Source organism: Podarcis filfolensis, assembly GCF_964270895.1.
Source record: "Podarcis filfolensis genome assembly, chromosome: 7".
In the NCBI taxonomy this organism is placed as follows: Eukaryota; Metazoa; Chordata; class Lepidosauria; order Squamata; family Lacertidae; genus Podarcis; species Podarcis filfolensis.
In genome coordinates this window covers 46,125,098-46,413,455 of record NC_139603.1, presented here as the reverse complement: position 1 = coordinate 46,413,455, position 288,358 = coordinate 46,125,098, and the positions used below count along the sequence as shown (strand labels likewise).

At 41.2% G+C, this 288,358-nt stretch overlaps 4 protein-coding genes across 28 annotated transcripts; 2 read left to right on the top strand and 2 right to left on the bottom strand.

Annotated features, from left to right (window-relative positions):
- Positions 1–41,269: 41,269 nt before the first annotated feature.
- On the bottom strand, positions 41,270–83,622 carry MIB1 (MIB E3 ubiquitin protein ligase 1). 2 transcript variants are annotated; one of them, XM_083622423.1, is made up of 22 exons: positions 82,949–83,615; positions 80,443–80,614; positions 80,027–80,156; positions 77,086–77,190; positions 74,668–74,734; positions 73,761–73,965; positions 73,257–73,440; positions 71,738–71,882; positions 70,121–70,254; positions 69,120–69,227; positions 67,531–67,728; positions 65,604–65,755; positions 55,443–55,575; positions 53,728–53,814; positions 52,108–52,269; positions 50,658–50,839; positions 48,009–48,201; positions 46,961–47,039; positions 46,370–46,483; positions 46,083–46,183; positions 44,857–44,882; positions 41,270–44,075 (listed from the first exon to the last, which is right to left on the bottom strand). In XM_083622423.1, exons 1-22 carry the CDS (start codon positions 83,175–83,177, stop codon positions 44,045–44,047), a joined length of 2,937 nt encoding a protein of 978 aa, XP_083478549.1. In that variant the 5' UTR covers positions 83,178–83,615; the 3' UTR covers positions 41,270–44,044. The 2 variants fall into 2 exon arrangements, with proteins under 2 accessions (XP_083478549.1, XP_083478548.1); XM_083622422.1 differs by lacking the exon at positions 44,857–44,882 and having other exon boundaries at positions 82,949–83,622.
- Positions 83,623–88,408: 4,786 nt separating this feature from the next.
- ABHD3 (abhydrolase domain containing 3, phospholipase) lies at positions 88,409–102,404 on the top strand. The gene is made up of 9 exons (XM_083621698.1): positions 88,409–88,981; positions 90,276–90,439; positions 92,503–92,685; positions 93,844–93,889; positions 98,217–98,329; positions 100,255–100,428; positions 100,608–100,656; positions 100,745–100,910; positions 101,580–102,404. The coding sequence occupies exons 1-9, from the start codon at positions 88,835–88,837 to the stop codon at positions 101,756–101,758; spliced, it is 1,221 nt and encodes a 406-aa protein (XP_083477824.1). The 5' UTR covers positions 88,409–88,834; the 3' UTR covers positions 101,759–102,404.
- A 2,493-nt stretch (positions 102,405–104,897) lies between these two features.
- ESCO1 (establishment of sister chromatid cohesion N-acetyltransferase 1) lies at positions 104,898–123,961 on the top strand. Of its 5 annotated transcripts, XR_014550089.1 has the most exons (12): positions 106,226–106,483; positions 109,224–109,328; positions 109,432–111,464; positions 112,120–112,231; positions 114,024–114,090; positions 115,531–115,645; positions 116,251–116,382; positions 118,038–118,156; positions 118,797–118,886; positions 120,796–120,936; positions 121,769–121,956; positions 123,115–123,961. XR_014550089.1 is itself a non-coding variant. In XM_083622419.1 (11 exons), exons 3-11 carry the CDS (start codon positions 109,434–109,436, stop codon positions 123,260–123,262), a joined length of 3,024 nt encoding a protein of 1,007 aa, XP_083478545.1. In that variant the 5' UTR covers positions 104,898–105,020; positions 109,224–109,328; positions 109,432–109,433; the 3' UTR covers positions 123,263–123,961. The 5 variants fall into 5 exon arrangements, 4 of the variants coding, with proteins under 4 accessions (XP_083478545.1, XP_083478546.1, XP_083478544.1 ...); XM_083622419.1 differs by lacking the exons at positions 106,226–106,483; positions 118,038–118,156 and adding an exon at positions 104,898–105,020; XM_083622420.1 differs by lacking the exon at positions 118,038–118,156 and having other exon boundaries at positions 106,199–106,483; positions 109,279–109,328.
- A 340-nt stretch (positions 123,962–124,301) lies between these two features.
- On the bottom strand, positions 124,302–282,341 carry GREB1L (GREB1 like retinoic acid receptor coactivator). Of its 20 annotated transcripts, none has more exons than XM_083622407.1 (36): positions 282,180–282,317; positions 264,437–264,518; positions 251,236–251,359; positions 203,959–204,058; positions 192,834–193,002; positions 192,499–192,696; positions 186,405–186,581; positions 183,218–183,394; positions 181,244–181,381; positions 174,742–174,873; positions 172,386–172,523; positions 171,014–171,160; positions 168,803–168,940; positions 164,869–165,054; positions 162,037–162,360; positions 159,316–159,444; positions 157,210–157,344; positions 155,495–155,692; positions 154,299–154,479; positions 153,080–153,272; positions 150,795–150,931; positions 149,720–150,059; positions 145,296–145,411; positions 143,543–143,787; positions 141,298–141,851; positions 140,373–140,475; positions 139,714–139,869; positions 139,433–139,572; positions 137,635–137,796; positions 135,826–136,030; positions 134,629–134,794; positions 133,931–134,158; positions 132,391–132,532; positions 129,811–130,011; positions 129,235–129,373; positions 124,302–128,324 (listed from the first exon to the last, which is right to left on the bottom strand). In XM_083622407.1, exons 5-36 carry the CDS (start codon positions 192,997–192,999, stop codon positions 128,161–128,163), a joined length of 5,955 nt encoding a protein of 1,984 aa, XP_083478533.1. In that variant the 5' UTR covers positions 193,000–193,002; positions 203,959–204,058; positions 251,236–251,359; positions 264,437–264,518; positions 282,180–282,317; the 3' UTR covers positions 124,302–128,160. The 20 variants fall into 20 exon arrangements, with proteins under 20 accessions (XP_083478533.1, XP_083478537.1, XP_083478539.1 ...); XM_083622411.1 differs by having other exon boundaries at positions 150,795–150,928; XM_083622413.1 differs by having other exon boundaries at positions 192,846–193,002.
- Between the last annotated feature and the right edge of the window lie 6,017 nt (positions 282,342–288,358).

The window sequence follows — 288,358 nt, the reverse complement described above, 5'->3', positions numbered from 1 at the left end:
CCCCCCCAAAAAAGTGATTTTTCAGAGCAAGAGCACAGTGCAAAAGTGCGCAAGATCACAGCACCCAAATGGCCACTGGGATCTTGCATGAAAAAAATTGGATGTCCCATTTTTTGCAGTGTACCTGGAAGGTATGTTATTTATTAAAATGAGGTGTCTTTCATGGTTACCCTCTCAATGCAGCTCCCAGAGTGCTGAAACACACTGTTTAGAGCATCAGATTATAAAACCAGACATGTATGCATATTCTAAGGCACACTAGCACATTGGGGTGAGGAATGGTTGCAGCAAGAGATTAAAAAAATAAAGAGCAAAACAAAGCAGTACAAATATTTAAACGCACAGCAAAAATAACGGATTCAAAAACCACCACTAGCTGAAAAATTCTAAATGTAAATCTATATTCAAAGTAGTTTGGAATAAAAAGGTATTCAAGTCTTATTTAAAAATCATCGGTGTAGGTCCCCCACATACCTGTCTAGGGAGGGAGGGAATTTCATAGGCCATAGGCTTATACTGGTGCAGGTGGTCATTCCAACAACCTGGCCCCAAATGGTATGGGCTTGAAATTGGGCCCAAAAATGCTCGTATCACTTTGTGACCATTTATAATGACATTATTGTTACTGTACTAGATAAGCACCAGTGTGAATACATTGTTAAGGCAAAAATAGCCTTTGCTTTACAATTTGGAAAGGTCCTCTATATACATCAGTGCTTTCGGCTGCAACAATCCAATACAGTGGTACCTCGGGTTAAGAACTTAATTCGTTCCGGAGGTCTGTTCTTAACCTGAAACTGTTCTTAAGCTGAGGTACCACTTTAGCTTAATGGGGCCTCCTGCTGCTGCTGTGCCGCTGGAGCACGATTACTGTTCTCATCCTGAAGCAAAGTTCTTAACCCGAGGTACTATTTCTGGGTTAGTGGAGTCTGTAACCTGAAGCGTCTGTAACCTGAAGCATCTCTAACCCAAGGTACCACTGTACTCCCTTACTTGGGAGTCAGCCCCTCTCAGAAATAGGACTTACTTAACCTGTTTTGTGACTCTAATGAGAATACTTGGCTAATGCTGAAGTAAGGCAAACATGTCGATGCTCTTTAAGTTATCTCATTTTGCTCAGATTCCCTTTATTAATATATGACTGGTTCTGGATGTAATCCCAGGCAAGCTAACGTCCAAGTAAACACACGGGTGATTTTGAATGAGTTCTTTATCTCTATTTTTCTTAATGAAAAGCGTCAAGGAAAGCACCATAGGTGCTTCCAACATAGTGATGGTTAGAACTGGCTCTGCAGGTTTATCTGTCTGCCTTTGCACAATGTTGCTCTTGTAAAACTTTGTACTCTAACATGTGAACTCCCAGTGCCCTCACAACATTTGGTTCATTTCCTCGATATCACAGCGGAACAGTTTCTCAGAGACTGTAAAACTGAAGGTGTAGGAAGACGTGACTCGAAAATTGTTCTCATCAAGGTGGAGAACATAATCATAAAAGTGCTTGAATGCAAATACTGTACATCAGAGGAAGTTTCTGAAAACTTGTTTCACACCTAAGCATATACCGTAAGGTGACTATGGAGCATAAAAGGCTACTTGCAATAAAACAAACTGGTTTATAACAGGGGAGTTATGCATGGATGACAATCATTGCCACCAAGTATACCCCACAGGAACCTTGGTTGTATAGTTTTGTATTTGCCAAGATTCCTATTTTACCAGCAGTGGTGGTGGACACCTTGTAACATGAAAAATCTAGGAGGGTGTAAAATCCAATACATGCTGGAATAGCCATTCTGTAAATAAAATTGCTGTAAGAAGAAGGGGAATATGCTAGAAACACTTGAGATCAATTGTTTAGAAATGAAATCCTTGGAATATTAACATTTGATTAACTTCATGAAGACTGAAACCATCCGGAACAGCATAAAATGAGCCAGAATAATCAGTTTACAAATATATGAAATTGCTGAAACATTTTTCTCTGAGAACCATCAGTGCTATTTTTCTAGAACTCACCACAAATGCCTCCCTCGTTCTCTTAGAATAGCACGGTGCCTACCTGAGAGGTGCCAGAACTGAGTTCCAACGTGCTCTGGCTGAAAAAAAGCCCTGATAACAATATTTTGGAAATTTTAGAAGTCTGAACTGTATAGAATTCAGGTCCTGTGATCAGCGGTGGAGGAAGCCGCTCCGACACCTGGAGCAGCACGCCTAGGGGCGGTACAAGCCACCCATAGGGGCAGGGGCGGGGTGAGTTGCCCATATGGGCAGGGCACACCGTGAGGCCTCTGGAGTCTGCCTGCCTCCTCCCATTCAACTGCCCTGCAGCTGGGGGGGAGGCAGTGGGCAGTGCGGAGTCTGCATGCACCCAAGCCATCGCGTCTCTCCCAGGAGAGATGCGTGGCTCGGGCACGCTGCAGGCCCTGCGGTGAGTGCCACCCGGCATTTTGTCACCCCCCTCAGTGGTGACACCCGGGGTGGCCCGCACCCACTGCACGCCCCTTCCTCTGCCCCTGCCTGTGATAGAGCCCACTGTGGAGCAGCAGCTCCATGATGCAGATGCAAGGTCCTGTAGAGAGGAAGAACATAAGTGTTTGTTGAAACATAATCTTGCCCTTGCTCTTTCCTGAGCTACAGGCCTCTTAGCACAGCCTCGATGAGTTTTAAGGCACCTACCCAAAAGAAGGTCCGAAGACCTGAATTCCATCACAGGGCAACGACTAACATATTGAGCAAACAGGAATCGTTTCAGTAATAGGAAGCTGCTGGGGCTGAGGGGAGCTGGAGTCTGTCATCTTGTTGGCCACAGGCTCACTACCCCTACTCAAGGGGAAATTTACCTCAGTGACAGGGATGCTGTTAGAGAATGGCCCAAGACCCAGATTGCTGGTGCTGGGCCTCAGGTCGCCTACCCCTTGGATTCCAAAACTAGTTTTACATAGCTACTACTGCCTCCCTAATGGTTCTCCTGTTGTTTGAAAACCAAACCATTGATTGGTCCTTCCTGAAGAATAAATCAGGCTTCTCCCTCAGAATGCTAAGTTCCAGCAGGGTCTCCTGAAATCAGCTGAAGGCTGAAAACCAAATAATGAAAGAGTGCAGAAAATGAAGGTGGTGAGGCTCCACTGATATAATTTGTTAAAGAAATTGCAGTTGATTTACAGGTCAGGGGCCTTCATCAGTACCCTGCAGGTTTAAGACAAAATATTTCAAAAGTTACCTATCGGGGGTGGGGGGTGTTTCTGCTGATCCAGGAAATGTTCTGAGGGTAATGATACATAACTGCAGGCAAGTAAAGCGATGTTCTCTTCTAAGCTGGGCAGAAGTACCTTTCGAAGGCTAACAACAGTTTACTAGGATTCATTCCTCAATTTCAAAAGTTGGGTTTCCTGAGATATTTGAGGGTGGGAGTATGGAGTTCCAACAAGAATGAGGAAACTGTGGTCCTGCAGGTGTATAAGTCCTACTCCCATCGGACCCAGCCAGCATGGCCAATGCTAGGATGATGGGAGTTGTGGTCTATCAAAATCTGTAGGATCACACATTCCACCTTCGTCCTTGTAAATTCTGCAATACAGGGGCCCTCCACTATCATCATTCCTCCACCAACTGGATAGGTATCCTTGGCACAAGAGGATAGATATTTGTCCACCAAGGAATAGGTCCCTTCTAAGGGAATGTTTCTCTCTTCCTCAAGGTTACTATCACCTTCCCCAAGACCCTCATTCTCCCCAACAGCAGGGGAGCTGTCAGTGTGGGAATGGGACACAGCAACAACGTTCCTCAAGGTTTCATCTACCTCTCTCTCTCTCTCTCTCTCTTACCTTTTCTAGCGCTGCCACCTTGGCCTCAAGGGAACGAACTTGGTACTCTGCTCCCAAATCCTCTAATGACAGCTTCTGATAGATGTTAAACAGCCTGGGTGACAAAACTGATCCTGTAGGTTAATTCCCACAGGATTGAGCAACAGTCACCCAGTGCTATTCTCTGGAACTGCCCCAGGAGATAGGAGCAGGATCAAATCAATATGGTGTTCCCATTGTCTATCTCTGTGTAGCGGTCTAGAAGGTTACCATGGCCAATGGTCTCAAAAGCTGATGAGAGGTCAAGGAAAATCCAAACAGGGTCATGTTCCCTCATACCCAATACAGAACATCCAGGTAATAAATTCAAAGCATTCAGGAATGTCCACAATATTGCAGTATTTGGGTGTGGGAATCATCTGTAAAACTCACACATCCCCTATATTCAAGGCAGCACCTCAAGTAACATTAGCTCTGCTAGCTAGGAGAAGACTCACTCACCACTTCCTAGCACCAATCTATGGCAGTCTGAGTGCTGCAAAAATATGACCTAATAGTATTTCTGTTAAAAAGATATGTGGCTCCTGTGGAATAAATGAGCCAAAATTCACAGTTGTGTTAACTGTTCAGAAAGGAACTCAGCAAATACCGTCTAACTGTGTAACAGCAAATCACAAGTAACAGATATTTTATCTTGTTCAAATCTATCTAGCTCCCTTAGGCATGTAATCCGGCCTGAAAGCATTGAAACACCTTCTTATCTTTAATATATTTACACTCCCATTTGCAGATAGGGAACTCCTGGACATCATGCCCAAGGGAACACAAGTTGTATTCGGTGGAAACAATCACTGTGTGCAAGGGATGTTCAGTGAAGGTAGTGCATATTATACATGCCATAGAAAAAACTTAAGAGGTCCTGGTGGGATTTTGAAAAAATATAATCTACAGGAAACCAGAACTGGATTATCTTCTCATATATTGAGAAAAACAAATTTGATCCCTTGTGTACACATCCTAAAAGAGGCTCCCATTTGGAGAATAACCAGCTAACCATGCAATCCTATACACACCATTACCTAGGGGTGTGCATCACTGAAAACAATAAGAATTACTTTGGAGGAGAATAGGTAGGATTGTAGCCTAAAGTGTTTTTATTCACATTCTGTTCATGCAGATGTATTTTTCTCTTTCTCCGCTTTCTAAAAATGTGTATTGGTATCTTTCTTTATCCTTTAGGTAACATAACCAACCACAATCCCTGAAGCTCCAAGCATCACTTTGACATGATGAAGCAAGGTCTTCTACAGGTTTTTGTTTCCCCCCTAAATAAGGTGGTCAAGAATTTCCCAACTGGCTCACGTCTCTGAAAAGATAACCTCTGGTCAACTGAGTCCCAATTCTTCTGTCTCCACTTTGTGATATATTTTATGATCTCAGACACAGCAGATTGTTAGCCTGCAATGTTTGGAAATAGTAGATGATTAAACCTTCTGGCCAGGTGTAAATGCAACCTTTGTCTTCCTCAAGCTGTGCGAGAATTGCCTTCCTTCTCAAAATTCCCACCTGGCATTGAGCCTTACAAACAGCCTCATCATACAACCCAGACTCAACCTTCCACAATTTCTGATTTATGAACATATTAACGGAACATGTTCACTGGGTAACCCTAAGTTTTAGGGAAAATGCTGAGCAAGCCACTAAAAAAATAGAAAGAATGTGCCCTTGGAGGATTGTGTGCCCCCCTCTTCCTCCACTAGAGAATTTTGTACCAGGTAAATAATAAAAAAGTGTAATGATTTACTAGGCTTTTAAAGTGAACTGAAGGTAAGTTTGCATTGCTGCTCCATCTAAATATTCGCTCTGCGTCTATTCCCCCCCCTCCATCAGTGTCACATAACAGACTATTCCTAAATCCTAATGCACCCATAGTTCTTTAATAATATAACAACATTTTAAATCTTACCTTGAAGTCCTAAAAATAAAACATTGCTTCACACACAGAAAACCCAAAGACACTGTACAGAATAGTTTCATTTCTTTGGATACAATGATTTCACATTTCCCCCTTCTTCTGGGTAGGGTTTCTGTATCATATGTCTATTGAATTATATTCATTGTAAATTGCTTTTGAGACTTCTTTATTGCAAAGCAATATCCAAGTCTAATAAATCAAATCAGTCATCAATAGTTGCACAGCAGGCAGAAATTCAACAGGTGAAGTTTTCCCCAGGTCTGGAATTACAGCGATGGTAAAGTTGCACCTGCAAAAATGGCAATTGTCACAGAATCATAGAATTGTAGAGCTGGAAGGGACCCCAAGGGTCATCTAGTCGAGGGCAATTCAGCATGCAGCCCTTGAGGCTTCATTTTGCGGCCCTCAGCAACATCTGACGGCCCCCATGCAACCCTCGCCCTGCCTTCCCAAAGCCAGTTAAGTGAGGTGCTGGGCTTTGGGAAGGAGGCAGAGTCCTAGAGTCCTCCCACCTTCTTCCAAAAGCTGAGAGAACACTAACTGCACTTTGAGAAGGAGGTGGACCCTATCAGACCCCTCACACCTTCTTCCCAAAGCCCAGTGCCTTGCTTACTTGGTTTTGGGAGGGCAGCGTGAGGGCTGGGGGGGCATCAAATTTTGGATTCACTCTCCCCCCATGTGACAAGGCAGTGTGTGGCCTGTGGGTTCCATGTCAAAGTACTCTTGCGGCCCACTAAGCAATATCCCCATATGCTGTATTTGACTTTCTCCCATCAGAGTGAATGTCTCCCATTCACTCATATACGAAAATAATAAAGCACTATACTTATAATGGGACACAGGTGGCGCTGTGGGTTAAACCACAGAGCCTAGGACTTGCCGATCAGAAGGTCGGCGGTTCGAATCCCCGCAAAGGGGTGAGCTCCTGTTGCTCGGTCCCTGCTCCTGCCAACCTAGCAGTTCGAAAGCACGTCAAAGTGCAAGTAGATAAATAGGTACTGCTCTGGCGGGAAGGTAAACTGTGTTTCCATGCGCTGCTCTGGTTCACCAGAAGCGGCTTAATCATGCTGGCCACATGACCTGGAAGCTGTACGCCGGCTCCCTCGGCCAATAAAGCGAGATGAGCGCCGCAACCCCAGAGTCGGTCACGACTGGACCTAACGGCCACGGGTCCCTTTATCTTTACGTATACTTACAATGTAGTGAGGTGGGTAGACTGTGTTGGGTCCGCACAAACTCCACCCTCAGTCCAGTGGAGGTTGCAGAGTACAGAGGGATGGGTTGCATTTCCCTCTCCCCAGCCCCTGCACCCCTGCAGGGCTGGCCCAACCATGAGGCAAGGTGAGGCAGCAAATACAGCTTTCAAGGAATGCATCACCCATTGCTGCAGTGGAAGTGGAAATGGCAGCTGCAGCACGCAACTTGGAGGCCAGATTTGTCTCCTCCTCAGCAACTCCCCCCCCCCCCCCGCTTTTCTACCTCTACAGTGGCCTCTTGGCAAATAGGAGGCACTGCTGGTTTCCTTACATCCTTGTTCCTGATGTAGATCTTCACTCTTCCTTTCTTCCCTGGCAGCGGCAGGGAGACACCATTTTGGCACAGGTGCCAAAATGTCTTGGGCCACCCCGTACCACCCTGTAATATTCAGATTCTTCTGCTGCCATTGTCCAATGTATCATCACAATAATCATTTTGCTAGTGTTAAAGAAATACTGGACAGAAGAAGCAAACATGCAGGATGGTTTTGTCCACTCTCCCATCAAATTGTTCAGCCTTCTCTATATCTATCTTCAATGTCATTAGCAAACTCAGCCCTTTGAGGGTCACTGTCCAGAGGTCTTTCATTTGCTTTTTAAGGTAGAGATCTCACCCACAGGCATATGATGCAGAGAGATTATTGCTGAGCAAATAATGGGCAGTAAAGGCCCTTGTCCGAGTATTTTCTCAGCACATTGGGGCTGACTACTATTCAAGGTAAAACGCAAAGGCAACAAAATTGATCTCCAAATACCTTTACTTCATTTTGGTCTCCTCCCACCCTTGAACCTCTGTTTGCTCAAACACTGTCTTCCACAGGTTCATAAATTTTCTGATAGAAATTCTGGAGAATAGAGAGCATGTGAAACTACTGAAAACAAGAGATTCTTTTTGTCTAATTTCTGAGCCAAGAGGAGGCAATGCTCAAGTGACCAAAAGGTATGATGATGATGATGATAAACAGTACAAGTGGTTTTGCCACCTCTTGTTCCAGAAGGCCTTCTCTGCCTTTGAAAGTTGTATGGCAAGGAAAAAATGTCAATAGATAAGATTTCCCTTGGTATTAAGATAAAGTGATGAGGATAGCTTGTTAAATTTATGCATATCAAGAAGCTGCTAAAAGGTGTCTTGGCTGTTTCTCTACCTCCCAAAATCTCTTTCCAATCCCTAGTCATCTTCTGTGCAAGGTTTTTAATCCCGGAAAAATGGACAATGTTCCTTTGCCTCACAGAAGCTAGTTTACTCCATAAGCAACACTGTCCCATTAGTAGGGTTGCCATATTTGAAAAAGTGAAAATCCGGACACAAAAGTTCTTGAGGAAATTCACCAAAATCTAGACTTCTGACATTGATTTACATTCATCAGGATTTTCTCGGACATTTAAGAGATTTCCACCCAGACACTGCTTCGACTGTAATAATAATGATGATGATGATGATGATGATGATGATGATGTAATTGTATTTTATACCCCGCCCTCCCTGGCCAAAACCGGGCTCAGAGCGGCTAACATCAAATGTCTAACACATTAACATAAAATCAGGCAATCAGTTAAAATACATCCTAAAATCAGATCAGGATCAGAATAAAATCCAATCAGATGGCAACCCGCAGATGTTCTGCCTATATCCAGGAAATTCCAGATATATGGCAGCCCTACCCATTAACAACCAAACATTCCAAGTCACCACACCAGCCAGTTTTACACATCCGTTGCACAAGCTTCACAGCCACACAGGAAATACTAAATAAACAAGAATTGCATTGTAAAATTCTGTACATATATGGAGGTTGTCCTGATAGATGTACCTACGAGTTTGTACCCCCAAGTCAAGTCTCAAAGTGGCTAATTGGAATCAGTAACAAAGGCATCAAAGTGACTCCAGTGTCATTCACTGTTCGTTCCATAATATATTTTGCGGTTCTATTACTGTCATTTTAGCCCAATATTTTATTCATCATTGCATGGACTTTGTGGCTGCTCTTCGTAGCAGAGTGGCCAGCGCACAAAACCAAACCATTAGGCACGAGGAGCAACGGCAACCAAGAAGTAGATTGAGCTCCGCATCTTCTCCATCCTCGCAATTTACCTCCAAGATTCCATCTATTCTTTGCAAAGCAAACTTAACAGGAGAAATATGAACGCAGAACTGAGCAAAGCAGCTGCATGAACAGTGTCAGCCAGAGGGTCAAGTGTTATGCGACTGACTGCTTGACAAAGACGGAGGACATACTCTGACCCAAAAGTGAGGAACATGAACATCCCCTACAGTTCATTTTGTCCTTGGCTCTTGTAACAGGAGTGAGGAAACTCAAGCTGAGCCAGGCAAAGCATCTGTATAGATCTATGTTAGCCTTTCCCCTCCATCTAGTCTTTGTTTTCTGGCTGTTTAACTGGGCTTAAAGCTATTTCCATTTTTCTATTTTTCTTCTTCTACCCACTTTTCTTCTCAGTACATTTCCCTCCTTATCCTTAATGCTGGTCTGGGGGCGGGGTGTGTGTGTGTGTGTTAAAATCTTTGTTTCTTAACTTCAGCCTTGGCAGCAGGCAGAGATGCTGGGAGCTGTGCCATAGTTTCATTCACAGTAAATGAAATATGCACCATCCTGATAAGAATGAAACTATGGAAGGGAAACTGGGCTGCACTATATACCTGTTGGTGAATAAAGGCAGGGTTTGTGACAAGGTATTCCCTGCAGTGTCTCATGGTAGTTTTCTTCCCAGCACAAACAGCAGCCACTGGGGAAGCGATGCAAAAGTTGTTGTTGGCATCTGTCTGTCTCAAGAGACCATGGAGCGCATCTCTGGGGGAGAAGTCAAACCGCTGTGTCAGCAGGACCAACGTGACCTCCACAGGGCACAAGCCTGGGAAGTGTGTATGGGGCCCCTGCACTGCCCAGACATGAGACCCCCCTCTTGGTCTCACTAATGTGGTTCAAAGGAAAGCAGTGCAATACATTTGGCACCAGCTTGGCTGCAGGAACCACCAGAAGGAGGCTAACAAGGCACCATCCAGCCACTCCAGATTTGTGTAGGGTTTACTCCTTAGCCTTCTCTTCTCCCAAAGATGTCCTGCAAGGCAGCAGAGGTTTAAGATCAGTTTTTTCCTTCTTCTAGATGGGCTGCTTTCCCAGGTTGATGAGACCCATCCGCCTCTCACTTTCCTCTACAGCACATGCAGAAACTGCCTTCTTGACTGTTGGACCCACTATTGATCTTGTCCATTCAATCAGCCAAAGCCTGTCTTCGCATGCAGGGGAAGTCTCTAAATCACCAAGGGTTTGAGACCCATCAGCTAACCTCACCTGGATTAGCCAGCCAGTAGCAGTCATTCCAGGAGCCACAGGTGAGAGCTGAGGTGGACAAAGTACCCCAGAAGGCGCATGGCATGCCCCCCACTAGAGCTACTATCCATCTCCTAAAGGTAAAGGGACCCATAACCATTAGGTCCAGTCGTGGCCGACTCTGGGGTTGCGGTGCTCATCTCGCTTTATTGGCCGAGGTTGCCGGCGTACAACTTCCGGGTCATGTGGCCAGCATGACTAAGCTGCTTCTGCAGAACCAGAGCAGCGCACGGAAATGCTGTTTACCTTCCCGCCGGAGCGGTGCCTATTTATCTACTTGCACTTTGAGGTGCTTTCAAACTGCTAGGTTGGCAGGAGCAGGGACTGAGCAACGGGATCCCCGCCAACCTTCTGATCAGCAAGTCCTAGGCTCTGTGGTTTAACCCACAGCACCACCCGTGTCCCAACAGCGCCACCCGCGTCTCATGGGCTGCTTTCCCAGGTTGATGAGACCCATCCGCCTCTCTCTTTCCTCTACAGCACGTGCAGAAACTGCCTTCTTGACTGTTGGACCCACTATTGATCTTGGCCATTCAATCCGCCGAAGCCTGTCTTCGCGTGCAGGGGAAGTCTCTAAATCACCAGGGGTTTGAGACCCATTAGCTAACCTCACCTGGATTAGCCAGCCAGTAGCAGTCATTCCAGGAGCCACAGGTGAGAGCTGAGTGCAGAGTGGGGACCAAAGGTGAGCAAAGTATCCCAGAAGGTGCATGGCATGCCCCACACCAGAGCTACTATCCCATTCCTAATATACCCCAAAAAGTATTGAATTAGCATAAGTGATGTATCTTCACTGTTAGGGGCAGAGCATTCACTATGGTTTATCTGAGATCAGAGGCTGTATAGTGTTAATGATCTGCTTCACTCAAATTGAACAAAGGGAGTCTTTAACTTGGTTTTACAAAACCAAAAAGTCTGCTCTTAACCAACTTTGCTGCATCCTAGTTCTGTGGGCTGAGAGTGTCTGAGATATGTGTAGTGACACAAGTGATCCATTTTCAAGGGACAGCTTGCTCCTCCTGCTCTACTTGCCGTTAGGGCTGTAAGACAAGACATATGTGGTTCAGCTGGCATTTGTCTGTCAAATTTCCCATTTGTTTTGCTTATTATATTTTAAGCAATGTCTTTATCCGCTTCGTGCCAATATGACACAGCATGTAAACAGCCTCAAGCCCAGCATACCTGAAGGAGCGTCTCCACCCCCATTGCTCAGCCCAGACACTGAGGCCCTCCTCTGAGCGCCTTCTGCTCACTGCAAGAAGCAAGGTTACAGAGAACCAGGCAGAAGGCCTTCTCAGTAATGGCGCCCTCCCTGTGGAACGCCCTCCCTTCAGATGTCAAGGAAAAGTTTCCCCCCCACAACTATTAGAAGACATCTGAAGGCAGCCCTGTATTGTAAGCTGCCCAGCATATCTAAAAACATAATAAAAACACCAGGCCTTTAAAAAACCTGATTAAAAAAAACCCTGAGTGGGATACGGGTGGCACTGTGAGTTAAACCACAGAGGCTAGGACTTGCTGATCAGAAGGTTGGCGGTTCAAATCCCCACGACGGGGTGAGCTCCCGTTGCTCAGTCCCTGCTCCTGCCAACCTAGCAGTTCGAAAGCACCTCAAAGTGCAAGTAGATAAATAGGTACCGCTCTGGCAGGAAGGTGAACGGTGTTTCCGTGCGCTGCTCTGGTTCTCCAGAAGCGGCTTAGTCATGCTGGCCACATGACCCAGAAGCTGTATGCCGGCTCTCTCGGCCAATAAAGCGAGATGAGTGCCGCAACCGCAGAGTCGGCCACGACTGGACATAATGGTCAGGGGTCCCTTTACCTTTAAGCCACCCAGAGTGGCTGGGGAAACCCAGGCAGATGGACGGGGAATAATAATAATAATATTCTGCCTTAAACAAATTTGTGGGAAAAGTGAGCTTGAAAAAAAGATCTGAAGGGAGATATAGAGATGGATGTCTCCGGGGTGGGGGGGTGCAGCAAAGGGGAATGCGGCAGAGGTATCTTTTATAGCAGGTATCTTTTATAGGAGAGTGGAACATAATAAAATCCTGGTTGGATCAGGCCAAAGGTCCATCTGCTTCAGCATCTTGTTCTTACAATGGCCAGCCAGATGGCTATGAGAAGTGCGCAAGGAAAACCTGGGCAAAACAACACAACTGAGAGAAAGTCAAGGTGGGGCACAGACACCCGGAAGACGGAAGAGAATTTTAGCTAAGGAGACATGCAGAGGAAGCGTCAGAAGTTTAGAACATTGCATAGGGAGAAGCAAAACGATTTGGCAATGGACTAAATATTAATTTAGTCAAATGTTTCTGTTCCTCCTTTCCTGTCCCAATAACGGGACTTGCAAGACAGCTCAAATAATATTTGGATCAAGGATGGTGGGGGTTTAAACATAAATACCAAGGCCATGTACCTGGTCAACAAGGTGGGGGGTGGCATTGCCTATGGAGATGAGGCAAAATCATTCATCGTAATCTGCTGTTTGTTCTGTTAGGAAATTATGCAGTGCTAGCTGATCATGAAAAAACGTACTACCTAGATGGGGTGGGGGGAATCCTTTCAGTAGCACATTAGAGACCAATGAAGTTAGTTCTTGGTATGAGCTTTCATGTGCATGCACACTTCTTCAGAAACAGAAGTCTGAAACAGAAGTCACCAGACCCTTGTATATAATGAGAGGGTGAGGAGGGGTATTACTCAGAAGGGTGGTGGGAATGGGTGATTGCCTGATAGGTGTGGTAAACCTGTTGACGACTGTTAATGACTGCAATTGGTCTTACAGGAAAAAGCAAGGGGTGAAGTGGCTAAAAATAGCTTTATCATGTAGATAAGAATCCAATGTCTCTATTCAGACCAGGGGTCTCCATGGTTTTAAGTTTGGTAATAAGTTGCAATTCAGCAACTTCTCTTTCCTGTCTATTACTGAAATTCTTTTGTAATAAGACAGCTGCTTTGAGATCTTGTATAGAATGTCCTGGGAGACTGAATTGTTCTCCTACTGGTTTCTCTGTCTTGTGATTCCTGATGTCAGATATATGTCCAGATAGAAGGAGAATGAGTTTGACCAAACTGTGGGAGGCAGTGGAAGACAGAAGTGCCTGGCGTGCTCTGGTCCATGGGGTCACGAAGAGTCGGACACGACTAAACGACTAGGCAACAACAGAAGGAGAATGGTCTATCCATGCAGTAAGATTTAAAATGATTCTCTGTATGTAATGGTTGACCAATTGAATCCAAAGTAACTGTTGAACTAAGTTCTTTTAAGTATTACCTATAATTTCATAGCTGTTGTTCTTTCTCTACATTTCACCTCCAGCTATTTTTAAACTTCCCTGCTGTAAACTCACTTGGGTGCTTTCTAACCATTGCTGGTATTACATGTTGTTTTATGACATGTTCCGTCTGAGGCTTTTTACAGATGGCATAGTTTGTTTTTACAGTATTTTTTTGTATCAACCAGGGTGTGTATTGGCTGGTGTTGATGTGTATATAATATGTATCAATACTGATGTATATTTAGCAAAAGCAGTATATATAAAATATGAATTGTGTACACATTAATGAGTTGATTACACATTATTAAGCTATCAGTGGAATTTTGCAATATAATTTAAATAAGAAGGTGGGTGAGAAATTCTGCTACTGTAACTGCCTCAATGATTTTTTTACTTCTAAGTGCATTAGTGGTTCTTGCCATTTCCTTGTTTTTAGTGTTGAAACCTTGGGAAGATGTTATTCGCTGCTGCAGCAGCAAAAAAGTAGAAACAAGATAGGCAAGGTCAGACATCTGCTGCTTTCCCCACTTTCTTATCCATGATGTCACAAGCATCAAGGTCTTCTGGCTCATTTTGGCTCACATCCTTGCAGAAGACACAAAGTGACTCAATTTGCAGCCTTCTGTTTTAGTCATAATAGATGCCTACTTGTTAGAATATGAGGAATGCAATCCCGTCCCATTAGAACCAGTGGGAACCTTGCCATTTACCTCAAAGTTATATGAACTGCTTGCACCTTTGTTCTGCAACTGAATCAAGGACACAGAGACTGAAATTAAGAGCTATGTGCAAACACATGAAGCGGCCTGGGGCTCTTATTTATTCATTTTAGATTTATGACCCCAACCACCTATCAGCAGATGCTGAATACTTGACTTGTCCTAGCCTTATAAAAGCAATGTACCAGTTTTTATATAATTTTTTTTTGTGTGTATACACATACACACAAATGACCCACATGTTTTAAGATCTATTTCTAAGCTATCCCTTACCATGACCCAAAAGCACTACCTTGTGCCTGGGTGATACCATAATGAAGACAAGAGTTTGTGACCTGGGAGCAACCACCAAGACTGTTTCTTTGCTTGCTCTTGCTACTCTAACACAGTTGTGGTGAACCTTTGACCCTCCAGGTGTTGCTGAACTTCAGGTCCCATCATGCCTTGTCATCGGCCATGATTGCTGGGGCTGATGGGAACTGTAATTCAGTAACATCTGAAGGTCAAAGATTCCGCACTCCCACACTAACATGTCACAGAAACTGGCTACTCAAGGTGATCCTGTCGGGTGATATAATGGAGACTGCAGACAAACACAAAGTAAGCAGGTATGAGGTTTAATGGATTCAAACCATTTAAGGCTTTGCAGGTAAAAAATAGTGCATTGAATGCCCACCAGAAGTCAGGGCAGACACTGACCAGCTATGCTTCCAGTGACCAATTACCTGTCAGGATAGTAGGCACTGTGTTTTCTACCTTCTGCTCACCATAGGATACATTAAAATAGCCCCATGTATAGTACCCTTAGCACCTTGTACAGTAGTGTGATATATCAAAATGCTACAGCTGGAGATATGGAGTAAGAATTGAGCTCTTAGACCTGGGCCAGGTGAAAAGATACGAGTAAATGGCATCAGATTCCATGTCTCTGTGGTTTCAGCCAGTGAACCCATATTCAATTGAAACAGTGGGAGAGACAGAATAGATACACAGGACGAACTGGTGAGTGGGAGGCAATATAGGCATTTCTCCATAATTTCCCCTGTCAATATTTTACTCACGCTGAAGAGATATTGGGAATGCCGGCAGCCATGTGGCCAATATCTGCTGGTCAAGAGTATTAAAGAATACAGAATTAACATGATCAAAAGGATCCAATTCATCCTACTTCTATTCTGAAAGAAAGATATTCTGATTTTTATTTTTATCTTTACATCTGCACCTTATCTTTCCTCCAAGAAGTCTAGACAGAGTTCTGCCTCCATTTTGCTCTCGCAACAATTCTGTAGTGAAGGTTAGGTTGAGAAAGAATGAACTTCATGGCCAAATGGGGGTTCAAACCTGTCTTACTTTGACATCCTAACTGCTACACCATCTTGGCTTATGCAAGCCAAAAGCTCTGTCCCAGTATGATAAAAGCCAGGCTGGCAGAGATCTAGAGAAGTAGTGATATTCAAGTAGCCTTGAAGCTGCTTTGCAGCTTTCAGCAGCTGATTCAGCAGTTTTCCTCCCAAAAGAAATCAACAGTCCACATCAAAGTTTGATTTTTTAAAAACAAGAACAACAATAAAGTAGGGAGCCGGTACTCGCCACCCTGAAGCCAAGTGATACCTGTATTGACCATTTGGTCTGTCATTTCGCCTTGTAGACACACTTCACATGCATGACACACTTCACACGCATGAAATTACGGCACTTGGTACTCAAAGCATTTACCTGCTAGAATGACCTTCTCCACAAGCCAACACATAACATACAGTCATAAACACATGGATATCAGTCAGCATGGGCACTGCACCCCCGTGTTTGACTTGGCCTCTGTTTTTCCTTTTGAGAGATCAACACAGCTTCTAGCACTCTTGTAATTAAAATGGAGATAAATTTTAGTTAATGTATACACACATATTTCTTAAAAAGGTAAAGGACCCCTGACAGTTAAGTCCAGTCGCAGACGTCTCTGGGGTTGCAGCACTCATCTCACTTACAGGCCGAGGGAGCCGGCGTTTGTCTGCAGACAGTTTTTTCGGGTCATGTGTCCAGCATGACTAAGCTGCTTCTGGCGCAAATGGAACACCAAAACCAGAGCAGCGCTTGGAAACCCCGTTTACCTTCCCACCAGAGCGGTACCTATTTATCTACGTTCACTTTTTTTGACATGCTTTTGAACTGCTAGGTTGGCAGGAGCTGGGACCGAGCAACAGGAGCTCACCCCATTGCAGGGATTTGGGGATTTCTTGCTTTGTATTAAAACCTAAATCTGGGCTTGGTTTTTGACCTTACAGTAACCAAGCATCAAGTGACGCAGCATTTTTTTATAAATATAGGACGTTCTGCTCTATTCAGTGTAAGACAGGAAGCGTGTTAAAAGTGTTTCCAAAACATTATTTTGGGGGGGGGGGAATCATGTCTTTGCTTCATTTTAAATTAAAACCTTGTTCTGCAACTGATAGGGTGTTTTATGACATTTCTCATGTGACAATAGCAAAGAGTCTGTTCCACTTCAGTTTTGTAATATTGCCTACTGATTGAATCAGAAGCACATGATTAAGAGCTGGCCAAAGACATTTTGGCACCCGAGGCAAATGACAAAATGGCATCTCCTCCCTGCCAGCGAAGAAGGGATGAGTGAAAATCTACATTAGGAAAAAGGGAGGAATAAATATATACACTGGGAATGAGGGTGGGAGGAGACGGGCAGTGCCTCCTATTCACCAAGAGGCCACTGTAGAGGTGGCATTGGGGAGTGCTGCTGAGGAGAAGGCAGATCCAGCCTCCAAAGAGTTGCAGCAAGATGGGGAAAGACTACTTGTTTTCTCTAACCAAAGTTTCAGAGTAATAATACTGGCCCAAACAAGGCCCATATCAGCATGTTACTGAAATTCAGTACAGTGGTACCCCGGGTTACAGATGCTTCAGGTTACATACACTTCAGGTTACAGACTCTGCCAACCCAGAAATAGTACCTCGGGTTAAGAACTTTGCTTCAGGATGAGAACAGAAATCGTACTCCGGTGGACTGGTGGCAGCAGGAGGCCCCATTAGCTAAAGTGGTGCTTCAGGTTAAGAACAGTTTCAGGTTAAGAACAGACCTCCAGAACGAATTAAGTTCTTAACCTGAGGTACCAATGTACTTTGATTCCCTACTTAATTTTTAGTGCCAGTTCCTTCCATTGTATTTCCCAGTGCTGAAATTACAAAGGAAGACAGAAACTATGTTTAAATAATAAAGCCATCCATCAACTCCAAAAGGGTCAACATTTTCTTAACCACACTATTAAAAATTCAGCAAGTCTGCCCACATCTCAGCTCAGAAAGGCGGCAGTGAAGCAAAAAAGAAAGAAAGAAAAAGAAGGTAAACTCGAACAGAAGGCTATAACAAAACCTTTTTGTGTTATTGGTGGAAATGAAAGAGAAGTGAAGGGGGAAAACAGCGGAGGGCTGGCTAATCTGCTTGCCATCGGAAAAGAGCCGTCACAGTGTTTTCCTTTCTACGTAACACGTGGGTTGCTTAGGGTGTACAATACCAGGCCGTGCAAAGGCCTTGTAGCCTTCTGTTTCAATGGCTTGTTGACATAAGGTGGAGTTTTGGGTTACTGTGGTGGAGGCAGCTTCCTGCCACAGTTTCTGATAGCCATAAATCAAAACATTGTTACTGGGCTTTTTGTTCGCAATCATGCTAGGCAGAAGTATAAGCTTTTTACGGACCGCCCCCCCTTTATGTTATCCGTAAATATCAGAACGCTTCTCCAGAGATGAAGTCCTACAACTATCTCCTTTTTAAAAAGTATTAGAAAACTCATTTGGACCTCTTTCAATCTCTTGTCTCTCTCTTGCTTTCAAAGGAACATAGGAAACTGCCTCATTCCACTTTCATGGGACAATCTTCAGGCTAGCTGGTGTGTGAATGCCTCAATACAGTGATACCTCGGGTTAAATACTTAATTCGTTCTGGAGGTCTGTTCTTAACCTGAAACTGTTTTTAACCTGAGGTACCACTTTAGCTAATGGGGCCTCCTGCTGCTGCCGTGCCGCTGCCACACAATTTCTGTTCTATCCTGAAGCAAAGTTCTTAACCTGAGGCACTATTTCTGGGTTAGCAGAGTCTGTAACCTGAAGCGTCTGTAACCTGAAGCGTCTGTAACCGGAGGTACCACTGTAAATGGTTTCTGACCTCTGCATATGCCATAGCAGCTAACCCTTTGGAAACTGAGGTAGAGCTTATTGGAGCACACCATGTTCCTTTGTTTTTGTGGGACAAGGTATCATTCTGTGAGAGGAAAAGTGTGTTACAAAAAGGAGCTTTCAGTCAACAATGTCAGGAGAGAGAGATATCACAACCAACAACAACAAAAAAGCTAGTTCTCCACAGCACAAGTAAAAAAATTAACTGCTTCTGTTGTGGATGGAACCAGAAGTCAAACTTGCTACTCTTCCAGTCAGGGGACTCAGCTAGGTAAAGGTAACGGTACCCCTGACCGTTAGGTCCAGTCACAGATGACTCTGGGGTTGCGGCGCTCATCTCTCTCTATAGGCCGAGGGAGCCGGCGTTTGTCCGATGACAGCTTCCGGGTCATGTGGCCAGCATGACTAAGCCGCTTCTGGCGAACCAGAGCAGCACACAGAAATGGCATTTACCTTCCTGCCAGAGTGGTACATGTTTATCTACTTGCACTTTGACGTGCTTTTGAACTGCTAGGTGGGCAGGAGCTGGGACCAAACAGCGGGAGCTCACCCCATCGCGGGGATTCGAACCGCCAACCTTCTGATCTGCAAGCCCTAGGCTCTGTGGTTTAGACCACAGCACCACCCGCGTTTCAAGTGTGTTGTAAAGTGCATTATACTATTGTGACACTAGATGGCAATGGTGAGCTACGGCAAATTTAATATTTTTTCAAAACCTTTTTTTTAAAAAAGCATTTTCACTGTGTTTTTTTTCTGTGTGTCTAGATTCCACCAGGCTCTCCTAACTCTGCCTTCAAATAATGGAAATTATATTCAAGTTGCTCTAAATAAATGGTATCACACCTTTCATGGTGCCGGAAAGAAGTAGGAGGGAGGCTTCAACTTCTATGGAATTCATTTGTCTGGTCAACATTGTCCTCTGGTAAGTAACTTTCAGAGAAAAGTTTCACTAAGGAGACAAAAAAACTGACAGCTGTAACTTTATATATCTAAATGTTTGCAGATACTTTGTAAACTACTCTAAGGGAAAGATCCCTTATGCTGCTTGCACTGTGACTGTGTAAAGGAGTTAATCTCTGAGGTACACAGAAGGAAAAACTCTACTGGCTTACTAGAGTCTTCCAGGGAAATTCAGCTAGAAAATTATGGAATGATAGTATACCAATGTTGCATATGCACAATACATCGAAAACACATGGCTTCCCCCAAAGAATCCTGGACACTGTAGTTCAACCCTCAAAGAGGTACTGTTCTGAGCACCCTTAACAGGACTTTCTCTGACCCAAAAGATTGGACCCCACTTTGCATGTCTGAATTTCTATTTTATTTTCTTTAATTTGTTTGTCTATTACTGTTCCAACTGGTTTTTGTTTGCATGCTTTGACAGCATATTGTGTGAAATATTAAATGGTATATAACTGCTTTAAACTAATATATATATTCTATGCCTGCATGGACTAGACAAATGAACTTGGAATGTCCAGAAGATCCCATATATGAGCGGTGGCAGACCTTGGGGTCTCAAATGTCAGCGGTGCCTTGTGTGACTCCAAAATTCGGTGGCGCCCCACCTCTTGCGCACCATTCTGCATCATAGTTGTGGCACCCCCAAGGCTTCGCATTCAGTGCGACCAAACCAGTAACGCACCCCAAAATGCACCTTTGATATGAGTTGTAATACATATGTAATACATATTAATCATTTTGATATTTTATTCATAGTTTATTTTATACATTCTGTTGACGTATCATCACATTCCTACTTTAGAAGGCCATCTTTATCAAGGGAACAAAAATGCACATTAAAAGATGTAGCCACTCTGCATTAGGATCATTTGCGCCAGTCTTTTGTAACATTCCAAATTACAGTGGTACCTCGGGTTAAGTACTTAATTCATTCTGGAGGTCCGTACTTAACCTGAATCTGTTCTTAACCTGAAGCACCACTTTAGCTAATGGGGCCTCCCGCTGCCGCCGCGCTGCCGGAGCACAATTTCTGTTCTCATACCGAAGCAAAGTTCTTAACCCAAGGTACTATTTCTGGGTTAGCGGAGTCTGTAACCTGAAGCGTATGTAACCTGAAGCATATGTAACCTGAGGTACCACTGTACAATGACACTTGGATATTATTCTTTTGAAGTGCTTGATTTATTTCAACCATAATTTTGGGATACTCCAGCAAATGAGTAGATGATGCTGCTCTGCTCACATTTAGCACTTTTCCTGTCAAAATGTTTGTGTGTGTTATAGTATCTTTCAGCTGTGGGTACCTAAACCTTCTGCTTTCTCATCACCCATGTGATAAAAGAGGCACTTGCCTATCATAGTTCATGCTGTAAGAGCCTCTAATGGACTATGGGCCTTTTTGCGCTTGCTGACAACAAGATCTCTCCAAGATTATTTTATCTCCCCGCCCCCTCACCAGACTGCTTCTACAACCATGAATCTGAGGATCAGAGTTTTTCACAGCATCTCTTGCCATTGCCCAGTGGGTAAACAGACAACCAAAATATCCAGATCTGAGGCAGCTTGACCTTTTAGTGACCCTTAGGCTGACCTAACACAAGTCACTCTCACCGGCCAATTTGTTTATCTTGGTTCCTTGGTGCTCTGAACCCTAAAGCACCAGCATTCCCAGTCTGTAAACTCCCAAGTCCCACTGCGACCACTTGCCGGTCACAACTTAAGTGCCTGCCGCCAGCTGAACGACAAAAGCAATTTTTAGTTTCTACTCCCATCCTTGAGATTCAAGCGGACTGGCGGTGACACAAAGTTTCCACAGACGGCAAAAGACCCCAAAGGCCTTCCAGCTTACACCCCCCTCTCACTGCCATACTGTTATCTCTCTGCCTCTGATTAGCAGTCTCTTTCTCTCTCACTCTATAAATTAAACATGCATCCTCTACATGTGCCTGGCTTCCTGACATGCTAAGTGAATACCGCAGTTGAAGTGATGCTCTTATATCAACAGAAGATGGTCACCCAATAAAGAGGTCATGTGATGTCTCTTTAACGGTTTGCAGTTTTTTAAACTCTTTTTTTAAAAAAAACAAAACCCACGTATTTCTCCAGCCTTCCCCTCAAAAAAAAATTGGACCAACAATGAACATTCATTTATCTAGCACCCATTCATTTTGTTTTTATATACAGTGGTACCTAAGTTTTAGAACATCTCCATCGACAAACATTTCGGTTTTTGAATGCCATAAACCCGGAAGTAAATGCTTCGGTTTTCGAACATGCCTCAGAAGTTGAACATGCCACGCGGCTTCCGCTGAGTGCAAGATCCTGAGGCCTAGCCATCGGCTATTGACTTTTTGGTTTTTGAACATTTCAGAACTCGAACGGCTTTCCGAAATGGATTACTTTCGAAAACCGAGGTACCACTGTATATAAAAACAAAATGAATGGGTGCTAGATAAATGAATGTTCATTTGCACATTTTCTTCCTGTGAGGATACATAGGATGAGTCTCATTAAGCAATTTAAACATATAAACCAGGGATAGAGAACCTGAGACCAATGGGCCATATGGCTCCGTGACTGTGGGTGCCCAGAGCCATGAGTTATCACCTAAGCCTACACACATCTCTATCAGGCCTTCCGCAGGCCTTTCACTCTGTTCCCCAGTCGTACCTCTCACAAGCCCTACTTCACACCCCGAGAGTTTTTGCCTGGCTGGAATGTGTCCTTGAGCTTTGATAATGTTTCTTGGTTGTCTGGTTGGAGGAGGGAGAGGGCTGTGTGAGTGTGCATTCAAACTAGCCAGCTGCACCAAGATAAAAACTGTATTTGCTGCTCCTCCCACTTTTGCTTCTGGCAGTGTCCGCCTCTGACACGTGTCCCACAGAAGGATATGTGGCCATTGGGCTGAAAATGGCTCCCCATCCCTGATATAGACAGAACTTACTGTACAAAAATTGCTTTGTGGTAATAGTTAATATTTAAATAAAGAAAAGAAAAACATGCCTTATGTTCACAAGGACATAGCCAGGGGCATAGCCCTGCATAGGCGGGGGGGGGAGCTGCCCCACCCAAATCAGGTAAATAAATAAAAATGCATAAATAAATCCTGTTGATATCAAACAATATACATGTATAAAGAGTTCTGTGACTGTAGTACCAAGGGAGGGCTACACATTACATCCAATATGCCTGAGAACACCCGTTGCTGGGGAACAGGAAAAGGAGAATACTGTTGCTCTCATAGCCTCAGGATAGGAAGCTGGCTGGAAAGTGTGAGAAGAGAATGCTGGACTAAGCTGGGCCTTTGGTTGAACCTAGCAGGGTTTTTCTGATGTTCTTACCTCCCAAACTGTAAGCCAAAAGCATTGCTGCTTCATACAGCTACCCTTCTCTAAAATGCACAACTGTCCTACTCTGGGCCAGCCAGTTAGAACAACAGATTTCAGAATACAGACCAATCTTTTCCATAATGTTTGTGTGAGAGAAAGTGGGCAGGGGAGGGGCAGGGGGGATATGTCATGCCAGGGAATGTCTCCTCTTCCCAGAGTGACTAGAAACACCCCATCTCAAATACAGGCCCATTATCAAGCCCAGCTTAAATAAACTTCACTGTGCATTCAGTGATCAACCTCCCTCAGAGCTGCTGGCTCCATTCATCACTGCCACGTTTTCAAAGTGACTGCGATGACAGCTCATGATCATTAACCTAGTAATGGTGTGCTTTACATTAAAGTGAAGGCACATCAAACAACAGGCCCTTACAATTCAAAAAGGTAACTAAATGATAAAATAGACATTCTCCAGCTAACCACATACAGATGGTGACAAAAACCTGAGGAACGAAAAAGGAGGACTTTGGGAGAGGAAGAAGAGCCAGCTATTTATGCAGCAATTGGTTGTTTACCCCCACTTTTTAGCATTATCATTGATTATTATGATTGATTTGGGAAGATGAAAATGATTAGGATTTTGAGTGATAGGGTTTTGAGTGACTTATGTCATAGGCATGCATGCTACATCACTGAAACTTTCCGTGTGACAAGATTAGAAACTCAGTTCTGGACCTGAAAACAAATTCCTGAACTGATCATGTGCTCAGATATACCACGTTCTTTAATTCTATGCCTCTCCCCCCCCCCAGACACTATTTTGCACCTGGCTTCAGTTAATGGATCTTGGGGTAAAACCTGCAAGTCTGAAGTCTGCCCACCCTGGGATAAAGATAAAGAAGCTCATTGGGTGATCTTTGGCCTTTCACCATCTCTCAGCCTTACTTACAGTGTTGTTGTGAAGAGCAAACAGGCAAGCGGGGGAAGGGAAGCCTTCGCATACCCCTAAGATACTAGGATAAAAGGTAGGGAAAATATGAAACAAATAAAAATAGTAAAGAAAAATGCTGCCATTCCCAGCTGAAAGAATATTATAACTATTGTTCTTTGAGGTGACCATGGGACAGCCAAAAGCCCTCCACCATCAATACCAGCTTTTGAGATATTTACATGGACCCTGATCCAACTCTAGCCATGGTTAACTAGTTGGACATAATAAACTCTCAATATGTACATTCCCATTTGCCCTGCCATATCCGCTCAGTTCAATGGCCCTTGGATGACCATGGTGAGGAGGATGGGCATACACATCAGAGTTATCAGAGATATGTAAGTTAGAAGTGATAATAATAATATGTAAATCAATAATCTTTTAGTTGAAATGAAGCACTAATTTCAGTGCTTCACAGCTCAGAGATAGTGCTTCCCTAACACTGGAAGTGATCTTGGTGGGGGGGAAAAATGAGAGAAAGATCAGAGAGATGCAGCAGCCTGTCCCTTTCTCTCACCTTGCACAAGAGAACTGGCTGTGCACAATTAAATTGGGTGGTCCATTGGAATTACTTTAGATGCATCCAGACTGCAATCTGTCTTGCCACCGTATTCTAGTTGAATCTGTGACATGGTGCTCATGTAATAATTTTACCACAAGTACACTTTTTGGATCACCAAGCCGTGTTTTCTGAAAACGGTACAATAAAAAAAGGAGGCAGCAAAATTGGTCCATGGGGGGAGGGGGCAGAACCATACTGCACAATACCTTTATTAGGACCAGCTAAGCAAAAGGTGTGAGCAAGCTTTCAAGTTCACCAGGATTTTAAAGAAGAGTTCTGGTGAACTTGAAAGATCCCTTCCTGCTTTGCAACTTGTCTGTAGGTCTTAATGATTTTTTGTTTTGTTTTTGAAAATAAACAGAGAGATCTAGTATGCTACAATGGTAAAGGTATTCATTATTTTCATTGCCATGGTCCTACACTTTGTCGAAGGGAAACTCCGCACCGGAGTAGAAATCATATATCGAACAGATGGAAAGCTCTTCAATCTGAGCAGGCTGAAAGCAAAGAGTAAGGTTACCGTAACTTCAGTATGCTGATGACAACATAGCGTGCACACACTCAGAGGATGATCTCCAAACCATCCTAAATATCTTTGAAGAAGCTTATGAAAAGCTTGGCCTATCACTCAACATCCAAAAAACCAAAGTGCTGCAACAAGAACAAAATAACCACTCTGCAGTGCGACAAATCCAACTCAATGGTGTAATGTTGGAAAATGTTGATCACTTTTCCTACCTAGGCAGTTATCTTTCCACAAGGGCCAACATTGATGCCGAAATCCAGTATCGCCTGAGCTCTGCGAGTGCAGCTTTCTCCCAATTGAAGTGAAGAGTGTTTGAGGACTGGGACATTCCCAGGGAAACCAAAATGCTTGTTTACAAAGCTATTGTACTACCAACCTTACTATATGCTTGTGAAACATGGACTACTTATAAACGCCATCTCCAACTCCTTGAAAGATTCCATCAGCGGTGTCTCCGAAAAATTTTACACATGACTTGGGAAGACAGGTGAACTAATATCAGTGTACTGGAAGAAGCAAAGATCACCAGTGTTGAAGCAATGATTCTTCCAACATCAGCTTCATTAGACTGGTCATGTTGTGCAGATGACTGATGATCTTTTTCCAGTGATCTATTCTGAACTTAAAAATGGAAAGCATAGTGCTGGTGGTCAACAAAAGAGGTTTAAAGACTGTCTCAAGGCAAATCTAAAAAAATGTAGTATAAACACTGACAACTGGGAAACACTGGCCTGCAAGCGCTCCAGTTGGAGAACAGCCTTTACCGAAGGTGTCATGGGCTTTGAAGACACTCGAACTCAGGATGCAAGGGAGAAATGTGCTAAGAAGAAGGCACGCCTGGCAAATCCACACCGTGATCAACTCCTGCCCGAAAACCAATGTCCCCACTGTGGAAGGATGTGTGGATCCAGAATTGGCCTCCACAGTCACTTATGGACTCATTGTTAAAACCGTGTTTATGGAAGACAATCTTACTTGGCTACGAGTGATCGCCAAAGAAGAAGAAGAAGAATGGTAAAACTAGGAGTAATGTAAGCATTATCAGAAGACTGGTTTTCAACAGTTTCAAAGCTTGGTGTACTAAGAGGGTCATGTGAACGAATGAGTTTGCTTAGAAAAACAAGTGAGGTTAGTGAGCAATGTGAACACTTAGCTCAGCACAAGTAAATATTATTCTTAGCACAATCTGTTGTTGAACAATAGAGTCTTAAAGAGCAGGAGCCCCAGCACAGAGTGACTAAGGAAAGCTATCATCCCAATTAAGTCACTGGCATTTTGCTTTTAATCCAGCAGGGCTATTTATTTGAAATACTGTATGTACATGCCAGTCTTACTTTAAAAAAAAAAAGTGATACAATAAACATTTCTCATAAAATGTTTGTTTTTTACAAAAAATCAAAACAAAACCCTTCTAACAGCAGCGATAAACAAAAAGCAGTATAAAATCAGAAGAAACATAGCAGCTACCAATCACTCAAGGAATAAAAAAAAGCCTTGACCTGTCAGCCAAATAATAAAGGTGTTGGTGTGAACCAGACCTGTCGGCGGGGGGGGGGGGGGAGGATATTCTATAGCCAGGGCACCACTACTGAAAAGGCCCCCTCCTCAGTGTTATACAGTCTAGACAGGAGTCTCAGGATGACTTAATACAGATTTCCTAATCAAGTAATGTAAAAGAAGTAAAATTATGTAAAAGACATGCAAAAGCATAGCTGTCAACTTTTCCCTTTTCTTGTGAGGAATCCTATTCGTAATAAGGGAATTTCCCTTAAGAAAAAGGGAAACGTTGACAGCTGGGTGCAAAAGTCAGATACAGTGGTACCTCGGGTTACATACGCTTCAGGTTAGATATGCTTCAGGTTACAGACTCTGCTAACCCAGAAATATTACCTCGGGTTAAGAACTTTGCTTCAGGATGAGAACAGAAATCGTGCAGCGGCAGCGTAGCGGCAGTGGGAGGCCCCATTAGCTTAAGTGGTGCTTCAGGTTAAGAACAGTTTCAGGTTAAGAACAGACCTCCAGAACGAATTAAGTTCTTAACCCGAGGTACCACTGTATAAGCCTGGGTCTTCATGTCTGCAGGGAGTGGGGAGTAGGATCACAGCAGCAAGCCACACATCCCATCTCAGGAGTGAAAATTTACACATCTGCAGCTTGCCTACATGTGTGCAAACTATGAATTGGGCTCCAGGCACAGTCAGAGACCCTGCAAAACATCTAACCATGTGTAACAGTCTACGTGTGCACAGGTTTTATGTGGGTAGTGCAGATGTGCAAACAAATACACATTTGCTAGTGGACAGTGTCAGAGCCCAGCAGGGTCAGAAGAAAATGCTGTGGTCCAAGGCTGGCACAGGTCATCTGAAAGTAACAACTAAGAAGCTGAAGAGCCAGAGGCAAGCAGCATGGGCCAGAAGTGAGGTTCTACAGCCAGCAGACAAAAACTAAAAGGGCTGTAGCATAGTTGTCAAAAGACAAGCCAATGCAAGTTCTGAAACAGACAAAAAGGTATGTCTTCTTTGGCGGTCACTCATAGCCAAGTAAGATTGTCTTCCATGAATACGGTCTTAACAGTGTGTCCGTGACTGTGGAGGCCAGTTCTGGATCCACACATCCTTCCACAGTGGGGACATAGGTTTCTGGGCAGGAGGTGATCATGGTGAGGATTTGCCAAATGTCCCTTCCTTTTAGCATGTTTCTCCCTTTCATCCTGAGTTTGTGCTTCTTAAAGTCCATGACACCTTTTGGTAGAGGCTATTCTCCAATCGGAGCGCTCACAGGCCAGTGTTTCCCAATTGCTCATGCTTACACTGCAATTTTTTAGATTTGCCTTGAGAGCGTATTTAAGCTTCTTTTGTTGTCCACTGGCATTTCACTTTCCATTCTTAAACTTGGAATAGAGTAGTTCCTTTGGAAGACAATAATCAGGAATCCAAACAACATGACCAGTCCAACGAAGATGATGTTGAAAAAGGTATGTATTAGCTTCTTGAGTGAAGAACTGCTCAGGCTGAGGATCCAGGCCTGTTCATGTCCTATATTGTCCCAGTTACGTCAAATCAGAAGAGAAGGAGGGGAGAGGATAAATGCTTGTGCAAACCTGAATAATTAAGATACTTAGAACAAATGCTTCTTGGCACACTGTATAGGCATGTAACATTTACAAAAATCAATAGCCCACCATGCATGAATAACCCACTATTTGTGCTGCTTTGTTCCTTTGAGATCTCTCGCACTGAGTTTCAAATTCTTCCCTCATTTTATACCTCAAAGGGGTAATTTTTTAAAAATGTATGCACACAACACACACACACTAATGAACATCACAGCTGTGTTTTTTTTTAAAGTGAAAGGAACATAATAATTTAAGGAAGTTACTAGTAATTATCTAGGGAACCAAAAAATAGGGATGAATTGCCACAGGTAGAATGTGAATTTATTGGGATCAACTGTATTCCAGCTTTAAGCTTTTGGGTACAAGCTGTGTCTCTGATGTGCCTTCCACAATAAGGGGTCTGTTCTCAGCAGGGGACAAACGACAACACTGGGTGAGGGTGGTGTTTGTTGTTTGTATTATAGTTCTCTGATATTTATTTCATTTCCCCCTCTCAGCTTCCATTGGATTAAGCCTCCCTCAGACAATAGAGCCAACTCTGGCTGTTTAGGTTAGTTTTTAAAGGTCAATAAAGTTCTTTCTTTCCCAGGAAACCCTCTTCCTTCCTCTTCAGTCCTGGGCGTTCCCTGGGTTAGAACCTCATGGTTGATTTCAGCTTCACTGGGTTTGGCTATTACCCTCCCTCCCTACTCCTTCCAAAGTCATCTCTTTTATGCAAAGGGGGTCCTTAGATTTTGTAAATAATAGACAGATGGGGAACTGTGCCAATCAGTTACTTGGAAAATATCCAAGAGCACCTAGCCACGATTTTAAGTAGAATCTAAATGACTATTCTGCTCTCATGTAAAGTATTGTTTCCTACACCAGTGGAAGAGGGAGGAAATCCCAAACATACCGCTTTAGGCTTCCAAGGATGTGCATTTTTGCTCGCTGCCCTTGCAAGAAATATGACTAAGGCAGAGTCATCTGCTTCTCTCTTAGTGAGGGTTGCTTAGCATTGCTTATGCTGTATTTGCATCTAGTGCTTTTGGCTTTGCATGCTCTCATAGAAAGATTGCACTGTTCCTCACAGCTTTAGATATTTCGGGATTTTTGCACACCTCTCTTCACTAGCATTCTACATGCTTACATCTAAGGACCTGTTTTTTAAAGCTACCTTTCTGTCTCTTTCAAACTCATCAATTGCACAGAATATGAAAGGAACATAGGAAGCTGCTGCTTTATATTAAGTCTGACCTTTGGTCAGTCTAGCTCCTTCTACAGTGACTGGCAGTGACTTTCCAGGGTTTCGGGCAAGAGTCTCTCCTAGCCTTTACACTGTATAGTTAAAGCCATGGTTTTCCCAGTAGTGATGTACGGAAGTGAGAGCTGGACCATAAAGAAGGCTGATCGCCAAAGAATTGATGCTTTTGAATTATGGTGCTGGAGGAGACTCTTGAGAGTCCCATGGACTGCAACAAGATCAAACCTATCCATTCTTAAGGAAATCAGCCCTGAGGGCTCACTGGAAGGACAGATCCTGAAGCCGAGACTCCAATACTTTGGCCACCTCATGAGAAGAGAAGACTCCCTGGAAAAGAACCTGATGTTGGGAAAGATGGAGGGCACAAGGAGAAGGGGACGACAGAGGATAAGATGGCTGGATAGTGTTCTCGAAGCTACCAGCATGAGTTTGACCAAACTGCGAGAGGCAGTGGAAGACAGGAGTGCCTGGCGTGCTCTGGTCCATGGGGTCATGAAGAGTCAGACACGAATAAACAACTAAACAACAACAATTGAGGATTGAGCCAAGGACCCTCTGCATGCAAAGACCTTGCTCTACCACTTAGCTCTGGCCCTTCACCAAAGGGAGGTGAGGGGGGAAGGGTCTCATTTTCAAACTAGAATAGGCAAATCTTATTTTGGAAGATGATATGGAAGGAACACACCAAGCTCAGCTCATAGAAAAATCACATTATTATTGCAAAGGATAGCTGTTCCTACCAGTACGATAAACTGCAGAGCTCCATACTGGTTACACACTGGATATAATTTGGCAGTTGTTGTTGTTGCATACCATAATTACAAACAAAAACAATACTCCTCCTTATTATTATTTCTGTGTGTACCTTTCCAAGGACCACATGTACTCTTCCTCACATGCAGAACCATAAGGCTGGTCCAATGCACTTTTGGTTGCTAAAGAATGCTACTGCTACTGATATTTTATGAGGAATAACTACTCTGGTAAAGAAAACTTCTGTAGTTCTGTCTTAAGTCTCTTAGTTTTGTTTTGGTTTTGTTCTTTTGCAGTGAGCCCGCCCCAGATCACAGCTTAGTGAAAACAATCTGTTCCTTGTGTTCATCAAAACACCAGTCAAGTACAGCCATCAACAAAATCACAAGATAGAGATGCCTCCTTCCCAAGTAATTATAGGATGTTCCACTGTCTTCATGGAAAGCTGGAGTGGTCCACAAGTAACAAGAAGCATCAGAGAGCAAATGCCATTGCAAGCAAATAGAGCTGGGGGCAGGGGCAGGGACGACTCCTGAAGTTTATTTTAAAAATTGACACATCTGGGTATAAATAGCAAGAGAGGTACCATATATTTGCCGCAAATGGGGCATTTTGAGCCTTTTTTTTTTTTTTTGCAGCGCTCTTTGTAACCGTCTGGTCCCAATCCATGTGGAACAGATTGTGTTTTAAAACACTGCTTGCTATGCCAGGATAGATAATGTAATTCATAACATTATTGTAATTAATTCACTGTTCTCAGAGTGGGAGGGATGGGGATTGGGGGAGGGGGTTTTACTCCACACCTCTTACTAAAGACCTAATGAGGAATTTGCAAGTGAATGGAAGGCCATTGCTAGCTGTTATTTTTAAACAGGGAGAGAGGTTGCAGACACAGATTCCCTGATAAACACTCCATGCAGAGCAATTTGGCTGCTGAGCTAACAAAGTCTGCAGCAGTGAGAGACAGATCAATTAATTAGTCGCCACCAGTCATTACCTGTATGAGGACTGTTGAGCATAAAGCCTAGTCTGGGGTAATAATTCATGAGCACCCACTTCCAGATCTCTTAACACCCTTCTAAGCTATAACAATGAAACTGCTACCTGATCAGCAATTAATCGGGACCAGATGGACCTTTTAAACGGAGAGAGACAAGAGAGGTGGGCTTCCTGGTACCATGTTGGCAGAACAGTTTTATGGTTTTCTAGGAGGGTCTACCTTCATGTTTACTAGAAGTACATGGAACTAATGTTAACCGTGATCACCTGGCTAGTGACATTTCCTTCCTCTGGTACCTGAAACACACACTTTTAATGGACTTCCACCCAAGAAAGATTTAACACTGAACTCCTATAAGGACAAACTCCACTGCCAAGTGGTACATACATACATGCACACCTCATTTAATATCTACACCAACTTTCTGTGGTTCAAACCATGCTCCAGGCAGCTTACAACATGAAAAACACATGACCACAACATAACAAAAGTAGTCGTAAATAAAACATTGAAAGACACACAACCAAGCTGAACCATTTCCACATAGATCACAAGATCTAAAAATAAAAATACAAAAAAGCCAATAACAGCAACAACAACCCCCCCAAAAAAACCCCTAACAACACCCCAGTACAGAGGCTCCCCCTGCCCTAGTTTTTCCAGCAGATAATCAGGTTAAAATACTGGAGTGAATTCAGCCCTGGGAGTGACACATCCACACTGCCCTCACTGGAGACACACTGGCTTTATTGTTACTACACATCTTTTAGTAACTCTACCATGGCCAATATTTGGCAAGACACCTTGGAATGGCTTTCAGCATCTGATGAAATGCATCTTTTGCCAAGTGAGCATCTAGGAGAACGAAAGGATTAAAGACAGATTTTTTTACTCTTTTTAATCCCCTGTAGAGGCAGGTGACCTAAGCCCATTGCACTCCTTTATATGCCACTTTACAAGTAAAACATAATGGATAATGCACCTATTGTTAACCAAAAGCAGTCATTATAGCTGCCTCCTTAGGTTATGATAAAAAGGGAAATTGCAAAACAAATTAGCCAAGGTCCATTGTCTTGATGTTTATTCATCTGCTTGACATCTAGGCATGCAATTGGTGCTGCTCAGTTTATTAAATGTTCTTCCTATTTATTTCTTCTTGAGTACAAGAGCAGGACTATTGATTATTTATTACTTACTGTATTTATTTTATCCGGCTTTTGATTTATATCCAGTTCATAATCCAGTGGATTTATATCCACCTCCCTGCCAGGATATTTTCTGTGTTCCCAAGTTATGGACTATTCTACCCAAGCACGAGAAGCTGCCATTTGGGCTGCCAGGATCCAAGTTGGAGAACATAATCTCTTCCAGCAATCAAAAATAAAGCAACTGTGACTTCTCCTGCCCTTTTCCTCTTTGGTTCTGTTCCCCCTCTCCCCAGCGTACTGGAATTGATTAGGGCTCCCAGTATGCCACACAGAGAGCCAGTGAGAAAGAAGGCAGATAGTAGACATTGCTATCTTACCTCCTGCAACATTTGGAGATGTAGCGTTCTGCAATTTTGATTCTGGCAGCTGCAGTGTTTAGAAGTCCACTCCATATTTTTCTAGTAGTTCTAACACTGCATAATCTGGAACAGATCCAAACTCTTGTTTCAGTCAGGACTCACACTCCTTCTAAAAGCTAACTTGCTGTGAATGATTCCTGGTAGACCTCATACTATATACGTGCTGCTACTAAAATAATTTTAATAAAACCATTTTATCTGGCTTTCCTTGGCCTCTGAAGAACCATACAATAACGCTCCCCTAGATAGATAATAGCAGAATTAATAACAAAGTCTACTTATATAAATGTTTACTTTTGTAAACATGGAGAGAGACACTGGAAGCAATACATGGCTTTCTGTAATGTAATCATAATGTAATACAAGATAATAAGCACCATTAGTGTGCAAGCACTGATAACATATACAGTATTATACTCAAACTATATAGTCACATGAAAGTCAAACAACTGGAAACCATTTCCTACAGATTAAGAATTCACACTTTTCGTCAAAACAGTTGCATTACTCTCCAAACATGTGCAAAACAGACATTAATTGACTCACCCAGATGAATTGTTTCAAAAGCAGGAATAATATCTTGCTGCTGATTTGTAATTCTGGACTAAGGCTTCTTGGATCAAATCTGGAGTTATTGTAAAGGTAAAGGGACCCCTGACCAGCCCCGGATGACTCTGGGGTTGCAGCGCTCATCTCGCTTTATTGGCCGAGGGAGCCGACGTACTGCTTCCGGGCATGTGGCCAGCATGACTAAGCCGCTTCTGGCGAACCAGAGCAGCACACGGAAACACCATTTACCTTCCCGCCGGAACGGTACCTATTTATCTACTTGCACGTTGATGTGCTTTCAAACTGCTAGGTTGGCAGCCCTAGGCTCTGTGGTTTAACCCACAGCGCCACCCGCGTCCCCTGGAGTTATTATAGCTCATATCATATGCCAAATTAATGTCATATTAGAAGCCCTTTGATTACATATAGGTAAAGGTAAAGGGACCCCTGACCATTAGGTCCAGTCGTGGCCGACTCTGGGGTTGTGGCGCTCATCTCGCTTTATTGGCCGAGGGAGCCGGTGTACAGCTTCCGGTCATGTGGCCAGCATGACTAAGTCGCTTCTGGCGAACCAGAGCAGCACACGGAAATGCCGTTTACCTTCCCGCTGGAGCGGTACCTATTTATCTACTTGCACTGGTGTACTTTCGAACTGCTAGGCTGGCAGGAGCAGGGACCGAGCAACGGGAGCTCACCCTGTTGCGGGGATTCAAACTGCCGACCTTCTGATCGGCAAGTCCTAGGCTCTGTGTTTTTTTCTATAGAGCACATTAATTCTGTGCAAGGAAGAAGTTTGATTCTCTCAGTGTGCTTTGCAGATGGTGGCTTTGTGTGCTATTTCTGTCCCGCTTTTCCATTTCATATCTAAAATGCCCAGTGCAGCTGACATTATACAATACCACGTCAATCATAAAAATACTTAACAAAAGAAAATGGCAAAAACATCAAGCTAAAAGCCAAGGGCTAATAGGGAATTTTCAGCAAGTGTCTTAAGACTGTCAAGGAGGAAGCCATATGCACCTCCCAGGATAGGACATTCCATGGCATGCTTGAAATACAAAAGGCATTACCTGGTGAAATCCAATCTCTGTGTTTTATGTATATGTGGCAAACAAACATCACATCTCACAATTATACTTTTATATTTACAACTTTTGAAGTGGGCTTATTCTAGTCATAGACAGAGATAGATACATGGAAGTTTCTAATTTTATCTGCATCAGAATTTACACCAAGCTTCTCTAGGTTTAATAGTGCAATCTTATTCATTTTTATTCAGAAGTAAGTCTCACTGACGTCTGTGGAACTTACTCCCTGGTAAGTGTGCTTAATATTGCAGCCTCAATACTGCACACCAACTATCTACTTCATCGCACAATTTTTTACAATAGGTAAATTAATTACCTGGAAAGTAATTATACCAACAGTGCGCTTAAGTTCAGATAGCATGCATGTACCCTTACAAAGAGCAAGCATGGAAAATTATTCTCCATAGATGATAAGGACTGTATACTTATTGTGATTTTTACATTGTGATGTATACCACTTTTCTGATTGTTATATACAAAGTGGTATAAAAAGTGCTTTTTTTAATAAAAAATATTTAGGGGTTTTCTCATTTTGACTCAAGAAAATCACCATTTTATAGTTCAAATTGGGGGAAATAAATATAGTAAATGGACATCGGGGTAACAATGGAACTGATGATTCAGCGTGCTAGAGAAGAAACTTTTTTTAAAAAATTAGTTTCTTCTCCTGTTAGATTCACAAAATATTTAAGGGTATGCATACCCCTGCGTACCCCCAGAAAAAAGCACTGGGTATAAAAACATTTTAAAACAAATAATATATCAGTCAATTTTAGAGTTGATTCAAATTTGCAATGGTGCAAGTCTATATATTAAAAAATAGTGCATAGAACACAAATATTGAGTGATTGCTTTTAACCTTGTGTAAGTTACACAAAGTAAAAACATGACATTAAAAGTAACAAAAGAAGCTATAAAACAGCAGCAGATAAAAGAAAATCAGACACACCAGATTAAAAAGCCAGACATAGCAATCGCTAAAAACTCAAGAACCAAATGTCTAGATGTCAAAAGAAGAGGAGTTTGGTGTATCCGCTGACAGAAAGGAATTTGAAAATCGTACTGTCACCACCGAAAAGTTGTCATGGGTACTTGCCCATCAGATTTCATGTATGGGCAGGACCATGATCAGAGCCTCAGATGTGACCTGGACCCCAAAGGCTTTCAAAGTTAAAATCAGTGTTTGATCAATCCCTCAAACAACAGCAATGCAATGCAAGACAAGAGTAATATGGAATGCAGAAAGCTGTCATATGCAAAAAGTGGGCTATTGGCCTCCATCTGGCAGTGACTCTCAATACAGAATTTGCCCCCAGCCCTACCTGAAGAAGCCAAGGATTGAATCCAGGACATTTTGCATACAACACATGTGCCCTGCCAGTGAGCGACAGCCCTCCCCGACGATTGGATGGAAGCAATAGCACAGGAACCTCCACATGAAGCAGGGAAAACCTTCTTATCTGAAGCTGCGAGTCAGTGTGGAAAATACCAGATAGAATCTGATAGAGTTAGACCAATGGTCTGGCTTTGCATAAGTAAACTATTAAAATAATAGATTGAAAAGATACTTGGTTGTTCGGGAGTTTTTTTTACTGGAAGGAGGGAACTTCCAATCAGTTGGGTGAATTACAGCACACAGAACCAGCACAGAAAAACATTTGTGAAACCCTTCCAACTAATATCAGTGTTACTACCCTTCGTCGTTTGGAGAAAACAAACATAATTTTACTGCCATATGAAACCTGTCACTGCATTGTTAAGTAAGCAGTTATGATAGGCTGTGATATTAAAGATAATTATGCTTGTCAATTGAGCTGAAGCAGTTAATTAGATAAACAAAACATCTCATTTTTATTTCCTCCTGAACAGCAAGAGATGGGTAGAAAGTAGCGTGTATTAATGATATTATTTTCCCTACCATGGAAGAGTGTTTTAATAAACATACAAAAGCAACTTTATCGGTCCTCATAAACCTTGATTGAACACACAGTGATAAGGTCTGTTTAAAATGTCATCTTCACAATAACACACACAGAGCCAACTTGAGCCTTAGCAATGACCTGTGTAAAAGAGGCCGCTCTGGAAAGTGCAGGCCCCGTTGTGCGATGTATATCATATAAACAGTTCAAAGCTTCTGTGGCTGTTCTGTGTGTGCGATTATGGGTGGCTAAAAGGTGGGGGTTGTCAAGTGTGTATATACATTTTTGTGGCACCAGCTTTAAAGGCTATTTTCTTCCGAAGAAGTCTGGCTTTGGTAAAAGGTGAATAGCCTGAGAGGGCTGGGTCCTTTGAGCCAGAATGACCTTCAGCACTTAGATCTGCAAATAGAGACAATTTCACAGGGCTTTCTGAAGGAGAAAGGCCTCTCGTTTTAATCACCATCATTATCATCATCAATGCTAACACACAGCCTATGAAAATAACCTAATATGCATGGCAGACTATTTCAAGTCCCGTGAATGGAAGGAAGTGACAGAAAAATTTTGTGGAATGAAGAGCCTTGACACTTTTAATTTTCTTTTAAAAATGCAACTAGTCGTACTAATTCCAACTCCAGTAAATTGTTGTCTTTTTCTTTCTTTTTTATAATCTCATTCTTGTCATCTGTGCCCTGGGAATATTTAAATGTTCCCAGTTTCCCAAAACCAGTGGCAACAGTGACACCCAATGGTACTAAGAAGGCAAAGCCCCAGTCAACAGATACCATAATAAATTCCAAATCTTTTTCAAATGGAGAATATTGGAATAGACAGGAACAGCATCTGAATGGAAGGGTAACACATAAGCAATTTCCTTTTGCAGTGGAGGCTTGGTTTTGATGTGGACAGTGATGTATTGGACATGTGAAGATATTGCAATTCAGCACACTTTCATTACATAAGCTTTACATGGGACACCATTTTATAGCTCAGTTACATATACATTTTATCTCCATTTAGCGCTTAAAAGTTTTTGGAGTGATAACCCTTTTAAAATATTAGTGAAAAACTGCTTAAATGAAAGAGTATTATATTTCTATGGTCCTATATGGTAAATTAAAACAATCCAAATGGTCACCACCATTTTATTATTATAAATTAATTTTCTTCCATCATACATAAAACAGAAACAGAAACAAAACAACAAACGTAATAATACAAAAATATCAGAAATAACTAAGGGAGCCACGAATTAATTATTGTAATTGGTCAACAAAATCTGAAGATATGAGGAGACACCAGTTAATGAAACCATTAAGAGCTCTGCATTTTCTGTGCTTGCAGCACCAAAGAGTTCTGGTACTGAATAAGAAATAATAATAAGCCTTTATTGTCACTACACCACCTGTGTGCAGTGAAATTAAACGAGCCCCCGCCCTCAGTCTTGTTCACACTGTGTGTGCTTGTTGGAAGTCAATTGCGCCGCTAGTAAATAACCCGTTGGTAAAAATAATAGAAGTCCAACCACAGTATAGAAATGTTCTGGCTCTTCTAAACTTTTGGAAACCTTTGTATTGTGGGTTATCATTCCTGTGATTGCCAGGCTACAAAAATGTTAATACTGTAGATTTTGGCAGGCTCTGTAGTCTTCCTTCATAGTGCTATGAATATCCTAGCTCCACCATTCCCACCACCATTTTAGCTAATTGTGTCCCCCCCCCCCCCATTACGGTAAATACTTTCAGTCTTGCACTTTTGATCCAAAACATTAAGGACTCGTGTTTGTTCCTCTTCTTCTTCTCACATTCCATGGGTAATTATGGACATCGTGCTTAAATGAATAAATACTTATTGCAAAATTATCTTCTTTTTTTAAGATCCTTGGTGCAGTATTTCAAATTGTATGGAAAGTCCATTGCAGCTCTGCTCTCAGTTTATGTTGCAAGATCAATTAGTGTTAGTAATCATCCAGCTTAAAGCAGACTTGGAGAGAAAGAACGGAAGTCTTCTAGCTCACTCTCATTTATGCACAGATAAGATTTAACTAATAACTTTGCATTATGATATGATCTTCTTAGCAGTAAAGTACATTACTGCCCCCTAGTGGACTCTCTCTCTCCCCACAGAGAGAGAGAGGGCTATCAAAGTGATCCAGGTTTCATTTCAACTACTGTACTGTTATTTCTTTCCTTGTTTAAAATGTCACCTAATCCTTAAGTGCTTTTAGACTTCGGAGATGGGGTGCATAACCTTTATTTGAGATTCATCTTTATTCAAATTTTATTGTTTTAAAAATGTGCACTTTTTAGAAATGCTCAGATAAAGCATCAGTCAGAAAACGCTTTCTTGCTGTGACAGAACACCTAGCTCTGCTTTCATTTTCAAGCCTTCCTTTCTGTCATAGGGCTGTCCTAGATATATAAAAAAAGGCACACGTCTAATACTGAACTCTTTATTTGCAAGAGAAACACTTACAAGCAGCTACCACGGTGCTCTGGACACACACACACTTCTAGTCTCCAGGCATCTGTCCACAGATCTGGGCCCTATGGAGCAGTTGCAGCAACAGGGAGACCCTACTCTGCTGCTGGCTTATAAACCCTCCCCAGTCGGGTTGCATGCCCACAACCTGAGACTTTTCCTGCATGTAAGGCGCCACTTTTCTTCCCACCTCAAGATCCTCCTGGTTCGAGGAGACAAGAGGGGCAGGGGAAGGTCAGTTGAACAGCCTCCTCTTCTTCCTCCACATCTGACATGCCTTCCTGTCTCAGCCTGCCCGTCTCTCCTGGCTCCTGCCTTGTGGGCAGCCAGACCCCATAAATCAGTGGTCACCTCTTCTGGGTCACTCCCCTGGTCCCCTGCCTCAGTCACACGTTCTTTGGAGCCCTGCCAGTCCCTGACACTTTGCAATTCGGAAGAGGACGTGTACCGACCTAGAAATATTGAAGCCAACAAAAGTTGTCATCACACCCATTTAAAAAACTGAATTATTTCAATCTAACCAAAATATCTTTTGAATTCCCAAAACATGTTACAACTTTTGAGCACTCATTTTTGGAATTTGAAAGTTGAAAAATTCAATATGCCCCACTACTGCATCTTCCATACCACCAGAAGCTGACCACCCTCAGTACTCAATAGTAACACTGAGTCTAGAAATACTATACTATACTGTTTTATAGTCTAGAAATACTATGCTGTTAGTTGGTAAGCTGGAATTAGTCCAGTTTTAGAGCCACATTAGAGTTTATTTTGTAATCTGTTTTGACCTCTTGCCTGCTTTCCCCTACCCTTTCATTCTTAGTAGTTTCACAATTTGACCACTGAAGTGTGATTGCCAACCTCTGGATTCTGGAATCCCCACATCTAGACACTTGGAATCCATGCTACAGAAAGTTTAAGATCAGAGGCATGAGAAACCAGCACATTCTGCTGAACTCTGCAAGAGATAAATTCAGTTTTCCACAAGCTGAAATAATTGATGTTATCCACTTTGTGACCATCTCCAATTAACCCATCTTAGAATGCATCTCTAGATGTTCATAGGACATTGTTTATATATATCATACTAAATCCTTCTGCAAAACAGAATCCTTGGGTCATTTTGTTCACTTTTGTTGGGCAGAATAATGTCTGGGTCTTTTCTTGCTAGGTTGCTTAGTGCTTGCATTTGTTGAGTTTACAGTTCTCTGAATTTGGTGCCTCCTAATGACACAACTCAGTCTACTCAAGTGGCCACAAGTGCAGGCATTTTCAACAAATGCACCATTGCAACATGTGTGTCAGGTAGCTACTTGGCTGAACCCAAGTACGGTATATTCACAAAATATTGCAAAATAGATTTGTACTCTTTTTCAGAGGTTGTGCTTCAGAGGTGTCTCCTCCAGCAGGTTATTTCAAATACGTACTTAATTTAGCTGGTACTCACTTAAGTCAATAGGAGCAGCTTAAGAACACTGCTGTTGTCCTAGTGCCCACTCAAGAAGGGACCACTCTCCTCACTTGAAGGGTGTTTCTGAGGGAGCACTAGGACAAAACCAGGACTCCACCCCCATCCCACTGCTGACCAACATACATGCAATAATTGAAGACCCAAATGTCTAGAGTGCAGCCAGTGCACATATGTATTTGTGTTATTGTGCTTTTATGGATGTTGCATTGTAATTCCTTGAGTATTAGGTATTCTTCTACATCTGGTTAGAAGCCAAACTGACTCCAAGGAAGGAATGTGTCAAAGATTCTGTTGGCAGTGATGACATTTTCCTATCTTCAAGCAACGGGATGACTACAGCTGACTTGGTAGTTTTAGGGCCCATGTGAGAAATGTACCGTATTTTTCGCTCTGTAAGACACACTTTTTCCCTCCTAAAAAGTAAGGGGAAATGTGTGTCCTCTTATGGAGCGAATGCAGGCTGCGCAGCTATCGCTGAAGCCAGAAGAGCAAGAGGGATCGGTGCGCAGCGATTCGCTCAAGAGGCTTTGCGTTGCATTCTTGTTTCTTGTTTTCCACCTCTAAAAACTAGGTGCATCTTATAGGGCAAAAAATACGGTAGTTTCCTGCTGCTGTATTGCACAGCTGCTCTTTTCACCTATTGGCTGTGAAGTACAGTAGTACCTTGGGTTACATACGCTTCAGGTTACAGAATCCGCTAACCCAGAAATAGTACCTCGGGTTAAGAACTTTGCTTCAGGATGAGAACAGAAATCATGCAGTGGCGGCGCGGTGGCAGCAGGAGGCCCCATTAGCTAAAGTGGTGCTTCAGGTTAAGAACAGTTTCAGGTTAAGAACGGACCTCCAGAACGAATTAAGTACTTAACCCGAGGTACCACTGTAGTGACCTACTTCCGGTGGCCCTTGGCAACCCTACTCACCCCCAGCTGCTATATAGCACAGGCACAGTGCAGAACATTGGAGTTAGGGCACTGGCTGCACAGCCAGAAGGGAGCACACGGCTAGTTTAGGCAGCTAATTACTGGAACGCTATCCGTAGGAACCCGGTTACCATAGGTGTTGGGCCCTATGCGTAGTTCTCTGATCAGGACTGCAAGTACTGTTTCTAATATAGTGCAGATTAGAATATAGTTTGACACAGTCATACACTTCAGGTTTATATTTACAGTTTAATAAAAGTATAAATTCAAGTCTCAACATCTGTCTTCTATACTATAAAGGTTTAACAAACTACTTATTAAATAAATTAAGAAAGGTTTAAACAAATGTAGTTTTCTGTTGGCTAAGGGACGTTAAAATAATTTTGTTCTCTACATTGTGAACAGAATGACATAAAATAGCATCAAAGCAACAAAAAGTAAGATTTGCTAATACAAGTGCCCTACTTCCTTCTACTAGATTTGAGGTCAGTGCAGCACCTCGCGTCCATTCTCTTAGACAATGAATAACTTAATTGACCTGCTTATAAGACTAGTCATGCTATGAACGTGTTTTGTAGAACGGAGAAAAGGGACAGAGGATACAAAATGATTTAATAACTTTATCATTCAACTTTTCCAGCTGTGCTAAAATAATAGAACACAGAATTACACCATTGTATACCAGAAACTCCTTTGTCACCAAAGCATTGACATTTGCCCTACCTATGACATACAACATTCTTCCTTTACTTTTCGGCATAAAATGCCTCGTTTGTTTTAGTTCCTTATATAAACTGGGTGTTCAAAATCAATGAAAAGTTCTTTGACGGCAAACTCCTGAAAAAAAATCTAGCTCAAGTGCCACATTATTTTATTAATTATGTTACTATTAATAAACTCTCTAAGATCTTTTTTCCGTGCATATGCATGCACAGTTTCAGAAGACCGTTTGTGGAAATAGTTATCCAAATTGTTCTTGTAACTAGCTATTTCACTTTTGAAATACTGCAGCAACTATACAATTAAATAGCCAGCAATTTCTAAATCAGAACAGAAACAAGTATTTTATAAATGTAAGCACGCTTGTCTAAGAAGTCAAGCAGCTCACACTTATTTAACAAATTTATACTTTGTTCTAATACACAATCATATGCATCTTTTTTTTTGAAAGATAAATGTAAGGGATCCAAGACCCGTTTGCTTTTATGGAACTTCCTGATGGCTATGCTTAGGAATTGCAGCACAATCCTATATACCATGGATATTTTTATGTATGCAATGTTTCTGTACCTTCTTTCATCACAAACCATTCCTAAGACATGATTAATTTTGTTCCAGGCAATTTGCAAACTTCTGCATAAAATAAAATAAAAATCTCAACCCAAATTATATGACACATATTATATTTACCAAATATAGTATATTCCTGCAAGTAATTCCCTTTTGAGTAAATTTAACAGGAATCAAATTGTTAAAGGCAATTTTCTTTCTAATCTAATGTTTCACTACATGCTTATAAGAATTTGTCTGAATTGGAGTTAAACACAAATAAATGGTGTATCTGTTAATTATAAATCCAAAAATTAACTTATTCTCTGCAATCATGCACCATCTAAAATATGTGATTTAATCTTTGGGAGACTATCTATAGCCTACTGCAGAACATTCAGAGCAAGATGCCTTTCCATATCCTTGGATAGCATTTATATTAATCCATCATTGCCTTATCCTCCCTAAACAGACCCCCCCCCCCAATTTATAGAAATCTCACACACATATCAAGCACTGTCTTGGTTATTAACTGAATGGTCCCAATGAAGTTTCACAAAAGAAAAGTTCATGCATACTGCGAAGTCTGCACCAAAATGAGTAATATTCATATTACAGAAGCTATTGTTCCTATTTATCTTAAAACTCTCTGCTGTATATTCCCTTTTTGCAAGGTGGCATTTAAGTCCAATGACTAGACTTAAAATGTTAAATTCTAGCCTACAGATAGAACGGTTTTCCTTTGCAAGTATACAAATAATAATGTCTGTCACCATTCTAAAAACTGTTCTCTCAGTTAAAGGGATTATGGCCGAGATCCTGAAAGCCTCTCAGGCAGAAAGAAGAGTTTGCTATATTATGCAGTGCATTTTCCTTTTATTACTAGCAACAGCCTGTACTATCTTCAGCACCATCACATTGGGAGTTTTCCCCATTTGTGGAGGCGGCTTTTCAGGAGGCCAATTCTAGAAGGCACCCCTGCTATGTATATGGAGGCTACAAGCAGCCCTTTAAAATCAGCAACTTTTGTAATAATCCTCATTCTCCTTTAAACTAATGTGGGACAATAAGAAAACCATACAAAATTATAGGCTTTCAGATTTTAGAGGCATTTTGTAATACTGAAACACTATTCATTTATTGTGCTGATTTTTAAAAATTCCTGTACCTAGCTCCGAGGCTTAGCTTGCTTTTGCAATTTATTACTGACACTACTATGAAAACGTATTTAAAACAAATACAATTTAGAGAATTAAAAATATTTATACATGAAAGCAGCTGACAGTATAAAAATCAACAGTGAAATTAGAGTTCATACATATAAAATAAAAATACCAACAGGAAATTGTCCCTTTAACATAAAGGGGTTGGGGAGACAAAGAAAGGCAAAAGATATAAAAAAGACTGCATTGTTAATTAACCTAAACTTGGTTTAGCTTTCTTGATAGGAGAGGTTGACCACTCAAATACTGATTTGTATTGTCAGTCTAAGCACTTACAATGCAACAACTCCATAGCATTAGAAATGTTTTCAGGACAAACTTTAGCTGCCACTAAAGCTTATGAAGATTCAATGAGCAAAATGTAGTAATAATATGACAAGCTACTGTAAGACACTTTATATTTTAATACAAAAGGATTCTTCGTTCAATAGCCTTTCGGCAAATAGGACATTCACTCATTCGATCGCCACAAAGCTGACATGTTCCGTGACCACAGAGAAAGATCATATTCTTTAGACGGTCCAAACACACGGGACACATGGTCTGTAAGAGACAAAAATGAAACTAAAGAACTGTCTGGAGACAAATAATAACCCAGTATTATACCTTATTAGATTACTACGCCTAATGTAAATACCATTTTCAGAAAGAGAGGGTGGTGAAATAAATAGCATAAAAAACTCTGAAGGATACTCATCAACCACCTGATTTAAAGTAGTGTTGCTAAAATTTAACTCAGCGATTAAAAATTCTCACAAGCGCTTAACATACATCTTTAGCATTCCTCACAGAAAGATACACCAGAATCATTTTGTATTGTATATGGGCTTAGGCCAACTTCACATTTGCTAAATACATTCAAAGTTTTGAAGCAGTGCTACATTCTTCATATTTTTATTATTATGACCATCATTGCTAAGGACATAACTGTCTTTGTAAATGACATCTATTTTATACAATTAAAAGGTATAGTGAAACATGAAATAAATCTGTCACACAGAAACATACTGTGAAGCTCAGTTAAACACTTCTGAAATTTTGGAAACACACAAACCCTTTCAGAATTTCTAATGGCAACTAAAAATGAAATCTCCATCTATTTCTAGATATTATGACCCCTTTGAGTCTGTAGAACTCTGTCTGATGTGATATTAAATAAAAACGGAGGCCATGACTTTATTAGAACGCCCAAGTGCTGTCTGTACCAAAGGAGGCCAGAAAGGAGACTGTTGGTCCTGCCTACAGGACAGAAAGGAAGGCAGAGTCTAGTTTGGATGACTTAGCTGATTTGTCCTTGGAAGGATAGACCATTCAGGAAACTCACTGCTCAGTTGGAGGATCACTGCTGTCCTGAAAATAAGTTTAAATATAAGTTTGGGGGCGGGGAGGGGAACAAACTAAAGGTGGCTTTTGGCTTTTTATCTGCGCATTCATCTTTCTCCCCTCCTTTTTAATAAAAGCATAAAAATTAGGAATGCTTTTGAAAGCAGGACTAGTAGTAGTTTCCTGTGGATTTGTTCTCTTTGGCTCTTGTTCTGTTCTCTGGTGGCGGGGGAGAAGAGACTATGGATTACATCCAGCACTGTACAAACAGTTCCACTCATGCAATGGGATTTCCCCTTCCTCTTCTCTCCCCACGCACCCCCATGATCTGCTCTGCAGTTTACGTAAGAACCATTGCTGTTTATAATTTCTGCAGTGTTTGTGCTAGAAAGTGGGCAGAGGAGAGGAGAAAGAATAAGACATGAATAGATGAGGGAGTGCCTTTGCCGTGATTGTCTTAGCAGTAGCACCCTACTGGCACTTTCTTGCTGCCCTGATTCAGAGGGAGCTGAACTCAACACTACTGCCTGGAACTACTGTCTTACTTTTATCACTGTTATTTATTTTTACCATCAGCTTTGTGGATAAGGGCTGGGTAACAAAATAGTGGACTAATAGATAAAGGTTGATAAAGTCCAAATAGAAATGTCATTTCTAATAAGGATTTTTTAATTAAAAAATAACCCTTCTACATGGCAGGGTTTCACTATTTGCAGAGGTTTAAAACCCATATTCAATCTGCCATAAAGTCTGAAGAAAAGAAATGTAATTCTTTCAAATGATGTGGCTTTTGTCCTACATTCCAATTGTTAAACATACATGAAATGAGTTGCCTTTCCGCAACATATGTCCATGCATCATTTTTTAAAAATCCAGTTTGTGTCTGTGGACATTTTATGTGAAAAGAGAAGAAAGAGTATGTCCTGAATCTTTTTCCATTTTTTTAAAAAAATTATTACTGAACCTAAAAGATGCTTAGGGAGATATTCTAGAGTTGATGACAATAACTGCAGTGCACAGTATGCCTACTATCTATATTCCTTTAATTGTTGTTTTAATTATTGTAACTTGCCCCATGACATTAAGATGAAGGATTGGTAATAAATTAAAATAACAATAATAATATTCATAACATAAACCTTTATATTGATAACTTTCATATAATGCCTTAAAAAAAACCAAAGCTTTCATTTGATATTGATCATAAAAGTTATCTATTTCTTTTACCTGTTCCTTTATGTCCTGCAACTGCTGCTGCAATTTCTGTACATCAGCGTTGACATTGGTATTGTCCTTGTCTTTCTGCAGAACAGGAATGTTTCCACTTGCTACACAATGCAGAGAAAAGACAATGGTGACACGAAATACTTACAAAAGAGCTGAACCAATTTAAAAATTACTACTAGCCCATTAATTGCATCAGAACAATGGTTCCAATGCAATCCATTTCCTGAATCAGGAAGGAGTTTGCAAATTGAAACCACTGCTAAAAGAAGAAAAATAAACAAACTCACCAATGTCATCTGTGGAGTCTTCTGTACCTTTCCCACCACAACACATAATGAAAGGCACTCTTCGCTCTACCACTGCCCGACACTGTACACATTTTTTCATCAGGCTGGCACAATCTGGAGGGGGGGAAATTATTCAGATTGATGCAGGTTTTTTTTACTTATTTAATGTAAAAGTGGAACGTAATGAACAGATTAACAAGAAAATATCGTAGGGAGCCTAGAACACATAGCACACCCGTTTTGCATAGTCCTCACCAGTAAATATTGATTCATCCATGCTAGGAACTGGAGACAGTTTATCATCTAGCACAATATAGTTTCAAAAAGGTATGCTCCTCCCACCAGCATCTACAATCAGTTATTCACTTTTATAAGCAAAGGGATAAATCTCACACTAATTTGGGACTAAGCTTTTCCTCTTCTCTGGTAAGTGGGTGGGCAGAACACCCCATATACATTTAAGTGTGACAAACTCAGAAACTGACTTTTATATTTTAATACATCCATCTTCGAATAAACTCAATCTATTTCAGTAAGTGACTTTAATCATCTTATTCCACAGAACAATTGTTAGCCAACAAAAGAACTTACTTTCACAAGCACACATGTGTCCACACGGCTGAAAGAGCACAGCTGCTTTTTTGTCTGAACATACTACACATTCTTCAATCTACAAAGAAAAATTACATAGCTCTTCAACTTTTCATAAAGAAGCTTTTAGTTTCTCAGTTGTAGCTCAGTCAGCTTAATGTCTGTTCTGGGTACATTAGTTCAAAATATGATTAAATATAACCCTATAAAGCATATAGAATAACATGTCTTGCTAGGAAGACACAATGGCTCCAGTCTCACAACATTTGAACATTCTTTGAGTGTGTCAGCACTTAGGAAAGGATGGATCTGATAGACACAATATGCTTGTATTTTTTTTTAAAAAAAGCTTTTCACAAATCCCTCACAAATACTCCTGAGTTAGCTTAGCAACTGATTCGAAACTGGTTAAAAAAAAGAATGACTAAATGGACAGTCCTCACAGTGGAGTAAGGTGAGGCAGGGTCTCCTAAGCAACCAGTGGTTTTTAATTTTTTCATAAATGATTTGGAGTTAAAGAGGAGCAGAGAGGTAGGCAAGTGTGCAGACACCAAATTCTTCAGGGTGGTGAAAACCAAAGGAAACTGCAGAGATGCAAAAGGATGTCTCCCAAAACTGCAGACCTAGTAAAGGTGCAGAGAAAGTCGATCCACATAGTCATGAGGGTGGAGCACATTCTGTACAAAGGAAGGTGAAAAGCTGGGGGCGGGCTTTAGCTTCAAAAGCCAACCAGTGAGAGTTGGAAAAGGTTTATAAAATTCTGCAAAGCATGCAGAAAGTGGAGAGAGATTTCTTTTCTTTTACTCATATCACCAGAACTTGGGATCATCTAATGAAAACAATTGGCAGAGGATTTAGAACAGTCAAAATTCATAAGAATATAACAGTCTGCTGCTTAGGACTATGACCCAGACTGTCATTTGCTTAAGTGTTTCTGCTGTTTGATTCTAAGAGCATAATTTAAAATGCTCGAAGTTTAAAATGGAGCATAAACACTTATATTTTAAGGTATGTCCTACTAAAATGAGCTGGAAATAAAAGCACGCACCTTTGTCCTGGATTGAACTTGTTCTTTGCAGATAAGGCATTTCTTGACTCTTGGTGAACAGAGAGAACAGGTAGCAATATGCCCACATGGACCAAATAGAGTATCTCTCTTCATATCAGAACATACCATGCATTCTTCTAAGGTTTCTGAATCATTGCTGATCATAGAAGGGCTCCGGGAACCAACCTGACCACTAAACACAAATATTCATTGAGATATTATATAAATATTCAACATAATCTGCATAGTTCACCTAACCAGCCATGTTAGTGGAAGCCGTGTACAATGACTTCCACATGCGTAACAGGGCTTTCCCCTCCTCTCCACCTCCTGCATCCCCCAAAATTAGCTTGGGATGAGAACCCCTGGAAGAGAGTACATGGGAGGGGAGAGGGGGCATCATTCCATCTGGCAAGTTGCAATGCTTTTGCAGGTTGAATGATTGGAAAAAGATGGGTGTTCAATTCCACCCTATACAGTGGACGCTCTGGTTGTGAACGTGATCCGTGCGGGAGGGACATTCGCAACGTGCAGCACCGTGTCTGCGCACGCATGGGTCATGATTTGGCGCTTCTGCGCCGAAACCTGGAAGTAACCCGTTCCGGTACTTCCGGGTTTGGCGCGGTGCGCAACCTGAAGCATCTGTAACCTGAGGTATGACTGTATATATAATCATTTTGCATTATATCATACTTTTTTTTTTTTGCTTCAAGATTAATATTTACTCATCTGCATTGGAAATTCAGGGGAATAGTAAACAATGTGCCCTGCCATTAAGGTAGAAAGAATTAGGTAGAAAAAGGTGGCTATTCTGTATAGCTTAAAATCATGCCAAGGGCAAAAAACCTTAAGCTTGGTAAGTATATTAATTTTTTATTTTTTTACATACCTCCTGGACTGTTTTAACACTTAGAGCGGCACTGACATTTAGTAAAAATGGAAAACAAATAACAGAAGAATTAATGAAGAATATCTTCATTAATACTTCTTAAAACGTCACAAAGTGTGCATGCAAAGCTGAATTCACCAAAACTTAGTCAGGCTAGATATTATGCAAAAAAACCTGACAAATAAGATGATTTAACATCCAGCTTGTTTTACTTAATATCTAGCATATGAAGAATTCCAACAGACTCAAAAGCCTTCCTTTATGGCTTTTCAAATGGTCTTAATAAATATATTACAGAACAGTTTCTTCTCTGAGGTTCCCCTCCCTTAACAGGAAAACATGGCCATATGCACTTTTGACTGACATTTAGTTAAATTTATGTTGGAAAACTGGCAAAACCTTGGATTATTATTTAAATATTTCAAAAACCTGTGAGGCCCACTGAAGAATAAAGAGGCAACAGCTGGGATCTAAAGTGCTGCATACAGAGTTCAGACTGGGCACAGGAACCTTTACCTCATTCCTTCAAATGGCAAGTTTCCTAGACAGCTCAAAAATCCATTGCATGGTCAGGGGCTTTCTACACCAATATCCCATGACACACAAGGTGCTGCCCCTGGGAGAATATATGCAACGGTGTGTATGTGGATGGAAGAGCCGATTTTGATCATGGCTCATATTCCAAAATTCCTGACCTCCTGTATGATCTGGAACAGGAAGCATGCATTAAGTAATTTTCTACCTCAAAGTTTTGACCAATTTCAAAATGTTGCTGAGGGCAGCATGCACAGAATAGCCACAGTGGACAGTGAATTCAAAAATGAAAACATTGTGCGAAATGTTAATTAAAAGCCAATGGCAAAATAAAATAAATGATTGAAGAAAAGGCTTCCACTAGCCCTGGGGTGGAGAAAACATGTTGGCTCCAGGGGCTGATTTTTTTCAGGCCCCATCCCGCAGGACAACTTGTGGGCAGAATAACTCACCTGTGTATCACATGTCATTATGATGTCATATGGTTGTCCTGCCTGCCCATTCAAATCCCCTGCATATGGTGTACCCCAAGCATTTGGGAACCATAGCTCAAGGGGCATTGCCGCCCCATGTGTTGCACTTTGGGAAGGGAAAGGAGAAAGTAGTCTGCATTTTGCAGGCACTGCCAGCAAGTGAAACTTCTCATTGTCAGTGCTTGCAAAAGGAACCTTTCTCCCCACTCTGTCAGCCCTATGCTTGGCGCTTCTCAAAGTGTTCGACATAGGGCTAGCAAAGACTTCTTTCTCCCCTTCTGAGCAAGTGATCGGGAGCAGAGAAAGAAGCCTGAATTTTTCAAGTATTGACTGTATACAGGAGAAATCCCTCTCTCAGTCAATGCCTGCAAAACACCAGGGCTGACTGTCTTTGCCACCAAACTGAGCTGGATTTAAACCCTTGCTTGTCAGCTAAACCAAATATTGTATACATTAAGAAACCTATATGAAAACACCACTATTCATTTTAGCTCACATGAAAATAAATATTGTGAGAATGCAAATCTACCTTAATTTTATTTGCTTCTCTTAGAATTGGGATAAACGTACTTATTTATTTACAAGGTTTCTTACCCACCCTTCACCCCATAACGTCCCAGGAGAGGTTAAAACATGTGTGTGTGTGTGTGTGTGTGTGTGTGTGTGTGTGTGTACTTTATCAGCTGTTCTATAGCAAACAGAAAATTGGAAAGGAAATGTGGGTTAATCCTATTGCACTGCTACAATACAAACCTGACTTTTTCTTTGTGACATTTAGCCAATGCTTTACAGAGGCTAGGATCAGGACACAAGTCAAGGGGCGACTGACCCTTCTTATTACGAATACCAAGGTCAGCTCCGTTAGCTGCCAGGAAGCAGGCAATAGATGCTGCACTCTTCTTTTCTGCTCCCTGAGTACCCAGTCCCATTATCAACTGAAAGAAAGTAAATTCGCAACTAATGATGTACCTGAAAAATAATATCTTATGAGAAAACAAAACCAACAAGACAAAACTGTATCATTAATAGATCTGAGCAAATACTAGCCCTGAAGTGTAACTTCATGCAGTTAGTTCTTTTCAAAGTTCCTTGAACAGAGTAAAAGACTGTATCGTCTGGTAGTATCAAACACTGCATGTGCAGAGTTCCAGTGGCATAGTGAGTGGGACTACCAGGTTGCCCCAGAAGATGGCGGATGGCGGGTTTTGCTCCGGTTGAGCAGCTCACTTGCTATGAGAGCTAGGGGGGGAAGCGCAGAGGCAATGTGTACCCCCAAAGAGAGCCCAAAGGATAAATTTGGGCATCTAACAGTCCAGCGGCATCAAGGTTTTAAAGCTCTCTCAATGCTTTCTGGATCAGGAAGTGTTGCCCTTCCTCTCCCTCTCCCCATATACCATCTAAATCTGCTCCTTAGAGTCCTCCTACCCCATGGAGCTGATTTTGAGTATGCATGGGGAGCTGCAGAGAACATGAGAAGAGGAAGAAATCCCACTGGGAAAGTCCACTGCACTAGTGGAGCACTGGTGTTGGATATGATGCATGATGTTGACAGTTCTTTTGTACCAAGCCATTCATCCCACATACCAACCCTTCATGTGCAGCTCAGCACAATTCTGGCATCTGCCATATTTTTAAGTTAAAATTTAACCCTCATCTGCTGTTAACACTACTGCCATAAAAATCACCTAATTTCTCTGCAGTTATTTTTTCCTATTGTTCTGCCTCAATGAAACTACTTGAATAATAAAAATTAACTCACTTTCCTTGTATATACAACCACACAGACAAATATGATCAAAACACTATCTAAAACATAAATATAAATTATATTGTCAGTTTCTATCATTTAGTACAAAGCATACAACTGAAAAGTTAGAAGCCATGCATACTATAATTATTTAGCTCATTTTTGTTCTGGATTACTGCTTGTTAATTCAAATGACATCTTATGAACTTTAAAAAAAGAAATATAAGCTGATTACCAAAATCAGAAATATTTGGGGATTTAAAAAAAAGTTTTTCTACCAAAGTTGTCCATGATAATATGTTAAACTAATTCTCAATTGGCATTTATAATGGAATATTATCTTTAAATAATTGCTTTTCAGAAAACAGACAGCAGTCCAAAACACAACAGGATCTTGCAACATACTGCAGAGAGAAAGTATAGTAGAGAAGAAATAAATAAATTCAAATTATTTACTGTGTTCTTCGATGGCTCCCAAGCAGTATCTACCTTGCCCACATCTTGCATGTCTTGGAGCTGACGAAGCTGTGACAAAGTATGATGCCTCAGGGCTTCATGAAGGGGTGTATCCCCATCTTTATCCTGAATATCCAGTTTAGCACCTGCACGAACTAGAAGCTGAGGAGAAACAATTCAACATTTTGAACATTTCTTTTCTCACATGAGTCACAGACACATTAGAAACTCTGAAGTGCACAATAGCACATAAATTTGCCATGCAAAGTCACTTCAATTATGTTCAGACTTATTTGTATCTTTTACGCTATACAGTGGTACCTCTGGTTACGAACTTAATTCGTTCCGGAGGTCTGTTCTTAACCTGAAACCATTCTTAACCTGAGGTACCACTTTAGCTAATGGGGCTTGCCACCATGCTGCCGCCACACGATTTCTGTTATCCTGGGGCAAAGTTTTTAACCCGAGGTACTACTTCCGGGTTAGTGAAGTCTGTAACCCAAGGTGTTTGTAACCCAAGGTACCACTGTATACTTTAAACTCCGTTTTTACCACATATAATTTTAATCTCAAGAAATATAACTAGCATACAATTTGATATGTCAGAGTTAAGTAACAAGCTGATAAGAATGGGCTGCACCTAATAGTTAAATGGCTGGGGGAATGCAGCCAGATAGGCAGGGTATAAATAATAAATTATTATTATATTATTATTATAGTTGCATGACCAGAAGGCAGCTCAGACAACCAAACTTGTTCTTCCTCTTTCGCTGCAGCCTAACACCCCCTCCAAAGTCTCTCCATGGGGTTGGGGACAGGGCTCCAGAACAGTGCAGGCCACAATGTACAGGAGGAGTGAGACTGCACTGTACAAGTTTCCCCCATCTGATTTCAGATTTTCCACACCTCCCACTATTCAGGAGTCTATTTAGTGAGGCTTATCAGGAAATACAAGGGCTACGGAGAGGGAAGAGGCAAAGAGATAGGTGGCACAAGCTGTCTTCCATTCATGCAACCATTGGGACACAACAAAAAGAGTGTTCTATCAGCAGCTGCTTCAATTCAGTGATATTGTAAATATATATTTATTTCATTTGACTGACATCACCGCTTATGCCTCCCTATTTCCAAATTCAGGAATATTAATATAGTTGGGATAAAATGGAGGCAAAATACAAGTTTGCTGTGAAAATGTATGTACAAGCTCAGTTCAGACATTGCACTACACCATTGCTTAGCATGATAGGAACAAGCTACAACAAGCCTTGGGATTATGTCATCCCGAATTCTCCTCTGGGACAGCCACAAGGCATAATTCAGAAGTGTTGTTGTGCAAATAAATCAATGTACCCTACTTTTCAATCTACAATAGAACTAGCGAGAATATCGAAAGCAAGTGTATATTTCATTTTTTTAATGTTAATATAGCAACAGACAGTATGTGTTTGAACAGAATTTAAGAATGATATATACTAGAGAGAATGAGCAAGCATATATATTGCAGGGTCCACACAACAGGAATTGTGTGCTTGTGGCCTGGTAAAAGAAAAAAGCACCCAATTGTGCAACTGTAACCTACAGTCTGAGAAACTGCCTTATGGTCTACTATTGGTACCTTACCCGCACTATTTGGGTGTGCTGTCGTTCTACAGCAAGGTGCAGTGCAGTTTGTTGATTTACATTCTGGATATCCAGGTTAGCATTGCCCTGAAAGAGATGTTTCAATTGTTACTTATTAACATTAAAACCAACAAGAAATCCTGAACTGGACCTTTTCTTGGTCCCAAAAGCCAAAAAATATTTCTTCTACATATTAGTTCATGAGGCTAAAACCAAATGAATATCTAACTATTTATAATAGCATACATTAAATATTGATCATGTGACATGAAAACCGCATTAGATCTTTCCATTAGTCATCTTTAAAACCCAATTTATACATAAGAGCATAACACTACTTGCAAATGGAATTAATGTAAGCAACAACCCTCAAAATGTCTTACTAGATTAGACATTCAGTTAGTAACTTTCCCACTTGCTTACAATAAAGGCAACTTAAGCTACACTGGGACTAGCTGGTAAAATGGAGTGGGGGAGCAAGGCTAACTAGTGTGTGTTGGCTGTGAAAAGTGCAAATTCCATGCTAGGGATAATTAGGAAAGGAATTAAAACTGCCAGCATTATTATGCAGTTATACAAATTTATGGTGTGACCACATTTGGAATACAGTTCTTGTCGCCTCACCTCAAAAAGGATATTGCAGGGGTTAGAAAAGGTTCAGAAAACAGTAACCAAAATGATCAAGGCGACTGGGCAACTTCCTTGTGAAGAAAGGTTGCAGTGCTTGGGACTTTTTAGTTTAGAGACAGTGGCCTGGAGAAAGTGGGTAGATAAAAGTTTCCCCCCTCTCTTATAATTATAGAGCTCATGGACATCCAATGAACCTCAAAGTGGAAGACTCAAGACGGATAAAAGAAAGTACTTCTTCACGCAGCACACAGTTAAACTCTGGAACTCGCTTCCCCAGGAGGCACTGATGGCTACCAGCCTGGATGGCTTTGAAAGAGGATTCAAAAAATCCTAAACAAAAACATGAGAGGGCTATTAAGGGCTACAAGCCATGATGGCTATGCTCTGCCTCCACAGTTGGAGGCAGCAATGCTTCTCAATGGCAGTTACTAGAAGCCACAGGAGGGGAGAGGGCTCTTGTGTTTGAATCCTGCTTTCAGGTTTCTCACAGGCATCTATCTGGCCTGCCACTGTAAGAATAGGATGCTGAACTGGATGAGTTACTGGTCTGGTCCAGCAGGCTCTTCTTATGTTCTTACAAAAATGTAAGATTTTGAACGTAGCAGTTCAAAAGCACGTCAAAGTGCAAGCAGAAAAATAGGTACCGCTCCGGTGGGAAGGTAAATGGCATTTCCGTGCACTGCTCTGGTTCTCCAGAAGCGGCTTAGTCATGCTGGCCACATGACCCAGAAGCTGTATGCCAGCTCCCTCAGCCAATAAAGTGAGATGAGCGCCGCAACCCCAGAGTCTGTCATGACTGGACCTAATGGTCCCTTTACCTTTCCTTTACAGCTCACTAGAAGGATACATGCTTTGCATGCAAGATCCTAGATTCAACTTCTGATATTTCCACAGCTGCCTCAAATAGCAGGCAATGATAAAAGAACTTTTCCAGACACCATGGAAAGTCAGTGACAGAGTAGACAATACTGGGTAAGATGTACAAATGATCTAACTCATTAAAAGCCAAACTGGCATAGAAAAACGGTTTTGAAGATATCTTTTTAAAAAAATATTGCTAAAGTATATTTTTTAAAAAACCTTACCTGATGCACCAAGAGTTCTGCCACTTCCACATGATTATTAAGTGCTGCCAAATGCAAGGCAGTATAGCCATCATCTTTTTTCTCATCCACAATCCATGGTCTTGGGAGCTTAGACAGTAACACCCTCATTGCGCTGAAATAAAATATAAAGTACTGTATATTATCCTGTAATGGTCCAATGGTCAAGTTGTAGATATTGGGCAATTCCACCGGTTTCCATAACAGAAATCCATTCATGCAAAAGGTCTCCTGTTTTTCTTTGTGCCTACTCTAGCATCCACATACTCCCAAAATCTGTTGGGATTCTTTTCTGAGTAAGTTATTTTTAATCACTTTAGCGAGATTCTTTGAATTTTACTAAATTTTCATCCTAACTTTCAAGCTCCATGAGAACTATGCAAAAAGGACATTATTATATTCCAGAAGTAATAAATTATAAACAGCTTCCCAACGTTTATCATGAAGGTGATGTTGCACCAATGTCCTAATTATGCAGTGATATGGGGTTGCCTGAAGAAAGAAAATACTTTCTTTTTTCACAGAAGTACATATGTAGAATGTCTACTTCCAACCCTGCCCTCAATCTCAGCTTCTTCCTTGTGATTAAGTTACTTCACATTCAGGAATGATGTTCATGCAGCTCATGTACCACCTGGTGTGCTTCAATCTGCTAGACTGACACTACATATTTTCTTCCTATTAACTTATATGAATGGAATTCAGATACAAGATTCTATGGCAGCAACAGTGCTCCACTGCTTTTTTTCTTTAGAAAATTTCCCCAGCTTTTAAACTATGATAATTTCCCAAGAACATACATGGAACCTAGTACTTTGGTTAGAACAGAAGGTGCTGCTAGGGGAGTACAGAAAGGAAATGTATGTGTGTTATACCTTACATATATTTAATATATTTAAACAGTGGAGGGAGCTAGGCAGGAGAATCCAAACATGGGGTGCCACCAGAGAAAATGCCCATTATCTATCTAATTATCATCCATCTGACATTTGCAGGCTGCAACATGGAAAAAGGCATGTACAGGTAATACCAAGGATATAGCTAAGGCTAAATAATTCTTATTTGTCAATTATTTTATATTGCACTTACATATTGTATTTCCAACACATTATTCCTTTCAAATATTTTAAAACATTTAATAAGGGATGCTGTCCCCCACATCCTCTCTACCCCCTTTTCTGAATGCTGCATGTTGGAGTTTCCTGCAACAGCAATAACCATCCTTCCCTTCAGCAGTCCTCCCATAAATGGAGAGCTGTGATTACAGGAATGCTGCATAGAAATTACTTGTTTGAGGTCCATCTGATTGGAGCCCGCCCCTAATTGCTTGCAATATGGTATTTTATCAAGAGATGAATAGGAAATACCATATTTTTAGCCATGTTTAATATATTGTTTTGTCTGCTGTTTTCACTATTCATAAGATATACTGCAGTATTTCCTAAGTTCAACTGCCCTTGCGCAATGAAAGATTTTAAAATAAAACTAAGCACAGTTTTTCCATCTTGCTTATTAACAGATTTAGGTTCAATTCTTCAAATTTTAATTTGTTTTCACACACAGAAGTATTTCTAAAATGGCATTACATTTAAATGCTGCTTATTCCTTAGTTTTTTCTCAGCATCTTTCCCCTCGTTTTGATGTCTGATGCCTCAAAACAGAGTCACAGATGCTCGAGGCTTGTGAATTCAAGATAAAAAAAATCTAGAAAAACCTAAGTAGAAACAGAATACCTCACTTTATTTGACATTGCTAAAAACATATCAGCACAAATGACTGAGCACTGTTGGGACTGCAGGATGAACAATCAATAGAGAAAGAAAGATAGAGGCACGCTCTGCCCCTGGAACTGCAACCAACAGCCGAGATACTATTTTTTGCAATGGTTGACTAAATATGGTCAGGGAAGAGAGAGGCAGAAGAGAGTCTGTTTGCCTGGGAGTGGATGTTTTGAATGCTTAGCTGCCTATAAAGCTGAAACAGTTTTGCTCGCTCACTCTGAGAGGCAAATAGATCCAGTCGAAATAGCATGTATGTGGGAGCCCTGACCTTAGCAACATCTATTCGACATCTGAAGACAGGAAATAGCTACAACAAATCTGGCTGGAAACTGAAACCCAAGGAAGAAGAGAGACGAAGCGCAACATCTGAAGTGAAGGAAGGGGGAAATACTTTATTGGGAAGGGGGGGGGTGATGCAGGTGCATGCTTAATTTTTAAGATTTCGTGAACATTTTTTGTTGTTTTCAACTGACAAACAAGAAGACTTTGTCCTGCTTTGGGTTTCCTAGCAGCCTTACCCTGGATATTTTACTTTCAGTCTTGCAGCCACAAGGAACTTGTTTCCACGCATCCACATAACAGATACCTATTAAAATTCCTGTTTATGTTTTAGATATAACTATTTTAGAAAGTGAAATATGTATTCACTTTCACCTTCTCACTGCTCCCCCTCCCACATAACGAAGAGCTGAATCAGCGAATAGAGTGAACACTCGAGATGGCTGCTGCTGATGTCTCTCTCTAGGTCACTACCTCTCTTCCAACTGCAAATGCTGCATGATAAGCTTACAGGTAACAGAGCATTAGAAGTCCTAAATTATTCCACATGTTTAAAAGATTCCTGTCTGCATGTATCATTTAATAGATTGTTTTTGTTAATCTCTATTGTAGGTAACACTTATTGCCAGTGTGTTTAAGTATCAAGCATCTGTAAAGAATAAATTTGGAAAAATCCTATTTAACCTAAAAACCATAGACAGATACCTGTTTGACAAGAAATCTTGTCTTAGCTGTATTTTAGAACATTGCATCCATTGCTATCTAAGCAATTTCTAAAAGTATTAATTTTAGAGAAATGCATCACTTCGTTCTCCCTTTCAAACCACATCTAGCTAGCATTTTGTGACCATTTTATTACAGTAAGGAAAAAGGATGGCAATGCATTAACTGCACAACACTTTTACTAAGAGAGAACATTAAAGGTATTTTATTCTTAAGCATGATTACAATCCAGTTCAAATCTGAAAACAAGCAAGTTATAATTCTTATGCTGCATTGCTGTTCCTCCTTGTAGTACTGTGCTAGCTACTGCTAGGCTCTGATTTGCTCTCTATCAGCTGCACTAGCTTTTTGTCATGGGCTGCAGAAATTGAACATACATGGTTTTCTCTTGCCTGACTACCATTTAGATGTTTTACTCAAGCTTTTCTCTAAATTAATACTTATGAGAACCTATTTCCTTGTTCAGATCATGAATCAATGTCACAAATGCAATTAAGCATCTTTCAAAACTGTTATTTGTACATTTCACCTCTTAAAAAATAGCTGACCCCACAAACAAATTTTATAGGTTTTTGCCACCTGATCTTGTAATTTCTATGCCACACTAACAGATTCAATAGAAAGAGATGGAATTAATTAGATGGCTAAATATTGCAATATATCTGATACAGTAAATGTAGTAAGCTGGCAAATGACTCTGTATTGCAAATATAGGAACTATTGCATGAACTTAACTATTTCATAAATGTTCAGTAAGGACCAGCTCACAATGCGTGAACTAGAGCCAACTATAGGCCAAAGATTTCCCGTCACCCGCTTTGAATTTTGCACTCAGCATCATCTTCAATAACTTGATAAAAAAAATTGTGGGAGCTACAACAAACTACTAGCATTGGGATTTTTTTTACAAAGAAAATCATTTCCATTTTATTTGGATAATTGCCTTCAACCTCTAGAATGAACAGAATTAAATATGGATGCAGACAGCCAGCAAACCAAGCTCAAAGTGGAGTACAACATCCCATTTCATGGATATAATTGGTACAGCCAACTTTTGATGAAGGCAGATTATTCTTCATATGCAAGCTTAATTGACAGTAAGAAGCAACGGAAGTCCAGACAAGTACTTGAAATCCTCATAGACAAACAATGACTGTTAATATGTTTTAAACTACTGTGCAGGTAAACTACACCGTGAATTTTAGCTTCACCAGCAGATTAAAACAAAAACCAGTTCCTGAAATTAATTGGGAACAATTATTTTGCACTTTAGGATAAAGAAAAAATGTTTTCAGTTTCAACCGGCAATTAGAAGCTGTTAAAACCTGTCCAGAGCACATACTTCTTTATGTACCCATATGCAGATACAATATTATGGAATGTAAAGAAGTATGTATTTTTGGCAGGTATGAACTACAACTAAAAGAAAACTGAACTAAGCTGATCAAAGAATGAGGAATCCACTTTAGTCGTATTTGGGTGAAAGGATCAGGTGAATAGTAGTACAATTTGTGAAACATTAACATTTGTCTAAGTGTTGCATATATCTTCATTGTCAGAACAATATTGGTTGTAGAAGCAGACACTTTATTTTCTATCCTAAATCTATCCTAAGAAAATAAAATCAACATCACTAGAATAAACAATAAAAACACAACACTTGTGTAAGCATGTAGGTGTGAGAAGATCACTACTAATCAATTGAGGGTCATAACCTTTTAAAAAAACATTATTTAGCTGAAAACTCAGGGTAAGTGGATTTGATATTATGGCACAATGACATCTGGGCCATAAGGCACCATATACTTGCTTATGCTGCAAGCAGCCATATCTAAATTCTCATTCAATTCATGTGTAAAGCTTTCATATGTCAGCAACCAGATGTCTTTAGTTCCCAAAGGCTTGTTTTCAAAAATCAGAAGAATGCTAATTAAAGTTTTGAGAAATTTAAAGATGGTAGATTAAATCTGAATATCATGAGGCAAAATTTGAACCACAAAATATGAAATTATCTTGTTATTTGTTAAACAGGTTTTTTGATGAAGAGTTAAGAAATGAAATGCTTGCTCTACCCCTAAACTATTACCTGCAAGAACCAGGTAAAAACTGAAAAAACAAGAGCTGAAGCCTTGAAGAAACATTCATAATACATATATTAATTCAGCTCATATTACCATTTCATATATCAAACAATTCCTAAGTAGTACAGATTCTCAAAATCAAATTCTAGCTGTTACTAAATGGAGCAATGTTAAAAATATCAAAAGTTTTCAAATTTGGATTATATTAAAGATGTGAATGTTTCTCATTATGTAGATTTGAAATTGAAAGTTATGGTTTTTGTGTATGTTGGAAGCACATTTTGTTTTAGCCAGCAACCAATATTTAAAGATAGTTTGTAAAGCAACACTGGTATTATAACTAACACTATAATCAACCAATTTATAATCTAAGAGCAGAATTCACTAGCAGCAAAGGAATCAAACCTTGCTTATTTCTATGAAGCACTGCTCATTTCTAGAAATAGGGCACCTGAGCAACAAATTAAAGATTAACTTCTGAAGGCTCACATTCTTAAAATTGAGCATTAACATGAGTCAGACTTTGCACCTTTTCCTGCACCAGTATTGTAAACAAGCAGCAAAACAAACCTTAGATCAAAATCGCATAGAACTCGGTAAAGTCTTGTTTCTCTTAGAACATAGCCACACTATAATGTCATCCCCATCACTTAGGTCAGCTGTTGAATTCTAGCTAAGCACAAGCTGAACTCTGGACATCTGCTGACACAGTTGTAACTCAAACATCTCAACCATTTGACTGACAAGGATAACAGATGCTGACATTATCAAATGCTACCATGCTTCTTTCCATGGTCACTTTTTATCCTGATATAGCCAGTACATGAAACTATTGCCATCCAAAAGAACACTCGAGCAGCTGGACCTGTACAACAGTTTCCATATAGCTGATAAAAATAGATACCAGTTTTATTGCTGCTCAAGGTTTAAGCCAAATATGTGCCGTTTCTATATTTAATAACAAGGAATGAGTGCATATTTACAGAAATCACATCACCACCAGGGCACTTTGCAACAAAGCTGGCAGGATACATTTAATGTATGCATTATTAATATATAAGTTGAATATTACCCTTCCTTTCGATTGGCTCAGTGTAAGCCTTTAAATATCATATTGATTTACTGCATGTACTGACATTTCTTCAAAATCAAAAGTGTATGCACTTTTAACTCTGATATCAAGGGTTATGTATTATAATTGAAACAACAAGGAGAGGTAAGAACTGTTTATGTAAAAACACACACACACACACACACACACACACAGAGAGATGTTCTATATTGAATGAACATTACTACAGAAAAGCCTTATAGAACACAGAAATATGAACCAAGGTTGTTCCAAAGTACAACTATAGAAGCATTTGTCGAACACCACTAGCAACCTAACATTGCTCCTTCTTCACCTTCCCGTAATCAGTTCTCTGTCAACAGCTGCTGTAATTAAATGTGGCAGTAGCAAACTAATATAAAAATAGTATTCTCTTTAACTGAAGTAATCCCCTTGGGAGATAAATATGATACCCGATAGCCAAGAGAAACACATTACTAGTATTAAATAGTTCAACATTCACAAGAACATTCAATTTTAAGGCCATGACTTAAAATCTTCTTTTATAAATCTTCTATTATGATTAGAAGTTACGATCACAAAAAGCATACAAAGAGAACAAAACCAACTATTGCAAGCCACGAAAGTGTTTTCTCCTATTGTTTAACATTTGGAGTTTCACTTTTTTGAACTTTTTATTATAGAAAGATGAGCCATTTAGGGAAACTTTGGAAAATTGTAAATTTAAAAAGGAATATATACTGCATACAGCTCTTGTATTCACACAATAACACTTTAATGAACACAACATGGAAACAATTGTATGCCTCTTAAACTTCAATGCTTTGCTAAAGCTGGTAAAATGGAACCAAATCACTTGTTTAATGGATTTGGTCCCCTTCAACCAGCTGTAGCTATGTATTGATCACTACAGGACAAATGCTTTCATCAACAAGGTATGTTAATAATGGAAATAATATTCAAGAAAAAGAAGGCTTTTAAAAAGCAGTCAAGCACGTGAATGCAAACAAACTATCAAAAACTGTCCACCAGCATCTATTCCTGGCAAACTTATAGTAGGGACCTCACTTCCAAACCAAAATCCACAATATTGGAAATTGTGTCTCATCCGCCCATTCTTATTGTATATCAATATGAATTTGAGGTTAACAGTTCCTCTTTCTTTATGTCACTGTTTTTTTTAAAAAAAGAGTAAATGTATGTCAGTTCTCATAAAATAAACGCAAAATACATGTAAATATATTTGTGCTACAATTCCTCTATTTTAATACTATCTTTGTACAACTCAAATTAAGTTTAAAGAGTAGCAAGCATTCACTAAGACCTCTTTTCTATTGTGTTCTACAAAAATGAAACTAGAGTGTTTTTTCAACACCAAAGGGCCAATACAGATATCAAGCACCACTATAAAAGCTTAAGATGAGATGAATCTGTGATAGTAGTACTCTTCCACAAGGGCATTATGGGATCAAAAACTATCCTATTAAATCAGATCAAATTGATACGGTTAACATGCAACTATTATAGATCAAGTCATAGTTTGGAGAAACTAACTACAAAGGTACCTCGGGTTACGTGCTTAATTCGTTCCGGAGGTCCATTCTTAAACTGAAACTGTTCTTAACCTGAAGCACCACTTTAGCTAATGGGGCCTCCTGCTGCCGCTGCACCACCGCTGCACGATTTCTGTTCTCATCCTGAAGCAACGTTTTTAACCTGAGGTACTATTTCTGGGTTAGCGGAGTCTGTAACCTGAAGCATATGTAACCTGAAGCGTATGTAACCCGAGGTACCACTGTAATGGCAGTACTCCAGGGATGAAGCAGTAGGATCTAAGACTGAGTTGATAAGCTTGTTAATAAATTCAAAGAAGAGTAGGGGAAAGCATTGCAAGCAGTCTAATTTTATAGTTATCACATGACTAGAAGTTCAAGGTAAGTAGAATAGCTTTTACTAAAGCATTGGGAAAGCAATCGGTGTCCAGATAAAAAGTAATTGTGTAAGCAACGGGAACAAATTAAGCAAACTTAAGTACACTGTAAACTTAAGTACCTCTTTCTGGAAATAAATCCCACTGAGCTTAATGAGTTTAAGTTCTGAGCAGACAGGAAGAGCATTCACTTTTAAATTAACTATGACCTGGTTTGCACATAATACTAAGACAGACTATGACTTAGCACATGAAGCGAAGACTGCAGCTGCTTTGCTTCTCTAGCCAGTCATGCTGGTGCTGTGAACTAAAATGTGGCTTGGTTTAACATGTCATCTGAAACCAGGCTCATAGTTTCTCTTTCTTGACAAATCACAAGCTTCAAACCTTCGATAAACTTTGTTACAGCTCATGACTTATCTGGAACTAAGCCAAACCATGCCTAAATTCACAGCAGGAAGAAAACCAGAGGAGGAGCAAAGCAACTACAATCTCTTCTCCAGGAACCAGCATGCAAAGCGAAGCTATACTTCTAAGAAATGCTAAGATTTATAGAAAAATATTAAATGCCAGAATCCATGGCAGAAATGCCATCACTTTTTAGGATACAATTATAGGACCCAAATTAGAATGGGAGAAATGAACTAATTGTTTCTATTGAAATACATTGTTGTGAGTTTGTGCAGCAAAGAAACAATACATTTACAACATAGTTAAAATATTGCTTTCATTTTCTCTGAACAGTAGCACACACACACACACGCACGTGCGCACACGCGCACACACACACACACACGTCATACACAAATGGTTAATATTTTTTAAATAAAAAATGAGGGCCGCACCACACAGATGCAGAGATTGTCTATGCCAAGCAAAATGTCCTGAATTATTTCTTGCCCACTGGGTCCAACTATCCCAACTCTGGGCCCATAATGTAAGCATGACATTTTTACAGGGTCGATGTGCATAAAACTCAGTGAATACATAACTAATGATATAAGGATCTTGCTAGTGTAATTATTTAGCTACAGTAACTTGTGGACTATTGCAATGCACTCAATTTGGGGCTGTCCTTGAAGACAATTCAGAAACTTCAATAGGTCCAAAATGCAGCAGATTACTGACTGGGATTCTATCTTATAACCTCTGTTTTAAAACTGCTGTAGTGGCTGTCAGTTAATTTACAGGCGCCCAATTCAAGGTGCTCATATTAGTGTTTAAAGCCTTTCTTTAAGGGCCTTTCTTTCTGCCAACCTCCATCCTTACTGACCTTAAGATATGCAGAGGAAGGTCTCTTTGTAGTTCTATCACCAGCCACCATATAGGGGCATAGAATCTCCTGCTCAAGAGCAGGGCAGCAGGCCATCCAAAGCTATAAAAGTTTCCAAATGCTGTTTTGCACAGTGCACGTCCCATATAATCTCTTCTAGTATATATTTTTCTTAGGCTGTCTTCACACTACTTTGCAGTGGCATCTACCAACAGGTGGCACTGTAAACGACAGTGTACCTACAGCCTTCTGAGAGCTGCATGATTATGGCAGCAGAGAGTAGTGGAGGATTGAGGTGCTGGGAAGCATTTTCTTATGCAACTCTAATACTTGGGAAATGTGCCTTTATTTCTAACTTTGAGGACCAGTGTCATGGTTTTGATACATCAGTTACTAGCTATTTCATTCCAAGGCTCTTCTATATCAATCCTCTTCATGGTTTCTATCAGCATGCCTCAAATATATCACTTCTCGACCTATTCAGTTACCTGAATTTTTAAGCAATGAGAATACAATTTCATTCTCAACACAATAATATGTTATAGCCATGTACTGGTAGCCTAAACAGCCCCACATGATGGCTATTATCAGAGTCCAAAAAGAAGGAATTATGGTGGCAATCAGATAAACATGGGCAGCAGTTAACAACACGGGATAAAAATAAAGGATTGAGGTGGGATGGAAATACAAATGCAGTTACACATGAAACATATCATAATATAAACTGCACATGTGTACACAGGCCCTGCATTGTGTCTGAATAGCAGCATATATTACAGTGGAACCTTGGTTCTCGAACTTAATTCGTTCCAGGAGTCCATTCGACTCCCAAAACCAGTTCTGCAATGCTCACTTGGGCTGCTGGGAACATTTAAACTACTTAGCAACAGAAAAGCCATAATGTACAAATGAAACTTGCATCTGAAAAAATGTATAGTCTTTCCCACAATGAAATCTATTTTTTTTCTTGCTGAACTTTAGGAACTAACAAATGTTTACTGTACCTTGGATTTCCTCTTAGTGCAGCATGATGGAGAGCATTAAATCCATTGTTATTTGTAATAGTAACATCTGCTCCAGCTTCTAAAAGTACGGCCAAGATGTCATCACGTTTTTTACTTATTGCATCATGAAGGGGTGTGTCGCCCTCAGAATCCTAAAAATAGGCATTAGTTAATTCCTGCTTATACTGCATATTTGCAGAGAAAACGTCTGATGCAAAAGTTACATTTAGTATTTTGCGTTATATAAAGATTACATCTATGCAGAATATAAAAACACGAATGTTAACTTGATCAATGCAAAATGTGACTTTTGATAAAATACTATGATCTTTTAAGAGGGCTCCCCACGTTTCAGCTGAGGTTGCTTTCCCCACCCCAATAACCACCACTGGGCTATCTAATGACTATCATGCCCTGAGGGGAGGAGGAAAAGATAGAAAAGACTGGAGAGCAGTCCATCATCTAGCATCTAGCTCCCTATATTTCAGCTGAAGTGGTCCTGACTTCTCCTAAACTATTTCAGTAGGCTACTCAATACCTATCTTGACCTGAGGGGAGGAGAAATACAACTTTCAATATAACTTTTCCCCTTTGTAGCTTCTTTTTGCTGCTTCATTCTACAATTTTAATTTATGCTTACTGTTTCTATGTAAACCGCTTTGTAAGGTTCATCTGAATAGCAACATGTATTACAGTGGAACCTTGGTTCTCAAACTTAATCTGTTCCAGGAGTCAATTCGACTCTTGAAACCATTCGAAAACCAAGGCGTGGCTTTTGATTGGCTGCACTCAAAAGCACTCAGGTGGAAGCTGTGTCGGACATTTGGTTCGCAAACCAAAGCACTTACTTCCAAGTTTGCAGTGTTTGGGAGCCAATTTGTTCGTCAACTAGGCAGTTCAAGAACCAAGGTTCCACTGTATATAAAAAATGTAAGTAGAGACCAGCCATATATTAAAAGAACACCAGGTATGATGAAAATGTCTAAAACATTTCCATCATGTTTGAGGAATTCCAATAGTTATTTTGTCATTTGTTTGGAAATTGTATCTGTAGTATCTGTAAATACTAAGTGTAGTTTCCACACACTATTTAAAGGACACCTCTTGTATAGTGTGTTGAAATAGTCCAATGTCGACATAACCAAAGCATATACCAAATAATGCTTCGCTACTGGCCTGCAGGAGCATAGCTGTGTATGGAAGTGTTCCCAGACTGTAAACCTGATAAGGTGATACCTATCCCATTCAGAAGAGGTTGAACACCCATTTCCAGATCAGCTTGTTCACCCTCATCCAGTTCATTACAGCCTCTCAACATTGACTAAGAGTTTCCACTGCCTTCCTGGCATCTGATGGGAGAGCGTTGGGTGCCATCAGTATACCGATATGATTGCACTCCAGATTGCACCATTGCACTCCAGATTTCTAGATAACATCTTGCAATGTAATACATCAACACACCATGCTATCACTGAACATACATGCACTCTATTAACGATGAAGCCCTTACTATCAGAGGAAACCAACTTCATTGAAATTTGAGACATACTGTTTCAATCAATAGCAGAAGATCCCCGAGATTACAAAAGTTGTCTGTCTATGATCTAAACTATTAAACACCACAGAAGATCAACAACTGAACTGATAGTAACATGTTCAAGTCAAATCGAAGAAATAATGGCAACAAATCAAGGTTATGATTGCATAGATCAATGTTATAATGCATGTTTAAGGTCATAATTGCATATATTTCCATATACATATCAATGTATACAGCAAGAAAAACTGCTCAAATCCAACAATTATATGGAAATTTGGAGGCAGATCCCATTTTATAACTTTAATGTTATTTATGTACATTCAAAAACTCCACGTTTACATACATTTTATTGTATCAAAACAAATAATAAACAGGAGCTTAAATTACCTGGAGGCTGGGGTGGCAACCAAAGTCCAGTAATGTCTTTACTACTTGGAGATGACCTTTATTAACAGCAATATGAAGTGGTGTCTGTCTACGTTTATTGCGAGCATTGAGATCTGCACTGCCTCTGTGCAAAACTTCTATTACAGCTCCTTCATCACCAAAAGCTGCATGGTGAACAGCCCTGTCTCCATCTTTGTCCTAAATGATCAACATTCAGTGGAATTAGTCATATTACTCTTGCACTGGACAATAACTCTGGCTCATTAAGCACTTTCTATACCAATAGCAAAAGGGACGCGGGTGGCGCTGTGGGTAAAACCTCAGTGCCTAGGACTTGCCGATCGCATGGTCGGCGGCTCGAATCCCCGCGGCGGGGTGAGCTCCCGTCTTTCGGTCCCAGCTCCTGCCCACCTAGGAGTTCGAAAGCACCCCTAAGTGCAAGTAGATAAATAGGTACCGCTTTATAGCGGGAAGGTAAACGGCGTTTCCGTGTGCTGCGCTGGTGCCAGCTCGCCAGAGCAGCTTCGTCACATTGGCCACGTGACCCGAAAGTGTCTCCGGACAGCGCTGGCCACCGGCCTCTTAAGTGAGATGGGCGCACAACCCTAGAGTTGGACACGACTGGCCCGTACGGGCAGGGGTACCTTTACCTTTACCTTTATACCAATAGCAAAACTGTCTTATACAGGTCTTCACAACATGAATTTCGTTACTGAACCAACCAATATCTACTGATATTTTATTTATGTTTTATGGATACTTTTACTGTTTTTATTATATCGTACAGGTTGTATGCTGCCTATATATTTCTTCTGAAAGAGAGGTTTATAAATATTTCATTAAATAAATAAATAGCCACAAAGCAAAATGCTGCAATGGCATAAAACATCACAATTATCTTAACAGTTAGAGAAAGAATAAATGAGAATACTGTATAAAGTACAGTCCATGTGACATTTTGGCAAGATGTAAACAACACAAATTGCACTACTTCTGCATCACACCAGTTATTTTGCTGTTAAAATGTACAACTATTCCATGTAATAGTCTAGTGAAGCTACAATGCAAAGACTAGGGCAGAATTCTACGGTTTAGTAGGGTAGCACAAGCAGCAGGACACAGGTTTCGTGCCTCTTCACTTGAAAGTGCAGTCCCTATCACAATATGGATGTCTCATCTCTTGAATGGCCACTGTTAAACTATGTAATTATCACAATTTGTATTTTTCTGCATTTCATTTCCTTCTGACCTCACTGTTTACAATTCTCTCCCCAAGGTACAGGCATATATGTACATACCTGCAACTCAGGATAATACTGAATACGTCAGATGAAGTGGATAGTAGTCCACAAAAGTTTAATTAATATGTCTGTTAGTCTTTTAAGATGCCTCAAGGCTATGGTGTTTTTGCTTAAAAAGACTGGAAACAATCAAATTAAACAGATTGCAATAAAAGGAGTCATAAAAAGTAAAAATATTCTTTAGCCAGAAACATTTATAAATGACTGATCTGAAAGTTTAAAATCATTATGTAAAAGTAAGTAACTTCTATTAGTAGCATTTAGTTGACAAATTAAAGATTTAAATACCTCAGCTTCTACATCCACATTCTGCTTCAGAAGCAATTTCAAAATATCAACATGCCCATTCTGACTAGCAGCTTGCATAGCTGTGTGTCCTGCACACTGCCCATTCACCTGGAAATACATGAGAAATCAAGTCAAGGCAGCTTACAAATACAGCATACATTTATTATATGTACATATGCTCAAGAACTGCACCAAACTATCTAGAGAACAAATTCAATATTGAATGACAGGTAAATAATCTAGCATACTTTACAAAAAATGTATTGAACACATTTTAATACCTGTCATTTGATGAATTGTCTCTTCAAATTCCAGTATCTTTTTCACTTACCAGCTTAGCTAAAGTAATGCACTATAAAGACCTTTAAATCTACTAAAGAATTTAAGATTTAAATTAAAACTTTAAAAATTCCAAAGGATTATGGAATGGGGTATCAATGATCATCCTTAAAGTCATTTGGCTAGCTCGAATCAAATTCTGACAAATTATTATCTATTAAAACAGTACCAATGCAACTACTTTTTCAAGACATTTTAAATGTGTATCTGTAGATCCCAAGATACAGGGAAATCCAAAGCAATACAATCAGGTGAAGGCTACATGTCATAATTCCCTATTTCTTCTCTTGGATGAACCAGGGCATTCCACCCAAATCCTAGCTACTTGAAGGGATAATTATAACAAATATTTCAGGATAAAACTTCCTCTTCTGGGTGAGTTGAAACAATATAAAAAAGCTTTTGACAACAATACAGTGTACAGGTAACTAATGAAAGCAACAAGCTGAAGAACACCAGAGTTGGACTGATTTTCCCTTTTAAGCACTGTACAATTAAACTTCTTCCTTTCACTCAATGCCATTATAGCTCTAGCTGCAAAGATCATGAAAGAAAGGCCTATCTTTGTTTTGACCATTGAGAAGTGCCATTTAAAAAAGAAAAACCTAGAAAGGAATTGGAAGTATCTTTTTGCATTAACAGTTAAAACATAAAGTACTCACATCCACATCTGGTCTCTTAAGCAAATCTTCCACTTTGGCTACATCTCCATTAGCAGCTGCTTTAACCAGCTCTTCATTAAGATCCCCAGACTCTTGAGTTTCAAACAGTTTCTTCAATAACTGGGACAAGCGCTCTGTGAATATTGTAACAATTTATTTTAATACAAATCACAATATCTGAATGTTGTGTTGCACTTGAATGAACTTCTGTGTATTTATAACTCAAAAACACGTAAACCAAACAAATTATCTACTTAAAATGTTGCAAATTGCTCCAGAAAAAATAGCGGCAAAAACAGATCCACCACTACATAACTTAAATATTAAGAATCATTCCCTCTAGTAGTGAACATGGGTGGGTCAAGTGCCTATCCATTTAGAAGTAAAACATGGCCAGCAAACAATACAGCAGCACTTCTATATACTGAGGGTATTCATATGGCATACAGAACTATAGGACTGTACATTTAAAAACACATATAGCCCTGTGAGATTCCATGACTTACAGAATGTTGAGGATACAGATAGGTAGCCGTGTTGGTCTGCCATAGTCAAAACAAAAAAAATTTTTTCCTTCCAGTAGCACCTTAAAGACCAACTAAGTTAGTTCTTGGTATGAGCTTTCGTGTGCATGCACACTTCTTCAGATACATTCTTCAGATGTGTATCTGAAGAAGTGTGCATGCACACGAAAGCTCATACCAAGAACTAACTTAGTTGGTCTTTAAGGTGCTACTGGAAGGAAAAAAAATTTTTTGTTTTGAGAATGTTGAGGAAATAGAGATAAGAAAACACTCATTTCATTGAGTGCTCAGAATGAATGGCAAAGGCAGAGAATTCTGCCTTTGGCTCCTACCTTTAGGTGTGGCTGGACAGCAGCACAGTATGTTTCCTCCCACTTAACTCTAAAATTATGGATTTCTCTATTCTTTTCTATGGACAGCATTCACTTCTACTCCCCAAAGAAAAGAAAAGGAAGGTTCTAAAGGAACCTAAAGTTGAGCAGACTATGAGAGTTTAGAAATAGGTGTATAGCTGAGCGCAGCTGAGACATGAAATGGCACCTGACTTGTCTGAGCTGCCAGTGGTTCACCCACAGAATTTGTCTTACCAAGATTAAATTTCAGTTTATTGGCCTTCAATTAGCCTGACTGAGAACATGCAAGGAATTACTTCCACTGAAACTGCCTACAAGCTTTCTTGCACCATCTTGTGGACTGTCTAGTGCTTACTACTGATGGAACATTTTAGGTGCATCTGACCTAGTAAGGTTGCAGTCCTACAAATGATTACCTGGAAGTAAACCCCACTGACTTCAATAGGGCTTTTTCTAAGGAGGCATGTTATTTATATCCACAACCTGCTTTTTTATTCTTCTGAAGCAATTTAGAACACCATACAACAAAAATATCTTCTAAAATCAATTCATGTATAAAGTAAAAGCACCCAATTATCCTTCCACTCTCCTCTGGAAACAGAATAATTGACAGAACTGTTTTACATTAAGAAAATTTTATTTCCCTGAAAGTTAAGGTAGTACTTTCACTAAATATTTTTCTCTTAGATAACACACCTTTCATAATTTCACATCGGGTAGACACTAACTTTCTAACTTACCCCCAGATGCATTGCTTATAGCGGAGCCTGCTGATGCTACCTTTGACACAGCAGCTGGATTGTATGTCCAAGAAGTTCCACAAACCTCTACTTTTAAGTCACTATCTGAATAGATCTGCTGGACCCTTCCAACTTTACCTAAAGTCTACATTGAAGACAAGACAGTCAAACACATTTATTATGTTACAGCTTTGTAAGTACAGATTGTCACATCCCATACTATATTTTCAATCAAGCTGAATATACCCTAGCCTCCCCCAGTCTACTGTCTTCCAGAAGGTTTGGACTATGAGTTGTATCTAATGCAAGCCCAACTCAGAGTAGATGCACTGAAATTAATGAACATGACTAACTTAGGGTAGTAGACTCATGAAATTAATTGAAACTGAGTTTTTAAAACAAAAACAACCCCCCCTACAACTCCCATCATCCCTGACTACTGGCCATGCTGTTTGCGGCTGATGGGAGTTATAGTCCAAAACTTTGATAGTACCATGTGGGAAAAGGCACCACTATTGCTTGAATCGTAACAATAGGCAAAGATGAAAGCTTGAAATGTGCAGAATAATCATTAAATTAAAATCTAGTTAATTTCTGTTATGAAGTTGTTCAGAAAGACATGTTATTTTCCAATAATTCCAGGTGTTACTTATGTGGTCCTACATCTTCCAGACCATTATAGCTATTCAAGCGCCTACTGTTGGAATTTTTTGTTTCAAATACCTTAGAGCCAGAAAATTAATAATTTCTAAGAAAATCAATTGTTACAGCATTGTGTAGTTATCCAATCCTTAGCATAAACTTGATAAATGGGGAGAGGCCAGAGAATGAGAATGACAACTGTCAGTGCTCCTCTAAAAAAAGGACATGCTTTCCCACCAACTTGTCCCTTACTCACATCACAATGGCAAATGTAAGTAAATAGCTTGAAAATACATCCAGCAAAAGACACATACTGTATTCTCCTTCCACTGGGCTATTTATATGGGGATGGTGGTCTCAATTTGCATAGGAAAAAGACCTGCCACACTTTTATTTCAAAGGGTATCACAAATATCCATAAATCTCATTGAAGGTGTTGTTAACAGAAATTAATTATGTTCTGGGAAAAGCTGTGGTTGTAAAAGAACAACTAGAACAATTGTCCAGAAAGAGGGAAATGACACGTCTTCTTCACATGTTGATTTAATGAGGTATCAAGACTAACATTTCACTATCAAATTCTTCTATTTCCAAGCATTAAGAGACAGAATTATAGCATTATACTAGGAATTCCCATACCAGCACCACAAGACATGAGTGGACACCAGCATCCTGACACTAATACAATGGCACAATTGACACCAGCCAATTGTGTACATGAGCCAACATCTGTACTGGTGCACAGATTTCTGCCCAACTGCCACAGCAAGAATGTACAAGGGTTTTTGCACCATACTATTAGCACAAAAATGAAAGGTTTCCCTTCAGCATTGAACAGTTCCTCATTTAGAAGAAACCAAACTTAGCTTAAACTTACAGGAAGCATTGCTTCAGCCCATTCGCCATGTCCTCTTTGAAGCAGCTTAATTCTTTCTAGGTCATAACAAACTTGGACAAGATCACCCACTTGAAATTGTGAGGTACCGCCTTCAGCACCTTGAGCAGCATCTCCACTTCGGACAACGTTGGCTTTGGTGAGAACAGCAGGGTTAAAAGTCCACCTGAAAAGTATCAATGGCCATGAAACATTATGATGAAGTGTTTAGTGTTTATATTAACTGTATAGCTACATTACTAACCAATCTTAACCCACATCTGCCAGTCTACAACTGGTTGATTTTGCAAGAATCCAATATGTCTCCATGGTTGTATCTAGTAGTTTAAGAGTATCCCTCAAATGTTTAAAGTAAAATGAAAAGGATTAATGTAGTCACATTTCTGTAATAAATTACTGGCCCCACATGCTAATTCAATTTGATAACTGACTCCCAAGGCTGACTCCCATTAAGTATCCCAGGCAGGAAATAATGGCAGAATGTACCTATTGCCACTTGGATACTGAACAACAATGTCATGATCTTCATCTATGCCACAAACTGTGCCAGTAGTAGTTAAAGTTTCAAACATTCCATCAGTCCATCCTCCGTGGCCATGCTGTAAAGACTGAACAATCTCCAAGTCAAGATCAATGTTTACTAGATCACCGATCTGCAGTCCACCAGGATTTCGGTTACCGTTTTGTTCACCTAAAGTTAGAATTTTAAAAAGACAAGGTAATGTTTAGGAATCCTCATTCACTCTCACAAATAACAAAGCTACCAACTGGATCCGTTGCAGTGCTAAAGTTCTCATTCTGGTAGTGCAATGATTTAACCTTGACAGAGCAGAATTCCCTCCCCTTCTCTTTCTTGTGCACCCAGTAAATCTGGGAGCTCCCTCACAACCCTGCAGAGGAGATTTGGGAAGGAGCAGGGCAAGGAGAAGAGGTAGTGTAACCAGCAAGCGGTGAAATGTATGTAGAAGTCAACTCACTAAGCAATATAGATAATAGTATCACCATTACAGCTTACAGAAGTAGCATACAGCTAGGAATTGTTAACGATGATAAATACTAGACAAAAAAGTATTTTTACCTTGAGTGGTGTCAATTCCCTACTAGGTTATGCACACACACAGGGTTGTATCGAATGCTGCACCAGCAGGGTTCCACTGGTACAATGGGATTTCTGTTTCTCCTCCTCACCCCAATCCCAACTCTAAATCTGTGGAAGGGGGTCCACTCAACCCTTCATAACTGTTTCTGAGGATTTGTGGGAAGCTAGAGGAGACATTCCATTGCACGCACAGAATTCCACTGCATCACTGGAGCTCCAGTATTGGATACAACACAAAGACTTAGGTCAAAATAATCACAGAGCAAAATTCAAATTATGTTACATTTAACTCACCAAGCACAGGACAGTGGTCTCTGTAGAAGGACCCTCCTTTCGCATCCTGAACACATTTAAGGTCTGACTAAAATAAAACAAATGCAGAGACAGAGACACAGATCTTTAGCTTTAAGTATCTGAATACTTAAAATACTGAGCCAGAATTTGTATCACAGTAGTAATCGAGTATCTAGACCATTTTTGCAACATGCTTCCCCCTAATGTTCCTTACGTTATATCCTTCCTTCTGTGGCCTATGGAAATTTGAAAAATAGATGACTGTGCTTTGTGACAGATACTGTTTCAAGTGCTAATTCAAGAGCACTATAAAGGGAAATGCTAGTCCTGTTGATTTGGATGTAATTTTAAATTTTATATGGCATTTTTGTGTGGTTTTATGTAGTATTGTTGTAAACCACTGATATATTTTATGAATAAAATATATGAAAATAAATTAATGCTTTCATCAATAATCCTGTTCATGTCATGCGCCCTCTCAATCAGAGTCAACTCACAGAAGGCTTTGTCCAACACTATCATCCTTTGTTTCACCAGTCTAATAGTACCATGTTGTATTAAAATTTCCCAAAATAGTCTGCAAAAGCTTAATTTGTATTTTTAAAAGTGAAAATAAACTTTCTATGCACTGTAGTTAAATAGTTTTACCAAAATTTATGGTTTCTAGAATTTTGAACAAGCACACTGAAGTATTCTGGGTGCTATTTTATCCTTTACAGGATACATAAGCAACTTATTTTAAAAAGTAATCACTACTGAATATACCGTAGATAGCAGCAAATTCTAGTATGTTTCTTCTTCCCTAACTCTTGCTTTCACTATTCCTAATCCAAATAGCAGCCATCTGGTGCTATCTCTGAAGCAATTCCCATTGGGTAAAGGTCATTCAACGCATGTACACTAAAGTGTGAAGTGAACAGGAAGAGTCTTCTAATCTGTATCATCTGGAACTAGAGGAGTAAACAAAGGAACAGGTGGTGTATAGGCCAGCCATGTGCTGTTCAAAAATCTTTCTCTTTCTTACTTGAGAAAAAAAGGTCCCAAGTACTAAACTTGAGGTACTGGCAGATTGCATCATGAAAAGAATATGTCATCCACCAAGTTATATGAACACACACCAGAATGATCCTAAAAAATGAAAGGCTGCTAACAGATTACCTCAGAACCAGAACATTTATAAAAAAAATACCTCAAGTACAAGGCAAAACACATATGCATTCATTCACACAGCACGCTGCGATGTTACAAATATGCTTGCTATAATCTGACCCTATATTTCTAAAGATTCATTGAAATGCACTGCTCTTTTTTCATTCCTCTCACCAATTCAGTGTGATCAGAAAGAATCAAAGCATGTACATGAAAAACAAATGACTGAGCTGCTTCCAATAGCTAGACATGTCTTTGCTTAAATAGGAAGCAAGAAAAAAAAAAACCTTGCAAAAGAGGATTCTAGACTCAAATGATACTTTCTATTCAGAAACAATTGTTTCAAAATAAAACTATTTCCTTCAGAATTTAGGAGAAAGGTGAATTTAAATACAACAGCCAACACATCAGGAATAAAAGTATAATCATATTTACACATTAGATACAAAATTTTGGCACTGGCATATAGGAAACTTTTCCTGCATACGAAATAAATCGCAAGTAAGGGACAACTGAAAATTAGTAAATCACTGTTTCCAAATAGAAAAGGAGGGGTGAAGTTTGATTAGACAATATTTGTGTAAAGTACTAAGACTACTAAACGCAGTAACAGTAAACTGAGATTTTAAAAAAGGGAATAATGACTTCACCAATGTGAAGAAATACCTTTGACATACTATTATAGCAGGTATGGTCATGTTTAATGAGTCCCATTTAACACATTACTTTACTCTGCTGAAACATAGTATTTCTCAGTTTGCTACATAGCATTGTGTCAAACTGGAGAAAAGTAAAAACTGTCCCAGTTTTGCCAAAGATTCTGTAGTATTATTGGAATCACATGGGAAGTTCACTTCTAAAACTTGAAATTTAGTCAAACTTCAAAGAGCACTAAAATACTATGAAACTATCCAAATATTTACTACAGCCTAGGATGTAAATAAATTAACATTATATTAGGGAACTAAACTCCTTTTAACAATTTTCTCATTTATTTTGTTGTAAATAAGTATCTTATTTACAAAACTAAATGCCTCTGATTGGAATAGAAGCTAACTCATAAGTTGTAAGTAGTTTGCATGTTTAATGAACTGAGACCAGACTTATGCATATGCATGAGCTGTCCCTACAGCTGTAGGAACAATGAAGTGGCTAATAGCATGCAAACTGACAGAAGGATATAACAAAAGAAGATAATAGCACAGCGCAAGCCATTTTTACTGTTCCCGCATGAAGCAATTTTACTCTTTGTATTGCTTTACGCCTTACCATGCCCTCAAAGCCAACTCTGTAAAGGTTTTTAGCGCCATTGTCCCATAAAACATATGCTGCACTGTGTGGACTTGATGCACTCCAGTCTTGGATTTCAGTGACCTAGCAAAGTAAAGAAGAGGAATGGGAGTATGTTGCCAAAAAAGTAAATGATCTTTATCCACAACATATAGATAAGAATGCTTCCATTTATTAATCATTTGCTTAAAACAGTTGTGCAGCACGTTTGACTTCCCAGATGTTGCTGAACAACAACTCCCACCATCTCTGACCATAGGATGTGCTTGCTAGGGCTGATAGGAATGGAAGGCCAAAGGTTACCGCGTCCTAATTTAAGACATTTATGTGCTACCTGTTGAAAAAGTTCAAGACAGCCAAGAAACAAAGTTATAATATATAAATAAAAATACGAAAAACCCAAAAAACCTACAACATCATTATTTAAAAATACATTAAGGCAGCACCAAAAAATGGAAAGATAAACCCCTTAACAGCCAAAGGTTTTCAAAAAGGAAGCTCTTCACACGGCATCAGGGAATGGCCAAGGCGGCTCTCTCTCTGGGAAAGGAGTTCCAAAGCCTGGGCACTGTCCCCCCAAAGCCCTCTTCTCTGCTCTTAGAAAATTTTGGAACACACAGGAGGGTCTCTGTTGGTGACTGAATGCTTGCATATCAGCAAAGCAGCAAGCCAAGTTATGCCTCAATATTTACACACATTTAGAGGAAGAGTCTTAATTTTCAAACTAAAATCAGCTATAAGTACCATGTCTTTCCTTAGACACAAGAAAACAGACAAACCTCCATTTTATGTTTTTAACCAAGTAACAAAAGTGGAGCTTTCCTTCAATTTAAACATTAGTGAAGTAAGCTTACACAAAATATAAAAACACTGGACAACCAATAAATTCACAACATAGCAAAACATAAAACAGCTTAATTTGTCTTAAAAACCTAGCATATCAAGATAAGCATGATTTTATTTAGGAAAGGCTTTAACACAAAGAGAATTTCATTAAGAATGTGTACACCCCACGCACACATACCCGGATCCCATTCAGGGCCCAATCTGGCACTTCAAAGCAGCCTCAATCCAGCACACATCTAGACCAGAGCTAAATCAAGAGACTTGCTGACTTTAATCAGGGTTTAAAACACTAATTAAACATGCAATCATGGGGAGTAGGTGATGTATGCATCTCCTTCAACCCCTTGACTCCCCCACCCCCTTTGGATGGGGCCTGGATGCTCTGGGCAAGCACAATCCAACATGGGATGGCCTCAACCTACTCTAGCTAAATGCCAGGTCAACCCAAATTGGTCTGGGATTCAGCGTGAGCCAGTGTACAGTTCTAAATTATGTATCTGTGTGCCACTACAAAAAAAGCAGTTTCTGTACTCAAATAGGTCTGATTTAGTGAAAGGTCAGAGTCTAGAATGAAGATCCCAAATCTAGTTGGAGAGGTTCATATGAGCATAAAAGGTAAAGGGGCCCCTGACCGTTAGGTCCAGTCGCAGACAACTATGGGGTTGCGGCGCTCATCTCACTTTATTGGCTGAGGGGGCCGGCGTACAGCTTCCGGGTTATGTGGCCAGCATGACTAAGCCGCTTCTGGTGAACCAGAGCAGCGCACAGAAATGCCGTTTACCTTCCCGCCAGAGCGGTACCTATTTATCTACTTGAACTTTGACATGCTTTGGAACTGCTAGGTTGGCAGGAGCAGGGACCCAGAATCCAAAAGCTGAAAACTTGGCTCTGTCAGAGGGAGCATAATTCTATCCTGTTCAATAGAATTCCCCACTAACAGTACCTCTACCTTGTCTGGATTATGCTTCCATTTGTTTGCCCCCATCTATTCCAGTATTGCCTAACAATGGCTTGGGGTGTCTACCACTGCCCTGGAATTATCTGGTAGAAATGTATAAGCGGAGCTGCTACTGACATTAACAGCACTTCAGGTCAAACCTCTGGATGATCTCACCCAATGGCTCCCTAGAGATGTTAAAAAGCTTGAGGGACAAAAAGGAACCCTGTAGAACTCTACTCACCAAAACCATGGGGCAGAGCAGCCTTCCCCCAGCACTGCCTTCTGGCATCAACCTTCCAGAAAGGACTAGAGTGGCTGCAACACAAGTGTCCTCAAGTTCCAAGTCAGCAAGCCAAACCAGACACAATACCAAGGCTGATCCAGGAGAATCAGTAGGTACACACATACCAGACACCCAAATCTATCCCTCAAAGGACAATAAAGATATTTTCTTGGAACCAGGCCAAAAAACATATTAGGATGGATTCAAGCAATTGGCATTATTCAGTACTAATTGGAGAAACCACCAAGCATTTCAATAGCAAGTTTAAAGGCAAGTTAGAAACTGGGTGGTAGTTAAGGGTCAGTCAGTCCCCCCCCAATGGGTCTCAATATGTCTTCATTTACTGCATTTCCCTTAGAGAAGCATAAGTCACTTCTGTGGTCCAGGTAGTCCATGGGCGGGCTCTACTTAACAATGAGGGACCAGGATCAAGAATACAAGAATATATATGTAGACTGTCCATGTCCTCAGTGTACCTAGTGTATCATCTAGACATGTAACAGTGGAAAAGTAATCACTATAACATGACTAGATGGTACACTCACTATATCCATATTTGGCTCTGCTACTATGATGAGATCCAAGTTGGTACAGATACTAGCAACTTGACCTGCAAAATGTATTGACAGCCCCTCTTCCAGAGGGGGGTGAGGGCCTCAGCAGGATTGTCAAATACCTCAGCAGAAAAATCCCCCAGACACCAAGAATACATTTGAATCTGTAAATGCCCACAGGTGCATCAATGCAACAGGTCCACCAATTCTGAAGAATTATTTTGTGGCCTGTATTAAAAACCTAACCAGATATTGAACTGTGCACGACAAGTGAGTTGTCATATTCTGAACTCTTACTTTGCCTCGACGTCCATTGCCGCCATCCTGATCTTCCCATTGCCAATCAACTCCTCGTACCACCCTGGCACCTGTGAAGATTCCTCTTGCAGTGATTTTCTTTGATTTACGGCGAGACTCCAGCAACACTCTAAAATTTAATATCAAATGGTAAGTTACAAGAAATATCAGATTAAAAACTAGTTGTTCAATAGCAAATCTTTAATTTTCAAGAATCAAAAGGAACTGTTTTGATTAAAACCATGGGCTCCTTTGCAAGAATGTATGGGATAGAAATTAAATAAAAATAAATTTTAACATGTCTTAAATTTCAATACATGGGACATCTCATTATCTGAGGTGGTGACAAGACCCTTCTATATCCAACACAGTCTCATAATGAGGCATTTTAATGAAAATGAGCATTTAAAACGTACCTTTCACTTCCTGGTGTGGTTATTCTGTAAAAGCGATGTCTAAGGTGATGTTTATCCCCATGATAACACACAGTGCATAAGTCATAATTGGTGCATTCTGCACATTTCCATCGAATACCAATTATTGGTTGTTGGCGACATGTATCACACATTGTTCCATCATGTTTAATTCCTGTGGAAAGGAATAGCGTTAGAACAGTATTTTGAAATGCATACATGCAAGCATATGCAATATACAAGAGCACATGCATCAATAGCATATGCATACACAAAACAGCTTGCTAAACAGCCAAGGTTTCCCCACCACTGCTCCATGTAACTGAGAACGCTGAAAAAGCATCACAACTGGTCACTGAAGGCTCCAATACTCAGATGTAGACAGCATTAAACCACTCACCACGTTAGCTACTCTACGATACAATGGAGACAGTAATATATTATCTAAATGTGGTATCTCAATATATCAGAAAATTTTTAATCGCTAGAAATGAACTTATTTGAAAGGAAGGGGACAAAGCATTTTAACAGTGCAGTCCCAAGCGTGCCTACTCAGAAGTAAACCTCACTGAGATCAGGTAAGTATGCATTAAGTCAGGCTTCCTCAAACTCGGCCCTCCTGATGTTTTTGGCCTACAACTCCCATGATCCCTAGCTAGCAGGACCAGTGGTCAGGGATGATGGGAACTGTAGTCTCAAAACATCTGGAGGGCCGAGTTTGAGGAAGCCTGCATTAAGTACTCTCAGATAACTATGTATAGCAAGGGTAGGAAAACTTCTTCAGCTCAAGGATCATATTCCCTCACAGCAAACCTTCTAGTGGCCATGCATCTGTGATGGGCAGGACCAGAAACAAAGGTGGAGAAAAGCAACCGATGTCTTACCTTTGCACAAGTTACATTCCAGCCACACAAAAATTAGTTCTCTCTATATACCCCCAACACATCGCGGCCCCAAACATTTATCACAGGCCAAAAGTACATTCCAGCCAGGCAAAAACATTCAGGGAGGTTGCAGATCAAGGCTGACAACAGGTGTGGGAGTGTTGGTCAGATACAGAGGCCATCTTGGATCCCTGGGCCTCAGCTGCAATCCCAAGACTTATCCAAGATTAAGTCCCACCAAACTCAACAAGCTTACTTCTAAGTATACATTCCACTGTAAATGTAATTTTCAAACTATTCAAAACTCTATTTTGAAATTCTATTAAAATACTTGCACATATTTATCTGTCCCTCATCACAAGGCACAAACTTTATTTTCTGCCCAACTTCTTGCCTAATGGGCAAGTGTGACAGTACTGATAAAATGTTAGGTGATGTTTGTAATCAGCACTGAAAATCCCCCAAGGCAATATGAATATATACATATGCATGCCCTTTACACTTTGCATGGGATGCATAAAGTGTGGAATCCCCTATAACAAAGACTACACTCTTATGCACATTTACTTGGGAGTCACATTATGTTCAAAAGGGGCTTCAGAGTAAATATACATAGAATTGGGCTCCATTATTAGTTAATATGCATAATCTGAGAAAAAAGGCTAAGAGTATTTTAATTAAAAAATTGAGCAGGAAAATGTACAAACCACCTGGTTTTGCTTGTTACTGTTTACTGAGAGGAATGTAGTTTGTTAGCAGTTTTGAAATGTCAATTATACCACAGGCACTAAAAACCACTTTGTTTCTGTCAAAATAGGAACATCTGCCATTAACATTCACTTGCAAGTTTACTGCTAGAAGGAAGATGCTCAACACAGCTGCATTCACTTTCAAAGAACTCTCTTTCAAAGTTATCACAGTCAAAGGCTACAATCCAGTGCACGCTTACTTAGAAGTAAGCACCCCTAAAGACCCGGGGGGGGTGGCTCTTTTGGTTAAAGCAGCCAAGGATCGCCCTATAAAATCCCAGACTTAACACCAACTGGGAAAAAGTTTCAAGGAAATGGAAGACTTCCTTTCAGCAACGAACGACAAGGTTAAATTTGTAGGTCCCCATTTTCAAGAAGACAGTCGTCCCCACTGTGCTTATTGCAGTTTTATAAATATAAATTATTTGTGCATTTAACAAACACTTATACCAAGGGCCTATGCTCAACAGAAGCAATAGTTCTACGCATTCCGGCCTGTGAGCAAGCCCACCTGCAGTCAATGAAGCTGACTTCCTAGCAGGACGAGCCCAGGGTCGCGCTTGTCGCCCCTTCTGCGCTGCGTGGCATCCCCACCCGTCCGTTCCCCCCACCCCCGAGTCACAGCTTTGGGGGGGGGCGTGTTGTAGGAAACAGAGTTTCCATCACAGTGAGGAGCCCGAGGGCGGGCAAGCCCATCGCAGGCACCAGAGGGCCGCCTGGATGTCTACCGACTACCCAAGCCGGCGCCCCGACGACGCGACGGGCAGGGCGAAGCGACATTCCTCCACGAAGAACAATAAGCCCTCTCTCTCTCGAGTCTCGCTGGGAAGCGACCCCCGCCCCACACTCCCCGCTCGTCCCCTGCCTCCCCCTCACCGGTGGGCGCGCTGTCGAGGATGCGCAGGTCGTAGGCTCCCGAGCAGCGGTAGTTGGCGGCCGTGCCGTTGTCCCACACCACGACCACCTCCTCGGGGCTCTCGAAGCTGCGCACGGTGCCCACGTGGCCCTCGCCGCCGTCCTGCTTCCCCCACTTCCAGTCAGGCCCCCTCACGACCCGGGCCCCGACGCCCTCCACCATCACGCGGTTATTCCTCGAGTTGCTCATCCTGCCTCAGCGCTTTCGCCCGACCGCGGCCTCACGGGCCGTTAAGGCCAGTAACGGAAAAAGAGGGAGGTGGGAGGAGGGCCCGAAGGCTGCGTCCACTTCGACGCCGGGGGGCAACAAAGGCGGCGAGCCAGAGCCGGGCCGGCCGGTCTCTCTCACTGGAAAGGGGTGGGGTCGGACGCGGCCTCCGCCAGCGGAGCGCGACGCCTGCAGCTTTACTGGCCGGCTGGCACCCCCTTTCCTCCCCGCGATGGTCTCTCCCTCGCGCCGCTCCCTACAGGTTCCAAATGCAGGGGCGAACCCGGCGCTTCAGCTGATCCATCCGGGCACCATGGCGGCAGCGCCACCACGGCCTGGCGAATGGAGGAAGGGCGACGGGCCCTCCTGCGCATGCCCCGGTTCTGCCATTTTAGCTGCCGGGGGAGGGAATGGCCCCACTCGGAACAAAGAGGAGAGGCTCCTCAGCGCCATCTAGGGAGCCGAGACGTGTACTGCGTTTTCTAAAGGCGTTTTCTGTTTCCGCTTTTCCTTGAAAACTTTCCAAAAAGGTAAATGTGGAGCTTGTCTGAATTGGAAAGTGTTTAGGATTGTTAAGTACACACGTATAGATTTTCTGCTGCTGTCCATGAAGGCTATAGATGCCAGGATCCCCATAACACTGCTGCCCCTTTTAACCGGTATCATCTCATCACACCGAACGCGACCAAGATCTTTCATCCAAAGCGTCCAACTGTTTTTTGATAGTAGTAAAAATGTCCAAATGTCTTGATAGTAGTAAAAGTCATTTAAAGATGATGGCTATAAAACAAGACTATTACACACCACTCTTATGTGCTTAATAGAGACAGATGCTAGTTCCATAAAATTTATGGGTTCTTGGTACACAAAACTCTGTCCAGGATTACAGCCTGTATGTATCGGGAAAATGATACTGTATGGGCAAAGTACTTGATGCCAGCAAAGTTTTTATTAAGACAAAAATATATAACCTCAAGAAACCTGGTATTACAGGCATGCTTTACAAATAATAATGTGTTCATTAACTTGTTTTTGTTTTGTTTTTAAAAAAGCTTTGGAGATTTTACTATTTCATCCACTGGAATTGCATTGAAAGATGTCATCCTTGCAGATATCCTTACTAATAATAGCCTGGTGATAACTTCCATAGGACTAGCTGTATGAGTCTGTTGGTGCAAAAAGCAAGCTTTTATTATGACATATATGCCTTTTTTGTACTAAGGTCCACAAGCTTTTGATTGCATGTGTCGCACCAGCTGGCAGCCTTAGAAACTGTCAAACCAAATTCATTACTTTTCCCTTACCACTGAAAACAAAAAACAAGTACAATTCAAATTCCACCCAATAGATGGCAGATACTAGCCATCTAAAGTTGGGGCAGCAGGAGTGGGGGGATTATTTTAAAGTGAGAAAACTGCAGGTGGCAACCCCCATTGTTTTCTTTCAGGTCTTGGGCTTCACTGATTCCCTGAGGAAGCCCGATGCAATGTGTCCTGAGTATTAATTAGGGAACTCTATTGTTATACCCCTTCTGCCTCTTTAAAGAATAACTGGATACAAAGCTGCATCAGTGTATGGTAGCTTTCCCAGCTGTGTGCATACAATACATTTCCTGGTACGTAACAGCACCCTTCATGCAACACATGTCCAGCTTCCATTTTCATTCTGATTACCTAGCTAACAATTTCCTTTTAATGGTGCCTTTGTTGTTTTTCCTTATTGCTTGATGGTGCCTTCCTAGCATTCCATTCCAAGCCTATTACAGCTAGCCACTATTCAAATGTGCTGGTCTCAACTTTTGATTTCTATACATGATGGAATTTTCTTTTGCTTTGCAGGTGCGTTCCATGCACCAACTGGTGGCTTAGCTTCTGACACTGAGTTTTTTTGGGGTGGACTGGGGTGGGGTGGGTGGCTGAAGATGAGACATCATGTGACAGGAGCATGGTTGTACAGCAAGACCAGATGTACACTGAACATTTATAATGAACTACAAAGAAGGGTCCGAGCAACGGGAGCTCATCCCGTCGTAGGGATTTAACGCCGACCTTCCGATTGGCACTTAACTGTCAGGGGTCCTTTACTTTTACCTTTTACAAAGAAGGGTAAGTTACTATGAAACACAGTACACTCTGGATTGGATTGTAACATTTTTATTATGCTGCCCAGAGAAATCTGTTTATGTGATAGCATATACAGTATAAATGAATAAATTTGTTTACCAGAGCAAAACACTTTTATAGATTTTACGTTTTTCTTGCCTTTTACTTTCTTGGCTCATAGTCATTGTGCTTTTTGTTCCCTTAAAGTTTTTCAAGCTTTTTGGGTTGATGGCTCCCTTGACCAACTTAATTCTTTCTGCGGCACCCCTGTGGGGATCAGGAGCCCAGTTATGTCACCCCTTGCCTGCAGAGCTGGCAGCCTCTCACCCTTTTTCAAACACCCACCCTGTTGGAGCATTCCCTCAGCCTCCTCTCCACTCTCCTTGGGAGTCCTCTGGGCAGCTGTAATTGCTGCCCAAGCCTTTAAGCTTTGTCTCCTCACACTGCCCCACAGGGGCCTGGGAAGCAACCCCTGGCCAGTCCTAGAGGCACCATTTGCCTTTAACATTTAGTCTGATGAAAAGTTCTGTGGAACTCAAAAGGTTGAGTCTGCATTTTTAACCATGATTGGTCCTGATGGAAGATATTATTGTCAATATTTCATAAATTTATAAAGCACAGCACAGCCTGGAGCTATTAAAGTAGCATAAAATAAGCCTTCACTCACCTCCCCACTCAGTCACCATGATCCTTGTAAATGCAATTATGATACAAGCAATTCATCTTCAACCTGTAACCCTAGTTTAAAAACAACAACAACAGATTTCTGTGAAACCTGTTATGATTCTAGTACTTTCTCTAGGCCTAGACAGCATCTTAAAAAGCAGAGACATCACCTTGCCAACAAAGGCCCGTATAGTTAAAGCTATGGTTTTCCCAGTAGTGATGTATGGAAGTGAGAGCTGGACAATAAAGAAGGCTGATTGCCGAAGAATTGATGCTTTTGAATTATGGTGCTGGAGGAGACTCTTAAGAGTCCCATGGACTGCAAGAAGATCAAACCTATCCATTCTTAAGGAAATCAGCCCTGAGTGCTCACTGGAAGGACAGATCGTGAAGCTGAGGCTCCAATACTTTGGCCACCTCATGAGAAGAGAAGAGAAGGCTCCCTGGAAAAGACCCTGACGTTGGGAAAGATTGAGGGCACAAGGAGAAGGGAACGACAGAGGACGAGATGGTTGGATGGTGTTCTCGAAGCTACCAGCATGAGTTTGACCAAACTGCGGGAGGCAGTGGAAGACAGGAGTGCCTGGCATGCTCTGGTCCATGGGGTCACGAAGAGTCGGACACAACTAAACGACTAAACAACAACAACTTTCTCTAGGAAGGGAGTGGATTGTGAAAGCTGCTGAAACTCTGGGAAATTGGGGGACTCTAGTCCATTATTATCCTGAAATGGTTTAAAGGGATATTAGACTAATTGATGGAAGAGACTAGTATCAATAGTTATTTTGCCTGATAACTAAATGTAGAGGGATAACAATGTAGAGCTGTCATGGACTGGCTGGATGCATAGAAGTGGTGGGAGGCACCAGCTGAATAACCCCCAAGGGAACGGGGCTCAAAGCTAGGGGACCAGTAGTGGGGTGATGACAAGTGGTCAGAGGAAGAAGAGGGAGCAGATTGGGAGGAGGTGTCAAAAACTGAAGATTTAACAGGGTTTAGTGAGCAGGAAGAGGCTGTGGCAGAGAGCAGTCCAGAATCAGAATCAGAGGCAGAAGCAGGAGAAGAGGGTTGCCAAGAGGCAGGCTGCTGAAGAATCAAGGGGTTTCCCTCCCCCCACTGTTGCAACCAGCTCCCCTCCCCGCTAGTCTCCCAGAACATGAAGGGGAATGAAGAGGGCAGAACAAAGAGGGACAAGATGAAGGTGCCTCAGGTTGCTGAGCAGGGACCCAGGGGAGGAGGAGCCTTAGAGTGCAGTGGACCTTCAGTCCTCATTGCGGCAAGACCTACTAGGAAGAGCTGCTGTGCTCTTTAGGCCTGATCTGTTTTCTTTCTTTGTGTAAATAATTAACTTTACTGACACCATGTGAGTTATTGCTGACCAGCTCCCGACCCCTGCCTTGACAAGAGCACATTCTTGGCATACAAAATGTCCCAGGTGCAATCTCCAGTTTAAAAAGATATCTAATAGCAAGTGGTGGTAAAGACCTCTGCCTGAGACCTTGGAGAGATCCTGCCAGTCTGTAGACCAGGGGTAGCCAAAATCAGCCCTCCAAATGTGGAAGAACTCCCCATAAGTTCCAGGCAGCACAGAAAATAATTGTGATGAGAGATGTAGTCTGGAAGACACCAGATTAGCTGTCTCTGCTGTAGAACATACTGGTCTGGGTAAACAACATACTGGTATTTTTATTTTTTCTATTTATTTCATAAAATTTATATACTGCTTGATTAAAAAAATAGCAAACAAACTTCAAAGTGGTTCATTGTCTCCAGCAGGGGGAGCTAACATGATTACACTGGTACCTCAGGTTAAGTACTTAATTCGTTCCGGAGGTCTGTACTTAACCTGAAACTGTTCTTAACCTGAAGCACCACTTTAGCTAATGGGGCCTCCTGCTGCTGCTGCGCCGCCGGAGTACAATTTCTGTTCTCATCCTGAGGCAAAGTTCTGAACCTGAAGAACTATTTCTGGGTTAGCGGAGTGTGTAACCTGAAGCGTATGTAACCCGAGGTACCACTGTACTGTATTTCCCATTCTGTCTGGAATTGGTGTTGAGCCACAATGTGTGGAGGACCCCATGTTGACAGCCCTACCCACCTGAGAGTTGGCCACAGTTGGCTCTGGCCAATTGGCCCTGTGGACAATACTGAGCCAGATGGACCATACCTACAGTGGATGCTTATGGAGTTAAATTTGACTCTAAATAAGGCGTTTTCCATGTTCCTATGTGCTTGGGGGATTCCTGCAGCCATCTGGTTTGCTTCTGTAAAAATCTGAGTCCTGGACTAAATGGATAATTGAGGCATTAAACAGTTAGGCATATGCTACTTTCAGTGAGACTGCCACAAATCCTGATAGCTGAAAGGTACGGACAGTATTGAAAATGGGATTTGAAAATCATTAATCCGTGAAGAGATCAGCCACGCAACCTGCCACGAACAGCTTACCCCCAATTCAGCTTCAACGTTTGCAATCGGGATAAAGGTCGGTCTGCACAGAGAAGAAGGAGGGCCAATCAATGCCCGCGTCCTGCCGATTGCCAGAAGGCCGGCTCCAGCCTCAATGCCCACCCATCCTCCCCAGGGAGAGAAGGGGGAGCGAGGGCGGAGCAGCGTGTCCTGCTATGCCCTGTGGCGAAGCAGCGACGGAGGCCGAGAGCTTCTTGCTGCTGGTGGTGCTGCTGCAGCCGCTGCAGGTGGCTGCTATTCTCGGATCCTTCCGGAGAGGGCGCTATCCTGCTTGGGCTCAGCCTCGACGGCAGCAGCAGCAGCAGCAGCAGCAAGACCACCAGCATCCTAGGCGTGCCGCGCGCTTCCCCGGGGCTGTGATGTAAGCTGCGGCCGCGCAGCTCGGCGGCGACTTCTGGAGAGATGAACCTGCAAGGGCTGACCCGCGGGGTGTCCTTCTATCTGGAGAGCCGCGTCCGGGAGGGGCTGCTGGCTTCCGGCGTCGGGTGGTCCCTGGTGCTGTGCTTCGGGGCCGCTTACGCCTGCTATTACCTCAGCAGCATCGCCAAGGTAGGGGGGCTTCTCGCGTCCCTGGGGAAGCGGGCCCGACCCCGGCCAATGGAGAAGGGAGCCGCAGGAAGCGGAAAAGGCCAAGCGAGGTCAGCGCCAGGCTAAGCCCATCTTTGAAATAAGCAAGGCTATTGTCCTTGGCTCGCCTCGGGTGCAGAGGCGGCGGAGGGCGGCGGCGGAGGGAGCCTTTGCAGCGCGCGGCGCCCTATTGCAGGTCGATGGCTGCTGGGCTAGTTTGAGCGGCGGGGGGGGGGGGGGTGTCCCTTTTCGCTTTCACTGGGAAGGAGTGAAATGCAGGTCAGTTTGACTTTGAGTTCCCTGCTGGCTGGGCAACCTGGTGCTTCGGGATTGCGCAGCGCATATTGCAGGTGACAAGCAAGGTGGAAGGGAACAAAAAGTGAAATCTCAAACCTGGGGTAAAACATGTAGAATTATATACACTATTTTATACAAACAACCACACTTTACATGAGGAGTTGACGTCTCCTTCAGGATGTGTATAGTTTTGCTTTTGCCTCCTAAGAAGAACCCAGCTGGAGCAGACAGACCAGAGGTCTAGCTAGTCAGGGACCTTGTTTTGCCAACCCAGTGCCTCAGGGAACCTCGATTCGCAGGGCAGGAAGACAGTAGCTCCTCTCCTCTTCTTGTTCCTCAGCAAGGAATACTCAGAGGTATACTGGCTTTGAACCCCGGGGGTTGCATCTGTATGCTTCATGACTAGTAGACATTGATAGACCTATCCTTTCACAACGCCTCAAATAGTTTGTGTAAAAGTACATTTCATGGTGACAAACTCATGAGTCGTACAGGCGTTTTTCAGGATTCACAATTCAACTGAGTGCAGCAAAAGGCTGTCAGCATAGAAAACTACACTGGCAGAAAATGGTAAGTGTGGACTATTTGAACCCAAAGGGGCAGTGTGTTTCCAGGCTGCAGCCCAGAAAAGGTCCTCTCTCATTGCCACTGATTCTAGATCAGAGCCCCAAACCATGGCTTGAGCTTTACCCAGGTGGCCCACAGCATGTCTGTAATAATACAATTGGCGGGATGGGTTTCTGTATAATTAGGAAGTGTTGAAGGGGCATGTAAAGTGAGGCTGCATTAAATTAGGAAGAACATTCTGAGAAAATAAGTTGTTAGGAAGAACCTGAAGGAGGGGAATAGCTTGAGCAAAGAATGGAACTTGCTCCACCAAAGCCATGAATAAATGTAAGACTGGAGTACGATGTTCACTTACCTAGGAGCAAGTCACATTGAACACAGTGCCAACACACTTGCCTTTTTCTCGCTTTAGAAACCTCAGCTGGTGACTGGCAGCAAAGGCTTATCCTGTTTCCTACAGGACCATTGCCCTGTGGTGACAGAAACATACTATCCCACTGTGTGGTGCTGGGAGGGCCGTATTCAGACTCTCCTTCGCCCTTTCATCACATCTCGACCATCTGTGCAATACCGGAAGTAAGTGCCTGTGTTCTTCAAAACCTTTCTTCTGTGAAATATTTATGAAGGTTCAATCATATTCTTTATAGATTGGTTCTGTACTGTTACCTCTAACATAAGATCTTAGTGTGGTGTCCTGTGCTACGTTAGGCCCCTTCAGGAGTTGCCTTCCACATGAGTTGGGTGGAAGGTCAGTTTGAAGGGGAAAACCTATGCACATTTAGCTGAATGTGCACAGTCAGGATTCACAATCGCACAGGTTCCACATTGCATAGACGAGCCTGTATGCATTCAGCCAAAATGCCCATGGGTACATGGAAGCCTGAGGGCACATCTGGTAAAAGTGGAGTCATTGGGATGGGGACGGCACATATTGCCTTGCCCCACCCCTCTTCACACCATTATGGAACATGTGGAAGGTAACTTCTGAAGGGGCAAGTGTATTCATACATATGTGAGAACTGGCCACACTTCTGAGCATCATATGTTATTGTAGCTAGTGTCTTTGAGGCGCTTCCAGTATCCTGAAGAGCTAGGCTATATGCACAAGACAAACCTCTGGGCTCGGAAAAGGCACCAGACTGGTGGAAGGCTGTCTATTTTCTAAGGATTCCTGAGAATTTGCTGTAATTCCATTTACGTGGGAAGTTTTACTTTCTATTTAAGGGGTCTCTGATATTTATTTAGCATGGGAATAAATGGCTCTTCCATTGTTAATGGGGATGTGGGTGCAAAAGAGCTATGTATTGAGCCCACTTGGCAACAGAAGTTTTTTCACACACTTAGTTCATACAGTATTCTGTTGCAGAAAGCAGACCTAAAACTGGCTACTTTTGCACTTAAGCAAAGTGGTCAGATGTTTGCTCCTCAGTAGTGGTATACAGCAGCTGCTAGATAGAAGCAGCACAGATGTTTTTATTTTGGTATCTTAGTCATGTGTTTGCTCACACTGTTCTGCTTATGCAGCAGCAAGGTTTTAGAATTGACTTAATAGTTTCACCTTGGTTGCCCTTTTTTTACTGCTGTACATTAAATTAATGCATATAGAAAGATGTTCAATCATTTTTAAAGAACTGCAGACGGAAAAGCAAAGCAGATTTTTTTTTACCTCTCTCTCCATCCCTATATGTGCTTACACCTTAGTCTAACCAAGGGGTCCACTTGATGGACCTTGACCTGCATGCGTGAACTGGATGCACATCCACATGCATGCCTGAATGCAGATGCTCTCTGTCTGCACTTCATGGTTTTCAGCTGAATGTGCATTTGGATTCATGTTCTGGAGAGGGTAGCATGTTTGAATGTGCATCTGAACGCATCTTCCACAAAAGCAGTGTAATCCAGTTAGAGCACATCTGATTTAGGCCTACTGTTCTTGATCTAGCCAATGATCTATGCATGGAAACCTGTTTCCTTGTGTGGAATTGATCAGGTTGGCTGACTCCATGAGACCAGTTCTAATGACAGCACATGCAGTTTCAGGAAACCAGGAAGCACCTGCTGCTCTAACAACTGCCACTGATCCTCCTCACAACTTGAGAAGAGCTTCAGCAGGTTTCCTGTGGAGATTGGGCTGTGACATCGTGCACCTTAGGGCATGGGCTGAGGCTAACTCCTGACTTGAGCCATTATTGACATTGCAAGGGGCATTCCACCCCATAGTTTAAAGGATCTGGCAAAGAGAATTGGGCTCTCAGCTGCATATTATCCCGGACCAGTTCATTCCCCATTTTAAGACCCAAGTTGAAGGAAGCAAGTAGCCAGCTGTGCCTTGTCTTTCAGCCAGCTGGTTGAGGCCTCATGCCTGGCTGCTATTTTCTGCTGCCAATGTTTGGAGACAGCGTGAAAGCAGTGTGAATGACAGCCCTGACACACCCCCCCCCCCATTTTTTTAAGCAACAACACAATTTTCTTGCATACCTTGAGGAGTTGTCCTAAGGTGGGACCTCTCTTTTCTCCCACTCTCCTACTCAGTGTGTCCACCCATGAAACCTCTGATTAATGAATGGGAGTGAAGGCAGTAGAGTGATTTTTTTTCTTTATTGTTGTTTTGCAAAGCTAATCATTGTTGGTTTTTCCAGTGAGCTTATTACAGCGACTGATGGAGGGCAGATTTCACTGGACTGGTTTGACAATCATGATAGCATTCATTACCCAGATTCCAGCACCAGACCCACTATCCTCTTGCTGCCTGGCCTCACGGGAACTAGCAAGGAATCCTACATTCTCCATATGATTCAGGAGAGCAAAACACTGGGCTACAGGTAAAAGCAGTTTGGCTTGCTAATGTTTCTGTTTTAACCACTTGGATTAAATTTGCACAAGCGGGAAGCCACAATCATATGTAGTGGGTAGAGGAGTAGCACAGACAGCACTTGGAGACACTTTTCATTCCTTTGTTGGCCCTGACTTTCCATCCACCAGATCTGCCACAGGCTCCTTTGGTAGCTGTCTCTGTGACCCACCTCCAGTCTCCACCACCACTACAGCAGACCATCTCAAAGATGGCTCCTGACGTGTTGGGAAACTTCAATCAGGGATCCATGCAGACTTAGCTTGACTGGGGTAAAGAACTGGTGACTACCTTAGCATAGTGGCAAAGAGTATGAACTGTGAAGTCCCTGGCTGAAATCTGACCATCCATGAACTCTGTTAGTGGACCTAGGCAAGTTACTGTTACTTAGCTTCAGTCTGCCAACCCATCGGCACTAAGAGCATAATAATAATAGTAATAATGAACCGCTTGGCAAGGTTTACTGAGGTTATGTATGTGAAACACTTAGGGAAAGGTCAGTATCAACCAATACCTCTGCTTGTGTAGTGCCGGTGTTCAGACACCCCAGAAACTAAATGCAGGAGTGTGGAAGACAGGGCAGGTGTGCGTGTGCGCGCGCATTATGTGCAGAGGGTGGTGTATTCACATTGCCCTCAATGGTCCAAGCTATCACCACACAGGCATAAGCTTATGTGGAGGGAAGGAATTGGTCTCAGAGGATGTAAGCTCTGTGATGAATGTCCATCAAGCCAAATCCATCACAGTGAGAGAAAGGAAAGGGGAGAGGGAGAGAAAAAGGTTTCTTTCAGCAGTGAGGGGAACTTGCCCTTCCCCACCTGGGGATGGGAATTGTTTCAAAGGATTGTTTCAGTAGAGGCAGAGACTATTACATCCCAATTCCATACCAACATTCCTTTCAACAGTGAGGAAGCATTGCCGTTTTACTCACCCTCCCGCCACGTTAACACACTCCCTGTTTATATGTCATACGTTTGTGCAAAACAATGTGTATGTTGATGTCCCTGTTTTGAATAATTGGCAACTCTATATTTTTAAATTGGAGCAGCTTTGAAATGTACGGATCTTCACATCCAAAGACACACAGGTTAACAGTTCTGGTAAATGGTGCTCTTCTGTTTTTTTAAAGGTGTGTGGTTTTAAACTATCGAGGAATTGCTGGTGAAAATCTCTTGGTAAGAATTGCTCTTAAATTAAGTAAGAACACTGAGCAACCATAATGTTAGCATATAGCATGGGTGCGAATACCTGCAAGCATGCAACACTTCATAAGCAATTTATGGTTAATTCCATCTCTGGGAGGGTTTGTTCCTCATTGACAATTGTGCCTCTTTATCTCATACAATGCAAAAATAAGAAAATAAAACAGTAAGTAAATGTCATATAAATAAGGAATCTACATCATTCATTCATTCACTCATTCATTAAATTAATCAGTAATTTTTCATGTTTTAATTGCGTTTAATTAATCTACTAAATGATTTACCTACATAGAAATTTATCTAACTTGGAAAACAAAATAAGGACTTCCAGATTTGTAGATTCAATTGAAACATTACTGGAGGTTTGTGCAGCAAACCCCCATAAGGAGGCATGGACAGCTGCCAAAGGAGACACTAGTTCCAGGCTGGCCCTTTCCGAAAGTCTTGACAGGAGGAGGAAGCGGAATGTAGAAGCACTTCTCCCTATCACTTACTGCAGTAGGTGGTGTTGAGTTGTAAGGCCTGGTGGTTGTCATGCTGGGGGCAAGATGAGGCTAGTGTCAAGGTCTGGCATGTTCAGGCAGCTGCCAGGCTTCAGATTGATGCTGAAAAGGGCCCAAAGTTGTTCCCTGACCTTGCCATTGTGGCCACTCTTCCTGCTCGGTACACAGAAGGAGAGGATATAAGCTGCTCCTTGTCACTTTCTCTTGTTGCTTGATTGCTTGCTTAAATGGTGATGGTAGTAAAGAGGAGGAGGAGGAGCTACTGCTGTTGCTTGCTTTCTCTCCTCAAGGCAGCCGTATGGAGGGCCAGTCCACACATTCTTGCTTCCATCACTCCTCACTCACTCACACACCCAAAGTGTGCAAGTAGTGGTGACAATAGGGAACAGCTCCTTGGTCACTGTTGGTGACAAATGGGCCAGTGGACCCAATCCCACTTCTGTCCAGAGGGGGAGAGGGCAGGTGGGTGAACAAACAGAGACAGCTGCTCCTCACTATGGCCTACATGTTCACTTACCCATTGGCTCTCTAAGAGATGAGATATTCACTCAAGCGTAAGGAGAAGCTCATCAAGGGCAACTTTTGCAACACCCCAAAACCTAAAGCCAGCTCTGGAAGTAGGTTTGAAGGCAGCATGTGGAGATGCAGAAGCAGCCTTCCCTACTTGTTCAGATCAGTGACCAAACAATTTTGGGGTTTGCGAGGATTTAAGGTACCCTATAAGCCCACACGGTCCTTCTTCCTTCCTTCATTTAATCTGCCTCCCCAGAAGGCATGGAGATGCACATTCAGTGCATCCTTCCTATCTCTGCAAGCTACCAGGTGATGTGGGCTGAGGTTGTAGAGGGGGATGATAAAAGGGTCAAGCTCACGTACCATTGCTGCTCCATATCCTTTTTGAAAGATGTCTCTTTTACTACCACCTCAGATTTATGTATTTTTGTGTTTTCATACAATAAACCCACAATTTATGTGGGGGTTATGTTCTGGGGATTGCGCCTAAAGCCAAAATTGTGTCTAGTCCAAACCCATTGGGTTCATTGGTTCAATGGTGGATGAGATTGCCAAAGTCATTCCCCCCAGAACTTCTTTTCCATCCCTTTTTTGCCATGTGTGTAAAGCTGAATGTGCACAAGTTAAATGCACTTAAGATGCGGGCTTGATATACTGTAAACAGCCCTGTGATTCTCAGATGAAGAGTGGTATAGCAATTTAATAAATAAAGTGAAATTTTATTTATCTTTCCCCCAGTAGCAACTAAGAAGATGGAGAAGTTTCCCCCCAAAAAATGAGGCGTCAGTGAGAAATTATATAAATGATTAAGGTCTTGGTCTTGTCATATAACAGCTGTTGCCAGCCTCTGGAGAGGATTTTTGCATGTGAAACACAGTGTACAGTTTTACACATTTAACGTGCTGGTTTCAAAGTATGAATAATACATTCTCTTAATGAAAGAAATGTGAGAATCCATTTTCAGCATACTTCTGCAGATGAATGTACAAAGCAGTTTTGTGGCACACCAAGCCCTTTTTGATTATATTTCAGATGAACTGAAAAGATCTTTTGTTTAGCTGTACTTTGTGAAATGCCATGTAATCGGCTTTGCCTGTTTTAGCAATAAAAGGCTGTTTTCCCCTATAAACAGCTGCGGTTGTAACTCGTCCAGTGTAGAATTTTTAGCATAATGATATAAAATCCAGTCATAATGGTTCTGAAGCGATAAACAAGAAATGAGTTTAAGACAAGCACAGGCACATGCAAGTAAGTTATCTTAATCCTCAGAGCACAAATAAACTCCCTCATTTTGGCAAACAATGCATTTTTAAAGAACTAAATTACAAATAAAATACCAGAAGATTAATGGTGCAATGCTATGCACGTTTACTCTGTTCAGTATGGCTTGCTTCTAGTTAAGCATGCAGAGGACTGTGGCTTAAGGCACACTTTCCTGGTGATCAACCCCATTTAACCAAGTGGAAATTCTGGGGTAACACGCTTAGAATTGCACTGCATATTGTCAAGCAAAGTAAGAGATTTTTTCCTAATTAAATAATTTAAAGGAAGCTGAAATTTTAATGTTTCTGCTACCTGGGAGTTTAGCTTGTGGAAGAAAACAGCAGTGCCATCATATACATGTGTACTCAGAAGTAAGCCTTGCTCTTTTATTCATGTCATCCGGCGGGCAGAACTCCCATTGAGTTCAGTAAGCGAGTATTAAATTGCAAGTGGAGAGTTCAGCCTAAAACATCTAATGGGGCCAGTCTGAAGAGTCACTGCATTGAAAAATCAAGGTTTCTCCCTTTTACTTAGTAGTCAGAGGCTGTTCTGCACACACATCTGCACTGAGCACAGTACCCTTTTAGATAGATTGTACGTAAACTACCCGTAAAAAGAAAATGCTATGCCGAAGTATTCCAAATTTTGTTGATTTTGTAGCTCATCTTGTAATGGACTGTGATGGATGGAGTCAGAGGGAAAAGAAGGTGGAGCAAGGGAGACAACAACAAATGCCATGGTTTTAACCCATCGGATGCCAATTATTAGCAGTAGGTCTTCATTTCAATTTTCAGCTAAGCCGTGGACTCACTGCTTAGGCTTGAGTGTCCCAACCCAGCATTTGCTGAACTAAAGGGGAAGAGGCAGTTAATCATCAGCCCTGAATCTGCATATTATCCACCTGCATGCATGCACCTCTCCTATCAGCTTCACCTCAGCTTGACTCATTTTTTTTGTTTCAGACAGAACCCAAAAATTAAACACTTCTGGCATTTATAGGGGAGAATTTGTGCTCTATTCCCCCCGGATGTTCAAGTGCCTCCTGTAGGGTATGGAATCCTGTGTTTCCCTCTTAATGTCTAAGCTCTAAATTCTTTTTCATGAAAACACAGCATAATATACTTGCTTGCCTTTCAGATGCCACAAGATTCTTTGTTATTTTAGGAACTAATGCCTCTTAAGCTTCACCCCGCCATCTGCATAGTAAGAATAATAATGCTGGCTTGCTTTAAAAGTTTGCTTAAAGAGGACTGTTTGCAATATTTTGAGCTTCAAAGAAAAAAGCACATTGTTTAAATATTAAAACATGTTATATGACCATTATAATAAGTCATCATGGGATATCAAGCAGTAGGCGTCAGCACCCTTACAACTTCATTGTTCCACAGGTCAAGTGGGGCAGGTCTATGCTACCTTGCTATGGCAGCAGCGATCCAGCTGAAAGCTTTTATTGGTTTATCCTAGGTTGTGGTACAAAGTGCCTTTAGGAAGTGGTACAGATGAGTTACCCACATGCTCCTTTTCTGTACAATTCTGCACTGTGCAAGAACTTTGTGTACAATGGTTTTAGTGGAGATGGCTCTTGCCAGTGTTGCTATGCTTCTGTACGCTGTTACGGTACTCTCAATCAACTTTGGACACCAGTGCAACAGTTATTGCATCTAACTGTGTGCACTGATTTGTAACTGGGCTCCTAAGCCTAATTACAAATACACATCTTTTGTAGAATACATTTCCTTAACATATTGTGAGCTTAGTAGGATTTAATTGCTTTGCAAAAGTTTTAGTGTAGCGGGGAGAGGGAGTTTGTAAAATTTTAGTAGTGCTGCTTTTAATACTAAAAGTGAATGCACTTGAAATCTTACCTCATTGAATATCATAACTTCTACAAATGTCATTGGCGCGTGTGTTAATCTTTTCGTATTATATTGCTGTATCAACCAACCTGGTGCTGCGTTGGCCTTGGCTGAAAGGCAAAACAAGTGTTTATTGTACTCTTTCCCACTTTTGGTTTCTTACAGACCCCAAGGACTTACTGTGCTGCTAATACAGAGGATTTGGAAACTGTTATTCATTATGTACACAACTTGTACTCCTCAGCTCCGTTGATGGCAGCAGGTGTTTCTATGGGAGGGTAAGTATTTATGCAACATAAATCCCAGTAGTGTAGCTCTGTGGTCATTAGAAACCAATTTGCAAAGGCCCTCAATAAAGATTCTGCATACACAGCACAGACTCCATGGGAAATGTACTAAGTCTAATTTTCCATCATGTTTCTACTTCTTCTTGAAAGAGAGTTTTACAGGGGAAGAGTGATTTTTCTCATTGAACCTTCCACATCATATGCTTTTGTTTACCATAATCACTTACAAGTTTATTTGCTGGAACTGATGGTAGCTCTCAGAAAACAAGTGACAATAATTGGCACATATGACTAGTGGGAGCTATGTTTGAACATTTAAGCAGCATTTTATTTATAAACCTCAGACCTGAATTAAAGACATCTGCAGGATAGTAATCAGTATTTTATTATTACATACATCTTGTGTGATTGTAGGATATGATTAATATGATTAATGTAACCAGTCTTCAGAATCGTGGGATGTGACCTACATCTTGTGATACCGTTTATTGTATTGGGCCAGTCATATTCCTTCTTTTCTGGGTTTGATTATGGCAGTTGGTTTACAAGTCATTTTCATAGGGTTATAGTACCATGAGGGAGAGATGCTTTGCTGCTTACCTGAGGCAGTCAGCTCTGTGTAACTGTTTATATTCCTTAGGGATTTGGTTATTGTTAGTGGGAGACTTCTAAGACACAAACACATAATCAAAAGCCTTGTACACTAGTCTGTTTGTTTATTAAAGAATTTGTATAAAATTTGTATAAAAGATTTGTATAAAAGGGAGGCAGCAAAGAAATGTTTTCTTCCCCTACATTTTTATCTGTTTTATTGTGCATATGAACCATCAGCTGTAAACTGGAACACATTTATCCTTACCCAGACTTTGTCGTTCTTCAAAAGAGCGGCACCAGGCCAGCTAACACTAAAAACTTTTACAAGACCTTTTCAGACATCATAGGGAAGCAAAAATGTTTGCCACATACAGTCTATATTGTATACACAACCTTACACATAAAATGGCCCCAGAGGAATGACAAAAATTGCTGCTGCTGATACTAATATGTTAGTCTCGCAGAAGCAACAAAAAAACAAACCCTGATTGGCTGTGATCTATCTTTTGCCTGTAGAATGGGCTGTCCTTCCCGTTCCTTTACACTGTAACCCCAGTGCCTTTGAAAAATTGATCCTGAGGTGGTGGAGATATTGGGGATAGTGTGGAGTATAGTGTTAAGTTGTGGGTGAACATATCAGACGACACAGCGATTCTTCAAACAGCTCTTCTTTATTCAGAGGCCAGAACAGAACTGAGCTGAAGGGCTCAGTCAGCCTGCTTATATAGAGCTCCAGTACACATAATTGTAACAATTTTCTAAAACTATCCAATCACTGAACGTCACTTTCGATCCTTCATTTGCATAACTATCTACAGTATCCCCCTGCTGGCCCAGGGTAAGAACTTCAGTACATAACATACAGTGTGGCAAACTATGGGAGGAGCAGGAAGTAGGCAGAAATTGCATCTCCATTTGCATGAGTTTTTTTCCATAGGTCCCTACTTGGGGAAATAATATTGTTGACTACCAAGCAGAGTTTGTGCAAGAAATACTGCAATAATATATCCAAAGCACTCAGGGAAAAACACACATACGCTAATACCCACGACAGCTTTCTTCAGATTGAGTCAGATATCAATCCAGTGAGTTCAGGTAAACTTTTCATTTAGTTGGTTGAAAGTTTCAAGGTTATTATCCTTATCATAAGCCATGATGGAAGCATATTAAAATGTTTGGCCCCACAATGCCATGCACATGATGGCTAGTATTGCCTTGACTAGTTTCAGCGCTTCATCTCCTACTACAAATGTTTAGGACTGAGGTATTTTCATTTGTGATTTATTCTTCTTTTTACCTATTTGTTTATCTCTTGTTTGTAGCATGCTCCTTTTAAATTATTTGGGCAAAACTGGCAGAGAAACACCACTGAAGGCAGCTGCAATTTTTTCAGCAGGATGGAATGTTTTTGAATCTGCAGACTCACTGGAAAAGCCAGTGAACTGGCTTCTCTTTAATTACTACTTAACCAGCTGTCTACAATCTTCAATTATTAGGTGAGTCAACCTCACATCCATTGTCAAAGACCATAATATATTAGCATGCAATTCAGGTTCATTGCCAGTCATGTCAAATATGTTATGGTGTGTTGAAGGAAGCAGTACCCAAGTGAAAGCTGTCATCTTCGGCTATTTTTGCTCATGTGGTTACTCTCAGATCTCTATTTATTTTACAGACATCGGGAAATGTTTGATAAGCTGTTCAATATGAACCTTGTCATGAAGGTATGAGGGTTAGCCATTTGTATTTCACTTCGTGTTTTTATTTTTACTAACACTTACATAAATCCTTTACTTGAATTCTGTACTTCAGGCTAAGACCATTAGGGAATTTGATAAGCAGTTCACCTCAGTCATGTTTGGCTACCCTACAATCGAGGATTACTATGCAGATGCTAGTCCATGCCGTAGACTGAAGAGAATTGGAATTCCAGTGTTGTGCTTAAATGCTATGGATGATGTCTTCTCACCAAACCATGGTAAGTTTTCCCCCCTTTTAAGAAGATGCTGTTGGTTGACCTCTGCGATTGAGTTGTGTCCGAAACAGAATGAGAAGTTAGTACAGAACTGGGTGTGGAGTGTAATTTTCTTATGGTGTTCCACTCAACGCACAAGTCGCCAAATATTGCACCAATAAAGGGTATATAATAATAATTATGGGTGGCTTACAAAATATCTAAAAACGTAATAAAAACATCAAGCCTTAAAAACCTCCCGATACAGGGCTGCCTTCAGGTGTCTTCTAAAAGTTGTATAATTCTTTATCTCCTTGACATCTGAAGGGAGGGCGTCACTAGCGAGAAGGTCCTCTGACTTCATAGTCAGAAAAAGAAGCCTTACATAAAGCATGTGTCATAATTCTTGATTTTTTGTTACTGTGTAACATCTCTGGCTGGCTCTATTTTTAATTATGTAAAATGAAAATATAACCTTTAGCAACCCAGAACCCCAGACTTTTGTACGTCATAGCTCAGTTAAAACTTATATTGCCAAAACTGGTCTTCATAAAATTGATCTTTTAAAGCTGCATTCTGCTGACAGCAGAACTGCACTTCACCCAAAACATTCATTGTGTTATAGACTGAATGATAGTTATGAGAGAGAAATGTTGGGATGGGAGCTTATACTTTGTTCCCTTATTTCTTTAGCCATACCAGTAGAAATTGCAAAACAAAATCCTAATGTGGCTTTGATTCTTACTTCTTGTGGAGGCCATATTGGTTTTCTGGAAGGACTGTGGCCAAGAAGATGCACATACATGGACAGAGTCTTCAGACAATTTGTTCAAGCTGTGTTTGAGCACGGAAGCAAAATCCTTAACATATAGCAACTTATCAGAACCATGACTGCAGCACAGCGGCATATTATGATCAGGGTAACGAAGCTTAATGCACACGATTTAGCAAATAAGCCAGCAAATGGATGAAATCCATTATTAGGAGCGAAATATAGTTTGCTTTGATAATTTTGCAATATAGTTACTTTTTTATTTTAACATGCCTTATAAGAATGACCTTAAATAAAAAGAATACTCTGCACACATTAAATTGCACTTAACCAAAACCATGTAAGTAAACCAATAAAAATTACTCAGGTTTTTTATTTATTTAGATAATTTATTTAGGAATCTTGCATACTTGTTCACATGCACATAACATTCAAAATCATGATTCTATTGTAATACATGAAGTGGGCTTGTCTCTAAGGGCACTTATGGAGGAAATGCTTTAGGAAGATTTTAAAAGTAATGCAAATAGGAGTTTAAAAAGCCATCATTAACTTTAGCCATGGGCTACAATAGCATTACAGCACTTTAGACCCTATGGGGATTATATGTACTGCTTTTTCATTTATGTTGATGCCATATATGTCTTACTTTTTAAACATTGTTAATTAACTTAATAACATTTATATTTATACCAGATGTTTTATGTTGAAATGCAGAATGGAAATAAATTACATTTTTAAAGAAACATATTCGTTTAATTTTCTGTGCAATAGCAGGTAAAGTTTGTATGTAAAGTATGTTTCATAGAAGGAAAACTAAGCTTCTCATTAGAAAGATTAGGAAATATTTAATACAAAGTATAATTGCCCCAGGCTGAATGGCATCACTGGATTATTTTCAGTCTCACTCTCCATCCCACTGGGAATAGAAACAGTTTCAGGAATAAATGTAAATATTTTTCAGGAGGTTTTGAATTTGAGACTATGCCCTGGAATGTTTTCTTACTTTGTCCCTCCACTGTTTCCTATGTAGTGGAGTAATATTCAAGAATGATCTCCTCCTGAGTAAATACAGCCCATTTCCCACATTTCCAGATACACAAATTCTTCTATTCATATTAACAGAATGGAATAGTGAAGCAATACAAGTAAATTTGCTTCCTTCTACATTGCTGTCTAAGGCACAGTTCCACCTCTGGTATTCTGCTGGACAGCCCATACAGAGGACTTAACAGGGAGCTAAAAGTTGTTTGCGGTGGGTGAAGGGAGCAGGTGTTGGCCCATCCCTCTGCCCCATCCCTATTATCATGAATTATCACGCATCATCCCTGGTTTCCTTGTAACAGATTCTGAAGCTTTTAAACCTGCTTCTTCTCCGCAGTAGAATGCACTGGTTGCAAAATCAAGCGGCATGTGGGAGAGATATCAATTATTCTCTAAAACAAGTTATTAAATAATCCTCTTACTAAAATAGTCCTCATAAACCAGCAGCTGCTGGAAGTTTTCATTCACTGACTCCCTGAACAGTGCTTTAGAAACAAGACCTCAAAAAAAGAGTCTGAGAATGTATTGTCTTGTTAATATGATGACAATGAAGAATTTAAAGCCAGAAAACATATGCTCCAAAGCCTTTCATATAAGATACTTTGAAACGGAGTCATACTGCTTAATTCTAAAGTTAACTTGATTATTGACAGATTTTGGACGAAGATTTCCATCCTACATGCACTGACTACAGCAAGACTTGCTTTCAGTTTGAGCCTTGAAACTAATAAAGCAGACTGTTGCTATTCATTTCTATAGAAGCAAAAGTGAAGTACCGGTAAAAAAGGTAAAGGGACCCCTGACCATTAGGTCCAGTTGTGGCCAACTCTGGGGTTGCGGCGCTCATCTCGCTTTATTGGCCAAGGCAGCCGGCGTACAGCTTCTGGGTCATGTGGCCAGCATGACTAAGCCGCTTCTGGCGAACCAGAGCAGCACACGGAAACGCCGTTTACCTTCCCGCTGGAGCGGTACCTATTTATCTACTTGCACTTTTGACGTGCTTTCGAACTGCTAGGTTGGCAGGAGCAGGGACCGAACAATGGGAGCTCACCCTGTTGCGGGGATTGAACCGCCAACCTTCTGACTGACAAGTCCTAGGCTCTGTGGTTTAACCCACAGTGCCACCCGTGTCCCTAAAAGTGAAGTACATTGACTTAATTGGGACTTTTCTCCAGGGAAAATCCATTCAATCCTTTCTTGGGTTAGAAGTCTAAGTGAAATTGGTGGGATTATCAACTGTATGGGATTATAACAGAGTTGTGTGTTATGGGGACATTAGCATTGAAATACAGTACAAATTCAGTTATCTTCCCAGTATTGCCAAATCAAGAAATTCAGTAGTTTTCTATTATAAAAAAATACTTTCTAAAACCAGAACTGTTCCCAAACTACTTGTTTTGTTTATGAAGTTACTTATGTTTATAATTCTATTCATGTAGTGTTTTCTTAATTCTCAATATTCAAATACTGCACTACAAACAATCCCCAACCTTTTTTCAGTTCTACCTACTTTGTAGAACTAAGAGCACTGCTATGCCATTCGTTTGACCTGTTCCCCCCCAGGGCACAATAAATTGCTAAGTGATTTTAACACTAACCAGAAAATAAAGATAAATCTTTTCGTATACAGCACTCCTTACACACGCTTTCCTGGAGTAAGCCCCTTTAAACACTACATTTTCTTGACGAGAGCAGTAAGAGGTCGCTGTAGTGCCGCAGTCTCTCATCGGTGGATGGAGGGTACAATTCCGTTATATGAAAAGGCTTACAGCATATAATTGCGAATTTAATTCTCTCTAGTGCCTGCCCGTATGAAGCCGAAGCTACAAAAGAGAAAGGCGTGGGAAGACTCAGGGTTTGCAGAAGTGTGTGTATATATATATATGAGGTTTGCAGATGTATATACATATACATTATACGTATGTACGCCGGGACCCCAGGCTCCCACAAGGAACAGTCCGAGTGTGCACAGTGTGTTTGGAACACCGAGCTTTGGAGGGAGATGAAAAGGAACGAACAGCCACCCGAACAAGACAACTGCCTTCAACTGCTCATGCGCAGGTGCTTCTTAGAAAGCTCGTCGCCGGATATCCGGCCCAGACGCTACGAGGCTTTTCGGGCAGCAGTAAGCGTGACTGTCAGGTGTCAGCTGGCAGCGCTTTGGGGGCGGGACTAAAACGGTGTCTTCGCAAAGGGAGGCTAAAGCAACAAGACTTTCCAGCCGCCATCATACTTCTGGTTTCTCAACGCAGTCTTTCGACTCCTTCGGCAGTAGGCGGGGCCGGATTTAGGTTTGACGAGGCCCTAAGCTACTGAAGGTAATGGGATCCTTTATATGTCCAGTTGCCTTTTGTCAACAACAAATTGTCGTTCTATTTTGTGTTGAATATATGCTATATGCAAAACAAAAAAATTTTTTTCCTTCCAGTAGCACCTTAAAGACCAACTAAGTTAGTTCTTGGTATGATCTTTCGTGTGCATGCACACTTCTTCAGATACACACTTTGTGTATTCAATGTCTTTGAAGAAGTGTGCATGCACACGAAAGCTCATACCAAGAACTAACTTAGTTGGTCTTTAAGGTGCTACTGGAAGGAAATTTTTTTTTTTTGTTTTGACTATGGCAGACCAACACGGCTACCTATCTGTAACTGGATATGCTATATGGTAATTTATGGACCTAATAGGTATCTAAAGCCATTTGCACATGCAGAATGTAGGCCCCCTATATATAGAAATGAGCAAACCACTGATATTTTAGGAAGCAGACTAGCAGGCAGGGGCCATTACTTACATCATACTACACAACACAAAACACTGTTGCTGTATGTAGGTTTTATTTTTTACCTTATATTTTGGAAATGTACATCCAGGGTTTTTTTCCTTTACATTTTTTGGGGGCCTCCAAGTGAGTGGGGCCCTAAGCTATAGCTTGTTTAGCTTATACCTAAATCTGGCACTGGTTAGGGTAAGAATGATGGAGGTACACTGGGCAGCGGATGGCTGTGCTTAGGCAGCCATAACCCACTCCTCCACAACAAACAATACTTTTTCTTGATTGGTTACTCGAACAGAACTCTGGGGTTTGGAAATAGAACTGACTCTTGTCGGGTGCAGTAGAAGGCAGAGAAATGGTTTTTGCATGAATGCAGCTGGGTGGTTATTTCAAAAGAAATAAACATTTTACTTTTTTCAAAAAAACAAAAACACTCAGTGCGCCTGGTTCTTGTGAGGCAGTTGGCGGAAATCAGTGGAACACTTTCGCCCGGCCTTCCTCTAAGCCGTTGCCCTTCAGTTGTTGCTTTTTGGCAAGGATGTAATCATTTCCCGGAGTCAAAGACAGAATTATTTCAAAGCAGTGCAGCGGAAAGGAGGGCTCGTAACCTTTCAATCTTGAATGGGTTTTTCATAAGTAAATAGAAATTTCGCTTCCTTGCCCCGCACATGGAGGAGTGTGAGCGCTGTAATCGGGAACCGGAGATCCTCCTGGAAAGCCATTCTACGAGCGCCCTTGGGCTGGCGTGATACCCGGATATGAGGAGGCGTTCTAGTCGCTTCCCTTTTCTCTCTCTCGCTCAGTGTTATTCGGCGCCGGCCGGGTGACATGAGGAACCTGCGCGGGTGACACCGACGCTGCCTCGAGCGGAGCCCTCCCCCTCCCCCCGCCACTTTGTTCGCGCGCGCCGCCGCTGCCGCCTCGCTCGCCCACCCGGGGCCCACTAAGCGCCTCGTCCTGTGAGGGGGGCAAATTGGCCGACCTCCTCCTCCTTCTCCTCAAGAGGTAAATGACAATCCTCCTGCCCTTCCTCAAGCAGCCGGTGGGGAGCGGCGGGGATAAAACCAGAAAGAAATATACGGAGGCTGTGGCCTTTCCCCGCCGGAGTCTGCCTCTCCCCCTCCACCTCCCCCCCGAACCCCAGTTCGGCTATCGGGACCCCGAGAGAAAAGGAAACCGACCGGGGTGCACCCGTTTCTCGACTATGGGAATTTTGGCTTTGTTGGAAGCGCCTTGGGAAAGAGGAGCAACGCCTCCCCCCACCCGCGCCTCAAAACACTCCTCACATTCTTTGTATTTGCAAGCTCGACTCCCCTTTCTTTTTCCCGTGGAGCCCCGAAGCGGTGCATAGCCGATTAGGGATTTCTGGTGTCAATAGGCAACATGGGCTTGGGCTGCAGTCTTTTAACTACGTACTGAGGAGGGAGCCCCATTCAGTTCAATGGGGTTCGCTCGCAGGTAACATGGCCTCCCTCCAGCTCCCCGCTTCTCTCCCTCTCACGGGCAAATCTGGCTATTGTTCTGCTAGGTACTAGCCAGGTGAAGGGGAGGGGGAGAAGGGAAGTGGCACAAAGCCACTTCTTTGGATGTGCTAACTCGTACCCATTGCATTGATAAAGGAACTGGTTTGGCAAGCTCCTCTTTATGGTCTACCATCGTAAGACAGCACAACCCAAGATTTTGTAGGAGTTCAGGATATCACCTGAACTGACCACAAACAGTATCCGATGTTGTGTAAGTGGCACTTACTTCACACAACAAGATTTTGCCTTCCTCTTCTCGCAGCCCCCTCCACCCATCCCTCTGGATCAGATTTTAAGGGTTTGTGGGGAGATGAGGGAGAAATCATAGAATTGTAGAGTTGAAAGGGACCACAAGGTTCATCTAGTCCAGCCCCCTGCAATGCAGGGTTCTCTTTGCCCAACATGGGACTCAAACGCACAACTCTGTGATTAAGTGTCTCGTGCTCTACCGAGTGAGGGAAGTTCCGTTGTACAAGCGGGGTGGCTGTGTTGAATACAAATCAAAGTGTGTGTATGAAAGATACAATATAATGTCCGTATGAGGCACTTGATGATGGAAATGTTTATAATGGGCATAAATCTATGGCCTTGTGTACAAAACCTGGCCTTTGGTACAAGTCAGGTGGTCTCACAGTTGGGGTAGTGTGGGCTTTTGTGATAACAGGTAAAGGTAAAGGGACCCCTGACCATTAGGTCTGGTCGTGGCTGACTCGAGGGTTGCGGCGCTCATCTCGCTTTATTGGCCGAGGGAGCCGGCATACAGCTTCTGGGTCATGTGGCCAGCATGACAAAGCCGCTTCTGGCAAACCAGAGCAGTGCACGGAAACGCTGTTTACCTTCCTGCCAGAGTGGTACCTATTTATCTACTTGCACTTTGATGTGCTTTTGAACTGCTAGGTTGGCAAGAGCAGGGACCAAGCAACGGGAGCTCACCCCGTCGTGGGGATTCGAACCGCCGACCTTCTGATCGGCAAGTCCTAGGCTCTGTGGTTTAACCCACAGCGCCACCCACGTCCCTGTAGCCATAAGCAATATTGGAATTGCTAATGCTCTAGAGATAGCTTGATCCAGGACTTGAGAAGGAAGCTTTATGTGACTTACTTTTCAGTTCAATCTGAGATATGCTACAGATTTTATTACACAACGAAAACATTACTTCTTGTTGATGTTGTTGTTGTTGCTCCCAGCACATACCTGTTTGCCATTGCTCTGTGCACTTACAGGAACTATTTGTTTCAACTATCAAATAAATACTTGCTATGAGAAAAAACCAGATACATATTGTTATCTGTCTATCTTGATCCACCATGCTGCCAGATAGCTAAAGTAGCTCTAAAGATATTAGAGATAACCAATTAGGTTTCCCCTCAGTAGTACACATACCTCTCACACATCCTTTTTTTAAATAAAAAAAAAAGTTTAAGGAAGTTTGTACTTGTTCTCATTTCTTGCTATTGTAATTAAGAGAAACTTACACAGGAGACAAATTATCAATTTTTCCTCTTAAATAGGGTGACACTAATAGTTTGAGTCTATAGATTTGTTCCTGATCAATCAGTGGTAAGAAAAACATAGGTTTCAAAAGGAGACTTGATAACACACAGTATTCCCCCCCCCAAAGCATGCGAAATGGCAAAAATAATAGAAATTTCAAAATAACTTGTGCACGGTAAAATGGCATTATTAGGATCTGAAGTAGAATAAGGCCTGGAGGAGTCTGAGATGGTTAGAAGGAATGCTTATTCTTAAATGTTGATGCTGTGCTCTTCAAGACAAATCCTGTTAAAATTTCATTTACTTTAGAATAATTAGAATCAAATCAAGTGTGCAACATACAGAGCAGCTTGAAGCTGAGTCAGGCAGGGGAAAGGAACCTGTGATCTCCAACTCCCATCAGCCTCAGCCAGCATGACCAGTGGGTCAGGGATGTTGGAACTGTAGTTTAACAACAGCTGGAAGGACAACAGCTCACCATCCCTGGAATAATTTTGTGCCCTATTTAATTTGCATAAAATGTGTATATTATTTATTACCTGAAACTCTTGCTTATTTGATATATGGTTCACAAAATATCTGCAGCTTCCCATAGAATTAGAAAACTAGTTGAAAATTTGAACACATGTTCTTGGAAATAAGTTTCACTACTGTAATGAAATACGACTGAGGGATAACTGTAAAACACTGTCATTTCCAATAATATTTTGTTGTTTCTGTGTTTATAGGAGATATGTAATGCTCTCCTTGGATGCAAATTTATAAGGAATGTGTTTTTCACAGATCAGCACATTTCTTCAGCTGAGACAGAGTTTATTTATAAAGCAGTACCTGTGAGTAAGCCAAGTCATCATGTTAAACTTTGCATTTAAGTTCTATTTTTTGCAGAAATAGTTGGAAATACTGTATAAATGACTTAATACTTGTCTTTTTCAGAAATGGCAGCACAGAAAAGAAAATCTGTGCTGGTAGAACCCCCTGCTAAGCGGCAGAAACTGGATAAGAATAGCAAATCAGTATCAACTAGCAAAGGAAAAAAAGTGCTTCATGCTAAATCAAATAAAAGTACTATGTTGAAGAAAGAAATGCACAAAGTCTCTACAAAAACTAACAGGACAGCTGTCAATAACTCCATAAACAGATCCTCTAAACCATCCTCCCAAACTAAACGAGCACAGAAGTATTCCAGACAGACTTCAAATGAATTAAAGAAGAAAAGTTGTAAAGCAGTATGTGTGAAACAAACTTCCCTAAAGCCTATAGGAAAATTATCTTCTACGAAAGCATCCCTAAAATCTTCCAAAATAAACCATGGTAACCATCTGAGCTGTACAAAGACCTCCTCCAAACGCACTTCTACAGGGAAGGAAAAATCCAGTGCTGTCAAAAGTAAGACTTCTCGTGACACCAAGAAGCAAAAGAATTCATCTGCAGATATTAAAAAGTGTTCTACTGAAGCTCTGTGTAATAGACGTTCAGCATTGCACAATAGAGCTACTCATAAGAACTTGTCCTCTGAATCAAAATCGAGGGTAGAAAATTCCAAAAAGGGTAGAACTACTAAAGCCACTAAATTCCTTAAAAGTAACAAGGTTAGCTTTGAGGTTCAGAATTCCAGAAAATCTTGTGCAAAAAAATCAGCTTCTCAAAGCATTGAACAGATGCGGACTAAAACTTTCAGTGATAAAAAAGCTTGTGAATCTGACAAAGGGAAAAAAACTACAAGGTCAACAGATACCAATTCTAAAAAAAGTACTGTTAGAAATACAGAAGAGCAGTTGCATGTCACAAAAGCTAAAGATATGTCTTGGAAGGAGACTGTGCAGGATGTTCCTCAGTCACAACCTGCTGTTTCATATGATGAGCATCAAACTCGAAGATCACCAAGATTGCAGCAAGCATCTAATGTGCCTACCATATCTTTGCGCAGCAGAAAAATTGAAGGAGGACGTGCTTCTACTCGAAAGCAATGCACCCAGATGAAAAAACAGGTTCCATGTGTTAAAAATGAAAAGCTGGACTCTGTCCAGCCAATAATGGAACAAAAAATCATGAAAAGCGATGAATATAATAATGGAGAAATAGAAATAACAAGTTTTGAGAAAATTGATTCTCTGAAACAGAAAAAACATGAAGTGGGTTCTAAAATCCGTGATTTGACCACATCTGACGAGAAGGTAAGAGAATCAAGAAATAATCCTGACTGTAGCCTTCAAGAATCTAATAATGGATCTGTCAACACAACTTCCTGCTCTGTGACATCAACATGCAGGGTAATAAGTAAAGAAAAGGAATCCGTGCACAGAAATGGAAAAATCAGTATAAAAGCAAAGAGAGGTTTTTCAGACTCTTTGAGTCAAAAACCTGCTTATCAACCAGAGGATGTGATGAAGTCAAAAAAGGTTAGCATTCTTGAGCTATGTGAGGAAATTGCAGGTGAAATTGAGTCAGACACTGTGGAAGTAAAAAGAGATCATCCTAATGCTGAATATGGAAAAGAGGAAGAGAGAGATACTGTAGTGGAGTTGCCTCAAACTGCAGTATCTACTGAAGAGGAAACTAATCGGAACTCTCAGTGTAAGCGATTTTTCCCCAGCAAAAAAGGAATGTCTGTCAAATGCACTGTGAATGGCAGACATAGTACTGCAAACAAAAACTCTAAATGGACCAAAATTAAATTAGCAAAGGTTAATCACGTGAACCAAAGTCCTTCAAATTCCTCAAGTACTCCAGCACTTGGTTTGTTAAAGTGCAATATTCCAGAGAAACAACAAGAAGCAGTTGTAGAAATGCACCTTCCAGAAGCCCAAAGGAAACAGGTACAATTAGAGGACAATGGCAACGCCGCACATGAGCAGAAGTTAAATATACCTTGCTCTAAAGGAATCCAGGCTAAAGATAGGGTGGCTATAGAAAATGGTCTCTCTACCCTAAGCCAGCACCATGGCCCTGAGCCAGCCCCAGATGAGGTAATCAGTTTTTAATATTATTGTATGATGATTGCACACATTTATTATATTTCAGCGTCAGATTAGAAATGTTTTGTGAGGCGGTTTGTGCAGTTACTTTACTAGACCATGATGCAATCTGCTTTAAATGGGTCATTTCATCCCATTACTGCTACTTTTTCTAAATCATGTGAAAAAGCTATTCTGGTCAATTTCCATTTAAGCAGGTGTGCATGGTTGGCTACCCATAAAATCTTCTAGCACATCCATTGTTGTTTTACAGTACAACAGAAGCTTTCCAAAGCTTCCCTTCAACAGCAGAACCAGGCATCTCTGCAGTGTACCACAGCACAATTGCTTTCTGTGGTCAATAGAATAATGTGCAGGGCAGCACCAAGTGCAAAAAGTGCTCCGCAATATTTTTGCCACTAGACTTTTTAAAGCTAATTTGTGTAATTCAGTTACTAAATTAAACAGGAATAAATAATGTGTATGATTGTTGTTTCCCAAATGCTGTACTCTTTTTGTCAGTATTGGATCTATTGTCTGATTGCTAATATAGTCAATTCATATGGGTTTTTCTAATATGGTCAATTCATATGGGTTTTTCTAAGTCTGGTTTGGTAAGACAGTGGAATAGTTTGTCTAAAATGCTATGTTTCAATATTTTCTTTAGGGCTTCAATTTACATTTGGACTCAAGTCCAGAAAGTACGCCAAGGAAAATAATTACAGCACAGTCACCAGTGAAGGAAGTAAAAAAAGAAAGAGCAGAAATAAAACCTCAAGGTGAATCTTAAAATACAAGTTCCATACATTTTCACAACTTTATAACATCTTATTTGTGTGAATTATCAGTAGCTGAATTACAAGTTGTATTACAGGAAGCTTGACGGATTTGTTCATAAAACTGTAGAAACAGGAATTGGAAAAGGCACCGTGTATCATCCATTCCAGCACTATGCCCTTGACAGGCTAAGCTGAAAGTATCATGGCAGCTGACTAGCTAGACCACAGCTCATGGGTCTCAGGCTCTCCTTGCAGGAATTACACGCAACTTTCCATGTAAATTGCTCTATATGTCCTGCAAGGGAGGCAAGTGCCCCAGATCTTTAAGGCTGGACCATCAACATGATCCAAGCACTGTTTGAGCCTGCAGCTGTGACTTTGTGGTGGTGGTGCAGAGATGGCAAGGAGCAGCGCATCTGGCCTCAACTAGGAAGGAGAGCTGTAGCACACCAGATTATTATTTATTAAATTTCTATACTGCCCTACACCCGCAGGTCTCAAGGTTGTTACAGCATAAAATCACAATATAAAAAAACAAATTAGGTAATAAAATAAAAACAACCCAATAAGCTCCAGTTGGCTTCACATTTTCAGGGCAGCTGGAGGGCCACAGTGGGTGTTGCAGAGAGAGACCTCTTGGTCAGCAAGACCCTCTGGCCTTTTGGCTCCCAGTTGCTGTTGAAAATAAAGAGGTGGAGTTCATCTAGTCCAGAAAGGAGCTCAGAACTGTGTAGCTAAGTGATAATGACTCGCTTGGAGGCAAAATGAGATTGGTGTCGTACCAAATAAACCTTAAGCCATTTATACGTGGAAGAGCAAGCCTAAACACAATCATGTGCTGTGTGCATGAGAAAATATGAATGTATGTGTGAATGGCCCTACCAACCACTAGTCCAGGCCCTAACCATCACTGGCTTTGGCCATGCTGACTAGCATGTGATTGCCAACTGCGCATCCCCTGCTATATGTCCTTGGGAACGAAAGGGTTGCCCACCCTTCCAAATAATGACATGCAGCAGTTTATCCCATTGTTCTTATTTACCAAGTTCACATTTCTTTGAATGGACGCCCTGGTATGTTCAAAATTTGTTCGCCTCAGACTATGCCATTGCTGACTAGACTACTGCTTTTACCTTAGTATATCACCTTAAATATAATGCTGGTCTTAGTACTACATACTAAGTACTAAGCTCTTTGGCTACATGCTATATACTGCAAGTCTTGAATCATTATTAGAAGTGCTACTGTGTTGGCAGTTGTTCCTTAATGTTTGAGTCATACAATAGTTCTGACTAGCTTAGTGTTCTCTACTTTCATGGGAGCTATCTTGGTGAAGCTTCGGATTAGGTCTTTCTTAGTCTTGTTGCCTGGGATTCTTAAGATTGGAAATGCCAGGGATTGAATTTGGCATCCTCTACATGAAATCTCTCCCACTGAGTTGTGCCCTCTTCCATTTTTTTCCATATGCAGACCACATATAGCAGCTGTAATGGTTCCTATTGTGTTCAGTGTACAGTTCAAGGGATTGTGTTTGACTATTCTGAATCCAAAATTGCATTTGGTTACAAAAGTGGCCAGATATAAACCTTCAATAATATAAAACTGTATGTTGTAAGGCAAAGTTACACAGAAAATCGATTTATTTCAGGTTAATATTTGTGTTTTATTTCTGCATGTCTGTCATTCTCTGGCATCAAACAGATAAAATCTCAAATACTGGGTATACATGGGAAATTATATATATATGTATGTGTGTTCATGTAAGTAAAGTAACACATTTATTCCTTTATAGATGCAGCTCCCAAGCAGTTGGTTCGGACCCTGTTCACAAATAAAACCTCTGAGACAAATGAGAGCAGGTATCAGTTAATTGTATTGCTTGTTGCCTTTGTTCCTGCAGTGAACCTTTTAAAGCTTGTATTAAGCCCTTCTCACCACAACTAGTGAAATAGAATCATAGAATTGTAGAATAGTTGAGTTGCCGGGGATCACAAGAGTCATCTCGTCCAACCCCCTGCGATGCAGGAATCTTTTTGCCCAGCGTGGGTCTTGGACCCACAACCCTGAGATTAAGATTCTCATGCTCTACCGACAGAAGTTGTTGATGTAAGAGTACGTTCCTTTTCGTATTGCCCTTGGTTTTGGAAAAAGAAACTTTTAAGTTGCTGCAGATCCTGTATTTTCAGTCCTCTAAATTCATGGGTATTCTTTCCTCCTGGTATGATCAGGCTCTGCCAAAACTAGTACTTCCCCCTGACATTCCTATGAAGACTCTGAAACAAATATTGCTGCTCCCCATACTTTTTCTTATGCAAGCCTTGGTTCTTGCCATACGCTATTCTGTATATCAAGTAATTAGAGGTTTCAAATGTTAGAGGTTGCTATCTTTTTATTATTGAAGTATTAAACTTTTATAGACTTAGTTATGGCTTCCAATTAGCTTGTTAGCTTATTGAATATAAATGCAGTTATTCCTTGTGGGAGTTGTATGCAATTTGTATTGACTGAAGTCCTGAGTGATGATATAATTAAAAGATTGCTATTGAGAATTCAAATGTTCATAACTGTATGCAAACATATTGTTAGGATAAGCAGGACATGCTGAACGGTGCCCTCTCTAATAGGCTCCACTATACTTCTTCATCATTCATAGTAAGGAAAGCCCGCCCCCCCATTTCCCATAGATATTTCTGATAGTCTGCCATGCAAATGACATATTGAAGAGAAATCATTCCTCCTTGCCTGAGTTTCATCCCAACCCCACCCTTTGTCCATGTCTTTTTTCCTAAGGCTACATTTTCCACCACCCTTGAGGACAAATGGGAAGCTGCATAGAACAACCTCCATTAATGTTGTACTGCTTGCACAACCCACTGTGAATCATAGCATGGTAGTAACAGACACTAGTGCAGCCTCCCAAACCCAGCAGGCTGGCTTCTCTCACTGAACTTTTAGAAAGCCAGTAAGGCTCAAGGGAGAATCATGATGGGGTTGGTCAGTTGGGTAGTCACCTGGAAGCAATTCTTAGTTGGCCAAGCAAGTGGTTATTTACAATCCTGGTCTATCAAATGAGTGTAGGATTTGCACTTGTAGATTTTGCTTGTTCTTTAATATGAACCATATTTTTTCAACAAAGCATAGCTAAAGAATTTTGAACAATTAAAGTTTTTTTTTGCATTAAAGTAGGTTCCAGTTACTTCGGTTTCATATTTGCATTTTTAGCTGAATTTAAGTTCATATTAAAATATATAGAGAAATAGGCAACATTTTGTTCATTTGAACTATTTTTATACTTAAAGGACATGTTTGCCAAAGATTGCATTAGCATCAAAATGTGGTGGTTTCCTTTCATCTGAAGAACATATTCGAAAACCAAAAGATGTAGCAAAAGATAGCGATAAGCAGCTGATCATAGTAAGTATTGTGCATTGTAAGTATTTTATGTTCTTCTTGTGCATAATTTTAATCAAAATACATTGTGTCCAACTAAGTTTCACACAGAGTAGACCCATCGAAATTAATGAACCTAAGTCTACTTTGCGTAGGACTAGCGTTGGCTACAACCCACTGACCAAATACCCACCCACCAATGTCATGGATGGCACCCACTTTTATTCCTCCTAAATACGTTGATGGTTATTATTTAATTATATAAGGAAATGTAAAGTGCAAATTTGGGGGTTTGGTCACAGAGAGGAAAATCGTGCCTTGTACTACTGACTCTGGGTGCCCAGATCATTACTAACAGGTATTGTTCCATGAGTGAACAAAATAGAAACACACCTCCATACTCTCTCTCACATTAGCATTTTGCTGGTTTGTGTATGAAAAACAGAATTCAAACAAATCACTTGATTGAGAAAATCTTGTCCTCATACTAATGGAAAATAGTGTAAATTTGAGCAACATGGAGTCAGCAGGGGTTCATGTTTTTGTAAACTGCCTATTGTGTTAAGAAACTTTGTTTAATGTGCATATTACTGCTCCTGAATGAGCACTATATTTACTTTTTAATATAGGATGCAGGACAAAAGCGATTTGGAGCCATTTCCTGCAACATTTGTGGGATGCTCTATAGTGCTTCAAATCCTGAGGATGAAACTCAACATCTACTCTTCCACAACCAGTTCATAAGTGCTGTAAAATATGTGGTAAGAACATTTCTTTCATATAACATTGTATGCTTTGGAGCTTTTGCTATGGATTAACCAGAACAGCATTTACTGCTGGATACAGACTATTTAACAATTACCCTAAAAAGGTGTAGGAAAGTGTTAGATCCATTTAAATGTGTTTTTGAATGCTAGTCAGTATTAATGTATCAATGCAAATTCATCATACCTTTTCAAGTGTTTTTTTCTGGCCCTGGTATTTTTCCCTACGCATCAGTACAGTATTACAGTATATGACTAAGCACTCAAGAATGGACTAATCTAGTCAGTAGTTTCTCTATTTGCATAAAACTGTAAATATGTGTAAATTAGGTATGGCCATATTTTCAAGTAACTTGGCTAATAGAAAATGCTAAACTTTGCGTAGTCTGACTTTTAATTTCAAAAATTGCACACCAAACAAAACTGCTATTAGTCTAAATATAGTATGCCCCTGTAACTTCCATTAAAATCAGTGAAGTTTGTTTTCTTTATCATACATGTTACCTTCCGTACATTGACATTGATAAGACCTCCAGGACAACTGAACTGAATTCACCAAGCTACTTAATTTATATATGACACAAATTCAATCTTTGGTTCAAATCTAGCTTGGGATATAAGAATCTTTTGTATATCATTATAGTTGTACAACTCGCAGTCATATAATTTTTAAAAGAAGTAATCATCCACAGATATATCACAACATTAATAGTTAAAAAAGAGGCTATCTGAAAACGATCGGGCCAGTATTTGTTGCCTACACAAGGTAGTTAAGCCATTTTAGCTTTTTTTAAACTTCTGCTCTCCAGGGTTGCCTTCAAAATGATCACAGCATTGATATTACTAATAAGGCTCTTGTTTCTAGACTCTTTGATTGTATGAAAGTACAGGACTAAATTAGTTTTTTTAATGACTGATATAAACTGAAAGCTAAATTAAGGGTGCATGTTGGAGGTTTTGTGACCCAGAAATGGAGCAATAGCCCCTGAAGTTGGCAAAGCACTGGCTTCTGTGCTCATAATGCCTGGTCACAGCTAGCCACATTTTGAACTAACTGCAGTTCCCAAACTGTCTTTGGAGATAGCCCAATATGTGATGCATTCCATAGTCTAATCTTTTACAAATTCTACCCTCATTTTGTGATGCCCTGTATCGCTATTAGTAAGGGAGAAATAAAACCAAAAATGGAGATGAGAATGCATATTAGTAGACTTTGAGGAAGTTTCTTTTAATATTTCTGGGTTTCTAAAATTGAAACCTACCTTTTGAATAGGGTGGAATAGAAATCTAAATACCTTGATGAAATTAATTCTTACTGCTAGTGCTGAAAAGGATCTTCATCTGGTAGCAGTGGTTAGTTGCTTTAGTACATTATTATTATTATTTGTTTGAAAAAAGAGCATGTAGTACTGACAACAACAGTTCCAGATTATTATTTTTAAGTAATGCTGAAATTTAGAAGACAGCATATCTTCCAGGGAGTTCCCCTTTCTCCCTCCTTCAAAGTGTTTTGTGTTTCAGAGATACGTCACTTAGGCTGGTGAAATATACCATAACTTTCTGCATCCTTTCTGAGCAACATAAACTCTAATTTCTGGCTAAGTCCCATCTTAATAGACTTAAGTGGCTTTTTGTTTTGTTTTTCCATGCAGGTACTGCTCATTAATCACCATCAGTGTGGATCTGAAGAAGACTTAATTACCTAATTTTTGAGTATGTTTAACTTCAGATACACACAGCATAGCAACTTATCCCTTTAGGTTCTTAGAAGGTAGTTATTCTTTTTATAGCCTCATTTTTGTGACTATGATCGTTATGACCAGTTACAAAATGAATGATTCCGTATTTGAACCATTGCATGCCACTCAGTTCATGGAAAACCTCCTGGAGGTCTTTTGCATGCCAAGATGTTAAAATGTAATATTTTGTATTTATGGAGGTAACGATGTTTGTTAAAGAAACTCAGTTTTTAAAATCTGCTCATTTCTGCTCACTAGAGACTAGAATGCATCCACCTGCACATATAGTTGCTCTGCTTTGGTGTTTGGGGTATTGGCTCTGATAACCAAGTAGATGTACCGGTTCTCAGCTAATTTGTCTTAGAGTTGTTTGGGGCAACCACAGAAAAAACGAGAAAAATTCTGAAGTATTAAAACACTTTGATGGTGTTAATATGAATAAATTAAACAACAACCCAATTGGGTTTGTTGCCTACTAAACAAGATGCAGATTTTAAGGGTGTGCTGAGTGCTGCGGTAGGGGAAAGTGAAGTCCTGTTGTACAAACAGAAATCCATTCCTCTTACATATAGATCATTTTGCATAGTGCTACAAGGAATAATAGTTGCGATCATTGGGTTAAGCAATGTAAAAGTGTCTATTTAGTCAAGTATTTATTATGTGCTTTTTTAGGGCTGGAAAAAAGAGAGAATTTTGGCTGAGTATCCTGATGGCAAGATAATAATGGTACTTCCTGATGATCCAAAATATGCACTAAGAAAGGTAGAACAAACCTTTAAAAAAAACCTCTATTCTCTTCTTTGTTTTTCACATGAGCAAATAGCTTAGTTAAGCATTTGTATGAACTTGGCTCATAATTTCAGGTGCATTTAACAGGTTGGTTCCTGTGTTAACATCAGCTGTCTGTCTCCTAATCAGCACACAAATCATCAACCAGAAATACCTGTTACTAGTAGTGTTATTTTAGTGCTCTCTTTTTGGGTCTATATGTAGATTAGAGAAACTTGAAAATAAAGTGAATGCATAGGGGCTGACTGTTTGTAAACCTTTCACCGAGATTAAATATCTGCTGCCTTTGACTATCCACATGGACCTGTGGCATGTAAAGGTACAGATATAATAGATATGAATCGTCCAGTTATTTTTGATAACATCATATTTGCTAAAGTGCCAGGACAGAGCTTGTTATTGAATAGAAGTAGATAATTATCCTGACAGGCCATTGCTGAGCTCTGGAAGGAAAAAATGTAGGAAAAAATTTCTAGCTTACATGGCCAAGCTGGAACTTACTGTAGAGGCTACTTTTTTGATCATAGAGAGCAAAAACCTGCAATTGAGGTGTGATGTCTTTCCTTCATGGAAGAAAAACATGTCAGAACTTGCAGAGAAGATCTGAATGAGAAATAGACTCCTGAAATATAACCACTCTTAGTACTGATTCTAAGGAACTAGGTAGGAAAGCACATTAAACAGCCTTGTCATAGGCAATTATTTATTTCCTGAAATTTTTGCAAGCAAGAGGTTTACTAAGAGATGAAACAATAAAATCACAACCATACTTTAAAACCTACAAAAGTTAAAATACTAAAACAAATTAAAATTGCCTCATAGGAAATATGCAGGGTTTGTGCAAGGACAGTGCCTGAATGTAAAAGGATCTCTATTGAGCGTAACTGAACGCTGTTCTTCTAAACTAGCCTTTCTCAACCTGTGGTTCCCCAGATGTTGTTGAACTACGACTCCCATCACCCCTAGCTAGCAAGGCCAGAGCTCAGGGATGATGGGAGTTGTAGTCCAACAACATCTGGGGACCCACAGGCTGAGTCTAAACCATCTTTCTCACTGGTGTGTGTGAAGTGGTGTACACACAGGAACTGTACCAGGCCATGTCAGGAAATAGAAGGCACACCTGCCATATCCCCATCTAGCCCACCTCATTTGCCAAATCAAGGAAGAGGAAGCAGCAATATTGCTTTCCTTGACTGAACAGATTGGGTGGGAACATGTGTCTAAGTATCCCTGGGCACGCATGCCAAAGAAAGGAGTGGGAAAACAGGGATCCTGTGGCTTATAGCTGATTGACTGTGAAAAGACAGCATTCCTGGTGGAGTACATTGAAGCTATTTCCTTTTTAAATGTTTAGATTCTTCCTAAACCTGTAGCTGAAGTTGTTATGTTTTGGAACTTTTTTTCTAGATGACGTTATTCACTATATTAATCAGCTAAAGCTGATTGCTTGACTAGTGTGGCTCATTTTCATTTTGTTAATGGCATTTCTGAGTTCAATATAACATATAATCACTTGATAAATATAAGTATTTATGTGGCAGGGCTGAAACTCAAATTCCCAGAACAATGAACAGCTTGCTTTGGAGTTCTGTTGAGTTACTGTAACAGGGAACAAGGAAGAATTACTGTTGTTCATATGTCCAACTGTGCGTGGTTATTTTTAAAATAAAAAGTTCCCATAGTCCCTTTTAATATTTCAACAAAGACACAAATTGATTTTTTGTGCAGTAATAAACAATCATTGTTCTTTTCCAAGATATTCATTGTTGCAGTTTTCTTTATTTATTTACAGATTCTTCAGTAGACCTAGAACTTATTTTAAAAAAATCTTTTTTTACTTGTGAATATACTGGGTATAATTATATTATGCAATTTTTGGCAGGTTGACGAAATCAGAGAGATGGTAGATAATGATCTGGGATTTCAACAAGCTCCTCTTACATGCTCCAGAACTAAGACACTGTTATTTATTTCTAATGATAAAAAAGTAACAGGATGCTTAATCGCTGAACATATCCAATGGGTGAGTAAGGCTGTGTCCAGAACAAGTTTCTTCTTCATTCATTGGGTGGTTTTTTTTAAGCTCTCTTCATTTTTGTAGTATTTTCTGTGGGTAGGCCATACTATAAAGAGCATTATTTGCAAGTGGCTCAGTCTTCTGAGTTATGTTGAAGGCTGGCTTTTGGCTTTTGTTCTGTTTTTAAACTTCCATATGCTTCTTGACACAGCTGGCAGTAACCCTTTCTGTAATGGGCAATGTGAACTGTTTGCGGAGGGAAGGACTAGCATATGGGAACTGTTTTCCTTTATAAAATGGGCTGTTAGCTTTATGCCTGAAGCAATCTGGAATGTCTTCTGTAAGTGGGTTTACTCAGAATTCTGTTTGTCCGTTGCAAGCTCCAAGCTGCCTGAAGACAATGTTCTCTAGTTCTGCTCAGATACCATAAAGAACATAGCTGGGGGGTGTTTTTTTAATGAGGTATTTCCTTCTACCCCAAAAAAATACGTCCGAATGAGGGATACTGTCAAGATGAATTGTATGCTGGCCCAGCTGGTCAGAGGACAGACACACCCTGAGGGGGACTGGTGCAGACCATATACCCTAATTAACTTCTAAAGTTCCACATTGTAGGGGAGTGACTGTTGACTCTAGCAGACGATTTCTCAGTTTGAAACACAAAAGCTTCCTGCTTTTTGTTCTTTTGCTTGTAATAAAAATGGCAACAGTGTGACTGAACAAAATTATGAAAGGAGGTAGTAATGTAAACATCTATAATAGACAAGTTCACCTTACATTAGCTGTTTTAGTGCACTTTGCATTGGTAAAGTATGCTGAAGCTAGGTTTGTTCTCTAGGGGTACAGAGTTATCGAAGAAAAGATACCAGAAGTTAGTTCAGAAAACGAGAAAGTCACATTTGAAAGGCAAAAGGCTTGGTGCTGCTCAACGTCTCCTGAGCCTGCTATCTGTGGAATTAGTCGCATCTGGGTGTTTAGCATGATGCGTCGGAAGAAAATTGCTTCTCGGATGTTAGAATGTTTGAGGTAAACATTTATTTTGTATTTTAGTATGAAATGTGTTAAGGATAGGACTGGAGTCCCCATCATGGTGCCTGCAGGCACACATATACCATCCCTGATACCCACGTGAGGATCTCAGTCCTTAGAAACAAACAAAAACTAGTTGGTTGAAGGCTTTTTCCACCTCTGCTGTCTGTTAAGAATAGTTCCACTTTCTTTGGCCTCTGTACAGGGTTTTAAAATGCCCTACAATCTTTGCCCTTCCCTTCTCAATTCTAGCCAGAGGTGAGGAGAGAATGTGCTACGGTGGATGTGTCAATAAGGAACAAAAAGATAGTGTGTTTGTGAAAGGGAACTGGCAAGGCACATTTTTAGCAGCAATAACCACAGGGTCCCCCCCCTTCTGTGGAGAGGGAGTGGGAGCTTTTTGGATCTCCTCCCCAACAAAAGTCCCATGAGAGAGGGCTGAATGACTGGGGAGCAGTTATGTAGTTCTCTCCATCCAAATAAGCCAGAGGCCTCAACAGCACCCCACAGCTGTGGCTTTCCCAGTTGGGTGGATATATCTTATAGTATTGGATAGACTATTTTTACAGAGCAGTTCATGGACCCAAAGCCCAGTTCCTCATGATTTTCACAAGGTACCAGATGAAAGCCAGCATCAAATCACAGATCGCATTGATGTCCTCCAGATTTGTGGAACATGGCAGATACTGCAAGGGGTAGATTTTGGAGGAGGAAAGGGGGAATCTCATTCCACTCTTGGACAAGACACAGTTGAATAGTTCCCAAAATATTTAGCATTTTATACAGTCATTTGAATACTCTAAAGTGCTTCACAAATCAGAATATTAATCTAAATAAGCATGCTTGCAAAACATAAAAAGTAAATAGTCAGCCAGTCACATTTTTCACTTTATTTGCTATTATTTCATTGGAAGCCTTCTGTTTCATCGTAACTATGAGTCCAGAGAGTAGTCATATTTCAAAAGTTGTGTGAACTGTTGTAATTTCTCTTCTTACCCTCCCCTCTAGTCTTTAAAACTGCTTTTTAAAAAACATGGAAATAGGGTGGCATTTGATGGTGCTAGTCGTTTCACTTGATTGATGGGGATTATTTGATCAAATAACATGGTACCTGTATATGTTAACGCTATTCCTTTTAAAAATATCTTTAAACAGGAGTAACTTTATATATGGCTCATATTTGAGTAAAGAAGAAATCGCCTTTTCTGATCCTACCCCTGATGGAAAACTGTTTGCAACACGGTACTTTGGTACTAGTCAGTTCCTGGTATATAACTTTCTCAGTGGACAACAACCTGCTTAGAGTGGAAATTTTATAGCAAAATTATTGCCCAGCTGCAGACAGAGAATGGGGCACTTCCTAGCAGTTAACTCAGGAGTAGTAACAACCAAAATGTGGTTGCTGTATTTTGTTAACTGTAAACAGTACAAAAAGTAGGGTAATTTTTTTAAGGGCTATTTTTTATATAAAGAATGTATTATATCTATAGTAACTTAGTCATGTTTACATGCAGTATATAATTGTTCATAGTGGACTGTCAACTAGTGCAAGAACTGTGGTCGCCTTTAAAGTACATTTTGAAGTTCACAATGAAGTAATATACCAGGGCAGTGACAGCATTTCTTTTCAATAAGAGCCTATACATACATATCATCGCTAAAAGATGTTCTACAGCATGACATTGTTTAGTTTCCAAATACACTTTGAATGGAAAACAATGTTTTAAAAAAGACAGTATTGAATAGATTAGCCTGAGAAGGAGGAAGCCCTGACTTTTTTCAGCAATAGCATACTTTTTTTGTGGACTTCACTTTGATACTTTATCCAAAATCCCTCCAATTTCAGAGGGTGCATATGTTGAAAAACTGCTGTGGCCTTTCTTGACCTGTATATAATGTAGATTAAAAGTAAAGTATTTGATAATTTTAAAATAATGTACTAATGCTCAGTAAATTTAATCAATGCCTTTGATATGGTTGAATATTAAAAAGTTGATTGAAACACTAGTCTGATTATTATATCAAAATGATGGGGTGATTACCAACTATGCTAGCTAAATTTTGAAGACCTAATATATCAGGTTCCTAGTGTCACTATGAAAATTTTCAGTCTAAAATGAGACTGACTGACAAGAGTCTATCTCATTTCCAGTAGTAGCTGGTGAACTACCTCTAGGAAGCCCTACAACATGTAGGCATTGCAGCTCAAAACACCACTTACCTTTACATTGTTAGTGTAACACTGGAAACACAGATTTAAAAAGTGCTGCTTTTTCACCAAATAAAAGTTTGATGGCAGGAGATTTTCCGCAATTTTAAGAATAAGACAGACTCTTGAATGGTAATGTGATAACATTAATTGAATTTAATGAAAGAACATTATAAACATACTATAGCCACAATTGCAGACAATTTCAATTCAAACAATAAAATGTGAGGTAGACTGGCTAGTGAAGCTAAATTCACCAAGCTTTGGTTAAGAGAATTTTACATCAAGGATTGCTTCAGACCTGATGAACTTCTTACACAGAGAGAATATGTACCCCTACATAGAGAAAAAGCAGGCAGACAATGCAGAGCAACATATATGATGCCTACAACACAGATTTGTTATATATACATATATTGTAACAAATCTGACATGGGATAATCACACTTACGGATTTACAGTTTGCATACCTTTCACCCTAGAAATAAAAATTACCAGTATAGGAAATTGGTCAGGAGTGAAGCAGTCCTAAGAAAAATATTTAAACCCTTTTCAGAGGTAACACAAAACAACTGCATAAATTACAGATATGAGTGATTTGTTTTATAATTACAGATTACATTCAATATTAACCGGTGTCTTAACTACTTATATTTGACAAGTCTACCGGTAAAATAATGCTGGCCTCTTTAATACATTCATGTCACTGCCTTGCTGGCAAGGCTTGTAACCAAAATATTAGATTGTAGCATCTGGTATCTTTTTCTGATGTACTGTCCCGTAAAATCATTTAGAGAGCTTGCATTATTAAAGCATATGGATGTCAGTAATTAATTTCCGAATACATTTCAGCTGGAATTCAACCAAAACTCATTTCTTTGCCTAAGTGACAATGCTTTGAATGTGCTCTTGTCCAATACAGAAAGAAAATAGATGTAACCAGAATCTTTCTACACAAAGCATTCCCCAATATAACAGAGTAGTTGAGCTTCTTTATTTCCAACAATGATTTAAAATATTTCTGCACGTGTTGGTCAGTGGAGTGCACTAGTAAAAACCCTAACCAAAAACTGCATAAGTGGGGTAGCAATGTGAGGGGCAAGAGCTTCAGGCAATTACTTTGAACTAATACTACTGAAAACCATGTTCAGAAAGCAGTGTATCAAGTAAGGATAAGAATATGCTGTCAAGGAGATAGTACATTTTTCTAGGTAGAGAATATAGTGCTTAGAAACTGATACCCATAAACACAAACTGTTCTGAGATGGTATGTAGACAGTCTGCTACAAATATGGCCAAAAAACCCTGATTGTGTGAAAAGGCGCTTAGCCTCCAAGTTCTCAACTTACACATATTCTTGTACCTCTTTACCAAGGGTCTAATCACTCTCAGCACATGGAATTTTAAGAACTTAGTGCAAACATCATATATACAAAGATTTTTTGAAAGATTTTTTATCTGCAAAGTTTGCATTAAAATGGAAACTTTCACAAATTCACCTTATGCAGGTATTAAGTTCAGCCAACGAAACCAGAACAAGACCCTAAAATGCCAGTAATTCTACATGTGTCTTAACAGGCTACACAGTGAATACACCAGCCTTGTAGTTCCTAACTGCAGTTCTTACATAACCTCCTACCAAACAAAAATTAAGGTACTCATTAAGTATAAGGCAGATTTTTTATGGGTACAAAAAATCCCAAATAACCTACACTAAAGTAAACAATCGTTCATTTGAAACATGCTACATTTACATAAAGCTATAATAAAATGAACAGGTATGAAAACCATTATTTTCCTTTTCAACTTCAATCAATATATTATGCTTTTCATTATTTGTAAACAGCTTTTTTCACAAGCTTAAAAAGTTGTACAATTAACACTTTTGTTCTAAATGCAGTTTGGCAGGTGCTTCTTAATCGACTTTTTGTGTTCTTAATTATATTTAGATCATAATAAGTGTAATGCACTGAATGAAATTCTCACTAACAAGATGAAAACGGGCTGCATATAAAATATTGGTGTGACAAGAAAAAGTGTAAGAATGGCAGTGAAGGAAGAACCACCACAAAGCGTAACAGTAGGAAAAGCTGGAAAAAGCAGAGTAGGAAAAAGGAAGTGAATTCTATCCATAAATGTTAACTGCATTATGAAGCCCTGATTGTACCGTACTCATTTAAACTCTCAGCATATTTCACAGCACAAAGTGCTGGTATAAAGAAACCCACTCTTAAAACAATTCACAGCCTATTTAAAAATAGTGTTATTTTAACACCTCTCTAATTCAAACAAAGCACAGAGCTTGATCCAGTTAAGCACACGCATTCAGTACCTACAGATGAAAGAATTCTATGGACCCCAGCTGAGTTCTGCTGTATCTGTTTCCATCAAAACAAGCATGTACTGAGGCATTACAAGGGCACTTCCAGCGACAGGAGATCTGTGCCCACCTCCTGTATCACCCCCCCTTCTATTTCTGTGCCTTGTATGCTACTTATGTTTAGGACCAAAAGGAACTTGTATGGTGCAACAGTAAAAATATGGAACGTGCTCTCAGACTTTCCATTCCTTCCACTGTCTTTTCATGCTACCTGTTTATGCCGTTTATGCCCATGTGCTTGCATTGGGGAGTTGGAAAAAAACAGCTCTATTGAACTCAGTGGAACACAGGTGCTGGAGTTGTGCTCCATTAGATCAAGCCCTAAATAGTTAAAATGACCTGGCCAACTTTTCCAGGTGTGCTTAAGACCTTTATTTATATGTATGTATGTATGTATGTATGTATGTATGTATGTATGTATGTATATAAACACACAGCTCCTGCTGTTGGTCCCAATTCAGTTAGAAGTTATTTTAATGGACTTTATGGCTCTCAGAACTTGTGGCTCAGCTTGCTTCAGCCATTAAATACTTCACGCTTCTGGCCTATGGTTCGTCTGTTTTTCATGGGTTAGTAAATGCTCTCCATAAAAGCACACATATAGCATTCTCTACCCAAAAAACTATAGAGAAAGTTGAAGCAAGCGAGACACCGACTGCAAAAAGAAATAAAGGAACTTCTGCTGTGTGAGAACAAGCTAGAAGGCTGATTTGTCACCTCAAAATGATTTCTGATAGTACTGAGGATTACATCATTTTGGTGGAGTTTAAGCACACCGATGAGACAATATGAATAAGAAGGCTGGTTGTCAAGATTGATCCATGTGCAAAAATAGGTTCCTGCACATGGCTTGGCATGCTACCAAAGAGAAAAGGCTGATCACCTACTGAGTTGAAGATCTTTCCATTCAGACCAATATTTCACCCCAAAAGGTGAAATAACAGCTGTCCTGACAAACCAGCATGTGCACACAATGCCTGCCTTACATTCATCAATTTGTTCAGGCTTATGTAGTAAACTTTAACTTTTGTGGAAATTTTGCCAAAAGTTTCAATACATATAAAATTACAAACCTTAAGCTAACACTGCACAGAAAGTGAACAAAAAATAATCTTTCAAACACACAATTCTAGGTTACTTTTTGTCTTTTCAAACCCCTGAGTTATACCGTACCAAAAGTACAGATATGAAGAGAAATGGACAGCATTCCTCAGCATATTATCTTCAAATAATTCCACATTCTTACTGTGAACCGCATGTAACACATTCAAGCTGATAGATGCCAAAAGTCTGTTTAATTCTCCTTTAGCATAGTATAAAGCGATCAGGAGAACTTGCCATCCGCCAAAATGTTATTCTCCACATCATGGGTCATCATGGGTATGCCATTACGTAACAGTGACCCACGAGGAATCAACTTGAATCAATTCACTTTTCAGTCATAAAAAATAAAGTCTGGGTTAGAAATTTGGGGGATCCTTAAGAGTAGTGAACATAAATATTGGTTGCACTTTGCTCCACAGTGATTGTACTTTCAAAGAAAGGGGGGAAAAGACACAATCCGACTTCTCAGGTTCTGTTCTTTTCCTTTGCCATTTGTTTCCTCTCAAACTTATATATGGCGCCCAGTCAGAAAATAGAGTGGCTTATCATCGCTACTATTAGCAGTCTGAAATTCATCTCTCAGACGAAACTGCCATTCATCTTCCAGCTCTAGACGGACTATTGTTTGCCGCAAGGAGCTCCTGTCTTGGCAAATGACACACAGGGTTGCACCTTAGGTTAAAAAACAAAGGACAGTTTATACCACCATTTCATTTCCATGTTTGTTTGTTTTGTTAATTTTCTTATATTTCTCCCTCCTTGGAAATATTACATATACAAAAGTAAGGTATGCACCTTTCCCAGCCTAATTTCACTGTATACAGTACACAGCACTCCCTCAACCCACGTTTTTCAGATTTCCACTATCCTCTTCAGGAAACAGCTTTCAGGTTCTACTTCCTAAGAAAGCCAAAGCCACCACACCGTTAATCATAAGATTGCCCATAATATGCCACTAGTGATAATGTGATGTTTCTTCAAACACGGTCTGTCATCGTAACCTGTAAAACGATCAAGCTCCAACAAGGTGGAACTGCTTTTCCAGTTGCAACTGTAATGCCAAGTCTTAAATGGGAGTTAAGTAACCATATTATACCTAACATTAAAAGGCCTAACATGCATTTTTACTAATATTTTACCATATTTGTAAGAAGAATTCCCACTTCACCTTTAACCAGGTGTCAAAAGCAAGTGGAACAATCAAATGTTTTTTCTACCCTTAGAAAAAAGTACAAAAAAGTAGTTACAAGTAACGAAGCAACTCAAATTAACTAACTCACAAAAGGGATACTTCCTGAGTTGCCAGGAGATTGTGCTTCCCTAGATGTGTCTGCAATGGATTTGGCTTGCAGAGCCTCGATATTCCCACCAGTCTTTTAGGCTCCTGCCAACTACCATGGTTCCCAGTTCTAAAAGGCCCCAGAGAAAAAGGAAGCAGGCATGGATGGTGATATCACCTGCCATTACCCTGCAACGAGCTTTATAGTTCCTGCATGTAAGGACAATGCCATCCCAATCTACTCTGCTAGAAAACCATTAAGCAAGCACTAGACACAAAAGGTCAGAACAGAAATCACATTACCTTTCAGGAACTTGAACCTCTTAAGAAAATCTGCTCCTACAAAGGAGTCGCAAAGATATAGAAGTAGTCCACTGAAAAATACCCCTTCACAGTTGACATTGACAGAGTGCGGCCGTGAACTGACATAGCAAAGAGCTACCTAAATCAGAAATGAGAAAAAATGGTTATATTTGTTTGAGTTGTTGTTTTTTCTTTAAAGTTTTATGCTCTAACTTACCAACAGGAACATCACCACAACAGTGAATAAATTGCAGTTACTACCCCCAACATCTAAACAGTCAACTCAGGAGTAACTGCATAAAATAAAATAAAATATTGAAGTAGTCCACAAAAAATGTAAAAGCATCATCCTGCCTACAAAAGGGCAGGAGTAGAAATGTATGAGCAACTAATGTCAGTTTTCATGGGTCCCCGGTTGTAGCAACTGAATACAACAATATCAGTACATCAGCAACATAAACGGAAGCTAATGACCTAAGAAAATCACGGCACAGTTGCCTTGCAATCTTCCGTTTTTTAAAGGACTGGAATCCCCCTTTCCAAAGTTGAGTATTGGTAAGATTCATAGATACATACTTCAGGCCCAATGTTCAGATAGCAGTCAATCGCTAATACAGGGTTTCTGAAGTTGTGGATAGCCTTTGGGAAAAGCTTGTATGTGGCATGTTGAAGAAACTTTTCCAGGAGAAACTGAGCTGGAGCTGCCAAGAGTGTGTGCTCACTGTCTGGAGCACAGACATACTGAAGGGGCATTATGGGAGTCAAGCTCTCAGATACCTGTGAAGGAAATATACATAAAAGTGAAATGTAATGAGCAGCATCTCAATCACCAGGCAGCTGCCTGAGGATAACGTGTGCCAATTCCAAACTTGAGAAGAATCATAAGACTTGAAGAACACTTACTCTCTGGAGTTTTAACAAGGTTTTCATTACTTCAAGAAAATACCAGCTAATACTAGAGGCCTCCATGCAGCTATATTATGCTCCTCAGAAGCATGTACTGACTGCTATGAACAGGTGCGAAGGCAGCACACAAAATATACACAGCTACAGTATACACTAAATATAACGAGTTGGATATTTTTGCATTTTGGTTATGTGCCCAACGACTGGCAGCAGAGCAATGGTTAAGATAGTACTTGGGTGCAAGGGTGGGAAGACTGTGGCCATGTCATTTGAGACCAGGCAAGGTAGAAAAGGCCAGAGTCAATTCTGAAGAGATTTCTTAACTTCTCTTGTTGCCCTGCTATGCAATGGATGTTCTGCTACATATGACGACTACACAGATGGGAAGACTGCAGTAAGCTGTGTGCTGTTGGGGAATCAGGAAGTGAGTAAGGACAGCCTTGGAGAGCAAAAAGGAGGCCCAAGAAGCAATGGTTTAAAAGGCATGGCCAGACTTGGCCTTCCAGATGTTTGGGGACCACAATTTTAATCATCCCTGACCACTGGTCCTGCTAGCTAGGGATGATGGGAGTTGTAGTCCCAACACATCTGGAGAGCCAAGCTTGGCCATGCCTGGTTTAGGATGTATGGGGAACAGAGGTCTAGTATGCACACATAAAGGTCCTCAAAGGCTCATACCCCCTTGATGTATCCCATCTTTAGTAGCTTAACCCTGTTGACAGGGCCTTTGTTGTCTTTTAAGCCATTTGCTTAGCATTTTTTAAATTAACAGACTACAACATAAGAAGAGATGCCTCACTGTTAAATTATTCCCAGAGTCCCACTGGGAATGCCACTATTAATTAAAAAGAGAGAAAATAAAAAAATGAACAAATTTAGTTTCAGAATGAAACGTCACAAACTAAGGCCAATGGAAATATGTAAAGGTAAAGGACCCCTGGATGGTTAAGTCCAGTCAAAGGTGACTATGGGGTTGGGGCGCTCATTTTGCTTTCAGGCCAAGGGAGCTGGCGTTTGTCCACAGGCAGCTTTCCAGGTTATGTGGCCAGCATGACTAAACCGCATCTGGCGCAACAAAACACCGTGACGGAAACCAGAGTGCATGGAAACACCATTTACCTTCCCGCTGCAGCAATACCTACTTATCTACTTGCACTGGCATGCTTTCAAACTGCTAGGTTGGCAGGAGCTGAAACAGAGCAATGGGGGCTCACCCCGTCGCGGGGATCTGTACCTTCCGATCAGCAAGCCCAAGAGGCTCAGTGGTTTAGACCAGTGTTCCCCAACCTTGGGCCTCCAGCTGTTTTTGGACTACAACTCCCATCATCCCTTGCTAGCAAGACCAGTGGTCAAGGATGATGGGAATTATAGTCCAAAAACAGCTGGAGGCCCAAGGTTGGGGAACACTGGTTTAGACCACAGCACCACCCATGCCCCTAATATGTAGGAAAGGAGTGAAGAACCTAGGGTCTCCAGATATTGTTTGCCACCCCGATTTAGGGTTATATGGGCTTATGACATGCTATAAAGACACCTCCCCCCCACCGCCCTACAAAGGACCTTCCAATTAGCTTCTAGCACCACCAATGAGCTCACAGACAGAGCACAAGCAGTCAGGAGTCAGTGTTTGGGAGGACAGAAACATGCTCTTAAAACAATATGCCAACATGAAAGGAAACACATTGAATCATCAAGTTTCCCCCAAACAGGTGTGTGCCTGCCTTTATCATTCACCTAAAACTGATAAAAAAGGTTATGACTGGAAGCCAGGATTTGTATGCAGACCTGGATTACAGTTTCAAGTATCAAATAGATTAGTATACATAGGAGTCAAATAATGCATTTTAATTCTTGCAAGTTATATTTGCTCCCCTGCAAACCCCTCAGAGTACATTATTAGGAGGCTCCAATAGCCAAAATAGCTTCCCCTTGAGATAGCTAATCACTCAGCTATTAAAAATCTTCCCCCTTCACCAGAGATTTCACCACAAGCAGGTAGTATGCCTCTGAAGGCCAGTTGTTAGGAATCACAAGTGGAGAGAGATCCATGTTGCTCTTGGGTCTTCCTGCTTGCGGGCTTCCCATAGGCATCTGGTTGGCTACTGTGAAAACAGGATACTGACCAAGATGGATCCTGTGCCTGATCCATCAGAGTTCTTCTTTTCTTCTTATGAGGTAAAATGAAACTGTTGTCACTGAAGAAAGCAAAGGCACTGTTTTGTTTTCTTGTTGTTCAACGATGGTACTCACCACGATTTTAGGCTTAATGGCAAAGTCCTTTTGACCTCCAACCTGGATGTGTTTCTTCATGAGACTGAAGTTGTTAAAGCAACAGATAAGCAGGCCGCTACTGTTTGTTCTCAGATTAAAATCTACATCTTCACAGAAATACCTAAAAAATGGATACAGATTTACTTAACCGGTCATGTATTTGTTGAAGTCACTGATTTCTAGTTCATGGTACGCACCTTCTGATTACCATAAATTATATTGAGACCAACTCTCCTGTAATCCTAGATTGCAACAAAAACACTTCTCTGTAATTGTTGTTCCTCATGAATGGCCTTTGCAGTCACACATAAAGATGGTTCACCTGACTAGTGACTTGGAATTTCTTAAAGGCCACAGCACAGACTATACGGATTTCCCCTCCCCTACCAGGTGGTAGCCTAAGACAAGAGAGGATTTTTATAGGAGGAAGGAATAACACGCTTTTGTCTCAGGTTACCACCTGGAAGCTGCCCAATATGGAAAGTGGGAAGAATGGAGAAAGGGACAGCATGTCTGTAGGGGTTAAATTCACTCTTTTCTTGAAAAAATGGCATTTCTGCACTAATATATTTATATTTAATGTATTACATCTAAAGCCCAATTTTCCTCCAATCAACTCAAGTCAACATACATAGTTCTTTATCCTTCCCTTTTATCTTCAGGCCAAGAGACAGTGACTGGTACAAGCTATATGGCTGAGTGGGGATTTGAAACTGGGCCTCCCCAAGGCTCCCCACAGACCATGCTGTGAGCCTGCCCTTTACAGGGGAATAGCTTCAGTCAAGGCTTTACAGTAACCATATTTCTGAATTCTAAATGTGTCTGTATAGGGCCAAATCAATAAAAAATCATATTCACAGCGGTCAGAGGCTGCTCTTTCAATCACCAGTTGTTCTGTCCCTTCAGGTTCCAAATAGGTCAAACAAACACTTGGTGAATCAGCCTAAGGCACATGTGCAAACTGTCCTTGATATGGTATTTTAAAATGTCATTATCTGTCCTCTTAGAAAACTCCTATTTCAATGGGGATTGTGCTGGGAAAGGTCTCAAAGACTGTACACTCTGGTCCAACTGGAGTCCCACTAAAATGCCCTAAATGGGAAAAAAACAACAACAACACACACACACACACACACACACACACACACAGCCACCTCCATTTCTTGTTGGTTTCATATACAAGTGGTGGCCATTTCCGTTCCTGCCTCCTGCCAACCCAACCCATTCTCCCCTTCCCATCCCCGTTCCGCCTTTGCTTTAACCTCATTTTGCCTTCTTCCAGGTCCAAAAGGAACCACACACTGCAGATCTCATGTCAATTGGACACACCTAAAATGGTCAACGCCTGTATTATTTTCAATATATTGTTCAAGCCACCAACTTGTATATGGCAGAGCTACAATCTCAGAAATAACTCAGCTTATTTTCTTTACTGGGTTGGCTTCCTTTAAGCCTCACTGACACCTGTACATTCAAAACTAGTATCGCATCTGACAGCAAAAGGGTTGCATTTTCCTACCTGTTTAGATCATATTGCACATTTTGGGTTAGGTCTACGTTGAGTAGTATAAAGTCATGTATGTGGCGCCTGGAGAAAGGAGCTTTGGGAGCTCTGAAATTCAGTTTGCTGTTCCATTTCTGAATGCCCAGTATTGCATAATGGACAATTTTTGGTGTGGCTTCAATGTGCTGTAGAACGCTCTTCAGAGACACATTTTTACTCGTTGATCCTTGATCCATGGGCTGACTATGAAACGCAAAATATTTTTTATTGTACTGCATCACAACTCCACTCAGAGGAACAAGTTATGACCAAGCAATCTGACTCTACTGCAGCTTTGTACCTCACAGGGTTGTTTGGAAATTATTGTGCTTGCTTTAAGAGATACTAGGCTGCATGGAGTGATCAGTCTTATCATACTCTTTGTCTCTTTTTCATGTTGCTCATCTTTCAAAAAACTATGTCTAGAACGTAGAAATACTAGATATATTAGAAGTACAAAGCAGTGTTCCAAATCAAATCAGCAAGAAACACACATTCTACCCAGTTACACATGTGAGAAGGGGCAGCTTAGCCATGCTGCTGCTGGTCTTATCTCAACATCACCCAACACTGCTGCCCCGTCAAAGCATGGATAATGTGTGAAGGGGCTAATAGTGTAGTGATCCAAGATTCTGCTATAGTTCCTAGTCTCTAATTTTGAGACACTGACTTACCTGAACTGTTCCTGGATGACATGGCTGTTCCATAAGACACAAGAGTCATCCATAACCACAATGAATGGCCAGACACACTGACGCTTGACTCCTAGTTCCTCTAAGCGATTTCTCTCCAGCTCCAAGTTATGGTAAGAAAGCTCTTTAATAAGGAATCTGGCAGCACCTGAAAACATGTAGCATAGAACTTTACCATTTTGGGGGAAACAGAGACCTCTAAATTCCACATAACAGTTGGAAGTTTGTGAAAATAGACAGGATGGAGAATGGCTTTTATGAACGCTAAGGGGTAGGAATCAAGTGGAATTATGTTGTATGAAATGGTCCAAAGACAGACTTTGAAGCTAGGACTAATTGGAAACTGGCCGACTGTCCAATGAGTGTTGGCTGCAGTCAATCATGTCTTCTAAGGTCAAAGAACCACCATATGGCATGGCATTGAAGAGGAAGTCACCATGCTAGGTCCACTGAATTCTAAAGCACTGCCAAAGCTTTAGCTATGCTAATATATTTAAACAGTATTCAAATCTCTGAAAATATTCAGTGAAGCTGAATTATGGGATCTTATTCTTTATGCAGTCATGAATGAAACTGGGAGGCCCCAAGATGAACCTAGAAGAGTGGCCGGATTTTACTTCCAGATTTCTGGAATAAGCATTCTGCACAATTTCAGTTCTCCTAATGAAGCTCACAAGCTGAGCTTTAGTCAGTCACTATCTCTCAGCCTAAACTACCTCACAGAATTGTTGTGGGGATAAAATGGAGAAGCTCGGGGGCGGGGGGAGGAGAAGTACTGTATGTATGCTACCATTATCTGTCTGGAGGAAATGCAGGAAATGTAACCAACAAACAAAAATATTACCAAAACTTCCTAAGTTCCAAAATTCCCCCCACATTTTGCTAACTGCCAACACCAAACACCCAATGTGAGCAAGACCATCTTAGATGTGTCCATTAACATACCATACAAAACAGTACATGTAAGTGAAATTGTAGTGGAAATCAAAGAGAATAAAGGGAGGGAGGGAGAGAAAGTGCCTGCATGTGCATAGATAAGAGAAGAATTATAAACAACAAAGAAATCTCTTCACTACTTACACATTTAATGCTAACTGGATACTGCTCCCTATAATTATGTTTCCATGTCATTAACTGGTATGTTTCGAATCAAAAAGTTAGGACTATATAAATGCTTACCAACTCCAGCATTGTTGAACATTCCTGGCAAAACCAGCATGATGTGGTTGGGCCAATATTTGCGGTAAAGTGGCATTTCATATTCCTTCACCACAAGCAGATGGAGGTGGCTGATACCTTCCATAGCATGATATAGATTCAAGAGACCATGCTCATGGCGTCCACTTGAAGGAGTGAAAATAGGACTCTTTACTGCATTCAGGTTCTGTTAGCAGCACAAGAGAAAAGAAGAGTTCATATATGTTGGGCACAACACATCTCTCTTTGTTTCTGAGGTGATATACCCAACTTTCTTGTAGGGAGAACATGCACACTGGTAGACCAAACTTTGTCAATCATAGGGTTCTTCATATTTCTCACTTGACTCATCCTTTTCCTACAGAAATTAATTACTCCAACTGACTTCTATAGGAAACATTGATGGGTCTGCTAAGGCTGGGTAAAAAAAATTAGCCCGTTCCCTAAACTCTGCAGGCCACAACATAACAGAGAGAAAGTTGTTTTGCTCTCACTTCGTGCTTTCAGTTAAAACAAAGTAGCTTGCTTCAATGACAACTAAAGAGAACCACAGCATTCTGTAAAGGAATGGCAATCAATAACATTTGGGGCATGTGTGTGTGTGTTAAAATAGTCTGTCATACTGATAGGCCTTTGCTAACATTAATCATTGTTTTGACTTGCAGCTGACATATTACGTCAAAAAGAAGTGCTTCTTTACAAAGCCCAGTGTTGAACTATGGAAGATGTAATGGTGGCTTTAAAAGGGGATTAGACAAATTGATGGAGATTAAGGCTGTCAATGACTACTAGTTATGATGAGCATGTTCTACCACCAGTCAGGGGCAGCATGCCTCTGACTGCTAGTCACTGGGGAATAACAGCAGGAGAGAGCTATTGCCCTCATATCCTGCTTATGGGTTTCCCACAGGCATCTAGTTGGGCACTGTGGGAAACACATGCTGGACTAGGTAAGGTTCTCAGTGCTCCAAACCACAGTTTGGAAGCTTAGAAACATGTGCTGGGCTTGCAAGCTCCCTTATCTGTCCTCTTTATCCCTTCTAGACATGGGCCTCCTCATCCCTTTCCTGGTTTGCATCCTCTAGTTTCTCACAATGAGATCCAGATTAGACAAGCTATGCTTAGAGCTAACTGGAATTACGTCCATACCTTGATGATGAAATGTATAGTTTAAAGCGGCTTTGGGGTCAATTTTGTTTACTATTAACCAGAATTTTCCTAATTTGGATGTCACAACAAACTATGGTCATGCAAACTAGGAAATGAAATGGAATCCATGCATGAGAGATTGTAAGAGAATGTTCATGAGCTAAGAGCATATTCCTAATCTTCCAAAGCGCAGTTTGGGGCATTGGGAATGTGGCATATGAATTCATCCATGAAGCCAAAGATTGTTAATATATATATATATATATATATATATATATATATATATATATATATATATATATATATAATATAAAATTCATGACATAACAACAAGCAGAAGATCAGCAAGCTTCTAACAATATGCAGCAAGAGTGAGGGGTGTGGATTCACTTGAGCACCTCTTGTAGCTTCCTTGGGTTGTGGTAACTCTACTGATGTGAAGACCTAGTCATCCATGGCCCATAGTAACTCAAGGCTTACTTTATGGCCAGAGATGCTTGTGATGGTTAATTCCTGAGGGGGAGGAGCAATGTAGAGGGGAACTAACTTCAGACTCTAGATCAGTTTCTCAGAGCTGAGCTATACTGAAATATTATGCTACAACAGGGTGTGTTTTACATAGCTAAGACAGATTTCACCCACCTTATCAGATACAAGAGGAAGCCGCATGCTTTCCAAATGCTTGCCCTGCTTGCTGAAGACAAAATAGCTCTCTTTGGATTTGGGAATGATAAAATGAAGCTGGATCTCTTCTCCTAACATTGAGGATGAGAATGTAAATGCATGTAGGGTGGAGTCAGACATCTGCATGCAAGGAAGAGAAAGAAATTGTAACCTACTAGAGAGGCCACATGCCAATGCATTTCAACAAGTGTGGGCAACACAGTTGGATAAATCTTGCACAGAAAATAATCTACTAAGTCTAGGAACACAGCTACAGTGGCTCAGTCTTCTACAGTTTTATTATTTGCAAGGTTACAGTATAGGGCATTTGTCATTCTCACTTCTTACATCAGGCTGCTTTAAAACTCCTGTTGTTTAGTACAAGTTGGTTACTCTACACATTGTTGCATAGTAATGGAAAAAGAGAAGCACCACCACATTTTCTGAACTGAAGAAGGTTTTTTGTGCGAACGTTGCAGAGCAGATGGGCAAGAAAGCCAATGGACAAGGTACACCTTACACCTCTTGCACTGCATGTGTGTGGTTATGTGTGCGATGGCAGAATAATACATCTTACAGCTGAACAGATGGATCGGGTCCCAGAACACAATTCAGCAAACCTGCATGCCCTTTAAAGATCTACAATGTTATGTTGATTTTAAACCATTATGCATCATAGCTTCTCATAAAAAATTCCACAATTTGGGATTTGGTAAAGCATTAAGGCATTTCTGCTAGATCAGATCTCTTTATCTTGCCCTCTGAACTCTCCCAAAGCTACCCTCCTGAGTCACACCCCTCTTTAGTCTTGCTGGAATGTGCCTGATAATGCTTCTTGCTTACCTGGATGGAGGACAGAGGCAGAAGGTTGAGTGTGATGGAATGTCAAGGGTGCTTCCCAGCCAGAGGAATGTACATGGCAGATAGTTAACTCTTTAGTGTCCAAGATAACACATATAGTCGCTCCTAAAGTTCTAGACCCCCCCCCCCAATGTAGCATCTGGGCAGCAATTCCCAGGTCTGTGCTCTATGGAGCAGTTGCAGCAACAGGGGACCACTCCCCCTCGACCAGTTTATGTCCCTCCCCCTGATGGGCTGCGTGCATGCAGGCTGAAACATTGCCTGCATGGCAATGTCCTCTGCTCATCCCTTTTCAATCCCTTCCTGTTTCTGGGAGACAGTGGTGCAGAAAAGGGTGGGGAAGCACCTGGCCCTTCACTTGCCTGACCTGCCTCTTTCTCCTCTTCTTCCAACCCAACCTGTGCTCCACCTTCCAGCTCTGGAGCTTCCCCTACCTCTGACCCTTGCCTTGTGGCTGGAACAGTTCCCCACAAATCACTGACTCCCTCTTCCGAGTCATACTCCAGCCCTCCTTCAGCCCTGGTGCACACTCGTCCGCGTTCTGCCAGTCCCTGACACAGAACTAGCCTACCAGAAGAAGGAAAAATCCACATTTATTGTGCTGCCTACATTTGCCTATGGTTCTGCCCACCCCTGGAGCATGTGGCCCTTGGGAGGCTGCCTTAGAATAGGGTGTGGACCTCAGGCTGCAAAAAGGTTCCCCACCCCTTGTACTAGAAGCATTCTTGTCTTCTACTCTGAAAGAGTGATCTGGAGCAAGGATTGGCAGAAGGTAGATCAGAAGGTCCACCAGCAGATCTCTGGGTGCTTTTCAGCAGATCTGTAGAGGTTTCTAACTTGTTCCCAAGATAAAATGAGCGATTGTTAATGTGGTTGTGTGACTTGAAGCCCAGGTCTAAATGGAAGCCCTGCGTACCGGAGCTGAAGGGTTTATGTCCATATATTGATGGCACTGTTCACAGTGATGGAAAGTATTGTAAGCTGCATACTTTGTCAACATCATAGACACAGTAGCCCGCTTTCTGTGTTCCTCAGCTTTGGTTTCTTTGCTTGGTTCTGTGGACGGAGACAGTGAAGGAACAAAGGCAATTCCTGCTAGTTATTTAAATGTTCACAACAGAACTGAAAGATCAATTGCTTTCTAAAATGTTTCAAATGGCTAGGAAGAAGAAAGCAGCAAAATCAGTTTTCACTTGCCTTGTTTTATTCTTTGTAGCTGGTTTGTATATACCAGACTCATGAGGAAATATTTAGGATCATGCACACTGAGGTCAAAAGGCATTTTGCTGATTATTTCAACATCAGGCCACTGATCATTGCTAGGCTGGACAATTTCTTTGTCCTCTGTATGACCTGAAAAAGGAATCTTATGAATACTGATACCAAACAAAATATTATTATTTATACAGTACTTTCCCACTACCTAAGTTCTCCAGGCACATCAACATACATTTCAGTATGCTGCTGTCACAACTGCTCTGACAACAACTCACAACTCGCTCCCATTTTTACAGATGAAGGTCTGGTGCTGAGAGGTTGCATGCACATTCCATCTTTAAAGCACATTCAAAGCACATTCTTTCCCTCACAGAGTTATAATCCCCAGCACCCTAAACAAACTAGATAGTAGCTTCCTAGGAATTAAACAAGGCCAAGATGTTAGAATAGTTTAAAACCCCCAGAGCTTGGGCAGTTCAATTTAGCAACTTTGAAAGCTAGGCAATTGTGTCGAAAATATTCTTTATAGTTACATTATGTACATTATTTATGATGATCAAGGAGAATGTTGGACAAGAATGCAAGTCTAACAAACTCACCCCTTACATAAGAAATTATAATTGGACCTTAGTACTTACTAGTATTAATATCTTCCTCATCATACACATCCACTTCCAACAACCTGATCAGCATGCGAAAGAGAATTCGTAGGAACTGCAAGTAAGAACCAGTTTTCCCAACCTAAACAAAGAGGGGAGGGAACTCTCAGAAAAATGTATAATCGGAGAAGTATTTTTGTCTGCTATGAACTTTCATTTGAAGATCTGCTAAAGTGGCCCAGCATGGCCCAACAACCATCACCAGTCACTATGCAGTTTAAGTCCCCGTTTTTGTATTTGTCCTTTTGCAGAGAGAGCATTATGTGATCCTATGTCACATAATGCAACATCATCTTATTGTGATCAAAGGGAAAAGAATTAGAATTAGATAGATATCTAATTCAAGAAGGCTGCCCTTCTGCAGCAACGCTGATACAGCAATACTGTGATACAATATTGGCCCAGTTCACAGTAAACCAGTTGGTGGCTTACCATAAAGGAAGCTTACTGGGCTTTTTCGTCTCGCTATCACCTGCTTGAGGAGGAAACAAGCCATGATGCTTGAGGCTTAGCATTACATTTGAACCAGGAATCATAGTTTGTTTCACTCCAACAAACCACTGTAAGTAAATCTAGAGCAAACCTTTGCTACAATGATCACACTAGTAGTTACTTTGCTCAGTAGCAAAGTAAGGTCATGTGCTACTGATATTAAGTCAACCCACAGATTTGCTCTCACTTTCCAAAGTGTTCTATGCAGTGGTTTGCAGGATTATGCAAACACAGGAATAAGGAAGCATGGAAGAAAAACAGTTGACTTCTCTCACTGGCACGCTTGTGTGTATCCTAACATGCCTTTCTATACCCTAAAGCCCAGCCCTTCTGAGCTGCTAAAACATTTTGACCCACCCCTAATGACCCTGAAATTTGAGAGCTGCCACAACAGTCCCAAAGAGGACATTACCTGCGGAGGTCCCGTTAGAAGCAGCCGCCGTGGGTGAAAGTTCCTGCCGCCGGTGGTATCCCCGTGATTATTGTAGTCCACATGGTGCTGTCGAGCTGCAGTCCACTGTCTGTAGTACAAAGACTGCTCTTCACTGGCCATATCCTTGTGTATCAAAGGCCTCAGAGAGCTCACCCAAGACACATCGGCATGAGGCAAGAGAGAAGAGGAGAAGGGATGCTGCCCACTCTTCTGGGCACCAAGAAGGCAGTAGGCGGCTTTGGATAAGATCACAGTCCGGGGCAAGGACACCCGCAAAGCCTTGCCTTCTTTCACAGACTGGCCTGGCCACCGGAATGACTGGCTGACGGAGGAGGTTGCTGCTGACAGTTTAGAAGTGGTGCTGCTTGCTACCTGGTTGCCAAGAGAGTCACATTCTTGTTTCAAGGTCTCCCCGGCAGCAAATCCTTCATCAACTGAACTCTGGGCCACATTCTGGAAGTTCAGGGGTGGCGGCAGCTTCTGAGACTTGTCCGTAGCACTGGAGGAGCTCACACCATTTTCTGCTATAGAACCTGAAAGAAAGAAAGAAACTGAAAAACACTCAGTAAGCTAAAGTATGTCACACACGTTTTCTGCTTACAAGATTTATACAGTCACACCTCTGTTTACAGATGCTTCAGGTTGCGTTTTTTCAGGTTATGGACCAGCCAAAACCCGGAAGTACCAGAACGGGTTACTTCCAGGTTTCGGGGGTCGTGCATGCGCAGAAGCGCCGAATCGCAACCCGCGCGTGCACAGACGCACCGCTGCGGATGGCGAACGTGCATCCCCCACGGATCACGTTCGCAACCCGAGCGTCCACTGTACTGTAAATGACTTCATTCTGTTTATGGACACCACAAAAAGGCAGGAGATGAAATGGTTGGTGAGTTAGTGAATTAGATCTAACCAGCCAGATCTTCTTCTGCTACAAATCTGAGAATTCTCATTTAAAAGTCTGATGACTGGCTGAAGTGTTAACAGGTGTGGCTGGCCCTGTCACTGTATTCCTGACTGTCTTGACACAGGCAACAACCTACAGGGTCTAAGACGGGCCAACTCTGACAGATGAGCAGGACTGACTGATGGCACTTGGGAAGCCTTGAGGCAACATACACTTTTTTTGCCCATGTTGTCTGATTTAAAACCACACAGGTAAAAATGGGCCACCTGGCGTTACTATGCCCCATCCACCTATCAAACTCATCCCTCAAACTCATGGAGATTAGAATCCAAGCATGCTGGCTGGCTGTAGCTCCCTACCCCTGTGCTAAACCATGGTTTGGCGATATGTCCGAAGTATCTTTAATCTGCTCCTGATTATGATTAAAGGGATAGCCCACATTTGTCATTAACTGATCATAGTTAAAGGGTTCAAATGTCTCCATGACAGGAAGGAGCATCCTACCACGCACAGCTTCTCCTGTTTTTATATAGCACTATGATGGGAAAAGCCATTACATCAATCCTGGTACAACTGCACTGACTGCCAATTTGTTTCAAGTCCAAACTGGTTTTGACCTATAAAGCCTTAAGCGGTTCAGGAACACAATGCCTCAAGGACCACCTCTCTCCATATGAACCTAACCAGACTCTGCGATCATCATCTGAGGCCCTTCTTTGTGTGCCTCCTCCACCAGAGGTCCATGACATGAGAATGGGCCTTTTCTGCAGTGGCTCCCCGCCTGTGGAATACTCTCTCCAGGATGGTTTGGCTGGTGCCTTCATTAAATACCTTTCAGAAGCAAGCACACATGTTCCTCTTCAACCAGGCCTTGGGCTAATTAACATCCTATGCCCTTTTAAATATGTTTGCAGAAGGGGTTGGGGAGAAGGGGGTTATTATTTTGTGTTGTTTTGTTTCTTCTTGTTTTTATTATGTAGTTTGTGTTTTTAGCTTGTATTTTTAATGTTGTGAACCCCCCTGAGCTCTACAGATGAATGGTGGTATACAAATCAAATCAATCAATAAATAAAAGTCTGATTTTACATCACTTCCTTTCCACTTCCCCTCTATACCATCTTCCCCTTGTCCTCCTTCCCACTCTGAGATCTATGCCTCATTCCCATTCTTCTATTTTCTCTTATAAAAACTGAAATTGCTTCTTACATTCCTGCTTGCTTAACTGCTGACTATTCAGCACCTCCACAAAGTCCAATGTCTAAGAAAAAGGACACTCATTCCCAAGCAAGGACCGTATGGAATGGTAAATACACAGCCAACCTGAAGTTCCAGTCACAGCACTGCTGTTACTCTGAGGTCTCTCCAAGTCAATCAGCAGCTCATCCGTATCATTCTCACTGACACTGGCCTTCTCCTGCTCCTTTTCACTAAGGTCTAGAGCTACAATGGGTCCTCGGATTGCTTCCTTTGAAACATAGCAGCATGCCAGGCCCACTTCTTGTTCTAAGGCAGTGCGAGTTAAATAGCTTGAGTCAATCAGCCGAAGATCACAATATTTCAGGGATCTGGAAAATCAATATATAAGGATTTAACAAGGGGTGCATTATTGCATCATCATCATCATCATTATTATTATTTCAATAAAACATTTTGGGCTGCGGTTTAAGCAATACGCATGCACTCTGAAGCGCATCAATAACCTGTACTGGAAAAAAGGAGATGCAGTTTTTAGTTCACAAGAAACATACTGCTTTCTCAAGTTACACTAGAAAGCAGATGACTGGAATGCGGGAACGAGGGAATCCATAGAACTATGGGATAGAGCCTTCATTTGATCTTTTATTTTTGGAAAAAGCTGCTGTTTCAGTCTTTTACTTTCTGATTTGACACAGCAAAATGTTTCCCCCTTTCTTGGTACCAACCCCCCTGGCCTCAAGAGAGCCAGTGTGGTGTAGTGGTTAAGAGCAGTAGACTTGTAATCTGGTGAACCGGGTTCGCGTCTCGACTCCTCCACATGCAGCTGCTGGGTGACCTTGGGCCAGTCACACTTCTCTGAAGTCTCTCAGCCTCACTCACCTCACAGAGTGTTTGTTGTGGGGGAGGAAGGGAAAGGAGAATATTAACCGCTTTGAGACTCCTTTAGGTAGTGATAAAGCGGGATATCAAATCCAAACTCCTCCTCTTCTTCAAGGCCCCAGTGTTGGCCTGAGGAGGACTCCAATTCAGATGGCACCCCAATAGCCCCACTTGAGGAAGAGCCCTTAGCACCCTCCTTCTACACTGCCCCAGCTTGAGGATGTGGCTCTTCCATAATTCCCAGAGTCTGAGAATGATTCCGTTGCAGCTTCTCATGCTCCACAACCACACAAATCGGAATGTAAAAGACCAAAACAGCAGCTTTTTCAAATATAAAAGTATGCAATCATAGTAATCAAACCCTCATATCAAAAGTAGAAAACCAAACTTAATTAACAGGAGCAGAACAACGGTTTGCAAAAATTCAACATAAAGCTTTGGGTACAGAGTCAAAACCTTCATATACATTATAGTCTGTGTTTAAAAGCCTGACTGTGTCTATCCATGTATCCTGTGGCCTGCAGAAGAAGTAGCAATGAATAGTGGAGCCTCAGCCAGGCCAGGTGAATCAGGACCCTGGTCTTTTCCCAGGCTGAGAGTTATCTAAAGCCTTAAGGCTAGCATGCTCCTGTTGAATTTTTTAAAACCGTTGTTCTGCTCCTGTTAATCAAGTGTGATTTTCTACTTTTGATATCAGTGTTTTATTACCATGATTGCATACTGCCCTTATAACTCTGCTGAAAAGCAGAATAAATGCTTTTAAATAAAATAATTGTGAAACCACTGAAATGAATAAGCAAATAAATAAATGAAATATTCATTTCAGTCAAGAGCATGTATTTTCACAATGAGGTTGTGCATTTTACAATGAGGGTGTGCGAGAGACTAAAAAAGTGTTACCTTTGCAGATAATCACGTAAAATAAGTGCTTAGAAGTTATGCATATATCTTAAGATGCTTTTGAAATAACATTTGCACTGTAGAATTCGGAGCATACCTGGGAAACGTTTCCCCTAGCGGATCCTTGCCAGTTAAAACAACAATGCAAGGCAGACCTTCTAAATCCTGGTAAGTATGAGGAAGCCAATCCTCCCGCTCATCTCCTCTCCAGGCCTGTGAGAAAAGAACAAGAAGAAAGCTTGGGATCCATTGCATACGTATCCAAATTAAGTCATTCTCTGAGGCTAGCTGAATGCTGACGGGTTTGTTGCATCTCTCTGAAGGACACCAGACTTGCAAAGCTCATTTTTTCTGGGATGACAGCAAGCCAGATTGGACTGTGGCTCTGTGGTGTGTGTTAACCCTTTGCTGCAGTCCCAGCTGGAATGGGGGAGGGAGGAAGCTGTGTGTGCTATTCATTTTGTGAATAGCTGGCATGGGTGAGGAGCAACTCCTTTTTTAAAAAAATTATTCATTTTTATCTTTAACAATTATCATCACAAATAAATCATAATCATGTATACACAGGATTCTCTGAATAACTAGACTTCCCTCCACCCCTCCATGGTTTCCATCATTATTCTTTTCCAACTGCACCTTATAATGTTCACCATACTTTCTTACTACAGTGGTACCTTGGTTCTCGAACTTAATCCTTTCCAGGAGTCCGTTTGACTCCCGAAACTGTTCAAAAACCAAGGCGCAGCTTCCGAATGGCTGCAGGAGCTTCCTGCACTCAAGCGGAAGCCCCGCCGGACATTTGGCTTCCGAAAAACGCTCACAAACTGGAACACTTACTTCCGGGTTTGTGGCGTTCGGGAGCTGATATGTTCGAGAGCTAATCCGTTTGAGTACCGAGGTACCACTGCCTATGAATTAAGGAGTAGACCACTTTCTTTCCTAGCAATTCAATGTGTTTGAAGCTGTATTGTGCTTCGTTACCTGTTCCAAATAACTGGGCAAGTTTTATTTGATATTTTGCTGCAAGAATGTACATTTTTATTTTTGAAATTTCCTGATTAAAACAATCCATATCTGCAATCCGTATGCATTTCCTCCTTCTCTGCTTGCTGAAGTATACGTGGCTTTGGAACTGTACAGTATTTTCAAGGAAATAACAAAATGCAGGACTCTCTCTGTCACATACTCTGTCCCAAGACACACCCCTCACCATCCCTAATTTATACCCTTGAGTGGTTTTGCCTGGCTGGAATGTGTCCTTGAATTCTGATAATGCTTCTTACTTGCCGGGATAGAGGGTAGAGTAGGATGAGGGATGTATGCTTGTGAAGGAAACAGGCTACTCTGCAAAGGTAAAATTCAATTCACTTTTACTCCAGGCCCTGCCTGCATATGGTCTCAAGAAGGTTTCTCCAGAAGGTGGCCCTCAAGCTGGAAAAAAAGCTTCCCTTTACCTACTATAATGGCTAACATTTGCAGCTAAAGAATCTAACCATGACCATCTGAATGAAGAGGAGAAGTTGGGGCCAAACTAGGCTTTATTTCACCCAGTTTGGCACCCCCACAACATGCATTTGTGTACACAGAGAGAGAGAGAGAGGGGGGGGGGGGCTTGGAGCCCCAATGGTGACCAGCTGGAGCATTGACCTGGGGCAAAAAAACCTGGCAAGCCCCCCAACCCACCCCGTAGCTACGGCTCTGAGAAGAACATATACTTTCAAATAAGAAGCAGAAACACAGCACAAACCAACAACACCCAGTGGTCATTAAAAATGAGGTGGAGTCTCTTTTAAGGGTGTTTATCTTAAGAAAAGCTGTCTTGAACATGTGTGCACAGTAAGGAAGAAACTTTCCACAACAGCTTCCCCTCTACTATTTGCTGCTCTCTATCCGATGTTTTTTACCTCTGCCTCCCTCATACATATTCTGCACACGAATATTTTCGTTCGACGCAAAAGAATAGGTCAGAAATTAAAATACTTCAGTGGTTAAGTGAGTCAATATGGGGCTCGGCTTTTTGGTAGTTTCCACTGTGAAAAGGCCTATGACTAATTCCTTTCTCTGACCTGGGGCAGAAGCCATTTCTTCTATTAGAGATCTACTTCCTTTCTCCACACAATTCAGCCTCTGGTGCTATGCATAACTGGAAATAATATAGTTATGCGCAGCACATAACTGGAAATAATACAAATTGGGCCGTGCCCACTGGGGGAACTCACAAAGCTCCCTGCTCAAGAGCACATCACAAGCTTCTATTATTCTGCTCCATTGGCTGTGCTCAGATGTATGAACTAAAATACAGTGGTACCTCGGGTTTCAAACTTAATTCATTCCAGAGGTCCATTCTTAACTCAAAACAGTTCTTAACATGAGGTACCACTTTCGCTAATGGGGCCTCCCACTGCTGCCGCTGCCGCTGCCTCCGCTGTGCAATTTCTGTTCTCATCCTGAGGTAAAGTTCTTAACCAGAGGTACTCCTTCCGGGTTAGCGGAGTCTGTAAGCCGAAGTGTTTGTAACCCGAAGCGTTTGTAACCCAAGGTACCACTGTATAATCATCCTGAAGGGCATGTATGTAACAGCAGGTTATCTGTCTCAAGTGCAGGCTGATGCATCACTTGAGACTGAAATGAGAGGAAAAGACATGAATAGGAGTTTTGGCTGCCAAATCGCAGACTACATTATCTTCAAACTGGCTTCTTCCCTAGTGATAAATTGATAATCCATCCACTCTTTGTACCTCATTACTTGCAAACACAGCATTTTGTTCTTCAGTGTTTTAAACACTGAATTATTTTGTTTTTAACAGAAAAAAGTAAGTTGCATAATGCTACTTGTTATGAACAGAAAGCTGCATGATGCATCCTGTTCTACTAAGAGTTTGATCCAATGAATGTCTACAAAAAGCCATTACAGCACCAGCACTCGTACCAATGCAAGCTAGTTAGCAGTCCAGGTTGCACATAGCACTAAGCTAAGTGATGACATAGCACGAACGAGCAGGCTCCCAGTACTGCAGTCACTGCCTTTCTCTCCAGACTTCGTTGCTACTGCTCTATTATTATTTATTGACTTTATATACCACCCTATACCCGGAGGTCTCAGCAGTTCACAGAATAAAATCAAAATAATAAAAACCACATAATACATAATCAAAGTAAAAACAACAACCCAATAACCCCCCTCCAAAAACCCCCACATTTTAAAAGGGCATAGGATGTCATTCAAATCAACCAAAGGCCTGTTTAAAATGGAATGTGTTTGCCTGGCGCCTAAAGGTGCAAAATGAAGGTGTGGTTTTACCACTGCCTCCTTCCAACAGACATAACACTAAGCCAAACTATGGTTTAGCCCTCAGTAGCACAGCAGCCGTAATCGTCAGTCCAGGAACCTACACATATGCTCATTTGCACTCAGCGACTAACCGGCTCAGGTGCCCGGTGTGGCGTGTGCGTCCTGCAGCCAGGGGTGGGGCGCGCTGCGTGGAGCCTCTCCACCACCTCCCACTCAGCTGTAGGGCGGCTGAGGGAGAGGCGGTGGGCAGACACAAGCCCCACGTTGCCATTTTAGGCAGCGCGGCGCCTGCAGCGCCCAAGCCACCACGTCACTCCCAGGAGAGTGTGTGACGCGCAGTGCCAGCTGTGTTTTGTTACGTTTGTTGACTGAACTAAAAAGTTTCGTGAGCCCAATTTTATTATTATTTTTTAAAAGTCATATTTTTATCATTTTGTCACCCCCCCCCCTCAGTGATGCCACCCAGGGCGGCCCACACACACCTTCCTCTGCCACTGTTTGCACTAAGCCAGACATAGGCAAACTCAGCCCTCCAGATTTTTGGGATTACAACTCCCATGATCCCTAGCCCAGTGGTCAGGGTCGAGGTTGCCTATGCCTGCACTAAGCCATGGTTTGGCTTAATGTTATGTGCAAATAGGGTCAGTATCCTATTCCCAATACTGTGCCCTATCTGTACAATGGGTCTTCATGTTTGTAAGTTAACATTAGATTTTGTGTCTGCAACTGTGCAAGAGTACACAGCAGGGGAAGATCCTTGACTCTGTCCCTATTTGTTGACTCTTGTCCACCATATCCCCTTTCTCCCCATGTTACTTCTCCCAAGACTTTCCATGGTCTCCTTTGCTAGCACAGTTGCACTGGTCTCATTTTGCAAAATCCTGAATGTTTTGATGTCTCAGCAAGTCCATGTATGACATGATAGCTCAAAACACCTGCAACTATGTATTTTTTTTCTTTGCGACTGTATGAAATCATTCACCAATGACTTTCACATGAGTTCAATGGTAACGGGTCTGTTTTTGCTTACTCAGAACATTGTAAAGTACGGTACAGTAAGGCAGTATCTGAATGAGTGAGTCCAGTCAAAAGTAGCTTATTACATTGTCTCTTCTCCATGGGAAATTTAAACACACATCAACAAATGACCATGAGTACACTTACTGCATGCAAACCTGTAAGTTCTATGTAATATGTAACAAAAAAGCAAACAAGCCACCTAAGCTAACCTTTAATCGCTTCACAAAGTGCTTGGCAACAGTAAGTTCTGAAGCTGGGTTCCCCAAGATGATCTCAAACCGATACTGCAGGCCTAGTTTATCTCGAGCTTCTTGCAGCCTCTCTTTTGCCAGCATTGCCAGCTGCACAGAGGGAATCCTGATGACAAGCATGTGGCCACGGCCATTCTTATCCTTGCCGGGTGCAGTGATGATGTCATCCATTATGCTGAGAGTCTCAGGTGTGCTGTGGTCCCTGAGGGAGGCCATGGTGGTGAGGGCCATCAATGCTTCCAAATACTGCTGAATAAGCAGATAGCAGCGAATCACCATGCTGTGCAGCCTGGGGTACCTTGAAAAGAGCACAGCTTAGTTTTAATTAGTCAAGTTAATATGTGCTGGTCTGATGTTGGGTCCAAACATCAGACAAAAGAAGAGGCATAGCCTGGGACTCTTAAACGTATTCTCATTTTAATTATATGATTAATCGTATAAGCGCTGTGTTTGCATACATTTCTATACTGCTAGCAGAATTATAGACAGACCCTAAACATCACAGTCTAATCCAATCCAATCCAATTCAGAGGTTATGTCCCACTATGTTCAGTGGAGATTATTCCATAGCATGTATCTGAAGGAGTGTCTCCACCCTCATCGTTTTACCTGGACACTGAGGTCCAGCACCGAGGGCCTTCTGGCAGTTCCCTCACTGCGAGAAGCCAAGTTCCAGGGAACCAGGCAGAGGGCCTTCTCGGTAGTGGCACCCACCTGTGGAACGCCCTCCCACCAGACGTCAAAGAGAATAACAACTACCAGACTTTTAGAAGACATCTGAAGGCAGCCCTGTTTAGGGAAGCTTTTAATGTTTGATGCATTACTGTATTTTAATATTTTGCTGGAACCCTCCCAGAATGGCTGGGGAAGCCCAGCCAGATGGGCGGGGTATAAATAATAAATTATTATTATTATTATTAAGGACTGAATATCCTTTCCTGCTCACTGCTCATTAGGATGGGGAATTAGACATTCCTCTTTCTAGACAGGCATACTCATGGACTTAGCTAAATACTATTCCAAAAGCATTTACCTCTCTAACAGTGTATTCACCATTTTTTCAAAGGTTTCATCACATCTCAGAAGAGGGCTTGTGATTCCCCACTGCAGAGATTTGCTGTATTCATTCAAGCCAAAATACAGCTTCTCATCTTGGCTCAGTTCCTCCTGCTCCAAACAGAGATAAGTAATGTGCAAGTAATGTGATTCTTAAGAGTGTATACTTGTCCTATATACAAAACGTGTTTTTCGCTTCCCCTTGAAAATTATCATTATGTTCATACATCTTATAAATGGCCTTTTCCCTTCATAAACAAGGTATGAAATAACATTTGTTCAATACAGCCACAGCCATATTGCCCACAGATTCTGTAGCTGAATGAAGAACTATAATAGTCCCAAATAATGGATTATATAGATCTCAACATCAGTTAGTTTATCCTAAAATCCCTTTATGAGGGAATTAGTTTAATGTAGGGCTGTCTTCAAAGACAGACCCAAAGCTCAAATGATTTCAGAATGCAGCAAGTAGACTGCTAACATGGACCAGGAGATGGTCTCACATCGCACCTCTTTTGTAACAGCTTCACTGGCTTCCTGTTTGTTTTCTGGGTCAATTCAAAGTGCTGGTGCTTACTTCTAAAGTCTTACACGGCTTAGGACACAGGTATCTGCTGGACCATCTTCTCCTCTTACAAGTCACCTGAAATCTAGCTCTGAGGCTCTTTTCTGGGGGCTCCCAACATCACCAGTAAGGCAGGTGGCAACCAGGGAGAGAGCTTTTTTGGAAATGGCACCCTATCTGTGAAGTGAGGCTTTCCCAGTGAGGATTGCTGCTCCCCACTTCATTATCATTTTTGGTGCAAGGCAAATACCTTTCTCTTTCCTCCCCCCTCCCCTGGCTTTTAAACACTGCTAACATTTAAAGTTGTTAATTCATTTAAGTTGCTGTGAGCTCTTACTGGCTGGAGGTGGAGTTTTTTTCATCCTACGTATAAAAAAAACCAATTTATTATTATTCTAATGCAAATATTTAAGTGTCTTATGAATGGTGATATGTTTTGTACTATGATTAAATGCTTAATTCTAGTAGCTGTAGTTTATTTGTTCGGAGATGCCCTATTCCCCTTCCAGTGTGGTTTAAGAATCTCCTCACAGGGCACTCAGAATTGTAACTCTGTAAGTAGAATAGGGGACTCCTAACAATTCTCAGCACCTTTAATAAACTACAGTTCCCAAAACAGCCATGACTGTTTGAAGTGGTATCTTAGCACTTTAAATGTAAGGTGTGAATGTGGCCAAAGCTGGGAAGGAGGGAAACACCTTTGGCAGCTAGCAGTACTGTACTGGAAGAGAATGTCACTGGTGACCAGAGCCATTAGAAGGGGCTAATCCAGTTGGTGTTTTGAGAGTTCTTGGGTAAAATCAAGGGGGTCCTGTGAGGTGGCCACAGAGGCTGTGGACAACAAAGCATAGAAAGCCAGATGAAGCGTCAAATAATTTGTTGGAGGTGGAGTCAAGCAGAGGACAGCTTAAAGGGGAAAGACAGAAGAGGAGGCATAACTGAAGAGACAGAGACTGCCAGAAGCTGAGGAGTCTGGTAAGCAGCTGAGTGTGAGAGGCTGAAGAAAGTTTAAAATGGGAAGGACCAGAAGTGCAATAAGGGGTGGAAGGTTCCAGAGGAGTTGTGCTTAAGAAAGTAGAGAGACTTCAACAAGCAAGCAGCTGGAAAACTAAAGCCAGTCTTCAGGGTGGTGGTCCTGACCAAAGTGAAAGATTCTCTTCAGAAAGAAGTCTGCAATGTGGCTGAAGATCGATCAAGTCCATGAGAAGCAAAGCGAGGGCTGGGCCAGAGAGAAGACTTCAGTCCAGAAACCAACTGTATTCTGTGAGTACTAGCTGGGGTAAAGAGACAGAGGAATTAGGCCCTTAATTTAAATAGGGCAGTGGTGGGGTGTTTTAGTTGTTCTATAATATTTGTATTTTTGAAGTCTTTTGTAAGCACTCTGTGGATGTCAATTGGCTGTTTAAAGATGGGCTATACATCACAGAAAATAAATGAAGTTGGCACCACTAACAACCAATTTCTGGGATTTACCAAAGCATACGAAGCAATTGGTAGGCGAGACAGCGACCAAGTTGAGCATTATATGAATCCTATCCCTTCTTAGATGCCATCAGAGCTTGACTTTAGACTTGATTAGATCAGCAGACGAAATCAATTCCCACTTTATGATAACAGCAGAGACAAAGACCAAAGATGCTCATAAAAGCACATAAAAGCTTCCTAAAAGCTATTATAACATTTAGACCTCTTACCATGTTGCCTAACTGTATCCAGTGTACCTCATTGGCAGAGCTGATTCTGGATTGCAGAGTTTGAAGAGCGTATGGGAAAGAACTCACTTGGAGGACAAGGAGGTTGAAAGCTTCAAGTACCTCTCTGCAATTTATCATTCTGTCAGCCAGTCCATGACTAGGCTCCCCATGGGATAGAGAACTTGAGATGGCACTAGGAAAAGCAACAAGACATTTCATTTTTAATGTCTGCTTCGTGTTCTGTAGATCAAAACAAAAACAAAAAGATTACAACAGGAGCTACAGAAGTCACTTAGGCCACAAAGAACCAGGAACTACTTAAACATGGGGTTGGTGTACAAATATTGGCTTAATGTCCACTACTCCACTCTACAAATTAAGGTTTCATGTAAATATTTGTGGTGCAGTGCCTGTTTATAAAATTACTAATTGGTGGTACCAGTTATATAAAAAGTGGTTTTGTGTTTTTCAGGAGGTTGGGGAAGAAAAGAAAAAGCTAGTAAGTTTGAAGCAGAGGTGAGCAGCATGCAGGCCCCAAAGTGGGGAATTTAAAGTGTGGGTCATGCCATATCATATGGCCTATTCTGAATCTCTGGTACCCATTGTCAGCATCCTAATGCTATGAACACCATGACTCTGCCCATTTTGCAAAATCTGGTCTTAAGGCAGTCAGTCGCAACAAGACATAGTACAGATAAGGGAAATGGTACCCCTGCCCGTACGGGCCAGTCGTGTCCGACTCTAGGGTTGTGTGCCCATCTCACTTAAGAGGCCGGGGGCCAGCGCTGTCCGGAGACACTTCCGGGTCACGTGGCCAGCGTGACGAAGCTGCTCTGGCGAGATAGTACAGATAGAACAGAGCATACCACTGTCACTGGGCAGGATTTTTGAAACCCATGGTGGTATAAATGAGGGAGCTGCTATGGAAGTGATCCAATGAACACAAGTGGCTGCCCAATTGCCATTTATCTACAATATTCCATAACACAAGCCTTTCACCATGTAGAGCCATAATCATTTTGGGTATTTTCCTGTGTCTTTAACAGCAGCATGTGGCAGGAAGGTGTCTGACAGATATGGTTCATTCTGTACTGCAGTGACGGGTGCACTTGTTTCAACTTACTAAAAACCTAAGAGCTCATACTTACACCTACAATTTGAATGAAAGCCTACAGTATAATATTAACTGTTAATATATGCTTTACTTTGAAGGAATTACCTTGTTAAATCCACATGGGCATTGTCATGCACCAGCACAAAAAGGGTATACGGATTCTGTTTTACCCGTCTCATGAAAACATCAAACTTAGTTTGAATATCATTGTCTAGCCGCACCACGTATTTTTCAGCTCGTTGGTAAGCTGCTCCAGTTTCTTCAAGTCCCAAGTCTACAAGAACACCTGGAGGAAGAAACGGCAGAGACGGGAACTTTGCTTTTGCCCAATAAACAAACAAGTAAGTTCTGGGGATGCCAAAAACAGGCTACAGAACAGATCAAATGCCAACTCAGCCATGAAACTCAACATATAGGAAAAACAATCTGTTAGTGTTCACATGCCATGCATGGTAAGCTAGGATTCCTGGTTTAGCCTGGGTTATTGTGACTAAGTAGCACACTGTCACACAGAGATAATTCTGTCCCTCCTTCAAACCTCCCTTCATGTGAGCAAGTAAAACAAATCAGGAAGCAACAATCAACTTGGCTTCCTGTGATGTGTCCTGGATTATTGCTCCCAAACCCAGATTTGTAATTCAAAATTTGTTTTATGATCCTGCCTTGTTTGGGAACATGATGCCAGAATGCTGGGTTTGCACATGGCGGGAAGCCAAGCCTAACTGCAGCTTCAGAACAAACTTTCTTCACTAACAATATTATCTATATATTAAATATGTGTAACTTCTGTCAAATGCCCTAGGCTGCATTTCAGTGCCAGATTTGTCCAATGTCACTGTGTGTATTTTGTAAAACTATGAATGTCAGAAATTATACAGTGCACAAAATTCAGAAACCTAAAAGTGTTTAGTTCATTTTTTTTAAAAAATCTAGTCTCTAGTTCCTAAAGGCTGACAAGGAAGACGAAATCTTAAATCCCAAAAGCAGAAGCAAAGAGACAAGCAAAGTTTCCATTGGGGCACTATATCAATTCCCTAAGAATCCATGTTCCAGCCAGTGAGTGATTAGGTGAAACAGAATTATGAAACAATAAGGAAATGCTTATCGAGATGCCTGATTTGCGTAAGATACATAAGACACGGACATAATCTTCTCTTTGATGCAGAATTCACAGGAGCACAGCTACAGATTACATCATGATCTTTTGTATTTTGGTTTTATTTCATTATGAATTCAGTCCAGACATATATAAAACGCTTTGTTGGATTCAATATGCTGCTTTTCTCCTTGCTTTCTTTTACCTGATTGTCGAATCCGTTGAATGGTCTGTTGGACCAGCACCTCTGAACGAGGGACTACAACAATGAAATCTACTTTGCTGAAGTGACCGAGATCCAGGCTTTGGTTGCCACTGTCTGCAATGGCGCATACCTGTGACAAGAGCTTTCTGGCAATTGTGAGTTGTGGTTGATAAATTTGGAATGTTTCAGTGTCCAAATCTAGGAGAAAAAAAGAACTATAATTTAGCTTCTGAGTGCCAGAAAATAGTCCAGAGATGCCCATTAATTATTTTCTGTTTCTGAAGCTAAACAGGCCTGGTCAGTACATGGAAGAGAGCTGAATGGAACTTAGTCTCAGGTGAAGTGTGTAGACCAGCAGTAGTGATTTGGATCTGGCAGGCAGGCCAGATCCTGGGTTCTGCTGCCCTCAGTAGACCACTTTGACAAATGGACGTGTCAGTCACCTGGCACTGCCAGGACATCAGGTGACTCAAAGGAAAATCCATGTTGAGTCAAGCATGGTTTGAAGTCACCACCCATAAGTCAGTAAGTGCTGACTTCAAGCTCCCTTTTCTGTGAATTTTGCTACACTATGAAATTCCCTATGGGGAAACTGACAGTAGAGCTGACTCAAGCAAGCTCTCAACTAATCAGGTGGGACAGCAAATCTGCCTTGCCATTGAACACTCTGGAGTGCACTTTAAGGTTCCTAATTGTGCACTGACAGCCTCACATATGATGTCAGATACATGACAGGTGGGGTTGGTGTACATGAAAAGGCCTTGCAGGTCAAACGGGGACCCACAAGCAGATGGCTTCTCATGCCTGGTAGATAAGCAATAGGCTAATTGCAGAAATCATTTTTTAAATTTTCTGGAAGGAGAAATTCCATTTCTGTGTAAGGACAAGTGTAGCAATATGGACCTTGTGACCCAGCACTTTTCAATCCAGAAACAGTAGATAAATAAATATTAAAAAATTAGTAATATTACATAGTGACTGTGACTTGTTTAAAAAGCAGCTTCATACAAGTGTTTGTAGCTGTTTTGGTTGCTAACACATAAAACTGCAGTAGATGTGGGCAGTTACACATTCTGAATCACTTTTTAAATACCCTTCGTGGACCCAAACCACACAGGAAAACTTTTTTAACACCCTTCTCACTTCATTCATACCACACTGGAAACACCTTTCTAAGATTATAATAGGTGGTTACCGTTATAGCATTTTGTTATCAGCAGCCTGCTATGAATTTATTTGCCATACTTGGGTTATTTCATTTTTTGGTGATCTTTGAAAGAGCTTACAGTTAACAGAAAATAGTTGTTAGCTTTACTCGCTAGGGCCCCAATAATGGGCAGAAGACCTGGTAGTTGTCTGGACCCTCTCAGCATTATTGAGCCCAGTCACACACACACACACACACACACACACACACACACCATCCTGCACATTAGTGCAGCCAGCCAACTATTCGCAAATTCAGTATACTACAACTGTGGAACTACTGACACCACTTCCCCTTGGTTCCCCCCCCCCCCCAGAATTAGGATGCGGTGGCAATATTTCTATGCCGAGCAAATACCATGTTTTCTGTGGCTTCATAGTCTGGGCCAGTGTAATGAGAGCAGGGTAGAATCTTAATAGAGCAATCTTTTATATTCTCCAATTCCCAGGTGAAGGCTAACATTTGGTTTCCACATAAAGTGCTTTGTTTTTCATAAGGAAGCCCTTACCTAATTCTTGGGTGGAAACCATGGCAGCTGCTTCTTGAGATGACACACATTCATTGACATCCCCATTGAATGGGATTACGACGTTATCTCCTCGTCTCTGTTGTATTGTCTCTAACAACTTGTCCAGTTCATCGCCTAGTAAAGAACTTTCTTTTAGAACAATAAGGTAGATTAAAAGGTATACCACATCCCTATGAAATCTTTCCAAGAAACGGTGTAAAGAAACACCATGCCACTATTGAACACCTATCCAGCATTTCCCATCCAAATACTGCTGAACAAATGAAGATTAACAAAAAGGTTAAAAGGCAACCAGAGCTGTCCAATCTGCTCTTTTAACATCAGTGGTTAGGTCATATAATAAGTAACATTTGCAATGGAATTGATGGAATTGCTTTGTGATGGTTCTGTTTCTTCCTAACAAGCAGGTTCCAGAATTAGTGCTGAGAAGACTGCTCCCACTCTGAGTTATACCCTACATATTTCCACTAGGTTCAAGCTTATATTCTATGCTTTTTAAAATCCCAACAAAACCACTGGGAGAGTTCATCCAGACGGAGGCATCACAAAAATGCAGATTATGCTAAATTCTATTTCCCCTTTTCACTAATGGGCTGAATGATGGTTCAGTCAAGACAAGAGAAAGCTATTTACAGTGGAGGACTTGAGAGAATGGCTAGCTGGTGAAGTCCTTGCAGTAGACTGGCTCATTTTCTCCACTAAGGAAAAGAATCTTCTCTACACTTCTCTAAAAGTGTCTGTTCCCACATGAACCTGCTGAAATGCTGAGATCAACTTCAAGAGCCCATCTCCAAGGACTGCCCACCTCTGGAACTGAGGCAAGTGACAACAGGAGAAAGGGTATTTTTAGAAATCCTGAAATGAATCGGTTTCTTTTATTTGTATAGGACTTTTAACTTGTTTCAGTGCTGTTTCTTTCTAGGCTTTTAGTTGTTCTTGTTTGTAGCTGCTGATTTTTCTATTGGTTTTACTTATAAACTGTGAGTTGCTCTGAAAATGTTAAATATTTTTAAATCAAACAAAACAAATTAAGCAAACTATTGAGCTTGACATCGCTCTAAAGTGTCTCAGTTTGCTTCCATGACCCAGAATGCCTTTTATAAGCTTTGGTTGATTGACGGTTGTGCTAGAAGAGAGAGACCTGGGTATTGGCCTTGGAGACCAGACTCTATACAGGGCATTCTTTGAAAACTGTCCAGAAACTTCAACCGATGCCCATTTGTTAATAGGTGTGAGCTATTGAGAACTTCTCACGCTAGCTCTGAAAAATTTCCATTTGCTACCAGTTTATTTCCAATCACCATTCAAAGTGCTGATTTTGCTCAGTTAAACCCAACATGGCTTGGGGCCTCAGCTATCTCAGGAAATTTAGTTTCCCATATGAAGCCCACAATTTAGCATTTTTAAGAACTGCCAATGAGGCTCTGCTCCAAATGCCTAATTTCCAAGGACTGGGACTTACTTCCACTAAGAGCAATCATTTTTGTTTGTGGCTCCTGAGCTGTAGAACATATTTCCTGGAGAGACCTGTCTATATGTTCTTCCTTGGACTCATTTTGAAACAAAGTGAAAGCGTTTTTTTTCTTCCAGCCACTTGGGATTTCCCTGGAAGTATGCTTTTAATGTTGGCCTCTCCACCCCCACTAAACCATTTTATAATGTTAAAATTTCAAATTGCCTTAAAATGGCTCTAATTGCTTTAAAATTTGCCTTGGGGACATACGATGTAGAAATGTGGTAAACAAACGAAACTCAACCCCTCTAATGTTGTGGTTGCTCCAGTCTAGAAAGCGGCAGTGAATGCCAATGATTAATGTTAAATGAAACAGGAGGGGGAGCCCTCACTTCATAAAACAAGCATTAGGAGGCAAGAGATGCTTTTAAGCTGAGGATGGGGAATAATATTATCTGCTCGCTTCCTTGTATGTTGGCCTCCTATATTATACATCTACCTCCTATACTAAACGTTGAGCTTTCCTGACTCAAGAGATCTCAAAAACTCTACTATTATTATCTTATATGAGAGACAGAAATGGACAGATCTTTAAATCAAAGAAGTAACAACAGGAATTTTAATTCACTCACCTAAAGATGTGTTTTTGAAATGTGACGCCAGATAACTAACTTTTCCCGTAATGAGCTCATAACTGATTTCCTTTAGAAACTCACTGGTAGTAAGCATACTCTCTGCTAGAGCTCTAGACTGATACTGACCTAGAGAACAGAAAGGGAAGAATCACAGGACGTTGTTTGATACAATGGTACTGCCTTCATAAAGAACATCGTGTGTCACAGCTCCAGTCTTAATGATCTATAAGCAGTTTTAGCCTAGAACGTTTTAGCCTAGAACCCCAAATGCATGACCTTCAATGACTCCCCTTCATGTATTTAGATCCTTGTGCATCTGTCTGAACTTCTATCCAAGCATTTAAAAAGCCCCTGTACGTAAGGATAAAAACAGTTGTACATCATTTTACTACACAATAAGTGGCCTGGGTAGCTCAGTCAGTACAGCATGAGAGTCTTAATCTCACGGTCATGGTTTTGAGTCTCATCCTGGGGAAAAGATTCCTGCATTGCAGAGTGCTGGACTAGATGACCCTTGTGGTCTCCTCCAACTCTATTATTCAATGGCAGGAGCTGATACGCAAATGTTGTTTTTAACAGGTATCCATCATATCTAATGGTAGTTCATATTCTGAAACAGAAAAAATCTCATTAGTAAGAAATATTTCCTGATGTGCAAATGGTGGTCTCAGTCCCACAACTACTCTCAACTTATTCAGATCTTCTTCTTTGTACTTTTTTGTGCTTTGGAAATGTTATGTACTAAGCTTGGCTCCTAGAACAATAGGCAGGTAGGATCCTAGAATGCAACAACTGATTGGCTTGCAGGAGAAGACCAATCAGGATCCAGGAGGGAAGCAGAATCAGCCAATCAGACGGGACTCATTGTGTAAATAATGTATATAAAAGCCTGAGGTTTGGGGGGAAATTCAATCACTGTTTTACAAGCTGCAATAAAGAGCATGAAATCACTTCAGGACTCCGAGTATATTTCAGGAAATATTTGTATTTCTGGAGTTGGAGCCATAGAAATGTCTGCAGAAGTGGGTGGGAATAATTTGATTGGCATGAGAGTGCTGAGGAGGACAGAAGCCCTGAAAATCAGACATAGTATTCTACCCCTTCTGCAAGCCCTAAAACACGGAGTCTTTAAAACAGAAAAGAAAAAAGAAAAAAAGGCACATAGGGTGTACTTTCCCAATATTGCTGGAATGTGTACATGCAAGAATTAGACTGCAAGTGTTAAGAGCGCTCACATTAGTATTAGAAAAGTGCATTTCTGAATATCCACGTCTGGAATGCAAATATAGCAACAAGGGCTGGAATATGCAGTCAATTAAAAAATTAGTTCACTCCTACATTAACAGCAATCATACATGCACATATTTAGTGTAAGGGAGGTTCAAAGGTGCATTTAATGCCATGTGAAAAAGGCTGCATATCTGCCAAAAACAGCATTTTAAGTTCCAGAGATAACAGCACAATATCCCGTCACAAATTTCGTATTATGTGAGCAAGTGCTTCCCTGCATTGAGAAGGGAAGGGAGCATTGAGTAGAAGGAGCAACAAGAGAGTGCATTTTCCCATCAATTCAGCACATCATTTGCCTGCTGTTCCTCAAGGTCAGGCTGGCCCCTGAATCCTGTGAGTGCTCTTCTTGTTAAAAGAAGTCACACAGAGGAATAACTTGCTCAGAAAGAGCAGAGAAGCCAAGTAAACACAAAAGAATAACTATGTATATAACCGTAATGTCAGACAAAATTGTCTGCATTAAAAAGGTGGGCTTTTTTTAAGGGTACAAATTAATCTCTCTCAAACTGGAATTTCTCTTAAACAAGACATTTATGGAAGATATTTGCCTGGCATTCAGTATTATGCAAGGAAATAAATAAATAACCCTAGCCTATTATCAGAGCTGAGCTGAAACTCTATAACCAGTTTTGGTTTAGATTTTGTTTTGTTTTGTTTTCAAAAAGCACCTCTGATTTTCATCAACATTTTAAATAGATTTTAAAATTGTGTTACATAATTTCCAAGCAAGTATCATTCCTAAAAAAGGTGCCCAATCTTATAATATTTAAAGGCTATTCTGTAGGATGTTCCCAAGTTCTGGAAAATGATACTGTATTCCAGTGGTTGCTGCCACGATACCCACAAAGATTTTCATAGATACCCCAGTCTCTCAGCTTTCATTTTTTAAAAAGGCAAGTCTCTAGCTCTCCTAGAAACAAGGTTATGGGGCAAAATGTGCTGGTACCTTCTCTATTCTTCTAGAAAAAGAGGTGCCAAAACTCACCATTAACACCTCCCTGGTTCTCTTATAATGGCAATGGCGCCCACCTGAGAGGTGCAACATGCTGATGACTTCACTAATACCGCTTTTGGGTGGCTGTGCACAAATCAATATATACCGCAAATGAATTAAAGACAAACTTATCTGGCTCAAAATGGAAATGGTTACAACCCAAGGGTGAGAAACACCCCAATTCCAAAGATTAAAGAGATACACACTAACAAAAGGGATACTGAAATTGAGAATGCTGGGTAGAAATACTATCAATGAATAAATAAGCCAAACAGTGCATGTTTATCCATGTTAACATTGTGCCTGTGTCTTCACTCTTCAAGAGATCTCCAAGAAACACCTGCATTCTGTTTTGCCAGTGAAATCCGGTTGTTAACAAGGCATCACCTTACCAAAGTTGTATCTATATTGTTTTATGGGGGAAAGGTACCCACCTAAAACTACCACACAGAATTCGTTCCCTCTGGTCTTTGATGCGCAGATGGCAACAACGTAATCTGGCAGCCTTTGGTGGTGTTTCATTTCACTGAGAGATCGCAGTGTTTCTGAAATGCCTTCGGCCAGGGAATTCTGAGTAACCACTACATGCACCATTTCCTGGGAGACGCTGGCAATTAGCCTGGCAAGCCACGGGAGTTGAGCTGGCAACAAGATGCCCTGAGCACTCGTTTGTTGGGACTGCTCTCTCACAGTAAACTCTTGCATAGCTTTCAGTACGATCTGTTCAAATTCTTCCCTGAGCGGTATTTTATCAGGACCTGTAATTTTTGATAAATTAAATGATCAAAATAGGTAATCAAAAAGTCTCTTCCTGTGGTAGGAGGAGAGGATATATTGTTTTGATATTATCCCTCCTCACTCACACTAGTGAGGAAACAGCAGAGCACATTCCCTTTGCAACTTATTGGAAGCAAGTTGATTATTCGTTAGAATCCTTTAATTAAGCAATCCAGTCTGGCTTGTCCTGTCTAGATTGTTCCTGGTGAGTTTCCCCTTTTATTTCCCTCTTAAAACAATAATAACACAACACAGTCATCTTTAAAAGTAAGAATAAAGTTTTACTCACATTCAGTTCACAGCAGTAAGCTGAAGGCAGGCTTTATCTTGTGGTTACAGTGAAAAGAAGTCTGAGTTACATCTCAGACTTTCTGCTTGTGAAGATTGAGCTATGCGCTGGCTAAGAGCCAGGAGAGAGAGTGAGAGAGTCCAAGAGAGAGATGGTTGCTGGGCCAGCCCTTTTATCTGGTCAGCTTGGGTCACGTCCATCTACCTGGTCACACACAGAGGTAAGAAGCTCCAGAGCAGGTATATCAGTAAGTCCTCCCTCTCTGGAGCCACATTCCCCTGTGTGTCCTTTCTAGGCAACAGAAAAATGTTGTACCTGACTGCTCTAGCAATCATACATCCCACACTTCCATCAGACTGTCTCATTCAATTACTAGGGAAGTGTGCTGAGATATCTAAAAGCACAGGACTCAAAGCACAAAGTTGGCCACAGCAAACATCTCCAGTTTTGTTTTGTTTTTTAAAGAACATGGATACAATAAAATAAAAGGCAAAAAGTGGCTGGCACAGATTATTACCTCAGTGGGGGGAAATATGCAGACTTCTCTCCTGCAACCTGTAGCTTGGCTTTGATTGCAACAGTTTCAAAAGGACCTTTTTATGCAAGCCCCTTTAAGCAGCTGGCACAAAGCAGTTTGGGTTGCAAGGGGTGATAACGACCTCTAATGAGTGCAGAATTGCTTGGTGGATGGTTAGAGCAGAAGGCCTTTCACTTCCTTCAATTTTGTCAACTCTATGACAATGTTATTTTAGGCACCAGAGACAAGGCAGTTGGAGATCGTGAGGGAAGCAAGCAACTGTTCCACAGGCCTAAAGCATTAGCAGTAATCAGAAGTGGGATTCTGTAGTGCTCACATTTTTGTTGCTGATGCGCTGAAGGATGGAGGAGGCAAGCACATTCTCTTTTCATCTCATTCAACATTCACTCAAAAGAAAAGCAAGAGATGTAAGAGGGAAAGACACACTTTCCTCAGCCGATCTGTTTGTCTGTCAGGAGACTTGCCTCATGCTTGACAGTCATACATTACAGCCATTACAGCCTCCATGTGGAACTGGGCAAAACTCATACAAGTGTGCTTCATGTAGGGGTTGTTTGGCTCATTAGCTTCTTACAGCACTGAGGTCCAGTAAGGTATTAGGGTTGATAGCATTGAAAGCAGAAGGATTAATAGAGTTGTACTCCCCCTGTCTGACAGAGGTGATCCATTAGGGCAGGCATGTCCCAAGTCATGTGCTCCTTCGGGGGGGGAGCTGTGCTGCTTTGCTGGCAGCCTCCCCCCTTCCTTGACAGCTCAGGGAAGGCTTGGGAGCGGCAGGCAGGCTGCACGCCATTGTCCTACGCTCTCGGGCTGCTTGTGGGGAGGGGAGCCACAGCGCTTTGCTGGCAGCCTCCCCCCCTTCCCCTTTTGTTTTGACAGCTCAGGGAGGCTTGGCAGTCTTGTGGGGAGGGGGGGCAGCACGCCATTGTCCCGCACCCCCGATGGTTCTCCTGGGCAGCTGTTTCAGCAGCAATACCATAAGGTTGCAAATATAAGCGGCACTTAAACTTTTTATAATCGGAATTTTGGGGGAAAGTGTGGCTTATATTTGGGCCAATATGGTAGTAAGCAGCTGTTCTGGATTCTTACCTTACAAATTCTGAACATTTCATGAGGACAGTAAGTTGTACTGACACAGGAGAAGCATGTGCTTGTCTTAGTCCATCCTGTTTTCCTACCTTCCCTCTCTCCAAAATCCCTATGTGACTACATAGGAATGGCAGCAGTAATGGAACTGCTGCCTAGCACAAGGGAGATAGAGAAGATTCTTAATCTTCCCACAGTTAATTGTGTGTTGCTTACTATTTAAACAATAAGTGTTGCTTTCACATAAACGGTTGTTTGCTGTTCCTAAAACAATAGCTACAAACTACAGCTATAAGCCTTTCTGAATGAAAAGGATTTGCTGTAACTGAAGCTTTAACACAAAGCAAATGTGAGATTTTAATAGCAGGATAAAAAAGGGAGGTACTCTGAAAAGGGTAGCAGAGTGACCAACTTCTAAAGATCCAGCAATTTTAAATTTACTTTTTGGAGCACTGGGCATAGAAGTCTTTTAACATACAAAAACAAGTAGCAGAAGGTTTATCACTAGCAAAAACAGTGATTTGTTACACACACACACACACACACACACACACACACACACTTGTAATGACTTACCTAGTCGGACAAGATACTGTATTGTTAAAATAATCATGTTTTCCACACTTAGTAACTGACTCCCAGTCAAACCAAAAAGTTCCAAATCTTTGCTTTCCAGCTGAGGCATCTTGTAGCAATTCACTAGCAAGGGGCTTACTACAATATCTCCAACATTCCCATAGAAATAAGGTAAAGTGCCATAACCTTCAAAAAAAAAAAAAAAAAAACAAAGACAAAAACTCTAATCAAGTTGTTTCAAAACAATTTTGCAATAACGGAAATTTATTCAAAGCAGTATTATCACAACTAATAAAAGAAGGGATGATGGCCTAGTGGCCCTCTGGATCCCTCCAATGTGGCGCAGAGGCTTTAAACTTGGTGAGAAAAGTCTTTGCATCCTTGCATCTCAGGGCCAAACTCCACATTTTTAAAAGTAAGATAAGCCATAAAGTGTGGGAGGTTTTTGGTTTTTTTAAACACAACTTGCCAGTGCGGGAGTTAGGGGCTTTTTACGTCTGTGGTTAGCATGGGGGGGGGGCGCTTTCATCAAAGTGACTGGTTTCTCCCCCACCCCATGCAAATTTCAGGCATAGGGTCCGATTTGGATTGGGTCTACAGCAAGAAGTAAGGGTTCACTCTTACCCTGCATGTGAACGTCCCAATTCAGATCAAGGGCCCCATGCTAGCAATTTGTGAAAAAACAACAACCCTGTACTTAAAGGCAGAGCTATGTAGCTAATGTAATGTGAAGTTTAGCCCTTAGAATATGCCAAAGGCCTATTTAATCCACTCTTTTCCCCCAACACTGGGCAATCAGATGTCATGGTACACCCAGTAGAGCAACAACACTCTGCTTCTCGTAGGAAGAGAGACACATGTCATTATTTTGTCCCAAAACAAAATGTGCTTGACCATAGGTGTAGCCAGTATTTTTGTTAGGGAGGGCCAGGATTTTTGTTATGGAGGGGGCAGAACTGATGTGACTGGTCAAGTTAGTTAAGTATTTCTATTGTTTTACTTGATCTGTGGGGCCAACTAGCCCCCTGCCCACCCTTGACTATGCCCATGTGCTTGACAATCCTTCTAAAACCACATTTTTGAGCCTTTTAACATGTGCCTAATTCTTCCAGAAGTGTTGTGGGAATGTCGCCAAAAATGCAGTATGGAAAAAAATGAATATATGTAACTAGTGGACAAACTACACCTTATATGCCAGCATATGTGAGGAAGCCCCTCAGTGCAGCTTTGAGAAGGTGCAGTTTAACCTTTTCGCAGCTGTCTCCCACCCCTGCAATATGAGGGAAGGGAACTCAGACATGTTGGCATCCATCTGTCATGAGAGGCAATGGAATGAATGCGCCTCTGGGGGTGAAGTCAAATCACGGCATTAGCAGAACCAAAGTGATCTCCTTGGGGAGCAAGCCTGGGCAGTGTGTCTGGAGGTTCTGGGCTGCCCAGATGACAAGACCCCAGTCTCGGCCTTACTGAGACTGGTCAGGCCCAACACAACTGAAGGCTTGCCTCATTTAAAAGGTAAAGGAAAAGGACCCCTGACAGTTAAGTCCAGTCGCAGACGACTCTGGGGTTGCAGCGCTCATCTCACTTTACAGGCTGAGGGAGCTGGCGTTTGTCCACAGACCGTTTTTCCGGGTCATGTGGCCAGCATGACTAAGCCGCTTCTGGTGAACCAGAGCAGCGCACGGAAACGCCACTTACCTTCCCGCCGGAGAGGTACCTATTTATCTACTTGCACTTTCTGGTGTGCTTTCGAACTGCTAGGTTGGGAGGAGCTGGGACCGAGCAATGGGAGCTCACTCCGTTGCGGGGATTTGAACCACCAACCTTCTGATCGGCAAGCCCAATAGGCTCAGTGGTTTAGACCACAGCGCCACCCGCGTCCCTGCCTCATTTAAAAACATGAGTTAAAATATTGTAACAGCAGTATTGGTACTGTTCTGTTGGTTACTATTTCTATGCCCAAGCCTGGAATCCTAGCTCCATAAACTTCCCATGCTAACAGTAGAGCTCAGTCTGCAGGGTCACAACACACCCAGAAGGCCTCAAGCTCAGTGCTAGAACCCATGATTTGTCTGTACAAGATCCCAGATTTGATCCCCAGCATTCCCAGATAGATTCAACACTGAGCTAGATGTACTAATGATTTGACCCACTGTGAGACAATTTCCTATACTCCTATGCCACACCTAATTCTTTTTTAGAATATTTCTTGGTGCAGAGTGTGCTTCTTTGGTTCTTTAATGGCCATAATTTTTGACATAGGGTACACCTTTATTCCCGTACGCCTGTTGTGACTATTTTGCTCAAGGAAAACACCACATTGCTCAGCTGAAAGCTGGAATGGCAAGTTTCAGGCAAAGTTTTGACAGCCCTCAGGTGCTTACTTATAACCTCCTCCAGTGTTGGCAAGTTTCTATAGTTCTCTTTGCACTCTACAGGGCCAAGTCAACATTAATGTCTTGTCAATAAGTGTTCCAGCCTAACAGGGGTTGCCCATGTCTGCCATTTGATGTGTCAAAGTGAAACCCCACAGGCAAGAAGCAAGCAACTGGTTTGTCCACTTGGCTCTTAAAAGAAAATAAGTAACTAGAGGAAATTTTTATCTTCACCCTCACCCAATTTAGCAATGAAACTGACTAAACACAGAAGCTGCCAGCCAGGTTCTGCTTGCAACCAAGGACCCTAGCCTTGGAAGAGCTCCTGCCACTTCATGGGAGACGTTTGCTTGGGCAATGACCAAGCAATGTTTGCTCAGGCATACTGCCAGGGGAAAATCAGTTATAATGAGGTGCTCCCTCCCTAGCTTGCAAAACCCAGAAGCAGAGCTCTGATCAAGGATACCAGTGGGAATGTGATGCAGGATGCATGCAACAGCATGCCACAAAAAAACAGTTGGCACGGACACACTTTTAAGAAGTTTAACAAGTGAGAAACCTGGACATAATTTTGAACAAATTAATTCACAACTGCAAAAAAGAAAGAAAAAAACCACCACCAGAAAGATAACAGGGCCATTAAACTAATCACATTTAAAAGGACTACATTTCCCCTGAAGTAAAGAGGGGAGGAAGGGATGCGAGTGAGCCTAAGGCACTTTGCAGTTGACATTTCCAAATTAAATAATAAAACAAAGTGGGCCCAATAGGGTCACATGCACAATGTATAAAGTACATGGCTTCCACTGAAGAATTCTGGGAAACGTAATTAACCTTAGGCATAACTACAATTTACAGCACCCTTAAAAACTGCAGTTCCAAGGATTCTTTGTAGGAAGCCATATGCTTTAAATGTATGGCATGAATGTAAAAGGTCTTATACTTAAACTCTTAATGGCAGTCATCTACATTTAACTAGGCAACATCCTATAAGAGGGAGTTGGAATATTTTATACAAGTACACTTTTTTAAAAAATCAGTTGTTTCATTTAGTTGTTTTCTATTTTTTCATTTAGCAAATTAAGGTTTGAAGGTATAAGCATCAAAAGGAGTTGGGTTTAAGTCAATTCCTCTTTTGATTATTTACGTTGCAGCTTAATGCTGCTTTTCAATGATTAAATTCTCTGCTAATTAAAGCACAGTTCTAATGTCAAGGATAAATTATCTCACAGGCTGCACAAAGAGCTTATTTCCTTTAGTTCCTCAATAAAGAGCCGAATATGACGCACAGATAGCCTCTTTCATGTTAGGCTTCAGCAATGGGTTTCAAATGATAAAACATTCTTCATTTAACACAGAAGATCCCTGGGATGACACATTTGGAATGCTTGGAAATGGTCTGGCTGCTCTCCAGCAGGAAAAAGGAATGAACTGGATTCTTACTGTGTTTCACAGATGAATAGCTGCAATATTTAGATTTCAAAAGCGTTTTTTTTAATAAACATAAAAAACCCCCAAAACATAACATCAGATGGTTTTATTTCATATTCTGAGCTTACCTATCAGTATTACTGGCCTGACTCCTGAGTTATTCAGCAGATTTTCAGGAACTATTACAGTCTCCCCTGCAGGGATGGGCTGAGGCTGTAAAATTCCAGTTAACATTGATTGAGGAACTGGGACTGACAAAAGAGGCTCTATAAAATACAGAAGGGGAAAGAAAACTCCCATTACTAAAAGACCCATACTGTGATTTGGCCCTACGAACAATTTAAGGGGAAAGAAAACCCCTCCCATTTCCACTGATCATTAATCACAATAAAATTCAAAACACTTCTGCATTTCCTCTGGCAGCTATAACAAATTTAAATAAAGAACCAAATACCCTTCCTTAACTCCATCCCATAAAACAAATGACCGTTTTCTATATATATAAAAAAGGAGTTACTGTATTGTTTGTAGCTAAGGGTGAGGGGGAAAACTAAAGAGGCCAAAGAGGAATATGCATCTTCTTACAAAGCCAGGTGCTGGGCTAGGAGCTGTTCACTGGGGCCACCTTTTACGGCTACCTGTCAGCATAAAGAAAGGATGAGAGTCCATGCTAACCTATGACCGATGACATGCTGATTAGAGAACTAAACACAGTCTGCCAATTGAATATTGGTTTACATGCTTCTGAAATCACAAACATTAAAATTAAGCTTTCATCATGAAGGAGCCACAGTGGTTTTTTAAGTAAAAGAAGACCCCAAATGCATCTTAAGAGCTAAATATAATCCTCATCTTTTATGTAATTGTAAGGCTTCCCTCATGATCTGCAATAATCTAGAAGCTGCTCAAAGGTAAAACAAGGTTGCTGTTTTGAAGCTACAGGTATCTTCCTTGATTTATACAAGGGTTTTTAATCAACCAGAAAATGGATTATTTAAAATTAATACCCTCTTAGTATGGACTACTGTTATCCATGAACAACATACTTCAAAGTAATCCCACAGAAATGAGGGAGTGGCTTGAGCCTTCTCATTTTCTCTGTATAGCAGAATTTAAATCCCATGTGTGCCCATAAGGTGCATGATATTCAACTAAGTCCTACTCAGAGTAGACCCATTGCAATTAATGGACCTAAGTTAGCTATGTTGGTTAACTTCACTGGATCCATTCGGAGTAGAACTAACACTGATTATCACCCACTATATTTCCAAACCACAAGACATGGGTTTGAAAAATACATATGCAATTTTACGTACATGTCAATTATGTGCAATCTGAATTTTAATATTCTAATAGAGAGAAGTTTCATTATAGAAACTCAGACTTTAAAATTACCAGCAAAAAGTGGCACATGGAGCACATTTCATAGATGCACATGCATACTGGTTTTTGGAGCTGCTGAGTTGTGAATGGATTTGTACATTGCCCCTTAGGAAGAGAAGCATGGAACTTAAACCCATATTTCCATCCAGAATGTGACTGCAACGTTCTGTTATAAAAATGCTCTTGTTAAATCAGACTGTGGTCCAGAGTACATAATTTTTAAATATGCCACAGATCAGAAAAACTCAAAAGACAGGGAATGCACAAGTACTAGTAATAAGTAGTGGCAGATGATGGGTGAATGACTGCATTAAAATATTGGAAGGCAGGACTATGAGACAGCTGATGTGTGCAAATATGCATGTAATTTTGCATTGGATTCAAATGGAGTATTTGACTGATAAATGCATTTAGCTTTATTGATAGCACAGTAAAGTAGTAACTACACAGAGAGGAATGCAATTTTAAAGTAATGGGCTACATCCAACTAACACATTCATGGAATCATAGAGTTGGAAGGGACCCTAAGGGTTATCTAGTCCAAACCCCTGCAACGCAGGAATCTCAACACACAGTCTCCCATCCAATTTAAAACCACACTGGACCCTGCTTAGCTTTGCAAAGTTTTACTATTGCACTATGGAGCTAAGTTAATTGTGTCCATGGATTTCAGTGGGTCTACTCTGAACGCAAAAGATAACTGAACTTCGCCAATTATGAAGTGTTGACATTTGGGAGTAAAGTTTTCCACGTCATGGAGAAGAGGGCATGCTGACATACAGCTGGACATTGGGGGTACCCAATTATCTCATCTAACTCAATAATGTATTTGTAAATGCATTTGAAAACACTTAGTGATGGGTTTAAGCCAGGTGGGTCACAGTGCTATTAGTTCTTTTGGTTGCAGAGAAGTGAGACAAATCTAGTGTGGACAAAGGCACATCTTAGGATCTTGCCTGATCTCGGAAGAGGTCGAATGGCAGGAACAGGCACAACTAAGCCAGGAGGAGGAGGCGGCGGCGGCGGAGGAGGAGGAGCGGCTGGTGATCCAGGGGACCATCCCCGGTGTCGTTTCTTGGGGGGCCCAGAACTGGACATGGATGCTAGGTTGAAACAATGCACAAACGAAACAAAGAAGAGAGAGAGATGAGAGCTTTCGCTAATTTAAACAGAAACCCAAACAAATGTGCAACGGGAGCTTGACAATAGGTGATTTACCAAGTAAGGTCCAGTGATCCCTTAACACTTTTAATTGCCTCAGAAATGAGCAAGTGTTCCAGTTACGGGGAACCCACAATCAGGCAAGGAGGAAAAGACAGAGCAATCCTAATTCTCACCTGGGTTTGCTCAAAGCAACAGAATCACCGCCATATATGAATGTATTTCTGGTCAGGGAAGAAGGAAGTGGAGAGTTTTTGCTCCCTTTTAAAATTTTTGCTGTGTCAGCTGTAGGCTAGCGCAGCAGAGGGACCTCAACTCTTGTTCAGAAAATGAGGTGCCTTAAAAATCCGGCTGATCTTGGACTGACGCACTTTGCTTCTGAAAGGCTCCCATTTCAGGGCCTTTTACTGGTTACCACTAGAAAGAACATTGTTCATGCAAATCAGCTCAAGTCTTCTGCAGGTACAGCAGGGGCTTCCACAGCACCAGTATCCAGAGGAGGGACACTTCCACACCACTCCCTCAGCCTTGCAGATCAGGGATTAGGATCACCATTTATTAAATTTACATCCTGCCTTCCCACTCAAAAGCAGCCCCCCATGAAAAACATACCAAACTGATAAAACAACCAAAGCATCTACAAACAAAAACATTTAAGAAGCAATTCCAATACAGGTGCAGACTGGGAATGATCTGAACTTAAAGGCTTGTTGAAAAAGGAAGGCCCTCAGTAGGCACCAAAAGGACAAGCAGAGACGATGCCTGTCTAATATTTAGCAGGAGGGAATTCCAAAGGGCAGTTGCCACTTCCTGTATTGTGCTGAATGACTTCCTGATCAGGTACCATCTGGAGGCCCACTCCTGCAGAGTGTAGTGATCAGCTGGGCTTATAAGGAAAGCAACCCTCTTTTTGGATCATGCAAGGCTGGGAGGTGTGGCCACTGTAAGTGGGAGCATTGAGGGGCAGCCCAGAACATTATTACAGGCACTAAATGTCTGAAATGCCTCTTGTTTCATCCAAACAGTGTTTCTTTTGCACTCCATTCCAATATGGTGCAGCACTCTTATTCATTCAAAACTCTGATTATTTGAATGTTAACCGCAGACCCACTGAGGCTATATTGAAATAATTACAAATTCAGAGGGTTTTGTGTTGTTGCTGTTTACCTGGCTCCCCAGCCGCATTGCTAGGGCCAGGAGACATCGAGTGAGGCACAGGTCGGGAGACTGTAGAGCTTATCACATTAGTCCTTCCTCCATGGTTGTTTCCACTAGCAACATCAGTGGCACGCAGAGACAGGGGAGCTGAATGTAACAAAATACAGAGTACCCGTTAGGTGACTGTTGGCAAATGAACATGCATATTGAAGAACCTAGAAAGGCTACAATAAGCTGATAAAAGCAATGTGTGCACAAATTGCGCCCTATGCATTTGAACCGTTGTGTAGGGCTTCTATATTTTCTAGCATAAACTATAAAGTTAAGAACAAAGTGGGATCAGCACAATCCTATGCAAGTCTACCCAAAAGTTAAATCCCACTCGGTTCAGTAGAGCTTACTCTCAGGTAAATCTGTTGGCAGTCCTAGTAAAAAGGCATCTGATCATTTTAGTTTGCCTTGACTAGATCCCCCAAGAATTGTTAGGTTTTTTAAAGTGTTTTAGTCTCATTTTATGAAACACAACTATATTTAGAGCCTTAATGACTGAAACACTATTTTCCCAGAAGGTACATTAAGTACCTGGACAAAATGCTCAGATATGAATTTGGATACACAAAAGAAATCTATGTACTAGGAAGGGGTGAAATTCATCAAGCACAGTTCTATACAGTCTTTGTTCATGTCAGAGTGCCCTGAGCAGCTAGATGCAAAAGAGGACAACGCTCCTGTACCTTTAATAGTTGCCTAGGAGGAGGAATTTTCACAAGCCCTACGTGAGATTATTTATAGCTATCATTTTTATCATGGGAGGGGGGTATGTCGAAGGGGAAACAGCATGGGCGTAGCCAAAGCAGCTGCCGCCCTCCCCTAGATCAAGTAAAACAATATAAGTACTTAACTGACCAATCACATTGGTTCTGCTCCCACAACAAAAATCCTGGCTACACCCATGGTAGCCTTGCATGTTTCTAGTAGGAGTAGGGCTTGATGGAGGGAGTCTGATCTCCCCACTCCTCTTTGGGATGACAGCAGTTGTTGGATGTGAAACTACAGCTTCACCTTAAATCAGAAGGTTTTCCAACCACTGAACATTTTGGAAAGAGGGGCGATCCCGACGTGCTAATATTCTTCCAGTCATAGGATTCTGGAAGGGTCCCCTATTACAAGAATTAGCAAGCCTGATTACCAACTAAAGGTAAAGGTAAAGGTACCCCTGCCCGTACGGGCCAGTCGTGTCCAACTCTAGGGTTGTGCGCCCATCTCACTTAAGAGGCCGGGGGCCAGCGCTGTCCGGAGACACTTCCGGGTCATGTGGCCAGCGTGATGAAGCTGCTCTGGCAAGCCAGCACCAGCGCAGCACACGGAAACGCCGTTTACCTTCCCGCTATAAAGCGGTACCTATTTATCTACTTGTACTTAGGGGTGCTTTCGAACTGCTAGGTGGGCAGGAGCTGGGACCGAAAGACGGGAGCTCACTCCGCCGAGGGATTCGAACCGCCGACCATACGATCGGCAAGTCCTAGGCGCAGAGATTTTACCCACAGTGCCACCCGCGTCCCTGATTACCAACTACTACAAACCAATTGTGGAAACCAGATGTTTGGGCAGTGCCCATGCTGCTTTGACTTTGTGTTTTAGTTAATTTATTATTTACTAAATGAATAAATTGGTGCACAGCACTGTTAATCTGTTGATGATGAGAGTCAGATTATCAGACTAGAACTGGGAAGACCCAGGTTCAAATTCCCACTGTGATATGAAGCTCACTGAGTGGCAGTGGGCAATTCACTATGACCTGGTTCGCATGTCATGCTAAACCACATTTTGATTATCTGATTCTGGTTCAGCAGCTTAGCCATGGTGTATTAACCATGAACAAACCATGTTTTTAAGTCACAATATGTTGTTAGTTTCTAAACATTGGCTAATGTTAACCATGGCTTAGTGTTATGTGCAAACCCGGCCACTATCTCAGCCCAACCTACATCATAGGACATGAAGATAAAAAGGGGAGATATGACACCTTCATCTCCTTGGAGGAAATGTAAATCACTGTGATCTGTATGCAGTATATAACTATTTTTGTAAACAAATACATAAACAGAATAAATAAAGGTCTCACACACATCAGTATGATTATTATGAAAATAATGTGTGGATAACAGCAACCTTTTAGAAGAGATATCAAACATTTGATTGTTGTGGCATCTTGTTTCAGAAAGAAAATTGCATAGCTAATAGATCTATGTTTTGAGAAAATTAACATACAACTTTATAAATTTAGGTGAATGCAAGCTGACTCCTTTTCCTCACACAGATAACTTTATATCAGCCCTCCTGAACTCAGGGGAAGACATGTTACCTGTTGCAAATGTGTTTCCTACAAGTTGTACCGGCAAAGCAAGTGGTTTCACTATGTTCTTATTCCGAGACAAATCTTGAATTCCACTTAAATTAGCAGACGAAGAGGGTGCTGGACTGAACACTGAGGAGTCTGTCAAAGAGATTGTTGAAACTACTTTATAAAATCTACATTATCTTTGAATTTTCCTAAGATGTCACTTACATGAGCTCATTGCAAATGCTGATTATTTACAAACATATCATATACTTACTGCTTATAGCACATTCAAGGCAATTGTAAACTTATAACACATTCAAGGCATTTATATTTTTTAATACTTACTATGAAAGTGGTTTAAATCCTGGAACAGGTTACTAATACATACTCTCATGTATTCAACTAAGGTTACTTCCAAGTAAGCAGTTTCATCTTTTACGAGACTTACATACAAGTCTGTATATTTCTACTCGAAAATAAGTCCCATTGCGTTAAATGGAGTTTACTCCTAGGTAAGTGGATACAAGCCTGTAAATTAAACTCATAGAGCTTGCAAGTAGCTACACTTTCCATTTATCAGATATGCAAAGCAGAAATAAATCACGAACGGCCCAATTAAATAAAGCCAAGATCAGAACTGACTGACTCATGTTCCTATAGATTTGTTGTTGTACTTGACCATAGCATATACTAACCATCTGAAAGAAAAAAATAGCTTCCAGAAACCAGAGAATTTCAGAAATAACTACCGGTATTTGCCAAAAATTACACTGGACACAGGTGTCAGATATGGTATGATATAGAGAAGGAGCACTGCCCAGGGAATGTGTGCTTATCCCACATAATTTATTCTTCGGTAGTATAGATGTTGGTGGTGTTTCAAAAGCCTCTTTGACCAGACTAGGGTAGAACGAAAAGTTTATACAATGCTCAAAGCTACCAGAATTCAACAACTGCTGCATAAGCACAGAAAATCAACTATGAAAGCTGAACAGAAGATAAAGAGAACCTGATTCAGGAGAGTACACAAGATTTTCATTAGTATTTGCTAGGGCCAGTAGCTTAGCTCACCCAAGTTATTTCACCAGGTTTTGGGGACATGTGCATTCCATCGAGTTCTGAACGTCAATTTAATCCCAGGATAAGATCCTTTTTACTTCTCTTCCCTGCTGCCAGCTAGGGTTGCCATATGTCTTCTTTTCCCAGGACATGTCCTCTTTTGCATGGGTATGTAAAATGAGAGTCTGCATAGCGATTCATAGTTAAAAGTAGAAGTCAGCAAATGTGTCCTCTTTTTTGCTCTTCGAAATATGGCAACCCTATCACGCACGCACCAGATTACTAGTGGTTGCTGCAGCCTCACTTGCCGTAGGGGATGTCTTAGGTCATCAAGCTCAGAATCACAAAGTTGGTTCTGGGGGACTGGGAAAGCTCCAAGTTAGAGTCCACAATTATGCTGGCCATGGAGAGGGGTCTACCACTTTCTGGCAGATATGATAAACACACCCTTCCTTTCAACCTAGGAACTTAGGAGGGATCTTCCCAGGGTTGCACTAGAATTGGAGGCACTTGGGAAGCCGAAGTTGCAGCACAACTGTGTGAGGATGATTTCACACCTAGGCAGGCTTCATTTCCAAGGCGTAGTGTCACTGCAGGAACAGTCTCCAACCCAGAGAGCCACCCCTGACTTCATGATCAATTTTAGAGGTGTATTAGTTGATACCAAGACTCTTTCACTGGTGAAATATCCTGGCGTCCACTACTGTTTTGCTAGCTACCATAGGCACCCAAAGTGTAGGAACCCCCTGCACCAAGCAGTTTCACACTGCCCCATGTGGATATAAAGCACCTCAGGCAATATCCTGTTGCCCCATTTTCTCCTTTTAAAGTAAGTTATGAGCTCAATAATGCTTAGTTATCATTCAGAAGGGTGCCCCATTAACAGCAGGTAAACTGAGACATGCTCCCATTTCACGGTGATAGCCCATAATTCTTCTCCAGTCCTCTGAGTCCTCGTCAGACTCATAAGCCATCAGCAACAGAATGATTCAGTCTAATCATGATTTCCACATGGAAAGCCCTGGATAATTACGACCATCGCCTCCCCATAATTAACAGAAGCAAAACAGATTACGCAACATGCATTTAATTGGAGTGGACTTTTCCTTGAAAACAATGCATGCTGGATTTCACTGTGCAGACGAAGGAAAGTAAACAGGGCCTGTTTGTTTCAGCCTACATCAGCCCCAGTGAAAATAACCACTGAGAAAAAGCAGAAGGCAGAAATTAAATACCCCAGAGATAACACAACACTCTGAGAACAACCAGTGCAGTGCTGGGGAGGGGAAGAGAGGTAGAAGGGGGCTGTTTGCCAGCTGGAATAATGACGGTGAGGAATAGACACAGGAATTTAATATCATTTGCCAAAAGCCTGACTGCGCTATAAAACACTGATGCTTTTTGAGAACGATCAGTGCAGGGAAGCGTGGCAAAGAAATCTGGAAGATTACCCTCTTGCACTACCATATCTTCCAGAGTCACTCAATTGTGGGCTAGTATAGGGGCTTGATGGGCTGGATATATCCCATTCTGCTTGGAAAAACTAACAGCAGCATGACAAAGATCTACATATCATGGTTCCAGTCACCAAGGTAGCTAGAAGCTGCAATATAAGGCAAACCAGTGGTCATATTTTTTCATATACTATACAGACTTATATAGAGAAAGTGACTAAAACGACAACAATAATCTCTGTGGGTTAGTTATATTCAGGCAACAGTCTTAACTCTGTAGCTACAAAGAAACACAACAGGAATTATGTGTAAATATAAAGCCCAATACGAAACATTTCTAAAACAGAAGCTCTCAACTTATTTTTCACTTCCCTGCCCTGCCCCTATTTCCTTTTCTGCTATGCGTTTTAGAGCGCAAGCCTTTGGGCAGAGGCCGCCTTGTTCTCAATTTCCACATTTAGTAAATGTTAGGAGCGTTAACATATAAGTGATAAAATTAAATAAATAAGAACTACAATGTTAAAAATATACAATGCTTAGAAGTTGGTTAGAAAAACAACCCTAACACACACACTGATGAACAAGCACTGGGTGTGAGGACCCCAAAAGAAAATGGCGGTTTTCATTTGAAAACATGAGTAAGTTATCCAGATTCAGGGACCGGATGTTTTCATAGGACTCCTGTGCATTTTATGGTTATGTAGAAGAGGCAACAGGAACAATTTTCTTACCCCTGCATGACAAGTTGCACCTCCAGAAATCCCCAACTGTTGGAGGAACAGGAGCCTTGTCATCTTGTACATCCTACATATATATACATTTGCCAACCTGGTTCCCTTCAGATGTTTTGGACAACAATTCCCATCAGCCAGCTATATATCACTGTCAAAAATGAAAGTTGCAAAGTGGTATTCTGTGTACTCCAGTTCCTCCTCCTTCCTAACAGACTCATCTTGTGTATTTTCTAATCCCATTGGCCTTGTCTACAATGAGCATAGTAGAATGCACCTGAAAAAGGGAATTGATTTCAACACATGGAATCTATGAACTAGTCACCCTCCAAGTGGCCTTTTTTGTTTCTTTACTCCATTTTTTTGAATGACAAGGAACTGGCCTGAGACATTGTTAAATTCTCTTTTAGGCACCAGGCAAAGACAACTCAAACATTTGTCACTTAACTTTCTTATTCTTCTGGTCTGCTTTTGGTGAAGCTTTGATCTGACTGGCCTGGTGTGCTGGTAAAAGTGGGCTGAATTGTTTTTAAATGTGCTGTAGCTTGTTTTTTCCAGTTATGTACTGTGAGATAACATTTTTCTGTCTGTTTCCTTCAGTTTCATTTCTGCGATTGATTTAATGGTATTTTAACGAGTTATTGTTAGCTGCCTTCCGTGACTTACTGGGGAGAAAATCAGCATACAAATGTTCTAAATAAACAAATATAAATCTCATATCCTATCAAAAGCCATGGCTCCTCAGGACTGGTGTATATAATAAAACTTGAATTTTTATTATATTAGGTGGCAGTTGTATTTATTGATGAAGGTAACATAGTAAGTGTCTTCATTGAAAGATTATAACTCTAGCAGGAGGTAAAAAGGGTTTGACAGCTATGACCTGACAAACAAACAGTGATGTGGAAGAACAAACCAAATGAAAATCATGATGAGCTGATAAGGCAAAAGGAGAGCATAGAAGGTACGCTTATTGACTTGGCAGGTGTAATAAGATTACTCATTATTCTAGGTCAGGCACGTCCAACAGGTAGATCGTATCTACTGGTAGATCACTGGACATCTGTGGTAGATCACTGGTAGATCACTGGCTCCCTCCCCAAAGAAGCTCAACAAGTTTGACCTGAATCCCTAAAAAATGGGTTTTCCTCCTCCCCCCAAAATTTTTACCAACTTCGACCTGAACCGCTAGAAAATAGGGCTTTCCTCCTCCCTAAAAAAAGCTGAACAACTTTGACCTGAACCCCCCAAAAAGGGGGTAGATCACTGCCAGTTGTTAACTCTGTGAGTAGACCGCAGTCTCTTGGGAGTTGGCCACCTCTGTTCTAGGTAGAATAGCTTCTCCTATGACTACATGTTTCTATGCCAAGAAGCCTCAAAGCCAATATTTCTCTCTCCCTTCCCCCTGCTCTCTCTTCTCTCACACACAAAACACAGAGAAAATGTTCTTTGCATTGGGTTTGGGGCTTCTTACAGTAGAGTCACCCAGAAATAATTCCCACTGAAATCAATGGGTATTGTTCCCAGAAAAGTGTGGACAGGGCTGTAGCCTTAATAATCTGGTCTAGAAGTTTCAAACGCAATGTAAGAATGATTTACATTGCTTCAAGTGTGTCGAAATACAGACTCTTTAAACCCAGTATTTTTTTATTGTTGACATCACTGGAGAACAAATAAAGTACAGTTGTACCTCGGAAGTTGAACGGAATCCGTTCCGGAAGTCCATTCGACTTCCAAAATGTTTGAAAACCAAATCGCGGCTTCTGATTGGCTGCAGGAAGTTCCTGCAGCCAATCAGAAGCTGTGGAAGCCCGTCAGATGTTCAGCTTCCAAAAACAGTTCGCAAACTGGAACAGTCACTTCTAGGCTTGTGACATTCGGAAGCCAAAATGTTCAGGAACTAAGCTGTTTGAAAACCAAGTCTTGGTTTCTGATCTTTTTCTTAGATACAGGCACAGTTACAATGTAAACCTTTATGGCCAGAGTTGTCATTGGCACAAACCAGTCTTCCCAGGTCAGCAGGCTGGGACTGATGGGAGTTGTGGTTCCAAACATCTGGAGGGAACCAGGATGGTTTCCTGCCATGTGGTCCCAGAACTCCTATTTGGCCAACACATATGGTGTAGTAGGAGAAAACAAAGTTTCCAGTGATAAAAAAGCCCCTCTTCATCAGAATTCTGGCCAATGAATAATTCAATTTACCTTGAGAGCTTATATAAATTCTACATAGACTTCAGACAATTCAATAGAACATGCCAACTCTGTTCTACCACTTAATGTTGTACTATAGGTACAAAAAAACATACATTTATATTTATATTTATTTATTGAAGCATGCCATTTAAAAATATGAGCCTGTGCAAAAGAACTCTTAACTATGGCTAACAGTTGCTGTCAGATAAACCCTTAAATACCATTAAAGCAGGTGGGTAAAATTTGAGCTCAATAATGGAGAGGGGGAATGACATGTGTGACCCCTTGGCCTGCTTTCAGTCTTTTAAGCAAAGTTAAATGAATTATCTGCATTGGCTATATGTGGTCTTTTTAGGATAACTGAGGCTACATATACTATTTTTTATGACACTGGACTCAAGACACACCTTCTTCGCCCTGTCTCTTTTGCCCCACACTGCATGTCAACTTTGGTGCAAAGATTCTGGCTTTTATTAAACTAGAGTTTAATACAACCAGAAGCTTAATATTAGAGGCTGAATGCTGGTTAACCAGCACATGAGAGGAGCAAGGAGAGACAGGCCGGGAGGGTAAGTGCTCAACTCCAATGCTCATTCGTAGCATCATAAAACAGTTTATGAAGCATCAGATTGTCATCCAAACACAGCCTGCAACTTACTTCCTTTAAGACACCAGTGGCAATTTAAAGGAGCCTATGAATTTATTAAACACAACATAACCAAAAATAAAACAAGAGTTTTCATCCAAACAGCTGTTCATTGAGATCCTAACTGAAGTGTTACCTAAACGATGGACCATTTAAATACTGGAAGAACATTTCTTCCCAGTTGATCTGTCTTTGGCATGAGAAACACATAAGTTGGAATCTCCCAAGCACAACCTTGATTCATTTCAGGGGGGCTTTAGAAGGTCTTCTGCACATGCCACAGTGAGATGCATTGTGTGCTGAAGACTCCTCACACTTGGATGGCTCGTGCCTTTGGCTTCCGGCAAACCCCAAGCCATATGATGTGAGTCATAACAGACAGCACAGTCACCACTTCATCAAGTGTCAGCTCTAGGATACAATTAACTCATAGTGTTTACCTGTCTGAGTGAACCCTGGCTTGTATCCATTAGCTGTTCCACTCTCAGGGGTCACAGATGGAGACGCTGAAGAACTAGGTTTAGCAGAATGGCTAGCAGAAGAAGATGGCCTGCTTCTACATTCTGCAAGTGAAGTAGCTACAATACATATTAAGGCAGCCAGGTTTCACAATTCAGCAAAAAAAGGAAGTTTGAAAACATCAACAAATCTTTTTAAACATTTTTGAAATGCCAGATATAAAAATTCATTCAAAAGCAACACTTGGAGTTTTGTCAGAAAAGGGCTGTTTTCAGCTAAGAAAGCTGTTAAATTCCGTGCGGCAAATATGAGCCTTCTGCTTTGATAGGGAAACTCAAGAGTGATTTAAGAGAGAGAACATCTTCACACGAAGAGAGCTCAAGACCAATCCAAATAACACCACCATTCCGTGGTATATTATGCAAGTCAAAATTAATTTTTAAAAAATGTATAGCAACAAAAGAAAGGGCTTATGCATATCTGCAAAACCAGTGTTTTACTTGTGTGCAGAAAAACACCTAGGATGTTGCACCTGGGAAGCAATGCAATAAAGCACAGAGTTATAGACTCAAGGCTTTTTGAAAGCCACATGTGGGGACAGAGCAGGAAGGTGAGGGAGTAGCAACACTAAGTGCAATTGCACACGACCAGGAATATTATGACAACTAGGAAATTCCAGTGCATGGATGGCTAATTGAAAGCCTTTTGTAAACATCCAGAGGACTGGCTAATATTAGCCCAGGGTAATTGTTCTCTCTGATCTCATCTCTCAGGCAATAACAAACCAAAATGAAAAAGTTTAAATTCTGGCATAGGTCCATCTGTGCCCATCACTGTCAAATGTTCTTGAAACACATTATTTGACTTCAGGCTCTTTGTGCTGAAGCTGATCTTTCTATTAACATTGACCAAATTTTTGATTTCCGCAGTTTTCACAAAGCTCTTAGTGTTCGTTTAGTGAAGGCCAGTGTGTGTTGTTGAAAAGAGTGTTAAACTGCAAATGGGGAGGGCCTGGGTCTTAAAACCTAACTATAGTCAGCCAGGAAGTACAAGGAATGGTCTCAGGCACACACCAACTGTGTTGTACCTGACACTAAAACATGGTTTGGCATAACACGAATGAGCTAGAACAAGCTCAGGTTCCTTCTCTCCTCCCACGCAGCTCGGAGGAGGACATTGGTAGCATCTAATTTCAGCTTCCTTTAATCTCTATCAGTTTATTGTGTCTATCAGGCTGTGGTTTATCACTAACTCTTGTCTAGACAACACACACACACACACAAAAACTGAGATTAAACGAAACTGAGAGCAGATGCTGCAAAAGTTCTCGTCCTGGTCACATGGAGTATGTGAGCCCAGGGAGAACATTGTTCCAGCATGTGCACATCACAGTAAACCATGTCAATGTGGCTACTCTCTCTCAGCCTAACCTACTGCACAGGGTTGTTGTGAGAATAAAGAAAGGAAACCATCTTAGCTGCTCTGAATGCTTTGTTGGAAGGGTGAGATAAAAACATAATAAATATTTATGAACAGGTATCAGAAAAGGTGTTGTTGTTGTTAACATGATGCTCTACATCCTTTAAACTGAGCTCTAAACTCTAACCTGAGCTGAAGTTGTCTTCCTCAACTTGGTGCCCCTCATATGTTCTGGACAATAGACCATGCTGGCTGGGAGTGATAGAAATTGCATTCCAAAACATCTGGATCATACCAGGTTAGGAAATATTGAACTAGTCTATCCAATACTTTCACTTACTACATTGTCATCAATTGTTCTGAATATTTCTGCAGCAGTTGTTCATGGACGTATGCAAACAATCATGCAGGGATAGCGAACTTTCAGGGCATCTTATTATGTTTCTGGGTCTTCAGCAACTTACTATTTAGTCAAGCTACATTTAAAGTTCTCTAAACCAAAATAAAGGGTATATATCTAACAGGATGCTTGTTACCTTTCCAGCATATTAAAGGTCCCTTTGACAGCACACCTTGGGAGCTCCTTACTAGGTAGTACTTTAAGTGCTTCTGCTTCTTTGGCTGAGTGGTGAGCTTCAAGTTAATGTGGTTGGAAAATTCAGTGAAATATCGAAATCCTCTTTCTCCACAGCCTATACAGTTCCCAGAAAAACCTGAGGAGCGGTGGGGAAAGAAAATACAAATCAAATCCTTCCCAATATATTGTGTGAAGTAAAACAATTCCATCCCAACTCTTCATTTTGCTTCTACTAGCTGTATGCACCAGATTCCTGCTTGGAAACAAATATATTCCCAGTTGCACACAAATAACTTGAAGAACAAACAAAAGATAAGAGAGACATCTAGCTTCATCATTACTCCCCAGGTATCACCAGCCTTGATTCCACCTGTACTTGTACATTTTAGAAGATCAAAACTACAGTATTAGGAGGAGCAGATAGTTCTATTAAGATCCTCAGTATCCTTCCACAAAACAATATTTCTTTGCCAGCTTTAGAATGCAAAGATCATATTTTCTACCCAGAACCCAATGTTCATCTCAAGTTTTCTGTTAATTCTGCCTTGGTTTCCCTTGGATTTATTTTATGTGGAAAAAGGATTTAAAGTAGTTACAGTGGATGGGAGAGAGAAATCAATATTCTCTAGTCCACAGAATTCCCTGATGTAAGAAGTAATGTTTTCACAGCAGACTTTTCCCTTTTACAGGGGGTTCTGACAGGACATAAATAAGTAAATATTTGAGGCAAGGCACTTAGTACCATTGAAACAGAAGTTGAAAGCTCAGCACTCCAAAGAGTACTGTAATCTCTTCTAAACATAAAAGACTTGGGAAGAAAGGTCATAAGGTCAAACTAGTTTCGCAAGGTGGCCTAAATTACATCTTTAATTGGGCTCTACTGGATAAAGTTGGGGCTATATATTATCCTTGACCCATTGTAGATTTCCTACTGATTTCAAAGAGGACTTTGCATGACGACAGAAGGCAAATGACAATCGGCCAGTGAGGTGTAACAAAACCATCTCCTAAACATAGTCCCCTGGTGATTATAATCTGCGTTTAGACAACGTGTTCAACAGCAGGACCCACACAACACATGAGCCATGAGCGAGGGACTCAGCGAGGGTTGTTTTAGCTGCCTAATCAACAGTTCATTTTTTATTTCTTGAATCTGACAGAAGGCAAACTACAGTGACCACACCTAATGTATTCAGCAGTATTATTATTTGAAAATATTACATTATTATGCTCCCAGATGTAGAAAAATTTGGTTCAGAACTTGAAATCGTGAACCACATTTGTGTGGGGATACTCTTTCATCCTTGCTTGCATCCAGTCCTTGGGAATTTGTACCACCACCATGTCAAAGCTAATTCTTCTGTAACGACTAGAAATTCACTTTTTGTTGAATTAAGCAGAAAATTTATGAGGTTTCTAAAACCCCACAGCCCAATCAGAAGGGTCTGATGAATTGCTCAGCCCTGTTATCTATAAGCTATTCAAGAAGTAATATTTATAATTTATGTAAGGATACTTGGAAAACATTGCCAAACCAGCTCACACATTCATTGTGGGTTTCAATATAGAAAATTGAAGCTTGGTGCATATGAAATGTAAGAAAACTCTGGAAACAGCCAATTTCTTGCCTCCATTCCTCAAAATGATTGGACATGGAGTGCCTTATAAGAACAGCCAGCACTCCAGCTCAGAGCAAGCCAAGGCACAGATAGGATGGAATTTAGGGCTGTAGGATTTCCAAACCACCCCCAGACAAGCTGATGTAGGGGGAACCAAGAATGTAGTTCTGAAAATGGGACAGGCCACACATGTGGAATTTGTCTTTACATGTTTTAATAAAACCTCAAGATGCTGGTGAGGGGAGAAACTCAAGTGACAGCTTAAAATGCATGTAGGATGCAAAGGGTATGTGCAAATCTCTTCATTTGTGGAAGGCAAACTGAGTATGCAAACAAGTATTTGTATTCAGGTGGTAGCCGTGCTGGTCTGACACAGTCCAACTCTCCTTCTCTACTGCAGCTTTGAGAAGGAGCTCAAGGTATTTGCTTCTGATTTCCACTAAACTCAGTCTAGCATGTTATCTGAACCCCGATCTGTGGTTAATATTTGTATGGTTTATTTAAACAAACCAGCCTCATAAACCATGGTTTGAAGTAGGCACCTTGTGGGGAGCTGCAGTCCAACAATATCTGGAGAGATATTTCCTCACCCCTGGTGTAAGAAATTAAAAGCTGGTGGTTTCTGAGTCAGCAAAAAGTAGGCACCACCACCACCCATATTCCAACAACATGCAATTCTTCTCTGTATAACTGATGTCCCAGTCTGAGCAACTTGTCATGAAGACCTGGAGCTCCTATGTTATGATCCAGGCATCATCTTTCCCAGGGGTCAAAATACTTGTCCAGTGTGTTCCGGACTCCAGAGCCCTTGTCTTCCCTCTGTGTCCAGCAAACCAAATTCCTGCCTCTGGCCTTGGACTATCTCAGATTCTACATTCCTGTCACAAATAGGCTCTACTGCATCACGCCTATCCTCACTTGATAAACCTGATCCTAGCCTAGAGAAACTCCACCCAAGAGCTGAAACACTCATCTGGGGCAATTGCTTGCTGCCCCTATTAAGCAGAAAGTGGTTATTTAAACCTCTGGTCAACAGACAATGGGCTGCACATAATGGGGCATGGACTTCTATGGCAAGTATGAGAAACAATCAGGGCAATCGTTTACATGTGTGCTCAAAAGTCAGTCCCACTGATTTCCATGGGCTTAAAACCAGGTTAAGTAGGTATAGGACTCCAGAATATTTTGAGGATTTGGGAAATCTTACACAAGTGTAAGAAACCTCTTATCTTCCAGATGTTGGTGGACTACAACTCTCATCATACCTGTCCATTGGCCATGCTGGCTAGGGATGATGGGAGTTGGTCTAATGACATCTGGATAGTGAGGCTTCCCACCCTTGCTTTAATGATATTAAAATTGAAAAACTGGATTCATGCTTTGTTTATAAAAAGCTTTAAAAACAAATGTCTACATATTCCGGTGAGAAATCCATGTACTGAATTGGCCTAGCCTACCATTAACCCAAACCTTTGGTCAATTATACATTTATGATAACATGAAGAATAATTAATGAAAACCGTTTACCTAAAAGTGCATTTTTTCCATGGTCATCTGGCAAAAACCTCTTGTCAACAGCACAGACTAGAATGTGCTCGGGAAGGTTTGGAGACTTGGCTCCGACTAACAGGAATCCTGCTGGGATATCGATCTGTTCCATACACAGCGAAACTAGCCTCAAATCTTTGCCTGCTTGACAAAAACCTGAAAAGAAAGAATACATCATGAAATATCTACAAGTGATTTACTGTCGTCTTGTTCCACTTACTCAGAGCAACTAAGGAGAACAACTAAGCCTTAATACTGCCACGCCCTCCATGCAAAAGATCTCATGAAACAATTCAATATTTCACCAAGCCCTATAAAGTCTATGGACAAAGGGCACTAGACAAATTAGTAATTTATGAAACAAATGTAGACCTATGACAGAAGATAGCAGTTTGTGTCTTAAGCAACTACCATGAAATACAGTAATATTTGTGCTATTAAATTTTATTCCACATTTTTTGTGAAAAACCTGTTGATAAATTAACAGTGAGGTTTTCTCAGTGTATCTCAGAGGCAGGCAAGGCAGGCGCAAAGAAAGAGTACAGGCCCATTTCTCTCTCCCTTTACAATTCAGTCTGACCCACTGAATTGTAGGGTGATAGCTACTGGCAATGAAGCAGACTTGTTTTGCCTTTTAAACCAATATTTCTACTGGAAATTTTAGCAATATCGAAATATTTCCCCAGGTTTTTATTTCCCATAAATTGGGGTTACAATCCTGAATATTTATTATTTGCAACTATCATCTTTCCGAAGGACACAATTTTTTTAAATCCATTTTTCCGGAGGAGGGAATCAAACTGACTATAGTGTTGTTTATATTTAATTCTCTTATGTTTTTATATATTGTAAGTTGCCTCAAAGTTTTGCGATGAGTTGGGATATAAATATCTCAAGTTAAATAAAGTTATGCACACATTCAGAGTTATCTTTGACAGCTGTTATTGAAGATACTGTCTCAGAGTTCTTGCTGGGACTTACAGTAGTGATTGCTGCTGTGTTATATAAAGAGCATTGCCATGGCCAGAATTACCCAGAGATGACTGATAAGGGAAACAAATACCACAAGTGATAAGCAAGCAGCTTTGATGTCTTATTTGCTATCATCATTATTCCACGGTATGTGGGTGTGCCTGAATGAATATTAACTCTTGAAAGTTCAAATACGGTATTGCATTTGACATTACTAAAGCCATCTGGTTTGAGTGAATTTTAAGCATAGTATTTGAACAAAGACCCCCTGAACCTGTCTGCAAGAAGCCTTTATCAGCACAAAAGACTCTCTCGGCTATTATGATCAGCAGTAGGGGTGAGGAGAGCTGCTCCTAGTTCCACGGCTCTCAGAAGTTCAGGGTTGTATATGACCAAGGCCCTAACCTGTGGAATATCTCCCCTCCCCACGGATGTGCATCTGGCACCTTCATTATGCACTTTTTGGCCTATGCTGAAGATGTTCCCTCTTTACCCTGGGACTTTGTCTCCTGAGGTTTATTTTTTAGGATATACACTATTCTGTTGATTGTGGTTTTACCTGATTTTATTATTGTACTCTTAAATTGTTGTAGCCTATTCTGGATGAAGAGTAGGTAAGTAGGTAAGAAATAACAACAACAACAACCACCACCACAACCACCACCTGATTTTAAAATGTTGATTCTATTCTATTACATCTACAACAGTTAAGTATCGTTAATTTTGTGGTTTAAAAACCCCCAAAAACTCATCCTTGCCAACAATTTCTTCTCCATTTAGGAAAGAATAGTAATACATGTTTACTTGTGTAAGCTCTACTAATACTAGATTTTCATTGCAACTCTCAGCAGCTCCAATCAGAAAAGCTAATGGTCAGGGATTATGGGTGCTGTAGTCCAGTAACAGATAAAGGGTAGCTTTTTGCGACCCCATTAGAAAGTAGAAGCAGCTGAAAAACAGCTTCTGGTCTTCCTGGTCAGAAGAAGCTGTAAATTTATCCCCATTGGTAGATTTACTTTATCTAAGGGCAGATTAAAACTTTCACATGAAGAATCAGCAAAGAGAATAGCGCAGGACTTGAAACAGTTGACAATACACCATGGGCGTAGCCAGGATTTATGACAGGCATAGGCAAACTCAGCCCTCCAGATGTTTTGTGACTACAATTCCCATCATCCCTAGCTAACAGGATCAGTGGTCAGGGATGATGGGAGTTGTAGTCACAAAACATCTGGAGGGCCAGACGCAACTCTTTACAATGGGTAGATATCCCTTCCTACTTGGGACATTTTAGGTAAGAGGGAGGGGAAATATGGAATAGAAAGAAAAATAAGCATGTTCAAATTAAATGCATCATTCCAAGAGAAAATACACCAAATATATTTATTACTTTACTCAAAGCATTCTTACTCTGCTCTGCGGTCAATAAAAAGCTCCCAGACAAGCTCACATATATTTATATAACTAGAAATTAAAGATTAAATATATGTGAGCTGCTGTTTATTTTGTATCTACAGCTGAAGCTTAAACTTGGCCTCTGAACTCCCAAGAATATAAGAGTTACAGCATTTAATGATATTCTTAACATTTGAAAAGTTCTGAAGCTAGGCAACCTGTTCCATTTTAGCTGACACAAACCATTAGTGGTTGTTGTTTTAACGCAGAGTTCATTGTTATTTTCCTTAAGTACTCAAGAGTTTGTTTGCACTTCTGGTATTGTCTCAGCAAAGACAATAGCATTTTGGACCAGGAATGTCAGTGTTAGCTCAAAGCAAGAAATCATTAAGGAATGCAAATCTACTTCTCTGAAGGAAAAAAAATCTTACATTTTCTTCTAAAGAAATGCAGATGGGGTTGCCCCAAGAGCAACTGAATCAACATCCCCCACAGTTTAACAAGAGTAATCTCAAATTGTGTGTAAAACTATGGCCAGGCTATCTATCTTTATTAGGCCTGAACATGGATTTTTTTCCTTACGGATCAACACAACCACCTTTCCTTTCTGTTTCACAAATTATTTAATCTAAGACATCTGAAGGCAGCCCTATTTAAGGAAGTTTTTAATGTTTAATGCTATATTGTTTTTGGCACTTGATTGGGAGCCACCCAGAGTGGCTGCGGAAGCTCAGCCAGATGGGCGGGGTATTAATAATAAATTATTATTAGTAGTATAAATTATTATCTGAAAAAAGTGCCCCTCCCCCTTTCCCCCAAATGCAAGATTTCTATGACAACAAACTTTGAAAAAGACAATGAATTGAAAGTGGAGAGTGTAGATACACTTTTCTCTGTTTACCTGTTTGTTTTGCAGCACAAAAAAGTTTAATAAAAACTATATTAAAAAATGTATCTTAAAAAAAAATTCTTGCTTAAAACCTATTGAAGTTGATGGGACACAGTTTGATTTGAATCCCAGTGACCTGAGGAGTATGCTATTGGAGTGAACTTTTGCTAGATCGCAAACAATGTAACTGACAGCAGGTGTTTATTACCTATTTTGTCCAATATAACTGACTGATGGCAATATGCTTACATTCACAAGGGACATACACATTTATACTATCCATGGTTACATTGAATGCATGTACACCATCTAGACCAGTGGTTCCAAATTGGTTGTTCATGGACCCCTGGAAGTCTGCATAACCGTCTCAGGGGTCTGAACCACCATTCACATAACAAAAACTACAACAGAGATATTGAAATTTTCAAAAGTAGGGGGTCCATTGCTTGACTTTTGAAAAACAGGGGGGTTGCAGTACTCAGCTAATTGTGAACCACTGAACTAGACCAATCATGATATCCAGAATGTAAGGTTAAGGGCTCTAAAGTCCTCTCTGTCATTAACAAACATCTTTTGAAAAGACAAGCATTGGTTCTTGAATGTTTACATTTGTTGGTCAACTTTAAAGGCATGGAATATAGAATTTAAAATTAACTTGTAAGCAACTGAATAATTAAACTTCCACATAGTTACAGTTACCATTATATAGCCATGTCCATTGTCAAATACCTTAAATTTTACTACTGGTATATATATTGATTTTATTATTTGTTCTTGTTTTAAAGGATTCCTCCGCCTTTTTGGATATTGCTTTGCCATCCCTAACATAAAACAATTAACAAATTCTATAACAAATGAATTCAAATGAGAATTATTATTATTTTAAACACTTTACAATACACAATGTACTTGAACTTTGCCACTTATTTCATGGGGACTTGATACACACACAAAAATCTGTGGAGGGATGATGAAATGAAGTAGCACCTTATGTAAATTTCAAGGGGTCACCACTCAATGTATGAATCTTTGCCTCCAGTGTGGAGCACTGAAATACTAAATCCCTCAGTGTATTCTGCAAACATGACTGTTACTTCCCCAGGCCTTGCGAAAACACACCGGAAAAGTTTGCTGAACACTTCAGTAATGCAAAGCAACACGTTAATGATAAAGCAAAATGATAAAGACATTAAGAATGAACAAATTGCTAAAATATTTCTGTCTTTCCAAAAAAAGTCAGTGCCTGTTTTTTAGCCAATGAGAGACTGCATTCTACAATCACCTCATCTAAAATAAAATAAAAACCTCACAGAACTCATATGCTAAAAGGAAAGGAGTTTGGCCAACACAGCTGTGAAAATAAAACAAAAGCACTGATGCTGTGTAAAGCAAAGATTGCATCCCTTTCTCCACTCCCCACTCCTCTTTTCTTAACACTAACAATTAACATCCCCTCTGTGGGGTACAGACCTGTTATTGTGCTGCTTTAAGATAAGGCATAAGAAATTACCCACCAAGATCTGCATAAGAATTGCAATTCACAGTCTCTTCCACTTTTAACTTCACAGCAGCTGATCAGGTATTAAATACCTGGCTACTTAATTGGTGCTGAAATTAAGGTGTCAGCTCTCACACAGTGCAGAAAAATGGCAGTTTACAACCAAACAACTTGACTGGTATTATTTGTTATTGACACATATCCTGGATGCTCTGTTAAGGACACTAATCATGAAACCAGCAGCTATTAAGGTGATGGGAAACTGAACAAAGGTGTGTGGGTAAGGGAAAAAAACAGCATTTGCCCTCATCTTATTGCAACACTCCAGAAAGTCACAAACTAAGGCAGCCTTGGTTATAAAGAAGCTGTCCATAGATATTAATTTCATTTATAATTTTATAGGAATATTACAAATGCTCACTATAGCCTATTAAAGTCTTCTTGTTAAAGCATTTCCCAGCTTTAATATAAAATTTTGGATTTAAATAGCAATACATTCCTTGGAAACGGATTTGCTCCACCTGCAGATCCTGCCACCTCACCTTGCCTCATGGGCAGGCTGGCCCTGCTACTATGGACACTAAAATAGCCTCAAGCAATACAACGTTAACTGTCACAATTATTGCTTGCAATTCAAAGTCGTATGAATTACAAAAAGATCAAAACATTTTGCATCTACTTTACATACAGTGGTACCTCGGGTTACATACACTTCAGGTTACATATGCTTCAGGTTACAGACTCCGCTAACCCAGAAATAGTACCTCGGGTTAAGAACTTTGCTTCAGGATGAGAACAGAAATCGGGTTCCGGAGGCGCGGCTGCAGCAAGAGGCCCCATTAGCTAAAGTGGTGCTTCAGGTTAAGAACAGTTTCAGGTTAAGAACGGACCTCCGGAACGAATTAAGTACGTAACCAGAGGTACCATTGTACAACAAAAGCTCATTCACACTGAGTGGAAAGCCACTGACAATTAACTGAGCACAGAATCACAGCTGCATACATTAAATTAATGCAATTCAGAGTTTTGTGGCAACTTGAAGACTAAGAAAATTATTATGCAAGATGGAAATCCTATATCTATTTACTCAGGAGTAAGCCTGTTGAACTTAATAGAACTTTGAAGTAGACATTTACATAATTGCATTGCTAACTCCAAGATGACACACAACTCTGTTGCTTTTGCTGTAACAGACTAATATGGCTATCCTTCGGGAAAATGCTATACATTAATGCTATCATAACTGCCTATGTGTAGCCTTTTGCAAAAGAAACATTCTAATTCAAGTTAAGTCTATGATAAGTAAGGCTTAAACCAACCATCAGTAGTGCAAGACCCTTCTGGGGCAGGTTTTTGTAAATATGGGATTGGTGGACTATTGGAATCAGACATGTCTTCATCCTCCTCATCTTCTTCCATTTCATTAATTATTTGGCTAGTAGAAAAATCCAAAATTCCATTCTGGGTGTAACGTTGCATCAATTCTTTGTCCAGCTCTTCCACTTTTGGTTTAATGTCTAGAAAGCATTATTTAAAAAAAGACAAGAGGCCTGCATTTAAGTGACGGTAGGAGAATATATTTAGGCAGTTATTTTCAACGAAAAATATGCAACGTTTTATCCAGGATAAGAAGGGCAACTAAAGTATGCCATACTTGCTTGGTTACCTTCCGGCAAAATAGGCTGCTCAGGGTCAAGATACAGCTGAGAGAAGATGGGGCGAGGAACCACACTATTGCATCTTAGAGAGGCCTCTATCGAGTTGTGCAGGGCTTCTTCAAAACGGGCAGATTTCAGTTGCCCTGCATACGAATTCCCCATGTTCTGAAAAACAAATTTAAAGGGTTGGTAAGAGAGATTTAGGGTTAAATATGCAGACACACATCCCAGAATTACAGGAAACAAGAAGTGATGAATGAACAAATGTTTTGCATAGTGCACACATGAAGGATAAAATATTAGCAGTGGCAAAGAAAACCATAAAAACAACATAATGGAAAGCACGGACTGTTCTTGTTTTTGTTCAAGCCGGCCAATCTGTCTTTCACTGATAGAGTTCTTCCTGTCACTGAAAAGTGCTGCAATATATCGGCTTGTACATCAGTCTCCATGTAAAAAAAGAAAGAAAAGAAAACTGCCATTTCCAATTTCACCTGGGGTAGAGGGAGTGTTCAGCAAAAGATCAAGGCCAGCTTTATCTTATTTATTTATTTATTTAATTTATTTATTTATATCCCGCCCTTCTCTCAAACTGGGATTCAACCTTTAAAAACATAATTATAGAATACAAAGTAACAAAAACCAAATAAGTTAACAACAACAGTTAAAATGCAACGACACGCACATTTAAAACCAGCATCCAAACACAGTTTGCCCTGAAAGCAGCTCAGTTGTAAACAACACCTGCCCCTTCGTTTCCAAAGGCCTGTCTGAATAGGAAGCTTATACAGTAGATATATTCAAGGTTAAATAGTGAAAACAATGTATTTCGGGAACAATTCTTGTTTTATTATTTTCTATCCTTCCATAGCCTAACAAAACTTGATTAGAATTCTGTTTTGACAGGAATGGCTTGCTGTGCAAAAGGAAGCGCGGCAGAAATATCTATGAGAGAGAGGTTAAGCAGGTCATGTGTCTGGCAAAGTGCAAGCTATAGGTCCTGTTTAATTCTCCATCCTCACTTATGTGCCCAAGTAGGAGGTGCTCTTGCCTCCCTCCTTATGAAGTAGAAAGAAATGCAAAAGAGAAAGAAATGAGCGGAGGAAGGTGAAGATGTCAAATAAGCCAGGAACCATGAAGCACGTCCCTAGGATAGATTGTCAGACAACTCCCAGTGCAGAGCCAATTTCTAGTGCCAATATCTTAACCCAGAGATCTGTATTTTTTGAAGTTCCTCCCCATTAATATTACCTGATCGACTTTGAAAATATGCATTAAGGGTACGCTCAATGTCATGCAAAGTGAGCTAAATCAGGTCTAAGCACAGAAGCCAGCAAAATTGTGCTTGCAGGGTTCTTACTGTTTTGAAGCAGAGGCAATCAGTGAATTAGAATGAAATACATAGATAGTGGCCTAAAACTGATTCCTGCACTGCTCTAATTATCATCTAAACTTAGGAAAATTGGTGTTAAGGCATTGGCTTGCTAGTAATTCTGGATATGATCATGATAATTTAGTTTATTTTAACAGAAGTGCTACAAGCACCTGCTTAACTTGAAAATTTTAAAATAACTTAGTTTAGGCTGGCTTTTCTGGCCAAATTGCCATTATTAAACATTCAGCAACTTTGGAACAGGAATGCTTCTGCTGTTTTTCAAAGATCTAAGTGGAATGCAAACTGTTAATGTTTTGGCTACAACTGTATCAGGTTGATAAGAAAAAACTAAATTTAAACCCAAGGAATTTTTTTTAACTATACATATCATACTTTCATGGTACTAAGGAAACAACATGAATTATGGATTTCGATGTGTATACAGTATATACACACATAAAGGATTTATGTAATAATTTATGCAATAACTTGTACCTTTAGCCTTCCACTAATGAAGGCTTCGCCTTTACAAAACAACTTGCTTTGCATTTCTAAATAGCCAACTTTGAAGATAGGATCTACTGCACCTCCTGTGATAATTAATAGGTAAAGCCTAGTAAGTCTTCACAATGTTACTAGAGATGACAGCATACTGAAAATAATTTATTAGTATCTGATTCATCTACTGAAATATACTATACGTATTCCAGCAAAATACTGTAACTGTAAACCTCAGGCAGGTTTTTTCCCCAAGTGCTCTGCCAGACTGCTATGGCAAGACCCATTTGTTTTAATCAGACACAGGATTATTAGATAACATGGGTGGGTCATTTTTTCACTCCCAGCAAATTTACAGTAGGTTAGCCTTTGTCTTCAATATAACAGAAAATACAGCTTTTATCATGGACAACAATAATCTTGTATCCAGCTTAATGCATCTGTGATCAGAATTTACGAGGATTTTCTATGCCTTGTGAAAACCAACAAACCTTACAGATCCACCTGCCTGGCATCTACACCTGAAGAATTAGTTCTTCCCCAGCTTCCCAGATCCTAAATCCTCGATATGATTCCCACATGCTTCTCCCACACCATTTAAGCTCTAACTTGAGGCTCAATCCTTCCATTTGGCAAACTGAGGCCCAAGCTTCAGGCTGTGTGAGTGTCTGGAATGCCCTGTTCTGAGGGAAACACACACACACACACACACACACAGTCCTCACCATCAACACTGCAACATAATGGCCACATTCACAGAAAACACTGAAAGCTCTATGATGCTACTTTAAACAGTACAGTGGTACCTCAGGTTACATACGCTTCAGGTTACATACGCTTCAGGTTACACACTCCACTAAGCCAGAAATAGTGCTTCAGGTTACGAACTTTGCTTCAGGATGAGAACAGAAATTGTGCTCCGGCGGCGCAGCAGCAGCAGGAGGCCCCATTAGCTAAAGTGGTACCTCAGGTTAAGAACAGTTTCAGGTTAAGTACGGACCTCCGGAATGAATTAAGTACTTAACCCGAGGTACCACTGTATTGGCTTCCCCCAAAGAATTCTGGGAGCTGTAGTTTGTTAAGGAGGCCCCTATTCCCTTCACAAAGCTACAATTTTTAAGAGTTCCCCGTCATGAAGGATTGATTGTTAAAATATTACGGGAAGGGTAGCTCTGGAAGGGGAATAGGGGTCTCCTAACAACTCTCAGCACCCTGAAACTACTATTCCCATAATTCTTTGGGGAAAGCTATCACTGTTTAAAGTGGTATCACTATGCTTTAAAAGTACAGTATGAATGCGGACAGTGCAAGCTGGGTTCTGCCTGCTTTTGAAGCAGCAGCAAAGGAAACAACAAGCTAAAATGTAAGCCAAGGAAGAAAAAGAGGAGTGCCGCAACTGCTACCACCACAGCAGTAATTCTGAGGAGGGGAAACAGAGTTCGGGGCAATAAAAAGCAGTGGAGGTGGCAGCAGATTGGACAGCAGTTCAGGGGGTGCAATGTATTGCAGTCATCCTGAATGTATGCAACTGAGCTTGCATCACACAGAGATCCACAACCTTTCAGAATCCCCAGTGAACCCTACTTTGCAGAGAGTATGAAAACTTTACCAATAAAAACAAAAGAACCATTTTACTGACTCACATCATAGGTCCCTCTAGCCCAGATATCCATCTCCAGCATTATCCAGACAGAAGGCTCTGGGGAGTTCTCTAGCAGGCCATAATCATATTAGTCTTGCTTGTCCTCAGGAGCTGATACTCAGAGGGATAGCGACTCTCAACATAAATGTTCAATTTTTTTTAGATTACATGCTGATAACTCAATAAAGCTCTCCACCATGCTTCTGTCTAACCACTTTATAAAAAAAACCCCTGTAATGTGCCAGTTTCTGGTAACAAATTTTGAAAATTACTTTTTCGATTTAATGATTTAGAAGATTTACAAACTGCATTTAAGAGCAACTGTCCTCATGGAGTAAGCTTTAATAGGGTATTAATATATATACTTTAAAAAATTAGACACATTAAAATACCATCCTACAGTACAAGAAAAATAAATGATAAAATGAGCCATAGTAAAAGACCTAATCAAACCAGCATACTATAATTTTAAAACAGCTAACACTTAAAAGGGCTTACTCTTGATAGTTCCACAACCTTCAGAAGAGTGGGGAATAGCAGCCAAGAGAGGGCATTCTCTGTGACAGTCCCTAAGTTGTGGAACTGCCTCCCCAGATGTCTGGCATCTTCACTGCACAGCTTTCACCATATGCTGAAGTCCTTACCCTGGGCCTTTGTTTTAGGACAGTGGTGTCCAAACCTTTTTCAAAAAGGGCCAGATTTGATGAAGTGAACATGCGTGAGGGCCAACCATTTTGCCTGATGTTCTTTGAACCATTAAAATTAAATGCAAGTTAAATGCAAATTAAATTAAGATGGGGGGAAAATCCAGGAAGCTGAAATATGTCAGGAACATTGTAAAGTACATTACATATTAGTGGTAATAAAGGTTGTCTGTCAACCTTTAAGTTCAAAAAATATGAACAGGAACATAACACCAAGTTGGCACAAACCTCTTGATGAGGGTAGTAAACAAACCAGCAAAAAAAGGTTAAAGGAAGTGTTTGTGTGTATGTGTTTGTCTCCGCCTTTTTCTTCCCTCTCTCCATTGCTGGGGGAAAGACAGTATATATGTGTCTGTATGTGCATGTTATAGTTTGCAACACACTGTATTAAGCTCAGTTTGGGTACCCCTGTCCTAGACACATTAGGAGCCAATTATGCAGAAGGTTCATTGAGCTGAAATCTGCTTTGCTACAATACACTGTGAATGTGGGCTCAACTGGCATCTACAACCATGGATAAAAGGCAGTTCTTCTTTTAATTAAAAAGCTTTATACTGAAACTTCACTTCATGTTTTTTGTGGCATAGATGGGTGTGTGGCCACCCCAGTTAGTGCTTCTCAGGGCACAAGGCTCTATACTGGCACAGAGCCTTTTTAATTTGCATACTAATGATCTAGTGCCAGCTCTTGTAGTAGTTGCTTCTCCTAAAATTGCATCTAAACATGCTCATCATGCAGTCTTGTTCTCAAGGACGTGGCTTGGCCTGAAAAGGCTATTGCAAGACATTTCAACTTCTTGCATTAGCAAACAGTGTTTCAACAACTATAATAAAACTAAAAAAATGAACTCCTCCAAAAGGAATTTGGTTTATAAATAGGTTTTTAAATAAAACGAGATCAAGCAAATTAAAATTGTTAAAAGCCACAGGTTTTAGTTCCACAGGCTCCAGGATGTCGTAAATATGTTTTAGTTTGCGGAGAGGAATGTCGTGCTATGCCGGGCTACTCTGGAGTCACCCCTTGCCCACCTCCCTCCATCCGTGGCTGTTCACCATGGGCCTGGGCTGCTCCCACTGCTGTCTGGGGAGCACAGCACGCTGAGCAAGGAGCAAGCAAGCACTGGCCTGGTGGCCATTCAGCGAGGGGGAAGGGCTCAGTGCAGCCTGGCCTGGAGACTGAAGGGCGGCCTGGCCTCAGGAATGTACCCTTGAGAGTACAAGGAAGGCAGACCAAGCCCTCTGCCCAGCCTGCATGGAGCCTCTGTGGTCGCTGACCTCCGCTGGGGTTGTAGCCATGGCAGGAAGGCCAGGCCAGGCTCTGGGTCCAAAGACGCCCAGTGGCAGGCAGGCAAGGGCCGAGATGGGGGCCGCCAGGACATGCCTGTGTGGCGATGGGAGCAGCCTCCTGACAGGCTGTTCTGCCACCTCCACCAGGGCAGAGCAGGGGTCCCTGGGGGAGCGAGCACCTGCATAGGGGTGCTTGGTTGCGCCCCCTCAGAATTTTTGCCCAGGGCCACGGCTCCCCTGCCCTCCACGCTACACCACTTAGTAGATGAGAAACTTACTTCACAAAGAGACTAAAGCAGACAATTCAATGGCTATTCCCTAAGACCAGGAATGGGATGCTTCAGGCCTTCAGACGTTGGGCCATGTTGGCCAGAGTTTATGGAAGTTATAGTCCAACAACATCTGGAGAGCCACATGTTCCCCCATCCTTGCTCTAGATGATGGGAAATGATTATTTTCCTTAGACTCACACGTACCCTTGCACTATACAAAACTGTAGCCAATTTATTATAATAAACTGATCATGTAACTGCACGTGCATAGTGATTATTTACTCCATAGGCTGCTCTATCAATTATGTAACTATTTTTGCAAACATATCCTCCTTACATGTACAAACATTTAGCACTCATAACCTAGTTTTCCATTAGTCTAGAATGAAGTCTAGAATGAGATCGTCCTTCTACAACATTTGATAATTATTCGTTGCACAGAAATTTTAAAGTCGTGGAAGTCATGCTTAATTTAATTCATGTAATCTACTTCTTATTTACCTCAGTTATGGAAAACTCTTAGTTATTCACAGAAATAGCAGGCACATCAGTGCTGCTCTATCATCAACATAGGGACTTCTGGCTTACATGCTGTAGCCGTTTTGTAATGTAGTAAAGACGGGCGCAGGTGGCACTGAGGTCTAAACAACAGAGCCTAGGGCTTGCCGAACAGAAGGTCAGCGGTTCGAATCCCCGCAACGGGGTGAGCTTCCGTTGTTCGTTCCCTGCTCCTGCCAACCTAGCAGTTCAAAGGCATGTTCAAAAGCAAATTGCAAGTAGATAAATAGGAACCACTCCAGCGGGAAGGTAAACGGCGTTTCCGTGCGCTGCTCTGGTTTGCCAGAAGCGGCTTAGTCATGCTGGCCACATGACCTGGAAGCTGTACACCGGCTCCCTCGGCCAGTAAAGCGAGATGAGCACTGCAACCCCAGAGTCGTCCGTGACGGGTCCTAACGGCCAGGGGTCCCTTTACCTTTAAAGACTGACCATTTGCATCGAGCAGTGCCTTACTCTTGCATGTCAAATAATGAAGTCAACTTACCATACTTTAACTTGCTAATTGAGCTTATTGGGGCTTTACCACAAATGCCCTAGTAAACAGAGGGCTAAGAAAAGTCCTAGGCCCATTTCAAAATGAATTTTCACTGGGGTGGGGGGTAGGGGAACTCAAAAGGACATTTTAAAATCACGCAAAAAAGAAGGCATTTTTAATCTTCAATTAAAAATAATGAAACACATATTTATACAGGATTGCAGCCTGAATTGGTTAAAGGTGCTAACAAGGGACCTCATAAATTTCCAGGCGTATGAGAAAAGTTTATCCCATTCTCCTAGGCTTGACAAGATCAGAGGAGCCGCAGGGGTTTCCCAGTTTCTCTCCATATGCTCAAGTAGAACAAAGGAAAGAATGGAACAACTCTATATCTTAGGTTAAAGGGAGACACGAAACAGAGGAAGGATGTTCCCTCTTATTTATCTTATTCAAATATTTCTAGGCTGTGTTTCACATAAAATAATAAGTGGTTTGCAACATATATAAGAGACAAAAGATTACTAAAAATATATGAATAACAAAAATACCATGGCTAGCCAAAATTCCTAATAGAGGCAGCACTAAAAACCAGTGTTCCAGAGTTCCGTTGTCAAAACTTCTTTAGATAACCATGTTTTGTAACCAAATGTACGTATCTCTTAATTTTCTCTCATCTGCCTCCAGCACCAAAATAAAACCCACCAGAAACTGCTGGTTTTAAAACCACCACTCTCTTATTTTCTAAATGTTAATATTTTCCAATGCAACTGAGCACTTGTGCAAAACGACAAGCAAGGCACAGGACTTATTTGGCTGCTATAGGTGGTGAACATGTCAGGCAAATAGTTTGATTCCAGATAAAGCTATCGTTCTCATTGATGAGCACATTTCGACATTTTGGGGCAAATGTCAATAACTTAACTCCCTTGCCTTCCTCTTGGTCTTAGCACTCTTTGCTTATATACTGTACATACAAAAGCTTAGTTGTAAATTGAATAAAAAATGGCTATTTGGTGGTCCAAACGCAGCACTCTGAGGAAAAGAGCATTTTCCTTTTAGAAATGCAAGCTCTTCCTTTCAACATCTTCTCAATGAGCACAATCTAGCCATAGCCAGTTCCATTCATTTCAACTGAGAGAAGCAAGCATATTCTCAACTCTCCCATTGAACTCAATTGAGTTTAAAGTGCTTAATTAATCTGGACTGCAGAGTGTCCCAAGTCATTATGAGGAGGGAAAACCAACTTGAAAGTAAAACTTTAGGAAGTGAAAGTGAATGTCCTTCAATTCTGTAATCATGCTTTCCATTCCTACATCGACTGCACTACCACAGCTGCAAACATTTGGGAAGGATTATCCTTTAATTTAGACAAAAGCAAGCATTCCTTAGGTAAATCAGCACTTCTTCTTTTCCACCATCAGACCCATAAAACCTTTTCACAACACAGATTTCAAGAGAACCCTTTAAGGTTTTAGGATGTCTCCCCTTTTACTAAGTAACAAAATACACCCCATGGTGTCTCATTGACCCCACTCAGCTGTCCTTTGACCTCTTCAATTGTTGTAACCTAACTTCAGGGGCCACAGAACTTGCCTCCCATATCCAAAAAGGCTAATGTTGCTTCCTCCTAGCACCTGGTGAAACAAAATGCAGGGAGCCTTTTCCCCACCCCCCACTACAGCTACTATGCTCCAGATGTTCGCTTCTAAAATCTTTCTGAGAGTTGGCTTGCTGTCTGTGTGGTAACCAAGAAGCAACAATTAAGACCTGGACTATGGCAATGACCCTCTTGTTCATTTGGGCCTGAATACTCTGTTGGGCCTCCTGCCCCTAAGGATACAACAGGTCATAAAACAGGAATAGATCTTTGGCCTCTTGGAAATACTAGGGTATTTAAGTACAACAAGAGACAATAGGAGTCCAATGTTCCATATAAACGAAATCAAGCCTCTTCAACTGACCCGTAGCAAGGAAGAGGTCAGTGGATTCCTCTTTATTTTCCTTCCACATATTAAAATATCAATCACATACTTTCCCTTCCGCTTCTTTTACCCAGCTCCCCATATCTTTACATATTTTATATTTCTGAGAGAGCAGAACATAAATCTTGTTTTCATTAAACATTGGGCTGAAAGAACCCACAGCTTATGGATTATAGCATGAATTTCTAGATAGAAGGAACAAGCGGTGATCTCTATCACAGAATCTCCCATCCTCTTAATACACTAAAAAAAGCCTACCAATGTAGCGTTTGCAGTTGAAAGAATATATCTGATTTCAATTTGCAAAAATGCACAGTTACAGTTTTCAAATACCATGCCAACTGTTTTTAATTCTTTTCTCATAGTGTAACAGACTAGACATAAGTAAACAAAATGGAACTTAAACTAGACAGGAGAGCAGAAAGCTTGCTGACTCAGGCTCAGCCCATTCTGGGTGGAGTTGCACTCACCTTAAAGAAGCAGGTTAGTTCAGGACATCTCTCAGATAAAGCTATAGTGTTGGATGCTAAGAAAGTGGTAGTGTTTTTGTCCCGCTTCAGCTGATGTGCCAACTATGCCCATTACTGGGGAAGGCAGACCCAGCCATGGTCTTACAAGACCTGGTTGCAGCAAGATTGGATTACCGGAATGTGTTTTACATAGGGTTGCCTCTGAAAACTGTAGGTGGTACAAAAGATGGTGGGTGAACTGTTGATGGAGACTATCTTTTCAGAGCAAATCAAGTGCACTGGCTGTCAGTTTGTTCCCAGGCCTGGTTCAAAGGACTGGAACATATATCTTATTTTATTCCTGTAAATCAATTTGGGGCACCTCCGGATGCATAAAGAGATCTATAAATACAATGGGTTGTACAACTAAGTTTTACTCAGAGTAGGTGCACTGAAATTAATCAACCTAAGTTAGTCATGTTTATTAATTTCAATGAGACTACTCTGAGTAGGACTAGAATTGGACAAAATCTAATCTTCCCTAAACTCAGCTTGACACTTTTAAACAAATACCTTTGGACTTGTATAGAAGAGCAGGCCTGTATGTTCCTGCCCAGATTCTGAGAGCATCAGGATATGCCCTCTTAGCTGCCCAGCTCCCATCTGAAGCACAGGGGGGCATTTTCAAGGGCAGCACTCAAATTGTAGAACTCGATTTTACTCTAATACTCCCTCATTTATGGCACCTCTCTCCCTGAAAACATTTTGAGTTTGGCAGGACTTTTTTTGAATGCTAGTTCTCCATTTTGTTACTATTTTCTTAGTTTGCTTCTGTAATGATGGTTTGGGGTTTTTTATATATGTATGTGTGGTAATAGTTCCCCTTTTGCACTAGGAAGGCAGCATATAAATGTTTATACAAAATAACTGAACCAATATTAAGATAAAGACTAATAATATACAGTGGTACCTCTAGTTGTGGACTTAATCCATTTTGGGGTGCCATTCACACTCCGAAAAGTCCACAACTAGAGCGCCTCTTCTGCGCATGTGCGCAGCACAATTAAGCGCTTCTGCGCGTAGCATGCAGATGGCGTCTGCGCATGTGCGGGCGATGAATCCGGAAGTAAACATTTCCGGGGCTGCCGTGTTCGTAAGCTGTAAGTCCGTAACAAGAGCGGAACACAACACAAGGTATGACTGTATATTGTGTGATATCCGACATTACTCATACGCAGAATACTCACCAGAGACCCACTGAAATCAATGGCCTTAGGTCCTTAAATCCATTCATTTGTGTGGGTCTGCTTTATAACTAACAATGGATACGAACTGTATCTTGCTTAGTATTGGTATTACACATGATTAAAAATATACAAAGCCCATGTTTACTGTCTTTTGTCTAGTAGTTTTGAAATATAAAATGAAAGTTTTGTGTGCAAGACAAAAAAAACACCTTTTAGTTTGACATTTCAGCAAAAATATTTATGCTTTTTTTTAAAAAAACCCAGCATATTCAAAGTTTCAAGACATTTATTGCAACAAATAAGTAACTTGATTCAATGACTAATGGTTTTTACCAGAGTGTAAAGTAACTAGGAATGATACAAGGTTCCACAAGGTCATAAATCGTGATGTTTATGCTCATGTTACAATAACGTCACAGAGGCACACACTAACCTAAGAGGTATGAATTCGTGTGCAAATTAAAACTTTGAAATTGATAATGTAATTGAATGCTTCTGAGGAAAATGTCTATGTTAGAAGGCTGAGGAAAAATACATCTTTGTACTTCTCTCGCTGCTATTGAAGACGATGAAGTCACCAATGATAAATGCATAATTATACAAGCTGCATTCTGAATGTGAAAATAACACTACCTTTTTGTATTCCTTTCAACTTTTTCTAAATGTATTCATGATGGACGATTGTTCAAAGGTATTCTGCCACTTGATCCAGATTGGCGAAAGTTTTAAAAATCTGTAAAATAAAATAAAAATAGTTTAAAATCCTTGAAAATGGCAGAGAACCAATAATATTATTTGTAGCAACAAACAAGCCTGAAAACAAAATTCTCATATGGCAAACCCACTTAAAAGTTGCTCAATTTTTTGCTATAGATCTAATTATAGTATAGATCAAACACATTTCTGAGAAACAGCAAAACTCCAGAAACTGCTGCTATAATAAAATATTGCAATCTCTCACGTTTGAAAACTACTGAAAACACTGAAAAAACAAATATCAAATAAACCACTTCATATAGTAACACAATGGATCATCAAGCAGTCTCCAGGCAGTTTGTATTTCAATTGAATACAATATGGATACTCCCTTGTGTCAATTTGGCCTAACACAGGGGTGAGTGGTTCTAAATCAAAAGTTAAGAAATATGAAATGTGTGTTTTCTTTTGGAATCAAATAAAAAGTTTTCATTCTCCAGATTTGCTATAGTGAAGACATTTGCTTAAAACATTTTCTAACACTGATGAGCAGGAGAACAGTTTTAATATTTGAGGAGTTACTTTGCTTTCTAATACACATTTGTAGTTATAATTCCATTTGCTACAGCAAAATCTGTTACTTGAAATAAAACCACCTAATTTTACTCACAGAACTAAAGTTCTGTGCCACTAGCAGAGATGCCTGGGTTAAGGTGCATATTATATGCATATTAGGATGATTAAGAGCAGAGTGAAATATTATAAATATTTTAACTTTAGTACGCTCAAAAGATTTGTCAGGCAACATTTCCCCTTCATAAAAATACCCAAATTTTGGGAGCATAGGCCCAGATTCGGCACCCTCTGTCCACCAGTGCAAGGGCTGTTGCACTAGCATAAGGGCAAAAATTAAGGTTGCACAATATCAAATACAGCACCACAGTTGTAGTACCAGAAGCTTGTTGAGCAACAGAAAGGACTGGAACTACAGCAACAATCTGTTATGGAACCAGAGCAAGAACCATAGAGGCGGCTTCCTGTGGCTTCTCTAGGGCAACTAGTATACTGCTAAGTGACCTTAGTGTGACATCCATTTTCTCCCATAGTTTTACAGAAAGAATATTGTTATTTGTGATAAAAAGGCAACCACTAATTTAAACAATGTCAAAAAACACAACATTCAAGACCTGTATACAGCTGTCATACTGATGCCACTGTTGTACTGTTTTCACATGCCATGAGTAGAAACTCTGCATAAGAGAAGCTTTTCATTTAAGAGAGAATACTAGAACCTGGAAATCAAATGCTGAATACCAGTGACAACTTCTAAGAAGTGTGCCACAGAGTGAAACTTGCTTTGGAAAAGCTAGTGTGGTGTAGGGGTTAAAGTGTCAGGACCTGGGAGACCAGAGTTCAAATCCCCACTCAGCTATGAAGCTCATAGGGTGACCTTCAACCAGTCACTCTTTCTCTGTCTAATCAACCCCACAGTGTTACTGAGAGAATGAAATGGAAAGGAGGTAAGTCAATGCTACTCCTTGTGCCTCTTGGAGAAAAGGTTGGATGAAAACTCAGTAATGAAAGAAAAAAAATAGAAGTCCATCACTAATCTGCATTCATAGACTGCCGACACAAGCGTAAGCATACTTGCATTAAAATGATTCCAATTAAATCCTTGGGAGTGGGATATCACATAACCATCTATCATGTGGTAACATAGAAACTCCCTACGTGGATGGTTTTAACCACATGGAGAACCAATTGTCTGTAGAAATCAGCTACACTCTCTGCTAAGCTTTGCCAAGATTTCTGAGTGGTTGCAGAAGTGTGGGAAAACCCAGCTTAAAAGTGGGGCCAGACTACATGGTTCAAGCCATTAAACAATCCATTTTTTAAGTCACCATCACCATGTGGTCATGTAATTTCCCCCTCCTTTCCATGAAGCATGGCATATTGGGAACATTATTATTATTATTATTATTAAAATTTGTATACTGCCCTTCATCCAAAGATCACAGGGTGTTTCACAACATAAAAATACAAAATGAGAATACAAAATACATAATAAAACAAACACCAACCAATAACACCCTCCCACAAACACTATTTATTATCTAATCAAGCAACGTACAGCTGTCTCCAGGAGTCCAAACACATTTCCTTTTGTCTTTCAAAGCAGTTGCTGACAATGGAACATGACCTTGAGATGCAGTTCCATTAATTATATCTTATTGGGTAGGTTTTCTATAATTATTATTCTTGGGTGGACTGTGTTCTATGAGCAGAACAACTTGATTTTCAAGCAGCACATAATTTAAAAATCATGCCAATAGTATAATGCTGAGGAACTGGAAGCAGAATTCTGTAAAAACAGAGACTTTAACTGTTTTCCACAGCTTCCCAAAAAGTATGGTGCTAAGAATAATTTAAGACTCTAGCTTCCCAGTAGAGTAGGAGACAGGTCTGCCACTATCACAGAAAAGAGCCTGGGATCAAGTCAGTCACACTAAGCTCTTTATTTGCCCCATTTCCCATTTGCAGCGCTCTCTCTCTCTCTCTTGCTCTCTCTTTCTCTTTCTAAGGTGCACCAACTTTCCACACTGCCAGTTTTTAAAACTACTGCAAACGCGAGACGGACATCGAAGTCAAGCTACATGGTTTTTGACCAAACTGCAGAACCCTGCAAAGACTTTACTTATTATTATTTACTATTTTTGAAGTCCACAATACAGTTCCTTCAAGGCAGAAATCGCTATTTTGGGGGCCACGTGCTGAACATTTCACCTGCTAGTAATGACATCTTTGTATTTTCTTCTAATTACACTCAAAGCTAAGACCTTTGGCCCTGGGCCACAGACCTCTATTCAAGCTGCACACATTCTCTTAAGCACCCTGATCCTTTGTTGTCACTCTCAGTCTTTCATCTATTATTTACATCCATTGAGAAGGGAGCTACTCTACCATTTGTGAAGCTTTAAAGCTTCTAATCATCTTAATTTCTTTGCCTTTTCTACCCCTGCTTCCCCCACCCCACAACACAGCAAGCAATTTGACAGAATCGTTTATTCAAGCCAACAGTTTTGACACCTCTGAAAGCTTGCCAAAAGTAGAAGAGCACTCTCATCTGTATAAGTCTGCTCTTATGAGACAGCTTCAGCATCAGCAGTTAAAAAAATAAATGGAATCATTTTCATTCCGTAAGACATATCAAACACAATTAAGCTTCACTAAGAAATCATGGAGCTAGCTTTTGAATTGAAACAACGGGGAGTAATTCCAAATGTTTACAATTTAAATGCTTTCTTTCTTCTGAAAGCACGAGTGCTAATGATATAATCAGGCAAAACTTCCTATTAAACTAAGCAACTAACAAAACCCGATCGCTTTTTTCATGAGGAAGGAAGAAAATCAGGCAACAACAGTTTGAACCATGAAGTAGAGCTGTCTGGGCTCTTTCTTTCCTTCTTTCTTTTTTTTGTTTTTTTGGAAAGGGCTTGAAGAGTATGGCCTAATGCATATCACACATGCACAAAACACAACATTAAAAAATACCATGCTGTTTCAGTGCTACAGAGTAAAGAGGCTATTTTCCTATACAGAGAGACAATCACCGTTCTGACTCTCCTGCTGATGGCAAAATACAAATAAAAAAGCTGATGAGATGTGTTTTACCATGATTTTGATGACCAGCTCTGATTCTTACACCTACTAAAAATGTCTTGATGACAACATATGATCCATCTTGGTGCTTTCTTTTGGTACTGCCTTCCTTCCTAACTGTGCTTCCTTGTTGCTCTGAAAGCCTCCAGCCCCTTTGTCTTTTCTTATTTTCACCATTTGCTTCAACTAGCAGTCCACTTGAGACTCATCCATCTTATACATCCTCAAGTGACAGATGCTCTTAGAAATGACCATACTGCTGCATGAACAAAAGATAACATCACCTCTAGGAACTCAAGGGAGAAATACAACAGCAACCTTAACACTGCGTTCTTCTGAGGGTTGCCACATCGTAAACCTCTCAGATGTGAAACAAGAAAAGCAGTTACAGAGAAAACAATTTAGTAATAATTTGAATGACACTTTCGAACTTTGCATTTTTCATACACTTATGTTGTGCAGTTTATAAGCTAAAGGCTGAGACCCATGCAATTCATCCACTCTGTGAATTGCACTTTAAAACAGAGAACAACCTTAATAGGAACCCAAATACACATTTTCAGGTAATCACTTTGTTTCAATGCAAGAAGTAATGGAGAATGATGTGTATCTAATATGCACACAAAGTATGGAGATTAATAGTAAAAAAAAACCAAACTTTAAAATAAAATTTATTTTTATTTAAGAGCTAGAACTGTTAAATGCATTTGCAGTATGGTTCAGCTGACATTTTAGAGCAGATTTGTTTGTTTTTGTTTGTTTGTTTGTTTGAAATTAAAGGGACAACAGCAGACCCAGAACATAATCATACCATGTACATTCACTCTAGTCTTTAAACGTTTACTCATAAGTGCAATTAGTCATTACACAATGTGTAGCTTGGGATGCAAAAAAGAAAGATAAAAGAAAGAAAAGGATGCTGTGAATAGCTATAAATCACTTCTCTAACAAAGGAAGGTCATATTAAGATCTCCCAGCAACAAACTAATGAGACGCCACATATGAAAACAGTCATTCCTCTCTACTAAGAGAAAACTATGGACTGAAAGTACTCATTTCTTTCTAGGGAAAGGGTAAATTTTATTTCCTCCCAATCAAATTATAAGTGCAGAACAACCTTTGCTAGATAACAGGGTTACTTACTCCTCAAAACAACAAAGGGGAAAAAATCAATATTGATTATGATGAGGAAACAAGGGGAAAACAGTATTATTGAAAGGAATGGATCAATTGGTCCAACATTTTTAATGAATTATACATTTGTGTGATTCCAACATACCATTTGGCACCATATGCATTAGTTAAGTCCCTAATGAGTTACAAACAGAAAGCAAAGTAAGAGCCCTAAAGACATGGTCAAATATTAGCCTTCTTCAGACATAAAGCTAAACCATAGGCTTGTTAACTCTTCCTCCCCTGCCAGTGCTCCTATGAGGGAGTTTGGAAGTCCCCCCCCCAACGTAGATTAGCTGCACGTAGTTTATCATGACATCCAGAGCTCAACAAAATGCAGTGTGTTCAAGTAAGCAAACTTCAAAGTATTAGTTATGAAGCTGTCTTGTCTCAACAAGCTATAGTTAAGATTAACCATAGTTTAGGGTCCAGATGATATGATAAACTGTGGCTAATCTAAAAGAGAAACAGAAACTTCTAGTCTCCTCCTTGCATCCTGAAGAGGGAAGGGTGGCTTGCATGAATCTGAGGCACACCTGATGCTAATTTTTATTACATCTCAATGCAGCCACTAAATTTAAAGATTTCTTTCATTCCAAGCCTTATAAAGAACAAGTATAACAGCAAATTACATGTTCATAAATGTTTTGGGGATCAAAAACATCTGCAACTTAAGCGAATTGCAAAGTAAAGTAGGAGTGGACGGTATTATGAAAACTGTAATTTTTAAATGAATTTTTATTAAACTTTCCAAAAGAGAGAGAAAATAATATCAGCAAAAAAAACCAAGGAAGCATATATCAGTAACATATGCTAACACATACAACTACATTAATGGAGTCATTGAACACTGAACACTAAGGAATTGGACCAACCAGGTAAGGACTAAATAAGCAAAGAAAGACATGCAAGACATGATCTCCATATTCCATCTTTTAGCCTGGCAGCACCTACACTTTGCAATTCCCTGCCTATTGATATCAGGAAGGGGCCCCTGCTTCAATCAAGGCTTCAAACAATACTAGGGAGTTAAATATCACTAAGTATTTTGAGTGAGTTCCCCTCCCCTTATATATGCACCAACAGAGGAATTAGCAAATTATGTCCAATTATGTGCTATATAGACCTTTGTAGGCCTGCTTCCCATGCAGAGATAGCATGGCATCCTTCAAAAGCAGAGGTAGAAGAACTTGTTCCCTTAAAATAAACAAGGCAGCCTTTGGTTGACAGAGTGCAAATATCCAAATATTTTAGATTAATCCAGAGAAATTGCAGAAACTAAGTGGTCACTGGCCAGTTACTGACATGTTCAGATTAGACTGCCATGCAGAGCAAGTTTACTCAGAAGTAAGTATGAGGTTCAATGAGATTTTCCCCCTAGTAAATGTGATTAGGTTGAAGCTGAAGTTTGCCAGTAATTATATGGGTAAGTAGAGAGACTGGTTCAGCTTCCTTCTGGAAGTAATCACAGCAGATTAGCACTTCTTGGTCTAAAAAGTCCACCTTTTATGTATTATCATGATCCAACATAGGTAGAAAACTTTAGGGTTGTTTCATGACAACAGAGGCATAGTAAACACTCAGTATCAGTAGCAAGAGACCCAGGCTAAATTAGTTTCTCCAGGCAAGTGAGAAGCCTTTAAATTAACTTTCCCAGGCAACAAATATTTAATTAGACACTCTTTGAAACAGGAGAGGTTCTGAAACAGAAACCCCCCCCCCAAAAAAAAAACTTTAACCAGCTATGGTGGTTTAATATTTTAAAACAGATTTAAAACCATACACTGTACAACATAATCCTATGCACATTTGCATGGAAGTAGCTTCCCCTATGTGCCCTATTAGTGTGCACAGAATTCTTCAAAACATAAATTATGTTATTTGCATTTTAGTCGGCAGTTACGTCATAAACTACCATTGCTTTCCAGTTAAGTCATACACTACTATCTCTGCAGGCGGGGGGAGGGGGGGAGAAGAAATTTGATTCAGTTCACATTTCACACTGTTTGAAAGAATATTTGAACTGAAACACAGCCAGTCTTGGAAATTCACATTTCTCTGAACTTTGCAATGCAGCTTTCCAGCCATGTAATGTGTACAAAAAGCAACGTCCAGGGTGTAGTGTGCATACAAATGTGTATGTTAGTGAAAACAACATACATTAACTTATCGCTTTAAAAAATGCATATTAGTCAAAACTGCATATAAAATGTGCAGATTTTTGCACATGTTTATGGATAAATTTGTACTAAAATGTTGATGGATTTTCATGATGATTTTAAAAAAACAAATAAATTTCACCTTGTTGCAAAATTTAAGACTGAAAAATGAGCAACTTCGAGAACTGAAAAGGGACAGATTTGTTCATTCCTCCTGGGGGACTTTGGTGTGCACATGATGCTCTATGGAAAGCTGAGACTTCCTCATTTCCTTCGATATCAAGGAATACTCTGCAGACTATACAGGACTTAGTAATCATTGACATTGAAGAGAATGGGTCAGCCGTTTCTTGCACATAGTTCAGGGTGCACCTTTGAAGTCCCACATTAAGGATAATGTTAACTTACGAACCTTTAAGAAATTATGTACTACTCTATCCGCAAGTGCCTTTTCCTCAATATCACAGAAGTCTACAATTAACATGGGTATCTTTTTTTAAAAAAAGAAAGATGTTAGTATCTATTTTGTTATAAGGTCAACAATGGCGTGATATTTTACTATGCTATTCTAACAAACAACTCGGCTTAAAGTTAGTTTTGTCCTGATTAAAGTTTCCCATTTCTTTGGTGCCCACTGTATCATCCTATTTCTGGTGTTCATAGTATTTTATTGCATTTGCAACAGCTTCTCCACATATATTCAAAACATGGATATTGATTAATTATCCCCACAGCCAAAGAAGGCACAATTAGCAGGCTGATCCAAACTCATTTCTTTATTCTACAGGAACCTTTTATTCAAAAAAGAAGTTGCCAGAACTGGAACATGACCTTGAAACGACAACTTCCATTAACCGATGTCTTATTTGGTGGGTTTTTTAAAAAAAAACCAGACACATCCAACAACAGCCCATTAAATTAACTACTTTTAAACACAATAGGATCAATATGAATGCAGAAAAAGTACACCCCATGGCAAGTTCTTATTGCATGGTTGATCAAAAACAAAATAAAAACACCCTGTAGCTTTCCAGATCACAGTCAGTGCCAAAAAATCCACCCAGGAAAAAAATCCATCAAAATGAAACTCTGAAAGGGCTTTCCCTTCACCAACCTATTTGCACTTCAAAAACTCCTTAAGTCCCTTCAGCTAAACCCCAGGGTTTAAAACATTGCAAAAATACAAGAGGGTTTGGTGTCATTTATCTTCCTTTTGGCCTCTGGTCAGAGCTGTAAAGTCTGCCAACTTTGGAAAAGAAAAAAAAGAGAGAGAGAGAGAACAACAGTCTTTGTATATAACCCATTTTGTTTCAAAGAAAAGTTCCAGACTAGAGTCTTGCACAATTTGTCTCTTTAAATCTAATCTACAATTAAGAGCTATTTGTAAACCAGAATGTTCCTAATTAAGCACTGGAAACCCATGGAATTAAAATTGTGTAACATTTGTATACGTGAGAACAGATTCTTTCCATGTACTACATATTATGTTGTTCTTGTTTAGTCATTTAGTCGTGTCCGACTCTTTGTGACCCCCCCAGTGCTTTTGGGGTATGCATACCCCTAAACATTTTGTGAATCTAAGTTTGGCCTCATTGAGGGGCAGTATTTCAATATGAGTAGGAAAATGAGAGTACCCCTAAACATTTCTTTAAGAAAAAAAGCACTGATTATACCCTAGAATGAATCTGATTTTTAATACATACAAAGTCACTTAAACTAACAACATGCCCTATACTAGGCAATGCACAGAATGCATTTCAAATATTTGCTAAGATGCACATACACTTTCAAGGAAAATGGAAATTTTATGCACCGCAGGCGTCTTCTTAAACAGCTGTCAGGGCACAACAACTCTATTTATATGTCTTACCCATATTATCAGATACCTCCTGTAACTGCATTCTTTAGAGTGGTTTTCAAAGCAAAGCACTGTGGTTTGACCAAAATCTAGCTCTAGTGATTAATGATGATGCCCAGTAAATACAGTGAATATCAAAGTTACATTCTTTCCAATTTGAGAATTAAAACAAGCAACAGCAAACCTTAATGTTTATCTTCACTGAAGCCACCACTTTGCTGTAATTATGCCCCTCCCAAATGCTTGAACCACCTTAACCTGGAAGTAAGACCTGCTGATTTCAATAGAATTTGCTTTCAAGTAAACACAGTTTGAATCAGTTTTGCGTTAGACAAAAGTAATTCCCAGTTCAGTGGTCTTATTCCTTAGTACACAGGATTGCAGCTTCAGTATGTGATCCAAAGGCCACAAGAGTCAAATTCAAAGTTTGCCACTGCTAAAAACACCAAACTGGCATCAATAAAAAGAGTAAAATGATTCATTTTATCCATTTTGCTGTAAAAGTGCTTTGAATGGCTGATTATTCTCAAGATTATTTTCAAACTGGATTGCTACATTCGCCTTCTTTTAAAAAGACCACATTTCACAACCAATGTCCCTTATTTCAGCAAGCCACAGCCTGACAAGGGCCCTAATTTTTGAAAGGGAAAAAATCCTATTGATTGCGAATGTGCAGTGTAATTACATATAAAACAAGATGGTCAAAAACAATGACAAATCTCTATACAGGAAAAGTGCCCCAACTTGTAGGAACAATAGCTCAGAGTCAGAACCACATAAACTTTGGTGCTGTGGAAATTTCCTCAATTTTAGAGGGATGCCTTTTGGCTAATAAATTCTAAAGAATCAAACACAATGACAAGGAACACACAACGTTTAAGTTCATGTTTTTCAAAATGAAGGTGGCAAAGAAAAGAAAACACACAAAAAGCTATCCTGCAGATTCACCAGCGACTAGGGTGGCAGGCCCTGGTCTAATTCCCTAATAAAAGCTCATGACAACCTGCAGAGCCCAGGAGCGCAAATCACATTAGTGGGAGATACCAGATGACCAAAGAAAAGCACTGGGGGCCTGGTAAAACTAGTAAACAAAAGGCAACATTCCAGATAAATACCATTGCTAGAATTAGCATTGTGAGATCCCTGAATCTGATAATACAAAAACAGATTAGGTGCTGGCAACAAAAGAATAAAATTGGGAACAAAGGGGTCATTCTGACACATCAAGAAATGATCTTCATTAACCCAGCGCACATTTACTGTGCAGCATTAGAAGCAATGAAACTGTGATGACACCAAGACTCATGAGACATTACTGGAGGTAACACTTTCTTTACTGCATCCAATTTACCAGGCAATTTGGTCCCTCTCCCTTTTAAACTTTGTGACAATTTAAAGACCTGTAATGATTTTAAGATTTGCTGTCCAGCTCATTGCAATTTACTGTCTGACACTCAACTGTGCAGTTCCAGAATGAGGTGATTTACAAGTCTCACAAATAAACCTTTTGCCATCTTACACTATAAGTTAATAACACTGGTTGTTGTTATATAAGCAAATTATCCTTCTACCATTCATGGGGCATTTATGTTTGACTCCTACAGAAATCAAGCATGCTTAACCAAGCCTTCGTCTTATTTGGTGATCACTCGTAGCCGAGTAAGATTGTCTTCCATAAACACGGTTTTAACAATGAGTCTGTAAGTGACTGTGGAGGCCAGTTCTGGATCCACGTGTCATTCCACAGTGGGGACATTGGTTTCCAGGCAGAAGTTTATCACGGTGTGGATTTGTCAAGCGTGCCTTCATCTTAGCATGTTTCTCCCTTGTGTCCTGAATTCAAGTGTCTTCAAAGCCCATGACACCTTTGGTAAAGGCTGTTCTCCAACTGGAGCGCTCACAGGCCAGTGTTTCCCAGTTGTCAGTGTTTATACTATTTTATATATATATGTATAGATTTGCCTTGAGACTGTCTTTAAACCTCTTTTGTTGACCACCAGCATCACGCTTTCCATTTTTAAGTTTGAAATAGACTAGTTGCTGTGGAAGACGATCATGCATCCGCACAACATGACTAGTCCAACGAAGTTGATGTTGAAGAATCATTGCTTCAACACTGGTGATCTTTGCTTCTCCCAGTACAGTGGCTCCCAGCCTTTTTGACATAACCAGAATGGCTTGTTGTGGTGTGACCCATAAGAGTTATTGTCGCTAGAAATGCAGACCTTAGGTCTTTGGCTGCCATCAGTTTCATACATTTTAATGGCAAAAATTTGCTTCAGACCACTATTCATGTGGACCTCTTCAGCGTTTTGCTTATGGGAATGCAAGAACACCAGCTGTCTGTTTTCAGAATATTGTTTTATAAGCGATAAAATATATTATAAAACATATTGTAAAAACGTATGGTGACACAAGTGTGTAGTTTGTGAAAGGTTCATAGAGTTGTCAGGAGAGCCCTATTTCCCCTCACAGAGCTACAATTCCCAGAGGGGTTTAACAACCTCTCTTCCCAGGGAACTCTGGGAATTGTAGCTCTGTGAGAAGAAATAGGGCTCTCCTAACATGGGTGGCACTGTGGGTTAAACCACAGAGTCTAGGACTTGCCAATCAGAAGGTCGGCAGTTCGAATCCCCACGACGGGGTGAGCTCCTGTTGTTCAGTCCCTGCTCCTACCAACCTAGCAGTTTGAAAGCACGTCAAAGTGCAAGTAGATAAATAGGCACCACTCCGGCGGGAAGGTAAACGGCGTTTCCATGCGCTGCTCTGGTTCGCCAGAAGTGGCTTAGTCATGCTGGCCACATGACCCGGAAGCTGTACACCGGCTCCCTCGGCCAATAAAGCTAGATGAGCGCCGCAACCCCAGAGTCGGTCACAACTGGACCTAATGGTCACGGGTCCCTTTACCCTTACCTTTAACAAGCATTACAGCAAGCCAATGAAAGTTGTGAGAGGTATTCACCGGACCAGTTAAGGACTAAAAGTTATAATTATTTTGGGTTTACTTATAAAGCCAATGACCCACTTGAACAGGCTTCGCAACTCATTTGTGGGTCACAACACACAGGTTGGAAAACACTGCCTTAGGGTGTAGTAACAATTTATGTAGCTGTTGTGTATTGAGTCAAAGGATTTTATATCTGTATTATTATTGTCTGTATTTGCATTAGGGTAAAGTAACTGCCTTTTGGTTCCAGAGGGTACAGCTACTACTGGTTCATTTAAGCTGCTGTATTTGGATCCTCTGTCTTATTGGTTTCCTCCAAAAGGCAGGACTGTGATTGCCTGATATTGTTCCCTCCAAAATGTATCCTTTCTAGCTAGTTCCCTGTCCCTATAAATGTAGCTCTCCCCTCCTCAGTTCTCAGTCTTGTTTGCTTTAATAAAGAAGTGTTACTACAGAACTGTCTCCAGCATATTATGTCAAGAGAGCTGAAATCACAAACCCCACGTCACAACAACTGGCGACGAGGATGGGATCCGGAATGCTGAGGAGCGGTTAAACGCAGCCGTGCCTCAGAGTCCGGATTGTAGCTAAGAACAAGACTCACTGGCCGGCTGAGAAGATGACCCTGCCCACAGGACAATGGAGAGTCCAAGGGTATTGGAGCCCTTCCAGTCATCAGAGCCCCACACGTGGGAAGACTACATCGAACGCTTCGAGTTCTTTGCAGTGGCTCAAGGGATCACCGATGCCAGCAAAAGAAGGGCCACATTCCTGAGCTACTGTGGGCCTGAGACCTTCAAGCTGGCCAAGGCATTGCTTGCTCCAGCAAAGCTAAGTGAGACACCTCTCAAAGATATTCTTGCCTGCCTGACAAGCCATTTGGCGCCTACTGAGACCAAGATGGCCCGGCGGTTGGAGTTTCATAAGAGGCAGCAGCGTGCTGAGGAGTCTGTATCTGCATTCCTAGCTGAACTGCGGAAGCTCGCTCAGCACTGTGACTTCCAAGATCTGGAAGAGACTCTCCTGGATCGGTTTATCGGTGGTCTGAGCAGCAAGAAAGCCAGAAGACGCATCGTGGCTAAAGAAGAGGTTACCCTTGCTTCAGCCTTGAAGGAGGCCACCGCCACGGAGAATTATGAAAGAGAGGAGCTTGATGCCAGTCGCAAGGCCCCTAAGCCACAGATAGAAGTTGCGCATGCCATGGACGAGCTAGAGGCTACTCCGAGCCAAAGCCCAGTCCGTGGGGTCGAGTCAGTGCGTCAGGCCTGCACAGTGCACAAAGATCACTGAGGCAGGTGCCCTGGTTGTGGCGGAAACCATGAGCGGAAGAGTTGTCGTTTCCAGGATGCTATGTGCCGGACGTGCGGGAAGACAGGTCACATCACCAGGGTCTATAGATCGGCGGCGTTGGAAGCGACAGGAGCAACTAGACTGGAGCATCGCAGACCGTCCACGGCAAACCATGTTCTAAAGGACTGCCACTACGTAACGGAGATCAACGGGAGGGTCGTGCAGTTTCCAGCGCAAGGCAAGGCACACGTCAAGGTGAAGATTGAGGGTCAGCTGTGCGACATGGAGGTGGACTCCGGATCTGGATTCACTATCGTGTCGGACCAGACCGCGAGGACATTCTTCCCCAGGGGTAAGTTGCCCCCTCTGGAGCCCTTCCCGGCAACCTTGCAGTCATACTCAGCGGGCCGCATCCATGTCATGGGAATGTGTGCCGTGAGAGTACAGTTCCGGGACAAACAGGCGGTACTCAAACTGGTGATTGCGAAGGGCAGTCGCCCCAGTCTCCTGGGCACTGACTGGTTCCCCGCCCTGGGACTGAGTATATCAGGGCTTAATTCAATCCAAACCTGCCCTGAGATGAGCGAGGCATTATGCAAAGAATTTGCTGGTCTCTTTAATGGAAAACTGGGTTGTTATAAAGGGCCCCCAGCTGACTTCGAATTGGACCCTGGGGTGGCCCCAATCCGACTCAAACCAAGGCGAGTGCCATTTGCACTGCAACCCAAGATCGAAGCAGAGCTGGATAAATTGGTCAAGCAGGGAGTTCTCTCACCCGTGGACTCAAGGTTCAAAACAATTCATTCTCCTCTCAGACAGCAAATGGCTTTTGACATTATTTTGTTGTAAAATTGTTGCATTCTGTGGCCTGGTAAACGCATCATGGTATGCTAAACTATGGCTTACTGGGCCTGTGTAAAGGGGCCATTTCCCCAGATAGGACCTCTTACCCACTTTGCGCCTCCCTGGTTCTTTATGCATGGCAGCTAAACCAAGGTTTGCCTAAGCATGTTGTCTGAACCAGATCATCATCATTTTTCACCATCATCATTTTATTTGTATATTGCCTTTCCATATTTAAAACAATGCTCAAGGCAGCTTACAACATTACAAGATTTACATAATTACCAACATAACAAAAGTCATAAGGAATAACTAAAACACATCAAAAAGTACAAATGGAAAACAATTTCCACATACGTAAATCATAAAATCTAAAACTAAGAATACAGCATTAATATCAATCACAATTTAAAATGACATAGATAAAAAAATAAAAGCAATTTAAGAAACAAAAATGGAGCCCTCTCTGCCCAGCAGCAGCAGTCCTTTATGGAGCCTGTGAGGCCCCACTGCAAGCCAGGTGGAGAGAAGTAGGGCAGGGCCTTCAGGCTCCCAGCAGGTCAGTCCTCTACTCTGTAACCCAAGGTTCATCCTATGGTTTCAGATCTTGCTTAAGAATGTAAGCTCTTTAACCACAATCTCAGGTTTGGACAACAGGAGCCAACTGTTATGCTTTCTATAACCATCCAGTGTTTACCGACTCTCTAGACTTGCACAGCTGGCTCTGGCCTTAGCTGTTGACACAGTAAAGCAGGCAGTGCTCAGGAGAGAGCTGGCACTCAGGAACTGCCAAAGGTCTATCAACGGAGTAAGTGGGTGCAGCCAAGTGCTATCCCGGTTGCCTGAGGCTTGATTTATGAAACAGGGCTGCCTCCAGAGCCAACTGCTGCTGCTGCTGCCTTCCTGTGGCTCACAGTGCTTCTCAACCATCAGTTTGTGTAAACATGACCTAACATGCCTGCTTTGACACACATTAATATTTTAATTGCACCATTGAAGCTAAAAAGCCCTAAGCTCTCCTTAGGTATCCTGTTCAAAAGGTATCAGCTACTGGAAGTTACAATAAAACACAATTTTACACATGACTGGTTTGTTTGTTTGTTTATATAATGTATCATTAAAATATATCAATATTTTTAAATAAGTAAAACAAAACGTAAAGCAATACAATAAAATGCAATAAAATACAAAAATGCCATGAAAACCGCAAAAGGTTTAAAATAGGCATCAATTAACTATTGTGGAAGGATGTACTCATACTTGCCTGTGTAGACCTGTTGGAATAGAAAAGTTTTCAGCAGGCATTTAAAAGTTGGCACAGAAGGCACCTTCTGAATCTATTCCACAGGACTGGGCCAATGACAGCAAAGATTCAGTTTTTGCTGTTGTCAAATGAGCCCCACCAACTCAGGTGACCAATGACACTCCTGCATATGATCTCAGGGATCCAGCTGGAATATAAGGAACCAGGAGGCTCCTGATGTACCCTGGACCTAAGTTGTTCGGGTCTTTAGAAATTTAACAAGGACCTTCAACCTGGGTCTGTATTATTAGGCAGCCAGCACAGCTGTTTTTAACAATGGTGTCACATGTTCTTGACCAGAAGCTGCCATCAGCAGTCTGACTGCCTCATTTTGCACCAGCTGGAGTTTCTGAAACAGACTCAATGGCAGTCATAGAGGCCAGAGCTCATTATAGTAATCTAGCTTCCAAGTGACCAATGCGTGGACTCCAGTGGTCAGGATATCCCCCCATTTAGGAATGGCCGTAAATGGAGAGCCAGATGAAGCTCATTAAAGGCACTCCTAGCCACAGAGGACATTTGGACTTATAGTAACAAAGAAGTCAAGCCAAGCACCTGCTCCTTCAGAAGAAATACAAATTCAGCAAACAATAAAACAAAAATCATTACTACACTAGCAAAAGAGTGAAAAATCTCTCCCTCTTAACTCAGTGGACACCAAAACTGTTCTAACTCTTTATCTCCATCATGGAGTATAGCCTTCTTACTAACTTTGCAGTCAGTCACAGCACACCTGCAGTATGATGGAGAAAGGGCACTTTGCACAAAAAAGGCCTCAGAACAAATATAACAGCAGCTCATAGTTAACCCTTGCCTTCCCAGAAAGCTTGCAGGCACCATTCTATACAATTAATTATTAACGTAACTCCAGCCAAATTGAAAGCTACCCAAAGCAGCATTTAATTTTTTCAGGCACTACCTCAAAAAAGCTACACACCCACACTAAAATGTGGACATTTACAGTTACCAATATCTTCATTTTTTTCTGCTTTAAAATGTAAACAATGCGAGGCAAACTTATGCTATCAAGTTGTTAGGCCTGAATATATATACAAGCGTTCTGATAAAAATGTTTTCCCCGTAAAGCTTTGAACTTGTTGAAACATAAATACAGTATTTAAACCCCATTATGTTTGCTTTTTTGGTGCTTTCCCCCCCTAAATAAATATTTTCGTTCAAGTACTCTTCACGATAAGACAAACCTTGAAAGGTATTTTTTAAATAAATAATAATAATAGTGTACGTCTTCTTTTTTTAGCTTTTGTTGACTGAACATAAGCTTAATAAATGTGCTAAATCGGGTCACAATCTCATCAATTTTGTTCTTAATTCAACATTCCTGAAAACACACACCACTGCTTATAGACGCCCCAACGGAAAACATGAACCCCACTACACAATGGAAAATCCCAGACTGTTGCAAATCCAACTCTCATGTTCTCTTCCTGAGCCACTTCAGTGCTAAAAGTTCTGGGAGAACCACAGGGTTTCCCAGTCAATGAATCCAGATGCAGCTGCTTGGGGCGCGGGCCCTTATGCCAAAGTCTTTCACTGGCAGCACACACAAAAATTGGGGGGCAAGGGGATTAGTGCAATAAAATAATAATAATAGAATTGAAAGGGGGGAGGGAGATTTAAAAAATGCTATTTGTGTGTCCTTTGGTGAGTACAGGTCCCTCTTCTCTCTTTTTCTGCTCAATTTGTCCCTGGTACAACTGACACCCATTTTTTAAAGTGAAAAAGTAGAAAGCAGGAAGGCAATGGCAGGAGGCCCCTGCCCAAGAGAGCACTCCTGGATATTGCACGCTGCAGTGTGGTTTGGGAAAATGCCAGTGTGCGACTGACTACATTTCTACCACAGTTAGTTTAACCTTTGAAACATGTCAGTCAGTGGACAGACCTCTAGGTAAGGTCAACACAACCTTGCCCATGCCAGCATTCTCTCTGTATTTGCTTGGGAAACGGCAGTGTGTTCAGCAACTTGTTCTCCATGAATGCAGAATGTAGCCAGCAGATCACAGTCAATCACCATTCTCCCTGTAGGAAGCAGCCACAAATGATTTTTTCAAAGATGCATATGCATTAAAACTCTAGCCCATTTTTAAGATGACGGCCCTTTATTCAGTGACACCACTGATATTCAGGCCAAGATTTATTGAAATAGCAGGTTTTTATTTGCTGTTTGCTTATTAATACATTTCTTAGCTGCTTTTCAGCCTCGGTGCTCAGAGTGGTGTACAGTACTGCATGATGAAATAAATACAACACATACCATACACCGACAAGAACAAATTGTAGCAGCAGCAGCTAGAGTCCGAAACAACATTTTTAAGACAACAGGAGATAACTTTCCACCTATTTTTTAAATTCTCATATCTGAATGTTTTTTGTTTGCTTTAAAGCACATACAAATAAACTTTTGCATAGCACACAATCCCTCTGCCTAAATAATTCTGAGATAGCAACAGCCCTGCACAGAATCCACAGCAACTGCAGCTTTCAGGAAGGAAATGTGGGTCTTGGGGAGCACTAATTTTCTGGGGCTCAGCCCCTGCCACATGAGGCAATTGCCCCAGTTTGCCTTACGGAAGGACCGGCCCTGTTAAGACAGCTCTGTACACAAGCAAGCTAAACCAAGAGTTGGTTTATATGCGACACTGATCAGGGAAAATTTATTCACACATTTATCTCAGTTTTCTGTCCACGACAGGCAATCCTGGTGGCTCACAATTTGAATATAAAAGCACATAGCGGACACATAAAATGGCACACTAGCCAACAACAGTAGTCAATAAAAACAGCGGCACCTGAGAACAAAAGAGCAGCAATAAACTGGAATAAGAATAAAAGAGCCAGAACTTTCAGCCACCGCTCAGGTCAGCAGCTCACTTAAAAAAAACCACCATCTTAACCTGGTGCCTAAAAAGAAACAAGCAGATTTTATATCTCAAAGATATAAAATCCACACCAGGGCACTTCTGTGGAAGAGACCCTTCCTTGTGTCCAGCAAACTTGAGATATGGAAGAAGGGTTCACTTAGGGATCTTGTAGGTGGAAACTCCATATCCTCTTCCTGCATTGCACAAAAACCCCGCTTGACTGCATCCTGAGCCAGCAATCCAGGAGAGGACCATATAAAGGAGGCTCTGAGGCTAAGACACAGTGAGGTCATCCCACCCCACCCCACCCCCAGTGCTACGGCTCAATACTCCTTTTTACATTGCTGTAAACACAGTGGGGGATATCTTCACCCAATCTGTATTATGTGTTCGTTTTCCTGCCCCTGCATCCCTCAAACGCCAATTCAATGAAGCTGTCCGCTGCGCATGTGCTATGGCTGTCTGAAATGTCTACACTTCAGCTTAACTGTGCCTTCTGTTTTCAAATGGGATAACACAGCTGGTTTAGTGGGGAAATGTATCGAACAAGATTCTACAGGATAGATATGGACTGCGGATAACAACATGTGTGCATGACTTCAAATGCCAGTTGGTGGGAGCTCACTCAAGCCAGAGTAAACAGTAATGTGTACATAGCCTTAGTCTCCTCTGGACCTTCACTGGGTTAGCAAGCTCCAAAGGGAGCTGTTAATCTCCAGCTCTTTCTGCTTCAGCTCTAGCTCTGTTTCTGGCTCCAGATTCCATGGCAGATGTGGACCAGTGCATTTCCCCTACATTCCAGGTTCCAGATTTATGTTTGTTATGGAAACAGGGTCTAGAACCTGGGGCAGAGAAAGAGAAGCAACAGAAAAAAGCAGCAGTTGTTACAGTAATGATGTAATCACCTTCTACCTTTAGACATCTAGACAGAAAGTCAGCTGATAGACGAACCCAGAAACTGGGGGATCTGTATGTCTGCTCATTCAGTTACTATGTTTCTGTGTCTAAGCCCAAAAACAGGACTAGAAACTAGAGTTTTTTAATCAATATGATTAGTTGTTGATGGATAAGATAGAAGAGAAAAACTGAAATAATTTTACGGTATAGTTTTATTCTTCACAGGACAAAATTTGTATCTGAAGCTTTCAGACAAGTTGGTCAAGCCAATATACTTCAAACGCAATTAAGGGCCTACCAAATTGAACCTACTCACATGGCATTTAGTGCTTGCCTATCGAAATTGAGAGGTGGAGAAAATCAAGCGCAGCAAGATCATGCTACCCTTTCCTATTTCCATAATGAATATACAGTACTTTTTAAAAGTTTAATTGTTAAAGAAAACAGTGCTTATTTAAAATGTGCTACTTTCAGATGTTTTTGATTCAACAGGTACATTTCCATGATTTCAGGCTTCTCACCAATATAAAGCAAACCTGCTTTTAAAAAAGTAAATGTCGAGAATAAGAGAGTGTTAGGGAAAGATTCCAAGTGGCCCGCAGCAACACAAGATTCAACAACAAAGTTATCAATGTTCTTTTTGTATATATCTGAAGAGCGTACACTGAACACATACTAGAGATTGTTCTCATTAAATTGGGAAGTGTACAGTTGAAAACAGACACAGTGTACTTGGGATGAAGAGTGCAGGAGTACTGTATGTGTTTCAGAACTAGCAGGAGGTGAATGGGAGGTCAGCTCAACAGAAGCAATTTCTTGTGGTTTTCCGAGAAGAATCTGCACTTTAGCTGAGCTCTACCTCTGATGAGAAAAAAAAATCTAAATATTACTTTAAAAAAAAATTCTCAGTTTTAATTTATTTTACAGCTATATCAAACCTTCCTATATTTACCCCAGGTCATACAATTGCAACCTGGGTAACTTGAACTTAGCCCATAACTGATTTTGCTTTGGTGTTGTTTCCTCCCTGTTCTTTGGTCAGCCACAGCCAAATGCTGATAAGGGGGAAAATCTGAATTTCCCTGGAGCACAATACTGTTTTACAAGAAAAGCCGTCCATATTTCAGGATCATAATCACACACTCCAAAGAGCAATGTTTTCTGCTTTTCAAGAAGTAAAGAACTCAGTGCTTCTAAAGAAGCCTCGAACAGCAAGTGCTCAGGAACGCTCCTTGGAATCAGGTCCATGGGGCAACAACTGCTTGACCTAGGGGTATACTCCAAAGCTTGCACTGAAGGCAGCAAGGTAATGACAGTAAAGCCTTTTAAGGTTTCCCCCCCCCCTTGCAAAGTCTGTCCTGCCACAGATCAGAAGGAAGACATCCTAGTCCATCAAAGTGGAGGAAACACTGCTGTGTGCCATGAACACAATTAATCTTTGGCACCCTTGACAAAGAAGTTCCTTGAGAGAGGAGTTTTTCTTATTTCCTCGGGGGCAGGACAGAAGATTGTTTTGATCCATCATTCCCACTTCCTTATCTCTTTTTGCCAACTATCAACATCAGCAGAACTGCCTATCAGTAGAGACAGCAGGAGGGGAAGACCTAAATGATGGATGGGGGCACCAGTCCTCTTCCACTGCTATTTAAGTGTAAGAATCTATTGTTAGGAACTTACTTTACAGCAGTTAAACAAATATAATGGTTACCAGATCAACCATTGTGTTGCTAGAGTTAACCTAAAAGCACCACGAAGAAGTTAGCTAATTACACTAAACCGGATCTTAAACCCAGATGAGTTTTATTGACAAGGGACTTTGAATATACACATGTTGAAAGGGGATTTTATATTTTAGATATACACACAAGAGAAACTTAAGCAAATAGCCAGTGATCTCCTGTTTCCACTTAAGTAGCATACCCAGCACTAATTCATACACAACACTCTTGAAAACTCCACTAAGTTTGGCTTAAAAACAAACACGCCCATCACCACATAGCAAATTTGTGGACCAGCAGTGGATATTAAAGCAGAAACAGAGGCAGGGAAACCAACAGATGTGTATGTTTGTCTTCCACATATTCTTTGCTCAGTTGGCTTTCTTTAACTCAGGCAACTCCCCATGAAAGGGAATGGTAGATAAATTCAACATGACTTGCTCTGCTAGAGAGTGGTGCCACTTCTTAGACATCACCTGTTTCTTAACAGAATATGCTTCCATAGACAACAGTCTGCTGAACTTCAACTACATCTGGAAGCACATGCCATAACAAGTCGATAGAGCTGTGAGGAGGGGAGGGGATGTCTGGCCAACAGGTCAAATTTAGCCTAGAATGGGTCTCAGTTGGGCTCATGAGGGAGTTTGCCCTGAACCATGCCCAAATGCCCCACTTCTGGCATCATATATGACATGTGTGGTGCTGGTAGAGATGTAACTGGATCTGCCATGCAGCCAAGTTTCCTGTGGGGAACACAATTGTGTAGCTGATCCCTGCAGAAGCAGGGATGAACACAATGCCCAGCTGTTAGAGAGTTCACCCTGCCCTTCACATCTTCCTTTCTTTTTTGAGGCTGCTCTGCCAGTGGCGTAGCATGGGTTGATAGTGCCCGGAGCTGTATAGAGGGGGACGGAGGGAAACAGAGTATGCATGTGCATTCAATTGCCTAATAGCATCCTCATTACCCTAGAGATTGCAGCCACACTGATAGGAAAAGAAAAAGATTTGTTCTGTTGTCTGGAGAGATCACTTCCTGGAGAAGACATTTTCAATGGAAGTGCTGTATTCAGGCAACACCAGGTATTGAAATGTTGTGCCCCTGACAATTTTGCGCCTGCAACAACCACCCCTATGCCACCCCCACTATGGTCTGCACATTTTGTGTTGCTAGAATATTTCTTCGTGTGTCACAGATGTATTTGCTAGAACACACATTATACCAGAGCTAACAAAATAGACTTCACCACCACTGACACTGGTGCTTCCATCACCTACTCAGTGCAATGCTTGCATTGCCTTTTTGTAACAATCCTGGAAATATAATTAATGGGTAGTACAAAAATATCGTAAGTCTATAAAAGAAAATGTTCTGCAGTCTGTAGAACAGTTTTTAAGTGCTAAAGGATGGACATTTCTGCAAGAATGTGGAAATCGCGAAGCTGGAAAGCATAGTCATGCCAAGGGCCATTGGTACCAATGTGTTCACCGGCAAGGGGGGGGGAGAGAAAAGTAGATATTCACTTACAACATAAATGTTTTAAGTATCAGGAGGAGTTACTACCACCCATTCTGTATAATTGCATACAAGATACCTTGCTTAGTTGACAGAAATGAGCCAAAGAATGAGAATAAGGCAAGAATGCCAGAAGATTAACTAAGCTACGAAACAGGAGAAATACAATGCAGGTAAAAATTACCAGGTGTCTGTTGTGTGTACAATGAAGAATATTCCAGAGCCATAAAAACCTAGTAAATAAGATCTGAGCAGTTGTTCAGGTCCTGGAAGCTGTAAATCCTGCCTTATACAGTGGTACCTCAGGTTAAGTACTTACTTCGTTCTGGAGGTCCATTCTTAACCTGAAACTGTTCTTAACCTGAAGCACCACTTTAGCTAATGGGGCCTCCTGCTGCTGCCGAGCTGCCAGAGTACAATTTCTGTTTTTATCCTGAAGCAAAGTTCTTAATCTGAAGCACTATTTCTGGGTTATCGGCTTCTGTAACCTGAAGTGTATGTAACCTGAAGCGTATGTAACCCGAGGTACCACTGTATTACAATTATCTCTAGATAATTACCTTGATGAGCAACATCTCATTTTTGTTTGGAAATAGTACAGGCCCTTCAGCAATATTAAAATTGCTCAAGTTCAAGTGCTTTCAGCAGCCTTTGCCAGCATGGTGCTATCCAGATGTTTTGAATTAAAATTCACAGCCAGCTAATGGGAGCCTCAGCCAACTAATGGGATTTGTAGTCCAAAACATTTGGAGGGCACCAGGTTGGCAAAGGCATTTACAGGAACGGAAAGACTGTCAAAATTGTCATTTTACATCATGAAGTATTCAAAACTATAGTACTTTGTTCAGTTGAAGCTGTATGGTAGGCAGTTTTCAAATACAAATGAAGTACTACCCTGGTATTAAGTGAAAAGAGTTTTTAGGCACATTTTATAAAAATGAAAATAACCGTTTTCATCTTAAATGAGATAGAATGTGGCTTTCACTGATCTATGAATATGAATCTATGGAATCAGGCTGACTGTCTTGTTCTTCTTGACAGTGACTGGCTATTTGGATAGAAAAGGTTGTGAATTCTGCCTTGAGTGATGAGGTGAACTTTGTAGGTTACTTCTTCAGGCTGTGATGAGATAGTTCCTTAAAACTTCCTTAAAATTACCGGTATATTTGTTTAACTTGTTCATAAACTATCTAGAGTTAGGGCAAAAAAATTTTTTTCCTTCCAGTAGCACCTTAAAGACCAACTAAGTTAGTTCTTGGTATGAGCTTTCGTGTGCATGCACACTTCTTCAGAAGAAGTGTGCATGCACACGAAAGCTCATACCAAGAACTAACTTAGTTGGTCTTTAAGGTGCTACTGGAAGGAAATTTTTTTTTTGTTTTGACTATGGCAGACCAACACGGCTACCTATGTGTAACTAGAGTTAGGGGTTAGGAGTGAGCAGTCAGCTTTGCGGATGATACCTAATTGCTCAGCGTGGTTGAAACAAAAATGGATTGCAAATAGTTGCAAAAGGATATGTCTAAACAGGGTGGATGGGGAGTAAAATGGCACATGCGATTCAATATAAGCAAGTGTAAAAGAGAAAAAAACTAGCAGTTACTGAACAGAAATGAACTTGATGAAAACATTGACCTGACCCATAGTGTGGCAGTTGATAAAAAGGTTAATTCCAAGTTAGGGATAATTAGGAATGGGCTTGAAAATAAAAATGCCTGCATACAAATCTATGGTGTGATTGCACTTGGAAAACTGTTCACAGTTCTGGCTGCCTCACCTCAAAAGGGATATTGGAAAGGTGGGTAAGATTAAAAAAATGTCAAACAAAATGATCACGAGGCTGGAGAAATTCCTCTATGAGGAAGGGTTACAACCTTTGGACTTCTTAGTTTAGAGAAAAGGGGAGCAAGGAGGATTCCTGATAGAGGTACCTAAGATTTTGGGCTTACAATTTGGACAAGAAAATTGGCTTCCAGGTGGAAAAATCTAAATTAGAAACAGAAGTGCTAGAACCTAAAACTAAGATCATGTCAAAAATGTATAACTTGCTGCTGAAATGGAATACATAGGATGAAACGGTTAAGTCAGCTATGATTAAATGGGCACAAGATGTTGGACATAACATTATGTTTGCTGACTGGGAACAGTTATGGACCACCGATATGAAATTTACGGCATGTAATGCCTTAAGAGAGAATATTATGAAAATGATATACAGGTGGTACATGACCCCAGTCAAGCTTGCAAAAATATACCATTTGCCCGATAATAAATGCTGGAAATGTAAGGAGGTTGAAGGTACATTCTTTCACCTTTGGTGGACGTGCCCAAAGATTAAGGCTTTCTGGGAAATGATTTATAATGAAATGAAAAAGGTATTTAAGTATACCTTCTTGAAAAAACCAGAGGCTTTTCTCTTGGGCATAGTCGGCCATTTGGTGCCAAAGAAGGACAGAACTTTTTTTATGTATGCTACAACGGCAGCAAGAATACTTATAGCAAAGCACTGGAAGACTCAAGATCTACCCACTCTGGAAGAATGGCAGATGAAGTTGATTGACTGTATGGGACTGGCAGAAATGACCGGCAGAATCCGCGACCAGGGAGAAGAGTCGGCAGAAGAAGATTGGAAGAAATTTAAGGACTATTTACAGAAACACTACAAAATTAATGAACTCTGAAAAGATGTTGGATTGAACTTTTGTGGTCTCTAGCTGTCATGATAAAGATAATAGGGATTAAAATTGTTTAAGTTATAAAATTTAAAAAGTTGAGTGGAAAATAAGGTGTTATTTTAAAAAGGAATAGTAAGAGATTAGGATTTGCTGGATTAACAAGTTGAACTAGAAAACAAGAAGGGGAGGTATGAGGAAGTCAAAGAAACATGTTATTGAAAAATTGTTACTGAAATTGACTTGTTTTTAATATTTTTCTTTTCTTTTTCTTTTTGTGTTTGTATAAAAGTGGAAAATCTAATAAATATTTATATATATATAAAAAAAAGATTTTGTACAGGGTGGAGAAAGTAGATACGAGTACTCCAAATCCACTGGCTACAGACAATTATTTCTAATAAATAAAAATATGTTGCAACACTTTAATACTATAAAGCATCACTCATTCTAGTCATGCTGACTGGCGAGGCATTGCATGCATGTTCAATCAGGATGACTGCTATTACACATATACAAATTGGCAAGATATATATAGATAGAGATAGAGATAGATGATATAGATATAGATGATATAGATATATGCTTCTATGTTCCCCTCGTTCTTTGGTATACTCTATGTACAAGCAGGGAAAGAAACAGAACTCGTGTGGATTTCTTATTTACATCAATTATTTCTTCCTGAACCAAATCACCAAAATCAGAGCAGGACAGAGGCTGCTAGGAACAGGGAGGGCAGGATGAACATCTTTCAGTTCTCTTGGTGACCTTTGTTTCAGTTCTCTTGGTGACCTGCTTGTGGAGGAAGCTAGACTAGAGCCTTTAGAGAGCTGTACCAGAACAGCAAAAGGTTATGGCATCCTGTACACCCTTTTGTTGAGACTGCCAAGAAAAGCAGCCGCACACAAGATACGAGAACTCAGCGAACTTTTCAAGTTTATCTGTACCGCTATAACCTTGACTGTTTGGTTCTGGGCTTGCATCATAGAAATATTTGTTTGCACTGTCTGCTGTAGAATGTTCTAAAGATTAGCCTTCTCCAAGAACTAGAAAAAAGCAGGCTAATGAAACCCCATAAAAAGCAGAACTAAGCAGTTTATCTACCAATTTTCCTGAAAAGTTTCAACTGTCCCTATCAAACGTCCCATGGTTAACGTGCTCTGCTTTCTTTCCTAAGCAGAGCTAGAGCGTAGAAAACCAAGAGTACATCCCTAGGGATCCTGAATGATTGCAGAGCGCTCAGTTTGCAAAGGGAGCCAGCACTTCAGCAAGTGGGGCAAGAGCCTCGGCTAATGCATATCTTCTAGAGGCGTGACCGATGCTCCTTGAATTGTGCCACATCTGCATTCAGACTTTCCTGTCTAATTGCATTTAGAAATTACGGTTGGACTTATTCCCAACCCTCTGGGGCAAGACAGGAAAGCAACCAGAGCCCTCTTCAGCTGTTCTTTATGTGTGTGAAGGGGGAGACTCGTTTTAGAAGGGTTAATTAAAAAAAGAGTTTGCCAGGGCCGAGGATGGTACACTTTGGCAACTGCTGCATTTAAAAGAATCAAAATATTAAACGCTGCAGCATATTTATGTGATGACACACAGTTAACATTTAAGGCTCTGAGGATAACAAAGGGCATAAAGCAGTCATACTGCTCACTTGATGTCCCTTCTGATGTTACTTTAGCAGCCTGGAAACAACTTCAATACAGTCGTACCTTGGTTCCTGAACGCCTTGCAACTCGAATGATTTGGCTCCCGAACGCCGCTAACCAGAAAGTGAGTGTTCTGGTTTGCGAACGTTTTTTGGAAGCCAAACATCCGATGGGGCTTCCGCAGCTTCTGGTTGAGTGCAGGAAGCTCCTGCAGCCAATTGGAAGCCACGCCTTGGTTTTCGAATGTTTTCAGAAGTCGCACGGACTTCCGGAACGGATTCCATTCAAGAACCAAGGTACGACTGTATCTCTTCTTCCTCTATGGCACTGCTCTGGGTAATGATGGGAAAACTAGGCCATGTGGAATGACCTGATGATGTGATTCCTTTTCTCATAGCACCATCACCCCTCCCAAGGCAGTTCTCACTGTGCAAAGCCAGAACTGAAGTATCCATGCTATGGGATCCTTCCACATGATCCCAAGTGTGGGAAACCTGCATCCCACCAGAAGTTGCTGGACTACAACTTCCTGACTACTGGCCACAGGTTTGGGCTAATAGGAGCTGGGAGTGCAACAAAATCTGTTGGGAGCAGGCGTCTCCCAACTCTAGTTTAGTGCTTTCAGCACCATCAGTACTTGGTGGCTACCACACCACTAATGTAAATCAAACTGTGTGTATGTTTAAATAGCAGCTGTGGACAGAGGTAGATCAGGACTACAGGTGCAGGAGGGTTAATCATTTCATATTTGCCTCAAAAGGTGCTACATTCACATTTGTGTTAAATGCAGAGCATATGCTTTGGCCCTTTGCATATGCTTCTTCACTCTAGAGAAGAAGTGATGAAAACATTTTGGAAAACACATGACCCGGTACTACTATACAAGGATTTCTTTCTGAAATCTTAGTGAACTTTTGAACATATGTGATGATGCAATAGGTAACACAGGCAAAAAAAAGGGGGGGGGGGAGGCTTGCATAACCTTATGAAGCAACAATTAATGTAAGCAACTTAAAATCGAATGAGTTGATTACTCAACTCAAACCCTCCCTCACATACTTGAACACAGACCCAAACTTCTGAAATGTCCATTCTCCCCAGATGATTGACACACTTGTTCCTCATTGCCCAACACATTCTAATTCCATGCCTCCTTTTTTTAAAGACTACAGACAATAGGATTTCATGTCGACATCACACCAGCTGCACGGCACCCCCTGCAAAATTCATGATAGCCCACAGGGAAGACCATGGGAAACTGTGGAGTCAGAACAATGGCAGAATTTATACAACTGAAAGATATGCAAATTCCATGCGATGAATACCTGTTTTATCTTGGTATATAATCCTATACACTAAAAATCAGTCAGAACAAAAGACGACCACAAAGTAGACATGCCCTAATGAAAACTAAAGCTTTTGCCACAAGACTTTAAGAACCAAACTTACATATTACTGAAGATTGTTTTAAAAAAGAGAGAAAAATTAACAACAGAACCTCTTTGCGGCACTTCCTCAGGAGCCCCCTTAAGAAGGCCTGAGACGGACAACCTGCAGCCCTTCAGATGTTGTTGGACTACAACTTGACCTCTGGAAATGCTGGCTGGGACCAAAGGGACTCCAGAGTCCAACCACATCTGAAGGGTCAAAATTCCTTAATCCCTTTTGGGATTAGAAATTGTGTCCGGTGAAGTAGGTGGTAAAGTGTAAGAGAGAGGACTGCCATTGGAACTAGTCTCCCACCCCCATTTTTAAAAAAAATTATTATTATTATTATTATTATTCCTGGTTTTTCCCCAGCCACCCTGGGCAGCTTTCAAGAGAACATTAAAAACAGAATAAAACTTCAAACATTAAAAACTTCCCTAAACAGGGCTGCTTTCAGATGTCTGATAGTTGTTTATTTCCTTGACATCTCATGGGGGGTGCGTTCCACAGGGCAGGAAGGCCCTCTGCCTGGTTCCCTGTAACTTCACATCTCGCAGTTAGGGAACCGCCCTGTAACTTCACATCTCGCAGTTAGGGAACCGCCAGAAGGCCCTCAGCGCTGGACCTCCATGTCCGGGCTGAACGATGAAGGTAGAGACGCTCCTTCAGGTATACTGGGCCAAGGCCGTTTAGGGCTTTAAAGGTCAGCACCAACACTTTGAATTCTGCTCAGAAACCTACTGGGAGCCAATGTAGGTCTTTCAGGATCAGTTTTATATGGTCTCAGCGGCCACTCCCAGTCACCAGTCTAGCTGCCGCATTCTGAATTAGTTGCAGTTTCCGGGTCACCTTCAAAGGTAGCCCCACGTAGAGTGCATTGCAGTAATCTAAGCAGGAGATAACCACTCTGGAGAGACAGTCTGTAGGCAGGTAGGGTCTCAGCCTGCATACCAGATGAAGCTGGTAGACAGCTGCCCTGGACACAGAATTGACCTGCGCCGCCATGGACAGCTGTGCATACAGAACCATTACGGTAAGTGGCTGGCCTTTCAGATACAGTCCTACCATTAGACAGCGTGAGGTTTGCAGTATCTTGAAAAGGCAGAACATTTTTAGTTACTTAGATTGCAGTCCTATGCACTCTTACCTGGAGTAAATCCCTCTGAACTCTGTGAGACTTACTACTGAGAAGATATGTATAGGATTGAACTGTTTAATTTATTACTACTATTTTTACTCCCAGGGAGGCGGGTGAGGTCCTTCTGGAATTTTCTTGCTCTGGTGGAAAAACATAAAACCCTGGACCAGCTTTGCCCCAGACTGGCACCTTGACTGGGGAAGGGGAACAGAAGCATTGTTTTGTGGTGTGCCCCAGGCACACAAACTTTATTCAGCTGGCCCCCAGGACAAAGAACACATCTTTAGACAAAAGGGTTCCCTTTCCATCTGGAACAAGGGCTGAGGGGAAAGCAGCAGGCAGAAGAAGGGTTAAGTGTCCTTCTCCTGTTCTCTCCCAGAAACAGTGCTCCCCTGGCCCTAAAGGAGAGGGCAACCGAAGGACAATGGAGGCATGTGAAAGAAAACTAAAACGCAATGAAGCACTGTCATATCTACAGTATAAATCACAGCCACTGAAGTTCATGGCTATTCTACACTGCTGGTTCACAGCAAAAGTATGTCTCTAAAACAAAGTACTATCAACACAAAAGACTCTTAGACTAACTGCAGCAACTCTTCAAAGATAAAAAACAGAACTCCAATTTAACTGCACATTAGCAACACAGATTTTAAAAGTATTTGTATTCTCCAAAATACTTCTTACAGTAGTGACATTCTTTTGGAGTGAAGACATCTCACATAATTTCCCAGCATTAGAGGGTCCTTCACTTGAGGAGCACTCCATTCGGGGTTATATAGCTCTTTATTAAAATAAATCATTACTAGTGGCCAATTAAAGTGCTGTTTTCCTATTATTGCAATTCAGCATATTTTGCACATCCCACAAAATCATTTCCGTTTATGTGCGTGTTATAAAGATAAACAAAAAAAGAATGGAGCTTCAACCACCCCTTATTACATGAGGGAAAAGGAAGGAGGAATCCATATTGAGGAGGAAAGTTCCATCCTGCCAAAAATTCCATTTAACAGCTTTGATTTGCTTAAATTAATTTATATATACCCATGTACATGTCATTTAAGAAACATATTAAAAAGCAAATAAAAATAAAAATGGAGTGTTCTCCCTAGAGCCCAAATTTTGGCACCAGGTAAAGGCTTTTCTCCACCAACCCACCCTGCTTTTCAGCAGTTTTCCAGTAATAATAATAATAATAATAATAATAATAATAATAATTTATTTATACCCCACCCATCTGGCTGGGCTTCCACAGCCACTCTGGGCAGCTTCCAAAAAAATATTAAAATACTGTAATACATCAAACATTAAAAGCTTCCCTAAAGAGGGCTGCCTTCAGATGTCTTCTAAAGTAGTAGTTCGAGTAGTTTGGTAGCATTTATGGTAGCAACACTTTTACCATTTTAAGAGTTTTTACATATTTTCTCAGCTGGTGGCTTAATATGGTTTATTGAGGTTGTTTCTTGAACAGGGATTCTGTTGTTACACTTTTACAGTGGTACCTCACAAGACGAATGCCTCGGAAGACGAAAAACTCGCAAGACGAAAGAGTTTTTCATTTTTTGAGTTGCTTCGCAAAACGAATTTCCCTATGGGCTTGCTTCGCAAGACGAAAACGTCTTGCGAGTTTGTTTCCTTTTTCTTAAAACCGCTTGAAGAGGTGCAGTTGCGACTTGACCGTGCTTCGCAAGACGAAAAACTCGCAAGACGGAAAGACTCGCGGAACGAATTAATTTCGTCTTGCGAGGCACCACTGTACAGTCGGGTTTTGTGGTTGGTATTGGTTTTATGATGTTTACACATCTGAATTTGTGGCATTCCATGTTTGGAATTTTAATTGTAAGTTGCCTGGAGACATTTTGAATGAATGCTATTTAGAAACACACATCTTACTACTGTACACTAATTTCAAAATGGTAAGCCAGGAGACTAATGTCCTGTGAAAATTAAAGATCCTGCGAGCCTAAAATGCTAAGCCCACAGAGAAGACTGCATCTTTCATGTCTCCATCTCACTGTTCTGGATTTTCTTCCTTCCAATTAACGTACATGGTACACTTGGAAACACTGGGAGTCCACGAGAATCAAGGTTCTTCTGTGGAGGGTAGACAGTTCTTACTTTTGCACTTCAAAGGGGAACGTTTTTGATTCAAAGATGGGACTGGGTCTTCAATTTTTAAATTTGGGGAGGGAGAAGAGAATTGTGCCTACCGTATCTAGATACTTGCCTTCTCTTATACTTGTCATGAGGTCCTGTCTCTCTTATTTCACAAAGGTCTAAGACTCTAATCTTGACAAAGTGTTTTGTATATGTGAAAAACAAAACACACACTTTTTATGATCTACTTTCTACTCTTTCCTACTCACCCATAGCTGAAGTTTTGCCTCCATTTTGTAAGGTTGGCTCAAACAAAAGCCTCATCCAACCTTTGTGGTTGCTGCCAATATTCCTGTAAAGTTTGGACTTGTCTCTCAAATATGTTAACTGGTATCACCTGGAAAACTGAGTGTATGGGTAGCTCTTTTTAAAAATATATTTGCTTTAGCCTGCAATCCTGCACCTACTTACCCAGGGACTAAGTCCAGATGTACTCAATGGAACTTACTCCCAAGTACAGTGGTACCTCAGGTTAAGTACTTAATTCATTCTGGAGGTCTGTACTTAACCTGAAACTGTTCTTAACCTGAAGCACCACTTTAGCTAATGGGCCTCCTGCTGCTGCCGCGCCGCCGGAGCACGCTTTCTGGGTCATCCTGAAGCAAAGTTCTTAACCTGAAGCACTATTTCTGGGTTAGGGGAGTCTGTAACCTGAAGCGTATGTAACCCGAGGTACCACTGTATACATTTAGGAATTGCTGCTATGGATTATCTGCCCCCCTTCTTCCACCCACCAAGCAGCTGAAACAGGAAGTATTTCCGTTCTCCCACCCACCACAATCTTAACAGGTTGATCTGCTTTTCAAGCTGCCATGATTTCCAACCCAGCAGACTGGATCAGGTTGCACATAGCAACAGAATCAGCACCAGCACCTAGAAAATCTGGTCCAGGGTGTTTGGAGACCCTCTATAACCATGTGGGAGGTGGAAAAGGGGCTGTTGGAAAGGGCAGAGTGAAAATTGTCTTCCCTGTCCATTTGCAGCAGGCCTCCTCCACTGGATGAAACCTCTTTCCATGGACAGAAGGGGCCCTTCTGCAAAACACAAGTTATCCCAGGATCAATCCTAGAAAATATTCCCTCCCATAAAAAAAAATACAGATATAGTACATTGGTACCTCGGGTTACATACGCTTCAGGTTACATTCGCTTCAGGTTACACACTCCGCTAACCCAGAAATATTACCTCAGGTTAAGAACTTTGCTTCAGGATGAGAACAGAAATCGGGCTCCGGCGGCGTGGCAGCAGCAGGAGGCTCCATTAGCTAAAGTGGTGCTTCAGGTTAAGAACAGTTTCAGGTTAAGAACGGACCTCCGGAACAAATTAAGTACTTAACCTGAGCTACCACTGTAGATATGTAAATAATACTTGTATATATAACACATACATACAAATGCAAAAGACTTCAATCTGATAATGATTAAAATGCATCTGAGTAACTTTTCTTCAGTGCATGCTGTTCTCACCAACATAGACATTTACAACAATTCTTATCTTCAAGGGGTACATTTTGTTCAGTGTTGTTCCACCATGTACTCCAAAACATAAATTACAAATAAATGCCAATATACTGAAAAGATTTGTGGACATTTTTATGCAGATTCACTTTAGTAGTAGAAGTCTGTTTCTACGTATTTATCTGCTTTCATATCGAACATAATCATTTATTATTTACTTTCTGAGTATCTTGGCTCCCTTATTACTTACAGTGCTTAATAAACTTCATAACACATTTCTTAATGCATAACAGAGTGTGAGACCATTTTATTTATTGACAGCACCTCAATATGTAAATCATTTTACTCTACTACGTGAATAACCCATGTAGTACCCTTCAGATTGCAGGCGAGCTCAGAGTGTGTTTGGACCCTGGGTAAGAGCCGGGAGGTTGAGAGGGAAGGTGTGTCCAAAGGTGAAAGAAATGATACTGGTTTATATTTATTATTAATTTTGTCCAATGTAACATTTTTATATGATATCTGCGTATTTCTGTAACATCTGTTGTTTAAGTTGTCTGATGTTGCTTGAGTTTTATATACATCACTTAGAGATTATATATATATAGAAATGTTGTAAATAAAATGCTGCTGGACAGATCATAACTCCCATCAGCCACAGCCACCATGGCCAAGGAATTATGGGAGTTATCATCCAGAAACATCTGGGATGACACCACAGTGGCTACCCTTGTTCTATAGCATTACTCATTATGCACAATAGCCTGGGAGTGGAAAATAGCATCTTGATTATAGCACAGAACAATTTTAAGAGGACTACAGTTTTTCCTTCCACTGTTGATCTAAACCGTGGCTATCCAGGTTCTCTGGTGCCATTTTATGTTTTAGAAAGGCCAGAAACAGTGTCCAGAGTCATACTGAATGTGTGTCTCAATACTGGTGCCATTTTTTAAGTCTATAAGCATTATTATTATTTATTAAATTTATTCTTGGAATTGTGATTAGCTGTGTTGACGTTTGCGTGTTTGCCAAAATTCCAATTCAACTGCACAATGAGTAAGATACCTACTTAAAAGGCTTGTTTGAAGAGGAAAGTCTGCAGTAGGTGCTGAAATGACAACTGAGACAGTATCTGTTTCTTGCCTAAAGGGTGGGGGGGGATTCCAAAGGGTAGGTGCTTCAACACTAAAGGTCTGATTCCTATATTGCGGTAGAATGGACCTCCTGTAAGATGGTATCTGCAGGAGGCCCTCAAGAGTGAGATGGTTTTTCAGGTATCCTTCAGCTAGTACCCCTCTGGTGATGGTGACACCATCCTCCTGCCACTGTGGCCTGTCTGCTGCTCATCCAGCTACACAGTTTTCAGGGCTCATCTGCCATACTCCTGTGCAGCTGCTGCCACGGATTACCTGCCACATGCTGGCCACTGCTACCACAGATGCTAGAAGGCAAAGAAGTGAGTCCATGCCAGCCCATCAGCACAGCACCTTCAGAGAGGCAGCCACATTGCAGATGTTTGTCTGGAAAGCAATCTGCATGAACTGAAAAGTGTGCTGCATGCTCACATGAATTGCCAGCACATAGTGGCTCCTATGGCTGAAGATGCTCTGGGCCAGATTTACTTTCCCCATGCAACTAAGTCTTCAGGCCACTCAACGTGGAGAGATTTTTCAAGTTTGATCTGTTCCACAGAAATGAAAAGCGAATGCAGAATTTGATTACACGAATCTTCAAAAGAAGAGGAAGAATGAGAAGAGATATCAAAACTTTATAGACTTGCAGGTCTGAAGGATTTATACTTGTGTTCATTACCATACGGTTTTAAAACAAGGAATCCTTTTAAGTATATAACAATTAAACAGGAAATAGCAAAGTCATAATCAGCAAGCTTAGATCTTTTTGAAGTGCAAAGAAGCCAAGTGACAGCCTACTGAGTAAAACAACATCACACCTTTACAGAAGTGACTGATGAGAGAAAAATCATTAAACAGTCATGCTAAAGTACAGTGAGAACTTAGAAACCAATTACACTTAAGTGAGTAGAATCAAACAGACTTACTCTACCATTTATTTTACCATGCATTTCACTTGCATTTGGAAACTTGAGCTGCAGGACAGGAACTTCAACGGAGAAACTGAAAGATTTTTCAGTAACTCTGCTCCACCAGAAGCCAGTATCTAGATTATTTAAACCCAGTAAGCATGTTAATATGTTAACACTATGCACAGCATTGTCAAAAAGTGTTAAATGACCTGCTATGTGGAGTTACATAGTGTTACATGTGTATCTGAAGAAGTGTGCATGCACACGAAAGCTCATACCAAGAACTAACTTAGTTGGTCTTTAAGGTGCTACTGGAAGGAAAAAATTTTTTTTGTTTCTGCTATGTGGAATCAGATGTGACCTCAGATTTGTTGGAGGGGAGGGGTCATAGGAGATTTAAAAGTAACATTTGAAATGAGTAAAGAATATGTAAATTCACACCGTGAATTTCATCAGTTCCTTGATTATTGCAATAAGATTGTAGAGGTTAATGTGGAGAAATATGAAACAGGGTATGATGTTATTATTGTAACATCCTCAAATGTCTCCTGCTGTCCAAAACATCAATAGAGTAACAATTAAAGGATCACAATGAAAGGTTTCATTGCAGAACAAAGTGAAACCGTTTGAAATAAAAGAACGGGGCGGGAGGTTGGAAATCAAAGATGGTGTAGCATCTTTGGTGTAGCACACAGCCAAGAAAACAAACTAAGGTATAAAGAAGATGACCTCCTATAATCTTTACCTCTGCTCTAGCAAACACATGATAAACATAAATTCACAGCTTACAAAAATTATGTCAACTTCAAAATCAACTCCATGTTTATCTTTGGTTCTTCTACCCACTTTTTCTGGTGTGAAAGAAGAGGAAATCAGATGAGGAAACATCACTCAAAGTGAACCATTTATTGTGCACCCGAAAGGGTAAGTGCCTCATAAACCGCAGTGATCCATTTCCAATTACCATCACACAACAGAAGGCAACATCATTTGCATTAACAATTTTTATAGCCTCCATAGGTAAAAAGGGCAAGTTTAGGAAATTACTTATTTCTTTTTGCTGCTATAAAATGTCTTGGGACAGGATTTTGAGGCTCCTGTCATTGGGTGTGGAAACCACATTACCCCCTTGCCATTTTAAGATATTGAAATGAGCAACAAAGTATTTTAAAATTATAGCAACGCCTTAAAAGACAAGCATCATCACCTATTCTTAAAAAATAACTGGGTTTGCAACAACAACAAAGATCCACAAGGAAGAAAGGAACGTATAGTATACAGGAAAATTCAAAGTGCAGACACAAAAGAAAAAACCTCTGAAGCTCATAACAATTATATAGCACCCCACCATATTACACAGAAATAGCACAATTTCATGTACCTTGGGTTAAGAACTTAATGTACAAAGATAAGAGCCACATCCACATCTTAACCTTGGGTTAAGAACTTAATTCTTAACTTAATTCGTTCTGGAGGTCCGTTCTTAACCTGAAACTGTTCTTAACCCGAGGTAATATTTCTGGGTTAGTGGAGTCTGTAACCTGAAGCGTCTGTAACCTGAAGTGTCTGTAACCCGAAGTACCACTGTGATTACTGTAAAGCAGAGGAAGAGAAAGCCCTGGACTTTCCTTCTTCTGGTATTATATTTTACTACATATATCCTGGAAAAGAATTGCAGGGAAGGGACCAAGAAATAGCTGCAGATCTGTCTCTCTAACTGAAGAGGAGCACAAGATGGCAGAAAAGGGTGCTGGAGGCAACTTAAGAAGAGCCTGCTGGATCAGGCCAATGGCCTGTGTAGTCCAGCATCCTGTTCTTATAGTGGCCGACCAGATGCCTGTGGGAATCCTGCAAGCACAACAGTACTTTGCCCATCTGTGATTCCCAGCAACTGGTCAGAGGCATAATGCCTCCAACAGTGAAGAAGAAAAAAGCCATTATGGCTAATAGTTGTTGCTAGCGTTGTCTCTCAAAACAGCACAAAATTACAAAATAAAAATAAAAATGCATGCCTATGGCCATTTTCTGTCTGTTCCCTTTACATGTTTTAAGCATCTGACATGAGAAAACATATTGTTGAAAGCAGTCCCAAAGCTAACATTAATTGGATGCAAAGGAGAACAGGTCTCCCATCACAGATTGTTATGCTGTAATGACAATGTAGGATGTTGCCTTCAGCCAAGTCAAAACATTAATCCATCCAGCTGAGTCTTATCTGCAACAATGGAAGAGAACCTCAAGCCCAGGAGCCCAAAGCAGCCTGCCAGGCCTCTCTAGGCCTTGGAACTCTCCATAGCAACGCCTCCAATTCTTTTGCCTCGCTAGAATACGTCCTTGAATGGCAACAATGCGTCATGCTTGCCTAGATGGAGAGAGATACGCATAGGAAAAACAGACCTTGTGTGTGGCTTAACTGTAGCCTGATGTACAAAGATAAGAGCCACATCCACTGCCCCACCTGCCACTGGCATATGGTCCCAAGGATGCTGACTGCAAGGAAATGCAGTCCTTAGGCTGTAAAAGGTTCGCTGGCTGTTGTCTACAATGACTAGCAATAGCTTTTAGTGGTCTGAGACAGAGCCTTTTCTGAGATGCCAGGGACTGAACCCGGGACTTTTTGCTAGCAGCGCATGTGCTTCTGCTGAAAGCTCTCTTCTACACAACGAGTAAGAGGTGGCACTCATGAAACATGGGGTGGGATGTTTTCTGCTATGTCCAAACAAAGAAACTGGATTAGCAATTTCCTCTCCCTCCCATGTGACATAAACAGTAGAAGGATCACTAATGGGATCCAAGGACCCCCTTTGGCTAAAATGTTGTCCTGGCAATTGCTCGGAAAAGGTGCCGCTGTTATCTTGTGATATGCACTCAGCTTCTTGGCCTGTATTTTTCTGGGGAGTGGGAGAGATTTTTGACAAATCCTCCTGAGAAATACAAGAACAAACACTTCACAATTTCACACAACAAAGGATCGATCACTTTGACACAAGTGGTGTTCCCCACACCCCCGCAAAAAATAAAGCCTTTATAAAACACACAGTAAACCTGGATACAGAATCAGAAAAGGAGTCCAGTGGCAGCTTCCCGTTATGCCTACTGGCAGTTTCCCCAATATACCTGTATTAAAATGTACAGGGACAAAAACACTTCAAACAACATAGGATCATTGTTCTGCATTAAAGGACTAGCAGGGCAAAAGACTTTCACTGTGAATGGGATAGCTAATTTCCACACCCGTAAGGACAGGTAGTCCCTGCAGCAAAATTTATGCTTATGGATTTGCAAACCAAGAGTTTAGCAAAGTGTCAAGTTTCTGAAATATGTGCAAACACAATGGAGGAGCCACACAGAAATCGTCAATAAAGCTTAGCTGTGGACATTTTAAAAATGAGAGAGTACGTTTGGTTTCCTCTGCAAAGAATCCATCGGCAACCACAAAACCGAGTTAGCAGACCTGCTTGCCTAAGCCACAGTTAGTTTTGTTAGATGCCAGTAAAATTTAATAAAATTCAGTGGCCATGACCCATGCATTTCTACAACCACAGGCCATAATCATGAATTAGACTCTTTGCCCTCACAATTCACATGTTCCTAGTAATCACAAAGAGCACAGCATGTTGCAGCAGTAATCCAAGTAAACAGATGGAAAAACTCCTGTACTGCACACTGCTTAGAGGAAGACAGACTCTCAAAACCATACCTAATCTGCAACAACGATTGAATTACATTAATTCCCCAGTGGGAATGCTATTGAATCTTATACATTCTATTATGAGAAATCAAATGTACTTATGAGAAGTCAAATGTATCAATGGCAAATAGTTTTTCCCTGACCATAAATAAATAAATAAATAAATAAATAAATAAATAAATAAATAAATAAATCTTGATTTGTTCCACAAAGAGGTTCTCTTACCTTCCACAGAGTATCTCTACACAATTTACGACGCTCTGATGGAAAGCTCCTATGTATTTTCCCCACATATACAATTTTTTCCAATTCACCTGTTACAAAGGAAATGGTTGATAAGCGTGTCCTGAAGTTCCTAAACACCTCATTCTCTTCCAGAAGTAGCAAACTGGGCAGCTGATAAGAGCTAAAGTCTAAAAAGTTAGGAAACTGTATTTTTGCAGTGCTATGCTCACAGCCTGGAACACAAGGAAAGTGCATTGTGTTGATTCACATTATTGTGTACACTCATTACTGTGTACACTGACTTTCAGAAAGGGGACATTTCCAGCCCAACCTGGAGAAGGGCAAAAATGGAACCTGGGACTTTCTGCGTGTAAAGCAAATGCTCTACTACTGAGCTACAGCCCTTCCCTTCAGCTGTTTACATATTTGTTAAAATAACACGTGTATGGTATCCTACTACTACTCTAGATCTTACATGTTCACACTAATTATAAAGCCGTATATTATGCAAAGCTCATTTTTAGTCTCAAGTACAACCCCTGTAAAGGTAGAAACCAGTGATGTGCAGTGAAATTTTTCATAGGGGAACAGTTAGGGCCAGAGACATGAGTATGCAAAGGCGATTCCGGCGGGGGGGACGGGACGTCCCAATGTCCTGTGCATGAGCATCGCCCTTCCTCCCTAAGCCAGGCAGAAGCTTCCTGGGCTTTGGAAAGGAGGCATCGGGCTTTAAATACTTTAATACTCTAATTTACCAGGAACATTTAGGGGACTAGCCTAGTCTCCTTAGTCCACTGACCACAAACCACTGGTAGGAACTAAGGTACACCATTAGACATTCTCATTTATGTTCAAGGTGACAACAACATGAATAAATCTAAAAACATCTAACTCATACGGTTTATCCACGTTTACCTTTTGCCCTGCTCCTTTCAGACAGCAGAGGTCCACAGTTTAATGCTCCAAGTGTTTTTTTTGTGTGTGTTTTTTTGCCCCAAGCTTTCCTTGTGAATTGGAGCAAATGTCAATTCGGGATTTCCATGGGTTTTAAAGACAGAGTTTTCACAAGGAAAGCTCCAGAGCAACAACAACAGAAGGGGCACTTGGACACGAAGCTTTAAATCACGGACCATGCCTAAAAAGAGCGGAGGAAAGGTAAGTGTGGATAAGCCCTTAATGGAACAAAAGTTAATAGGAAAACGAACATCCAGAATTTGAAATGGGCCTTCTCAGCATGAAATAGGTGGTGTTGCAAAACCAGATGTGATTACACAGAGTGTTTTACTGCCAAAAGTTAAATACCAGGAGAATACGCTTATAACATTTAAAAATTATTACACACTGAAAACTTTCCGAATGAACAAGCAATAGATTAACCATTTTTTATAAGGCAGCCAGATTTATTTATTTTTTAAGTTAATGGAATAATTCATCCCAAATACAGTGGTACCTCGGGTTGCAGACGCTTCAGGTTACAGACGCTTCAGGTTACAGACTCCGCTAACCCAGAAATAATACCTCGGGTTAAGAACTTTGCTTCAGGATGAGAACAGAAATTGTGCAGTGCAGCGGCAGCTGGAGACCCCATTAGCTAAAGTGGTGCTTCAGGTTAAGAATAGTTTCAGGTTAAGAACGGACCTCCAGAACAAATTAAGTTCTTAACCTGAGGTACCACTGCACTGCTATCAATTAATTTCAATATTTCTCACAAGCTGGAGTTTCAGAGAAGAGAATCATTCCTGATTCTGAATTCTGTTCCTACAAACTATGGTCTGAAGTGAGAAGAATATAGCTCTCACCAACAATTGGAAGTGCATGTAAAATGATTTCTAGAATACTACAGACAACATGCAGATATCCTCACTGCAAATTTACCACCTTGGCAAGAATTCAGGAACCAATATCAGATCAGCACTTAAGACCACAAGACCACCCTGATTAATTCTGCAAGATGATATGCAGACAAACACAGGCAGAAAGAACAATACAGCTGAAGGAAATAAACATCACCTCTGTGGCGGGCAACATATGGCAATGTGTCAGATGCTGTCTGCCTTTCACGCAACCCCCCAGCACAATCTGTGCAACACTACTGAGTGCAAACACACATTGTTAGCATCCCACACAGCTTGTGCTATTTGGGCCCAGTGGTGTCATCCTGTCTCACAAACTAGTTAGAGCTGATTGCCAAAAGTGGGAAATGCCAAGACAAGCTAAAAATGAATAAATAAATGTGTCAGAGCTGTATGGAGGAGAGTTGAAAGTCAGTATTGTCTTCTGAAGGGGTTGCTCATTACTTGGAATTGAAGCTAAACTTTGTTTTTTTTTTTTTTTAAATATTTTTATTTTTCCATATAAACACAATACAACAAACATAAACATACAAAAACAAAAACAAAACAAAAAACATGTATCATTTCATGTCCTAATTTCATATCCTATCTTCCCCGACTTCCTCATGCTTCCCCTTTCTGTATTCCAAATTCTTATCGATTGTTCAGCAAATCTTCCCTTATTTTAATTTAAATTTAGACTATTCTTCCTTATTTTCCTTGTCTTAACCATTGCTAATAGTAACCATTTACTTTCCAGTCCAACATCATTCTAACTTTCATTAACTTTATGATATTTCTTTAAATAGTCCTTGAATTTTTTCCATTCTTCTTGCGCTGCTTCTCTTCCCTGGTTTCGGATTCTGCTCGTCATTTCTGCCAAGCCCATATAGTCTATCACCTTCATCTGCCATTCTTCCAGTGTGGGTAGTTCTTGCGTCTTCCAGTACTTCGCAATGAGTATTCTAGCTGCTGTTGTAGCATACATAAAGAAAGTTATATCCGTCTTTAACACCCCTTGGCCGACAATACCCAAGAGAAAGGCCTCTGGTTTCTTGGTGAAAGTATATTTAAATACCTTTTTAAGTTCATTATAGATCATTTCCCAGAATGCCTTAATCTTCGGGCAGGTCCACCAAAGATGAAAAAATGTACCTTCAGTTTCTTTACATTTCCAACATTTGTTGTCAGGCACATGGTAAATCTTTGCAAGCTTGACTGGGGTTATGTACCACCTATATATCATTTTCATAATGTTTTCTCTTAAGGCATTACATGCCGTAAATTTTATCCCGGTGGTCCACAACTTTTCCCAATCAGCAAACAAAATATTATGACCAATGTCCTGAGCCCATTTAATCATGACCGATTTAACCGTTTCATCTTGTGTATTCCATTTCAGCAGCAAATTGTACATTTTGGACAAATTCTTAGTACTGGGTTCTAACAGTTCTGTCTCCAATTTTGATTTTTCCACCTGGAAGCCAATTTTACTGTCCAGTTTAAACGCTTCATTAATTTGATGGTAATGGAACCAATCTCTCACCTTTCCTTTTAATTTCTCAAAACTCTGCAATCTCAATTTGTCCCCTTCCTTTTCCAAAATTTCCCAGTATCTTGGCCACTTGGACTCCATATTTAACTTTTTAACTGCCTTAGCTTCCATTGGCGACAGCCACCTTGGAGTTTTATTTTCCAGCAAGTCTTTATATCTGTCCCAGACATTTAGTAGTGCTTTTCTGACAATATGATTTTTAAAACTTTTATGTGCTTTAACCTTGTCATACCACAAATATGCATGCCACCCAAAAATGTTATTAAAACCTTCCAAATCCAAAATGTCTGTGTTTTCAAGAAGTAGCCATTCTTTCAGCCAGCAGAAAGCTGCCGCTTCATAGTAAAGTTTAAAGTCTGGCAGGGCAAACCCCCTTCTTTCCTTTGAATCCGTTAGTATCTTAAATTTAATTCTGGGCTTTTTGCCCTGCCAGACAAATTTAGATATGTCTTTTTGCCACCTCTTGAAACAATCCATTTTATCAATTATTTGCAATGCTTGGAACAAAAACAACATTCTTGGCAATACATTCATCTTTATAGCTGCAATACGGCCTAACAAGGAAAGCTTCAAGTTGGACCAAATCTCCAAATCTTTTTTCACTTCTCTCCAAGTTTTTTCATAATTATCTTTAAACAAATTCACATTTTTAGCTGTCATATTTATACCCAAATATTTCACTTTTTTAACCACAGTCAACCCTGTCTCGTTCTGAAACCTTTCTTTTTCTATCTGTGTCAAATTTTTCTCCAAAACCTTTGTCTTAGACTTATTCAATTTAAATCCTGCCATTTGACCAAACTCTTGAATTATTTCCAAAACTCTTTTCGTGCTAGCTTCTGGCTCTTGCAATGTAAGTACTAAATCATCTGCAAATGCTCTCAGTTTATATTGTTTAGCTCCGACCTGAATCCCTTTAACCAACTGGTCCCTCCTAATCATATTAAGCAAAACCTCCAGGACCGATATAAAAAGTAGTGGGGAGATAGGGCACCCCTGACGTGTCCCTTTTTCAATCTTGAACTCTTCTGTAACCACATTATTTACAATTAGTTTGGCTTTCTGTTCAGAGTATATTGCACCTATACCATTTTCAAACCCTTGGCCTACCCCCATCCCCCGGAGGTTCTTCAACATAAAACTCCAAGAAATGTTGTCAAAGGCTTTCTCGGCATCCACAAATATCAAAACAGCTTTAGTGTTTATGTTCACTTCCAGCTTTTCCAAAATGTCAATTATATTCCTTACATTGTTCGACAAGTGCCTTTTTGGGAGAAAGCCCGCTTGGTCCCCGTGAATCTCCTCCATCAAAACTCTCTTCAGTCTTTTTGCCAAAATATCAGCAAAGATTTTATAATCCACATTCAATAACGAGATGGGTCGGTAGTTTTTAAGTTGGGTCTTTTCAGTCTCTGTCTTTGGTATAAGTGTAATGTAGGCCTCTCTCCACGTATCGGGTGCCCTTTTCCCCTCCATAATCTCATTGCAGACTTCCTTCAAAGGTTGTATCAACCCTTCCTTCAAAACTTTGTAGTATTTGGAAGTCAGTCCATCCGGTCCAGGGTGAAGCTAAACTTTGAAAGAGTTCATTTGCACAGATAGAACTCGCCTCTATGAACTGTTTCAGTGGTAAGGGATGATGGGAGCTGTAGTCCAAAAAGAACTGAAGGGCTGCAGCCTTCCCATCCCAACTTAACCGTGGTTTAGCCTAGGAGTGGGAAACTTCCTCCATCCCATTTCCTCATGGACCATCTTCTGGGAGTTGCTTGCCAGTGGTGGGTAGGGTCAGAAAGAAAAGTGGGCAGGGCAATGCATGTTACTCTTACCTTTCTACAGTTACATTTTGACCACATAAAAGTCAGAGGATTCTATACACACACACACACAACTCTTTATCCTCCATCCATCCAAGAAAGAGGCATTATCATAGCTCAACAGATTCCAACCACACAAAAGCACCTGATGGGTGTGTGGCTGAGGGATGTGGCCTGGGACTAGTTCTGAGGGCTGGATGGAGAGGACTGCATTCAGCCCTTGGGTCTGAGGTTCCCCACTCCTGATTTAGGAAATCACAAAAAAGCCCTGCACAAACATTGGCTCATCACTCTTCTCTTTAAGTAAAAAGGAGGATGAATCTTCCCATCCCTTCCACACTGATCATTATGAGAAGGAATGTCTCCTGCAAATTTGATAGGCTGATAGCATTACTAGTAGTCTTCTACACAGCATTTAAGAAATTTTAAGAAACCAAAAAACCAGTGCCATTTGAAAGATTCAGTCTGCCACTTTGATTCAGATTGGCATCCAATTGTACCCAAACATATATGAAAACCTGCTGCTTGATCTCCTTGACATCATGCAAAATTTGGTTGCAATAGCTTAAGAAGTGTCCAAATGCATAGCAAACAGACAACACAATAGATTAACTGTGTTTTCTTCCCAATACAGAAGCCACTTCTTTGTTTCCAGAATTTGGATGTTTAGTATATCCTGATGGAAAAGCTTTGAAGACGACATTAACACATTTAAAAGTTTCTAAAGTTACAAAGTAATAAAGGCAGTTATAACATTGCTGTTAGAAGTTACATAACTGAAAGCAAACAGGAAAACAATATAATTTTATCACAGAACTGTGTTCAACTTGACTACCATAAGCATTGACAATTTTGGTACCTAATGCTGAGCTTCAAGGATGCTCACTCTGATGAGTCCTTGGAAACAAGCTGGCACAGTTGCAAGATGCATCTGTCTCAAATGTCAGCTTATGTGAGGAAGTAAGGCCATTCCCAATTGCAAGGTTTTTAAAACAAGATCACATGAAAAAAGCTGGAAGAGTTTTTTCTTACCAAAAAAGGATCTAGAAATGACTCTCAAGTAAATACCATGAAAAATGTAAGGGCATTACTTAAGAAGACAGATTAAGTCAGAAGAGCAATCAGAATTCCATATCTATCCCACTTCTATCCACTGCACAAAGACCACCTTCTTTCAGCTTAGATTTGGATCTTTGTGTGGGCAATCTTGATCTATCTGAAGTGCCTGCTACCAGAAACGAACTCAAGCGCAGCAGGAGCATAAGTATTCATACCAAGACACTGGAAACCAATTGTCTTTCTGCCCCCTTCTACTTTGAGCAGGAGTGCCCATTATGAAATAGTCTACCGTCTCTTGCTTGATCACTATTTGCCACATAAAGGGGCACAATCCAAAAGATAACCCTCCACTGACCACAGAAATCAGCAGGCTGACCTCTTAATCTACACAGAACTAGTGCTGGCTCCATGCAGTGGCGTAGCGTGGGTTGTCAGCACCCGGGGCAAGGCAAGTAATTTGCGCCCCCTAACCCGTGGATTTGCGCCCCCTAACCCATGGATTTGCCCTAACCCCAGATGTTGCGCCCGGTGCGGCCGGCCCCCCCTGCACCCCCCACGCTACGCCACTGGCTCCATGTTTTGAAAGGCTTGATGGCAAGACACCCTCCATAGGCCCCTGAGTCTACATCTTCATTGCAGCAGCCATGTTGCTCACCAGCTCAAGACTGGTACATATAACATCAATCCTGAACTACCTGCCAGTCAGTTTCCGGGCCCAAATCAAAGTGCTGGTTTTGACCTATAAAACCTGCTCAGGGCCACAATATCTCAAGGACCACCTCCTCCCATATGGACCGACCCAGATCCTGTGACTGTCATCTGAGGCACTTCTTTGTGTGCCTCCTCCATGAGAGATTCAGAGAGTGACAACACAAGAAAGAGGTCTTTTTTGTGGTGATGCCCCATTTGTGGAACGCTCTCCCCAAAGTGGCTCACCTGGCACCTTCATTACATATCCATAGGCACCAGGCAAAAATGTTTCTCTATACATCCAGGCCTTTGGCTGATTAAACAACATATGGCCTTTTAATTGTGTTTGTGGGAGGAAGGGTGTTATTGATTTGCTATTGGTTTTCTTGTTATGTATTTTGTGTTCTCATTTTGATTTTTATATTGTGAATCGCCCTGTGATCTTTAGATGAAGGGTGGTATATAAATATATATAAATTTAAAAAATAATAATTAAGAAATCATGATCATAAATGATCCCTGTCCCTTCGAAGGTATGGTCTCAATCTGCTCCCTTTACTATAGGTAAAGGTAAAAGGACCCCTGACCATTAGGTCCAGTTGTGACCGACTCTGGGGTTGCGGCGCTCATCTCGCTCTATTGGCCGAGGGAGCCGGCGTTTGTCCACAGACAGCTTCCGGGTCATGTGGGCAGCATGACTAAGCCGCTTCTGGCGAACCAGAGCAGAGCACGGAAACTCCGTTTACCTTCCCGCCCGAGTGGTACCTATTTATCTACTTGCACTTTGACGTGCTTTAGAACTGCTAGGTTGGCAGGAGCCCTTTACTATACTAAAGGGGAAGAGGTGTTAGTAGTCAGATCTTGGGCACAATCATTTTAGCTACCAATAAAAAATATCTCCTAACAACTAACAGACAAGTTTTAGCAGCCACCTCTCTCCCTAAGTAAAATAAACTTTGTAAGAGATAAAAACAAACTTTTATCAAATTTCCATGTGAAAATCTGACTTTTCATAGTAAGTGTATGGGCCATTTACAAATTAATTTCATGCCAGCATGAAAAGCTTCAAGTGACATGCACTGGTTCCACTTTCATAAACCATGATACTTTTCCAGTAGTGCAGGCGTGCGTGTTAGAAGAACAAATGTTTACTTTCAGGATGAAAGTTATATGACATTGATGGGTGGGGGGAGGCCTAACATAGCAATGATCAGAGCTTTCAGTTCATAAACCTACGTTACAGTCTTTGTATGGGTCAGAGAAGGGTTCAGGTTTGGTATCAACCTGTAAACTGGAACTGGAACTTTACAAGCTCATAAACAAGCCATGCATTTATAAAATGCAGCCCAGATTATTATTTGGTTGCAGTTACAAAGAAGTTTAATAACTTTTTTATTTGCTGAAGGTGGTGGCATCTTGTTTGGAATTTAAGAACTGAGTCAAAAGCTCTCAAATGAGAAGTTCCGGCTCAACTTTCGGGAGGGAAAGGGTGGTGGCTCATAAAGTCATTGAATAAATTTGATAAATGAACTAATAACCCAAGTGAAAAGTTCAGAGGGAGAAATTTACCAGTGGCCACTCTTCCTTTAGTAGTTGCTCTTATTCTGCTGCCATGTCTGTGGTAGCAGGACTCCGTCCTAGAATCTTTCAGCCAGTCCTCCAAATTTCTGAAATTGCCTCCTAAGTTTTCCACCTGTGAATGATGTGAGAGAGAGAGTGAGAAGTGAGAGGAGTGTGTGTGCGTGTGAGAGAGAAGAGGTATGTTGCCACTAGGAAGAGAGAATAATTCTGTTTTAGGTGGGTTTATGAAAAGATTATGTTTGTGACCCCATCACACCAGACTGCCTCTTGCACCACGTGCCCTCTCATGTCAGAGTAGTTGTTGCACTCTTTTTTTTAAGCCCAACTAATTATATGCAATATATATTTGCCTGTTATACATTTAATATGTATAAAAAGGTTAACCCCATGAGGTAATGTTTCTGCAGCATAGTTTTGTAAGTATATACAGTTATGTGCAGTTTTATACAATTTTACACAGTTATATATTTGCTGCTCGTATCTGTTTAAGCTCTGGTTACTTTAGGAAGCTTATATTTGCAAATAATAATGCACATATAATAATGAAAGAATTGTTCACATTTTAGCAGAACTGGAGGGAGGAAAATTGCTTCTTGTCAAGATTAAGGAGTGAGATAGGAATTAGAAAAAAAAAACAATTGTGTGTGAATAAGCTTGACATCAAGATTTGCAGAAAATTCCATCCCTATTTGTCACAGCCCTGGTTTATATTACGAAGGGCAAACTGGCAGCCCAAAGACCAGATCCAGACCCTGAGGCAACTTTAGCTGGCAGCCTGCCAAATTTTAAATCAAGGTGTGGTAAAATGTTTCCTCACAGTGTCATTTGTAAGGGAAAGTAATAAGAAACCTCTGTGTGTATTTCATATAAATGCCATTACTACATACTGTGAAAAGGAGTTTGTCCATTTGTCCATGCGCTGTCTCTCAAGGCAGATGGATGCCAACAACAGCAATGCCCATGTGTTCTCTATAGGTTCGACCACCTCTCAAGATATAACCTCCAAATTTGGCACAAGGGCTCCCAAAGTGAGAGTGAAAGTCTTCATTGTTGTTTGGGTACCCAGCAGCCATTCTGAATCAAGATGGTGGAGCGAAAAGTGATTTTGACTTGGCTTTATCCAATTTGGGGCAGGATGGACACCTCTGAAAATATTGCCACCTCATCTGACAGGACTTTATCAAATTTGGTGGGATGGTGCCAACCTAAGCCAATCTGGATAGCTCTGAATGTTCAGGGCGGGGCAGAGGCGGAATGCGATGTTTACAGGCTTTTTCGATGGTGTCTCAAATATATGCGATTTCACTTACCGTATTTTTCCTTGTATAAGACTAGGTTCCCCCCCCTAAAAAGTAATTCAAAAATTAGGGGACGTCTTATGTATGGATATATCTCCCCCCGTTTTCTTAAATCTGAATCCCCCAAAATAGGGGCGTCTTATAGGCGGAAAAATACGGTAAATACACATTGCCTTGGAACGTAACCCCCACGTAAATTCAGGGTGAGTGGGTTGCCTGTAGTTCAATCAATTCTTCTTCCCAGGGAACTATGGCAATTGTATCTCTTTGAGGGGAATAAGGGGCCTCCTAACAACTCTCACCACCCCTAACAAACTACATTCCCCAGGATACTTTAGGGGAAGCTAAGACTGTTTAAAGTGGTATAATGCTGTTCCAAATACCTGGTGTGGCTGTGACCTAAGTCAGACCATTACAATATTGTCTATACCAGTGGTGGAGAAACCTTGCACCCTGGGACCAAATGCAGCCTTCCAAACCCTCAGAATTTTGCCTCAGAAGTTGACTCCATTAATATTTTTGTGGGAATACAGTACCTTATTCCACAATTCATAGGACAACTCTGTAGTTGGTCAGAATCCCAATGATTTAGATGGCATGTATAGCTCATTGCTAATGCAATGGGGCTTCCACTATTCCTCCCTTTTCTTACGTTCCCCTAATCCGCTCCACAGGTTTCACCAATCCTCTGGAGCATATTTTTCAGGAGCCCAGAGGGCTGAAGGGGAAGATCAGACTCTGTTAGATTTCACCCAGTTTGAGCAGGGGTTACCAAATTATGTCTAGCTCAGGATCTCTCACTGATAAATATTGTGGGCTGGATCCAGACATATCATACTTCACATATAGACCCATTGAAATCAATAAAATGTAAATGAATCACAACTAACTTCAGCCCCATTAAATGTCAGTGGGTCTGTTCTAACACAATGTATAAATCCTGGATCAAACTCAATTTTAAAATTCATACTATAGTAACTGTAACACTTATGCCAGTAAGCTTTATTTATTATGCCTGTCTCTTCACGGAATATCTGAGCTCAGGAGAGCACAAACCATACCAACATAGGTTAAGACAGAGTCAATAATTTTTCAGCTTCTTTTAAAAATGCTTAATGTGAAGTATCCACCTCCCAATCTGCAATTATCAATAGGTATATCAGAGGATTGAGTTATTAGCTAGCACACACTATTGCAGCATACACGTTTCAAAAGTAATTACTACTCCATCCTGATTGCCTCCTGTAGGAAAAAAGACAAGGAAGACACAGGGCTTCTTTTTTTTTTTTTACCTTTTTCTACAAAAAGTACTATAGTTGATAAAAAGAGAATGCAACTGATTCATTACATCAATTAACATTTGATTCCCCTTTTTGTTCTCATTCAAAAAAAGCATTGTTCAAATTGCCCTAATTTGAAAACAGTAACAGTAAGAGTAGGAAATACTTGACAATGAAGATGTGAAACCTCTAAAAACCAGTTACCTTAGTAACCATTAGAATGTAGAAGAATAAGAATACACCAACAGTCAGGACTTCATTTCAGATTCTACGGGGTTTAGGCTGGAATACAGTCAGCTTTCATTAGCTTTTTGTTTTTCTCAGCGGGTCCTTGGACTTTGAAAGGAAACCTGAATGACAGCTAAGAGCAATTCCAGCCTTACTCTTGATTACCCATGCCAAATAGGACTGCTTTCTCCAGTGTAAACTTCCCAAGCAAACCACATTGAGCTAGCCCTGAATGGTATTGTGAGTTATAGTCCTGAACCCCAAATCATAATCCATGTAGTTTAGTGCTCTCTCATGTGTGGAATAAAATGGCATACTTTTGTAGGTATACCAAGTTAACCTTTAACCAACAAAGGGTAAAAAACTTTTTTTTAAAACCCACAAAAACACACACACTCTCTCTCTCTCTCTCCACCCTTATAAATGGTGGAGGGGAACATGAAGCTTCACAACTATAAGCAACTACAGTGGTACCTCGGGTGACATATGCTTCAGGTTACATACGCTTCAAGTTACAGACTCTGCTAACCCAGAAATATTACCTCAGATTAAGAACTTTGCTTCAGGATGAGAACAGAAATCGTGTTCTGGCGGCGAGGCAGCAGCAGGAGGCCCCATTAGCTAAAGTGGTGCTTCAGGTTAAGAACAGTTTCAGGTTAAAAACGGACCTCCGGAATGAATTAAGTACTTAACCCGAGGTACCACCGTATGTTTATTACCATTTTAGAGACTGGGAAATAGAGACTAGAAGTAGAGGCTCAGAAAGCTTAAAGAAACCTGCCAATGCCACTCGTGATCTGTGTCAGAAGCAGAAACAAAGTATGTTATAGATCATGGTACTGTAATGTGGGAAAGTAGTGGCCAATTTTATTCTGTTTTGGCAGAATGTTTTATTCTGTTTTGGCAGAATGTTTTATTCTGTTTTGGCAGAATGTTCTTTTTAAAAAACAAAAACAAAACCTTATCTATGAGTTGCCACTTGATCCTAAATATTTCTTCTTAGTCTTTTAAACTGAGCAGTAGGAAAAGTAAACTTTCCAACAGTAAAGTTTGGAAATCTAGTGCTTCCTTCTTTATGAAGAACATAGTAACACATAGTATCTGGTTAGGATACAAGTAGGATAGTAAATGAAATATTTTTGTCAGTTCTCCCAAATATATACATTATCAGAGGAATTGTTTTGGTAGGCTAGAGACAATACAAAATGTTACTTTAAATGTTAGTTTGAACCGTAAGTATTATGATGCTTAAGAGCATAACTTATTTGTTCTGCTTACATGAAGTAGAATAACTTGTCAACATAAGGAAAGAAAACACCTTGAATATGCTGCTATCTACCATTAGAAAATAATAAAAAGAAAATTATGCTTATGAACAGCTCTACTTGTTTAATGCTTAAAAATGTGCGCCTTCAAATAAGTATTGTGTTTTAGCAGGGATCTCTCAGTTTCTTTTCTTAGCAGAAATTAGGTGTTTCAGTCTCTGAAGCTAATGAGATCTGTCCCTAGTCAGTACTGGGATATCTTGTTTAAGATTGTTTAAGATTGTCCTGAACCACACCATCTATGACTGCGGTGGCCAACTGAATTTATTGAAGAGTTGAAAAATATAATGACAACCACTTAAATATTGGTGACTAGGCCACGCATACAGTAGTACACTCAACATGCCTAAGCGCCGAAATATAATGTAGATGCCCTTTTGCTCACCTGGAGTTCTTGTACCTACAGATAAACTTGAATCAAGGCCAGAGCACAGATAAATTCAGGACCATTTTCAATCTCTAGCTTGTCACTTTTAAAGAAGTATAAAAAAGCTAGCCTTCTATAAATTATTTAAATCCACTTCTAAAACCAAATGTTGGAAATGCCAATGCATTCTACTTGTATTGTTTTGCAAATACTGTATACAAACTAAAATTATAATAAGTGTTTTGGTTTTTTTAAACAGAGAACACCAATTGGCTCCCCTGCTCTTTTTTTTTTTTTACACAAAGGCATCAGCCCTTAAAGCTTTAGCACAATTATTCAATCAGTGATATTACCTCCTGTAATTCCAGAGTGTCTGTTATTACTATCAGTTAAACTACAGCTATCCAGTGTTAAAATACAGCTATCCAGTGTTTACAAATGACGGGATTCGGGAGGGAAGAGATGCCACCAGTGGTATTTGGGATTGTATATGGGCCCTAAAGAGAACCAATTGTTTGAGAGAGACAAAAGCTAATTCAATAGGAAGCCAACCATCTTAGGACAGATGGTCACTGATTCAGGTTTCATCCCTCCCCACAACAAAAATAAGCTTAGGAGGTATTTTCTGTTACTAAGCAACAAGCTGAAGAAGGCATAAGTCTTTTACTACATGTTATTTCCCCTGCTCATTTCTGATTTAATGTAAGAAAACAATGTCGTTCTCCAAAACGGTGAGTTTTAAAGAGGGGCTGAAATCAGCTCAGCTGTGAATGTTTCCGCTAAAGCTGGCATTTCAAACCTTGAAAGCACATGATTAAAGTGGTTAAAGTTACTAGCTTTAAAAAAAATCACACTTTCCAGGCTTTGATCACTTACCGTAGCTCTTTAAAAATAATCTAGATCTCTCGGAGAGGGATCCTAACTCCCCCATTTCTTTTTTAAAAAGAAAGCAAAAGCAGCAATGCAATTCTCCTTTGCCACATAAGGAAATGATTAGATTCACATGTGCCTGGAACCTGCCAGAGTTCAAGGCTTTCTGCCTTATTTTTCCTAAGTGCTTCAGCCCCAGACCACAAACCTGACGTACAGTGCCTTTAAAAACAACAACCCAGCAACATAAAACCATGACAATGTATAGCTGCAACCATAGGGTCTGTTTTTGTCTGTGTGGTATCTATGTACATAAGTAGAACTATATGCATGCCAAGAGACCTTGGGGAGGGGGGAGGGGAAAATACAGACTTTGACATAGGGAATTAACAGTAATAAACGTCACAAGAAAGCTTGCAACCTCGCCTAGCAAGTTTACTTTTTTGCAAGGATTGCAAAGATTACAACACAGCCATCTAAACCAGCCTGCAAAACACTAGAAGATACTGCTAGATTATATACACTGTAGTAAAGGCAACTCAGTTAATGAAGGTATCTTGATTAAAGAGGGGGGGGGGTGATTCTCCCACACCCTTTACCAGTATAATTGTATTATATTTGTGTTTAAGCTCCAGAACAAGCAAACAAACAAACAAACAAAATATTCCTTTGCATCCTTCACATTTCTAATTTATTTAAGTAAAGCCTAAATGGCTCCAAAATGTCTGCAAGTTTCACCAATCAAGAATAAACACTGGAAACTGGGGGGGGGGGATGCAAGGAGTAGAGAGAGAGAAGATCTAAAGGGATTCCAAAATGCTATCAACATTTGTATCCCAGAGGGAAATCTGGTGAAGGACTGTCCTGGCTGTGGAGAAGGGGAAGAAAGAATGAAGGATGAGACAAGTACAGGGAGGAGAGGGAAGGAGCCCTTTGGCTCAATTCAGATTAGGATCAAGAAAGAACAAACAGGTTTGTTTGACCCCATTTCATGCAAGTGGGTTACCAGAGGCCTAGCTACAAAGAGACAGAGTTAAAATTATCCACACGAGTGACCTGCAATAAAACAAGATTTACAGATATGATCTTCTTTACCCCAAAAAATGTGATGGAAAGATACTAACTTCTCAAGACAGTAGCTGATAATCTGTTTAAAGTAGGGGCCCCCTTGATCTGTTACCAACACATTCTTAAGCTGTTTTCACAAGGGATGCCAAATAGGTTTTGCACGTCCTGTTTCGCCAACTCAATGCAGTCCTACAGTGTGCGTTTGAATTCAGTCCGCACAGTGTACATACACTTAAAAACAAAACAAAAAAGTAAAGAAGAAGAGGCCACCTTCTGCCTTCTAACTCACATTAACAACATTTACACATTCCAGACGAAAAGGCGTCAGCAGCACTAGGTGGAAAAGAAGCCCTGTAGACTACAAAACATATGGTCAAATAAAAAAAGGAAGAGGGGGAAAGCTGTCCACAGCATGTGGTCTACAAATGCTTTAGCTTGTGTGTCCATCACTGACTGCGCTGTGCCTTTCCCAAGAAGGACTCATCTGTTTGACTCCTAAGCTTTGGGACACACAGCCCCATAGACTCCCTCATATGCCAAACTCAGCTAACAACCTTGACTAAAGAGTCCATTTCCACCAATCCTCACCTCCAAAGAAAACCAATACCAATTGGGATAGCAGCCAGGTCCTGGTCTTCTTATTCCACAATGATGTTGTCACTTAAAGCATTGCTACATTTGTCCCCTGCACTTATAATCAAATAGGCATGATGCAAGAAGCAAATTGGATAGGGGGATAGCACAGGAAAACAAATAAATACAGGCACTACAATGGGCAATAACTGAGGAAAAGGAGGAGCAAAATGGCAGCAGGCAGTGCTTTTTCTGGGGGGATGCAGGGGTGCGCATACCCCTAAACATTTTGTGAATCTAAGTTTGGCCTCATTGAGGGGCAGTATTTCAATATGAATAGGAAAATGAGAGTACCCCTAAAGTTTTGTGGGGTTTTTTTTTTGAAAAAAGCACCAGCAGTGGGTACCAGTAGAACCAACTGTGCGTAGACCATGCTTGTCTCATTTCTCCCTGTGATGCTAACCAAAATATAAAGCCGTATCAGAGGCCAGAATGGGTGTAGTCAGACAACAAGGTTTAGTCTCACTTTATTCTTGACTAGCCAGTACTGAAATTCATAGAATTGTAGATTTGGAAGGGACCCTTGAGGATCATCTAGTCCAACTGCCTGCAATGCAGGAATATGCAGCTGTCCCATATGGGGATCGAACCTACGACCTTGCTGTTGCCAGCACCACACTCTAACCAAGTATTCTTCCAAAAAAAATGGAAGACATTTTTGTTTCAACAAGCTTTCCCCTCTGGATGAAAACACCTCTGCCAAACAATTTTGCATTGTTTTAAATATATCTCATGACTAAACGACTAAACAACAACAAAATATATCTTTTATCTATTTTTAAGGTATGTCTGTAAATTGCCTTAAGACCTGGGTCACAACCACACCATACATTTAAAGCACATGGCTTCCCAAGAAGAATGCAGGGAACTATAGTTTACCCCTCACAGAGCTAGTATTCCCAGCACAAATAATAAACAAAAGTTCTCAGGCTTCTTTGAGGGGAGCCATGCACTTAAAATGTGTTTTAAATGTATGGTGTTGATGTCACACACACACACACACACACACACACACACACACACACAGAGAGAGAGGGAGAGAGATTCAGAACAATAGTCAGACCTCATCTGGACTACATACAGTGCTTTGAGGAGAAAGTATATTTGGGGTGGGGGAAGAACCTCAGGCCCAGGAGCGAAATGAAGCCTCCTCATGACTATCTATAGCCCTCAGGACTGTCTCTAGGCCAAGCCCCCCCCCCTTCCTCAGGCCCCACCCTTCACTGCCCCTGATCTGCTCCCACCTTGAGTGCTTTTTCCTAGTTGGAATGTGTTCTTGAACTGTGATTATGCCTCTTGCTTGCCTGGGTGGATGATATATAGGGTGTGGGGGTGTATAAACCTCCGGGTTTCACATGCCTGGAATGTAGTCTTGCAAAGGTAAGAGTTGCATCCTTTGCTCTGTCCACCTTTTGCCTCTGGCTACCACTCTCCATTGGAATCCAACCACAAGGGATTGCAGCCCTCTGGCTCAAAGGAGCTCTATACCCCAGAGGATGACAAATTGGAAAGGGTTCCGGGAAGGGCAAGGACGATGGTCAAAGGTATGGCAAACAAGGAAAGGTTGAAGTATATTGGGTATGTTTCAGCTAGAAAACAGAATTTGTGAGAGGTCTTTAGAGCACTCTACTTCAAAACATTTGACAGGCCATGTATTCTCTGCTGCCCCAAAGGGAAGGACTACAACTAGGAAGAAAGTTACAGGAATGAAGATGTTGACTGACTACTAGGAGAAATGCCTTGATGTTAGGGCAGTTCAGTAATTGAACTACAGTGGTACCTCGGGTTACAGACACTTCAGGTTACATACGCTTCAGGTTACAGACTCCGCTAACCCAGCAACAGTACCTCAGGTTAAGAACTTTGTTTCAGGATGAGAACAGAAATTACGCGGCAGCAGTGCGACAGCAGCGGGAGGCCCCAAAGTTGCACCTCAGGTTAAGAACAGTTTCAGGTTAAGAACAGACCTCCAGAACAAATTAAGTTCTTAACCCGAGATACCACTGTATTTACCTAGAGGGGTAGTGGGCCAACCCTCACTAGAGGTCTTTAAGCATATGTTGAACACCCATCTTTTAGGGACTCTCTAGCACTAGATCTCAGTCCTCAACCATAGGGCTGGACTAGAAAGGCCGCCCCCGACTCTAGGATTCTATAATCAGTCTTATTTTAGCCCAGAAATGTATTTTTGATATTTATATCCTGCCTTTCAATGTCAAAGATATCTACTGTAACAGTGTTCCCCAACCTTGGGCCTCCAGCTGTTTTTGGACTACAATTCCCATCATTCTTGACCACTGGTCTTGCTAGCGAGGGATGATGGGAGTTGTAGTCCAAAAACAGCTGGAGGCCCAAGGTTGGAGAACACTGTACTATAAAATGCAACAAGACAAGTGTAGTGGTTAAGAGTGGTGGACTCGTAATCTGGTGAACCGGGTTCGATTCCCTGCTCCTCCACATGCAGCTGCTAGGTGACCTTGGGCTAGTCACACTTCTTTGAAGTCTCTCAGCCCCACTCACCTCACAGAGTGCTTGTTGTGGGGGAGGAAGGGAAAGGAGAATGTTAGCCGCTTTGAGACTCCTTTGGGTAGTGATAAAGCGGGATATCAAATCCAAACTCTTCTTCTAATAAATGATGGAAGAAATCCACAGCTTGACCATCGAGCCCTTCTGTGCCTTTACTAATTGAAGTTTGTATAGTTCCAAGCAGACAAAGGGCAGGACAAGTCATGCACAGGTGGTAAGGGTACTTTCGCTGTACTGGGTGTGGCAACAAGTCACTGTTTCTGGTGCATATATTCTAGGGTTCCAGAAATGGGTCAAACCCTCCGTCTCTCATTGCGTGGGTGCGCGCATGCACGCACCCATACATGTAGACTCACAGAGATGAAGTGGCAAATACTACATGTACACATTGTTCACTACTGTACTCTACCCAAGGTTCATCCCCCACCATGAAAGCTAAATGAAACCTCCAGGTATAGAGTAGCATAACTCTGCATGCCAGCTCCTGGGGAGAAACAACAGAGCATAGCTATCATCCTCCTGTCCCGGCTGTGAGTTTCCTGCAGGTCTGACTGGCCCATGGTAGAAACACACAATACAGAACTAGATGGACCTTGGTCTGATCAAACAATAAAGTTCTCACTGAGGGTATTAGATAACTATTAAGAGAGACCACTCTTCTCATCAGTTGTCTGCAGTCAATGAGCACTGCTTTGCAATCTGATTTTTCCACATCGTTACACACCCACTTTTGCACACAGCAGCTGCAGCAACGTACTTTGGCAAGTGCCAGTGAAATGAAGACGCTAAGCAAGCAACTCCTAACAGTTTATTGTCAAATAATAAAGCATTTTATGCAAAGCAAACCACTCTACTTCTTAAATAAACTATCTAAATAAACCCACGGTTATTTCTAAACAGCCAAATCCCAGATAAGAACAGCATGCAGAAAAAGCCTCAAATATGACAACATAGCCTAAGTAACAATGTGTTCAAACACTATGACTGGGTTCCTATACATTCCATATTTGGAACTAAATTCCTCCAAGCCCAGTGAGGCTTGCTCCTGAGTACACATGACCAAAGGCATAGTTTGGGGGGGGGACGGGGCGCACTGGGTGCCACATTGCAGGGGGCAGCACTTACCACAGGGCCTGCAGCTTGCCCGAGCCACACATCTCTTCTGGGATTGGCATGGTGGCTCGGGTGACTGAATGCTCTGCCCGAAACGGCAGCGTGGGGCTTGCGTCTGCCCATTGCCTCCCCCTCAGCCGCCCTACAGCTGAGGGGGAGTCTCTGGATTGCACCCTGCCCAGGTCACCCCACCCCATGGGCAGCTTGCTCTGCCCCCAGGCACAGGTTGCACGCATCGCCCCAGGCACCCAGACAGCTAGCTATGCTGCTGCATATGCCTAGGTTCAGGCTGCATAAAAGTAATAAGTGAGCTTTGCTTCACAAGCATTGACTGTCTTATGCAGTTGGTAAGGCAACCTGCAGATCAGCCTCCCCGAGTCTGGTGCCCTCTGGTGTTTTGGAGTACATCTCCCATCAGTCACAGCCAGCACTGTAGTCCAAAACATCAGGAGGGCACCAGGTTGGGGGAGGCTGCTGTAGACCCACACAGGAGTATCCATGTGTTTCTTTGTGATGTGTAAGAGGCATTATCACAGTACCCCACTAAGGATGGGCTAGCCACGGTAAACTTGTGGATTCCCGTATTCATATTTTATCTGTTTTGATCTAAACTGTTGTTCATTTGGGAGGGGTTGGTCCCCTTCCTTAGTTAACCAGCTACAACTATGTCCGAGAGTGGGAGGTAATTCTGCACTAAAAGAGAGGTTGTTTCATTCTGTGTTCTGAGTAGTACAGTGGTACCTTGGTTTACGAACTTAATCCGTTCCGGAAGTCCGTTCTTAAACCAAAGCGTTCTTAAACCAAGGCATGCTTTCCCATAGCAGCGGGGGACTCAATTTACAAATGGAACAGACTCAACAGGAAGCGAAACATGTTCTGCTTCCAAGGCAAAGTTCACAAACCAAAACACCTACTTCCGGGTTTGCAGCGTTCTTAATCCAAGTTGTTCATAAACTAAGCTGTTCTTAAACTAAGGTACCACTGTAGTAGAAACAGACTCTTTCCTGTTGGCTCTCCCAGTAACTGTACAGAAGGGAACTTTCACAATAAGACTATTTTCCTTTTCTTTCTATATGTTACTCCAGCCCACTTCCTGACTTCCTGTGTTTGATGATGCTGCGAGCAGCATGAGATGCCTTCTCACCACATTTGAATAGTTTCCAAGCCTCATGTCAACTTAAACGGGTGATTTCCCAAAACAACTCCAAGCACATACTCCTCCGCCAACTTTGATCTGCAGCAGCTGTGCAAATTGCAATTCAGCAAGTGGCAGAGGAAATTTCAGTGAAGAATTACGTTTAAAACGAGCTATAATCTTGACTCCACAGAAATATTACAGGGAATATGTAATCTAACCACTGGTTCACATTGCCTCCCACACATTGCAGCAGCACCAGATACAGCTGGAGGGGGGAAGGGGGCAGGGAGAAGCTGTCATACATTCAAAACCACTATATAATAAAGTCATTATGAAAAAATCAGTTTGACAAGGCTTTTATATCATCATATAATGCAACTTCTTTCACATCTCAAAAATGGGACCTTCAAAGCACCGGGCAATCATAAAAGACACCCAACAAAGCAATATAAAAAAATAAATAAAACACAGCTAAAAACAAAGCAGGAGCAATTATCACTCCAATCAACAAAGAGAGCATAGAAGTCATTAAATTTAAACTAATTCCTAAGAAGGCTCTACATTTAGAAACAAACAATGAACCAATACCCACATGGACAGCAGCATCTTCACTTCCCATTGAAAGGCAAAAAGGAGATTAGTTGCCTCTCCAGGGATTTCCAAAGCCATGGTATCAGCACTGAAAAGGTCCTCTTGTATGCCCACTCACTGTGCCCCAGCTGGGGGTGGGAGGGTCTTTGCTGCCAATTGAAGCATTTGGGCGAGTTCATATAACAAGAGACAGTGTTTTAAACTGCCTGGTCTCAACTCATTTAGGGCTTCTTAAAGGTAAAGGAGCCCTGACAGTTAAGTCCAGTCACGAACGACTCTGGGGTTGTGGCACTCATCTCGCTTTACTGGCCGAGGGAGTCAATGTTTGTCCGCAGACAGTTTTTCCGGGTTATGTGGCCAGCCCCCCTTTTTTAAGGTGAGAAACAGAAACAAAAGGCAAAGCAAACAAACCATGAACTGTATATATGCTATTGTGTCAACCAATTTATAGACTAAACCTGGTGGCTATAATGCCTACGAGTGTTTATGGAATACAAACAATTCAAAGAAGTTGAACCGTATGATGAAAAAAATAAAAAGGATACAATTAAAAAACAACTAAGGATGTACAACTTTTAAACAAAATCTATAGGAAACAGAAATTTCAGATTGCTAAAAAGATGAACTGTAAAAATATAATAATAATGTAATCACAGCATGTGCAAAAAACATATAATGACAGGACTAAGACGGAAAAACTCAGCATAGCTTGTTAATTTTCTCAATATTCTTCAATGATGTTTGTTGAATACCTGGAATGCCAGATGTGTTTCAGCTTGGTCTGTTTCTCTCAGTGGCATGTATTCCTGTACAGCAGTTCCTTATGCGTAAGTTCTATATACAAAAATAAATAAACAGTTGTATTAAAAAATATAATGAACAAATTGACCATTTATCTTCACAATACTTAAAACTTAAAATAATAATGTGCTCACCATTTATCTCAAGATAGCCAGTGTCTTCAGCTTGCAATAATTTACAGAATCACCAGTTAAGAAAAGTATATTAAAATCATATTCAAAAGAATCATTTTTTGTATACACACATATTCACAACACACTCAGCAATGTAGAAACATGGAATTTGATAGGTCCTGTAAGATCGTGCAAAGGTTCTGCTGAGGTTATTATACCTAACACAACATGCATACCTGATTTCACAATTGTAATCAGGTGTACAATTCCATTGCTTAGCCATTCCATGGCTTCTGAAAAAACTTACATTAACTTGTATTCTGTGAACATATGTATTAATACAGCATAAAACCAACAATGGCAAGACATTTACTAACATTATTCTTAATAAGCATACATCTTCAGTTTCCTACATAACAATCATCCATTCTAATTTTTTCATTAAATCCATCTAGAACTACTGCATTTAATTTATAGACCCACCTGACTTACTTCCTTTTTAATTGTGTAATGGTTTCCCTGAACCACATGCTTTCTCAACACAGGTTCTCCAGCACTTTGAACTGATCCCAAATAAGAGTTAAAACCATAAGCACAAACCACAATTATAAATGTGTATTGTAATTGTGATATGGCCCTGATTGCATACATATTAAGGAAAGAAACTGCACTCAAACTGATACAGACTTCTGAACCTAAGAAATATTATTTCCTTAAAACACTCACTCACAAGGAATATTTTTTTTGGTACAACTCCCTTCCTCCTTTCTTGTTGCTAAAAGGCACAACAATCTCATTATTCAAGCTTGTCTAACCCATGTTCTGGCCTATGAGGGAGGGAACTGTCTATTCATTCATTCATTCATTTAAAATATTTGCATACTGCTTTTAATTAAAAATATATATAAACAGTTTGCAACAACCATACACATATACAATAGAAAGCATGTAAAATTTAAAATCTGAGATCAGCTGGCATTACAGTAATTCCTTAATTGAGTGCGGAAGCTAGGTGGCATACAAATGTTTTCTGCAGACATTTAAAGGCCAAAACAGGAAGCGACTGCTGAATCTCTACTGGCACAACATTCCCCAGGACCAGGCCGACAACATTAAAGGCTTGGTTTCCTGCTGCAGTCAGATGAGCCTCGCCAACTCAAGGTTTCCTATGTACCATGTAGCCAGTCTTTGGGAAATCCAAAATATGGCATCCTACATGGATTTCCAAGTTAATGACCCAAATCACCAGTGTATCTTCTTATTTCATTTGGAAAAGAGCTGGTGCCTAACAGCTTCATGATGCAAAACTTACTCTATACGTTTCTTCTACTTTGCTCCTAAACCACAGAAAGAAAATGTTCTGCTGTTCTCATTAAATGTATCATTACGTATTCTTTTTTGTCTCTGTGTCTTGAGAATTCATGCCACCTCCAATTTCTTTTACCAAGTTACTTTTCCTGTTAAATGGGTTCCCTCAACGAAAAAGGGTTGAAAACCACTGATTTCAACAACGGAAAGCAACCTGTTGAGACAGGTTTGTCTGCAGCAATCTGCCTGCTGCTGAAAACTATAAACTAGGGTCAAGTTTGCCTCTCTCTTGAAGAAAATGATGAAGCAGACAGTACAAGTAATCCTCATATTGGATGGATTTTCTACACTCAGTCCAGTCAGGGTTTAGAACTGAGCTAAAGTGAGAAGCCACATTGTTTTGTCCCTATGCACAAACTGGTGTGTGTGTGTGTGAGAGAGAGAGAGAGAGAAGAGAAGAGAAGAGAAGAGAAGAGAAGAGAAGAGAAGAGAAGAGAAGAGAAGAGACAGAAGCAGAGGGAAATAAACTGTTCACTCTTCTGGACCTTTCAGTGGCTTTTGATGAAATTGATCATCAAATTCTTCAGGAGTATATGGCACTGTCTGGCAGTCCATCTGTTCCCAATTGCTGGACTGCTACCAAAAGAGAGCACTTTAGGATGGCAGCTCCACCCCACTAGTCTTTGTCTTGTGTGGCACAGCAAGGGTTTGACCTTATCTCCTGTGCTTTTCAATATCAACACCTGCTCTTAAAAAACAATGTTTTTCAGTTTACTTGTGAAGTTTTATTGCTTGTTGAAAGTGGGGTTTTTTTACCAATTATTGTTGCAGCTTTCATATTTTGAGCAGCACTTGGATTTTCCTTTGAAAACTGCAGATAAATGGTACAGAAATGCTAAATAAACAAAATAAGCATTCTTGCAGTTATAAAGACTCTTTGGATCCCATCCAATGTGTCCTTAGATGTCGTCATTTAATTGCCACAGCAGTAATTTACTCACCATTACCATTTGTATTGTAACAGTTACAACCTGGATGGGGAATTAGAAGTCTTTTATATATATTTCCCCAAATCTCATCAGCAAACTACACTAATTTTCCCTCCATATGCTCTTTTTTATGTCATTAATGGCTGAAGGCAACCTCCCACTCACCTATTTCCAATGTCGCACATGTAATCCAATTCTCCTGATAAGCAGCTGTTCTCTTTCCTGACATTATACAGAGTTACTCAGAACTCACAATTTGCGCTTGGAAATGGTGAAGGTCAGTCTCAGAACTGAGGATAGGGAGCAAGACAGTCAGCTAAGGCTGCAGTCTTAAGGATGCTTACTTGGAGATAAGTGCGGCTGACATCAAAAGGGCTGGCCTCCACACAAGAACCTTCAGAATCAGCTTGTAAAACTGAACATATATTCATGTTTTGGATGCAGTTCACAGTAAGCAGATAAGAATTAACCACGCACAGAACCAAGAACCGTGGAAGGAGAGAGTATGGAGCATCTGGAAATCCCTTCACTGCCGTAGCAATTTGGCAACTATCCTGGTTTAAAGGCAACTGCAGATCTGTGTGGAGACTGCGGTAAGCAGAACATGCCCCAACTATGCAGCCGATGACTCCTCCTCAAGAAACATATGCAGATAATAAAAAGAGGCTTTGTTTCATTAATAAAAAGAGGTCACTACTATTGTCAAACACTAGAATATTTTCAGTACAGTGGTACCTCTGGTTGCGTATTTAATTCATTCCGGAGGTCTGTTCTTAACCTGAAACTGTTCTTAACCTGAAGCACCACTTTAGCTAATGGGGCCTCCCGCTGCTGCCATGCCACCACGTGATTTCTGTTCTCATCCTGAAGCAAAGTTCTTAACCCGAGGTACTGTTCCTGGGTTAGCAGAGTCTGTAACCTGAAGTGTATGTTACCCAATGAACCACTGTACTAGAGAATAGGGAAAACATAAAATAGATGAGTGCTGATGAAACGTACATACTGTATTGCATTTTCTCTCTCTATTGCAAGCCACACCTGGAATTATCATCCAGGTCCTCTAGGCCATCTTCCCCCAATCTAGTGTCCTCAAGTTATGGACTTCAGCTCCCAGTTTTCCAAGCTGGCTGGAGCTGATGGGAGTACAAAACACATGAAGGACACCATGTTGAGGGATATGGATTTTTGTACTCTTTACTTGGCTGGAGAACTGCATTGCAAAATTCAGAGAAGTGCAAATTTAGAAGGATGCCTGTGTTCCAGACTGTGTATTTGTTTCAGAAAGTGCAAATTAGGTAGGTTCACCTTTAAATGTGAATTGTATTCGATTTCTCCCCCAACCCTAGCTTCTGTTAAAGGAAGAGGCCCAGCAACAAAGTTGGCAAACCCTAGATCTCTAGAATATACAGAACGTACAGTACTGCTGCACAAAATTTAGGGGTAGCCCAGTCTGAATAAATGCAAAACAGGGAAACATCATCACTGGGACTAACCAAAGCATAACAAAATAGCTTTCAGGTTTTTGTAACATTTCGGTCGGTCCCAATATATTGCCGTATTGTGGGTTACTTCTGTCACTTGATATGGTTATCTATGGTTTTGGGGTTTTTTGCATGAATTAAGATGAGATTAGATATTCATTTTCTTTAGCAAGCACAATACTGGTGCAAATAACAGTAACTCACCTTATATCACACTCTAACCAACTGAGCTATCCAAGATAACTAATAAGGCAGAGCTCAACCTGGCACTAAACACAGGTCCTAACACTGAGCTGTTGCAACAGCTATTACTTACTATGCACCCTGGGGTTGCTGCTTCTTCCCTGGTGGAGCCACTGTGATTTTAACACATGTGGAACAGGCAGATATTCAATAGGTGCGGATTTATCCATAAAAGTGAGTCAAAGTTATTTCCTAACTTTGGGCTAGTTCAAGTTATTAAGCCCTTTACTGACATGTATTTATATACCGCTTGATTGTAAAAAAAAAAACAAAAAAAAAAACCTCAAAGCAATTTACAAAAAGATAAATACAAAATTACGGTACCTACGTCCGTCATTATTTTTTTTTAATCACACAGCTGTTGTTTAAAAAAGGTCTCTATTGGAAAGAGAGAGAGAACACTTTAAATTGGTCCCAGGCATTACCTCTCATGGCTGTAATCTAAGCAAGCACTTAGATTACCGCCAATAATCAAGAAAATTTCCATGAAATTGCTGGATGATCTTGGTGGTGACCGGTTGTGGTGGAGGGCCCATCCTCTTTATCAAAGCCTTCTACATTTTAGAGATTGCAGCTTTTCTTTGTGTGAGGAGTACAACGTGCACCTTTCTCTTTGCAAGGAATATAATGGATACCAGATCTCAGTCTGATGGCAGAATACAGGGCACAAAAGGGCAACATCACAGCTATGCCCAATCCTGAACCCATCAAAAGGTTGATGTGACTGCGCCCAACAATAAAAAGCTGAGTGCCAAAGCAGCTGTTATGTCTCAGAACCAGGAAATAAGGGAGAAACTTACCGTGTTGGCCCAAATATAAGCCTCACTTTTTTTCCAAATTCCAATCGTGAAAAGTTAAAGTGTGGCTTAAATTCACAACCTTACAAAAACTGGCTTTTATTATATCGCTGCTGAAACAGAAACATGGTAAAACGGAATGGGTGTGAGTGCCTGTGGAATTTTAATGGAATGGTTCATATTCAGGTATTGTCTTTTTTTTCTCCCCCCCCCCTTGAATTTTAAAGGTGCGGCTTATATTCGGGCAAATGGGGGGGGGAGTATGAGATCCCTTAAAATAATTCTTCTTCTTTTCCTTTCCAATCCTTTCTTGCATGCCTACTGACGATATATGCAGTGGGGACCTTCATATATAGGTAGTGGTAGGTATCTTGTTTTCTACTAGCTCCCTGCCAGCAGGTACCAACAGAAAGAAAGACAGAAAGGGGAGTTTCAGTGACCAAACTTACACAATAATAGCGTCACAAAACAGCTCCTAGGTCCACAGCATTAAAGCCACATTTGTTCCTCATCACAAGGTGCCATTAGTACCAAAAGGTGTTTGGCGGGTGTGGCAAATACTGACTAATGATGTGCATGCATTGTGTTTAGTTTTATATTGTGAATTTTTGGGTTTACATTTATGTATTCTCTGCCCTGGGACCATCAGGTGAAGGTGCACATAATAAATAAAATAAAAATTTCTGCTGCTATTTTTATCTACAATGCTGCTTTTAGATTGCCTGGTTTTAAGTTTACATTTTCTTTTATATAGATTGCATTTGTTATATGCTACTCCCTGAGCAGAAGACTGGGTAACAGGACCACTTCACTACACATGAATCAGGAGGACAGCTGCTTCTTACATCTTCTGATAAAGTGGAGCTGTGGGTGGGCGTTTCCATCCCAACAGGAGTGTTGCAGACAGTAGTGTAGAGGCAAATGCAAAGTTCAGGGGCCCTTCATGACTGTCACACCCATTCTAAGATTATACAATCATCTGATAATTATACAATAACACTTAGGGATGCATCACTCTGATCAATGTTGCCTTTCAGCAATATCCACTATTTTCTGTGCACATACAAGGGCAAATTCCTTGGAGTGCTCCAATAACATATTTCAGAGTGACTTAAGTTGTGTTTTCCATGAAGTTCCATTGTACATAACAGAACCCACATGCAGACGCATGCCTAGGGTCCCTTGCACCCTTGGCAAGGAGCTGCATTGGCTCCTCCAAAGCTTGGAGAGACCATGGACCAGAAATTCCAAAAGTTTGTGCTATGGCACCTTTCCTCTGCAGCCATCAGGGTCACGTCTGCTCTGCTCCGCCTCTCCTTCCCCTTGTCCTCCTCCTCCTCCTCCATTGATCCTTCTGCCTGGGTGAGTGGGCAGGTTCAAAGCAACTCTGAGCCAGAGTGGAGAGGTGAGATTTTTGCACCCCCCTGGGCTTGCACCCTTGGCAGGGGCCAACCTAGCCAACCCCTAGGTACACTGTTGCCTTCATGCTATTCTCTTGAAACTCAAGTGCCTTGTGTTTTCATTTTTCTTACAATCTTTGGAGCATACTGTGGCTAAAAAGCTCCCCTTTCATGCTAATTAGGCAGCTCTAGAATGCTGGAGACAGGACTCTGCTACAGAAATAATAGCAGGTCTTTGACCCCTCCAAACCCCAAACCACCAGAGGTACCAGAATCCCAGCAATGCATGACCTCCTCCCCAGTAACTCTTCCACATCCTCAAGGGTCTCCTTAACCCCCTGTGAAGATTGAGTGCCTATCCTTTTACGTAAATGAAATATTTATTCCAAACTCAGAAATTAAGTTCTTTGTGTAGCCCATCATCACCCTGAGGCAAGTTGTAAATAGCATTCGCTAGACATTCCAGGAGAACAGCTGGCTCGCAAGTTGCTTTATCCTTTCACCCCTTACCTTTATTCCCAGAGTCGGCCCCCTCCCCTTATCCCCATTTGGCATCAGTGGCAATAGCAACACTACAGCTAGTTGCGACTCACACTGAGGTTATGAACACAGACTTATCAGCTAGTGTGCAAGACAGTGTTTGTAAGGGAGACAGGAGCCATCTGTGAATTTGGATCTCTTCAGGATGGGGTGAGGTGACAAATTAAATAAACAAGGAAACATTTACAGGCAGGCTGCTCTTGTCTTTTAGCTTGCAAAAGTTCACCAGGAAGAAGAGTAAGAGTGGGTAAGAATACATTAAGGTCTGTATTAGAGGTGTTTTTTCCAGGTGATTCCACCTCCAGAAGGGAAGAGACCCTAGTGATAACCTTTATTTAAAATTTCTTAGATCCCAATTGCTCTATGTAGATTATGTATTAAATGCAAGGTATTGTACTAAATTTCAGCAAAGCCTGCCTTTTGTTGCTATGTCGCATAGATTAAACAGATTCCAGACTCAAACGCAAAACAAAGCCCAAGCCAGATAATGCTATTTCAATCAGCTCTCTCGGTTGTCCTTAACATTGGGGGTGGGGGGTGGGGAACTGTTAAAGAGTCACGATCAATCACAGAGAACTTTCGGGTAGGGTGGGGAGGGGAAACTGAAACAAAATTCCTGAATTGCACTCAGAAACCAATGTTCTGGTTTTCAAAGAACTGGTAGAATGTGTTCCTGGTCACAAGCTGTGCCAAGTAGACAGACAGCTGGATTCTGTTCCAAGACACAAAACGTTCTATTCAAAGTGTATGCAGCTAGAATAACCAGCCATCAAAATGACTTTTGTAACAGCTTTCTCCACTATCAGTCTCAGGCGGGGGTGGTGGGAGGGAATTATTTCACAGCAGTGGACTGATCACTTAATGTGAAAGAATCTGGGGTGATTTTTTTTAAAAAAAAAGATCAAATGGATGTACAATGCATATCAAAGAAAGACTCAACGAATTATCACCAGGTAAGTACACAGTTCGCTCCACAACTGGAGTAGCATGCAATCTTCATGGCACTGAAGCAAACCCATTCCAGAGTTGGAAAGATGCCTTCTTTCGCTACTGTGCTTTAAAATTATACCTATGTGAGACCTGCAACCAAATGTTGCAATGTCTACTTGTCCCCTAGCAGGAGTAGTCCTTATTGGGGTTCCAGCTGGCCATGGCCTCTTCCAGGAGACCATTCCATGCCCCCTCCCTTCATTTTATATTTTTATTCTTTCTTTTCTCTTTTCCACTGTTACAACACTGAACCACCTGTGGCCATTAAGTCTGCTCAGTACTCAATGGGCTTTTCCCTTTTAGTTGCAGTTCTCCTCTTAGGTTTTGGGGGTTCCTAAAACCATCTTTGTGCTTCTGCAAACCCTGTAGTTCCCCTGGACATACTGATATCACCCTTCTTATTTCCCAGTTTTCCTGTTTTGGCTCCACTTCCATCAGCAGTCAACACTCGAGAGACTGATTGATAGCATCATTTTGCAATCTAGCTAGTACATCGTCTCCAGTGGGGAAAAGTTACACGCCATATTTCTCATGCAGCCCCAGCAGTTGGTACAAGTATCTCATAAAGCTGTAAACAGACAGTCAAGGGCACAGTCCTAAAAACATTAACTAGGGAACTTAGTGGGAATGACAACAGGAAAAAAATGGAGAATTGGAGAAAGCAAGATCTCATCTCTACTTAAGCTAAAGGGCTTTAGGAGATAACTATAGCATGTAACAAGGGGAGGAGTGCCAATTCCAGCTTGTGGGGGGTATCCCCAGGCAAGACCCATCAGTTCCCGCCACCTTGAATGGACCCACCTTGCCTCTATCTCCATTGCCTATTCTCTTGGACTCTTCTTCTGGGTCCAATATGCAGAGCAGTCCAAAGGAAGAGGATAATGTAAGCAGAAGCTCCTTCTCCTTCTCCTCCTCCTCCTCCTCCTGCTGCTGCTGTCATGGCTCCCTCACTTACAGAGCACAGATAAACAGGCTTTTGAGAGCAATTGAGGGTCAAGGGGTTCTCTGTTGAGACACAGGTCTTGGCAGGTCTCCAGCAATGTTCATCCCTGATGCTTGTTGTGATGGAGAGAGACAACAGCTACCCAAGTTAAAAACAACAACTGTGTGGACGTTTTTAGTATGCATTTTGACTGGGGCCAACAACATTTGGTTGGTATTACCTAGGCAACTGATTTATACCAAGTCAGATCATTTGTCCACGTAGCTCAGGATTGTCTACATTGGCTGAGTGCAGCTCCAGGGTTTTAAACAAGGATCTTTCTCTCCTCTACCAGGAGAGACTGGGAATTGAATCTGGTACCTTTAAAGGCAAGTGCTTTAAGATGAAGCTATGACCCCCTTCTTTCTTTTTAATCTTCACCATATGGTTTGTTTGTTTTTAATGGCCCCAATTAATCAGGCACTACAGTGCCTGGTAACCAGGCAAAAAGTAGAGACATTCAATTAAATCATGCTGTATTATGGAGCTGTGCTGCTCCTACTTCATTTCAGCCAGTCAAAATGGGGGGAAAATTCATTGCGGTGCAGGGCTTAGTGCAGGCATAGGCAAACTCGGCCCTCCAGATGTTTTGGGACTACAATTCCCATCATCCCTGACCACTGGTCCTGTTAGCTAGGGATCATGGGAGTCTGGAGGGATGAGTTTGGGGATGCCTGGCTTAACGTAACGCTGCCTTCGCACCAAGGCACACTCTAGGACAGGCAGCCTTCTAATCTCTACCTCATGGAAGAAGCTCCTCAAGGGGAGAGAGAGGGAGCCCTAGTTAGGGCAGTGAGGGAGAAGAGTAGTGGGCCAGGAATGGGCAGGCCCTTCTTGCAGAAGCTTTGAAGTATGCACATCATGTAGGGAGCAGAGTTTGTTGCCTCTTTTCACCAACATCTAGAAGCGGTTCCAAAGGTTCAGAAGGGAAGGATCCCTGAATAAGCAAAAGCATGGACTCGGCAAATATGATAACACCATCTGACTGCACTCTGCTTTCTACTTGAGAACAAAAGGAAAGCCTACTGAATCAAGCCAATGACCCATCCAGTCCAGCATCTTCACAGTGGCTAGCAAGATGCCTGTGGGAAGTCTGAAAGCAGGGCTTGAGTGCAACAGTACTCTGCCCACTCTTTCTGTCTTTTTTTAAGGCAATGGCTTGTTTAGGTGGGCTAAAAGGAAGAAAACAGGAAGTATGTTCTATTTCCATCAGAATCTTTGGTTTTAGGTAAAGGTAAAGGGACCCCTGACCATTAAGTCCAGTCGTGACAGAGTCTGGGGTTGCGGCGCTCATCTCGCTTTATTGGCCGAGGGAGCCGGCGTACAGCCAGCAAGACTAAGCCGCTTCTGGCGAACCAGAGCAGTGCACGGAAACGCCGTTTACCTTCCCGCCGGAGCGGTACCTATTTATCTACTTGCACTTTGACATGCTTTCGAACTGCTAGGTTGGCAGCAGCAGGGACCGAGCAACGGGAGCTCACCCTGTCGCTGGGATTCGAAATGGCACTCCTAGTTTGGGGTTTTTAAAAGTTAAAATATGGTTTGACATTTAAAGCATTGCTTATATAAATGTTATATATAGGATCTCATTGTAGGGTCCCTACTGTAACCCAGAGGACTTTTATTCACTGAAGTCAGTGGGACTTAGACTTGAATAAACATGCCTACAATTGCATTGTTACAGTTTTCACACAATACTTTCTATAGCTAAACTCAGTTGAGATTTATTCATGGAACTACTATGACAGATGTCTTGGGAAGCAGCACACTCAGTCTGCATACTGGTTGTAGCTGGATGTTTTCCAGATTTACCAACTGCTTGCAGTGGCGGAGAGCAGGCAGGGGCAGGGCGGAGCATGCCATCTGCAGGGGTGTGGCGCCCAGTGAGGGTGGGGGGCAGCCGCAATGGCACCCTACCGGGATCACGCTGCCGGGAGCCATGTGCTCCCCCCACACTCCTCTTCCTCCGCTAATGACTGCTTGCCAAGTTGTCCTTTCAGAAACATTAAGTCAGTGTACCTAAGTATCACCAGCTGTGGCCACCAATACTCTGAGGGTCACAGGTTTCCTACCCATCATTATATACGACACTGAGCAAAATGACATGGATTGGGGACAATACATGAAGCTGCATAGAGGGGAAGATTCCACTAGGTACTTTTTCCCTTTCACTACGATTCCATGATGAGAAAAGTGGTAAAATTTACACATTGAACCAAACAGCCTAAACTATAAGCAAATTGACCACCAGCAGTCCATAGAAACACACAGACTTTACCTGACATCTAAACGATAACAGATGAGGCAGATATAAGTTTGACTCTGTTCAAAGTGCCATAACACTTACTTGAAAGGCTTTTGTTGTAGAATACATTGATTTCTAATGTTGCTGTTTTTTAAAACTTTAGTTCAGGGTTTTTTAAATTAAAAATATTTCATTTATTAATACTCTCTTGAAGGTGTGACAGTGGTCGACAAGATTTTAAGCAACTGATCATCATTTGCTCCAGGATTTATGTTAGGGGGCAGGACTTTGGTTTGGGGGGGCAGAACTGAGCTATCTGTGACCTGGTTGGTTGGTTGGTTAGTTAGTTAAGTATTTTTATTTATTTACTTGATTTAGGTGGGCAGCTGCCCCCCCCCGCACCCTCTGGCTATGCCTATGCATTTGATGCACATAGATATAAAAAAGCAAGGCACCATAATGTGGTTGGGCAAACCTAGTGGGCAGGGGTTAAATCCAAAAGGGTGACACCAAAGGGGATAATCCTTTTTGGGTTTTCACTCTGGGGTTGTCATAAGAGCAAGGGTACTACCCTCTTCTGTGTTGTTCTTAGAGTATTATTATTCTTGAAGGGAGTTTGTTTTTGTATTTATCTGACAGGGACGCCCCCTGCAAGGTGGTAAGCATTAGGTGTGCTAGTGGCTGTGCCAGACTCCCTGCAGGGAGAGAGTCTGTTTATGGGGAAGGTCCTTAACTCCCTAGGCGAAAAGAGGGGCATTTCCTTGGTGAAAAACTGGGTGGAAACAGTGCTTGGAAAGTTCACTCCAAAAAGGAAGCAGTTTGAGTTCAAGTTCATCCTGTCTAAAAAGAGCTGGTTCCAGATTAAGTTTGTCCTTCTACAAAATGAACTACTGTATTTTTCCATGTATAAGACACTCCCATGTATAAGATGCTCCCTATTTTGGGGGACTCCAAATTAAGAAAACACCCCTCAGCACTACCCATGTATAAGACGATCCCCAATTTTAAACCTAAAAAAACCCTAGTCTTATACACTGAAAAATACGGTAGTTCAGTTCAAGTTTATCCAAATTAACGTTTTAGTTCATAAAAAGTTTGTCTTGCGCATTCAGAATGTTACAAGCTGCTGTGATGAAGTAAAGGGTCTAAAAGTAAATTGGGGCCATAATCATATAATGTTTGACAGACAGAATATTAACAGGTGATGCTTCCCCTAAAATTGTATTTCCATGCCAGAAAAGGCTAACCCTGTTTAATTTTTGCTTGCCACACAGCTGTTAATTGCACAAGGCATCATGCATTTGGTTCCTGCACTTTGTGCCAGTATTGGAGGACAGCGAAATTCTTCAGCAAGGAAAATACAGGAAATGCCTCATGTTCCTTCCTGTTGGTTGCTTAACCATGGTGATTAAGTCGCTAAGGAACCTTAGCAACAGCAGCACCTCCATATCAACCTAATAAGCCTTAGAACATTTATTCCACAGTTTACTAACTTTTATATATATATCTGTCTGATTGACTTACTTTTTGTTTTAAATGAAATCTAGGATAGGAGGGAGGGAACAAACAAAAATGAATTGTTCATAATTTTACACCAAAATGAACCTTTCATTCACCCAGCAATTATTGGAACTACTTTCAAGTGAAGTTCAGAGATGTTTAAAGTATGTAGTGAACTTTGTTCAAATAAACTAGTTAATTCCAAGAACTGGATGGAAATTAGTGGTTTTGGGATGGGGAGTTGTTGTTGCATTGCTCTTATTTGATTGATTTGTTTTTCTGCATCTGCTTACTGGTTAGTTAATTTTTTAAAAAAAAATTGAAGTGAGAATTGTGTGCCTAGAGTGATATGGTGAGTGTAAGGAGAGTGTGATTGCAGTTCGTATTTATTTTACTATGTACTATGTACATTGTTTGAGATATTTATCGTTACTTAATTGTGTTACTTGAAATGTGGGAGTAGTAGTATGTGGAATTATGAATGTGGAATTCGTATTATATTTTATATTTGTTTTTTGTTGTCGTTGGGATATGTTAAACCACTTAGAGGTTTCTGCTGAAATATGAAGGAGTATATAAGCTAAATCAATCAACCTTTCAATCCATAAATCCGAAATTCTGGTTGCTAAATTGGCTGGCAAACAATAGCATGTACTCCTGCTTCTGAATTGAACTAATGACAAAAGTAAAACGCAAGTCACTTATTTGAAGTACATGTACTTAACCATTTTGTCCCACTGACCTCTATGCAATGGGACAGAACTAGATTGTGTAACCTGCAGCTTGAACTACAAAGGATTTCAGGTTGGGTGTTGTTGTTGTTTTTTTAAAAAAAACACTGTATGAACTGTTTGCCTGCCCTTCACCCCATTAAGATTGCATTACTGTTCACTAGGCTACTTTTAAAGTCAAGTGCAAGATCCCAGTGTCAGTGACGTAGCATAGTTGTTCATCAGATCATCCAAATAAACTACCTACATATTTTCACACATGATTTAGTCTTACCACAATTTAACTAGAGATTACACATTTAAACACAAGTAAACCCCTTGTTTATGACTAGAGCCTCAAGCTATGCTCTCTAAGCATACTCGGTTGGCAGTACATTCCACAAAATTCATTGGAACTTAATACTAAAGAAATGTGTTTAGAATTGGAGTATTATGTTACAGTCCATTATTTGTATTCTGAATTTTACACTTGCCTTAAGGCTCCCAAGAAAACCACATAGAAATAAAACAAAACAAATCGCATAAAAATAAAATAGTAAAAACACTTCTAAAGAAACAAGTAAAGTAGCAGATTAAAATTGACAAGTCAGTGAGTTGAAAAAGAAGAATGGTCCATAATTCAGGCCCCTCTCTACATTAACCATCCACCTAGCCTCAGAAGGTGGGGAAGTATCAGATAAAAGTATTGGACTAAGACCTTAATTGCTCAAAAAAAGTGAAGCTGGAGGGGCTCTCCAGAAATAACTCCATGACCACCCCACTCAACGAAGCGAGAAAAACTTGCTCCAACCTCCAAAGGTACCTCCCAGACCCCCCCACCTGTTTCCTCTCAGCTACTTTTTGTAAGCCATAATGGGCAAGAGTTAGGGGGATAGGTGAGAGCCAGTACCTCTTCAAGCATGCCTTGTACATCCATAACGTAAATGTATCCATATGATACTAACCAGCTAGATATATAGGCTTATTCCTGTAACCGAATAACTGGAGATAGGGCATAAGCAAATTATTTTATCTGAAAAATGTCTACCAAGGGTGCTGCAATTGGTTTTTGAAGATAATCTGCCCAAGGGTCGAGATGGAGAAAATGTATTATAATTTAGATAAGCTCCACTAGGCTAAGGCAGCACAGGTGCAATATTAGCAGAGAACAGAAAAGTATTTCTTTTTCCACACTACCTTTACCACCAAGTAGGCCTTCAAATGGTTCTAGCCAGTGTTTCATCAGACTTCTTATCAGCTTCTACTCCATCTGTATCCCAGTTAATCCACCAGCTGATTCCCAAGCTCCCTGGAAAACAAGGGAGCTGATATGGTTCTAACCAGTAGGACAGAACACCTAGGAAAGCCTGGGTTGATTACCCAGATTAACTCCAGATTCCAGAGACTGACCAGGGTATCAGCAAAAATGCAATCCATGTCAGCAAGAAAATCTCCCAGGGCACTTTGAAAACCATTGGATCCATCAGATGCCAAAGGTAATCTGAACAAGGCCTTCAGCTCCCAAAACATTAAGGTCATCAATAGCCTAAAAATTACTGCAGAGGGGAGTGACCTATGGCCCTCAAGATGTCCCTGAGTTTAACAACATCTGGAAGGCCCAATGTTCCCCATTCCAGTGTTACCAGATAACCATGACAAGGAAATAGTAAAAAATGTGCATACACACACACACACACTATACAACTGATCACAACCACTGAGCATGTGCCCTACTACATGTGAAAGGGCCCAGATGACTTGTAACAACCCCATGATTGTCTGGGTGACAATGAAGTCCTGACCTATATCTATCAGGAGGGCCCCAAGGTCATTTTTATCACCTGTGGCAGGGATACTGTTGGGCAGCAGGATCGATGATACACCAAAAAGGGTCCCTAAAACTGTCATTCTGTCCAGCTAGGTGAGACGGTATCAAAAATAGACTACGGCAATGGTAGTCAATGTGGTACCCTCTAGATGTTGGAAGCCTCCCAGAGTAGCTGGGGCAACCCAGTCAGATGAGTGATATATATATATATATATATATATCTGCAACCCTGATCATTGGCGATGCTGGATGGGGCTGATGACAGTTGGGTTCCAACAGCATCTGGAGAGTGCTGTGTTGACTATCCTAGACAAAAGAGAGAGGTCTCCAATTTCCAGCAAGATCAACAGCCTCATCCAGGCTCAGGTCCTGGGTGGCATTCAAGAACAGCAGCACCAGGCATAAAGGTTTGCTGACAACACAATCTGGGTTTCTTTGGGAGGGAAACAGAACAAATAAGGGGAAAGCTCTTAAATATCTAACCCTTACTCCTTCAACAGACCATCTGTCTTGCACCACAATATATCTCCTTACTCATAATATTGGAAATGGGGTACCTACATCCTATAACCCATGCACAACTCATTAAAACACAAATAAAAAGGAAGCACAACTGTGATATTTAAAACATGAATTGACAAACAGTAAGCAGTAAAAATTGGATGTTTAAAAATATCAGCTGTTAAAATTAGCAACAGAAATAAATTTTATGGCAAAACAAATATAAGTCATTCACTAGAAAGTAAATAATCTGAACTCCATGACTTTTTCCATGAGACTGTTTTTATTAAGGGGCATTGATGCATGGTTACTGAGGACCATTGGGCTCAAGCATATTCACTCCTGAATAAGTATGCATAGGATTACAGCTCTATTTTGCATTTTTCACATCTGTAAATCTGTATAAAAAAAAACCCCAAAAAGATGCAGGCAAATCAGTTCAACTGCAGCTCTCTTCTGGTTTGTATCCTACACTATCAGCATTATGAAGGGATGAGTTCCAGACCAAGGCAGCAGACCCACACAAGTTTTCCTGGAAGCAAGTACCATTAAACCCTGTGGATGGAATTTACTTCCAAGAAAATATGCAAAGTATTGCGCTGATTAAGGCATTCTCGGGATAAGTGCTCTCGGCCAGCCATCCTTAATTCAGTCCTAGAGACTGGAACCCTACTACTTGGAATTTTGTCCCACTGAAATCCACGGAGTAAATCTGCATAGAATCCGTCTATATTACTAGAGAACAAACAGGGTACTGCATGTATTATTAAGTCCAGTAAAATTTGTGGAGCCCGGGTATCTATTCAGGATAGGAATGTTTTCCTGAGTGTTCTGGAACAATTCCCTAGTTCCCGGCAAGTACAGTACTGTACAGACTTTGGCACTTCTGCAACCACCTTCCTCCTACTTCAAATTTACACCCGTAAATTTAGGACCCAGCAGCGATATCATGCAGTTCTGTGTTGTTGTTGTTTGTTTGTTTGTTTTACACTAAATATACTTCTTTCTCCCTCACATCTCTACTTGGTAGTTTGCATCTGGGGGGAAAGCAACCCAACTGGTACCGTAAAAGCCATCCTCATTCACCCACCCATTCACCCACCAAAGAACCATGAACCCCAAAGAGCGCCAAGAGCAAAAATGTTGCAGAAAGGGGCGGAGGAGGAATACCCTCCTGCCGATTCCCTTTATTTATATTTTAATTCCCCCTGTCCGCCTCCCGTCGGAGAGAAGCGCCTGTCACCTCCAACTGTCACCACAGCTGCGTGTCTCCGAAAGGGATCCCAAAACTTTCCAGCGACACGGAAGAAGACTATCCGGGAGCGCGAGGTAAGGCAAGTCCAAAGAAACACGCGCGAGTCACTATCTATTGTTTCCAACCCACTTCCTCCCGCGTGGGTTTAATTCATTCGCCTCCGATGGATCGATTCGCCCCACTCGGAGCGCGTTGATCAGTGTCTCGCGGCCAGAGGCTCGTCGCTCCGCGCGAAGCCTCCTGTTGGCAGAGGGCTGGCCTAGCAAGTTTGGGGGGAAGCGAAGGGCTCGGGCCAGGCGCACCGTCTGTTGGCGAATCTGACACCCACATGCAGCCTTCTTCGGGGGGGGGGGAGACCAAGGCTCGGGGCAGGCCACGATCTCCCGCCCGGGTCCTCTCTCCCTCCGCCCCCCGCTTTTGCAACCTCCCTTCTCTCCAACTGGGTCAAAAGTGGACTTTGCTGGGTCCCTCAGCCCAAAGCAGCCCGATCACCCCAGCCCAAGGAAGAGCGTTTTGCACCCAAAGTAGTGACGTTCACTGGGAATGTAGAACCGACCCCCCCCCCCCGCAGCCCTCAACAAGCCCTTCCAAGCGCAGCCCCTTCCTCTCCTGGTGCAGCCCGGCCCGGCCTGCCGTTCCCGGGAGACGAGCGAGCGGCGAACCCCCCTCCTTCCCCGCCCCTGCTTCCCTTCCCCGCCCCGGCCGCTTTTTATTAATTATTGTCGCTGTTATTATTGCAACATCCCACCAAAGCAAAGGCAAGCGAAGCCCCCCCCCCCCTGCGGGAAGTGAGGTCGCTTCTGTTTCCTTACCGTGCGAGGAGCAGGAGAAGGAGCGCAGGGTCTCGGGGGTCTCTGCCTCCCGTGCCGCCCGCCCCCTCCCGCACAGCTGCTCCGCGAAACTCTCCGAAAGCGATCGGCTTGGCGCTCTCCGGCTGCCTCTCTGGCGCTGGCGCTGAGGAGGAGGAGCGGCCCAGCCGAGGGGCGGAGACAGGGGGCTGGCACGGCCGGGGCCGCCCCTCTTGGCTCGCCGGGCGGGAGGGGCAGAGACCCAGGGGCGTCCGAGCCGCGCTCTCGGGCTCCGCGTCCATTCGGCCCTTCGAGCTCTTTCCAGGGGGCTCTGACAGGGAGGGAGGGAGGCAGGAGAGGCGCCTTCCTTGCTTCGTACTGACTGGGGGGAGGAAAGGGCGTTTGCAGGCGCTCGTGGTCGGAAACGTCCCACTCGCCTCAGTGGGGTTTGGTGGCGCGTCGCCTTTCCGCCTCAGGAAGAGTCCCGGAGAGGGGGAGAAAGAAGTAGGGCAAAGAGTCGTGGTTCTCGCGCGGATTCCGGCCACGTTTGAGGGGTGGCTGTGCGGGCGTGTGGCTTGGGGGGGGTGCGCGGACACGAGCACAATAGCGCAACCTTGTACTCTGGAATACGCTATCGCCACCGGATTCCGCACGGACCACAATCCTAACTTAGATTAGGAGAGGCTTTCTGACCACAAGGCACTCGTGAAGTGATGTTGAATTTGATGTTGTAAACGGACAGAACAAATACCTTCCTTGCGTTTGTTTGCTTTGCTCCGCACCTAGGAAAATGGGCAGAGGCTTTGCTATGCAGTGCAGTGGGATCCCCTCTGCATATTTACTCAGCAGGAAATGTTGACTTCAATGGGCTTATTCCCAAATAAACGTGCCCAGGATTGCAGCTTTCCCGTGCGATTCTATGGGACGGCACCACCCCTTTTTAGGTTGCCATATTTCAAGAAGTAAAATTCCTGACACCCGCAAAGCTGAGCTTTTTTTTTTTAGAAAACCACCAAAATTGTTGATCTTTTTTGGGGGAAACATTTTGCCACTTCGGCAAAATTCCCCCCACGCCATTTTTGCACCTGAAAACCAGAACATGTCAGTACAGTGGTACCTCAGGTTACAGACGCTTCAGGTTACAGACGCTTCAGGTTACAGACTCCACTAACCCAGAAATATTACCTCAGGTTAAGAACTTTGCTTCGGGATGAGAACAGAAATTGTGCTCCAGTGGCACGGCGGCAGCAGGAGGCCCCATTAGCTAAAGTGGTGCTTCAGGTTAAGAACAGTTTCAGGTTAAGAACAAACCTCCAGAACGAATTAAGTTCTTAACCTGAGGTACCACTGTAATTTTCCTGGCATGTGGCAAGCCTACCTTTGCTGAAGCTTAAGTAGGCCTTGGTCTGGTCTGGAAACCACACTTATGCATGCCTTAGCTTGGCATGATGGACAAATGAGAGGATATAGCTGTAACGTTTTCTTGGAAGTAGGCCCTACCTTCTTCAGTAGGGATTACTCCCTAGTTAAATTTGTTGAGGGTTTCGCAACAGTGGTAGAAATTGAACCGAGAATGTTGCCAGAGAGTTCCTCTCAGGAATGGATCACAGATAGACTTGGCCTAGAGCTGGGGGGTCAAAGGGCAGGGACGGAGTATAGAAGAAAGCAAAGCAGTGAGAGTCAGAAGAGGCCGCCGTGAAGGCTTATTTGAAGCTGAAGAGGAAGGAAGGAGGGAAAGATGGGCTTTTGTTCAGTTGGACCACCCACCTCATACCCATTCCTCCTCCTCCTCCCCCCGCCCTCACCTTCCTGCTTGTCCTTCAGAAGGGGAGCGCCTCTAGCCTTGGAGATTGAGATATCAAGAGCTTAGCCAGAAATGATCCCTTGGCTTGTTTCTCTCCTTGGGGCTGAGAATGACATAAGTAGCTCTTTTTCTTACATGATAGAGCAATAACTTTGCTGGCAGTTGCAGAGTAGGATGCCAGGGAGGGGAGTCAAGAAGAACAAATTAAAACATTCCATTACCTAAAGCAGAGGCATCCTCGCACCCAAAGTTCAGAGGCCGTGCTGGTGTAAACTAAAATAACGCATAATTACAGTCTGGTAGGTTTTTGAAAATTCTTGATGCGCTTGGTATACTTTATATTATTTGGATTGCAAGCTACAATAGAGTTCATTGTATAAACCCATCTTATCCTGACACTTTTTCTCCCTCTCTGAAGTGCTGACCACACTGCAATTTTATCACACCCCAGCCTACAGATGTTGTTGGACTACAACTCTCATCATCCCTGACCATCTCTTCATTCCTGATCGTTGGTTGTGGTGCTTGGGATGATGTAGCCCAACAACAACTGGAAGGGATTAGGTCAATTAAGGCTGTCCTGTACACCAGGGGTCACCAACGTGGTGCCTGTGGGTGCACATGTATCCACATAAATCTTCCCAGATGCCCACAGGTTCCTTCTAAAGTCACAATTATTCTGCACAGATGAGACTGCATCTAGAGTACTGGGCTCAGTTCTGGGTTCCACAACTGCATAGGTGTCCACAGTTGGAGGAGACCTAGAGAGGATGCTTGACCACCACCCCCTCCCTGGAATTCTAAGTGTACTGATGATTTTAATACATGGGAATGAAAGACCTCTAGTACACTTCACTAAACAATCAAAGGCCTAGAGAGATCTCAATTCCCAGTTGCAAGGCTGCCAGACTCTTTGTACTTTTCTGAAGGAGGGCCCAAGCTAGCAGCTCACTGTTCAGATTAATGTGGCTTGTTCATCTCTGCTGATGCTGTTTTCGATTAGCCTTTGCAAATCTTATGTCATCCATTACATTAGCATCAATTCCACCCCCCTCTTATTGCAATAGACTTTATTATAATAGCCTTACACAGGCTTCCGGGGACCCTAGAGGGGAGGGAGACGGTGATAATTGGGTTCAAACTGGAGGGATTCAGGCAGGAGTATGGAACATCCTTAACTGAAGACACCATTCCCATCTCAACATACCCCCCTCCCATGATAAAAATTATGGATGTAAATAATCTCATGTTGCTTGTAGAAGTTTTCACAAAAAAGACCCACTTCATATACATTCACCTGTTCTAGCACTGATCACCACAAGGTCCTTGAAGCGCAAGTAAGCTGTTACAATTGTGCAAAACGTTGTTGAAAAACCTAAACCACTTTGGCAGCGCAATGCCCCCTTTTCTGCAGAGCCAGTGGTGCTAGTGAAGCTAGAGTGGAAGGTTAAAGCAAAGGTGGGGGAGGGAAGTATTCCTATCGCTCTTTCGTTGATGCAAGATTGAGACACAGAAGTTAGCAGGCTCACTGAAGGTCATGAAGCCTCTGCAGCAAGATCAACAAAAAAACCCCCCTCTGAATTCTGCTGCTTATGGCCATGTCTGTCTTTTTATCTCATTGTGTCTGAGATGACGGAGGATAATCTGACAGATATACACTTCATAACAGTACTGGAGTGTGCATCAAGTTCTTGGGTTTCATAATTCAAGACCACTGCCACAGAGAAAAGAAGTAGATCCAGGAGATAAGGTTCTCAAGGAGATGAAAGTTGAAAGAAGGTTTCTTACAACCAGTGTTGACATACTTTCTTTATCTTTCCTCCTACTGAGTCACTCTCCCAACAGACCTAAGTTGAGCAACTGGCATGCAACCACTTCTGCAGATAGTTCAAAGGCATACATCTCCTGTGAGGCATTTCTTAGAAAGAGAGAGAGAGCAGGTTGCTTATTTAGGACAGCATCACAATTGCTATGAGTACACGTGTTTTCATTAAGAGTGTGGGTTTCATATAGCTGTGTGCAAAGATCTTTAAATATCTGAACATATGCATCTGGGAACTCCATGTGGACACAGAAAAACAAAGTTGGAAGGAACCCTGTGGCATCTTAGTCGCTCTTCACATGGAAATATCAGGATAACCTAAGTGTATACACAGCACTTGTGGCTGCTGCTTAATTGCCCCCAACAAAAAGCAAAACAATGGTTTGGATCCAGACTGAATTAGTTTAACTTGGTTCCTTCCCACTGAAATCAATCCCACTGAAAGCAACTGTCATGACTTGACAATTAATGTAAACAGGAACTAAGCTCACCCAACAGTCTGGCTTCAACCTTGCTTGCTTTTCATAGATTGTAATCAAAAGACAGAAATGCTCTGGGAGAACATGATGAAATTCAGCCTTGACATTTACTGAACAGTGAGTTTAATATCTTTGGGCTCCATGGGTTCATAAACAGGAGCAAGCAGCTATCATATTGCCTGCATGCTAGTTCCCACAATCCTTGCTGCACTTTTTTTTTAACGGCAAATCACAAGCCTCATAAGTCACCAGCCTCATAAAAATCACCAGCCTCATAAGTCCCTCCTGGCTCTCAGGATCTAATAATCGTGGCCCAAGGAGGCAGTGAAGACCTTTTCAACTGTACCACAACAGGCCCAGAACAGAGATATTCATTGTGTAAGCTGCGTGGCCACATCCCTGACACCATATTGGAGCATCACCAGGCCAGGTCCAAGGCAGCAGTTGGTTTCTGCCATAAGTGCCCAGCCTTTCCCAACCCACACCCTGAACCTGCAGAGCCTCCATGGTCTTTGGAAGCAGCTGTGTGGACCACAGGGAACAGGCCACGCACCAAGGGACAGGACAGAACCCCGTCCCCTACATTACACATTTTTTAATTCTCTTCCATCCCACACCTCCTGCAGATGAAGAAAATTGGCCAACTCTACCTGTGCAAGTAGCATCCAACTGACCTCAGGAATGGTTGAATCTGACCATTTTGGTTTCTCTAATCTTAAGTTTAGTTCTCTGCCTGTCCTGATACCGATGGAACAGAGAGACGGAGATGAGTGCCATCAATATACTGATGACACTTCGTTCCAAATCATGAATGATCCCACTGATTGTATTGTTTATATGTGAGTGTGACCTGTCCTGCAGCCACTTGTGTTAAAGGCTGGGGTATCAATTTTACATAAATAAAATAAATATGTATAAAATGCAGTTTGGTGCTAATGAAGCATTCAGCCAGAGCAGGATACAATGGTGTCCATCTTTCGGACAAAATTTTTGATCCAAATAATCCTTCCATTGCATAGCTAACCATGGTATGCTATATTGAAAATGTAGGCCCATGAAAATATTGAGAGAAGTTTGATTTCAGATGAATAGTAATAATGAAGTATAGTTACTAAAATTCGCAATGCATTTTCTATGCAATGCATTTCCCACCCCATTTTCTATACCACCTTGCCATGGGATACCTTAAATGACATTCAATTCCTTTTAATAGATGTTGGCCTAAAATACATCCTGAGTTCTGAATTTCTTTACACAGGTTTTTGGTGGTGGTTCTGAAATGGGCTAATTCAAACAGGCAAATTAAAATGGTGTGTTGCAGCCCGCCCCCCCCCCCCCGATAATTTGCACCTTGTTGTACTTTCTTATTTAAACAAACTGCAGTGGATCGGCAGCTCTAGAAAAAAACACTACAAAATAAACGCAAGGATTGTGACACCTAGTGATGATGAGCCCACATTGCAGAAATGCTTAATGCTGGATTTAGCCCAAATGCAGAACGAAGGAAAGTGTCAGAAAAATAAATAAACCAGTGAAAAACAGTAATAATGACAGAAGGGGAAGGCCAGCGTGGCTATAACAACATTTCAATAAAACACAGGCTGTTTCAGAGCCACGGTGCAGCAGGGAGTGCTTGGAAATAAAATACATTGATTATGTTCTCTAGAATGGTGATAATTAGGAACAGAAAAGGTCAAATCCCATCCCTCAGACACCTACCAAGCTCTTACTTGTTAGTTAAGGCAGTCCAGGATGTCTTGGGAGGAGAGGCACTACGGAGACAAGGTTGCCCACTGTCCCCTTAACCATTTTTTAAATCTTTATTTATTTGATTGTTTTTATTTCTGAGAGTCCTCATGGATGGAAGGCACCCGCCTCAAAAAAAAGGGGGGGGGAATAAAGGAACCGTCAGGCAGAATTCCCAATTTGACAAGCTGCTACTGAGTTCCGTGTAACTCATTCATGGCCTCTATATTAATTTTATTTTTAAATGAGGAGCCCCATCCTGGCATCCCTTGCACTGGCTGCTATGGAAATGTTTCCTGCTCATCTTTCTCTGTTCTTTGTTGAGGCCTTAACATATTTGATAAAGAAGAAG

What these genes read in the sequence shown, in the direction of transcription:
- MIB1 (XM_083622422.1), bottom strand. Translation starts at nt 83,177, where the DNA reads ATGAGCAACTCGAGGAATAACCGCGTGATGGTGGAGGGCGTCGGGGCC. An exon ending in CCTCGACAGCGCGCCCACCG is followed by an intron (nt 80,615 to 82,948) that starts GTGAGGGGGAGG and finishes TCCTTTCCACAG; the next exon opens with GAATTAAACATGATGGAACA. An exon ending in AGCACACCCAAATAGTGCGG is followed by an intron (nt 52,270 to 53,727) that starts GTAAGGTACCAA and finishes GTTTCTCCTCAG; the next exon opens with CTTCTAGTTCGTGCAGGTGC.
- ABHD3 (XM_083621698.1), top strand. Translation starts at nt 88,835, where the DNA reads ATGAACCTGCAAGGGCTGACCCGCGGGGTGTCCTTCTATCTGGAGAGC. An exon ending in CCATCTGTGCAATACCGGAA is followed by an intron (nt 90,440 to 92,502) that starts GTAAGTGCCTGT and finishes TGGTTTTTCCAG; the next exon opens with TGAGCTTATTACAGCGACTG. An exon ending in TTGCTGGTGAAAATCTCTTG is followed by an intron (nt 93,890 to 98,216) that starts GTAAGAATTGCT and finishes GGTTTCTTACAG; the next exon opens with ACCCCAAGGACTTACTGTGC.
- ESCO1 (XM_083622419.1), top strand. Translation starts at nt 109,434, where the DNA reads ATGGCAGCACAGAAAAGAAAATCTGTGCTGGTAGAACCCCCTGCTAAG. An exon ending in CTGAGCCAGCCCCAGATGAG is followed by an intron (nt 111,465 to 112,119) that starts GTAATCAGTTTT and finishes TATTTTCTTTAG; the next exon opens with GGCTTCAATTTACATTTGGA. An exon ending in CGGATGTTAGAATGTTTGAG is followed by an intron (nt 121,957 to 123,114) that starts GTAAACATTTAT and finishes ATCTTTAAACAG; the next exon opens with GAGTAACTTTATATATGGCT.
- GREB1L (XM_083622396.1), bottom strand. Translation starts at nt 192,999, where the DNA reads ATGGGGAATTCGTATGCAGGGCAACTGAAATCTGCCCGTTTTGAAGAA. An exon ending in GCCCATGTGGATTTAACAAG is followed by an intron (nt 153,273 to 154,298) that starts GTAATTCCTTCA and finishes TGCTTTTCCTAG; the next exon opens with TGCCATCTCAAGTTCTCTAT. An exon ending in TTCTAACGGGACCTCCGCAG is followed by an intron (nt 140,476 to 141,297) that starts GTAATGTCCTCT and finishes CTCTTTGTTTAG; the next exon opens with GTTGGGAAAACTGGTTCTTA.